At 32.5% G+C, this 276,662-nt stretch overlaps 3 protein-coding genes across 4 annotated transcripts; 2 read left to right on the forward strand and 1 right to left on the reverse strand.

Annotated features, from left to right (window-relative positions):
- Nucleotides 1-18,504: 18,504 nt before the first annotated feature.
- On the reverse strand, nt 18,505-25,687 carry LOC127726695 (uncharacterized). The gene is made up of 3 exons (XM_052234147.1): nt 25,597-25,687; nt 22,576-22,686; nt 18,505-21,128 (listed from the first exon to the last, which is right to left on the reverse strand). Exons 1-3 carry the CDS (start codon nt 25,664-25,666, stop codon nt 19,537-19,539), a joined length of 1,773 nt encoding a protein of 590 aa, XP_052090107.1. The 5' UTR covers nt 25,667-25,687; the 3' UTR covers nt 18,505-19,536.
- Nucleotides 25,688-55,018: 29,331 nt separating this feature from the next.
- Nucleotides 55,019-58,956, forward strand: LOC127726697 (frizzled-4-like). The gene has a single exon (XM_052234148.1). The coding sequence runs from the start codon at nt 55,964-55,966 to the stop codon at nt 57,713-57,715; it is 1,752 nt and encodes a 583-aa protein (XP_052090108.1). The 5' UTR covers nt 55,019-55,963; the 3' UTR covers nt 57,716-58,956.
- A 61,026-nt stretch (nt 58,957-119,982) lies between these two features.
- On the forward strand, nt 119,983-233,752 carry LOC127726699 (transmembrane protein 135-like). 2 transcript variants are annotated; one of them, XM_052234152.1, is made up of 13 exons: nt 119,983-120,150; nt 122,596-122,723; nt 124,975-125,064; nt 140,809-140,842; nt 145,361-145,426; nt 187,914-187,960; nt 220,832-220,870; nt 223,008-223,212; nt 225,286-225,453; nt 226,862-227,002; nt 230,580-230,678; nt 231,593-231,660; nt 232,791-233,752. In XM_052234152.1, exons 1-13 carry the CDS (start codon nt 119,998-120,000, stop codon nt 232,939-232,941), a joined length of 1,389 nt encoding a protein of 462 aa, XP_052090112.1. In that variant the 5' UTR covers nt 119,983-119,997; the 3' UTR covers nt 232,942-233,752. The 2 variants fall into 2 exon arrangements, with proteins under 2 accessions (XP_052090112.1, XP_052090110.1); XM_052234150.1 differs by lacking the exon at nt 124,975-125,064 and adding an exon at nt 125,982-126,074.
- Nucleotides 233,753-276,662: the final 42,910 nt, after the last annotated feature.

The raw sequence follows: 276,662 nt of genomic DNA on the forward strand, positions 1-276,662 counted from the left end.
GCACAACCCTATACTGTGTTTGGTTTTTCTACGATATCTAGTTAAGAAAAAACTTTATTATCGGAGGGGTGAAACGAGGGAGAAAATAATATGTATTAGATACACATTAAGGGCGTTAGCCCGAATGAGTGCGTATTACTTACACCAAGATAAATTGAATATTGTCAATGCAGAATGACAAATTCAATAATTTAGGACAGGGACTTTCAATACTAACTGATTCCCTGTTAAGGAGGAGATCTTTTAACAATTTGACAATATGCTATTGAAATGCATGATAAATGCAGGGTATCAAATTTATTTATCGACATCTTTGTGTAAAAAAAGATACAATTTTGCTAGATAAATAGAAAACAATAACACATTTCCTTGCATAATCTTATCTAAAATTATTGAAAATTATCATAATTTATGGGTATTGTTTTAACATGATACACCAAAGCCGAATTTTGCATGTTTGCATTACACACTTGCACTGTTTGAATTAGAAGGTAGGTTAGAAAATCACAAAAACAGAATTAAAGGACAAAACGCCATTATATGGTTTTCCGGATAATGTTTTTTTTTTGGCAAATATTAAAAAAAAAATCTTAAACTTTTACATATACATAACATTTTAGGTAAACACCTAGAGTTACATATATACCAGCATACATTTTTGATAGGAAAAAAATGCTATCAAAGATACTTCAGAAATGCCTAGCTCCATGCCTAAGAAATATACATCTTTTTTATTGTTCACATTTATTTAACCTCCATTCAACAATGGGAAGGAACATTTGCCTCAGCTGTGAAATGAATTGATTTAAAACGACTTTTAACATATTTACTTCTGACTTGTCAATATCTTAGCATAGAATATGATCAGAATATGGTCTGTGTATAAAACAAGTATACCGCTGTAATAAAAGCACTAGACAATTTATACATGTAAATATATGCTACTTCCAACAGAATTTTGTTTTGTTTTTAGTTTTTAATTATTTTTTTGTCATTATCGTTTATTTTTTAACCACTAAATTTGCGGTTTTGTGATATGTTCGTGCAGTTTTAACAATGTCGTCAATAGTGTTCAGAAAGAAGCTACTAGTATTATAAAATGTGTCAGAACCTTAAATTACACATACATGAACGGAGCTATGCTACCATGACAGGTGTACATATGATGTAATTGTGAAATAGCCATTGTAATTGCCAAGTTTTTGATAGTTTAAGGATCATTTTTGATTAGTGGCACGTGCCATCGAATTCAATCTTTATTGACAGAAAATATTAAATAACGAATACATGTATTACTATTATAGGAAGAAAAAGGCGAAGAAGAATTATTTGCTATAGTGCGACTTGAATAAACAAATAAATACATAATTATTTTATATTAAATAAAATTGTTATTAAAATGAAAGAAAGGATTAACGCATTTACAAGGATATATTATACTAGATGCTGAACTTAAATTAGGTTGTATTGTTTTAACGAAAACTTCTATGAGGATCTGGAGGGGGTCCTTTTTTTAGCTCACCTGACCTGAAAGGTCAAGTGAGCTTTTCTCATCACTTTGCGTTCGTCGTCCGTCGTCCTGCGTCCGTCGTCCGTCGTCCGTCGTCCGTCGTCCGTAAACTTTTACAAAAATCTTCTCCTCTGAAACTACTGGGCCAAATTTGACCAAACTTGGCCACAATCATCATTGGGGTATCTAGTTTAAAAAACGTGTCCGATGACCCCGCCAACCAACCAAGATGGCCGCCATGGCTAAAAATAGAACATAGGGGTAAAATGTAGATTTTGGCTTATATCTCTGAAACCAAAGCATTTAGAGCAAATCTGACATGGGGTAAAATTGTTTATCAGGTCAAGATCTATCTGCCCTGAAATTTTCAGATGAATCAGACAACCCATTGTTGGGTTGCTGCCCCTGAATTTGTAATTTTCAGGAAATTTTGCCGTTTTTGGTTATTATCTTGAATATTATTATAGATAGAGATAAACTGTAAAGAGCAATAATGTTCAGCAAAGTATGATCTACAAATAAGTCAACTTGACCAAAATGGTCAGTTGACCCCTTAAGGAGTTATTGCCCTTTATAGTCAATTTTTAACCATTTTTCGTAAATTTTTGTAATCTTTTACAAAAATCTTCTCCTCTGAAACTACTAAGACAAATTTAACCAAAATTGTCCACAATCATCATTAGGGTATCTAGTTTAAAAAATGTGTCCGATGACCCTGCCCGCAAACCAAGATGGCCGACATGGCAAAAAAATAATACATAGGGTAAAATGCAGTTTTGGCTCATATCTCTAAAACCAAAGCATTTAGAGCAAATCTGATGGTATAAAATTGTTCATTAGGTCAAGATCTATCTGCCCTGAAATTTTCAGACCAATCAGGCAACATGTTGTTGGGTTGCTGCCCCTGAATTGGTAATTTTAAGAAAATTTTGCAGCTTTTGGTTATTATCTTGAATATTATTATAGATAGAGATAAACTGTAAACAGCAATAATGTACAGCAAAGTTAGATCTACAAATAAGTCAACATGACCAAAATTGTCAATTGACCCCTTAAGGAGTTATTGCCCTTTATAGTCAATTTTTTACAATTTTCATAAATTTTGTAAATTTTTGTAAATTTTTACAAAATATTTTCCACTGTAACTACTGGGCCAAGTTCATTATAGATAGAGATAATAGTAAGGAGCAAGAATGTTCAGTAAAGTAAGATCTACAAACACATCACCATCACCAAAACACAATTTTGTCATGAATCCATCTGTGTCCATTGTTTAATATGCACATAGACCAAGGTGAGCGACACAGGCTCTTTAGAGCCTCTAGTTCTTTATTCTTTAATTTTTTATGCCGATTTTCTCTATTCTTTAAACTTTTTGTCTATTATTATCAATTCTTTATATTCAAGCACCTTATTATTCTCTATTCTTTATTTTTTTTTATCCATTTTCTCTATTCTTTATATTTATTGCCACTCATTCTCTATTTTGTAACCTCCTCCCCGCCCCCTCCCATCAACATCTTCTTCTTTCCGATGGTGTGTTATTTATAGTTTTATTGTCTCGTCACGGTCTAAGTGCAGTTTTCAGAATATTAACTGCACTCGGAGACATGGTTCCCTGATGCGGCCTTGGTGACTACGCATCACTACGAAATAAAAGCAAAAAAAAAAAAGAAGACGGTTATCCAAATATAAAAAGAATAACACGCACGGGGAATGATTACTAAATGCCACGAAGTAATTATTAAGTTTTAGAGGAAAGTATCGAAAGATAACGAAATTAACGATATAAATTATCTGACATAAAACATATTTGTATTTACGTTTATCGTTCCCGATGAAGTTAAATCCAGAAACGTGCTTCAGACGCATGAAATTTATAAGGTGTTTTCACTCTTTTGATAATGTTATGTTTAAAATTTGCAATTACTTCTTTTCAAAGAATAAGTAGATAAATACATAAATTAACATCAGAAAATAAAAAATAAAATAAAATCATAAACAGTTATAGGCGAATAAGTTATTTCCTCAACAAAACAAAATCACTAATCTCTTAAAAAAAGACCAACAGAAATAAAACGTCAACCAATGATTTTATGTTTAATTATTAAAAATATACGTTTTTCATTCTAGCATTTATATTGTAATTTTTTTATAATTAAAATGTATCATCCACATGAAGGGGCGTAACTCCTAATATCATTCTGACACACTAAACGGATCTTAACCCGATCTGAAAATTTTGAACATTACTTTTTATGTTTGGTCTGAATTCGTCTAAAACCGTCTTAACATATCTTGTTTAACAGCTAGAGCCTTCTGTCTTGTTTATCTTGACATGAATGAACGGACTGAACACGACATATCTGAACAGCGTCTGAAAGTCTTAAAAAGTCTTAACGTTTTTCTCTAGCGGTAAATTCAGTTGATTCAGACTTGATCAGACCAAAATGACCGTTTCAGACTGAAATCTTGCTACTAGTGTCTGTCGCACCTGTTTCACACGTTCGCATATATATAGTGTTTATTTTTTTTTAAATATTTTAACAGCCAAAATTGAATTGACGTATAAATTGTGGTCTCGAATCCTGTTTTTTTTTTACCCTCACGTTGAACCGTAATACATGAAAACTTTGATGTAAAAAAAAAATCAAAACAACAAAACAAAAGTTTTGATAAATACTAGACAAATGTTTCTTGATTGTGACTAACAAGCTAAAAGTAAATCTCCATATCAAAATTACGCTTTTATTATAGTTCTTTATCTTGAATTAAGTTGTTTTTAATTTCCATATTTTTTTGGACGTTATAACACTTTAGGAAAGCAAGGGCAATAACAAAACTAAAACATTCAAACAAAAACACTACATGTACACATCTACAAGAAGAAATGTTGAGTTCGCCGAAGAGACATTGACTAGATTTTTTTCCTCCGACACGTTATTTTGCTACAGTCAGCACGCGACTCTGTAATCATTCCGTTGAGTTATCTTTTTTTTTTTTTATTTCTTATTGAAATATACATGTAGGTCTAGTAAACTATTAGAAATTATTCGAATACTAATGTACAGGCAGTTTGCAGATTAAAGTAAGCAAAAGAATAACAATCTTGTAATTGTGATAAAACTAAACTTTTAGTTTGTAGGTTTTATTCTCAATTGGAAATGAATTACCACTGGTAAACTAAGTGAAATAATGGTCTGCAACTATTCCTTAATTAATTTTTCTAATACTATGTACTAGTGCCCTTTTTTGATAAAGTATAAGCATAAGTCCCATATCAATCTGTCCGGCAATCTGTCCTTTCAGTCCAAGGTGTTGACCGGAATGTATAAATATGGACCCCCAAACCGATATCCCCCAAAGGGTGTTTCATGCACTTTGGAAGCCTTGCAACAATAACAACTCTTTAAGTTGTCCATACGTGGCCTGTTGCAAGTCAAAATATGTACCCCTATCCGTCTCATCTTTCTCAGTTCCGTCCTTCTGTGTAAGGGGACGACCATTTGATATTCTGGGGGGGGGGGGGGGGGGGGGGGGCAGTAGGATTTTGAAAATAAATAACTCAGCCTTGATAATAACATAAATGAATGGTTTGTTCTGTGGTAGTTTGAAAATAAATGACCTGACTTACAATGCAATGTATTGAAAATAAGCTGGCAGGTATTTTAAGCCATTATATAAATGCTATTCTAAAGTATGAGATGGCACCAGATTCTTCCAAAATTCGTCTTTTTTTCATATTTTTTTCGGGAAATCTTTTAATAATATAAATATTAATGTATTTGAAATGTTTGAAAATGGGTTTCATTTCACTTGAGGTATATTGTCTCATGAACATTTACCTCACTTTTATTACAAGGCCGTAACTACATTGAGGCAAATGCCTCATGTTGGAAATTTCAAAACAAAAGCTTGTCTTCATATCAAATTGTTTTCACGGCAAGTGTCTTGCAAGAAGCAAGTCCTGTTCACCCTCTGACGTAGCCCCTGTTTTTTGAGATCCATTTTTCACATTTATTTTTATTTTTCAGTGTTGATTGTCTATAATGTTTGTAGTTTTGTGTTTTATCTGTTCCCGGGTTTGTCTTTTGTTCATTGATTGCCCTTCTTTATGACTATTCTCTTAGTGTTGTATTCTATTTGTAATTTAGTAATTATGTTTCAAACTTCAGTTTTATTATATTTAAGGACCTTTTGTCTATTACAAACTACTTTTAAGTTGTATTCCAGTTAGGAACTACATCAAGTTGTAATTGAAATGTGTTATAAAAACTGACTTGACATAGTTATATTAATGATAATCAGTCTCCTCTTAACTTAATTTGAAAAAAAACATAATTGACAGGTATAAAAAGGTTTTTCTGCAAACTGAAACATTTTTTGCTTTGTCCTACATATTGGTCTTTTGATGTTGTCCCTAAAAACTAAAAGTCTTACACTGAATCTATATATTTTGCTTTGAGACCAGAATATTGTCAAACAATTAAAACAGAACTTGCGTTTCGGATTAAGAAAGGGTCTTGGAAATGTGCATAATGCATGATTTTGCGCCATTTTTTCTATAGCTTCTTGGGGCCTTCAGCGAACCCCAGATCTTGTACGTATGCAATATATGCAGTTTGCAATTCAGAAGATTAACTATCAGAGGATGATGATTAATTCTGATTGACTTAACTGACTATATTATTTACTTTAAGAATTTAAAAATTGTATGTTTTCAAATATTATAAATATAATTGTGAAAATAGATTTTCAGTCCCTTGTTTTAATGAAAATGAAAAATCATGCTTCAACAGTGCAGAAAATAGAAAATAATCTGTCCTTTTGGTCCACAAAAATAAATAACCCATCCAAAACAAATCCTCTTAAAGGGGCACTAGCTGTCAAAATCATATTCACCGATATGACTCAAATTCTCATATTTGATTTATAAAATACTAAAACACATATCCAAATTATAACATGTCTTAAATAAACAGTTAATAATGCATATACTAGATAATATATATCAGAATTTCGAGTGTATTTTAGTCTAGACGCCATCTAATTAACTATCGAGATGACCCCGAAAACTACCGACGGTCACATAACAAGTTTTTAACATAAACATAGATATAAATAGAAATGGTCCTCGTGCAAATGAATTTTTCTATGTTTGTTTGATTTCGTGTTTTAGGTAAAAAAAAAAGAGTTAATTTTCGATTTTACCTGCATAAGAATGATTGTTTTGTGGATCGAATCATTCAATCAAATGATGTACCTTTGTTTCACTTTCCATGTTGACATTCTTTTCTATTAATAACCAAACACGCATAAATCATGTGTAATCCATCTCTAGCTAAGGGGTTCAATTGAAGTTCACATGAATACGGATTCAATGAGGTCGAATTATTCACTTGCAAGTGAATAATTCATCATCAATGTTTCTTAGCTTATTTTGACAAAATTGAACTGTACTGGCTGCTAATTATTTCACTATTTCACTTTCATTAACTATTGAACAAAATAAATCGTAATTTAAATTTTTTATGTATCTCGTAGCTAGTGCCCCTTTAAAATAAGATCGCTATAGACAAAAAAAAGTCAAGAAATTCTTCATGATTCTTTGTTGCTGATATTTCTATTTAAATATGTGAAGCCAAGAAAATTGGATTTAAACATTTGCGAAATCTTTAGTTAACATAACACTGATTTTGTTGGAAAATATGAATTGTAATTTGAAATTTTAAGTTTTTGTCGGAATATAAAACAACAAGAAATATGAAAGTTGAATGTTTTAAAAGCTGAAAAAATGTTTATTTTACTTATACAAATCGTCATGAGGCCGACCGAAATAAATTTATCTTTACTCATATCAACGAAAATGCATTTGTAATATTTTGATAATAGGATTGGTAAATATATCTAAATCCTATATTTCATCTTTGTTCTTTGGGCGAAGATTTTACGATTGACTTACATACCAGTCTTTTTTTTTTAATTAATGAAGATGTAGGCACACCGTCCATTCATATTTTTGGTAACAGGATTTATAAATGAATTGTTTGATTTCAAATGTCTTGAAAAAATATTTTAGAAGTTTAATTGAAAAGAGTTGTTTTCATTGAAAATTGGGGAAACAACTAATTAAACTTTTAGTTTTCAATAAAAAAAAATCAAATGCCTCCATGCATTCGCAACCCCAACCTCCACAAAAATAAATGGTTAGAACTTAAAGTTTGTCTTGTTAACGATTCATCAAATGTTTGATTTGCTAATTAGTTGAGCTTAATGCTACATAAAAATGATTTTATCTTACAAAATTTATGGCCGGTACAATATCTTAACAGATTAATATAGATAGACCTATTCGTTCAGATGGCTTATCGCCTATACAACTCCATACACTAGTTAACAGGATGGTGCCCTTCCGATTTATTGCGAATACAACAGTATACCTCATTGCAATCCTTACCTTGTTTATCAAGCAATGATTCCGTTCATTCATGTACACTAGACAACATCAAGGATAGTATTTTAACTGGTTGTTTTCTTTTTAGGGGAATTTATTATAACACTGATTTTGAAAATACACTGTGTCCTAAAACATAATATAATTGTTTATTTATGCGTAAAAATAAATGTGTTTTTTTTTTAAGTTTTACAAGTCTCAGTGAAAACACTTTCACAGAATACAGTTTCTCCTTTTTCTCCTTATTCCACTTTTAAAAATGAAGAACATCAAATTAAGAGTTTTTTATTACTAAAATTCTTATTTTTTTTTCAACATGGAAACATGTATTTGCCCATTATTGTGACTAAATATATTAATTTCTATGACCTAACAGTGATGTTATTTAAGGTGGCTGGGTGTCTTCCTCTATCTTGGATTTCAAAATATCAGATAACAATTGGTCTTGATCTTTCATGCAATGTGCAAATTTCGAAAGTAGTATGTAATTCATGTGTAGGACTTTTCTTGTTGAGAAAGAAAATTATGAGTTTTATCATAGTTACGGCTGTAAACAGAATATATTTTGTTTGATTCATTTTTTTCAACTTTGTCACATAAGGGGAGATAACTCAGATAAAGTAACTTTTACAATATAATGTGTAGTGAATTAACCTATTTTATTATGTAGCAAGAAAACGAGTCCGATGACCCCTTTTTTTCTTTTTCTTATCTGAAGGCATATCGTTGGAGTATCTTCTCATATTTTATCTTATTGATATGGTTCTGTGATGTAGTTTTCTTTTTATCACACAAAATTTGGTTTTAATTTAGACCCCCCCCCCTCTCAACCCTCCTCTCAACCCCTCCCCCCTCCTCCCCCCCCCCCCCCTTTTCATGACTGCAAGTTCTTCTGGATGGTCACAAGCACCTGTCTCAGAAAAAAAATCACATCTCTATACCTGAAAGTGAGGTTAATGTACAGAGATAATTTTTTTTCTTAGACAAGTTCGTGCGTGGATGATAAATAAATGACAGGGAATTCAACCTTACCGTAATAAATATGATATTGAAGTGATACAAATCAGTATACTCTGGTTTGTTGTTATATATTATATTAATATTTGTACATTACAGTTACATGTATATATAATTTTCATCCATTTGTATATCATTCTATTTTACTATATTAATAATAGTGCAGTGCAAGTGCATGATGGACACTCTTCTGTAATAATTCGATTTTTCTAATAGATTGGATTTGAGTAGGCATTCATATTTTCCCGCCAAACTTCCATCTCCCATGCAGAGTTATCGGTCCTTGAGAGAGAGCGAGGACCGATAACTCTGCATGGGAAATGGCAAACGTTCTTGTCAATGAGATATTCTTCCGCATGCGTTAACACACATTTTCTGTACGTGTGCATAGATATTAAAGATTTTTTACTTATATATATATTTCTAACGACAAAACATTTTCATATTATTAATTTATGTTTTAAAAAAAAATATTTTTAGGAGTATCCATTGAAAAAATGATTTTATAACAAGCGATAAGGAATGTTATTTTGCACTCAATAATGTCCGCGTATTTATCATGTTTATAGATCGGTTACAATCCCAACACGAAAGTTACGTAATGGAAATCTAGGCGACAGCAATACACCGGAATGCCCTCACGGTCATCCGATGATAAAGGGCAAATTAAGTTGACCGTAGATAGATTTGCCATTTATCTTTTGGTCATATAGGTTGTCACATGTTTCGCTTATTATTATATACATCCTTTTGAAATATTTAAATAATTTGGTTTTGAGGATGCCTGGTAGAGATTAATTCAGGAAAGCGCTACGAACACATACAATTTATAACGTGTTATTTTCATTTTTATTCCTTTTTCGAAATTTAAAACTGCATCCAAAGTAATTAAAATATGCGTATTTGCGAATTATAAATTAAGAAAACACAATTTTCTTGCTTATTTCATTTTCGAGGCACGCAGTATTGAAAATAACATTTTTTAAAAACATATATTTTAGAAGTATATAATTCCTTTGTATAGTTATGCACCAGCGAAGATGCAGCCACAGCCAAAACGACATCATGCATACTGTTGTCAGTTAAAGATTTCGTCAAGTGCCAGATTTCTTTAATTTAAGCTCAGAACGGATCCAAGGCAATCACAATATAATTGGAACTGCAGTTCTTAATACATAAACATAAATTCAGCTTAAACAAATTGATTTTATCAAAGCGTTCAATTCCGATTAGGGAAATCAACTAGAAATTAAATTGTAACAATGACAATTCTTGGAGATATACATTGAACTTAAAGCTCAGCGTTTGGTCTTTTTACCAAGAACTTTCTCACGTATGGAACACAAACACAATAATGTTACGTCTAATTTCATTGGTTGAAATATACAAAAACAACAGCCGTATGTTAGTGTGCATGTGAATTGACACAGTTTATCGACAATGGAATGTACTATGGTATGCTTAGTCGTCGCCAGATTTTAGAAGCGAGGGGATGAACTGTATAACTTGGGAGGGTTTTTCTCTAGCAATGTCCCTTTAGCAATAAAGATTGATTGATTGATTGGTGTTTAACGCCTCTTTCAGCACAATTGTGATATTTCGTGGCAGTCAGTTTCGGTGTAGAAAGCCTGAGTACCCGGAGAGAACCACCGACATTCGGTAGGATTACTGACTGTCCTATTCAATTAAGATTGAAGTGGAGCGCACCTACCACGTGCGAAATTGGAACTCACAACCTCAGTAATAACGGATTATGAATAAATACGGATAAATACATGCCGCGATGATCACTTTAAATTTCCTTCACATTGAAGGGATACAATCATATATCAGTAAAAAAAAATGAAAATGTTGTAGTAACATACAATAAGGATCAGTATAAATGTTTCTACAATGAATATACTTTGAACTGCATTTATGCATTGCATTGGTCATTCATTTTTACGTATCACAGAGAAACACGTTTTATGAGGACGGGACTGTTGATCATTGGATAAAATTATTCTGGGGTGGGAGGGTTGGAGAAATGTTTGCTGATTGAATACATATTTTCAATTGGCGGGGTGAAACATGTTTCTCGCTGCATTGAAGACCTGTTGGTGACCTTCTGCTGTTGTCTGTTCTATGGTCGGGTTGTTGTCTCTTTGACACATTCCCCATTTCCATTCTCAATTTTATTTGTGAGATCTCAACCCTCCTCCTATACCTCTAGTCAATGTAGAATAAACAAACACGCAGCAATACGCACAGTAAAACTCAGTTTAAAAGAAGTCCGAGTCCGATGTCAGAATAGATAACAAAAGAAACTAAGAAAACTGACAATGATACATAAATTAACAAAGGACTGCTAGCAGTTACTGACATGCAAGCTCCAGACATCAATTAAACTGATTGAAAAATTATGTCTGCATCATATGAAAATCAAGCACTGTCTCTCCCGTTAGGGGTTTAGTATCATACCATCATAAAATATAAGAGAAGAACATAACCCGTATCATGCTAACAACTGGTTTAAGAATAAATGCGTTTATTTCCGATGCAAAGAACCTAGGAGTGAATCAATATTGATTTCAAAATATGCCATCTTTAATGACTTGACAACAGTATCGTAACTATATCCCTACTTACATGTAATAAGTCTGTTTAAAGGTTTGATTAGCTTTTGAGGTGAATGACGACATTTTTGTGCTTTGTATAGAATATTACCATAAAAGATTGGATGTGAAATACCTGAACGTATAAGATGTCTCCATGTTGACTTATATTTACGAATGATGTCCTTGTACCGATGTTAAAATTGAGTTTTTTTTACCAGTTTGTGATATCGAAACCGTGGTGTAATAATTGTTCATTAATAGAGAGTTTTCGTTAAAAATCAAAAACGTTGTTACATACACGAGCGAATCGAATAAGTTGAGATATATAAACAACATAAGATGGTGACAAGTGAACGTCACCATCTAAAAATGGATAATTGACAATAGGAAATGAAAAATGATCTCTCTTATCGTAAATTTTGGTATTAAGTTTACCGTTAAAGATATAGATATCAAGATCCAGGAAAGGGCAATGTTCATTGTTAGTATTAGTTTTATTTAAAGTTAGTTCAGCAGGATAAATCTCTTTAGTGTACAAACTTAAGTAGTCATTATTTAGAGCCAATATATCATCCAAATAAAACGTGTTATTAAATTTTTGTATCAGATGTTATTTCGATGGGTCTTTGCTGATTTTAGTCATAAATTAAACGCATAACAGTAAAGAAACAGGTCCACTTTTCAAAACTAATAGGATACTCTTTTCTACCAGGGGCTATTACGTTGTAGTAATATTTGGACATAAGGAAACATTTTAATATACTGTTTTGATTTTGATGTGATGCAAAGTTGTCTTTCATTTTCATTCTGTGATGAACCTTCCGGAAGAATGTAAAGAGCTTTTTAGAACATTGCGGGTGGTTTTTTTTTCTTTTAAAATGTTAATTGGTCATGAATTAAATCATAATATTAAAAAAAAAAATAATAATTCATAACTGTAAAATAAAAAAAATGTCATTGATATGTCGTGGTTATAATGCATTAGAGGATTTTAAGGGAGGGTAATTATAAAAAAGAAGATGTGGTATGATTACCAATGAGACAACTCTCCACAAGAGACCAAATGACACGGAAATTAACAACTATAGGTCACAGTACGGCCTTCAACAATGAGCAAAGCCCATACCGCACAGTCAGTTATAAAAGGCCCCGAAATGACAATACAAAACAATTCAAACGAGAAATCTAACGGCCTAATTTATGTACAAAAAATGAACGAAAATCAAATATGTTACACATAAACAAACGACAACCACTGAATTACAGGCTCCTGACTTGGGACAGGCACATACATACAGAATGTGGCGGGGTCCCTAACCTGGGACAGTGGTGTAACAGTACAACATAAGAACGAACTATAAAAATCAATTGAAAGAGGCGTAACTCATCAGATGGATAAAAATACAAATACTACAATTAAAAGTGGACGTGGCCGGGTACTTGTACATCCAAACAACAAAAAGACACTAAGTACAGATCTGAGAGTACTCGCAGTTGCTGACAGTTCAAAGCCACTAACAACTAACAAAAAAAATCATGCATCTAAGACTAAATTATCAATCCGTACACATCCAACATCCAATGGATTTAGTGTAAAGACGTCATAAACAGTCAGAGAAAAATATGGCCTTGTGCAATGCCAAGATACAGATATCGACAGATTGTAGATCCATGAATGTGTATATGTATATAACAATAATATTTAGTTTGCTTTTAATTTACTGATAACAAAATCAATATCAGTACCAATAAAAACAATATTTAATGATATAATTACAGTGTTGAGTTGGTAACCTTTTAGAATAAGTTTATTTAAAGGATCGATAAGTTTACCAGGATCGTTTCTAAATTTCCGGGCACGGTAAACAATATTGCCGTAAAAATGAGGATGTGCAATCCCGTTTGAAATAAGTTTTCTACAGGTACAACCAAACTTCAAAACCAAATCTTTATATCTGTGGAAGAATTTAGTAAAGGTTTTAAGTAATTTGTGGTAACGAAATCCCTGGCTTAATAATTTACCAGTAATACATAGATTACGTTCGTTAAAATCAAAAACGTCACAACAGACACGGGCATAGCGAACGAATTGTGAAATATAAACACCGTAAGATGGTGCCAAAGGAACATCACCATCCAAAAAGGGAAAATTAACAATAGGGAATGAAAAATCGTCCCTTTTGTCGTAAATTTTAGTGTGGAGTTTCCCGTGTAAAACCGAAATATCTAAATCTAGGAAAGGACAGTTGTTACCGTTTAAATTTGATTTATTTAAAGTAAGTTCCTTTGGGTAAATTTCGGCAGTATATTGAGAAAATTCTTGATTATTTAACGAAAAAATATAATCAAGATAACGGTAAATGTTGTTGAATTTATCAATTAAATGCAATTTAGACGGGTCTTTGCTGAGTTTTGTCATAAACTGTGATTCATAACAGTACAAAAACAAGTCTGCTATTAAAGGGGCGCAATTAGTGCCTATAGGAATACCTACAACCTGTCGATAAACTTTGCTGCCGAAACGTACATAAATATTATCAAGGAGAAAACCGCTTCAATCATCTCATCACACCTCCAGTAAGTATATCTAGCATATTTACCTTTCTCATTAGAGAAGAAGGCTTTAAATGAGTTGCAGCAAATATAGTTGCATTCAGATTTACCAAACGACCATTTAATGGTGGTTTCATATCTTTCTTGGGAGTTTTTTTAAACAAAGTAAACTGAATCAGGAAAAATCACACTATAACTCTCCTATCCAAATTCGAATATCAAAACCCCAAACTTGCTGGCCTGTCTTTAAACATTGCTTGATTAAGCGAAGATGTAAATGTAAAGTGTCATTAATCTGTACATCTGTTTATGGGGATTCATTTTCTTCGTCTTAATAATGTGAATATTCTATATTGGTCAATATCTTTATAACGAGCGTATTCGAGGTGTAAAATGTTGACAAATACAATGCCTACCAGTGTTAAAATGAGCATAGAACATGGCATGATAGAATTATTTCGATTCTATTAAAAAACTTTAATAAAACATTTGTACTTCGAATCAGACCTATAACACGTTTGAAAGACAGACAATTTAATTTGATGAAGCCAAAACGTTATAGAAAAATCAAACGTTTCACGCACGATAAACATGAACAAATTTATGTAAACTTCCTTCTAAAATGATCTTATGTAATTTCATAACAAGAAAGACCAACCAACAGGGGGAGGGTTGGGATCCCGCTAACATGTTTAACCCCGCCACATTCTGTATGTATGTGCCTGTCCCAAGTCAGGAGCCTGTAATTCAGTGGTTGTCGTTTGTTGATGTGTTACATATTTGTTTTTCGTTAATTGTTTTGTATATTAATTAGGCCGTTAGTTTCTCGTTTGAATTGTTTTACATTTGTGATTTCGGGGCCTTTTATAGCTGATTATGCGGTATGGGTTTTGCTCATTGTTGAAGGCCGTACGGTGACCTATAGCTGTTAATTTCTGTGTCATTTGAACTCTTGTGGAGAGTTGTCTCATTGGCAATCAAACCACATCTCTTTTACACATAATTATGTCCATTTTGATCTCCAGTGTTGTTCAAATACAACTTACGTTGCGACTTCAATCGCGCGCAGGCATGTTCTATTGGAATTCGAGCATGGCTTTGTTTTTAAAGAGAAAGAAGATCGTCATATTAGAATGAGCCTTATAAATATAACAGGTTATGTACGATTGTCTACCCTTTCTACTTTATGCACGGAAAACGCCTTATATATAAAATATTTTATAAAAAGATTTTGTGAGGGGTTAATTTCATTAAAATAGAGGCAGGGATAAACTAAAATGTAATAAGTACTCCCGAAATAAAACTGCGTCGTTTAATCGGAAAGGGGAGTCAAAAAGGAGGTTCTAATATGACGTGCTTCTTCCGCTTTGTAAACAACACCGTGATAAAATTCTCGATATATCTATACTTAGCGCAGACTCAGAGATATACATAATAATGGCTGTTATAATATACCTCCCACGTAAATCCACACGTATCGTAACCCATTTGCAAACGCTATGCCGATTTTGTTGTGTTAAAAATTGCAATTGAAAAAAAGACTACAGAACCTTTATTCTTATTCTGATGCATAACAAATAGAATTTATGCATTAGAACTCGGAGAAATATACAAAATCAAAATCAAATAAAATTCCACGAAAGTCCATAAATGCTTTTGGCGCATTAAAGTCATTTCAATACATGACGTCATACAAATGAAAACGTTAAAGCTGTAGGTTTTTCCGTTACGTTAGCCATCGAAATTCGGAAAATATTGCATTAAAATTGAGTTTTGAGGTAGGTGTTGTTTTATTTTCTGTTCTATTGCAATATTTGCACATCTACTGAATTCAGCAAGTCAATATGGCGGCTCCTTAGTTACGAAATGTCAAATGTGGATTTGACGGTAGCTTACGAGAGAAAAATGTAAATTAGAAATAGCAAACGTTGAGGTTGAGAATTATTGGAATAAAACAATTTTTATTCTAGTGGTTATTTAAGCAATAATTCATGCAACCTATAGATTTATTGGAAAATTTTTAGCTTTATCTAACGGAGGTAAAAAAAATAACAGCCACACACACGGCATACCCACCCTCGCTTCAGTTTTTAAATCACCGTTTTTGTCCTATTAGAATCGAAATAATTCATGGAAGCCATAGATTTGTTGGAAATTTACACATGGCCTGGGCCGTGATATTCGTTAATTTTATCCCTCGCTAACGCTCATGATAAAATTCGAATATCACGGACAAGGCCATGTGTAAATTAAGAAATAATTCATGAAAGCCATAGATTTGTTGGAAATTTACACATGGCCTGGGCCGTGATATTCGAATTTTATCCTGAGCGTTAGCGAGGGATAAAATTAACGAATATCACGGCCAAGGCCATGTGTAAATTTCCAACAAATCTATGGCTTCCATGAATTATTTCGATTCTAATAGGACAAATACGGTCATTAAAAAACTGAAGCGAGGGTGGGTATGCCGTGTGTGTGGCTGTTCTTTTTTACTCCTTGTTAGATAAAGCTAAAACATTCTAATAAATCTGTAGCTTGCATGAATTATTTCGTAAACAACCGCTAGAAAAAATGTGCTTAATTCTTTTAATTCTCAAACCCAACATTTGCCATTTTTAATTTACATGTTTTTCTCGTAAGCTACCGTTAAATCCAAAATTGACATTTCGTAACTAAGGAGCCGCCATATTGACTTGCTGAAATCAGTAAATATGCGAATAATGCAATAAAATAGAAAATAAAACAACACCTACCTCAAAAATCCATTTTAATGTAATATTAAACGAATTTCGATGGTTCACGTAACGGAAAAACCTTCAGCTTTAGCGTTTTCATTTGTATGACGTCATGTTTTGAAATGACTTAAATGCGCTAAAAGCATTAACGGACTTTCGCGGAATTTTATTTTATTTTGATTTTGTAGATTTCTCCGAGCTCTTGCGAATTAATTCTTTTTGTTATGCATCCGAATAAAAATAAAAGTTCTGTAGTCTTTTTTCAATTGCAATTTTTAAAACAATAAAATAGGCATAGTGTTTGCAAATAGGTTCCAATACATGTGGATTTACGAGGGGGTATATTGTAACATCCATTATTATGTATATCTCTGAGTCTGCGCTAAGTATAGATATATCGAGAATTTTATCACGGTGTTGTTTACAAAGCGAAAGAAGCACGTCATATTAGAATTTCAAACAAATCTATGGCTTCCATGAATTATTTCTTAAATTTGATATACTAGCACTGTTTAGAGAATACAACATTTTGAACAATATATTTCGCATCTGTATTACGGTTTTTTTTTTTTATTAATTGTGGTCTCCTTCGTTTACCTAATTGCACTGAGTCCTGTCATTCGTATTTCACATTTTTTTCTCGATACAAATACAATTGTGTAACTAAACAGATAGAACATATGCACGGGCTAGTCGAGAATAATACAAATCTGTTGAGTGGAGAAAATTGTATTCAATATGTGGCAATGAAGGAATTTTGATCATTTGTTATATAACTCGAAAAATTAAGATGAATAAATTACTACTAGTGGACAAAGTAATTTAAAATAAAATTTACAGGCACATATTCTGATATACGAATTAAGTTAATTGTACTGAAACCGACAAACATTTCAATGATGCTCAGGGCAAAAATATGTGATGACAAAAACGATAGAAACTGCGAATAGCTAATAAAATCTTTAAGGACAAATTTAAACTTATTGTCACACCAAGTCAAGAAACTTAAAAAATGTATAAAGAAATGTGTTCCTTTATTTCAAACGACTTAAAAAAAACAAAATTACAACATTAAATTCAAATCAATCCGTATGTTCATACCAATATAAAAGTACTAAGCAACTGGATAAGTGGGTCGTTTTGACTGATTTGCATTTTAAGCAAGACGTTTGTTAGTTGAACACAGTTGACATGCAAAAGTTTAGTTTAAATAGAAACAAAGATATGCGGTATGATTCCCAATGATACAACTATCCACCAAATAATGTGGATGTAACTATAGATCACCGTACGTTTTTTTATGTACAAAACCAAGAGCGAATAGTGAGCTATAAAAGATTCCGACTTGACAAAATGCAAAATAATCCAAACAATCAAACCTATTTTTGATATACCAATGAAGGAATAACAAATAAGAAGGACAGAAACCAGAGACCTGAAAAGATCTTTCCGCCAGTTTACATTCAAATTAAGATGTAATGTAAACGATTTCCAAACAAGAGAGCTCAAGTGCATTTTGATTATAACTGAAAAATCAAAATATCTAACCAGAATTTGATGCAAATTGGTTGTTGTGTAGAATTCATAAATGCCCTATTTCCCATTTTTGATAATTTTTAATGCATACAGGGTAATTACAAAAAATGCGTGCATGAAACTCACATGTACAAGCGGATAACGTTTATATTAATTATTCTAATTTAAATGTACAATTAAGAACAATTAATTTGGGTTAATTTATTATTATACACCATGTCCTTCTTCAAACGTGTGTTGAAGTGTTAGTTCAATTTCTTCCAATTCTTTAATCTCTTTTTTATAATGTCGCAATACATTTTTAAAACATTTTAATTTCTGTAATGTTTCTGCATTGAAACATGGTTCTTCCTGTTCTGATCTCTCCAAACGACATTTTATGTAGCTAACACAAGCTCTGCGATTAGAAATTTTTAAATGTGTTTTTACGTTTTTGACTCCATCTTCAAAATTTGGAAGCAAATCTTGAAAACATTTTTCGGCCTGAAGAAAATCACCGATGGCAAAATAAAGATCTCCGATAGAGTATACAAGACCATGTTTACTTCGATTAGGTATTATCATGTTTTCAATACTTTTTCTAGCCTCTAAACGCATCTCCTCAGTATCTTCAACTTTTAGTAGTGATATATAACATTTAATGATCATCTTGGCATATAAAGTTTTCGCATGACAATCTTTAATGCCCAAAACCTTCAAAACACCAAATTCCAAGTAGTCGGTTTCTTCATTAAATCTCTCTTTACAAGTACCTATGACACCTTTTAAGGTAATTGCTTCCACTGTTTTCCACTTACAAAAAAAGATAAAAACGGCCTGCATTTCGCTTCTTTCTGTCAACCAGGAATAAAGACGATTTAATTTCACACGTTCCCTATATTGATTGCATGTGCAATGATCGATGGATTCTTCAGAATGCTCTTGGTTGTCGTTCAAGTAAGTCATTTTTGAAAGTTTGCTTGAAATTGCCAAATAAGGAAAGAATGCCGTACCTAACGACCAATCAATGTCGTCTGGTTGATAAAATAATCTTCTCCCAAAGGTGTGAAGAATGGAGATAAGTAAACCGAACAAAAATTCACTTCCTAGCATCTCTTCCTGAACTGCGTATCCTTTTGTAAATAGTTCATTTTATTCGTCTTGCACGAGGTGAGTTGCTTTCTCTAATTGGTGATTTTCTAGAACGCTTTCAAGGATTTCTACGTCGTTTGCATTTCTATGTTTATTCAACACATAGTCCTTACTAACTTTCTGAAGTACTACCAGGTATTTATGTATAAACGTATTTGCAGCTATAAATAGTTCTGTAGCTTTTTGTTCAAACGGAGCAGTTAATTCATCAAATGACAGCTTCATTAAATCAACCAAATCAGCATGAAACTTTTTATCATTTACGCCAAGAAGTTCGAGCATATCGCTTTTAGCCTCATCAAAATATAAATTTGCCTCATTAAACATTTCACTAAAGCTGAAAGTATATCCAATGAGGTCCTTTATATATATGATATGTATTTTACTTTCTAATTGAAAAGAGCTTGTGTCTACCGTCGAAAACAAATCCGTTGCATCTTTTTCACATGTTTTATTTTTTTTCAAATGGCTTATCACGGAGCGTGCATGTGGCAAAAGTAAATTGTGACGACGGAGATCTAAACAATTTTTATTATCTTTATCCATCAACAGATAAAAAGCTCTTATTAATTTTCTCAAGATTTTTTCATTTGTTAAATGATTAATGCCTTGCTTGTCGATGGTCATGTATATCTGTAAAGCTAATCTAACAACATCATGAGTGCTGATGTTTCGCTGCTCTGTGATTTTTTCGGATGAGCTAAATGAAGAATTTCTTTCCTCTATTGAGCCAAATGAACAATTTTTTATTTCATACAACAGATCATTTATGGAAAAGAATGAAACCTCGGAATCAAACTTTGTAAACAGTTCAACTGGTATAGTTTCTACTTCAAGAAACTGTAGTGAAAGTAACATTTCAAAGATATGTTCTTTATCCTCTCTTTTATATTTCTCATGCATATTCTCGACTAAGCTGATTAATGAATGAATAAGAGTCTTATCTGAAATTTGATCCTTCACAATCATGCTTTCTTCAAATTCAAGTAGATCGGCGGGACGATTTAATTGTTTTACCAGATCTTTCACGGTCAGTTCAGTTCCTTCCATGTACGTTCGTGCAATTTGTAAGCCCATCGGATTGAAGCTAAATTTTCTAGCAAGCTCGGCATAATGTTTCATGTCAGTTTCTTGACAATCGTTTCCGTTATTGAGAAATTCCACTGATTCATTTTCGGAAAACCCTCTGATTTCTATAACTTTTGAATCTTTATTTGTATCTAATGATAGAGATGTAGTAACTATTATCTTAATATTTTTCACTCTTTTACATGTTTTAATAAAGTTGCTTACTATATGTTTGGCTTTTTGTTTTACATCATCTAAAAACAAGATGTGATTTTGATGAGCTTTGGTCCCTAACTGTTTTGCTATTACATCAATAACCCTAGATACTGCGTCTTCCTTTGATTCTTCTTTTCGAAGTTCAAAATGTTCATTATCTTGTAAATTATTGCATAGTTCATGTAGAGATATTGCAAACATCGACACATCCGTGCATCTTAACTTGTACACAATACCTGTATGTTCTACTTTCCTTGCATTAAAGCAGTACCGAAGTGCAAGCTCAGATTTACCAGTTCCAATCAAACCTAAAACATAAATCATATTGGGCATGCAAAAATACAAAGTTTTGATGAGCAAACTATGATGCAAGAAATCAGTTAATTGACAAGAATGATATTTCTAAAAATGAATATGACATTTCTGGCAAAATTCTCACAGAAAACATAAAAATTAAACTTCACTAAAATTTTAATTTAAAAAAACAAATAGAGCCTAATGTTGTATGTAAGAAGCATTAGTTGTCCGTAATGTTTCATGCAAAATTGACTGTAGATAATTATCTTATTATTTTTGGTCCTTTTTGGTAATATAGCTCTTCAACAGTTTCGTTTCTTATATATTCTTGGCTCTCACATATCCAGCTTTAAGCGTTCCTGATGAAGGTAAATCCAGAAAAGTGCTTGGATGTAAAATAAAATGGTGGTTTAAATCATATTGTCCCTTTTCGAAAAATCCGAATGCACAAAATAAATTCTGATTAAAAAGTAGTGACGTCATATATATTTTTATGCAAACGGCACATTTTAATAAATAGTGATATATGTTGATGTTTACTAGATTAGAGCTCATCATCTACCAGTTGAAAATGTTTTCGAAATGATCATTTGTTGCATCAGATTAATTTTGGAATCTTATAAGTGATAAGTTTTTGTTAAAAAAAAATCGATATAAGAAAATTAAACATTGAGGCATATTCTTTTAAACATCTGTTATGGCAAAAAAACTAATTTAATCCTCGTCTTTTTAATTTCACAAATATAAACGCAAGAAGTTGAAAATACATGTAATACATATATTGATAAAAAAAAGTCTTAAACTCTTGATCAATTTCAAAGGTGAAGTCAGTTATTATAAAGGCTTATACGATGCATTTTTATAAAGGTTTTGATGAATATGAAATTAGGTAAAAACTAAAAAGGTAAAACAAAACTATTATTTTCTTATAGTTTTATTAGGAATTGAACTTATTTGCTGTACCTTGTTTAGACTTAAAACCTATGTCTTATGTTTAATTTCTAAAACTTATTTCGATATCTATAATAATAATGTCCAATGAAAAAAATTTTTTGCGTTATACAAATTTCGAGTACGATTATCATACTCATACTCATTCTCAATTTTATCATAATTCTATGAATCAAAATACTAATACTGGATTTGGTGTTTCGAGCTCAAATTTGAGTACTCTGAGTAGTGAGTGAAATTTTATGACCAAGAACACTAATTTCTGCTATTTCATAGGTTTATAAATGTCGGGATTTTGAAAATCATGTTACAAACATGGTCTTGTCATACCTTCTGCGCTAGTGGTAGTTTGCTTTAAAATGGACATACACATAAACAAGAGCCAACGACTTATCTTCTTGTTTGATAGTCCGAGTAAGAAAGTCTAATAATCATGAAACCCCCATTCTAGCATTTTTTCCAAAATATCAGGAGTCTTTGGAGAAATCTTATTTAATCAAAACTCACCTTTTAAAATGACTATTTGTTTGATCTCCATACAATCCTGTAGCTTCTTCATATTCGTTTCTGTATTTATTGGGTTTTCACTTAAATGCCACTCTTCAATGTTACTACATTCTGAAATATATTTGATTTGTTGTTGTTATTGGTTTTGGTAGGCGGCTTACTTATGAAGTAATTGCGCCTTAAATTCATATAACATAATTATTATGTATATACGCTCAGTCCTTAATTTATTTTTAGTATTACATTTTGGCGAGTAATCATATGAAACTGTGACGAACATGGTTGACTGTGTTATAATAAAGTATTTATATGGAGAAAAAAACCACAGAAATAAAGGTAATAGGAAAATGAAAAAAGCATAAAAATAAACCGATAGTTCCTAATGAAATATGAATTATTAACTGATAGGGATCATAAAATTGTTTAGAAATTTCATCTGGTTGTTCACCTTTGTGTCGTATGGGATATACTTATAAAAATATAGTATATTAAGAAACACAAAACAAGACATGTGCTAGTTGAATGCTACCAATGTATATTTGATTTCAAATGTATGTCTTTAAATTGTTGTGACTGAGGTTCCTTTATGGTGCTTCTTGATCAAAGAGCTCATCGGAAGCACAAAATTATTAAGTGTTTTCGTCTTAAATTCGAATCGTGTATATATCTAAGTTGTTCACTGCTTTATTAAATTACATATATAGCTATATTATTTTAGTCGTGTTTTATTGATTGATGCAATGAACGTGCCTTACAGGACAACAAGCTATACCTAGAGGATGAATATGATTTGGATGATTTAAGATAAATGGGGAAAAAATTCAATAAGAAAATTAGCGGTTTTGGATGTGTCTACGACATGTGTTTACTCCATGTTAAAATCTTTAGTCGTAGTCTTTACTGTATATGACGTGCGGCACTTTAAATTAACACAACCAATATGGATAATGGCCTGACTTTCGGTATTATAGAATGAATAGTTCGTACACATCCCTTAACCCCATGGACGTACTAGACTGCTCTATAGATAGAGGTGCTGGTCGCTCAAACTACAATTCTACCAGAGATCATTTATCAAAGGTGTCATAACTAACAGGGTTGATAAGAGCTATTAATAGCCCTAATTATTTCAAATCACGAAAAACTTTTACAAATACCAGTTTTATAATTTAGCGTCATCTACATAAGACCTATTTATTAATTTCTCAAAATAGTGTTACGGTTAAATTATGTTTTCTATGTAGCAACATTCCAGCAACGCCTGCATACGGAGTATGTATCTCCAAGTTGATACAATATTCCAGAGCTTGTGTTTTCTATCATGATTTCCTTGTTTGAGGGTTGCTGCTTACAATGAACATTCTAAAGCAAGAGTTTCAAGAAGTAAGGTTGAAATCAGCCCTTCGTAAATTTTACGGACGCCATCACGACTTGGTTGACCGTTATGGATATCTGTTTCACAGATGGCGACGAATTGTTCCAATTGTCATAACTACAAGCCCGTCCCCTGTCGCCCTAATGTGACCTACCTCATAAGACATATCACCGGGTTTGTACTTACATGAGTATCACGGCGGGTGCAACATGTAGAACCGGATCTGTTTACCCTTCCGGATTACTTGAAATCGCCCCAAGTTTTTAGTGGTGTTTGTGTTGCTCTGTCTTTGGTTTTTTATGTTATGTTTTGTGTAATGTTGTTTATCCGTTTATCTTTTTCTTTTTTAGTTATGGAGTTGTTCATTTTGGATTTATGAGTTTGAATGTCACTGTGGTATCCTTCGCCTCTCCTTCCAAATGTCAAGAAATCAAGAATCTTGATTATTTCAGTTTCTGCATATATTTTGTTTGAATAAGAGTGGGATTTTTCAAAGTAAGATTTGTCCCTCCCTTATATCAGATATGTGAATATATGTTGGCTGTTCTGAGTATCATAAATCACTATGAAGGTTAAGCAAGGTTATTGCTGTCATAAATACTTTAACCCTATGTTGTATAGTATTGTTAACTGCGAGGAAAAACTTAGGCAAATTATTTGACCCTTGAACTTACACAAAGATGAATTTAATCATGCAAAACTTTTCACAACACCTCCAAAACAATATATATATGGACATTCGTTTTTCGTGTTACATGTACATGTATCACGATTTTGCGCTCTCTAAAAATATACTTTTAATCTATCAAATATGATTACTGTCTATATAAATAACAGCCACGTACTTTATTATGGGTTGGGGGAGTACTCTATCTTATCCTGATTCTCAGTTTAAAAACATGTTTTGCCATTCAAAAGAAAATTGTTCTGAATAATTCGTTAAAAATTGATGAAATATTAATCTCCTTCCCCGCAATAAAAACGTCATGAAAAAATTCGAAAACAAAACCATTGCATACTTCTTTCATAAACTAAGTTTGGTACAATAAATGACTTACAAAGTGACTTATATTTTTAGTTCACCACTTTCGGGCAGTAACAATTCATTTGTGTCTTGCTTCATGCAGTTACAGTACTATTCATTATTGTACCTGGATAATGATTTGAGCTGCGTCGGATAGAAATCGACCTTATGCAAATGAATTCGAATACATCTGTAAACCTATTTCGGGTTGAAAAAATCTCCACGGAAAGCCTGTAACTGTTTGGACATTGAGTTGTCATAAGAACCCTACAAAGCAGTTCAAAATTCATCTTTTATTTCGTATTTGAATGTTATATAATCAATCATAGTCTTACACATGTACATGTCAACGTGCACTTGCATAAGGTCGATTTCTATCCGACGCAGCTCATTTCTAATGATTACATCAAGATTAATTAGTGAGTTTTATTTCACATTACAAATAAGTCGTAAGGCGTATACAAACCTGAACACACCAGTAAAAAACATCTCACTTTAGTGTGGTCGGTAAAATAAGATGCAATTCCTGCAAATCTTCCAGAAAATAATATTACGGTATATAAGTCAAACAATACACATTTTTCTCTACGCACTTCTAACGTTTGCTTCATCTGAACTTTACCGTTATCATTTGATGGTTCTATAGACAGATTCAAGTTTTTGAATCTCAGTTTTTCACATTCTTTTACCATTCCTTGTGTACCTAATCTCTCGATAGCCTATGAAAATTAAAATTAACATCAATTTATAAAAAATAATCCGTTACCTTTTGCCGAAGTTAAATACATACGTACGGTTATTCACAGTAACACTTTGTAATTTTAGAGTACTAGTAATATAAATCAATCACATCATTTAGACCACTCGTTGCCGTTGGAACAATATTATGTTAAACTGGTGACAGTTATCCAGTGTTTTTTATAATGCCCTCATGTATCGCCTAAATATAATTTGAACGTATAATGTCATTGCTGAATTTATAATTATGTACGACAAACACGCGCTAAACTGTTGAAACTCAAGATTTCTTCAAGCTGATAAAACCATAGTTTAAGCAGTAAAACATTGTGTTCTTTCAAATGTTTTACTGCAGAAGTACTGACTTTTTTGCTGATGACATTTTCAAGTTATAATGAAATTCTGACTCGATTTTATCAATTGTTTTTTAAGCATTACGTTAACTAATGTTCAGTTTGAATTCTGACTTTATTTCGCAGTATGTGTAAGGAATAGGTTCATGACTGTATCCCCAGACAACAGTCTAAAATAGAAAAAGATTGAGCAACACAAATTCTACCAAAAATGTGGGAGGAAGTTGTTCCTCACAAGATGAATAGAATCGCCTCTCTCAGACTAAGACAAAATAGATCCATCAGTATTTAGTTTGTCTTAATGACATTTTTTCTGTCCTATAACAGCATGCAGATGGACTTAAACTTTTAAACAACGAAACAATAAACTCACGCCCCTTATATCTTTCCATGCTTTGTTAAATTTGCCATTGTCTATTTTCCTATTGCCAATGTGTGCTAGGTGATTTCTGTAGTATTTAAGTCTTGCTAAATCTGATTCAGGTGAATCCTCTTATGTAGACGAAACGCGCGTCTGGCGTACTAAATTATAATCCTGGTATATTTGATAACTATTTCAAGGGACATACAACATCATACTTTCTCTTTTTCAATTTATTTGGTTGATAAAGGTACTAGCAAATGGTACATTTCTATCATTATACAAAGTTATGCTAATATTTTCACTTAATGATTAGTTTGATTTATAGCACAGACCAGTCTGTAAGTGATATTATAACTTATTAAAGATTGACTTTAACAGACAGAGTTAATCGATATGTGCTGCTTTGTGTCGTCATTTTTGGTTTTCATGCTTTTAAATGATATATATATTTCGTCTCCTAAACGTTGGTCGCGAGTGTGCCTGATGAAGGTCAATTCAAACAACAAACATGTCATTCATTACCTCAAGTCATTACTACATTAGATGTGTATGTCATATAAATATCTTTCCATACAATTTACTCAATCAGTACAAAGTTACCACATTCTGAAATGACAAATTTTGGTCTGAATCTGTCAAAATTTTCTCTTAAAAATCTGAAAAGAATTATTTTCAAAATCTTCTAAACACTGTATTCATTCTCTCAAATATCGTCCTGAATATGCATGAAATATTTGCCACTGGACGTTAAGCAAACAACAATCAATCAATCATTCTCTCAAATACGACAGACACGCGCTAAACTCTTGAAATTTTTTGATGTCAAGATTTCCTCAAGCTGATAAAACCATAGTTTAAGCACTGAAACATTGTGTTCTTTCAAATGTTTTACTGCAAAAGTACTGACTTTTTTGCTAATGACATTTGCACGTTATAATGAAATTCTGAATCGATTTTATCAATTGTTTTGTTAGCATTACGTTAACTAATGTTCAGTTTGAATTCTGACTTTATTTCGTAGTATGTGTAAGGAGTAGGTTCATGAATGTATCCCCAAACAACAGTCTAAAATAGTAATCGATTGAGCAACACAAACTCTACCAAAAATGTGGGAAGCAGTTTTTCCTCATGAGATGAATAGAATCGCCTCTCTCATTTTTACACCTCAGACTACGACAAAATATATCCATCAGTATTCAATTTGTCTTAATGACATTTTTTATCTATCCTATAACAGCATGCAGATGGGCTTTAACTTTTAAACAGCGATACAATATACTCACGCCTTGGATTTTCAGGAGATCATTGTAATCTACAAAGACCAAATTTGTAGTGTCTCTTTGAAATATTGAAATTGCTTTTATATATATAAAAAAAAATAATAGGCGAAACATTCCAGAGTGACACTCAAACTCTTAAGTCGAAACTGACAACGTCATGGCTAAAAAAGAAAAAAAAGACAAACAACAGACAAACAATAGTTCACAAAACACAACATAGAAAACTAAAGATTGAGCAACACGAACCCCACCAAAAAGTGTGGGTGAACTCATGTTCTCCGGAAGAGTAGGCAGATCCTGCTCTGGAAGGATAAGCATATAATATGACTTTGAATATATCTAAGTGCTTTCAACCAATATAATATTGGGTTTGATGTAAAGTATGTAGATCAAATGTAATCATGATTTTAGTAAGGAGTTATCTACTGTTAAGGTCTACTTACAGTTTACCACAGATTATTTCAATAAATGAGTTACAACAGCTCTAAAGCACATGATTGAAACTGTCTACATTTTTGAAACAAACAAAAAAATCGAAATGTGTTTAAGTTTACCTGTGCAGTAAATTTGTAAAAAAAAACTTAGATTATTCATTTCTATCATACTGATGATATTTTCACCCAAATATGACAGAAATAATTATGAAAATAATTCATTCAACATGATTTTTTTACACTGATTAAGGCATATCTAGACAAATTTAGGATGTTAAGTATCTGTTAATAAATAATTAATATCTTCAGAATTTGCAAGCAAAATTTAGAATGTTGTGTATATGTTAACACAAAATCAGAATGTTAAGAATCTGTTAAGACAAACTCAGAATGTTTAGAGTCTCTTGACACAAATTAAGATTATTGGTGTTTTTTCAAGAAGAATTCAAAATGTTAAATATACGTAAAATATACATTCAGACAGTATTCACACTTTTCAGAATGATTAACCAATTTTCCTAATCTGACAAAAATTTGTCATTACAGAATCTATTGATTTGAAGTGATTGTGAATGACAAAACCTTTTTGTTTTTTGTTTTTTGTTTTTTGTCTCCATGTATTTAAGAGTTTGTCATACATAATATGATAAGAACGGTTTGGAAAAGGATAGTTTTAGTAACTGCTACCCTTGTATCTGGAATGTGATATTTGAACCGGGTAAGGGAAGAATGTGCTGTTGAATAGAATTAGATGGTAGTCGTCTGAAATTTGAAGAAATAATAATTCCCTTACATATTACATGTGCATGTGTAAAACACAAAAACCAAAAGGAAGTCCACTTTGAAAATTAACGCTGAAAATGTTGTAAATCAACTTGGTTTATCAGTTCCAAAACTATATCCAGGGGAACCTACCTATGTATACATGAAAATTAGTTTTAATTTCCTTATAAGAAGGTGGAAGTTATCATTGTCATCAAATGTTTGTTTCAAATTATTTTTACATTTTAATGACTGCTGACCTCCTTTTAGCTTAAATGAAAATGAAGACGAATTCTCGTGCACATTTAACTCAAACAAGATCAAACTTGCACATCGTTAACATTTTCGCCATAGAAGATCTGAGGTCATTGGTTCTTATCCGATGTTTTGAATATTTTAATCGATATACAATTATTTAACAATTTCTTAAATTTCTGCATATTCTCATAAAAATAAGGAGATGTGTGTGACAAGATTGCCAATTGGACAACTATCCATCAAAGTTCAATTGAAGTCAATGTATTTCTGGTCATTTTTATTATCTAAAATTTAACAGACGACGACGGACGACGGACGTCAAAGCTCACATGGCATTTTAGGTCAAAAGGTACGATTCTTTATAGAAGAATGGATGTTTCGATAAAATGGACAATTCATTTTAGAATCAACTTCCTTTTTCGATTAAACAAGATAAAATTGACGCAAATTAATTAATAGAGTTTATCAAGAGTCTGCAGATGTTTCAAATGCTCGTTAAACTTACCATTATAAGTGTTGACATAAAGTGGAAATTAAGGTCATATGTGTAACTATAAATATCCGAGACTTCTTAACACAATAAGGGAATGTTCACACAAGAACATACATGTTTTAAATCTATTTTAGTATAAGGGGACGACCATTTGATATTCTGGGGGGGGCCAGGAGGATTTTGAAAATAAATAACTCAGCCTTGATAATCACAAAAATAAATGGTTTGTTCTGTGGTAGTTTGAAAATAAATAACCTGACTTGCAATGTATTAAAAATAGATAACTCGGCAGGTCTATTTGAGAGCATGAGATTGCACCAGATTCTTGATAAAATTCAACTTTTTAAAAAAAATAAATTGGGAATCACTTCCCAAATCTTTGAATAATAAAAGTATAAATATTATTTAAAATACTTGAAATGTCTGAAAAATGGGTTTCATTTAACTTGAGGTATATTGTCTCAGGAACACTTAACTCACTTTTATTACATATGGCAGTAACTACATTCAGGCAAATGCCTCATGTAGGAAATTTCAAAACCAAAAGCTTGTCTTCATATCAAATTGTTTTCACGGTAAGTGTCTTGCAAGAAACAAGTTCTGTTCTCCCTCAGACGTAGCTCCTGTTTTTTGAGGATCAATGTTTCTTATTTATTTGTCTTTTGTTCATTGATTGCCCTTCTGTATTCTGTTAGTGTTGAATTCCTTTTGTAATTTAGTAATTTTGTTATTAACTTGATCAAGAGTTTAAAAAAAAAACAGAAGCCACATACTTAACTATGTGAATTAAATTTTTGCTTTATCTTTGTCTTTTGATGTTGTTCCTAAAAACTCCTAAAAAAGTCTTACACTGAATCTATACATGTTGCTTTGAGACCAAAATATTGTCAAAAAATGATTAAAACAGAACTTTCATTTTCAGATTAAGAAAGGGTATGGGAAACACATTTTGCATCATTAGTTCTATAGCAACTTGGGGCCTTCAGCGGCTCCAAAACCCTTCAAATTTTTTTTAGCCTAGCTCCGCTCGGCATCATAAATGATTTGCAATACTTTTAAAAGACACTTATTACAGCCAAACTTTAATATCTTGTATGTATGCAATACATGTATATGCAGTTGGGAATTCAGAAGATTCATTTCTACAGATGATGATGATTAATTCTGATTAAATGGTACATAATGATTGGACTATTCATGTATTATTTATAATAAAAAATGAATTTAAAAATTGTATGTTTTCAAATGTTATAAATATAGTTGTGAAAATAAATAATCAGTCCCTTGCTTTAATGAAAATGAAAAATCTTGCTTCAACAGTGCAGAAAATAGATAATCTGTCCTCTTAGTTTACAAAAATAAATAACCGATCAAAAACAAATCCTCCTGCCCCCCCCCCCCCCCCAGAATATCAAATGGTCGTCCCCTAACCACACACTAGATTTACCTGTGCCAAATGCATTGATACCTTGTGCGTTGTACAGATTTTCGTACATGTTTTTAAAAACTTGTAAAGCCGGGAAATAATTTCTTTTATTAAATGATATGATAAAAAAAAGTAATACGGATAAATCATCATGTACAATACTAATTACGTTACCTTGTTGATATTATCGACCATGTTTAATAAAGATTTCTAAGTTTCATTTGGTGATTTTTACTGTCTTCGAACAATTATCCATATTTATTTTTTTTCACAATCAAACGTTATCAGCATTTAAAACCACTTTTCGAAACTAAAAAAATCACTATCGCCAGTTTTGCACATAAAAGTGTTCAAATGTTTTAGTTTTCATGGCATAACATTTCTTGATATACAACATGAACTGAAAACTTGATTAAATGTTTTGTTTTGAAATATCCTTACATTATATTTCAGCATTATTTGAATATTAGGAATGCAACCACTTATTCATTGCTTTCTACGTTCAATTATTTTCCTGATGTTGTTTGTCATCTTGATAACGTGTTATAGTGGGTTTTTTATTTGTTTTGTATATTATTAACCTTAACTGTTTAGTCCATTTTTTTAAGTGTTGGGGGGGGGGGGGGGTAATATTCTTTTGGCCTAGCGTGGTATTTATACAGCCCGCCATTGTGTGTTGGGGCTATGGTCATTTTATATTCTTGTCTTTCATTATTGTTTATGTTCTTTGTCTATAGATTGTCTATATGCCATTTTGTTTTTCTTTGTTGAAATAGTTATTTGTTTTATAGTGATAAAGATTCTAACACAGTTTTGACTGTTGTATCTCAATTTTGACATTTTTACTTATCACGTCTTTTTGATTTGCTCACACAATGATGTCAATGTAATGGAATTAGGTGCTACCGTCATACAAGTGAGAGTTGTAGCTAGCTTGCATACCAGGTCTGGAATATGACAGTTGTTTTCCATTCGTTTGGTGTGTTTCAGTCTTTGATTTTGCCATTTCAAAAAAAGACTTTCTGTTTTGAATTTTCCTTGGAGTTCAGTATTTTTGTTAGAAGATAGATATAAGAAGATGTGGTATGAGTGCCTATGGGACAACTCTCCATCCAAGTCACAATTTGTAAAAGTAGACCATTATAGGTCAAAGTACGGTCTTCAACACGGAGCCTTGGCTCACACCGAACAGCAAGCTATAAAGGGCCCCAAAAATTACTAGTGTAAAACTATTCAAATGGGAAAACCAACGGTCTAATGTAATAAAAAAACGAGAAACATTTATGAACCACATCAACAAACGACGGCTACTGAACATCAGGTTCCTGACTTAGGACAGGTGCAAACAAATGCAGTTTAATTTTGATGCATTTTCAAGCGTTCTCAAACATTCATAGCCATTTGTTTAAAGTTAAAATAAAGTATCTGTAATTTCATATCAAAACAATACATAAGCCTGTCTTGTGCAGAATACTCAACACACCTTTGAATTTGAATGCATATAAAAGCGCTGGTTCACGGAATATCTGAAGTGCAAAAACACTTCTGATTTAAAAATATGCACTCTACTTTAGCTTCATACATTTTTATTATCCAAAACAAACGTTCATCAAGGGATCAACTGTGATTCATGGTCCTGAAACGTTCTTTCATTCTAAAATTACCAAAATATTTCAAATAGTTTGAAAGTTATAGCTATGCGTGGGTAGTATTTTCTTTGAACTATGCACTACTTTCTAACCATACAGTCTTCCTGCATAGGTCCGAATTAATTTTTCTATAGATATAAGAAGATGTGGTATGAGTGCCAATGAGACAACTCTCCATCCAAGTCAAAATTTATAAAAGTAAACCATTATAGGTCAAAGTATTCAACACGGAGCCTTGGCTCACACCGAACAGTAAGCTATAAAGGGCCCCAAAAATTACTAGTGTAAAACCATTCAAACGGGAAAACCAACGGTCTAACCTATATAAAAAACGAGAAACGAGAAACACTTATGAACCACATCAACAAACGACAACAACTGAACATCCGATTCCTGACTTAGGACAGGTGCAAACAAATGAAGCGGGTTTAAACGTTTTAATATAGTAATATCACAACATAGAAAGACACACTATAAAATATCAACTGAAATAGCTTAACTCAATCAAAGGACATATTAACACCAGTGAACATACACTGAACAAATAAATTTGACCTATGATACAATGTAAATACAAAATAAATAAACTAAGGGAAGAATAATAAAAGTAACATTTCATATCGGTATGAAATGTTAAACAATTTAAGAAAAACAATATGCTCGAACAAAAATATCAGCCATTTGCAATTGCTTTAAACACAGGTAAATGAAAATAATTTTGTTGTTAGGTATACGTGTACAGTTCCAATAGAGAAAGGAAATATTTTTACAAAATAAAAAATTTTGATGTTCATAGTACGAAGTGAAAATTTATAGTAATACCAAACACTTTTCAAAGCTGGTATATAGACCAGATATAACCCGGAATAACATTAAATAACAAAAAAGCATTACAATTAGTATCAACAGGTCAAATAAACAAGAAAGTACGATTTGAGAGTACTCGCAGTTACTGACAGCTAGTTAAAAGCCAAATCAATTAATAATAAAAAATCATGCATCAGAGACTAAAATCAACTAAAACACATCCCAGGGATTTAGTATTTTAACGTCATGGACAGTCAAAGAAGACATGACTTGTGCAATGCCAAAAATAAATGTATCGACAGACAGTATGATAGTTAGGAGTTTAACCTCTTTATAGATCAAAATGAACGTGGGTTGCTCATAAGTTCAAAAGCCCTGTAAAAGGATAAGGAAGCTGATATGACATTAGAGAAAAAGGCTTTGTAACTTATTCTTTGTTCTGGTGTCGTTGCATTACCTAAGCAAGCTAGATATGAAGAAAATACACACCATTTTACCAATATGTAAAGATAGGTCATACCTTTACTTTACTTAGTTCCTGCGGATGTTGCATTTCTTCATACAAAGTTTACGTTATGCTTAATTATACTGATCATTATCAATTAGTATGAATAAGGAAATAAGAAATTACTTCAAGATGTAGAAAGGCGAAAATTAGTTTTTTTTTCTCATAATTTTTATGAAATAATTCACCTTTGTTTCGTCTTTTACCTACTGGATAATGAAATCAGATCAGTATGTACTGCCTCGTCATTATCGCCTATGATACAGTTTTTATAGGAATATACATGATATATATATAATCATATCAGCACGTGAAGCCTAAAATAAGAGTTGTAGATGTGTAGCATAAATGTAAATATGATGTAGTTGTGAGAATAGAAAATAAAGAAATATCGTTTTTAGTAAGTATAGGTGTAATACCACCAAATCATAGTACGTCACGTCACATCCGGTTGCATACGAAAATAGGTCGAAAAAAAATATTCCCTTGCATTTGACAGTTGTAGGTAATTGATCCTACATTTCATTGCAGTAAAACATTTCTGGGTCATAAACATATATCTTGGGTATTTCAAAGCACCATTATTTATTTATTTGGGGTTTCTATAGAATATTTTGGAAACTTGAGGTTACATGGTTACTAAAGCTTGTACACAGGTTAAAAAAGGGGGAAAATTTGATTGGTTAACTTCCAGTGATGGTTATTTTCTTATATGCAATGAAATGTTATGTGAATTTTTTTCTATAGTACTGGACAGGATGAAACTTTACTCATGCCAAGTATTTCTTTTTTTGAAACAAAGATAAATTCTACACAATTTTTTGAAAAGTGCAAATTTAACAAAGACTAATAGGGGAAATCAATGGTGGTATTACACCTATAAGCAAAACGAGTAGTACAAGGATCAATTCTGGTGTAGGACATCAGTAATATAGTGACTTTAACTTTAAATGTAGCCTGAATATACACAAAGAATTTTTCAAAATTGAACACCCTCTAAAAGTTTTATTTGCTAACGTAAATCTTTTATAGGAATATAATAACATAACACTGATGTGTTATTATGTACAATCTATTAGCTATATTGGAGTTTATATCCTTCAGTGACGATGTTTACCATTTTGTTTTGTTTTTTCCACTAGCTTCAATAATATATTAGGTTGATATAAATACGGAAATGATCAAGTAAGGCAATATTTTCAAATAAGTCAACATGGCCGAAATCGTCACATCGAAACATTCATTTTTGCGCAAACCGCATGCTAGAAGTACAAATGTCAAATCTGGATCGGAAAACATTGACCCAAGTTGAATCAACAAAACTTTTCGTTGCAACAATTATTCTAGGCACCAACTTGTCTCTTTTCCAAACTTCCTCTGATTCCTAGGCCGACTTTGGCTATACTTTTTTGTCATTTTCGATTTATAAAACGCTCTGAATTTTTCAAATACGCTTTGAATTGTTAAATATTTTGGAATCGAGCATCACTGAAGAGACATTAATTGTCGAAATCCGCATCTGGTGCAGAACAATGTGTACCGTTAATGTTATTCCTTCAATTCTAGGACGTTAAGCACGTTCTTCGATTTCATGGTATTAATAAATAATTAAGTAAGCGAGAAAATATGTTGTTTTTTCTCTCAATCAACAGTTGCGACTACCTTATTTAGCTTAAATAATTACAGAGAAAATTATGTCACTTAATTCTTTCTAAATTCTGTGCTGTCTATTATTTTCTTGCCAAAGTGTGTGTATGTCATGTTATAAGCTAAACTTTCAAGACATAGTATTGATAGACTAAAAGGAGCTTTGTGATCACGATACATGTTTTACCCCTACCATATTGTACATGTATGTCTGCAGAATCTCCGGCTTGGACGTGTAAAAAAGGCATGTGTAAAAAAGGCAAAAGATATCAACGTCATAATTAAACTCATAAGTCGATAACAAACTGACAATGTCATGGCAAAACAAAACGAATAACGACAAACAACAGTACACGAAACACAACATAGAAAACTAAATTCGCTTTCAAACTGAGTTTAACTGTGTGTATTGCTGTGTATTTGTTTTTTCTACATTGGCCAGAGGTATAGGGGGATGGTTGACATCTCAAAAAACATGTTTAACCCCGCCGCATTTTTGCGTCTGTCCCAAGTCAGGAGCCTCTGGCCTTTGTTAGTCTAGTATGATTTTTAATTTTAGTTCTTTTATATGTTTCGGAGTTAAGTATGACGTCCATTATAACTAAACTAGTACACATTTTTGTTTAGGGGTCAGCTAAAGCACGCCTCCGGATGCGGGATTTTCTCGCTGTGTTGAAGACCCATTGGTGGCCTTCTGCTGTTTTCTGCTCTTTGGTCGCATTGTCGTCTCTTTGACGCATTCCCCATTTCCATTTTCAATTTAATTAAAGATTGAGCAACCCGAAAACCATGAAAAAAAACGAGGGTGTCGTGATCTCACGCGCTCTGAATGGGTTTACGCAGATTCTGCTCCACATGTGGTACCCGTAATTGTTGGTGGTTATTGAAGTCTATTTTACTGTCCAATGTTGTTTTTTTTGTAGTTGTAATTCATGTAATCCTTTTATTCTTTTCATTTTAAATAGGTTGGTATATTAGCGACTAATTTTCTGAAAATGGAATCATTTAAAGACAATTTGCTCTAGGTCTTACTGAAATTGGATCAGACATTGATTTTTTTTTTTTTTGCATTTTTCTAACAATATTTCAAGGCTGCAATCTTTGTGGATCGACAGGGTATTTTTAATTCTGTAAGCAAACTATAATGGGACTTTGAATCAGAGCTAAATGCAATTTGGTCTTATTGTTGTAAACCGCCATATCTCCTTCATACCCGCACTCTTATACTCTAAGACGTTGCGATATTCACATTTTTTTTTTTTCATTTTCAACTTGCTTATTTGCGATTTTCATCATTTTGGTTTCCGATATTCAATAATTTATCCTTTTTGAGTCTAAGTATTTTCCACATACCCCAAACAAAATATGCAATATGATATAAATTTATGTATTTTCGATATTCACTCTTATTTGTGAAGTTTTATATTCAATCACGCATTCGATTTGAATATAAACAGTTTGCCATTCTGATTTTCGCTCTTCAAATATTTATATTCAAACAATTTAAAGTTATCGGTTCGGTTCTCGTTTGTTACGATCTAAGAAAGACAACTACATTTTGATTCACCGACAAAGCAGTGTTAATTTTGTTTAATTGACCTTTTAAACAGTCGAGAGTATATTTCTTTCATAGACCACATGTAATTATTACTATACAACTGGGATAAAAGCACCGTTTGATGATAAACCATTGAATACAGGTGTCAGACTACCAATTCAAAACCCCTATCTATTCAACAAAATTTGGCAAATTTCACAGCTCTAATATTTTACCATAAGTTTAACTTCATAGAAACCAGGTATCTCCTGAATTGTAAAAAGATCATCTTTCTACATGCCAATTTTCAATCTATGCTTAAAGTCTTGTAAGAAAACACTAGCGTTCAGAAGACAAGTACTGCTAAAATAACCCTTGGTTTTCTGAAATAAGTATACTATAGAGCGCATTAATCCTCAATATTTAATACAAACTCATGGATAACTAAATTCTGGCTAAAAATGATCTACATATATTTCTCTATCAACAAAAGTTTCCTTTCTTCAAATTTGTTGGTTTAACTTGCTTTAAGTAAACAATGACATCCAAAGCACTATTTTTTGTCAGTGAAGCGCTACTTTTATCTAAAGTGGATCGAGTGAGTGAATTGGTGGTCTGACATCTACAGCACAAAATATTAAACAGTTTAACATTTGGATTTTCGATATTCAATCTATATATTCAATATGCATTTCTAATCACGATAGTGTTGGTTATTTGCTGAAAAGAAAGTATTTTGTAGGTGCCTGTCCCAGGTCAGGAGCCTGTACATAAGTGGTTGTCGTGCGTCCCAGTATAATATAATTGGTATTTTTAAGTTTAGTATTTTGTACATAAATCTGGTCGTTAGTTTTTGGTTGTTTTTTTTTTTTTTTTTCAGTTTGTTATTTTTTCCTTTAGATTGTTTAACGTTTGTCATTTTGGAGCCTTTTACAGCTTTCTTTGCGGTATGGATGTATTAAACATGTATTAAAAATGTACATGTATACCCTTAGGGAGCTACCATTTGATTTTTAGGGGGGGGAGGGGGGGGCTAGGATGAAATTTTAAAAAATAGGCAGGACAGGATTTTTGAGTAAAAAAAAGGCAGGATGAGACATTTGCTAAAAAAAAGTCAGGATGACAATTAAGGTAAAATAAAGTCAGGATAAACTTTTTAAAAAAATGCAGGACCGAATAGAGTGAAAAATAAAAAGGCAGGACAGGGATTATAACTAAAAAAAAATTGCAGGACAAAATTTTTTATCCTTACCCCCCCCCCCCCCCCCCCCCCCCATAAAAATCAAATGGTAGCTCCCTTATTTTCTGATGACATGCATTAATCAACAATCAACAACACAATACGAAAAGAAAGAATAATATTGAGAATGGAAATTGGGAATGTGTCAAAGAGAATGGAAATTGGGAATATTGGGAATGTGTCAAAGAGAATGGAAATTGGGAATGTGTCAAAGAGAATGGCACTTGGGAATGTGTCAAAGAGAATGGCACTTGGGAATGTGTCAAAGAGAATGGAAATTGGGAATGTGTCAAAGAGACAACAACCCGACCAAAGAGCAGAAACACACAAACGACAGCATAACTGGCAAATATACCATGGAGGTTCTGTGAATGTACCAGCATTACCATTCAACCTATTTCATGTAAACGAAATTCAATAAAAAAATCACTTTCTATAAATACATGCAGTTGGTTACCGAATATCTAGTAGAGTACGAAGTGTATATCGTTATGGAAAACTCTAAATGCAATATCTACCTTTTTAACCTGAAGTTAACATGTAGGATTGTGTTCTCGAATCATTACTTTCAGTTCTTGCGGTCACAGCTTCCTAGCCATCAATGCACATACACTCACCAAATGTTCTCTGACTTAAAGCTAATATATTTTTTGTTTAATTATGCTCATAATTTTTTATGAAAAATGATAGTTCTGGGTTTTCATTTCACCCTCTCTTGCCCTTAATAGTTATTGGGAAATTGCTACTCGACATAAAACCACAAATCTCTTATTTCTAAATGCATAACAACATCATGGCTTAGGCAAACAACAGAAATAACACTCAATAAAAACGGGTTAATGCAAGGAAAAGGCTTAACATTGCTTAAGCTATAACTTACTGCTACATCATATTATTATTACAGTTTAAAAGCTCTGTATTTCCCTTTAGTTATCAGAGGGTCTGGGTGCGGGGGTTTACAGACTATAGAATAATGAGTCAAACATAAAGAATAGAGAAAAGAGGGCTAATGAAGTTGAGAAAAGAGAATAATGGGTTGCTATGATATAGAGAATGGTGAATAATGGGCAAAATATATAATGAATAGAAAAAAAGGCATCAAAAATGAAGAATACAAAAATGAAAACCCGCCACCGAGATCATCAAATATTTTACTACTTCTGGGAACTGACAAATCGGATAAGGCGTAAAAAGTAATACAGGATAATAAATCGATTATAAAAATCCGTAAATGTCCATTAGAGTTTGTAGTTCCGTGAACCAAGATGGTAATGCCCCAAGGATTTAACTCCACCTAATGCAGTTCTAATAGTTTATTGAGAAAATTTATAATAAGATGAAGTATTTCAAATTGTTTATTTTGCAAAACAAAGATGATTTTTATTCCCTCGAATAGATCAAAATTAAGAGTAATGGCTTAACTTTAGCTCAAATAAGATACATTGTCGGCATTAGAAACATGAGAATCGGGAGATACCAAAGGGACAACCTATTTGAAAACTGACAAATGGGAAAGATACTGACACAACCAATGTGACAAAAAACGGAAAAAGCCGAAAAGACTAACAAAACCGTCAGTATACAAAACACTTGATAGAAAACCTAAGACCTACCTCATTTCCGTTCATCGCTAAAGATGTTGCAATTTTCTTGAAGAAAATAAAATTGTGAAAAAAAAGAAAGAAGATACCAAGGTCGAGCTTTTAAAAATCTAGCTGTTAAGAACATATTACGGCAATACTATATATAAAGAAATCTTAATACTAGTAGTTGAAAGTTACTCTTATGTTTTTTATTTTGTTCTTTTGGAAAAGACTTTCTCTCTTTTTGTATTATTCTGCTAATGTGAATTTAAGGATGTACTTAGGTGAAATTTTAAAAACTATAACTTAAAATTGATACTATAAGTCGAAAGAGCATTAGTTAAGGAACAAATAACAAAATAAGCTAAAAATATTGGTAGGTTATGGAGCTCCTTTTCGAGATATTGGATTTTTAAAAATGGCGGGAAAAGGCTGACTCGGACTTTCACCTTTTATTTGTATTGGTACTATTTGGGTCTCAAATCGAAAGAAAAGAAATCTATAATCTGCTAAAAATTTTGGATGAAGACCTTATATGAGCTTTTGACGTCTTATATGAAAAGGAAAATGGGTGTTATGGGGCAAAATAGTTTACCCTGTATTAAAGGAAAAAAACCAAGGAGCATCTTACACAAATTCCTAAACCTCACCTAAGTACATCCTTAAATGAGATTAAAGGATATCAAAACGTATCTGTGTTATCTGTTTTATATTTTTATTTTCTATATACACAATGCGAAAGACGATCTTTCTATTTGGGGGCAAGAATATTTTTTTGCAGACGGAATTTTGATTTCAACCTGATGTTCGGGTAGCTTATGTATTTTGCGGTGCAGAATATTAATTTTTATCCTATCTTGGGTTGTATCATGTTCATTTCCAAAATACTCCTCCCTGAAAATACTCAAAGTAGATATTGTCAAACACATTATACTTTAGCGTTAATACTCAAAGAAGAAATTCTCATTCACCAAAACAACAGAAAGTCAGTTTCTGCTACATGTATTACTTTTTTTTTATGTTTTACAGTTCCGATAACCTTGATAACACACTACTAACTTATTTTAAGCACCTTGATAACACACTACTTACTTATTTTAAGCACAGCATTTTGTTGATTACATGCATGATCCCATCTTATAATTTCTCGTCATAATTATGAGAAGACTGTAGTAGGTTGGGGAAAGAGAATAAACATTATTTAAGCTGGTATTGACAATTATTTCAGGAACTTCACGTGACTGTATGCATAAACTTATTAATTATATAACTACAGAATATAATTAATTAAGCCATGGAGTTAACTAGATATGTGATATTTTTAAGTTTGATATATTTATGTTTTATGGATACGTCCAACGTGTTAGACATTGTGCAAGAATGTCAAGTGATTCCCACAGGAATGTGTACGAGAACAGTGGACTATAACGTGACAGGCATGCCAAACTTTGCTGGACAGGATATAATTCAGGACGCCGAATTACAGCTGCAAACCTTTACTCCTTTAATTCAGTATGGGTGCTCAAGTAAACTGAAACAACTTCTGTGTTTCGTATATTTCCCGAAGTGTGACGAATCGGTTCATGACAATATTGGCCCATGCAGATCGCTTTGTCTTCATGTTCAGAAACTTTGCCGACCTATCTTGAATACATTTGGATTCCCATGGCCTGGAGTTTTGGAATGCACGAAATTTCCTCTCAGTACTGATCAGGAGAGTAACTGCATGAAAGGGTCAATTGGTCAAGAGGAATATCCTGTTGATCTAGATCGAGGAATGATTCATCGTTTTCCGAAGCCCAATCTTACAACGCCTAGAACGACGACATCTACTCAGCTAGCAAAGTCAATTCGAAAATATAGAGGAAATATTTTTAGTCTTCTGTTAAATGTGTTGTTGAGGACTATAAAGAGGATGATTCAAGATATGAAGGCAAAAGATCTTTTGTTTGGTCTCCGTTCAAAATAGAACATTTGACGATATATTTTGTAACATTTTAAATAGAAAATTTAGTTTTCATTTACCTGTTGTATATTTCTACTTTTTATACGCCCGTCTGTCCGTCCGTCGTCAACATGTTGACAATAACTCAAAAACGCTTTAATCAATTTGTATGAAACTTTGGTGAATTGTTTATATCTATTGACGTGAGCTTCCTTTCGATTTTTAAAAAATTTGGATTATATGTTTCCAAGTTATTGGGTTTATTCATTAAAAAGGGGGGATTTTCTAGTTTTCGGACAATAACTCAAAAATGCTTTGAGCAGTTTTCATGAAACTTTGGTGAATAGTCTATATCTATTAATGTGAGCTCCCTTTCGATTTTTTATAAATTTTAGATTTGACGTTTCTGAGTTATGGGGTTTTATTCGTTAAATAAGGGGGGTTTTCCGTCTTTCGGACAATAACTCAAAAATACTTTGAGCAGTTTTCATGCAACTTTGGTGAATGGTTTATATCTATTGATGTCCGTTGAAATGGTTTTTCTTTTTCATAACTTTTATTGGATTTTGTCAAGTTGGTGTTCAGTGTGGTGAGTTTTGGGGTCTTTTGTATAGGTGTTTAGTTGAATTTTACATTTTGGTATATTGTGGTGCTTTGTTGTTTAAAAAAAAATCAGTTTTGGTTTTTAGTCATATCTTAAACTATTTCGGAAATTCAGCAGACGCCGGTAAAGACCAACTGCAAACCTCGGCAGATTCCGCCACCGCGGTTTTTAAGCTCTGCAGGGATGTGCCGAAAGCGGAATTGACATCCGAAGATAATTATATTTTCCAAATATTTTTTATAGAAACCAAAACAAGAGACATATAATACATGACTGAACATTTTCTTATGAAGTATGAAAACAACACACACTGTACACACTACCTGTGTGACAGAGAACCATAGCGATTTATTCAGACTTGGATGTCGGAGAACAGACTAAACAAATATTTCTCCTCAATTAGTATAGTATAGATTTATTTAAGTTTGATTTACAAATGGTATTTAATGACATTGAAATATTCAAAAAATTATCTTAGGAAACGGAAAAGAAATGCTCTAAAAATAAAGCTTTTAAAAGGATTCTTGCAAAAATTTGAGAAATCATGCGCGAATATAATCCTTTGACTGAACGATTTTTTTTTAAATTTTTTTTTGTTTTGTTTTATATCATTTTTTTAAACTAAAATGAGGCAGGTGATAACACATGAGCTAACGAAGGCTATTTGTTCATTTGTATTTTGCACGTTTCCTCAACTTGTCATCAACTCTATGGGGTATTAGTTCTACATTTCTGAGAATCGTCTGCTCTTTCAACATACATGTCAATCAAAATACACTTTTCACTTTTTCTATAACATATCACGTGACAGGAACAAGCAATTAAAGAAATCAATAGTTTTCAATAGAAACAAACAACAAACAACATTCCTCCGGGTGCGGGAATTTCTCGCTGCATTGAAGACCTGTTGGTGACCTTCTGCTGTTGTCTGTTCTATGGTCGGGTTGTTGTCTCTTTGACACATTTCCCATTTCCATTCTCAATTTTAACATTGTATCCTTTTCATTTAATCTTAACAGTTTAAAAGTTTAATCCCCCCCTAACTTTTTGGACACAAAACAAATGAAAATAAGAGAGGACACTGACTAACTTCTAGGCTATTAGACCTAGGACATAATATATTGAATTAGTAAGTTAGTATCCCATTTCCAGATAAGACTATTTATTTCATTTTTTAACTTGTCATCTTTGGAAGTTTGGGGGATTTTGAAATTCCTTTTGCTTTTTAAGCTCACTTGGCCGAAAGGCTACGCGAGCTTTCCTCATTACTTCACGTCCGTCGTCATTAATCTTTACAAAAATCTTCTCCTCTGAAATTACTGGACCAAATTTAACCAAACTATGCCACGATAATTATTGGGGTATCTAGTTTAAAAAATGTGCCGAGTCTGCCAACATAGATGTCCGAAATGTCTTAAAATAGAAGATATGGGTATACTGCAAGTTTTGTCTATCATCTTGAAAACCGCTATGAAAAGAGAAAATCTAGCAGGGTCAGAAATGTTCAGAATGTTGAGATCTACCTATTGTCCATTTACGTCAAAACTGTCAGACGACTTTTGATAGGAGTTATGTCAATTTTATTTTTTTAATATTTTCGTCCACTATTTAAAGAAGAGGCTCTCAAGAGCCTGAATCGCTCACCTGTAATTTTTTGCTTAAATCTTTCATCAATGATTATTTTTGCTTTTCAATATATATTAATGAGTGGCTTAAAAATGCCATTTAAATGTTCTTTGTATCTGTCATATTTTCTTCATAGGCAAAAAAATGCATTTTACCTATGTTTCATTTTAGTCATAGTGGCTATGTATCTTGACGTACAAGATAGAACATACAAAATTTATACAAGATACTCTGAAACTCATTCAGCCCAAGTTTAGTTGAAATTTATTTAGCAGTTTCAAAGGAGAAGATTTTTTAAAGAAAGCAAACTAGATTAGATGAACAAATTGAGAAAAATTGTCTTTAAAGGACAACAACTCCTTAAGGGATCAATTGACAAAATTGACCCGATTTGGCTGATAATTTCGGGGCAGGTAGGCCTTGACCTAATGAATACTTTAACTTTCTTCGTCTGATTTGCTCTAAATGCTTTACTTTTTGAGATACAAGTCAAAAACTGAATTTTACCCTATGTTCTATTTTTAGCTTTGGCGGCCATGTTTTCTGAGGAAACAGAAAATAAAACACAAACTTTATTCTAGATAACTAACGAATCATTCAGCTTAAGTTTGGTTTAATTTGGTTCAGTAGTTTCAGAGGAGAAGATTTTTTTAAAGTTAGAAAACATGATAAACAAATTGTGTAAAATTGTCCTTAAAGGGCAATAACTCCTTAAGGGATCAATTGACAATTTTGGTCATACAAAAACTTATTTGTAGATCTTACTTTGCTGAACATTTTTGCTGTTTACAGTTTATCTTTATCTATAATAATATTCAAGATAATAACCAAAAACTGTAAAATTTCCTTAAAATTACCAATTTAGTGTCAGCAACCCAACAATGGAATGTTAGATTCATCTGAAAATTTCAGGGCTGATAGAACTTGACCTAATGAACGTTTTTACCCAATGTCAGATTTGCTCTAAATGCTTTAGTTTTTGAGATATAAGCCAAAAACTGCATTTTACCCCTATGTTCTATTTTTAGCCATGGCGGCCATGTTTTTTGACGAAACAGAAAATAAAACACAAACTTTATTCTAGATACCCTATGGATCATTCAGTTTAAGTTTGATTGGAATTGGTTCAGTAGTTTTAGAGGAGAAGATTTTTTAAAGTTTTTATTGGTGGAGGAAGCCGGAGTGCCCGGAGAAAACCACCGACCTTCGATAGGAAAACTGACAATCCTAGTCAATTAAGATTGGAGTCGAGTGCACCTGCACGAGCGGGGTTCGAACTCACGACCTCAGTGTTGAATGGCTAGTGATTACAGGGGTGTGTTTTTTTTTGTTCTTCGGTAGTGAGCCAGAAGATGTCCATTTCTGTTTTTTTTTGCATTGGGAAGATCTCCTGGCTATCTTCTACCTCTTCCTTTTAAATAGGTGGTTTAGACGGCAGAGGCACATAACAAACATGGAGTCGCTAAGTCTAAATGACATTAATAAATTTATGAATGCAACTATAATATAATGTGAGCTTTGTGACAATCGTTTTTATGGTATGGCAGCCTTAGTAGGACATCCCTGTAGGGACGATTATTAAGCTGGATAAATATAAGAACTACACGGACAACAACAGTGAGGGGACGATTATTTGATATTCTGGGGAGGAGAGGGGCAGGACGATTTTTTGCGGATTTATTATTCATTTTAATCTGTCGCTAATCATATGTCTATTTTTTCAGCTCTTACCAGGCCACTATATTCATATGTAAAATCCTCCTGTCCCCCCCCCCCCCCCACCCCCCTAAAAAAATATCAAATGGTTTTCCCCTCATTTAACACAAGTTTAACATGTTTAAATTGATTTATTGTTGGTTGCTTATTTTTAACGTCCAGTGACAAATATTTCATGCATGATCAGGAAAACACGAATTTAAAAGTCAGGTATATAATATAAAAAAGCCTTTAAAGGAGATGTGGTATGATTGCCAATGAGGCAACTATCCACCGGAGTTCAAATGAATGGATGTCAGCAATTATAGGCAACCGTACAGTTTTCAACAATGACAAACACCCATACCATATAGTCGGCTATAAAAGTCCCCGACATGAAAAATGATAAACAATTCAAACGAAAAAAATCTAACGGCCTAATTATATATAACAAAACAATTTACAAAAAATCAAATATGAGTCGACAGATATGAACCAACGACAACCACTGAACTACAGACTCCTGACTTGGGACTGGCACATAAAGAATATGGCAGGGTTAAACATGTTTGTGAGCGCTCAACCCTCCGCTTAACTGGGATAGTGGTGTATCAGTACAACACAAGAACAAACTGTAATTAGATTAACTCAAAAGATCGGTACGAGACTCACAAAACAACTAATATTAAGACAATATAGACACAAAGCACCGAAATAGAAGTATTCAGTGCAGCTGATGAAAGTTTATTCGAAGCTATTTACAACTAACACTGAAATAAATTTCCCAGATTAAAGTATCAATCAGTACACAAGCAAGGGATTTAGTCATAAACAGTCTGAGAAACACAACGACCTTGTATACCTTGTATACATGTACGTGCATATACAATTAAGGTTTTCGAAAAGTGGTGGTCCGAAGGTTTTGCCCATCGAAATTTTGCAACAGAAATAAGTTAGGACCAGCAGAGTTTCTTCAAGGACCACCAGGGAAAATGATTTTGAGAACTCTGCGATGTCTTTGCTTTATACAAAAATAATCCAGTTTGGTCACTTTAAAAAAATGGATAGACAAGATGTCCTTTTCGATCATATGCCAGACAAACATTGTCAGTTTAAGATTATTCCTGAAAGTCAAATGATCGGGGCTTTAAGCCGGATTTGTTTAGCAAAATTGAGTTAGGACAACATAAAGAAAAAAATGTCACGAACACAGCGATTTCTTCCAAACCATTTTTCTTTGTTTTTACACGTATTATATAATTGCATCATTGCCAAAACAGAGCACACTATATTACAGTCATGTCTATCGTATCGGAACTATTTACGTATCTTAATTTTCTAATGAATCATCGTAAACTTCATTTATGTCATCCAACATAAAAAAAATCAGCTGTTTTGGACGGCAAATTGCATTTTTATTTTATTGCTTCTTCTACAGAATATCTCCAGAAGAGGTCCAGATTCATTTTTTTTTACTCTTTACATTCTGGAGATGTACAGAAGAGACTAATAAAACACGCCCCAGTAGTAACTACTTAGACAACTCGGCCACCGAGGCCCCCTGCAAAAATTTGAGAAATCATGAGCGAATATAATCCCTTGACTGAACGATTTTTTTGTTTTATATCATTTTTTAAACTAAAATGAGGCAGGTGATAACACATGAGCTAACGAAGGCTATTTGTTCATTTGGATTTTGCACGTTTCCTCAACTTGTCATAAACTTTTTGGGGTATTAGTTATACAAATTTTCTGAGAATCGTCTGCTCTTTCAACATACATGTCAATCAAAATACACTTTTCACTTTTTCTATAACATATACAGGAACAAGCAATAAAAGAAATCAATAATTTTCAATTAAGGTGGTACCCAACACCTTGACTAAAACTAATTTGGCTCGTTTAATTTTCATAAAATTTTGACAGAATGTTTACTTTGACCCTTTGACAAAAATATAAAAATTTCAAAGAATTTGAACCAACCACTTTATCAGAAAAATTTCACTGGTTATATAGCAGTTTGACAAACACTAATTTTGATCATTGAGAAGCGTAATGTTTCCTTAACAAAACAACGTGATTAAAACGTTTAGCTGATTTTTACAGAGTTATCTCCCTGTAGTGTTAGGTACCACCTTAAACCAAACAACAGTGTATCCTTTTCATTTAATCTTTAAGTTAACAGTTTAAAAGTTTAATTCCCCCCCCCCTAACTTTTTGGACAAACAAACAAAAAAATGAAAATGAAAGAGGACACTGACTAACTTCTAGGCTATTATACCTAGGACATACTATATTGATTTAGTTAGTTAGTATCCTATTTCAGGGTAAGACTATTTATTTTATTTTTTTAACTTGTCACCTTTGGAAGATTGGGGGATTTTAAAATTCCTTTTGCTTTTTAAGCTCACCTGGCCAAAAGGCTAAGCGAGCTTTTCTCATTACTTGACGTCCGTCGTTCGTCGTCGTTAATCTTTACAAAAATGTTCTCCTCTGAAATTACTGGACCAAATTTAATCAAACTATGCCACGATAATTATTGGGGTATCTAGTTTAAAAAATGTGCCGAGTCTGCCAACATAGATGGCCGAAATGTCTTAAAATAGAAGATATGGGTATACTGCAAGTTTTGTCTATCATCTTGAAAACCGCTATGAAAAGAGAAAATCTAGCAGGGTCAGAAATGTTCAGAATGTTGAGATCTACCTATTGTCCATTTACGTCAAAACTGTCAGACGAATTTTGATAGGAGTTATTGCCCTTTGATGTCAATTTTATTTTTTTAATATTTTCGTCCACTATTTAAACAAGAGGCTCTCAAGAGCCTGAATCGCTCACCTGTAATTTTTTGCTTACATCTTTCATCAATGATTATTTTTGCTTTTCAATATATATTAATGAGTGGCTTAAAATGCCATTTAAATGTTCTTTGTATCTGTCATATTTTCTTCAAAGGCAAAAAAATGCATTTTACCTATGTTTCATTTTAGCCATAGTGGCTATGTATCTTGACGTACAAGGAAAGAAAATACAAAATTTATACAAGATACTCTCATTCAGCCCAAGTTTAGTTGAAATTTATTTAGCAGTTTCAAAGGAGAAGATTTTTTAAAGAAAGCAAACTAGATTAGATGAACAAATTGTGAAAAATTGTCTTTAAAGGACAAAAACTCCTTAAGGGATCAATTGACAAAATTGACCCGATTTGGCTGATAATTTCGGGGCAGGTAGGCCTTGACCTAATGAATACTTTAACTTTCTTGTCTGATTTGCTCTAAATGCTTTATTTTTTGAGATACAAGTCAAAAACTGAATTTTACCCTATGTTCTATTTTTAGCTATGGCGGCCATGTTTTCTGAGGAAACATAAAATAAAACACAACTTTATTCTAGATAACCAAAGAATCATTCAGCTTAAGTTTGGTTTAATTTGGTTCAGTAGTTTCAGAGGAGAAGATTTTTTTAAAGTTAGAAAACATGATAAACAAATTGTGTGAAATTGTCCTTAAAGGGCAATAACTCCTTAAGGGATCAATTGACAATTTTGGTCATACAAAAACTAATTTGTAGATCTTACTTTGCTGAACATTTTTGCTGTTTACAGTTTATCTTTATCTATAATAACATTCAAGATAATAACCAAAAACTGTAAAATTTCCTTAAAATTACCAATTTAGTGTCAGCAACCCAACAATGGAATGTTAGATTCATCTGAAAATTTCAGGGCTGATAGAACTTGACCTAATGAACGTTTTTACCCAATGTCAGATTTGCTCTAAATGCTTTACTTTTTGAGATATAAGCCAAAAACTGCATTTTACCCCTATGTTCTATTTTTAGCCATGGCGGCCATGTTTTTTGACGAAACAAAAAATAAAACACAAACTTTATTTTAGATACCCTAAGGATCATTCTGTTTAAGTTTGATTGGAATTGGTTCAGTAGTTTTAGAGGAGAAGATTTTTTAAAGTTAGAAAACATGATAAACAAATTGTGTAAAATTGTCCTTAAAGGGCAATAACTCCTCAAGAGGTCAATTGACAATTTTGGTCATAAAAAACTTATTTGTAGATCTTACTTTGCTGAACATTTTTGCTATTTACAGTTTATCTTTTTTGGTACATTCTGTTAGCACGGAAAAAAGAAATTTCGAGATCCTGGAAACTTTTAAAATTTGACACATAAAAAACGCATTTAAATTTTATTTTTTATGTCCTGTCGTGCCTTAAAACTTTTTCCAAGTGCACATGTTTGTTTAGTCGTATTTGTCAATTTCTTCTGATGAACCCTACAAATATGTTACAGATATTTTCAATGGAGTTGTTTCATTTTTATTATTTCAGCTAATTTTCATCCTGCCCAGGATGAAAACATGTTCAATGTAGAGAAGATGTCGTCAACACAATAGAAATTCAAACAAAGGCGTTCCTAGGATCATCTTGATCCTAAAAGGCCATATGAGCTTTTGCCATCACTTGGCTTCCATTGTCCATCCGCCTGTCTTCGTCTGTCGTTTGTCCGTCTATCGTCGTAAACTTCTTTAAAAAATATTCTTCTCTGAAAATGCTAGACCAAATGATACTAAACTTTACCTAAGTGTTCCTAAATGTCTATAATTTTAAAATTGTATTCGCGATTATGATCCATCAACAAACATGGCCGCTGTTGCTAAAAATAGAACATAGGGGTAAAAGCAAATCTGTCATGGGTAAAAATTATCAACAGGTCAAAGTCTAACTCCTCACGGCGGAATTTTCAGAAAAATCGGACAAACCATTTTGCAGTTATTAGCCTTGAAATATCTTTTTTCTCAGTTTTTGGTTCAATATAATCTTGAAAAACTGTAATAGATAGAGTGAAATTTTAAACAATAAAAATGACCAGAACAATAAAATTTACAAATTAGTACACTTCGTAGAAATCGTCAAATGACCTCTTATAGAGTTTTTGCCTTGAAATGATGATTTCTACCCTTTTGTATTTTTTTTAGAAAACTATAGTTGACAGAGAGAATCTTTCGATAGTATAAAATTAATGTTCAACAAAATATGATCTACAAATCAGACAGCATGGACGAATCATCAATTGACCTCTTATAGGGGTTGTTGCCTTTGAAAAACTAAGTTTACTCATTGTTTGCGGTTTTTTGGCAGAAACTATAATAGAGAGAGAGAGAAATTGTTAAAGCAATAGTGTTCAGCAGTAGAGTAAGATCTACAAATGCTTCACCGAATTTTTTAATTGACAGCTTATAGGAGGTTTTGCCCTTGAAAGATTATTTATCTTTCTTCTTTTTTTTTGCATTATTTGCAGAAACCATTATAAATAGAGAGAAATTGTAAATAGCAAAGATGTTGAGCACAAAAAGATCTACAAATAAGTCAACATGGCCGAAATTGTCACACTATTCATAGGATTTATTGCCATAAAATGACGTTTTATATCTCAAAAACTTTAATAGATAGGTATAAACTGTAAACAGTAAAAAGATCATCATACAAGACCTAAAAAAAGTAATGAATAAGATCTACAAATAAGCTACCATAACTGATTGCTATAAAGGAAAAAAATAAATATCAAAATGGCATGTTTTACAAGGTGAGCGATTCAGGCTTAAGAGAACCTCTTGTGTTTGTCTCCAGGGCTATTAAAGTTAAAACAATTTTATTTACATTCACGTTATAGATATTAATGACAATGCACACAAATTGATTTATTTCTAATTGTAACTGTAAATCGTGTGATATACGTTTTTTAAAAATTATTTCGCCACAGAATGTTGTGTGACGAGTATTTGCACTGTACTGCATTCAATATTACGAACGGTATTAAAAGAACACTTTATGGAGTGACCAGTATCAGGACGATTATTGGTCGTCAATGACGTAAGCAAGATTGATTGATTGATGTTTGCTTAACGTCCAGACATAATCAAGAATATATAGCACTATAAACATTGAACCATCTTGACATTTCCGTTATTCGATTGATTCTTTGAAAATCTGGATTATGGAGAAAGTTGTCAGTTACCAAACGACCCAATATCGAGTACATCGCTTACAAAGAGAATATTTCTGGATTCGAGAATAAGGAACAGACATTCTATAGAGTAATCATATTTTATTTAATAATTTGTCATTTACAGATAGTTATACAAACAATGATGAATTATACAAGCTATTCAAAATGGGCTGCTAAGAAAACAAAAGCAGTGTTTTTAGATAAAGTCATCTACGACAGAAGTCGGTGTGGGTGTTCGTAAAGTCGAAATTGGGGCGATTTTGTAACAGCTCTGTGCTATCATTGGAGTCTGGGCAATTGCAAATACCCATGCCGTTAATATTGTATATGTTGATGGCCTTTAAGTTTCCTCTGTTGAAAAACCTTATGGTGTTTACTAAATTCGTACTAAACTATTTCCCATTCTATTATTCAAGTTTAATTCACTTTGGCAAGAGGTCATAAGGTCGGACGCCATTACATGTATAGATACAAAGTCCGTCGAGTACCGATTTGTTACAATATTTGAGAAATTGCTAGACTATTCAAACCCTGACAACAACTGAAGATAATGTAAAACGTAGTCTTTTAAAACAGAATTCGCCAAATATGTTCCTGTCTTCCCTGAATGTATGTTGTTGCTCCAGCAGACAAAGCCAGGAATAATTTTTCTATAAGCGAAGAATCTTAATTGGGATTGCTTAACATTTGAAATTGGAATTCATTGCTATTTAATTAGAAGACCAACTACTTGTTTTTATAAAACAATGTTTTTTTTCCATACAAATTGCTTGTTTATTCATATAATAATTCCAAAACAGAAAGAAAAAAAGCATCGTTCAGTAACCCATGGTCACCGAGCATATGACCTCCCAATGAACTTGACATTAAGTATACTTTACCGAAACAAGAACGTCTTCTTCATGCCCGTTCTTTTTATTGATTTTTATTATTATTATCAAATTAACAAAGATGGAAATCTCAAACTGAATATATGACAAGCGTCACGTTTTCCGTTCTCCCACTGTCATCTTCCCCTTTCTCGTGTATTAACAGTTACACATAATGCTCAAGTTTTTCTCCGTTTACATATCTCAATTTACACGATGCGCACGTGCATGTTCATATTAACAGACTTTATTAGGGTTTGTGTTCCTAACCTAACACACAAAATATTTCAGCAGGTTTATGAGAAAGAACAACTGAAATCGACGAAGCACAAGTCTGATGGTCGCCATCTCGAATTGGTTCTCTTGTTTGATATGTTGGTATCTGTCCCCTTGGGTTAACAAGTTTTGCGGTCTTCGTCTTGAGAAACCAGAACATTTCTCCGATCTGAAAATAGTTACTGATTGTGTCTTTTTACTCGGCATGAAGATTGATGCATGCATAGTACATAACGCTTACCATGGCGATGCATCTATTCTTGCTTTGGTTGGGATTCATGCGATTCTCTCGGGTTTATTCCAAATGGATATATCGGAATATTACTGTTTCATCTTGATAATGCTAACTTAATTTTAAAGAAGCCACGTTCATCGCTGCTTTTTTAAAGAGGTCTTTTCTTTAGCGCTTTCGCTATAAAAGAAATCACGATAGAAAAATTAATTTGGGATCATCAGATTTTGAAAGTAATTAAAATTTGAAAACGAATTTTGCAGTATTTAGTTTTCTTTTCAACCAACATATTATGACAGCAATGGAGATCTGAATAAAGAAGGTTGTGTCGGCAGAGTGCTGGGCAGTTCATATCTTGTCGAAGGCTATAGCTTGACGCAAAAGTGTGATTCCTCCAAGAATACCATGTTCTATATACATCAAAGATCTGTCTAAATTTGAAAAATAGTAGCTCCACGCGAGTTTTACAGAAACTTTTCCCACTTTGACAATGACTGTAAAACGTTTTTTCTCCTTCCCCGATTTTCAAGTGGTATGGGCGTAAGGCAACCAACAGTCAATCATTCAATGCCAACCGATAAAACATGCAACATTTACATGTATGATGCTAATGATGGATGGCTGTGTAGCGTACAGTGCATATTCAGGACGAGAACATGTGTGATCATGTGTGGGTAACCTGCCTGAAACTCATATGTCATGTATGTTGTGTACCAAGACATATTTAGATATAAATAGATGTGGTATGAGTGCCAATGAGACAACTCTCCATCCAAGTCAAAATTTATAAAAGTAAACCATTATAGGTCAAAGTAAGGTCTTCAACACAGAGCCTTGGCTCACACCGAACAGTAAGCTATAAAGGGCCCCAAAATTACTAGTGTAAAACCATTCAAACGGGAAACCAACGGTCTAATCTATATAAAAAACGAAAAACAAGAAACACTTATGAACCACATGATCAACAAACGACAACTACTGAACATCAGATTCCTAACTTAGGACAGGTGCATACAATTTTAGTATATATTCAAAGTCAAAAGTTTTATATATAAACTTGAACAATATAAATAATTTATCTTACATTTAAGGACAAATAACAGATGACGGGTATAAAAAAAAACGGTTAAATATCAAATTCTTGCATTAGGATGTGCATTTGTTGTACAATTTAAGATTGGATTATTTCCCTTATGCCAAGTACCATTTTTGATAATTGATAAAGAACGATAACTCTGTCGGACTTGTCGCTGATTAGCGTGATGAGTAACACTAGATACACAGAATATCAGTTGATTGTCGTCACAAGCAACAGATGTTTGCTGGAAATCTATCTGATTTATTCAGATGAAAGTTTGTGGAATTAATTACATCTTTGTTAAACTTCTATTAAACCAGATGTTGTAAGTGAATACTTCTCATCCCATTGTTCAAAACGCGACCGTCAGTGAAAACACCTTTTAAAGCACGGAACTGAAAAGGATGAAGTTTCTTTTCCATTCTTGTGCAATATGAATTGACAAAATACGTGAGATGTACGATTTAAGTGGACATTGAGCTGTCCATCTTGTGACAACATACAAGTGTTTTTCTTTAATGTCTTTTTTTAGTTTATATAGCGTCAGAAAATAAGTTTTTAATGTTATTACTACATAGAGTTTGTTCGTATCAGAACATTTTTCATGTTTTAGGTTTGATTTAATTAATATGACACAAGGATTACGTTGTTAACCGTTACACACCTGCAGCGAGACAAATGATGAATGTACGACAACGAGGGTGTCACACCGCAGTTATATTTATTCCTGATAAGTGAAATGTTTTATATAAATTCATGACTCGGATGTGAAAACAAGGCAAAAACAACGACACAGTATTCCAGGTAGATTTATGAAAAGGACACTAACGTATAGCAATTTTTGAACTGTCATGTAAATAATTAATACCTCGGCAGGAAATTTAGGGTAAGGTGTTTGTCTTTCGTTACATATAGTTTCAACTGACAGCTAGTTATTTATGTATAAACACGCACAACGTTGACTTTAGTTATTATAAAAGTCGTTTACAGTGAATAGAAAGTGGAAACCGTAACAAAAGGCTAGAATTGGTTTAACATAAGTAAATAACTCGACTGAAAAGAATCCATTATTGTTAACAAAAGAAGATTCAACTATTCATAAATCTCATGCCAATAAATGTTAATCCCCGGATAGTTGTTAATGATTGGCAGATTTGATTGATGGTTGGAATAGATCGTAAAGTACTGAAGCGGGGAGGAGTCGCCAATCATAACAAACCAGCTGATTGGGTCGAGTTTGTGTGAAACCCAACACCAGTAGGGCATGATCGCTGGCATGCACTCTTTTCTAAGCTAAAACGATATTTTATCCACAGATTAAATAGAACAACGAAGGAAAGATAGACATTATTTCACATGGCATTCGTGAGAAGGAAAGATTTGTTGATAACGTACATTATCTATGTCTAACTCGTTCTCTTGAGAGATGCAGGAATATTTACTTGATGCCAACAGCGGTGGGAGGAGAAGTCGTGTATATTATGGGGATTTAATTCGCATTTAAGTGATCAGTTAAATATTAAAGACTATTAATTGCAACTTATGTAATTTACCAGTTATAATTACTATGGAATTGACAACACGTGTGGTGTTGGCAGGCTTTATGTGTTTATTTCTGCCGAAGGGATTGTATATGTTCGGTACGGAAATAGTCCGAAAATGTGACCCTATCCGAATAGAAATGTGCAAGGGATTAGGATATAACGTTACGGGTATGCCGAATCTTGTCGGACACGATTTACAACAGGACGCCGAGTTACAACTGCAGACATTTACCCCATTGATACAATACGGGTGTTCTAAACAATTGAAGTTTTTCTTGTGTTCTGTTTACGTTCCAATGTGTACAGAGAAAGTCATGGACCCCATTGGACCGTGTAGACCAATGTGTACTAATGTTCAGAAACGTTGTAGGCCAGTATTGAATGAATTTGGATTTCCGTGGCCAGCGGCATTGAATTGCTCAAAATTTCCACCCAAAAACGATCAAAATCATATGTGTATGGACGGTCCGGGGGAGGAAGATGATCCCTTACCTCGTCGTCCTGGAAGACCGAAGCCAGGATCGCATTCGAAGCCTGGCCAGCCTGGACTCCATCCAATGTACCCAACTCAAATTCCGTCCATTCCTATGGACTGGAATATAATCAGTAGCTTAAAATGTATGCATTATAGACACTCCGAAATGTACACATACATAAACCGAACGGACAGATGTGCACTACAATGTGGATACCATGATGCATTCAGCAGCGAGGACAAATATTTCGCAGACATTTGGATGGCTATTTGGGCCGGATTATGTTTTGTATCAACTCTTTTCACAGTGCTAACATTCATCATAGAAACACATCGATTCCGTTATCCAGAAAGACCCATAATTTTTCTATCCATGTGCTTTAACATTTTCAGCATTGCATTTATAGTTAGACTCATTGCAGGGCGGGAATCTATAGCATGTGACAAAGACCCAACAGTGACAAGTCCACAAAATGGACTAGGAATTTTAATCCAAGAAGGCTTAGAAAACACAGACTGTGCTATAGTATTTTTATTATTATACTTTTTCGGTACTGCCGCTTCGCTCTGGTGGGTGATTTTAACATTGACATGGTTCCTGGCAGCAGGACTAAAGTGGGGCCACGAGGCCATCCAAATTCACAGTAGCTACTTTCATTTAGTGGCTTGGGCCATTCCGGCCATTAAAACAATAGTTATATTAGTGATGCGTGATGTGGACGCTGATGAATTGACTGGTGTTTGTTATGTGGGGAATCAGAACACGCGAACTTTATTGGGGTTTGTTATTGCCCCTTTACTAGTCTACCTCTTCATTGGAATAACTTTCCTAGTCGCTGGTTTTGTAGCTTTATTTAGAATCCGAAAACAAGTGCGAAACGATGGAGTTAAAACAGACAAACTAGAAGTGCTAATGATCCGAATTGGAATTTTTTCCGTCTTATATACTGTCCCAGCAGCTTGTGTAATAGCGTGCTTGTTTTATGAATATACAAGCAGGGACTCGTGGTATTCGAAATATTCCACAAATTCACCAAAGATTGAAATTTTTATGTTGAAAATATTTATGTCGCTTGTTGTTGGAATTACAAGCGGCATGTGGGTATGGTCTTCGAAAACAATCAATTCTTGGAGGAATTTCGTTGGGAAATTATGTATAAGCAAAAAACCGGAACGAAAACAGTACGAATACCGTATTCCACAACAACATTACCAACAGATTCCTATTAAACAAAACAGGGCAATTCGGGTAGATAAAACAAAACGTTATATAAAGACAGACAGCGAGACAATAGTCTAGGCATGGTTTGTTTTATATATATATATTACGTTATACGGCTGGGCTATTTGTTGTTTCCGTTATGTGTTGCGTTATACGTTAAAAAAACATTTGTGAAATACTCGTATCAACTTTATAAGTTGGTGGATAAACTCCAAGGGTAATATTTTGTGTGTGTATTATTAAACTCTATTAACGAGAATTCTGTTAAATCAAAGCTTTTCTCTCATAATGTTGATTGTGTTCAAACTACCATCATTCATTGATAAATCTGTTCAAGTCTGTGGAATTACAACCATGATACAAAACAGCGGGGTTTAAGCCATATGGATCTTTCAGAAAACAAAAACAGGAAAAGGCTACCCGCAGATTTTCGTTAAAGATTTATGGGGATATCTACTTTCATAGTTTCTGACAGTTATATTTTGCATCTAAGATATTGGCAACATGCTACATGCAACTCCATTAACTAGGTAAAAAAATCACTTTACGCTCCCCCAATAGATTTGAAAATCTCTCTCTACATCTCAGTGGTATGCGATGCATTTTAATGTGTATTGTAGAACTGCCTCAGTATTAAAGGGTCAAAGGTTTTTATTATCTGATTATAAACATGCATGCCAGGTTTAAGTCGTTAAAATTGGAAAATTGTTAACACGTTTCAATTTTGAATAATTCTTCCCAGTTTTGTTCGAATTTTTCTACTTTATCAAGATTATTTGGAATGTGAAGTTGATAAAAATTTGACGTTTAGAAAGAATTAAGTTGTAAATTAAGAATTTAGTTTTATAAAAACAATTTTTGGATGATTGTTCGCGTGATCAATCTATAACTTTTCAGTTCAATACAGGCAGCATTTGAATAAAGGCACATTGTGAAGCAGTTGTTTATATAAAACAAGAATTGCCTAGTTAACTGAGTGCAGTTATGTAGAATTGTTTTCATTGGGGAATTTAAGCTTGACTTCATTATTCTGAAAGATTGGGGCTAAGTAAAAACAGTGAATCGAAATATAATTTAGAAAATCTGGGTAGAAATAATTTTATTTTGGCTGTGCTGTGAACTACACTAAACTATATCAAAGGTTGATATTCATAAGTAACTATAAATAATGATCTATTGTATAAACAGCCGTTCAAGTAGAACATCTCATTATTATGTTATTTTTCATATTTTTGCATTGTTCAAGATCCCTTATTATTGTTCATTATTTTCATATCTTGTTATTTATGGTCAGAGATAAAAATGTCAAATTTAAAAGACTTTTGCCTTCTAGTTTTTCATGCATCTACCCCTTATCTCTACCCCCTTATCGCCACCTCTAGATCGGCCGAGCGTGTGAGACCAACATATCCGATTTTGTTGACATATTATTATATATGGCTTAATAGAATATAATAGTCTGTTATTATGAACATTTAAATATATTCACTAGTGTCATGAAGGTGGAGTTAAATAGTTTTGTTACCTTTCTAAATCCAATTTTACAAAGTTTCCTTCCCAATTCATAAATCTATGTCACTATAATGGTGGCAGGAAAATGTTTTGTTACCATTTTGAAAAGATATTTTTTCTCCCAATTCATTAAACTGTCGCGAAGGTTGTGACGAGATTTATCTTACTTAATACCTTAATACTTCTTGCAAAGTGTTCTCCTAATTTTAAGTTTAACTATTCTGCTTCTATGACTTGCTAAATGCACTTAAACATTAGCTTTCCAAATAGTTTAAATGATGTTTAAGTATCCTGCCATACTGTTGACTGTTTATTCCCAACCTGAGATGAAATACACATAATTTGTAAATCTCATCGTTTAATGTAGGTCGAAACCATTCAAATCTTTCACATATTTAAAAGGAGCTTGTGTGCAACTTAGGAAGAATGTGAAAGATTTATCATGTTAAAGAAGTAAACACAGCCCAACGCAAATAGATATCTCTGTCAGTTTAACGAAAAATATCCAGTTTCTAATTTATGTGAAAGCACTGGGTTGTAATACAACTTAGCAGCTGGTATTAAAATATGTTGTTTTAAACAAAGAAAATTCCAATAATATTCTAAACACATTTCATCAGTTTTCAATTGTTTAGTGTAAATGTTTTGTCAATAATTAATTTTTAATCAAGAATGGAAAGTTATATGCTTTTTGGAATCACTTTAGATGGAACAAGGGCTGGTTTTATGAGTTTTAAGCTCCCCGATTCCAAGTGAATATAAAGATGTGGTCAATGAGACGGTTATATTTACATTTTGCTGTATGTACTCATTCATTATTTTTCGGTCGTTCTATTTGACCCTTTGCTTAACATTACTTATTGTATACTATAGCATGATAACTTATGCAATAACACTGGAACAAATTAAGAAAATGTTTTATCATGTGTATGCTTTGGTTAACAAACAGTTCATCTCAACTAGTAAGGAAAAGCCTTCGTCATTCGCATCGAATAAAATGTGGACATGTTCGGCCCACCTAAATGCATGCGGCACACTGTAAAACTGCTATTGTTGTAGTAGCTTTTCTTCGGTAAAAATTATGTAACTTATTTTCAAACTTTATCGGAATTCCAGAGAAATCACAGCTAATAGATAAAACATTGGGAAGTTAAACCAGATTCCCGCCAATTTTAAAGTTATAGAAAAACAATTTAGTAAAAATGTAGCATTATAAAAAATGACGGGTCATCCATTTTTGTAGAGTTTACAAATGTTTGGTAATTAAGATTGCTGTGAAAGTTCATCACTTTCCAGAAGGCTCAAACGTGTCACGTTAATTGATAGAAAAATCTGTTTTTATCATCTAGAATATTTATAACACGGTAAAGTTTGCTCCGATAATTGACAGGTGAAATGCATTTCACCGTCTCACTTGTTCATTTCATTTTTCCATCTGTCCGTTTCTGTATTTTCAGTATAATGTGTCAAGTTTGATTCGGGTTTTGTGGGTGCAATGCCATGTTACAAGAGCTACGCGTCGAAAGAAAAATAAGTTTTTTTTTATTTGGAGGATTATGGTACACGTGAATATTCTTTTGTATTCTTTTCTTTTCATACATTTACAATATCTGGCTAGTCATTATTTTGGCAAATTTGAGTAGACCTAGATAGTTGAAAGTTGATATTTGTTTTCAAACATTATAAACTGTTGAACTATTATCCTTCGACATATCGATATATCTTGTTTCCTACAAATTTGCCACTGGACGTTAAGCAATCAACAATCAGATAATTATTAACCACAGTGATGTAAAAAGCTTTCTTCTCTCCTAAAATGTTTAATAATACTCATTTGAATTTACCTGTTCTTAGTTAAAAAAAAAATGAAATGAAAAAATAAATAAACTTTTTTCCAGCTTAGAGGCAGGAAACAAACATATATATTTTTGGGGCCTTAAAAGTTTTTAGAAATTTTTGTCAAAGACTTTCGAATGGCCAAGTAAAAAGTTGTGAAAGTTACCATTTTAAGTGATAGATGCTTTGTATAATGTTAAAGTTATTATGAAATTAGTTAACAGTCTGAGGTTAACGATTTCTGCTTTTATTAAGAGATGGTAACTCGGTAAAATACTTTTTAGTAAGTCCTACAGACATACATGTGTATACTTGTGACAATTAAAAATCATAAAAAAAAAATTAAAATTAAGTCCAAGAAAAACAATTGAGAGTAGTCCCCTGTCATCAGCTCTAAAGACAGTTTTAAATTAAAGGAATTGACTTTTTTCCTTTTGGTTTAGATTTGAAGGATATAGGAAGACCATTAGATTTTCAGTCCCACAAAGATTCGTGGAATCTTTTTTTAACAATCTTTATATACAGAAATAGTATAACATGAAGATTCGCTCTTTAAATAGCTTCATTCTGTCAATTTTCATTCATTGACATTTCTGCAGGAAAATTTACTAAGCGTTTAACATATTTTATAAATGAAGTTTTAACACTATTCAGTATTACACTGAAAATCGAACGAGAACATTCCCAAGTTGATCATTATATTAGAGTTTATGACTTAATAGCAGACTGTTATATTTTATTAGCGTAAACAATAGAGTAATAATTTATTTGCATTGAACTTCTCAGTTCGACAGATATCAATGCATTAAATTTGATTGATAGATCATAAATGAGTATGTAACAATTGTTAGTCTTTTTAAGTGCAGACATTTTGATAAAATTTGGATAACATTCTGAAGTACGCGTCAGATTTGATTTTATACTTTTCGGGAGATATCTTGATTTTTCGAAACTCTGATTTTTTCCCTGTAAAATTGTACTATTGACATTCGAATGTACAGTGCTTTCTGCACTATCTATTCGTCATATTATGATTTTTAAACACTTGCATCAAACTCACTACGCTAAGGCTGTCACAGGAACTCCAGTAATATAAAAAAAAAAGATATTAACAAAAACTTGCAAATCAGGAGTATTGAAAAACCTGTATACTGCCCTCTTTCTTGCAAAAAAAAAGAACTTAAAATACTCCTAAATTGTTATGGGGCTCGACAACCGCGGTTTGCGAGCTTTTCGCAAGTATAATAACTTTTATTATTTTATTTAAGTACCTGGTACACCGTGGTGGCCTTGGGTTGTGTTCTGCTCTTTGGTCGGGTTGTTGTCTCTTTGACACATTCCCCATTTCCATTCTCAATTTTATTTGAGATTTGTGATGGACGAGTCCTGGACCTGATTTTTATCGAATTTATATCCTTCTATGGAGAAGATGAATACGAGAACCAAGATGGAAAACTAGTTTAAATAGGGTGACATTTTGCTCCCTGTTCACCGGAATATTAGTCAAGCTGAGGTTCATCTTCCTTCGGCACTGGTCAATTACTTTCGTCATGGTTTTGATTAGACAGAACTTAGTTACACAACGGTTTTTTACAGAACCTTAACAAAATTATAAACAGAATAAGAGTGATAGATATACCCCCCCCCCCCCCCCCCCCCCCCTCTCCTTTTTTTTTCCTATCACAAAAGCAGTCTCTTGACGAGTTATGTTGTAAATTGAAATTTTATAAGTTCTTTCTTAATACTTATGTGACACAAAACATGGTCTTTTCAAAGACTTTTAATGCAATTAAAGTTTGCATGTTTAAGGACAATAAAGTTACAAGGACATGCGGAAGAATATTAATTCTAAATGCAATTATACATGCCATAAAACGTCACTCAAATAGCTGCAAGCGTTTAACCATTTGACATACAAAACTATCTGAATAAGGATTACATTTACACTCATTAAAATTGCAAACATATGATATGTTATTTTGTCTCCCTTTATTTAAAATCTTAAAAAGGGATCCTTTACATCCGTACGTGTGCAACTTATACAATTTTTGCACTTAAAATTCGTATTTCGTGACAAAACTGCATATCGATATCGTCTTCTAATTGAATGGCTACTAGAGGACTTCCGAAGTGAATTCCTAAAAAAAAAAGAGGGAAGATACCAAAGACACAATCAAGTCGAAAAGAAACGGACAATACAAAAAAGTTAAAAACCACCCAGACAAATAAGTTCACAAAATACTACATAGAAAAATAAAGACTGAGATACACAAACCCCAACCAAAACATAAATGGAAAGGGGGGGTGAACTCAGATGCCCCGGAAGGTAAAAAGATCCTGCTCCACGTGTGACACTTTAGACATGAGTATGAAGTGAATGTTGTATAGGACCAGATTGTATGTATTAAAGATGTTTGCGAAATACCTGCAAATAAGCTAGATACAAGTTAACTTGTTTACAATCAGTATAAAAGCTTCAGTGGCAACAAAACGATGAACGAACGCCCAAGAGACTGAGAAACAAAGGTGAAGCCATGTGCTCTAAAGCAGTGGCGGATCCAGAACTTTTCATAAGGGGGGGGGGGGGCCGCTCCAGTCATGCTTCAGTGATTCCCTATATAATCAACCAAATATTTCCCACAAAAGGGGGGGCCAGGGCCCCCTGGATCCGCCTATGTAAAGGGTGCTATATACCAGTTCCACATACCGCTGAATGTGATCTTATCTCAGTGGCGGATCCAAGGGGGGTCCGGGGGTTGGACCACCCCCCTTTTTTTGACGATCAGTGCATTTGAATGGGGATATATAGTTGGAACCCCTCCCCCCTTTAATCCTGGGTTAGGAACCCCCTCTTTTATAAATGGCTGGATCCGCCCCTGTATCTAAATAAAATACTTGTTTCAATTGCTAAAAGGACATTGGAACTGATTTCATATTTGAATTTGAAATTTAAGAAAATCTTGAATACCATTAACTGACATTTTAAGGCTATTCTTGGCATTAAAGGCATAACAAACGCGTTTACTTTTATAAATATAGCATATCTTAGTTATAATGTTAATTAGAATTGTCAGAACGAGTGTATATATGTTAATTCGTTTTGACATGAAATTACTTGTTAACTAAATACGAGTGGAAAAAACTAATAAGACAATTTCAACTTTTTTCACAAGTAATATTGGTTTCACTGTATTTACGTTTTTTTTTCTGCGGGAAAATATGTTACATTTTTTCCTTGATTATAGTTTTGAGTAAACATTTGAGAAATGATGACTATAACCATGTGTTAGTGTGGTAATATAACAATAATTCTGTCAGACTTGTAACTACTGATTATAACTATCCATAAAACTGTCATTCCGTTATATTATGGTGCCAATTGACTTCGTGTTTATAGCTATGGCCGGACGTTTGTAATGGTACTTCAGCTAGAGATAATCGTAAGTGCATTTCACCTTGGATTATCCGAACTCAAGGTTGGGAATGTTTGATTGTTAAGAAAGTGCATAGATAAAATGGATAAAGGAAAGATTTCAGAATACAGACAGATAAGTTTAGAAAGGAACACTTAAATTAAGATAATTAATAAGAAACGACACACAACAAACAAACTTAACATACACACATGTATGCTGAGTAAGGCAATAAACCAACAATGTATAACTACAAAAGGATAAATATGATTAGGGGACAACTTTCTTCATTCAGTCCTAGTCATCCATTCCCTCTTACAAAGTGATTAAGTTTCAAAATTGATTGGCATAAGATAGATTGAGCTTTTTACATGCCATTGAAGATAAGAAATAATTGCATAAATACCTTTCGCGATCAAGAGGCGAAAAGGGGTTCTCCATAAATGAAATTACAAAGAGGTCGCTTATTTTAGAATTTTTGACAGTAGGAAGAAAAAAAGCAATCCCCCACACGTTCTATAAACATGAGTAAAAGAAGTGGTGGGTGAACGCCAATATGACAGCAACTCAACGACACGAAAAAAGCAAAGACATCTTGGGGTCAATGTACTGTTTGTGTCTATAATTATATATCACTCTCTTCATTGCACATGAGACTAACCAAGGCTTCAGTAAATTAACAGAGACTGGCTGACATATTCCACCAATTTCTTTTAAGTGGTGATGATGTTGCAGAACTTTCCAATTTGCTTCTCTGGAAAATAAAAAAAAAATCCTCTGGTGGTTACAGGTCCTGTGGTAACTGAATAAGAGTTTTTATGTTTTGGTATATCCTGTTAAGAATTATGTAAAACTTACACAATCATGTCTCAAACTCTTTTATGAAATTGCACCTAAATAAAATTACATAAACTACACGTATAAGAAGTTTGAATATGTGTTTTTTTCGGTATCTAAATCAACAAGCTTTAACAAGCTTAATCTGCCGTAACCTTCAATAAAATGACGACTCATTCCTACTCCAGTTAAATTATATTAAACGGAAGAATTTGAACAAGTGTCTGACAAACTATAAATATGATAAAGCGAAAATATTGTTAAAAACGGAACTGAGGCACACTTGTTATAGATAATGTACATATTATGTATATAATTAGTATTATTACTCTGATAACAAGTACCCACTTACTTAACACGTCAGCCTTGAGAGGTTTTGGCGGGGAATTGTTTATCACTTAACTTCCTATTGGGCGAAAGATGTATAGGTATTTCCTAGTTTTGAGCACTGTTCTTTAGAGAATGTTATTCATCAACCTACAGCGAATTGTTTATCGGGGTTCTACATGGTTGTATTCAAATGGAGAAGGAGACAAACGTGTCAATTTTATGTAAGCATGCATGTGAATAAAAAGACATGGCTATTAAACGCTGAGACAAAACCCTAAAATATCAAAACAAAACCAGAGATACATTTAGAACATACCTTCTTCAACATTAGGTAAATATTGAAACCATATGTCAAGTATTCAATCGTCCTGATTCCAGACAAAGTTGTGATAAAATTGACATAAGACTTCAAAAGCTTTACTATCTACACCATATCCTTTTAAGGATGATGACCAATAAAGTATTAAAAACAGACAACCACTAACATGTTGCTTTACTTAAGACGGGCATGTAAAGATCAGGCTTGCTTATTTCAACTTTGAATAGTTTTTTTAACTTAGATTTATTGAGAACACATTATGAGTGTTTGAATGCCATACGTGAATATGAGCTGAAGGATTTATGGGGGTAAAAACCATTGAGACAACAATCCAGCAACTCACTCTATTTTGATATATTATCTATTCTTTTCACTGTTGCACCACTACCATTTATGATACCGCAACACGAAGCTCGAGGGTTTATAGGATTCAATACATTGTATTATGAGGTTTGTTATGCTTCAACTTACAACCTCAACAAAAAAACAAAAATCCAATGACCAGCAGACTTTACCTAAGAACTCGTTTATATTTAAAATTACAAGTAGACTGAAATTTAAAATTACAAGTAGACTGAAATTAAGTAGTTCTCGTTGTTTGCTATCTGTCGTGATTGTTTTTTGCTTATTGTTTTGTATATAAATCAGAGTTAGTTTTTCCGTTTGAATTGTTTTACCTTTGTCTTGTCGGGACTTTTTAGATTGCTATGCGGTATGAGTTTTGATCATTGTTAAAAACCGTACGGTGACCTGTTATTGTTAACTTCTACGTCATTTCGTCTCTGGTGGAGATTTATCTCATTGGCAGTCGTACCACATCTCCTTATTTTAATATATGTACCCCTGCACAATGATCACGAGATTAACCAATCACACAAACAATCTTGAAATGTTGCATATTGCCAACTGATTGTGCAAACGTAATTTTTGCAATGGTCAGCAAACTACCAAAACAAATGCAAACCTTTAAATGACCAACGTAGTAACCATCAAACTAAGCCTTACAATGGACAGTACTCTTTACCCAAACACTAAACAACCTTAAAATGGCTTGCAGGATAGCTACGCTCACAAAATCTTGACAATGCCCAGCAGTCTACATTCAATTACAAAGAGGGGCCTCGGTGGCCGAGTCGTCTAAGTAGACGAACTACTGTATCACTAGTCTGTCAACACTGAGGTTGTGAGTTCGAATCCCGCACGGGGCAGGTGCACTCGATTCCAATCTTAATTGACTAGGATTGTCAGTTTTCCTACCGATGATCGGTGGTTCTCTCCGGCACTCCAGCTTCCTCCACCAATAAAAACTGACCGCCACGAAATAGAACAATAGTGTTGAAAGTGGTGTTAAACACCAATCAATTAATCAATCTATTACAAAGAAACTTTAAAAGTTGGGTACTATTTGGATTATTATCTATCAGTATATTTTTGTTTTAACTATTTCAAATATTTTCCCATTCATTACTAAGTGAAATAGTTTTTGCATCATACATTTATGAAAAAGAGTACATTAAATTAACCATCAAATGTCCTGAGAATTTTAAGAGGGCGTTGACATTTGTTTCAATAATAATTAATGAGAAGATAGCAAAATGTATCTTTAAAATAATTCATGCTGGAATTGAAGTACTGGCTACACGCAGTGTTACTATAACTTACACACACTTTAGGACTCTGAATAGTCCCACAGCAGTGGTATTGAACAGTGTTTGAAAATCAAGACTAAAACTGAATATGCTTACATCCAGGTGCAGGTCTAAATACATTTGTCTTTAAACTGATTAAGTAACTTTTATTTATTTAAATAGATATAAGAAGATGTGGTATGAATGCCAATGAGACAACTCTCCATCCAAGTCACAGTGTGTGAAAGTAAACCATTATAGGTCAAAGTAAAGTCTTCAACACGGAGCTTTGGCTCACAGCGAACAGTAAGCTATAAAGGGCCCCCAAAATTACTAGTGTAAAACCATTCAAACGGGAAAACCAACGGTCTAATCTATATAAAAAACGAGAAACGAGAAACACTTATGAACCACATCAACAAACGACAACTACTGAACATCAGATTCCTGACTTAGGACAAGTGCAAACAAATGCAGCGGGTTTAAACGTTTTAATAGGTACCAACTTTCACCCTTATCTGAAACAATAGTGTAACATCACAACATAGAAAGACACACTATAAAATATCAATTGAAATGGCTTAACTCAATCAAAAGACATATTAACACAAGTGAACGTACACTGAACGAATAAATTTGATCTATGATACAATGTAAATACAAAATCAATAAAATAAGGGGTGAATGAATAAAGGCAACAGTAGTATACCGCTGTGAGATGTTAAACAATTTCAAAAAAACAACAACAACCTTGAACAAAAAGCTGCCAAATACATGCACAGTAATACTTCAATGGGGTGGGTGGTATACATGAGATTAACAAAATAACACAGAACATAAAACATCACAAGAGTAACGATAGTACAAAACAATTTATATATGATCCTCCTCATGGGGTTTTTGATTATGTGATTACTTGGCCGTTTTTATAGTGATCACATGGTGATTATTTGATTACCAGACCAAATATTTCATGATTATTTTATTATTTGATAATCTGGGACTGTATTTTGATTATGTGATTATCTTGTTTAAAAAATCAATTAATGATTATGTGATTATATTGGCAAAATATTTGTGATTATGTGATTACCTGGACACCCCCATGAGGGGCCTTATATATGCACACTTCATGCAGTTGGAATCTAATCTAGTGACCATGTGATTTTAATAAAGACACTATTATTTACGTTTTCTACAGAGTGAAAAACAAATCTACGAAAACAATCCGACGGTATATAGTTAGACAAAATAGTTTAAAGCTTAAAATATATTTAAGTGAAATGCATTACATTTCTTTTTGCTCTCTTTGGTCTGTTCGGTCCAGTCAAGGGTGATGCGAACGCAGCATTTTCGATATAATTGACACATAACTTTGCTTATACAAATAACAATAAAATTTAGCATGTTTCTATAATAGAATGTGTAATACGTTTTCCTTCGGCATAAATTATGCAGCGTCATGCCTCATGCAATTATAAGCAGTAAGTAAAATTTGATATGCTGTTGACATGTCTTGTATTCCTGCTAAAACAATCCAAACATTCCGTGGAATATTTGTCGGTCGTCATGATGTGTTTTGCAAATTTTTGCCAAGTATTTTGTTTAGCAGAGATAAATCTGGGGCTTCGTAGGTTAACCGTCTCCATACATCAACAAAAGCTGACAGAATTTATGAAAAATTGGGGAGATTTTTTATCGCTTGTCTCCACGCGTTAAGATTAGAGTTCGTTGAGAGAACATGATTCAGTGCGTTTTGATAGTTCTTATCTGTTCGGTTTGACATTTATTTAACAGTGAAAGTTGTTATCTTTGTAATTTGAAAGAACACACTTTACCGTCCCAGGTCCTTCATACCTGGGATCTATTTAAACTTACTATTGATCGATCAGAGCAAATATTGACAGTTTAGTTTTACTTTTCAATACTTTTAACTATAGCTGTGTATAGCTAGTAAAATAACTAACTCGTGGTTTCTATAAACCGTTCAATTCATTCTTATAAATTACTATAGAATGCAATACTCAGGATTCAGCCAAGGAGAAAATATCAAACCGTGTGCTCCGGTTGTATTTCCTAACCATCAAGTGCGATCTATACTTTCATCATTGAGATTATAAGCTTTTATAGAATGAAATCGATTATAGTTGTCAATCGATGGTCCAAAAAATGGTACACTTAATGACCTAATGTTTCAATGGCTGGTGAAATATAAAGCGACAGTTGTGTGACTGTCCCTCGTCATGTAATTATCTCGCCCATACCAATGACCTGTCTTGTCTTCAGTCGCTTACAATCAAAACACCACCCGCATTTCGAATTAAATTTTATACAAACATTTGAAAAACGGTCAATATCTATATTTAATTTTAGCAATCTATCTTTTATTCTGCCTGCACGTTCAGTCAACAGCTCTCCCACGGTCCGGAGGTATTTTTTTCATAAGTCAACAATTGCAGCTTGGAACATATTGTTCCAGTCTGAAATTGCACTTGTCGAGGAAGGCATGACATTTTGGCATCAATATATTACTAAAGTTTTAATATTGCATGTTTGATATTAGCTTAACAACCCAGCACGATCTCGAACTTCCACATTTTCTAGGCACTTATTATTTAAAGTCATGGTTATGTAACTTTTACGTCATTTGGATGCAATTTACGTATACCCAGCATCTATTAAATTCTTATACTGAAAAGCTAGTGGTCCTGCTAAATCCCTCAAATCTAAATCAATTGAGAGAGAAAAACAGGTTCCCTTTTAAACCAGTCTTCGAACGGAGACTCTTTGTTGACTTAGTTATGTTTGCTTGTGCATATATCTATATGAATATTCAAATCTGTTTACTTTTGTTTTTGTTTATGATTGTTTTTTCACAAGTTTAATTATGTATCATTATATGACAATAAAGACTTATCATTGATGACTAATAATTTAAAACCGGATTTGCGGAGCACCGGAGTTCTATCACTCCCTGCATAGTGAGGTTCGTGGCGCTTAATCTCTGCGTTTGTGTATGACCGTTGTTTGCCTGTACATCTTTTTGGTCAGGGCGTTGTCTTACAAAACTTATGTTTCGATTGTCCACTTGGGATCTTCTTCCTTTTTCGTAGTTTTATATATAGTACCTAATTTAATAGTCATTAATATAATAAGTGTCTTTACCTAGAATCTATTGTACATTTGTAGAAACAGTTCATGAAAGGTGCATGTACATGTATATGAATAGGTGGAGTTCACAATTTCTGGCCCCCAGCTGATTTTGGCAAAACTTGACACAGATTACATACAAAATGTAAGCAAAATAATATGTACCCAACATTGAAGATCCAAACAAGATTGTAAAGCCCGGTTGTCACTTTCAAAGTTAACTGGATCAAAGTTTTCTTTTACCAGGTAAACTTGGTCCAAATCATCAGTTGTAGCTATCAGAGTTTTTCTTCAAAAAATTGCTCAAAGAAAACTTGGTCAAAGTCATCGGTTGTCACTATCAAAGTTTTTCATCAAAAATTTGGTAAAAGAAAAAACTGCACTGTCATGAATACATCCCGTCCAAGTTCCAAGAAAAATAGGATGATTGAGATTCTATTCTAAGTCCGTCAAAGTTTTTGATCAAAGTTTTCTTTGAAGTGCGCTTGTCAATATAAAAAAAATCCATCAAAAACTTTGACCAAGATAACTTTTACACGAAAACTTTAAAAGTGAAAACGAACCTTAACAGAGAAGGTAGTGTAAAAAGTATAATCAGGTTCGACATAAAATTTACCATGTATCCGCTCTCCCTAGGAAGGAATTTTAACCGGTTCCCCCGAAAACACATGGCTCATTAGTAACCAGCAAAGTTTGATGAACTAAATAGAGCCGAACATCCGATCTGTTGCATGGCAATGTTTTCAAAACTTGCTGATTCTATAAATAATGGCAAGATTAATTAGTTAGTTGTTTTATCTTTTTAACCTAAAATTGTGGATTTTAGATCTGATATAGTCTTCACAGGTCAATAGCAGCTGACCTTTCCAATATAATTACGTATCTTGCCTTTACTTTAACATGACACGGTAGCACATGCGTGGCGGAAATTGGTATAGTGCACCTGTTTCTTAGTATTTAACTGACGTGTAAAACGGTTTTAACTTCACTACACTTTTAATCGACATTTATCAAAACTGTATTCTTGTTCTGATATATCTATTCATGTTTTAAAGTAAATCAAGTTCTTTAATTTCAGATAGTAGCTCGCACAGACATTAAAAAACCTATCATATATTACACCCAGAAATGCATTAATTCTTTTTCCTTTCTGTAAATTGTAAAACAAAGCTTTTCTGTATAATGCCTTTTGCGCTCTCTCTCTCTCTCTCTCTCTCTCTCTCTCTCTCTCTCTCTCTCTCTCTCTCTCTTCCGAAATTGACTAGTATGCATGTTGCGTGTTGCATGTTGCATGTTGCGTGTTGCGTGTTGCGTGTTGCATGATCTTCGATTATTTCTTTTACATTTTTTGTAAAATTGGAAGAATTTTAAATTTGGATATACAAAATATGTAAAAAAAAAATTATCAGTCATCGTATTTTCACCCTTATGTCTTTGACATACATCATGGAGTCTGCACTTTTATCAATATCTTTTTTTTTTAATTAAAGTTTAAAATACTGTCATTGAGCTTAAGTTTGTAAACTACATCTTATCTCTAATATGTATTTAATTGCTGACAATAATTTGCTATTTTCAGGAGTGTTGAGATAACTAATTAATTAAAGACTGAAAATTATCAGTACTTAGAGAGGTCCTCATGCCACCCATCCTCTACTTTCAGAGGCATAATTAAAGGAGAAATGCTTCGCTTTAAGAGATGAACGAACGATCCAGTAGATTTCCAAACAAAATATGCGTTATTTTCTGAACGCCTTATTAAAAGGTGATATCCAAAAAATGAAATCAAAACTGTTATGCAGGAAGTGACTGCAAAACAAAGAAATGACACATTAATGGTAAAACCCAAATCTGTATTACAGTCCCTTCCCTTGATATTCTCTACAGTGTTTTCAAGACAGAAATCACACATAAAGAACAATATCTTAAAACACTGGGATAAATTAAAGAATGACGAAGAGGCAAAACTTTTATTTTATAAAAGACCTCTTTTTGCTTTCCGTAGGCATAAAAACTTGAAAGAAACAGTAACATCAGCAACTCTGGGTAATTAACATGTTGCAGATTATGAAAATAGATTCTATACAATATTTGTTCAATTGATAAACATGGTTAAATAGAAAAAGAGTATAGAAAAGTATTATTCAAACAGATCACAAGGTGTGGAGCCCCTAATAAAAATTACAGTATTTTTATGATAAGTGTCACTATGCAATGGCTTGGGCTCCTGACGATGGACATGGCCATGGTCAATTAGTTAATTCTAATTGGTCTAAATAGATGTTCGAAACACCTTGTGATCTATGGAGTTGGGGTGCTGGGATAGGATTTGACAACGATTTATTGAAATACAGATTAGAAAAATGAAGCAGGCCTGTCCTCCTTTCGGAAAAATTGGATCCGCCTCTGATTAGCTATCCCCGTTTGATATGCCTATGCTAATGAATGTGTCTCTTTTCAACTATGAATTTGTATATATGATCAAACTTGTAGATAACAAATATGTATATATGAAATTTGAATCAATTCAATTCCATATTTTAGTTAAGTCTCATCTCTCTCAACAAGTATAATACAGTTATAAAACTAACAATGCAGCATCAAATTGTGAGTATAATATACATTAAAACAAATCAAAACTATTGATGTTTATTGAATGTTCACAGTGCTTCATCTTTTTATACCAGTTTTGAAAAAGAAATTAAGGAATTTAAGATATAAACAAAAAATTCAATAAAAATTACTGTAAATATATGTTAACATAGATACGTAAATATGTATTCTTTTTATGAAATCATTATAATGAGTGGCAACTTATTGTTTTCTGAAGGATGTACTTAATAAAATAACTATTTTTATACAGTTTTCCATCATTCAGAATAAAATCCTTGTTGTAAGCAAATTTGAATTTTCCAAAAATAACTATTAAACATTGCTAATTATCTATTAGAATATCTACCAAATAAGAAGGAACTGGCAGGAGATACCCAAATGGACAAATAAATCGTATAAAATAGACTTTTTAATAGTAAAGCATTTGTTCAAACATACATGTGTTCAAAACATACATGTTTGAAAATATATATCAGCTGTGTTTGAATCCAGATTGCATTCTTAAAATGTTTTTTTTTTATATTTGTATAAACGAATAATACTTCTGATATTATAAATGATCTGATATGTACCAATATTACAAAAATAAGAGACATTAAGGTTGATATTCTCATGATTAAACAACAGGTAATTTAAAACACAAGTTAAATCTGGGGTTAATTCGAGCAAACCTATGTACCTATAGCTTGATTGTTTATTTATTTTAGAAGGAATATAAAAATCTCTATGTTGAGAGAGAAAATCTCTGTCATTGAAAATAATTAACAGGTCATAAAATTCTATCAAATTATCCCATATCATCTAATTAATACTATAGATCAATCTCCAGAATCCAAGTTTTGATGACTTTTGTTGATAGGTTAATTATAAATTTCAGATAAATTGAAGGATACACTATGTCAATAGATAGTTTCATGTTTGATCCATTTATTATCAAGAATAATATAGTGCAGAATAAGTTTGACTCATATACATTTAGTTATAACATAAACCTAAACATTGAACCTCATGTAAATTTAACAAATGAATATTTAAATTTTTAGCCTTTTTTTTCAGATTCTGTTACTTTTTAAATTTACAGACACTGGTAAAAACATAAAATACATAAATTTGTTCTCATGATAATTAATTAACCACCCTTAAAAATCAAACCCACCATTCATCTAACATGTAATGAAGGTATTGTAATATAATTTTGAATGACATCATTGAAACAGAAATCAAACAACAACAAACAAAAAAATGTCATTTAACTTTATCCTTCAAGTCAAAATACAACACGCAACACGCAACTCGCAACACGCAACATGCAACATGCAACATGCAACATGCAAAATAGCAGTACCCCTCTCTTCCCCCCTTTTCGGCAAGTGAAATTCCTGGAAAAGCTACAATAACCTAGTAGAAATTGTTAAAATAGTTCTCTGTCTCTCTGATTCAACGACATTTTAAAACCTATCGAGTATTTTATTTTTATAGTTTTTTTACATTATAGTTGGCACATTTTATTCCGCCATAAAAGTGCCAATCGTTATATTACCCAGATCTACTGCTTCATCTCGGTGCATTTCAATATGGAATTTAAATTCATTTTGTAATAATTCAATAATAAAATATTACAACTCAAATATGTTCTCAAAGCGCCATTATTTAGTATGATGACTTCAATTACAAAAATTACTTGGAATTCTTATTTTATACAAAATTCCGGGACTAGTTCTATTCCGTTCAACTGTTTACGTCACATTTCATAATTTGACATGGCTTTCTGTGTCAAATTTATTAATCTTGGTGATTGCATTGCCTTATTAAGTCGAAAATAGTCAAGATAAATACAGGCTCGACATGGCAGTAAGATTTAATCCCAATAATTGATTTAAATGTTTTCTTGTCAAGATCATATTGATAAATTCTAAAAAGAAAGTTTGTCACGTGACTATAATTTGGAAAACATGCAAATCAGACTCTTAATGATGTACTTAGGTGAGGTTTAGTGATTTGTGTTAGATTTTCGGACTACTTGGTTTTTTCCTTCAATACAGGGTAAAATATTTTGCCCCATAACACCCATTTGTCTTTTCATTTAAAGCTTCAATAGATCATATAAGGTCATTTGCCAAAATTTAAGCAGATTCTAGATTTCTTTTCTTTCGATTTGAGACCCAAATAACACCAATGCAAATATAAGATAACAGTCCGAGTCATCCGTTTCCCGCCATTTTTTTTAAATCAAATATCTCGAAAAAGAGCTCCATAACCTATCAATATTTCAACCTTATTTTGTTCTTTAACTTAATGCTCTTCCGACTTATAGTATCAATTTTAAATTCTAGATTTTTTTACATCCTTAATGTCTGGGCCATTTAGCTGAATATATATGGCATGGTTTTACGGTGACCAATACTTCCACGTCATTTGAACTCTGGTGGATAGATGGTCATTTTTTTTAACGTGGGTATTTTCTTGGTTTGTTGTACGTGTTCGTATCGGTGACTTGGCTTCCATTGCATGCTTCTTTCTTAATAAAGAATGTTCCTGTGCTTTCATTGGTTGGAAAAAATGGATTTATTGATTGGTTGTTGTTTGCTTAACAAAAATATTATAAATGTTCTGGGGTAGAACATCCAAACAATTAATAATTGATTGATTGATTAATTGATTGGTGTTTAACGCCACTTTCAACATTATTGTGCCATTTCGTGGCGGTCAGTTTTTATTGGTGGAGGAAGCCGGAGTGCCCGGGGAGAACCACCGACCTTCGGTAGGAAAACTGACAATCCTAGTCAATTAAGATTGGAGTCGAGTGCACCTGCCCCGTGTGGGATTCGAACTCACAAACTCAGTGTTGACTGGCTAGTGATACAATAGTTCGACTACTTAGACAACTCTGCCACGGAGGCCCCCAATTGATAATATTTTTGCCATTATTACTTATTGAAAATAAAAATGAACTATTATGCCCCAATGGGGTTGATGGTATACATGAAAACAAAATAACACATTACATAATGTATCACAAAAATAATAAAGAAAGACATGAATTTATATGCAGCCACCAATATATGTCCCTCAGCAAGGGTCTTACTGCCGGGCGGGAGAAAATATATGAAACGCCATGGAACTGTAAATATTTAAAGAAGTTACAATAACAGTAAAATAAAAAAAATAAAGACTGGAATAAATGGCACAAATATTAGCAAAGGAAATACTATATTGACAACTAAATTTTTGAAAAAGGGCTAAAAGCTTGTACCATTTCCCCTAACGTCGCTGATATGTCCAAATAAAATGCCTATGTAACAAAACATAGGATATAACTAAGTTAATTTTGAACTAAATAACTGTTACAGTAACTCTCCAATGGAACAGCAGAAATAAAACAGAAAAAAAAGACACTGTTCCTGTTCAAGGGGTTTTGTTTCATGAATAAATACACAACATCCCTTTTCCCTGGATACTTCGTACAAGCCAGTCATAAACTACCAATTCATAAAGCATGTCCAAATGCATGCAGCTGCTCGTTCTCAGTATCGGCTACTGTATCCAGCCCGTGTAATATTGAGCAGTATTTTTAATCTAAATCTGCGTTTTTCTAGTCCACTGTAGCAGAGGGAGACTATACCACAGGAGCAATAAAATCCGGAAGTAGAAGAAAAATGATACCACGTACATTTATGACCAAAAAGAAAAATGACAAACATTCTAATAACATGACACACAACATGACATTCTTTAAGAATAAATGACATGATATCCAATAAAAAACTGAGGACGAACTCATGTGCTCCGGAAGGGTATGTAGTACTTGTTCCACAAGTGGCATGCACTCGTCGTGTGCTCGTGACAAGTAAAAATTCGCTGATATATATTTGATAATTAAACTTTAGCGTGCTATATAAATTTTTGAAAATAACACATGTTCTACCGGGTAAATCATGTTATAGTTAACTGCAAGAAAAAAACAAACTCTAAGGATTAAACAACACAAACAAAAACATTTACACATTATCTTAATACCATACACATTCTTGGAGCTTTTGGGAATTTCTTCCTATTGGCTTTATTCAGCTCCTAAACTATACCGACCTTTTCATTTTAGAAAATAAAAAAAAAAAGACGAATGAGAATGAAACAGTTATTTAAGAAAGTCTGAGAACATGCTTTTACAGTTAAACTCTTGCGCTGCGTTAACTTTCCTGCAACTATTATAGTATATCATGATTTAAAGCAATAGTTAACAATTACTTAAATTTTGAGACAGAAAAGGGCCAGAATCTCTCTCTATCGCACTTTTTCCTTTGCTCGAATTTATTATATATATATACGGTATCTTCATTCATATACGAAAATAACTTGCCTAAATTTATTATAATATTTGATTTTTCTTAAATCAAAACTTTCAAATAACTATTTCTAAATATGTTTATTAACATGTTCGGTTCGGTATTGATTACAGACAATTAGATATCATACAAGCTAAATTAGTCACCTCCTTGCGTTTTCCATCAAAAAGTTTTCTGTATTGTATAGAAACCCAATACCAATCTTTTACTGATTTTGATACGAAACTATTTCTAGGTTTGGGGAAATATAAAAATTGATCTCACGTGTTAATTGGCGATTGACAGTAAACCAATCTATTCATGGGCTTGTATTAACTTCCGGTTTTTAATTGCGGATTAATGGATTTTCCACAATTTGTTCATTCGGAACAGAATCCATTAAGACTTTAAGTATTCGATACCAAATATAAAGATTCAATTACTTTCTATGCTAGCCACCTTCTGAACTTTTCCTAGAAAACGAGGGTTACCTCGACTTAAAGGAACGAGGGTCTTCATGGCATCCCACTTTTTCTAGTTCAGATAATGGAAGGGTAAATCGATTTTTATGCTCCACCTACGATAGTAGAAGGGCATTATGTTTTCTGGTCTGTGCGTCCGTTCGTTCGACCGTCCGTTCGTCCGTCTGTCCCGCTTCAGGTTAAAGTTTTTGGTCAAGGTAGTTTTTGATGAAGTTGAAGTCCAATCAACTTGAAACTTAGTACAATGTTTCCTATGATATGATCTTTCTAATTTTAATGCCAAATTAGAGTTTTGACCCCGATTTCACGGTCCACTGAACATAGAAAATGATAGTGCGAGTGGGGCATCCGTGTACTATGGACACATTCTTGTTATTAAGTTGTTTGGCATGGGTCTTCAAATATGAGTGCCATGCTATTTTGTATTAGTTTAAGAACCATTGCAAACATATAATTAGTTTGGATGTTTCCAGTGCAGGCCAAATTCCTGACCGAACTCAAAATTTCACGCCCTTCCAGTCGACCCAGTTTGCAGTACCAACTTTTACAATATTGTTTAACTTGCTTTCGTCCACTCCTGAATAAATATGAATATTTGCCACTTGTTCACTGATAATAAATATTGATTCGTATTTAGCGAATCATCAAAAGTTCAAATGATTGCTTTCTTAACGTCCAGTGGCAAATATTACATGCATAATCAGGATGAGAACATGTTAAGTGCAAAATAGGTCGACTGGGATGAAGCGCGGGAAATCTGGACTGCTAATGGAAAACGAGTGCATGTTAGAAAAGGACAGAAATTTTGCCAGAAACGGGCCACCAATGAAAAACCTAGAGACATGCCGAGATTGTGGCACTCATCGTATACGAGGTATATGTTTTAACGTTCCCCTCCTGACCTAACGGGGATGTTTATTAATACACCTCGAATAGTTGAAAGAATGCACTTTAGCAAGGGTTTTAATATCAAACGGGAAAAGCAAAAGTCTTAAAGAAAGTAGTGACTACGCCAACGAATTATTCTTTATTTAAAACGCATTACCGTTTGCTCTGAACTTTTACCAACATATAAGTGACTTGTGCAAATGGACTTATATTCTCGCCTGTGTTTATAAACTAAATACAGTTTTAAATAAGAGATAAGTACCAAAAGGGTGAAAGCTTGTATTTACAGTAGGGTTTTACCACTGTTTGTTTAAGATTAAATAACTAAAAATCCTCTTGCCATTTTCATTAATTGAAAAATCTCCGTCTTGTTATATTTACATTACTATTTACCATCACGCCGTGGTCCGGCCTCGGGTTTAGCGGACAGTTCTTTTGTCATTCATTACATGGGGTGAAAGTACAAAGAAGACAAAAAAACTATTGAAATTACATATTTATTTTTAAATTAGTAGAGTTTAAATTTTGACATTTGTATTTAAAGATTAAAAAGGATTAAAATTCGGTATTATGTGGCCATAATTTATGTGCATTGTTGAAATTTAATCTTATTTATTTTAAAGATTGGAGTTAGTGTACTGTTTTCAATTTGGTTGCTACTTGTGTTTGTTTTAGTAATATGGCACCTTGGGATTTACAAACAAGTATTTTATTAAGTCAACTTAAGATGCTTGTATGCCATATTTAAAACATATTGACGGGGCACAAAAGCAGTGGATACTCATTTGTACTCTTATGTGCTTTTCACCCTGCCCATAGTCGCTTAGTATTTTCGGCTTTGTGGCGTTACAAGCAGCAGAAAGTACATTTGATAACAATGTAAGACTTACTTTTTAAGCATTATTTTAAATGTATAAGGGAGACAATTTTCTGAGTCCATACAGTATCAGCCGCTCAAGTTTTCTTTCGTTAGAAATAGGAAATACCAAAATTGGTACGATAGAATCAGTGTATCAGCCGACAGTCACAATAGGAATCTCTATGGCGAGTAAGCTCAGCGAGCGAACCAAAACTTGACATTGTGGCTAGCGGTTAAATCGGGGCCCTGAATGCAGCACATGTTCATAATAATATCAGTAATCAATAAACGATAGACCCAAATGTGAAAAACCCATGCAGATACTCGTTTTATCTTAAACATCTTGATACGTTTGCTTCGGTCAGTTTTTATTCCTCATTCACTGAAAAATTAAATAAATATTCGCCAGACATACCGAGACATCATAATGTCCAATATCTTCGTGTATTCTTTGAAATTAGGGTGTAGGGACTTCAAAGAAAAATTTTGATTAAGAAAGAAATAATCAGGTACGAACTTGTTGATTTTATTTATCTCTTCATGTCATGTTTCAAAAGCCCTCTATTTATCATTTATTGATTACGTTAAAACCCTGCCCTCGTGTAGATGTTCTCTCGGACTGCCGCTGCGCAGCAACGGCGTTGTTTAGTTGACATGTATTATCAAGGTTTATCTTAACACCAAGCACAAGAAGTTTGTCACAAACTTTAACGGCAAATTTTCAAACTTTGAGTGAGACGATTGATTCGAAGTGCCTTCATCGTTATTGTTAAGACTAGTATCATGTCAATCCCACAATGCAATGTGTCTAGAATTAATTGAATGAAACACAGTGGTGTGAAGAATGCTGACATTATTTTGATGTTTTTTGTTACCACTGTAGGAATGTAAACGGAAAGAATACAAATCTGCACTTGTATCAAACAGTGATATAAATTACAGTATGACTACTTGTCTGGATGACTATTTTCCCAAATTCGAATTTTTAACTTTAACTTTTAACTTTTTTGATGCGTCTTATGTAGACGAAACGCTTGTCTGAATAACAACATTTTGAGCCTGTTATTTATGATAAGTTTATTTTAGAGAAAATCTTACGTAAAAGGCAAGTGTATAGAATATTATAAGTATGCATGGTGTTTTATTGGGTATTGTATTTTGACATCATTTTGAATCCTTTTTTCATCAGTGAATTTTTACGGCTAATTTCCAGGAGCCAATTGATTTCATTACGATGTTTCCCGTATACCCAAGATTCTTTCCTTCACATTTGCAGTGGTTCTTATCCTTCCATGTTTCATATTTCTTCATGTTTTCCGTTCTCTTGTATCATTTGACTAATAACTAAATAGTATAACTACATACCAATAAGACGGACATCTCATACGGTGCAGTTAACCCATTAGATATTCGTATTTCATATGCTTAAGTTTTTGTTGTTGTAAATAGTTTGTCTTTGTCATTACACTCGGTCTAAATATTGAAAATTCATATAGCTTTGAAATTTTTCGCCGCGAGTTTCTAATGTTAGTCACAATCGGCAAAGATCGGGTAAATCCGGGGCTTTTCTTCCTTTAGAATAAAGAATCAGCCAAAGTTGCGACATCTTCGCTAGCCAAGAGAGGAGGGGACTGGGTCGTAACCCTTGGCTAGCGAAGATGAAATTGCGACGACTGTTGTTCGTAATATACAAATAAGGTTTCATGGATCATTGGCTTGCAGCGACATACACTGTAAAATTTGTGCTTAGAGCCTAAACATTCCCTAAACACGTTTAAGTCTAAACATGTTGAGGAAAATGTTTACATGCTATGAACATATAATTCCATAATGTCCCAGATCTAAACATGTTTAGAATTATTACAACATGTAATGCCCAACATGCTAAGAGTCTAAACATTAAATGACCTTTGCGATGAAAAAAGATACCACATGATTGCGAACGCCGCATGTTTCCCGCCTGCAAATGCACAACAAAGGAAGAAGGAATTAAGAACAGACCAGGAGAGCCGATTAAAAACACAACTGTACATGTTTATGACTTCAATTGTAAGTATATATTATCAAAATATAACTGTTACCTTAACTTAAGGCTTAAAAATTCGTTTACGTGATAAGGAATTTCACACTTAACCTTCCCCCTTTTTAAAGGATTTCTTTCCAAAATGTTGAAAACAGAAACAAAAGACTGTTGTACTTTAGATTTTGTGTAAAGGTTGAAAATACTGTAGTAACATCTGTGCTTAAAAAAAATATATAAAAAACGGTTAAAAAAAAGAAATATGACTGGCCTTATCACGTGATTTTCAAAATGGAGTAGACCTCCCATCCCAGCGGCGGATCCAGCCATTTTTAAAAGGGGGGGTCCCAACTATATGTCCCCATTCAAATGCATTGATCGTCAAAAAAAAGGAGGGTTCCGACCCCCGGAACCCCCCCCCCCCCTGGATCCGCCACTGCATCCCCCGGCCCCCTTTTCACAAACCTCAAATGTGGATCCATGCCCGACTCTGTCCAATAACTTAAAATAGATAATGAAAGCAATAGTTTTCGTTCTATTTAAACTTCACTCACTCTTCCTCTTCGTGCCTGTCATGCATGATCAGCACATAAGGCCTCAACCAGTACTCGCCACATTTGCCTGTCTTTTGCCTTCTTCTGAATCTCCTTCCAGGTTTACCCAAGGTCTTTCATCTCAGTTTCTACCATTCTGCGCCAGGTCTCTTTTGGCCTCCCTCTTTTTCGTCTACCATCAGGTGTCCATCGCAAAGCAATCTTGGTGATATCCTCATTTCCTTTCCTCAATACATGGCCAATCCATCGCCATCTCTTCTTTTTAATATCCGTCTCAATACAACACTGATTGGTTTTGTGGTACAGTTCTTTGTTGGTTATAGTATTGGGCCAGAATATCTTACAGATTTTCCTCAAGCATGCAAGTGTTATGGAATGAGGAAAGCTTTTTCATGTCTGATTGGATAATTCTCCAGCATTCTGCCCCATACATAGAAGGACTGACTTCACATTGCTGGTGTATATCTATTTAAACTTAGATGAACATTTTTGTTTTCATTAAATTAATTAATGGAGTAATAATATTTCTATAAATAATTTCAGAATACAGAAATGACAGATGATCTCACAGATAGAGAAATTATGGTTTATTTTGGATCTAGCTGGTGAACTAGCGAATTACAGCACAATAGCCAAAGCAATACAGCAAAATGCAGGGTAAGTTATTTCAATTTTTTTTAGATACATGAAGGGCATATTTTTTAACGTGTTATGTCGTTTGCAAAGGGAAGCTGTTTTCATGATATTTTTCACCCTTGATGAATTAAGACAATTTCTAGCTTCACCTATTGATCACAGCCTATGAAAGCTGCTTTCTGGCAGAAAAAAAGGACGGTAGGTAGATACATGTAGGCCAAACAATTTCATTATTTCACAAAAACTGTGTGGGGAAATGTCCTGGACTTAAACTATGATTACGTAAGAAGTGTCAATTTGCAGAAAATACTATACAATATTTATTTGCACACACAATTAAGTTTTATACATTAAATGGTTATGGTATAACAAAATTTATTGGTACAATTATTTAATTGATGTATTTTCTTTTTGAGTTTAGAAACCTGAACATGAGAGGATAGAAGTCACCAGAATGTTATAGTGGAAACTAAAACAAATTGATTAACAACTGCCACGGTATTGTGGAAGGACTGAACCTGGACATAGATAACATCATTTTGAGACTCATCTTTTACTATTATGTATGGGAGTTATCCTATCCTAAGCAGCATCAAATTCTAGAACTTTTTAACATTACATTTAATAGGACGAAAAAGAATTTCATATGAATGCCAATTATGTAAATGTATGTAAACGAAAAGTAGAAGACATTACTGTGGTAAATAACAATTCTAATGGATCAAACAGTTTGACTATGCTAGCAAAGATATATGTACGCAGTTTATATTCAGATAATCTACATGAATCAGATGTAATATTTTTTTAAATTGGTGAATGAAATGTAAAGAAATCAAATTTGCTTCTCCTGTTTGTTTCAACCTTTTAGAGTATGATTATTAAACATGAATTTTTACATTTATTGCATATACATGTTGACTTGCATTGATGTAATGTGATGAAAAGAATATTGTATCGTACACTTAAATACGCGGGAATAATGCATATCAAGCAATTTTCAAAGAAATAGAAGAACCTACACAAATGTTTAAAATAAAAACCTTTAAGGGCTGATAATTCATATTGCTGTAAAACAAATCTACCAAAACAAAACAAAATCTTAAGTTTCAGCGAAATAAAAATGAACTTCACGTACAACCTAAACAGGAGAATTCAGTGTCCACCAGTGCTTTTACAGCAAAAGCTACAGAGCAAGAAATTATGGAAACTATATGAATATATATAATTTGCATTGAATATTTTTAATAATTTACATGTTTACATTCTAAACACATTTAACCTAAACATGTCATCAGACTAAACACTTCAAGGACAAACACTTTAGAAATTAAGCACTTTCCTAAACATGTTTAGATAGTAAACATGTTTAGCCCTAAACATGTAACCAATTCGTTAACATGAAATGTGCTTAGAAAAGTGTTTAGGCCCTAAACACAATTTTTACAGTATAAAGGTATTCCTCTATCACTCAATTTCGGACAATAGAGACGCTTCCTTTCTAATCATTAGCATGGGTTATAAGAATACTGTTTCCGGTGATCTGAATCAAAGAGAATCTTGCAGTGTTTTTGTGCTGCTTTTTTCACTATTAGCGTTTTAACTGGCAATCCTAGTCAATTAAGATCGTAGTCGAATTTTAATATTATTATTTTTTTAATGTACTACTAGATCGATTATTTTCGGTGGTACCAAATTTTCGTTGATTGAGGACACATTGTACTTTTGTTGGATTCAATCTTGATTTAATGAATTTGAAATGCATTCGTATCTTATTGAACACTTTCAGTCTTGATTCACTTTTACCCTCGAAATCCATGAAAATTCCACTTAAATGATAATGAATTCAAGTACATGACACATAAAAAACGACATACTATTTTGTTGTACCAGAACTAACCCATAGAACTCTCAATTCATAAAATATATTAAAAAAATTGGCAGAGTTCATTAGTTTGTTAATTGGACCAATTCACAAACAAAGGAATTAGTTTTCATATATTTAATAGAAAAACAAAGGATATGGGGTATCCATCCGTGACACAAAATCAGTACATGCACAGCAAAAAAAAGCACAAAAAGTAAAAGGAACAGCGCTTTTTTTGCAGTTCTTCGTCTCAAAGTCACAGTGAGGCCTTCAACATGGAGCATTTGTTACTTAAAATGGATTGATGTCACTAAGTTCTTCAATATAACATACATTAGTCCTTATAATATGACGTCATGTCCTTCACGGAGAGATGGATGTCCCAATCAGGCGCGGACCCAGGATTTGATGTTGGGGAAGGGGGGCTCCTAAAAATTAGGAGTCAGAGGACCATTTTTGACAAAACATTTGTTGTTATTAAACCTATAAAAATGTATTTCTTATTTTTTTCTTTTTAAGGGGTAGCCCCCGTCTGAATCCGCGTCTGTCAATCATATTTGTTCACTCGGAGACACTGTTTAATGTCTTAGCAGGAGGACAGTGGCTGGCATAATGAAGTGTTCTTCTTTAATAGGGTACAAGTTTGCTATCATATACACACCCAAACTAGTCGTGCAATTTATAACATTTTTTGTCTATATACTGTTTCGATTTCCATTACAATTAAATGGGTTTTGCAAGCGTGTGTACAGCAGATTGTTATCTACTGTTCGGATTGGCATTGCAATTCAATGGATTTTGAAACCTAGTATAGCAGAGTTGATCCGCGTGTTAACTGTGCATAAGGTGCGCATGCGTAAAGAGGGCAGAATGGTACTTTCTAAGTGAAAATCGAGATAATTGGTTAACATTAATAAAACAACAATGATCTATCATCGTAAAAAACATGTTTAGTATACTGGAAAGTTATTTTCTTTTGTTGTCTCGTTCTTTGTCGTCCAGGTTCAGATTTCCCCCTAATTGGTTGATGGATATATATCTAATTCACACCTCCATTGACGGTACACCTACACACGTCTTGTATGCGAACACATGTACAGGGTCACCAAAATGTTAATTAACTCAGTTCTTTTTATTATTTGTTTGTTTATTTCAAAAAGTCGTCAGAACAAAAGAAAAGTGAATTCTGTTATTTGCATGAACAATTTAAGGTTCCTTGATGGATTAAAAAATGTTTCGTCTTTTTATGTTTGTCACAAACTGTTATTAAGTTAAAATGAACACTGAAATTAGAATGCTACATATTTGAGTTTGAATTTAAAAACTTGCATGTCGCTAGTGTGCTATTACTCTGACGTGACGACCTGTTTATGATAGGATCCAAGTTATTCATAAAAAGCCGTCAGAGCAAAGCGGACTAGCACGTTATATGCAATGAATTATGGATAATGATTTTTCATTTTTCAATCCTTCCTAAATTATAGCGGTGCTGCTAGTTTTGGGATATACTTAAGAGGTTTGGTATATTTTCTCTTAGATCTGACCTTGGTGCTTTAAGCTGAACACAAACACTCTTCTTCTTTAGATGACAATGCCATTGAAAGAAAATTATGCTCGAATGTCTTGCTAAGTAATTCTACAAGATTAATTGTTCTTGCATGTAAATAAGAGCAACCAAGCTACACAAAAACAAAACGACATCTACAGAGATCATATACAATGTATATTACACATGTCAAGCATCAAATCGTCCACGGTTTAACCCGAAAAACTTCGGATGGAGGTACGGAATTGGCAGAGTTGTGACGAATGCCGAATAATTCAGATTCTCCCTCGTAGTCAATCTCTCCTACTCAAATGCAGCCATCGTAGAGCAGCAGAATATAAGGACTTGATTATTCGGGTTATCCCGAGTTTGAAAAAGAGAATCATTTAACAAACACCATAAGTCTGATGATTGACTGTTGGTTTCTTAACAAATATTGCATGCATGTTCAGGACGAGAAAAAATAAACAATAAATACAAAAGATAGGTCCTGTAATAGATGCTGTTCGAAATGCAGGTCTGGGAAATTTTGACTGCCACTGGAAAATGAGGGTGTAATGGATAGGGACAAACATTTTGCCTTGCAACAGGCCATCTACGGACCCCTCAAAGAATTGTTACAAAGGTTCTTAACCTGCAGAGAGCGTGGCATTCTCTTTACACGAGACATCAGAATTAACGTCCGCATTCTGACTGGACGTGGCTGCGTACTTGTACATCCCGCACAGCCAAACGTACGCACCACTTTTTATTGTAGGTCAGAAGAAGACCAAGTGATCATATTTCTATTCCCCTATCACCCTTAATGACCTACATCATAAAGAATAGCTCTTGATTTTTGATAGGCAAATAAAAATATGGTAGAGTTATACTAGTTTATTGAGATCTCAACCCTCCCCCTTTTTGAATCCCAATAAATTTAATACAAAAAAATGGTTTTCTTCCCTTTACATTTACTTGTCAGCAAAATTTAACTTGATTTTTCCATCGTGTGCCTTTTATTTCTTTTTTAGTTTCTTTGGGAATGTAAAAAAAAAGTTATGACTTTAACACGATGTCGCATGCAGATTTCGTCATAAATCAAATTCGATTTTGTTGTTTCGCAATTATCTAGTTACGTCACAATCGATGACACAGCGCATTTTTATAGTTTAAAGCTTTTAAAAAACGTCTGCACAATATAACAATGAAATAACAATATTCATATTTAAATATATTTTCCCTTAATCCGGCTTGTTTTAATTACACCAATATTATTTCAAAAAATCGATCTGGTTCAACGGGACTGTAATTATGGTTCAGAATGGCCTTTTTTTTAGCAATTAATTGGGTAACGACACACGCAATACTGCCGCTAAAACCAGTGTGGTATAATTACTGTTTTATTTTAAAAGAAGTAAGGCATTTTACTGAAGTCTATATATATTAATGAGGATTTTCTTTGCTTAACAATATCCGCTGTGAAATGAAAACTCATCGATCAATATTTTGACATCCCCGCAGTACATGTTTTCATTGATTTGTTGTTCAAGTGAAATGAAAATATTTGAACAAAATCAAAACTTTAAGAATCAAATAACCTCAATGCATGTGTGTCAACATTTTTGTCAAATTTAAGAAAAATTTTAAGTAAGGGCTTGTACCAAGAAATAAGTCCCGCGGCCTATTAGGTCTATATCTTGAAGGAACGTAGTATTTATAGTCAGTTAAATATGAAAAAAATAATTATAGTCGTTGTAAATAAGAAATTAAGTTATACACTTTTTATTTTAAACTTTAAAATAATAGAAATTTTATTGCAAATTTACATGTAAAGTGATCATTCATGTAAACCATTCTTTATTGTATTGGTGTAAAAACTTCGTTGACTGAATAAACCTCCCATGCAAAAAAAAACGGAATGCGATCAGAGACATCGACTGGGGTTAAGCATTAGTAATTTGTCATGCATGCTGTCAAAATCCGAAGAACAAGTAAAATTAAGAGATGAAAAAGATAATTGAGTGATGGATTGACTAACCTGTTGTTTGTTATTGTTTCTAGTGACAAATATCCCTTGTACATACAGGATAGAACATTTTTGATAATAAAACCAAATATGTAGGTTCTGAAATATGCATGGATATTCCGCGTCCATGAGGAACACCATGAAATTCGGACAATACCAAACGAAAAAAAAGTATGATTTGATTGGATTTTTGGTGTTTTAACGCCACTTTTAAGCACCGCTTTTGGGCTGTTTCGTGGCGGCCAGTTTTTATTGGTGGAGGAAGCCGGAGTGCCCGGAGAAAACCACCGACCTTCGATAGGAAAACTGACAATCCTAGTCAATTAAGATTGGAGTCGAGTGCACCCGCACGAGCGGGGTTCGAACTCACAACCTCAGTGTTGACTGGCTAGTGATTACAGTAGTTACTACTTAGACCACTCGGCCACCGAGGCCCTAAAAAAATAAAATAAAAAGTTATGCTGGATAGGAGCAGATTTTATTTCTTGCATTAGGTCACCTACGGTACCCACAAGGATTTTTTTTCAAGAACTGTTACGTGCAGACTCATCACATGGAAACGTCCTTATTCAATCGGACGTGACTGCATATATATATATATATACATCCCGTACAGAAAAAAGACACCCCTTTTTCAGCTTGGGTGGCCATATTTTAAATCATACACAATTTTGTTTTGGATTAAAAAAGATGGAGTTTACGTAAAAATAAACTACTAAAGTAATTAAAATACATGCACATTTAGGAGGTCCAGATAGTACAATACTAAGTGTATATCGTGATACAATCTTAAACCGATTAGTGACACTTTGTTGCATCGCTGGAACGGCATTACTCACGTTCTTATACTTTAAGAGATATTGCAAAGAAGTATCTTTGCAAAATCGCAAACGATGTTCATATACTAGTCCAAAAAACATTAGCATCACAACTTTTGACTGAAAAAAAGTAAAAATAACATCTTGATTTATCTTTCGAGTTTATCACAGTGTTTTCTTATGAATCTTCAATCATTTGTGTATTTTAAAAGTACTACCGTTATGTTGGTCAAATTTCAGACAGCTACACTGTTCGCAAACTTTGCACAACTTTAACATTTTTTGCACATGGTATTGTTTAAAAAAAATCAAAACGACGAACAAAATTGACGAAGTGGTGAATCTAATGGCAACATTGATTACGTATGAACAGAAACTAACATTTCCCTCGCCTAAAAAAATGCCAAAAAATCTTTGGGATGGGGGTTGGGGTTTTATCCCATTTTTTTGTTGTCATATTTTTTTTAGTATTCTTCTTTGGTGAATTCATTAACATCCTTCAAAACAGGAATGCTGTTAATTTTATATCATTTTGAGAATTTTCCACAAATTTATGACTCCCTTTTTATCTCAATGGAAGTGTTGCTAAACTTTTTTTCTTTGAGTAGTATATATGAAGTTGAATCGATCTAGTTTTTTTTTTAAAAGGGTGTATAAAAAAGTGTTCGTTGGCTTTAATGAAAAGAAGACTGTTACGAAAGCATCACCGCAGTTTTTTTCTGTATATTGTTTGTGCCTGGGAAATATTTACCCTTAAAATTAAGCTTCTCTCTAAGCAAAGTCAGACAAAATACTATTTTCATAAAAATATTTGCTCTTAAAAAATTACAAAAGTAAAAACAGACTGTATTATCAAGCACTAAAACTATTTTCGTGTAATCAAACAAAAAATAACGATATAAAATCAATACGAAGCTGATCCCTCTCGTTATAGCTTATTTCTTATAGTCAGCTCAGTAAAAACACAGTTTGAATTATAATTCTATTATGCTTAACCGACTCTGCGTGCTCTTGGCAGCCACCCAGTATAAATGCTACTGTTGTTCCTAGCCGTGTACTTCACGGAACAGTAAATCGAGCGTAAAGTGACGTCATAATTCAATTAAAATTTGCATGCATGAATTTTCACCTGACAAAAATGTACCAGGACACACAAGAAGAATATGTACATCTTATTTGTTCAAAGTTTAAAAAGAGCGCATCACAATTTGATTTGACGCTAATTATATAAATAGATATGGCATGGGCGTTTAAAGTGTAACATCTTCAGAAAAAAGGTTAGGAAAATAATGTTTCAATTGAGTCAGTTTGAAAAGACGTGATAAATAAAACATTGTTTAATTTAAAGTAATAAGAGGCTCACTTAGGTCGAATCTGCATAGGTATGTGCATCATTATATTTAGATCAAATTGAGGGGGAATTTGACTGTTGTGCATATTTGTAAGCATCAGACCATAGCGGTTTTGCTCTGTTAATGTTATATTAGAATAAGAAGATGTGGTATGCTTGTAAATAGTATGTCATGGTTTTTGCTCTGATGGTTTTCGTTTTGGTGCCGTCCAGTGGCAAATATTTCATGCATATTCGAGACGAAAAGTAAATATTCAATAAATCAAGAATGTTGATTAAGCACAGCTAGTAAACCTTTACTCCCTTTATAAAAGTGGGCATAACGGATCATCTCTGAAAGAAGATATGATAGATATATAGGGGGGAAGAAGGATATGGGGTATCTATCCACAACACAAAATCAGTATATGCACAGCAAAAAAGACAAAAAAAACAAAGGTTTTTGATTAGGACAGCTATGTGTTCTTTTCACTGAAATATTACACTGGATCGACGATATGTCCAATACAGTAAATGCTCACAGATATTATTTATTTCAATTCAGAGTGAACATATTTATAATTCCAAAATACAGCGTGTTAACGGCGTTGACCGACCCCTTTCTTTTAGTCTTGCCAACATTGATTATTTTGTAAACTTCCTTTTCAAAACTTAAAACATAAGGGGTGATCGAAGGGATAAAAATGTTGCGATGTGTCCGGCTCTTTTTACTCCATAATTGCATATACTGTAAAATTTGTGTTGAGATCCTAAACACACTTCTAAGCACATCTTTTGTGCACTTTTTTTACCCGTTTTGTTCTAAACGTGTCTCAGTATAATGGGTTTAGGGTTGTGTTTAGGATCGTGTTTAGCTTAGAAATTAGTCATTTATTCTTAAACACTTTATTTCTAAAACCCATTTAAAAGTATTTAAATTCAAGACATGTTTACATTAAATGTGCTTACTAAGAAATGTGTTTAGATATTAAACACAATCCTAAACATGTTTAGAACTAAACATGTATTACAAGTGTTTAATTTCTAAGCACGATTTTTACAGTGTAGAAATATGTATGAACGATTCGTCTGTAATATCATCAGAAGTTTAGAAGAAAAAAAAAACATGCCCTTTGCATGCCCACCCTATTACCGACTATAGGTACTGCATATACAACAGGTAAGACGGACCAAAATCGGCTGTACACGTTTGCAAAATCCATTGTATCGCAATGACGATCAAGTATGTTGTACATGACATGTCGCTAATACAATTCTTTCGAATAGCAACCGAGAACACAGATCGTATAGTAACTGACTAACTGATAGCCGGTACTATATGGTGTGTTGATGGGAAATAAAAAAATTATTAAGAATTTTTTAATTATGACATTACATTAACTTTCTCGTAAGCTGGTGAGATGAATAGATAATCAATCCAATGTCGATTTACATTTTTAATTTCTATTTACTTTGTTAAAATATATCATTCCAACTTTTTTATATCCAAGACAATAGATGCTGAGATGCTTTGTTCGTGTGTTCAGTCGGGTTCATTTCTTGCTCGGTCGAGCATGAAATGGCGACATCTTTTGTACAACGTATTACCATAACAACCAACAGTTCTTCCTTGGATTATTTTTTTTCGGAATAAGACGTATAAAGCTTTCTGAATTATGCATGACCAGTTGTTGCTCTTGACCTAGCTCCATTAATATTGTAGTGGCTTCGTGATTTCAATGAAAAAACTGAAAATACATTGTAATTGTCTTAGAGGTCTGCTGAAGGTGATTGTTCTCTCCGATTAGTCCGATAGGCAGATGGTTTCATTTATCTCTTGAATACGGCAGTACGGCTTACTTCCGTACATCCGATGTCCTTCCCAAGATACGCGTTTTGTCTTCTCATAAATATGAAAACATTATTGGCCGTTAGAATTACAGATAAATCATATTAGCGTGCATTGGTGATATTGTAATCAGGTTATTAGTGTGATCGTAAAGTAAGATTAATTGATCAAATCCTCGCAGAATGGACAATTTCAGGCTCTAACACACAAGTCGTTAAGTACGGACAAACATTATTTTTAATTAAAACACAGACATTGCTGCTTAAAAAGGATTTTTTTCAAATGACTATCGCATGTTGGTCGGTTTTTGCTAATTGAATCAGTATAGTTTAAATTACATGAAAGTTATTTTGTATACATGCTTTATCGATTCTGGAACTAGAATAAGTTGCTCGACTAAAATTTTAAAATATACATTTTGTCAAGTTAAAAAAAAACAATAAACCTGTATTGAAAGTATTTACGTGATAAAAAAAACTTGCTATTAATCATAACGAAAGATGTGGATGGGGGTTTACAGAATAAAGAATAATGAGGGGGAATGGATTAAAGAAAAATGGACCAAAAAAATAAGGAATAGAGAATAATGAGGTGCTAAAACCTAAAGAATAGAGAATAATGGGCAAAAAGTATAAAGAATAGAGAAAAATGGCATAAAATTTAAAGAAATGAAGGACCCCCCCCCCCCCCTAATTTAGACCCTCATAACGCAACGAAATGTATTTGTAAAATGACCATATCCGGGTGTGGGATTTTCTCGCTGCATTAAAGACCCATTGCGGCCATGGGCTAATTTCTGCTCTTCGGTCGGGTTGTTGTACCCATGACACATTCCCCGTTTTCCATTCTCTGTTCTAGTACAAAAAAATATGGAGATGTGATATGATTGCCATTGAGAAAAATGTCCACCAGAGTCCAAAGAACTAGGATGTAAAAAAAAAGGAGGTCACCGTACTGACTTCAAAAATGAGCTCTTAGGGGAGGGTTGGCGCCTTCAAACTAGTTTAACCCCGCCACATTTTGTATGTGCCTGTCCCAAGTTAGGAGCCTGTAATTTAGTGGTTGTCGTTTGTTGCTGTATATCATAGTTGTTTTTCGTACATTAGTTTGTACATAAGTCAGGCCGTTAGTTTTCTTGTTTGAATTGTTTTACATTTGTCAGTTTCGGGACCTTTAATTTTTTAAGCTGACTATGCGGTATGGGTCTTGTTCATTGTTGAAGGCTGTACGGTGACCTATATTTGTTAATTTCTATGCCATTTGTACTCTTGTGCAGAGTTGTCTCCTTGGCAATCATACCACATCTTCTTATTTTTTATATGAGCAACACTAACCCCACCAAAACCAGGGTGATATAAGATTCTTCGGATGGGTTAGGGTTTAAGAATCTGTATAAATTATTTATTATATGATTTCCTCGTCCTGCATATAACGAGCAACTATATTGTATCACATTTTCATTTATATAGATTTTTAATTTCTTCGCTTACCTTCGAGATTGTGAAACTTAAGTTGCAAATTTTCACGATTTTTACAAGTGGAACAATACTACGGTGAAAAATCACCCAGAATAAGAGAAGGAAAGAAAAGGTAATGTGAAATATATCTAATATATCATAAAACCATAAAAGACCAATACATATGATATAAAGTCGAAGGTTGCTGTACCTTTTGCAACTCGCCTTCTTGCAAACCCTATAAACAAACATGATCAACGGATTTTGTTTGAATTTGAATAACAACGACTTTGTTACAAAATTTAGATATCTTATTTTTTCTTATATCAAGACTATGTTTACCAAATTATTGTCGTAAACTCCAAGATTATTGCTCAATGGACCAAAAGAACGCGCGCAAAGGTCAGGTGTGTCAAAAAAATCTTATTATCCTGTCCCGCATGCAACATCTAACTGGCGCTGCAAGATCGGAAATACATCGCAAATTTTCTGATCGTGTCCATGCCGTCATGGTGTTTTAAGGCGATTTTAGGCATCTGTTACTTTATTACTCAACTATTGTAATATTTAATAACTTGTATGCCCTGTACCCTTAACACAGTTTGACTACCAGGGGATAAGTGGAAAGTTTGAAAGAAAACCAATTACGATGATGTCAGTGTCAAATTTCATATTTAAATTAAGAGTTTGTGAATTGATTTTATAAAACTGTCGTTTTAGATAAAGTTTGAGTCGGGTATCGCTCGTAACCATACCATAATATTGACTCTATCTCACTCTCTACAGGTAAAAATTACTGATCAGAATCTGTTGACTTTTAATACGTTATAACGATAAATGTCAACGTAAATCATAATTAAAAGATTGATGACAAAGACGGGAATTTATCTCGTCGCGGTCCATTGATTTTTTGCATTCATTGACAGGTATACTGTACAACGTCCAATAAATCATACAGCTAATCGTTCCAAATAATTGTATGCTCGCGAAAAGACGGATATTTAAAAATCGGTGTGAGGTTTTACTTTATGTTTCTCCTAACAGTGATTTTATAATTATTTTAAAAGATTTATAAACGTTTTAACTGTATTCATAAACAATTTTCAAATTTTATGTCAATTCAATTGTAATTTGTGAAATAAGAAACGAAAAATTCGAAACTATTTGTATGTGTGTGCAGCCAACAGATGTTCCGAGTGATACTATAAACACAAAATTAGAAGTTAGCCTCTATACGTGACACTTTTACTTCGGATTACATAACACATTTTTAAAGTAAGATATCAGTCTTTTTCCGTGGCAGCCCGATTTATCCGAACTATATACCAGTCGACCAGCTGTGCATTTGTTCTCTCCATTCATAAACTATTGCATTTGAAGAGCATACACTGCATTTAAAAATGCTATTGAAAGGTTATTGTATGCTACTTATCAGCGCGTGTAGATATGGTGTTCTCGAGAATATCTGTAGTCCGTATTTATTGACAGATGTTCAATCCAGTAATATTTTACATGAAGAACCTGTTCATCAATTACAGGTTATCTTCAATTTAGGACGCATAATCAAGAGTTTAAAGTTACTTTACTGAACTTTCAAAAGGTGATAAACTTTCAGGGGTGTTTTTAAACGTGGTTTATTCATGATGTTCCTTTCTATAGAATTTCACCTCGGCACCAGTAAACAATATTATTGCTGTTAATATATCTGACTCATCATATTTTAGTTATATTATGAAGATGCGTCATGCTGCGTTGTTGTTTGGACCTGTTTTTTGTTGTTGTCATATTTATATAACGGTGCCGGAAACAGGAGGACAAGCTGAGTCACTTTAGCCAAATTGCGGCCTTGAATTTCGACTTAATGCTATAGTAATAAATTATCGACATTGCCAGATTTTGGTTTTTTAATAGTTCTTATGAAATACCCCTGGCTTTTTTTGTATGGGATTTTCTTATCAATTGTTTAAGGCAGTACAGTGTCCTGTGGTTGCTTTCGTCCGCGTCGTTTGAGCTTCCTGATTGGCAGTCATACCACATCTTATGTTTATACTGTTTCAAGAGACTTAATGATAAGTAAAACATTTTTGTTTATAAGAGTAAATTATAGGCTCCAAAGTCAGCACCTTTTTTTTTTTAGATATTACCAATAACACGATGATGTTGTGCATTTTCGGAACTAAAAGCTTCAAGGAAACATTGTCCGCAACGTACCTATAATCCAAACTGTTCTGTGACCAAGATGTGTCAATGTGTCACATATTGAATCCCTAAAAACAACATTTTCGGGGTCAGATTTTGCGACCGAAGTTACCTATGCTAAAAATTGTTAAAAAATATGAAAAATGGCGTTAAAACTCAAATAATGCATAATTTAGGTGCCATTACTTCGTAATCTGCAATGTGATGTAATAAATAGAAGGAATTATATCAATTTTTTTCTAAAATGAATTGTTTAGATATTCGGCACGTTTAAGTTAAAATTAAAATCTTAGGGCAAAATATTAGTGCTCCGTGAACTTACTACTTTTATATGAAAGAAAGGTATTAGGAAATCATTATTTATTTTTAGGTTATTTTCATTATAATCCAAAACAGTCTAATTAAAATATAGAACTATGATTTCGTTATACTCATATGGAGTATAACGATATCAGAGTTCTTTATTTTAATTAGACTGAATCCAAAATGAATAACAAATTAAAATATGTGTATAGATATAGGAAGATGTGGTATGAGTGCCAATGAGACAACTCTCCATCCAAGTTACAATTTATAAAAGTAAACCATTATAGATCAAGGTACGGCCTTCAACACGGAGCATTGGCTCACACCGAACAGCAAGCTATAAAGGGCCCGAAAAAATTACTAGTGTAAAACCATTCAAACGGAAAAACCAACGGTCTAATCTATATAAAAACGAGAAACATGCTTGTAGGATTAGCTATACTAAATTGATTAAATTAAATTGAAAGTTTCGAAGTTTACCGTGAAAATCTTGTCTTTTCACTTTCAAATGTTTAAAAGAGAGGTGAAAGATACGAAAGGGACATTCAAAACTCATTAGTCGAACGCAAACTGAGAATTCCATTGCAAAAAAACACGATCAAAAGACAAACAATATAGTATACAAAACACACGTTGAAAACTAAAGTCTGAGCAATACGAACACACCACGATCGGGGCGGTCTCATGTGCTCCAGAAGGATCCTGCTCCACATGTGAGACCCGTCGTGTTGCTCATGTAAGTACAAACCCGGTGTATAATAAGTCCTATACGGTAATTCACATTCGAGGAAAAGAAGGCGTGATTGTGGTTACGACAATTGGAACAAATTCGTCATCATCTGTCATATTTCATAGCGGTCAACGAACTCGTGATCGCGTCCGTAAAATGTTCGAAGGGATGATTTCAACTTCGCCACTTGAACTATTGGTTTGATAGCTTCCTTGTAAACAGCAACCCTCTATCAAGGAAATCATGATAGGAAATGCAAGCTCTGAAATAAAATATATAAATATTTAAAAACGTGTCATTCTATTGTTATACTCTAAATTCAGACAAAAATAAACAAAAAATCAAACAATTGACAATTTACTCATCCGCCCACCCTTCATGTTTCCGGTCGTTTGTCGATCCTATCTTTATACTTCCGTTACCTTATATAGCTATAGGTACTTCATTCATTAACTATTGCATTTGAAGATCATACACTGCATTTAGAAATACCATTGAAATTCGTTATATGATTACTGATCAGGAAGTGTGAATCACGTGTAGATACGGTGTTCTCGAAGATTTTCTGTAATCCGTATATCTATTGACAGATGTTCAATCAAGTAAAATTTTACAAGCAGAAACTGTTCATCAATTACAGGTAATCTTCAATTTAGAACGGGCAATGAAGAGTTGTTGAACTTTAATTAGGTAATAAACTTTCAGGGGTACTTTTAAACGCGGTTTATTTGCGGTGTTTTAACCTCAGAACCAGTAAACATTGCTTTTGATTGGGTTTTGCTCCAATTAGTAGGCCATACGGTGACTTGTAAATGTTCACATCTTTGTCCTATAGTTGTAACATTAGCTTTCTTTCTACATCCCATTGCGTGAACCCCTGAGGGTTCACGCAGTATATATTGGACGACATCTGTAGTCTTTCGGAATACAGGAAGTCTTTTCGGAATACATCTGTTCTTTTCTATGGCCAACTGCGCAAGAGGTAATGGATCTAATGAATATTCATTAGCGTTTTGCAGTTACCATAGAGATAAGTGTTTATCAACATTGAATGATAACCTAAATTAGTAGTTAATTAATTAGAGATGCATGAGTAAAAGTTTTCTGAAACACAAGCTGTGTACACATTGGAGATGGGATTTTAAGCGAAAAAAAGTTACCGTCAAATGGATATGGCATTTTTAGAACTTTAAAATCTATCCATTTTAGCAAAATTAAAATAGAGCGCAATCCATTTAAGCAGCTATCAAAATGAAATGTCCAGGACAGATGCGTGTATATTTAGTTGAAAAATGATATCTACAATTACACTTCTCATGTAAATTAAAATAACATAGGTGAGGTTACTTTTTTATTTTCGTTTCAGGAGGAATATTATATATATATGGAAAAAATATAAATTCTTTACCGTCATCAAAGTAGAAACAAAAACAATAAAATACGGCCATGAAAGCCATACGGTTACTATAATTTATATCCTCTTCACTTGAACTCTAGTGTACCGTTGTCTCATTGACAATCATACCACATCTCCTTATTTTTTTTATTAACCCTGGAAATTGAGACGAAATTTGAAAGGGACATCTTTAGTTAAATGCAAATATTTCGTCTTTTCGAAACAGTTAATTAATCAATATGCGTTTGAGTCTTAAAATTGTTATTTAGATATAAAACGATTCTCGTATACTGAGTGATATTCTTCGGCGTGAGGCGATGACTTTCTATCTATTTAAAACTTTTGGTCATTGCAATTAAATAAATGAGGTTTGATATAATCCTCGATGTTTGGCATCACAATTATCGTAAATTGCTAGTCAGATATGTGGTTTTCGAGAATAGATTAGCAATTGTTTAAGTAGTAATACCAGGAAGATTAAAATTATTTAGTTATGATTATTTTATCAAACTAGAGATCCGTTTGTCTTTTTTGTGGGGGAAATATGTGGGTTTTTCAAGGAACACATGTGTCAACTACCCTCTTCAATAAATATATTTAAAAATGGCAAAGTCTATTCTTTTGTTTTGCTACATGTATGTATAACCCTTCGCCGTAATAAATAAGATTAAAATTAAATGAGCAGGTGCACAACTTCATGTCCAATCTATCATTGCAAGTTTCTATGAATTCCATCAATTCATTTTCGAGAAGTTGCGGCAATCTGTATTCATATGCCAAGCCAGGGTTAGAGGGTCTAGTTGACAGACGCATGGAGCGTGTTTTGCGACAAAATATGACGATATGTTAACATGATAGGCGATTTAAAAAATCGTTTGTATTCATCACACACACACAAAAATACCAGAATAGTACACATTATTTTTTCTTTAAATCAACATTTATATGTATCAAACGCCGATAGGCAATTGCAAAAACAGCAACTTTTAATTTCGTACTGGACATGAACTATACTGCATTGCCCCCGCTTCCTTCTGTCTGTCACACAAAGAGGTGGAAGATGAATTCCATTTTATCATAATATGTACAGAACTTAATAAACCTAGGATCAACATGTTTAATGAACTTTCTAATATTGTCCCCTGTTAAAATTCAATAAGCAATGCAAAAAAAATGATTTTATATTTTCTTGTGAAGAATGTGATATATTTATAATAATCATTGTTAACAGTATAGGTGAAATGTATAATATGAGAAACAACTATAATGTCAATCTATGAACTGTGAATGATTCATGACTAATACCATAATGTAATATATAATTAAGATATTTGAAATGATAACTTTATAGAGGAGGCATGTTGTCAAAAATAGTATTGTAATAAATATGAATATAATTTTGTTTTCAATGCTACATGTTTATATTGTCTTCTGTCTATCGTTTTGTTGTTTATATGTGGTGTTTTTTTTTTTTTTTATGTTGTGTTTTTTTTTTTTTTTTTTTTTGTTATTTAGTAAAAATCCTGTATTGTTTGGATTTTAGACTAATAAAATTCTTATTTTTATTCTCATTCACAACCGTATAAAAAAAACAAAACAACAACTTCATTTCATTTTTGCTTATTTACAAAAGAACGAGCTAGAAATGAAAAGTGAGATTTGTTTGAACAAGTATAAAGTTATGGTTTCAAACTCTGTCATTCAAAAAGTTTGGTTTGAGTTTGTTGTCTGTGGTATAAATAGATTGAGGTCAAACATATCTTGGATGTGATAGCCAATGACCAAACCATATAGACTAGTTTGATTGATTTAATAAAAAATAAAAAGAATTAGTTCGGGATAACCAAATAAGTATACAGCTCAGAAGAATTTTGAACTTTTTTCAAACTGGCTACACAAACAAATAATTATGATTAATTTCATTAAATTTCTTCACATTTGCATATCGACTTTAGCCAGAAAACTATCTTTAATTTAAAAAAAACAGCACCTCAGAATGAACATCCAGAGGGTGACTCTTATTAAGAATGTCGTCATGTTATCTTTCGGGCCAAAGAGAGGGAGCGGAGATAGATAAATGATTCTTTTAACAATAAAAGATAAAATTGAGAATGGAAATAATGGGGAATGTGTCAAACATACAGACAACAACCCGACCAAAGAGCAGAAAACAACAGAGAATCACCAATGCGTTTTCAACACAGCGAGAAAATCCCACACCCGCGGAGGCAGGCTTCTTTAACAAGAATATTTTGCCCCACATTGAACAGCACTGAGTTACATTGACAATCCATGCCAGTTTCTTTATCTTATAGAGTGTTTCCCTCGGTTTTAGTTTGTTACCCGTATTTTGTTCTGCTTCATCGAATAATAGCTATTTAACAGCAGTATACTACTGTTGCGTTTATTTATACAACAAAAATAAGGTACAACCATGGATCTTTATTTAACAATTATCTGATCTTTCGTATCAAACAGGCATTTGGGTTCACGATTGCATTTCTTTTTTTAAAGAAAGCAACTTGTTTTTTTATATTACAGGATACGATTGACTGTAGTATACTTTACATCGACGTCATCTAGCCTCTAGTGGATAGTTGTCTCATTGGCAATCTTACCACATCTCTTTATTTTATATAGTGTCGTATTTAGTGTAAATATACTTAATATAATAGATACCGGGCTTAAATGTTCCACAATAGACACGCGCTTAGTCTACAAAAGACCTATCAGTGTCGCTCGAATTCGAATAAAGAAGTTAAAATGGGCAAATATAGTACCAAGTTGAAGAGCATTGGTGACCCAAAATTCCGAAAGGTTTTGCCAAATACAGCTAAAGTAATCTATTTCTCGGGTAGAAAATCCTTAGTATTTCTAAAATTTCTATTTTTTTAAACGTTAATTGTCTATTTGAGTATATACTGCTGAGTAAGATTGTTTTTGTATTTCAAGCCATTGTTGTTGAGTATAATTTTTCAATTGAGGACATGGTTTTGTTTAATTAACTTTATGTTTAATTGTTGCATCCTAATATAGTATTGCTGTGTGTCAATTACCTGAAGCACCTCTTGACTTAATTCAATGAACATAATTTAATAAAAAAAAACGAAATGAATTTGATAATTCGTTTCTTCTTACATACCATGTACTGGTACACCGGTTAATCGGATCAAATACAATCAAACGGCGTTTATATTAGTGTATAAGGTCTGCTCGATTACAGCTGGTGTTGTATTATGGAATAACATAATCTTACGAGACCCTGCGGTAATCCAGTTTGCAGTGATATTTATCCCGAAGTGCTGCAGGGAAAATAATAAATTTATACCTTATTATTCAACGTAGAAATATGAGTGGTCATATAAATGCTTTAATTGGTAAACTTATATTTTTGTACCTTTGTCAAAACATATGAAAAATTAAACTAAACAACATGAGCTCGATTTTTAAATCCTTATTGGCAAAGCGTGCATTGACTCATGATCCGTATTTTAAAATGTTGAATGTTTCAATATTCCATGTTGGAAACTTTAAGTTATAAGGACTTAGTGATGCTCTCTATTCATGTTTTTAACGTATGTCTTCTGTCTTTTATCTCGTGTCACAGATGCCCATGGATATGTTCCGCTTGATGAACCACAATACCTTCAGCCTTTTCTTATTTATGACGAACGAGTGACACTAGTTGAGCTTGAACTACTTACCAATCCGGAACACCTGGGTTAACATTTGCTACTTTGATGGGAATCGTGTTGCTAAATCTGCACTTTTTTTGTAATGCTAGTAAATAAAAAGCAGGACTTACCACGCCGCGGCGGAGGGGGGCATTACGTGTTACCATTGTCCGTCCGTACATACGTACGTATGTCCCAAAATTAGTTTCCGTTCTCTAACTTAAGTTTGTCTCAACTAATTTAAAGGTCATGAAACTTATACAAAATGCTTATAACCACAAAACACAGATCAAGTTTGAATTTAGATTGGGTCACTTATACCGTTCTTGAGTTATGCCCCTTTATGAATGGAACAATTGCTGTATTTTTCGTTACCGTTCTCTAACTTAAGTTTGCCTCAACCAAATGTTATGAAACCTATACACATTGCTTATTACATTAAAATCAGATCAAGTTCGAATTGTGATGGCGTCACTTTACTGTTCTCGAGTTAATTCCCTGTATAAATGGAGAAATGCTGAATTTTTCGTTTCCATTCTCTAACTTTAGCTTGCCTCAACCAAATGGTAAGAAACTTATACACAATGCTTATTACCTTAAAACACAGATCAAGTTCGAATTTTGGTGACGTCACTTTTACAGTTTTCTATAACGTTATGCAAGCGGGAGTATCATCTGTGTCTCATGAACACATTCTCCTTTTATTTCCTTTCGTGTTCTGTCTTTATAAACTTACGTTCGTTTTGTTTTCTTAAAGTATCTGTGCACTTTTTATAACCATAACCGAATACAGAAGGTATGACATTTAATTGTAGAGATCATGGCATTTTATTAGTCATAATAAAAGGGTTAAGGTGGAGCATGCCGTGCTTTATTTTCTCCGTATGATTTTGAAATTGTACCTTGTTTGTTGAGAAAGGTGTGCGGTGGGGTGAGTACTTTCCACCTTTTGGTGACAAGAATACAGCTGATTTATGAATCTCCATTTAAAATGATCAAAATGCATTCAATATAAGTCAGTTATTCACCATTTTATATTTGCAAAGAACTGAAACTATGGGTAAATTGAAAAAATTCTACTTGCTCTGTTTGCGCAAAATATTGAAACATCTTTGAAAAAGATATGAACATAAAAGCTATCTTACGAGATATTTAGCTTTAGGTGTTTTAAAACTTGGATACAAAAATGATTTGAACAGCGATGTATAGAATCATATCCGTCTGAAACATCCCAACAACACTTGAATTGGTTATGAAACTTATTCTGTGTCTCAATGTTCAATCGGCAAACTTCGGCAGATTCCGCTACCCTATAAATTGTTAGATATGCCGAGGTGTGCCGAATGTCTCCATTTTATCATATTCAGCAAGTTATCTTCTTAATCTCTTTTGATTGGTCTGTTAACTTTTTGATAATTACTCCTTGAAGGCCTGATAAAATTGAATGCAAAACTCTGTAAATATAAAATAGCATTTAGAAAGCAAACAATTAAAGCCGTTTCTGTAATAAATAATTTATAAATTGTATAAATTGACAATTGATCAAGCTACCTAATAGACATTTACAAGAAATTATCAAATTATCAAAATTATTTTATTTGTATTACAATTGCAGAACACAAAACGTGATTACAACAATACGTCTATACAATGACAGAGATGTACAAATACAAAATATTTGTCATGTTTGATAAAATCTGGATCAAATTCAAAGTATAAATTGCTGATTAAAATTTAATTTTTGCACAGTTAACGATGTGGTAGGTAAAGAAACTGGATCCCTGTTGTTTAATTTTTAAATAATTTCTCATGCCAACTTGAAGTGTCAAACATTTCAGTCTGGCGACATGCAAGAAGAAACGTACCCAATTAACACACTGATTGATTTTTAGAAATTGGAAACAGACAGACCTACGAGAATTTAGTGAATTATGTTATATAACAAGTATTCTCACAATTGCATCTCAAATCTTTGTTAAATTGTTATAATTGGTGGTTGTTCAGAAATATAATGCAATATTGTGCAGTATTAGGGAGCTACCATTTGATTTTTATGGGGGTGGGGGCTAGGATGAAAAATTTTGTCCTGCCTATTTATTTTCCCCTCTATTTGGTCCTGCCTTTTTAGTTTTCACTCTATTCGGTCCTGCCTTTTTTAATTTTTTAGTTTATCCTGACTTTTTTTTTACATAAATTGTCATACTGCCTTTTTTATTTAGCAAATAATCTCATCCTGCCTTTTTTTTTACTCAAAAATCCTGTCCTGCCTATTTTTTTCAAATTTCATCCTAGCCCCCCCCCCCCCCCCCCATAAAAATCAAATGGTAGCTCCCTTATAAAATAATTAATCAGACCCATATAAACTAAATAAATGATTGTCAAGCGAATAACTCACACATTCAGAATACTGTCCTTATGAAAATTATAATTAAGGTCTTTCCACTCAGTTAGGAAAGACCTTATTGTTGTTCTAATGTTGTTTTTTTTCAGCATTTTTTTACATGGCCTCCCCTCGTTTCTACTGGAGTTATCAAGACCAAATATGGACCATCGATAGACCTCATCATTTTCTTACAGATGTTTTTTTGTAACGGTTCGTTTTATCCACAGTTGCAAACTTTAATTTTAACTCAAACTTTAACTTAAATCCTGTATCTATGGTTTGCCCAATGATTATTGGAGTCTTTTTATTGTTTAAAAATATTCCCGACAAACTAATATGGAAGTTTTCTATATAATTTCACTTTAGAAAATCTTCCAATCTGATCAAAATACAGGATCATGTGTCCAAGCTTTGCTTACAAAGATCTGAACACGCTCAGTTCTACTTTCTGTTTTAATGCCCTTTCGGAATCCTCTGGTTTTGTCGGATTTTTACACACCTTTAAAAATTTGAAGGCTGAAATTTTATTGGCCAATATAATAATAACCAAGACAGGAAGTTCTTGCTAGGCTAGAATATGTATTTTCAAAATCCTCAGGTACACTTTCCTATCCCACCCCACCCTCCCCAGAATATCAAATTAATGGTCGTCCCCTAACTTCCTTGTCTTTAGTTAGATCATCCACACTCTTAGTTCACATTTAAGCAGGATTGTTCAGTTTAGGGGTGCATTGCCTGTCAGACAGTTCATGTTCCTTTAATTTTGTTTTAAAACTGTAATCATATATACAAATGAATAAAGGTAAACTCCGATTAATATGTAATATGAAATTTGAGGCCTTATTAGACGCTTTTTTATTGTTAAAACACCATCACGCAATTAATATTTACTTCTGTCTCGGTTAGAACGACCCTGTATATATATATATACGGGTCTATAATATTATTAGTGTGTGGGTTTAAAATGCAGTATTCTAAGTCGTTAAAATGTCATTTATTTTCAAGTAATCAATTTAGCAAAACTCCTTTATAATTACAGGTGTCAAAAACTACCGTCGACCCCCACAGTCACAGATCAAATCTTCCTGATCACGTGAGATGTGATTATTGTTGTTATTGCCTTCTGTGACACGGAGAAGGTCATCTGATACCAGATTTGACAACGTCAGATTATAATATACGACTTATATAGGTGTAAAATCTTTAGGTAGAATAAATACTTGGCCGTATTTATGGGACTTCCTTTTGTTTTTCTTCATTACACTCTAGATCAAGTTTCGGTATTCTTTTTATTCTGTTTAAATGTTAGATAGACCTTCAGATAAGAAAAGTTTGTTGAATGCTCATATTTTGAAACAAAGTAATTGTTATAGGTAATTTATACGTTTACATATCCTGAATAAAAGGTACTGTTTATGAGACATGAATTAGACTTACTATAGACGGAAATATATCAGTAGTTAGACTACACGATAAGCAGCTAAACTCGAACAGCCTATAGTAGGGTTACACAAATGTTTTTACTTTTGTTTAATATTTGGGTGGGTTTTTTTTCAGAATGAATTGGGATTCAGCTTCATGATTTATCTCGAAGAAATTTGGGTGTTCAATATAACATGCCGGCTAGACTGACATACTTTGCTGGACTTAATTTAAATTTGGTAATTGTATGAAGTTCAAGATTTCGTAGATTTCGTATCATGTTTTTGTTCTGTTTATTGGATTTTTTTGTTGTCATTTTCGATTGTCAGAAACATACCAAAGTGTGTTGACTTGTCATTCTCCTTCGAACCAAGTGTAGTTCGTACACTACACCGCGTTTAAATAAAGCACTGAAAGTGTGTTGTCTGAATATCAATAGCTGTGGGTTGTACTTTTGTTCAGAAGTTCCGATGTTAAGATGGAGGGATTAAATGATTGGCAGATGTTATCTTGAGTCTACTATCATTCATTATTTTATAATTTGTATATACTCATGTCTTGTTAAGTAAATTAAATGCTGTATATTGTCTGTCGATTATTTATACTGTGTAAATCCAATCAGCTGCATTTCTTTATGGAAATAAAGTTATATAATTCTTGTTTAACCAAATGCACTGGTCTGTATGGTAACAATTATCCTTTTTTATTGTTTTATCATGAAAAAACATATACAATAATAAAAACACGCAAAAACTAAATGCAGTTTGACGACAAATTTAACTTCAAATTCATTTCATTCGATAATTTTGTTTCGCAAAGTACACAATATTATAGAATGTTTCTATTTTGAAAGAAAAATGAGTTATCTATATGTCTTATTCAAAATCAAGACTTTCAAAAGGTTTTGTAACACAACTTTGGCCTTATCAGACAATATACAGTTACGAGTTTATTGGTGATTTTTTTTTTTTTTTTGAAACGTGATGTTATAGTCTTTCTTTCAAATAAAAGGGGGTGACACAAAGGTGCTCGTTTTCCAAATTACGCTTTTTTTGTAAAATTTCCCGCATCCACTTTTTCTTACCACCTATATCCCACATCCCTACATTTTTACCCCCTATATCTCACATCCAAAAAGCGTGTCCCCCTCTCTAATAAATCCAGATAGATAATTCAGACTGTTATGTCGTTGATCATGAAGATGCAATTTTTCCGAAGTAGTTTCTTAAATGTATTATTTCCACTCTTCTAGACCCTCTTAAACGTCCTTATGAATTATAATAATTCTAAATAATTCAATCTCAATGAGAGACATTCTTTTCTGGTTGTTTTTCGTACATCGCTCATTGCCTGATGACTCGGATAATTACTGCACATAATGGTCCATTGAGGTATGAGTCAAGGTTACCATTTAAACCCTGACGTTTTTTGTTCTTGAAAGATGACAAGTATAGATTACAAACTTTGACACTTAATCATAAATCAACCAAGGTCTCAACTAAAATATAATTCTATTGAGGGTATTTTATTATTAGTATGAAAAATGAGGCTACCCATAAGCTTTGGCTAGGTGGAAATATATTACTGATAATTAATTGCCCGGATATTGTTACAATACATACATACAAAAGTGTCCCAGGTTAAGGGGAGTGTTGGGCGCCTGCTAACATGTTTAACCCCGCCACATTCTGTATGTTCCTGTCCCAAGTCGATCAGGAGCCTATTTTTAATTTATTGTTTTGTATATAAATCTTGTTTGAATTGTTTTACATTTCTCATTTTGAGGACTTTTATGACTTGCTGTACTATTAGGATTTTGCTAATTGTTGAAGGCCGTACGGTAACATAAAGTTGCTTACTTCTACGTCATTTGGTGTTTAGTGGAGATTTGTCTCATTGGCAATCATACCACATCTTCGTATTTTTATAAATTGCTAGTTTTAACTCTGTAGATATCTACCAACAATACAACACTACCCAAAACAGCAGCACTATCATTTGTGGTGTGGATGAGAGTTTTACAGAATAGAGAATAACGGGAAAAAATATAAAGAATAGAGAAAATGGACCAAAAAAATAAAGAAAAGAAAATAATGAGGTTCTAAAATATAAATAATAGAGAATAATGATGTGCTAAAACATAAAGAATAGAGAATAATGGGCAAAAGTATAAATAGAGAAAATGGCCTAAAAAAATAAAGAATACAGAAATGGAGGACCCATATCCAGACCCTCTCACTTAGCAGCAGAATAAGCAGTAGAGTAAAAGTAGCACAGAAGACTGTAATTAATTGGAGGATGGTGATAGTATATCAGGATAGTCACGAATAGTTTTCTTAACGGATCTCAGTCAGACATTGTTGGATTTTATATGAACTTTTGTTTATAGTTTCTTTAGTCAAAACGGGTATATGGGGGTTTTAACAGCAACACAACAAAATAAACAAGATGCCAACATAGGTGCCTACCATATTGCAGGAAGAATTGTTCAGATAGTACTTCCAAATATCTGTCATCTACAGAAGATTCTTTCATGAACCCAAAACAAAATATGCTAAGGGACCGACCATTCAACTTTGAGGAGGGAGTTAAGGAGGGGGGGGGGGGGGGGGGTGTCATTTTGATTTTTATTTTCGTACCACGCAAACATCATATGACTTATTTAATTTGTTGCTCGAACCGATTTTTTTCAAAAAATATTAAGAACTTGGCATTTAATTTAATGGCAAATACTCTAAATAAATTGATGACCGAAAATCTTCAAATAATTACAATACTATTATCTCCTAACTTTGTTTTCGTATTGAACCTTTTTCCCTTACAGTGGTATACGCTAAACAAAAACAAAAAAGAAGCAAGGTTTTGAGGAAGGTGGACATCGTCACGTCACAAGTTTGTATGTCGCTTTATTGATTGGATGACCGTTAATTGTCTCAGATTCTCAACTCTTTAAAGTGACATTTAACAATATCATAGATAAAACTAACTACTGTGGTCAACATTTTAGCAATGTCAAATTCCACTAATCAATCGTCATCATGATTTTTACAATGTCACAGAACCAATAACGTCAACATTGTAACAATGTCATAGATTACTATCACTGTGGTCAACATTGTAACAATGTCATAGATTGCTATTACTGCTGTTAACATTGTAACTATGTCATAGATTGCTATCACTGTTGTCAACATTTAAACAACGTCATTGATTCCACTAATAAAAAGCCGTCGACATAGCAATGTCATAGATTCCACTCATCATTATCGTCAGCATTTTAGCAATGTCATAGACTCCACTCAACACTGTCGTCAGCATTTTAACAATGTCCTTAATTACACTTACAACTGCCGCCAACATTTTAGCAATGTCATAGATCACACTAATCGCTGTCAACATTTAAACACAGGCATGAATTCCACTAATCACTCGTCATCATTGTAACGATGCCATAGAACCACTGCCGTCAATATTGTAACAATGTCATAGATTCCCATAACTGTTGTCCACATTTTAAAAGTAAATGTCATAGATTCCACTTACTTACGCCAATATTATAACAGTGTCATAGATTCAACTTACCAGTGCCGTCAACATTTTAACAATGTCCTTAATTCCACTAACAACTACCGTCGACATTTTAGCAATGTCATAGATCACACTAACTACTGTCAACACTTAGACAATGTCATGAAATCCACTAATCACTCGTCATCATGGTAACGATGCCATAAAACCACTGCCGATTCCCATAACTGTTGTCCACATTTTAAAAATATCATCGAATCCACTTACTTTCGTCAACATTGTAAAATGAGATAGATTCCACTAATCACTGCCGTCAAAATATTAGCAATGTCATAGATCACACTAACCACTGTCAACATTAAGACAATGTCATGAATTCCATCAATCACTCGTCACCATTGTAACGATGCCATAGAACCACTGCTGTCAACATTATGACAATGTTATAGATTCCCATAACTGTTAGTCCACATTTTAACAATATCCTTAATTCCACTAACAACTACCGTCGACATTTTAGCAATGTCATAGATCACACTAACTACTGTCAACACTTAGACAATGTCATGAAATCCACTAATCACTCGTCATCATTGTAACGATGCCATAAAACCACTGCCGATTCCCATAACTGTTGTCCACATTTTAAAAATATCATCGAATCCACTTACTTTCGTCAACATTGTAAAATGAGATAGATTCCACTAATCACTGCCGTCAAAATATTAGCAATGTCATAGATCACACTAACCACTGTCAACATTAAGACAATGTCATGAATTCCATCAATCACTCGTCACCATTGTAACGATGCCATAGAACCACTGCTGTCAACATTATGACAATGTCATAGATTCCCATAACTGTTAGTCCACATTTTAACAATATCATCGCCGATTCCACTTACTTTCGTCAACATTTATTTTAGATTTTAGATTTTATTAACCAATGTCGTCAACCTGACATTAAGACTGGTATTTGTTATATTCCGGATTTTGACAATATATATACTGAATGTGACTTTGGTATCGCATGATGGGTGAAACATACGAAACAGGAGATATTTACCCTGTCGACGAACCTGGCCTCACTCTCTTTGAAGCTCATGCGATTCAAATAGTTTCACTCCCATTTATGTACATAAATAACTTGAACTTGTGAGGTATTTTTGTTTGTTTGCAAATTGGTATACAATCCTCATATTAACCAGTATTATGAAAGCAACCAAGCTTCTCAATCATTTGCCCTGGTACCCTGCTATTATGGAGTGACGTTAATATTCAAATTACATGTATGCGATTTATGTAACATTTAATTAAATGTCCTGATTTCTACCCCACCACAGACGCAAAAAAAAATTTAAAAAAAACGCTGACAATAATTAAACTAATCATAGATACCAGGATTTAAAAAAAAATACGACAGTCGCGCGTTTCGTCTACAAAAGATTCATCAGTGACGCTCGAATCAAAAAAGTTTAAAAGGCCAAATAAAATAAGAAGTTGAAGAGTAATAATAGAACTTAATATTTATTAAGTAAAATATTGAATTGGATGGATGCAAGTTGTACTCGCTCCGAAACTGGAGAAATATTGCCTTTTCGCATTTTCTTCACCTTGTTCCTTTACATGTATAATGAGTTGTATTGTGTGTGTGTGTTGCTGTGTGTTTGATTATTCCATATTGGCTATAGGCATAGGGGGAGGGTTGTGATCTCACAAAACATGGTTAACTCCGGTGCATTTTTTTCGCCTGTCCCAATTTTTTTTTAAATTTTGGTTCATTTTTATGTTTCGGAGTTTAGCGTGGCGTCCATTATCGCTGAACTAGAATTGAACTCGGAGCAAGCTGATGCCCACCTCCGGATGCGGAATTTTCTCGCTGTGTTGGAGACCCATTGGTGGCCTTAGACTGTTTTCTTCTCTTTGGTCGGGTTGATGTCTCTTTGGCACATTCCCCGTTCCCACTTTCCATTTTATAATAAATATAATTTGTAATTTCTGACAATGTCCAATGTACCCATGTTGAATAATTATTCTGGCCAGTGTGGTGTTCTGTTTTTGTCTGGTTTTTGTCTGGTTTTTGTTTGTACCATTGTACACATGTGCGAGACGAGATTTTGTGTTGTTGGTGTTTGAATATATATGATTATATATTAATATTAATTTTTAAACTGTTACAAGAAGTGCGCGCGTTGCGCATCAAATATTACATTTACGCAATGGGGGACGTCCGATTTATTTAGTCAGAATATTGCAAGAAATGATGTGTATTAGAAAAGGACTATCATGGAGTCTATCAAGTACAGGCGCCGATAAATTCACAAATGTTTATTGTCATAAAAACTCTTAACAATAAGTTTGTGACACATTATATGAATACATACATACACAAAATACATTTCACAAACAAAACCATAGGAAAACATATCTTATAAAACATATTAAAGTAAAAAAGCAAAACAATCTATTTATATATATATATTTATATAAATAAATCAAGGGTCCCCTGTCCTCAGTTCTAATGCCTGTTTAAAAAAGGACCCTAAGCTTTCTACTTCTTTTGAGGTTGATGGGCAAAGAAGATATTATATTTTCTCATTTTCTTGCCAGGACATAAATCTGGCATATGTTTAACTACATTTCCTATAAAGTTATCTCTTAGTTTAGAATTTTTTCTACAGTATAAAATAAAATGAGCTTCATCCTCCAATGTATTACAGGATGGGCATAGTCTTTTTTCTCTAGGTATTTTTAATTGTCTTCATTTTTCTATCAATAAATTATGGTCGCTAATTCTTATTTTTGTTATGTTACTTCTCTTTTCAAAAGACTTACAGTTTAAGTAGTTTTCCATTTCTAAATTTTGCTTCAAACATTTATATATAATTTACTTTTTTGAATTTTTTTTTCAAATTTTTGTTCGAATATATTTTTGTAGAAATTTAAAAATTGGTGTTTTTTTTAACAACTTTGAGTATTTTTTTTCTTTTGTTTCCCTCAAGAATGGATACTTAGATATAAGAAGATGTGGTATGATTGCCAATGAGACAACTCTCCATCCAAGTCAAAATTTATAAAAGTAAACCATTATAGGTCAAAGTACGGTCTTCAACACGGAGCCTTGGCTCACACCACACAGCAAGCCCCAAAAATTACTAGTGTAAAACCATTCAAACGGGAAAACCAACGGTCTAATCTATGTAAAAAACGAGAAACACTTATGAACCACATCAACAAACGACAACTACTGAACATCAGATTCCTGACTTAGGACGGGTTCAAACGTTTTAATGGTACCAAACCTTCACCCTTATCTGAAACAATAGTGTAACATCACAACATAGAAAGACACACAATAAAATATCAATTGAAATTGCATGTTTACCTCTTTCAAAATATTTTTAACATATGTAAACCAGGTATAGCAACCTGATGCATCCAAACTTTTAGAAAGTAAAAAGGATTCATATAATATAAAGGATTTAGATTGGATTCACACCAGAATTGAACGCTAATCGGACTTACGAGATTTTGACGCATTTTACAAGTTTTTTTTAATCTTTTCATATTTTTTCATGAATTCCACAGCTGCATAGTCTATATATGCACTCAGTCAACTCCGAAGGAAGGTAAAAATTATGTCTAATTGAAATAATTGGCTTTTCTTACACACAATACTATGTGTCATCTATATAATTTGTGCATAACTGGCAAGGGCACACACTTGTACGTAAAAAACTTACATATCATGGCATCTTGTAATTCATTGACACATTCTCCTTTCTTTTTTCTGGTCTTAAGTACTATCTCATTTAGATCCTCAGTAAGGTTTGGTGGTTCGCAAGGATAGGTTTCTCATACCGTGTTTAATCTTTTGACCTGTTGCATGACCTTTTCTATTATAACAAAGAAAGTCGAGAAGGATTATTAATATTATTATATTTTCTATGATCGAGTGTGTTGATAAAACACACAATTTCTTTCATTGTAAGGACTTATAAAATAGAAAATCTCCGCCTGTAGTACAATATAATACTGGCGCCTCCATCTATCCCAGTAGTATATCACTTATCATTTTTTTATATTTATATACTAGTGTCAGAATAAAACAATGCGTATGTCTGCGGATTTGTCCGTATCAAGGTTATTGCTCATTTTCTAACAATGAGGCCCCGAATCAGCATTTTTCTTTACAATTGAATCAATTCAAACAAACATTATCTGTGATCAAGTGATTATTACCGAAATTAACTGTACGATTTAAGGTAAAATAAAACATTTAAAGTTTTTCATTTTTACTTGAGTACAAACTTTTAAAGCTAAAAAAAATATAAACAAAACAAATTAATAACTATTAAAAAAAGAAGAAACAAAAAACAACGAAAAAAAAAAAAAAAAAAAACTACGGTCAAGCATTTAAAGAATGCAATTCAAAAACTAAACAAAAAACTATTCTGCCCCGATATATCAGACCAATTGACAATAACTATACCTGTCACATCGCATGGACAAAAGCTGCTGTATGAAAATTAATGAAAAACAGATGCTTCTCATATATTTAGAGTTTTTTCTATACATTGGCTAAACATCCAGCAGTTTATGTGTATATAGGTGAGTTCAGTTCGGGTTAACCTTTAGTTGATATTCTCATTTCATTTTTTCAAGTTTTTATTAAGTTAAAGAAAGGCGCGGGTCAAGCCAATTTTGAAAGGGGGGTGTTTTCAAACCCCCGGTACACCATGTATGAAACGCTCGCATAATTTGATTTTAAAAAAAGGAAAAAAAGGGGGTTCCAACCTTCGGTTCCCCTCCCCCTGGATTCAATATCTTTTATTTGTTTATATACGAAGCAAAGATATTTAATATATCATTGTAATAGCTTCTAATGGCATTTTCTCGATAGATGATGGCAGTCTTACAGTATGCGTTTCCAATATTCATCAGAAAATTTGAAGGAAATGGAAAGTCAAGGAAAGTGTGAATACCGAATTATACAAACAATTTATATAGATTTTATTTACCTTAATCATACATTTAAATCCGCTGCAATTGTTTGCACCTGTCCTAAGTCACGAATCTGATGTTCAGTAGTTGTCGTTTGTTGATGTGGTTCATAAGTGTTTCTCGTTTCTCGTTTTTTATATAGATTAGACCGTTGGTATTACCGTTTGAATGGTTTTACACTAGTAATTTTTGGGGCCCTTTATAGCTTGCTGTTCGGTGTGAGCCAAGGCTCCGTGCTGAAGACCGTACTTTGACCTATAATGGTTTACTTTTATAAATTTTGACTTGGATGGAGGATTGTCTCATTGGCACTCATATCACATCTTCTTATATCTATTTGAAAGGTTACCTTTGAGTCAAAAATGAAAAAGAACTCATTATAAATTTCATGTGTCCGAAGCGCTTTTCTAGATTTACTAGCTTCATCAGGAAAACTCTTTTTTTTAAGCCGAATACTTGAAAGCCAGGGATGTATAAGAACTGAAACAGTTGAAGAGCTATAGGACCAAAAGGGACATAAAATGATAGCCAAACCCATCTAGGTCAACTTTACCTGAGGCAGTTGAAACCTTAGTTTCTTCCTAATTTATAAATTTATAAACGGACATTTTTAGGAAATTTTGTCCAAACCATATCAGTACCGAAGTACTGACTACTGAGCTGATGATACACTCCGGGACTGATAGTCCACCAGTAGTGATATCGACCCAGTGTTGTAGAAAATGAAAAACAATACTTCATAAATTGCATGCTTCCGAAGCGTTTTTTTTTTTTTGGGGGAGGGGGGGGGGGGGATTTAGATCTCCATCAGGAATGCTTAAAGCTGAATATTTGAATGCCAAGGATGTATAAGAACCGAAACAGTTGTAGAGCTTTGTGAGCGAAAGGTTTCAACGTTGCTTGAGGGAGTTAAAATATTAGTTGATAAAATGTGAAATTAAGCTGAATTATTTAAGAAATTTTATCTGAAACATATGCGCAACAGAGAGTTGGAAAGTTGAAAAAGACAGGTAGATGATATTAGAATATGTGGTTCTTATGAATATGATCAAGCATTGCGAAGAATTCGGGAAATAAAGGCCTTTATCGTAAACCACCTTCTGGTATTTTGTTACGTGATCATTTTGTTTCATTATATAAAAATGACATTACAAATAATCCCACCTACTTTCACATTCCAAGGCAAGTTGGTCGATTCAAAACTCCTTTTCTAATTCTCTGAGAGTATTTTTTTCTTCCTTGACAGTCATTGCTTCAGTTATTACATAGTTTATACGATATTTACAATTGATTAAAATGTGTTTTGTAATTTTTATTAAAACATGAATATAGTAATTATTTTATTGAAACATGAATATAGTAATTATTTTATTGAAACATGAATATAGTAATTATTTTATTGAAACATGAATTTAGAAATTTGATTGAAACATGAATATAGTAATTTGATCGAAACATGAATATAGTAGTTTTATTGAAACATGAATATAATAATTTTATCGAAACATTAATATAGTAATTTGATTGAAACATGAATATAGTAATTTGATTGAAGCATGAATATAGTATAATTTTATTGAAACATGAATACAGTAGTTTGATTGAAACATGAATATAGTAATTTTATTGAAACATGATTATAGTAGTTTTATTGAAATATGCATATATAATTTTCATAAAAACTAATGTTTTGAAAGTAACGGTTTTCTGCCTTTAAAATTTTGTTGCAGTCGTTTGTTCAAAGTTTGGTTTTTTTTGTCTGTATTTCTAAGTTTTTTTTTTTATGTTTTTTTTTCTCAATTTTTTGGCCTCTAGCGCATTGAATAAAATTATAAAAGCTAATTCATCCAACATGACAGAGTTTTATAAAAACCAAATAACACATAACTGTGTTGTTCTGGGTTTTTTTTTTGTCAGTGCAACAATTTACTCGGTAAAGTGATAGAATCACATATTCAAGGGGAATAAGCCGAAAAACATTAAAAGAAAATACAATGTAATATAATTATGATTGTACAGAAGTCAAGATAAAAGATGTCGGATCTCTTTTGTTCTTATTACTCGTGTGGGTCATCTTCGTCTAATCTTGTTCTCAAATGGTTCATCCATTATCCAATGAATGTCATCATCTTGTTTTAAATTGATGTACCAGAAAACCTCAAATAAGACTATTCTTTTTTAATTCAAAATGCATCTTCAAAGAGTCTTATCTAAGCTTTGATGCAAGTTAACGTCAGTCAAAAAGAAAAATCTAAAACAGAACTAGAAAATCCCTGCAACTTGACGGAAAAAGACACTCTCCGCTTTTGTCTCTTTAACACGTTTGAAGTATTTCTAAACATCCTTCTTCAGAAATCTTTTCATTGAAAATCATACTAATTAATATAAATTTCTGTGTTGTTATAATCATGCTAAGAACACGGTTCCATCATTTTATACAGGGTTTTAGCGACATCCTAAATGCATCAAATAGAACATTTGCATATTTTGTATTTGATGCTTTGGTTTGAAGACGTGAAAACCCTTCCCAACTAATTAAAAGGATTATGTTATAAATATGTTCAAAGTCTGTCATGCATTTTTCAACAAAAGATTTTTTTCTCAAAATATAAGAAGATGTATTAGTATTAGTTTTAGGTTTAGATGTTTCTGGGAATTAAAAGCGATCTAAAGGATGTAATGTATTGATCAATAACGGGATAATATACAGAGAGCTTTTACCACAATGGCACACGGCCTTAATAGGTTCGCAATGTTATGCGGTTTAGACTTTAATGGTAAAATAGACACAATAGGAATTGTGGTCATCGATAGACACAGATGTATGATGAATGAAGGTGAGGACAGGGGAGTAGTTTTCTCCCTTCTCCCTTCTCTCACTCTCTTCCTTTCTCCCGCATCTATTCTTTGTTTTAAAAACAAACTCAAAAATATTTCATAATACATGACATTTTCAGCGAACATTTGAACTTTTCATGTCAAAATCATTATGTTTGTTCAAAATAAAACATTCTATACCGAAGCGTAGCTTTCTAGATAGAATGACCGAAAAAGATTTAAAAGGGATGTTTATTTTATCAAAGTAGTATTTTTGTATTCTACTCGACTGGCTGGTAGGTTTTGAAAATTTGACTTCACGCAAAACATACATTGTTTAACCTCGTATTCATTCCCGTGTGATAAATCATTAATGTTACAGATCTAGACATTTTTCTGAAGACACCTTGACGATCTTTTTAATTTGCTTTTCTTAACAACAGAAAAGGTTTATCTACTACTATCATGCATAAAATTGCAAAATATCTTTACACACAGCCAATCTTTATCACATTTGGATTAAAACCGAGTCGCCATACGATTTTATATCAAAACTACCATTTGACAAAACCGATTTAAACTCAAAGAACGTATCCTTGATATTGACCTATGTATGTAGAATGGTTCCTAAATAAAGCTCGCTTCATAATAGCTGGTTCTTTTGTTGAACGTTATGGAATATCTGCTTCACAAATTATGACGGATATGCTCCAATTGTCGTAACCACTATCCCGTCTCGTACGCCACAAAAAAAAAAAAAAAACAAAAACGAAAAACCCACGAAGAGACACACTAAACCCAACATAGACGGGGATGGCCTCAGGTTTTCTGGACGTTTATACAGATCATGGCCTGATCCATGTTGGGCGCCCGTCGTGTTTAGCATCGAATTATCACACTTTCATTAATAAATATTTTGTCTTAGTTGTAGTTGTCGAGTTTTGACAGCATGCCGTGTCTGATTCACGCTTGCCTGTTTCCTTCTTTTGTCATATTTTAAGTTACAGACACTTGTCTCTGAAAAAAAAACTACTGGTATATACTTTGATATAATACATTAAGGTATATAGGTATTTTTTCAGTGGCAAGTGCCTGTGTTTTAAGTGATTTAATTCAACTTGTTTTGCCATTTATTTATATAAATATATAGTTTCCTTGGTACTGGTTTATTTGATGTTGCTTTCAAATGTATGTCAGTGATGACTTTGTTGTGGTCACTCATTCCATTCATGACTGATATAGCGCTAATATCTCCATCACATGCAAGGTCTGGTGTCACATATACATTCCATAGCAGTAAGTGGTCATTTGGCTTTATCCGCCGTAACCTAAAAGTTTGTACGAAATCTGTAAAAGCTGTAGGATATAAATCCGTGGTTAGACCGTAAAACAGTAAAATATGTTGGTACAGTTTGGGGTCTATGGAGGCAAAAAAAAAAGATCAAATCGATAGAAGAAGTACAAAATAAAAGCAGCGAGATTTATCCATAACAAATACACAAACGGATAATCAGGATGTGTCACAAAATCATAAAACAATTACAATAAGAAAGCCGTGACTCGAAAAAAAGAAAATCCAACAGATATAAAAATATGAAGATGTGGTATGATTGCCAATGAGACAAATCAGTCTCCCGGTGACCAAAGACCAAATCACGTTAAAGTTAACAACTATAAGTCACCGTATGTATGTTTGCTATTAAAGACTCGTTTGTGGCCTTGTGCTGTTTTCTGCTCTTTGGTCGGGTTGTTGTCTCTTTGACACAGTCCCCGTTTCTATTCTCATTTTTTTGTTGTTAAAGATAAACATGAAAAAATAAATATAGACAGACAGCAATACTTAATCCGAAAATTAACGACAGCTGTAATGGAGGTTAATGTCGTTTCTATCAAGAATGAACAAACACGGATCCCTGTGGACAACCATTCTTTCAAAAAGCAATCAGAGATTTCAGTCTACAAAACACTACATAAAAAAAATTGAGGCTGAGAAACACTTGGGACCTTGGTCCCATATGTTCTGCGTGAAATGTGGTTATGGAATTCGTTCCTTTTTGCTCACTTCTAAAGCTTCTACAATATATTGTCATTTTGTTCTCCTGGATGGTGAATCTTCTACATTGTATATCTTATGAGTCGTCTGATGCTTTAATTTGACTCCTGTTATTTCCACAGTGCGCTTTATGAAAATAGGAATAGAGGGGCAACATATATATATACCCTTGGTTATTGTAAAGTTTTATGAATATGAGCAAGAACACACATCAGTGAAAATAAATTGATATATATGAAAAATCTATTTAAAAAAATCAAACACAGAAAACATTATATGAAAATGAAAAGGGTTCATTCCCTAAACGCCTGTGGCTATATTTCAGTTTCAGAGATAGTTTGTAATTCATTGATATAGTTTAATTTGATATCAGTTGAACTTATATTGAAACACTTTCATTCAAAATTGCTTCTTTTTCATCATCAAATACGGTTATGTTTTCCCTTTGCCATAAAATGAGAAAAAAAAATATATAAAAATACCCAAACTTGATATACTTTCACTTTCACTTTGAACACGTGTATTTGTTTACATTTTTACTACTTCCGGTGTGAGACGCATGACACCAATTTAATATGGCGGTGCTAGGCAAACCGCTAACTTCCAAAATAACATGCACCTGTTACGAATTGGGACATACATGGACACCGTCATGCAAGAAGGCATCACTTGATGTTATGTTTGAAGTATTTAAGCAAGCAGTTAAGGTCTATGGATCACTGTACGCTGTGAGTTAACCCTCAAATTCGTGATGTACAGATGAAAGCAAATAAACTTTGAACCCCAAAATGAAAATGAGCAAACAAAAGACAAATTACTATTTAGAATGATATCAGTTTGGCATATTATAAACGGTCCTTCTAAGTTTGTTCCGACGATATTTATTAATGTAGACAGCAAGTCATTTTTGCACCACCCTCCCAAAGGCCAAATACAAAACCTTGTTGATGATTGTCAGATTGATCCATTGTTACATGAAGCTGCTTAACTCCTCTGTCAAATATTTGCTGCATATTCAAGACAAGAACCAGTTAATAACACATATTATAAATAGATCCTGTAATGGAGGCAGTCCGAGATGAAGGTCATGGAAATTTGGACTGCCACTAGTTAACAACAAATACAATAGATAGATCATGTAATAGAGGCCATCTGGGATGAAGGTCATGGAAATTTGGACTGCCACTAGAAAATAAGGGCATATTGGATAGGGACAGACATTAATTTTGCTTTGCAACAGGTCACCTATGGACCTCTCAAAGAGTTGTTGCAAGGGTTCTTAACATGCAAAGAGTGTGTCACTCTCTTGACATGAGACATTAGATTAAAAGTCCCCATTCTGACAAGACATGTTTGCATACTTGTATTCCGGCACAGCCAAACAGATGCACAACTTTGGCATGGGTTTTACTGCAGGTCGGTAGAAGACCAAAGTGGACCATATTTTAATTCCTAAGTCACCTTGTGGAAGCACTTTCCAATCCTCAATATGAATGGTTTCAGTTTGTTTTAAATTTGTCATTATTTTATACTGTATAACATGTATAAGGGATATTGTACAAAAAATATACAAAAATAAGCAGATGTGGTATGACTACAAATGATACAAGTATACACCAAAGTTCAAATGAAATAGATGTAATAGAGGAAACCGTACGGCCTTCAACAATGAGAAAAACCCATACCGTATAGTTGGCTATAAAAGACCTCGACATGAAAAATATGAAGTAATTCCATTGAGAAAACAAACTGTCTGAAAGATTCAGATAAGTTATGTTGCGTTCATTACAGCAATTAATTATGACGGAGAATTGTTTGAAAAAAATCATGTAGAGGTCTTGTCTCAGTTTGCTGAGTGAATGTACTTAGTTGATACAAAAGAATTGAAATCTAATTGAAGTAACCAGATCAACTGTTCATGCAAATCAGATAAGGTTCAAGGTCATAACCAAATCAGACACTTTAAGTTCAATGCTTTATTAATTGAGCAAAATTGAGCACAAAATCTTATTTTTCTGAGAAATAGGGTGATTCTGGAGAACTCTATTGATTGTTGGTTGCTTAACATCCAGTGGCAACTATTTCATGCATAATTGCATGTTCATGATGATTGGAGAACTTGAAAAGGGGTTCATATTCTGAAGGCTCCAAGTGGAAAAAGGAGAAGACTGACAACACCAACAGATAAAGAAACACACAAACAAATGTCAAATAAACAGTAAACAGAAAACTAAGACTTGAGAAACCTGTATTTCTCCAAAAACTGGTCATGAAGACTTGGACTAAAGGTACTCCTGAAATGTAAAGCAGTTCTACATTCAGCTCCACTAGTGGTTATGGTATTTAGATAATCTAAGTTCTAAAACTATTTTCAGGAAAGATTTGACATGTAATATATACAGTGGTATATTTATGATTATGAAGAAAATATATATTTTTTCTTAGTGTTTACAATTTTTATGCCCCCGCCATAGCGGAGGGGGCATTAAGCTTTACCCTTGTCCGTCTACGTACATAAACTTCCCAAAATTGCTTTCTGTTCTCTTACTTTAGTTTGCCTCAACCAAATGTTATGAAATTTATACACAATGCTTATTACCACAAAATACAGATCAAGTTTGAATTTTGGAGGCGTCACTTTTACCGTTCTAGAGTTATGCCCCTTTACAAATGGAAAAATTGCTGAAATATTCGTTTCCATTCTCTAACTTTAGTTTGCCTTAACCAAATGTTATGAAACTTCTGCTCAATGCTAATTACCACAAAACACAGATCAAGGTCGAATTTTGGTGGCATCACTTTTACCGTTCTAGAGTTATGTCCCTTTACAAATTGAAAAATTGCTGAATTTTTCCTTTCTGTTCTCTCACTAAGTTTGCCTCAACCAAATGTTATGAAACTTGTAAACAATTCTTATTACCACAAAACTCAGATCAAGTACAAATTTGGGTAGCGTCACTTTTACAGTTCTTGAGTTATGTCCCTTCATAACGTTTTATATGCAAGCAGGGGCATTTTATTTGTATTATATAGGGTCATAACCTTTCAAAATCAGACAAAAAAAAAAAAGCAGCTATAGAGTTTGTGATATCAGTATTAATAAGGGACACTTTTATTTGTTTAAGGAAAAAGTTATTTTGCCTCATAATAATTTATAATTTGTTTTTTGACAGATTGCTGGTGTAATCCAGAGGAAAAATAAGGATTATTTTCTGAAGTCATTCCCAGCACAGTTAGCAAGATCTACAATTTTCTTGACAACAAATGGAACCTTGTTTATAACATTTTTCTGTTTATGGAGGTAGGTAAATGTAAAAAATATACCAATACAGTTTATAATCACACATTGGCTCAGTTACAATTGGCTGCATACATGTATATGTAGCTCACTGTTCAGGAACATTTATGATACGGCCACTTTTTTGGCCATTCGAATTTGCAATTCTTAAAAAATAAAAAATCCATCAAATAACTTTCATGTGTTCACAAGACATCAATCAGCTAACTACCGTGGATTCATTTATTTTGATGGGAACCAGTTTTCACTGTTTGAAAAAAAAATTGTATTTTCATGGATATTTGATTTTGTGGTTTTGACAAAGTTTGAATATAAGCCAATAGAAAATTGACACTTTATTGAACATTGAAATTCGCCATTAACCTATACCCACAACATCCACTTAAATTTATTGGTATCCAAAGAATGGTAATGAATCCACAGTATTGTACAAATATTATAAAATATATATGCAAATATATTTTTGCTTTGTTTGTAAAGAATACAAATATTATATCTGGTATCCTACTTTTATTTTAGGCGAATGGCAAGATTAGAAGTACATCCTCTAGTACATTTTGGGGACCTTTTTGTTTTTCAGGTTTGGTCTATTTTTTTTAGATACAATAAGTAATGGGCTGCTATATTTAGTGCATGGAATGATTGTAAGATGTACATGTCTGCCTGGCAAGTTTCATCTTGTATATCTACCGGGTATGCAGTGTGTTTAATTGATGCTCCATGTTTTGTTAGGCTCCGAGCAATTAAGAGCTTGTCATACTGTTTAGACACCTCTCTATTGTTGAAGACTGTACGTTGACCTTGAAATGTCTTATATTTATTATTGCTGTTTGGTTTCTGTCTCATTGACATTTACTAGGGCCTCTGAGTGGCTAAGTGGTCTTAAGGGCATACGATACAGTTTTGTTCCCACACAGTGATTTTTTTACGAAAAATTAACATACAAGCTATTTTTCACCTAGTCAATTCAAATATGTAATTAAAGATATACCTTCATGTGCTACTTTAAGAGATAAATGGGGTTGAAATTTTAGACTTTTACTCAAAATTTTGATTTTTTTGACATTTCTATTCTTTGGATAGATATACCTATCTTTTTTGTTTCAAAAGATAAACAAAAGCGGATTTTTATAAAAACATTTGGAAAATCTTCTTTACATAAGTATGCTCTAAACTTGTATAACAATTCTTTGGAAATAATAAATTTTATTAAAGTTTTATGATTTTTGCTGTATATTTATCTGATTAAAAAAAAAATTCTTCAGTGACTTTTTCATAAAAATTGGTACAAATAATCTTCATACATAATCAAACCTAATGTCATTTTAAAAAAGGGGGGTCCATGAACTCGTTTTCAAGTTAAATCAGTCTGAATGATAAAAATCAGTTGAAAAATGCATCTTTTTCCGATATATCACAGTTTGATGTCACGAAAATACAATTTTATGTTAGCAATGCCATTACCCCCTCTGTAACTGTATCGTATGCCCTTAAGTAGTTTATCTACAGCAGTATCTAGCCTGTCAACACTGAGGTGAGTTTGAACCTGCTCATGGTTTACCAGCTCCCTCCAGGTACTCCGGCTCCTCCACCAATAAAGCTGGACACCTAGATTATGCCAACAATTAATCATTGACATATACCAAAGATCTCTGTTTATCAGCTGATTGGAAACGTATTAAAATTCATCTTGTTATATTATGTAATAAATGCAGACCATGCTGGAGTACTTTAAAAACATCCCCGTCTTTGGACAATATTTTTTAGTCATTAACAATTTTATTACCAAATTTGGATTTATCCCATGGGGTCAGTGTTCCCTCTCCCCCCCAAAAAAATAAATAAACCCATACCATTCCACAACTCAAAAAATCTTTAAAATAAAAGGATTTAAATTCCTTGATTCAAGCACCGAAAAAGTTGGTATAGTGCCTACTCCTAGAAAAGACTTTGAATTCAGAAGCGACTTTTTAGATGCTAAACTCTGAAATTCAAAGAATGTTTGTCAGTGGTGCTATTTATTGACTAACACTGAATCTTGACGCAACCATTGGTATATCATGATCAACTTACAGTCTTGCAAGTGACCATTGTTACAAATGCATTTTTTAAATTGTAAGCTGTACATGTTGAGTGTTTAAAACAAAATTGTCCAGCCAGAATGAAAGGTGAAGATCTGAGTTATTAAGTGTAAATCTAATGTAAAGTTATCTAAATCTTCAGTGAATATTTTAATGACAATTATTGTTTTCAGAAAAGTAGCAGGTTCTTTCTGTTACCTAGCAACCTTTGTTACAGGGATACCAGCTTGTGCTTTAGCTCTTTGTATAGAAAGAAAAAGCAGGTACAGTTGTGTTTTATTGTCCTGACAAATGTTTTTATCTCATCACTACTTCACAAAGTGCTTTTGATTGGTTACCGTGGTTACAGATACCAAATTTGAATTTTGAAAGTACCAGGATCTGCCTAGGAAAAGGACTCTGACAATTTTAATGGAAAATTGTAAGGAATTTCATTTTTTTTTATTTTATCAACTATTTATTATTTTGGGTTTTATGCACAATGTTACTTTTCAAACCGTGGACAAAAATATTTAATCAAAAACTTTATAGGATGGAAATAAATCTTTCTACAATGAAAATTTTCTATGAACAATTTAATCAATGGCATTTTGCTGAGGTGGATGTGAGATAAAAAAGATAAGGGCTGTTCCAGAATTAAACGCATGGGGGATGGGAGCCATACCATCCATAAAATAAAATTTTTCATTTTACTTATAATTCTTACAAAATTCTTAACAAAATGCGACTGCTCATCTTTCACCTCCCTGTTCAATCCACCTGATAAATTCTGGAACAGCCCAAAATCTAATTTTAACACTTTATGACTTACTTGTATTGTTGTAACTTACATGTAGTAAAATGTACATTTGTATAAATGTTGTTTTAGATATAGAAATTTACGTATATTTGAATAATAAATCAAATTATTACATTTATACAATGGTACATGATAGAAATGAAAGCCTTAAAAAAGCTCCTAGAATACTGAAGACAAATTAGGGGGATTGTTGCAGGATTTTCAAAATAGCGTTCTTTGTGGAAGAGTTTTAAGTACTCCAGTATCTTAATTCTGCTTTAGCTTTCTTTAAAAGTCAACTATCAAAATGTCTAATCCTTGTACTCTAGGAGCTTTAGAATGGCTGGCACACTATTATGATCTAAAACATATTACTGACTATGATTCTGTTTTCTCCTACAGGAAACTGATTGGTCATTTTTATTACCTCAGTATCTCATTTGTCCCTGCATTGACAGCCTCTTATGTTGCAATACTTCTCGAGAGGAAGTCCAGGTATGGACCAATCATCTTCATTTATTCAAATTTATGTAAATTAACATCCTTCATACATATACATAATATACAGATTGGTTTCATGCTCAGTTTGAAATTTGCTGTACTAATATATGTATGCTACTAGCTTGTATTTATTCAGAATTATGGTAAGTTTTCAAAGCTTTAAATTATTAAAGTTTTAAAAAGATTGCACATATATTCAATTACAATTGAACTAATTTTTAAGGGATTGCTTGATGACTGTCCAGCAGCAAATATTACAAACATATTCAGGATGACAATATGTTAGTCTGATATACAGATATTCTTTTTTAGCTCACCTGGCCCGAAGGGCCAAGTGAGCTTTTCTCATCACTTGGCGTCCGTCGTCCGTCGTCCGGCGTCGTCCGGCGTCGTCCGGCGTCGTCCGTCGTCGGCGTTAACTTTTTACATTTTGAACTTCTTCTAGAGAACCACTGAATGGAATGAAACCAAACATGGCATGAATGTTCCTTATGAGGTGCTGACCAAGTGTTGTTACTTTGTAGCCGATCCATCATCCAAGATGGCCGCCAGCAGGGGACTTAGTTTAACATAGGACCCTATGGGAAATGCATACAAATGACTTCTTTTAGAGAACCACTGAATGGAATAAAACCAAACATGGCATGAATGTTCCTTATGAGGTGCTCACCAAGTGTTGTTACTTTGTAGCCGATCCATCATCCAAGATGGCCGCCATCGGGGGACTTAGTTTAACATAGGACCCTATGGGAAATGCATACAAATGACTTCTTTTAGAGAACCACTGAATGGAATAAAACCAAACATGGCATGAATGTTCCTTATGAGGTGCTGACCATGTGTTGTTACTTTGTAGCCGATCCATCATCCAAGATGGCCGCCATCGGGGAACTTAGTTTAACATAGGACCCTATGGGGTATACATACAAATGTCTTCTTTTAGAGAACCACTGAATGGAATGAAACCAAACATGGCATGAATGTTCCTTATGAGGTGCTGACCAAGTGTTGTTACTTTGTAGCTGATCCATCATCCAAGATGGCCGCCATCGGGGGACTTAGTTTAACATAGGACCCTATGGGAAATACATAAAAATGTCTTCTTTTAGAGAACCACTGAATGGAATGGAACCAAACATGGCATGAATGTTCCGTATGAGATGCTGACCAAGTGTTGTTACTTTGCAGTCGGTCCATCATCCAAGATGGCCGCCAGCGGGGGACTTAGTTTAACATAGGACCCTATGGGAAATACATACAAATGTCTTCTTTTAGAGAACCACTGAATGGAATGAAACCAAACATGGCATGAATGTTCCTTATGAGGTTCTGACCAAGTGTTGTTACTTTGCAGCCGATCCATCATCCAAGATGGCCGAAAGCAGGGGACTAAGTTTAACATAGGACCCTATGGGAAATACATACAATTGTCTTCTTTTAGAGAACCACTGAATGGAATTGAACCAAACATGGCATGAATCTTCCTTATGAGATGCTGACCAAGTGTTGTTACTTTGTAGCCGATCCATCATCCAAGATGGCCCCCAGCGGGGGACTTAGTTTTACATAGGACCCTTTGGGAAAAACATAAAAATGTCTTCTTTTAGAGAACCAATAAATGGAATGGAACCAAACATGGCATGAATGTTCCTTATGAGATGTTGACCAAGTGTTGTTACTTTGTAGCCGATCCATCATCCAAGATGGCCGCCATCGGGGAACTTAGTTTAACATAGGACCCTATGGGAAATACATACAAATGTCTTCTTTTAGAGAACCACTGAATGGAATGAAACCAAACATGGCATGAATGTTCCTTATGAGGTGCTGACCAAGTGTTGTTACTTTGTAGCCGATCCATCATCCAAGATGGCCGCCAGCGGGGGACTTAGTTTAACATAGGACCCTATGGGAAATACATACAAATGTCTTCTTTTAGTGAACCACTGAATGGAATGAAACCAAACATGGCATGAATCTTCCTTATGAGATGCTGACCAAGTGTTGTTACTTTGTAGCCGATCCATCATCCAAGATGGCCCCCAGCGGGGGACTTAGTTTTACATAGGACCCTTTGGGAAAAACATAAAAATGTCTTCTTTTAGAGAACCAATAAATGGAATGGAACCAAACATGGCATGAATGTTCCTTATGAGATGTTGACCAAGTGTTGTTACTTTGCAGCCGATCCATCATCCAAGATGGCCGAAAGCGGGGGACTTAGTTTAACATAGGACCCTATGGGAAATACATACAATTGTCTTCTTTTAGAGAACCACTGAATGGAATTGAACCAAACATGGCATGAATGTTCCTTATGAGTTGCTGACCAAGTGTTGTTACTTTGCAGTCGATCCATCATCCAAGATGGCCGCTAGGGGGGGGCTTAGTTTAACATAGGACCCTATGGGAAATACATACAAATGTCTTCTTTTAGAGAACCACTGAATGGAATGAAACCAAACATGGCATGAATGTTCCTTATGAGGTGCTGACCAAGTGTTGTTACTTTGTTGCCGATTTACTGTTCAAGATGGCCACCAGGATATTTTATTAAATAACGGGACCAATATTAATCAAAATTTGGCCTCAATCATTATTTGGGTATCTGTTATGATTTTTATCTATCTTTACATGATTTCTAAAACCAAAGTAGAGTCAGGTGAGCGACACAGGCTCTTGAGAGCCTCTAGTTGCAATCGGTGTCACATGTGGAGCAGGATCTAGAAACTCTTGGGTAGCACCCCAGGTTTTTGGTGGGGTTCTTAACTTTTAATGTTGGGGTTAGTAGAATGTTGTTTTGTAAGGTAGTTTATATTTTTTTCCATGGCATTGTTAGTTCGTTTTCAACTTATGAGTTTGACTATCCCTTTGGTTTCTTCCACCTTTATATACCAATATACACAGTCAGGATTTTTACTGTGTTATCTCACAAGGTAATTAAGTCAACAAAAAAAGGCATACAATTATTTGGCTTCTGAACTCAGCTGATCAGGATTCGGTCTTGCTTATGAATGCGATTGGCAGAAGAGTGTCAACTACAATACCAATTTTGTAGGATTTGGCTAGAAATAGAAATACTTGAGTAGGTTTTCGGCTGTTGTCTGCTCTATGGTCGGGTTGTTGTCTCTTTGACACATTCCCCATTTCCATTCTCAATTTTATTGTTTCAGTTTGGAAATGGAATGGATGTACCACAATATATACTTGCAAGAAATTATATAGGAGATAGCAGTTTTATTTATTGCTGCTCCTTTTTTGACAAATAGTGGATGGTCTTATAAAAAATGAGCTACTATGTAAAGAACTCTCATTTGATCAAAGTGAAAAAAATTTTAATAGCCTAACCTTTATCTTTGGGACAGCATACTTTTGAATGCATGTTTATTTCAATCTCTAAGTGTGGAGAGGGAGGAGGAAAGAACCATTTTTTGATACTGATTACAGTCCTTAAAACCTTTGAAATTAAAGGAAACTCCCTTCATTGTGTCGAAAGAAGGTATCGCTTAATTGCAAATTGGCAGTTAAAACTACATAGGTACTTCAATCAGCAAATCTTGTTTCCACCATAGATCCTTTTGTCTTCGTAAAAACCTGAGGATTTTGATATTATTTGTTGTTTCAGTGTAAAATTACCAGCTACATTTTAAGATTTATACCAAATTTCTAACAAAGCTTTTAATACCCTTTAAGTCCCATTACAGGTTTTTAAATACCTTGGAAAACGGTTTCTAGACATATGTAAAAAAAAAATGGTTTTGCTGTTTGTAGCCAGTCATACTTTTACCATGCCATGCAAGTCATTACATTAACTTTGAAAATTTTAACATGGCAAAATAATTTAATGTGGACAGAAAGGATGTGTAAAAAGGTGTTAAACATGAGACAAAATTTCCACACATGGATTTTACTTGCAGGGGAAGTAACTCCTTCTTAAAAGAAATAGTAATTAAAGAAAGTAATAGAACCCACCTTCTTTTTTCTTGCATTATTTATCATGCTCCCCTGACATCATTGTATTACGTAGAATTACTCAATTACGGAAATAATTTAAGCTCTAAAAAAAGATGTGATTTCTCATGACCATATAATAAAGTACATCTTGTACGTCTTTAATATTATAAATTATGATTACATCATAACATTATCGCTTTAGGGATTATTTTCAGATTCTTTATGAACAGTTTTATGCTGATATTTAAAGCTAATTTTGCATTAAGTAGGAAAAACTTCCGATAAATTTAATTATTTAGGGTAGGAACGTCTTTTTATGTAATTAATGGAACAATTTGCATATGAATAAGTATGGTAAATAGGTGTACTCTGTCATTATTTCGTAAATAGTTTAATTTATTTTTTCGGTAGCATGAATTTATTTTCTGCAGAATTAACTCGGAAAATTGTCTTGTTGCGATGATTGTTATGAGTAGAACCTAATAACAGCTTTTATATTTCATTTTTGTAGTAATTTAATTTAAAATCATTTCCTAGAAATGAGATGAAAATATAGTTAAAAGGACTACCAATAGTTTTAAGAGTAATATAAGCTTCAGGGGCATTGCATTTTTCCACAAGAGGGTATGATTAGATTTTTTTTGTCTTGATTTGTTACCAAAGGGTAGTTAAGCTTTATTAGAAGTATATTTTAGGTTCAGATGATCTACTTTTTATGCTTGGATGATTGATGTCATTTTGGTATGTCCATTTCACTTTTTATACGCCCGTTTACGGGACGTATTATGGTATACCGTTGTCCGTCTGTCTGTCTGTCATCAACATGTCGTACATTAACTCAAAAATGCTTTAACCAATTTGCATAAAACTTTGGTGAATTGTTAATATCTATTGACGTGAGCTCCCATTCGTTTTTTTATAAAATTTAGATTTTACGTTTCCGAGTTATGGGGTTTTATTCATTAAAAAAAGGGGGATTTTCCAGTTTTCGGACAATAAGTCAAGAATGCTTTCACCAAATTGCAAGAAATTGTGGCAAATTGTTTATATCTATTGACATGAGCACCCTTTCGACTTTTAAATTCTAGATTTTACGTTTCCAAGTTACAGGGTTTTATTCATAAAAAAAGGGGGGATTTTCCAGTTTTCCGACAAAAACTCAAAAATGCTTTCAGCAATTCTTATGAAACTTTGGTGAATTGTTTGTATGTTTTGATGTAAGCTCCCTTTAGAATTTTATAAAGTTTACATTTTACATTTCTGAGTTATGGGGTTTTATTCATTAAAAAAAGGGATGATTTTCCAGTTATCGGACAATAACTCAAAAATGCGATCAGCAATTCTCATGAAACTTTGGTGAATTGTTTATATCTATTTATGTAAGCTCCCTTTTTATTTTCATAAATTTCTAATGTGACATTGAGAATTAATTGAACTTTATTTGTATATAGTCTGACAACAGATTTACTAAGTATTGCACAACAGAAAGAAATCTTTAATTGAATATAAATTCAATTCATATAACCAATTTCAAGATCTTTGACTACATTTATTCAGAAACCTATAATATGTCAAATATTTAATTACAATCCAAATTCAGACCTGAATCAAGCTTGGATATTGTGTCCATTTTTGCCCCAACTGTTCAGGGTTGTACCTCTGTGGGCGTATCTAGCTGCGCTCAGCGAAGCAGTTTATTGAAGCTTGGAATACATTTCTTAGACATCACTAAGTTAAGACTGCCAATGCAAAAGTATAAAGAAATTTTGAAGGCACAGTGAATTAAAAAACTTTGTTATAGAGGCAACTCATTAACAATTTACTACATGCATGAAATTACCCAGTTCACCTGTCTCAGTTTTTTTATTGCTATGTTTGCCAGCTCTCTTTGCATTCAAACAGCACAACTACTCCACCATTTTGGTTTTAAAAAGAGGGCATTAACTTCAATGAAGTGGGCAGTTAAGTCGGTTAAGATCTTAGAAATTGCCACAGGTAAATTAACTTTTAAAGGTTTCATGTCCTAACTTTTTATGTAATTACTTTTTATGAAGCAATTCATACATCCTAGAAGGCCTACTTTTAGTATTGAATGGAATTAATTACGTAGAGACTGGTCCCGAAGATTACAACATCTTAATAAATGATAAAGATTATTACGCATTAAATACAGCGCTATATAGTGCCTATTGCCTGAAAGCTTGTGCAGAACTCGAATAGCAGGTGTTCCATGAACAAAATTTTGTCGATTAATTGAATTTGATGAAGATTTCCATTTATTTTGTACCTGCCGGAGGTATTTATAGCTGACGAGAAAAGAAGTAATTAAATATAATAACAATTGAAACACCTGATCCACGTTAGATAATTAACTATTGTGGACAAATCAACGAAGAATTTTATACCATCAATGGCAGTATTGTTCCCATGAAATAGCGCTTCTCTAACATTTGATTTAAAAATTGATTGTTTGTGTGTATGGATTCAAAAGGCAAATTTCAGTTGACGTTTTGAATTACCTGTTGCTGTCAATAATTTCAATTCTGTTAAATGATAGGAAATGACTTACGTATTTAATTTTTTTTATTAATTTATAATTGGTTGTTTTCAATTTTAAGTAAACTTTTGTGTTCCTTCTTCTAACTGCCAGCTTTGTCAGAATTTTTTTAGTTTTTTATATAATCACTCCACCCAGTAATGACTAACAAATTGCCTATTAGAATAGAATCAATTACCCTAATTCATTTGGTCAAAAAAGTTAATTACTTGTCTCTCAAGTTAATTTGTAAAAGAACAACAAAAATTAAATTGTGAGAAACTACTTTAACTACAGAGAAAATAAATAATGTGAATTATTTTCGTAAAGTTAAAATTTCGGGATTTTCAGTGCAAAACTGCTTTTTTTGGTCCAAGATTGTGATCAAACTGTTTTAAAGAACAAATTTACATGAAGGGATATTTTCACAAATTTGTTTGAGTCCAGCTTTTTCTTTTTACAATGATTGTTATCATCTGTTAAGAAATAATTTACATGAAGGGATATTTTCACAAATTTGTCTTACTCTCAAAATTAGAAAAAGTAAACCCCTTGCAAAATATTCTCCTTTTACAGTATTGACTGCTTTACTGAACTACAATAACAGATAGGGTTCTCACTAATGAGTCTATGATTTCTAGACCCCTGAAAATCTGTCAGGACTCATCATTTTCTAAATTAGATAGCCCAAAGATGCATCACGATTGTACCATATTGTATCAGCTGAGTACAGATAACCTTATTTTATAGAAAAAGTATGAAAATTTATCTAAATTTGAAGTAATTTCATTGCCCTTTTTTGTCAATTGAGAATTAGATTTTAAATTATAGCAATAATGATTTTTCTTCTCACTGTTGGACTTGCCATGACCAGAAATTGTGAGTCCCTAGACTTCCTTTAATAATCTTTAGTAAGAACCTTGACTGTATAACTGATCTGCAACATTGAAAATAAAATTTTTATTTATAGCAATGTGGATTTCCCTACTTTTGATTGGATACTGCAGATCGTTATCACCCATTGATCTTTGACTCTTAAGAGAGAACTACACAGTAGGGATCAAGTCATATTTGATAGATATAAGAAGATGTGGTATGAGTGCCAATGAGACAACTCTCCATCCAAGTCAAAATTTATAAAAGTACACCATTATATTTGACCATACATTAAGGTTTATCATAACAATATAACAAATACAGTTTTATTTACACCACAAACAGACAAACAGGTGCAACTCAAAGATTTTTATGGGACTAGCAGCATCTAGAATGGCTAGATATGCATTTTTATGCACCACCTACGATAGTAGAGGGGCATTATGTTTTTCTGTCTGTGTGTCCATTCGTTCGTTCGGCCGTCCGTCTGTCCCTCCGTCCATCTGTCCCGCTTCAGATATAAGTTTTTGGTCAAGGTAGTTTTTGATGAAGTTGAAGTCCAATCAACTTGAAACTTAGTACACATGTTCCCTATGATATAATCTTTCTAGTTTTAATTTTAATGCCAAATTAGAGTTTTGACCCCAATGTCACGTTTATTAGTTAACTCCCTTTTAGGATTTTTTTTTAAAGTTATCTCCCTTTTAGAAATATTAATTAGTTGTCTCTGCCTTTGGAATTTTTAATAGTTTTCTCCCTATAGAAGTTTTTTATACCGTAGTTATCTCCCTTTTTTGGATGGATGGATTGATTGATTGATTTTTGCTTGCTTAACATCCAGTGGCAAATTAGTCTAATCTCATGCAAGTCATAACCGACAAATTTTCACATTTGCTGTTTTATATAAATTTTTAACTCTCATTGATGTTGGGAGACATTTGTTTTGTAATGTCTGTCCATCTTTATTGCAATCTGTGTTTTATTGATTAAAGTTTCTGAAAGATTTTAAAAGATAAACATTTTTGCAGTTTGAATGCTGACTCAGCCTGTGACATCATTATGTTATTTGACAAGTCCCTTTAATACTTGAATATTCAAAGCGGTATATGCCTTGGACAGACAGTTTTTCCGCAGTATTTGATTTCTACCTTTTCTCCTGTACTTAAAGTTCATTATGTATTTTGCCCTGTCATTGAATTCAATATTGTACTGCAAAATGTCCTCCATAGAAACCATTATACCTTATAACAGATAATTTTTTTTTTATTGTAAACAAGTCTAAAATGACGTCCATCAACGAAGATTCATTAAGATTAATTTCTGGATGTCTTCTGATCACGATATTATTATGTCAATTACCGTGGTAACATTTCCTATTCCCAGAAAGCTTTCAATTTTACCATTAATTATAGGATAAATTTTCAAATTTAAAACCTTTGTTTGATGTTCATTCGTCAGGTATGGTAGAGATTTTTTAGAATATAGATCTGATAGCATCATCGTATTGTAATTAGCTTCATCATATGATAGCGGGTATCTGTGGTGAGTCCATCAACTAGTAACAACGCTGACAACCGTAATAGCTCAACCATAATAGCTCAAAATTTCTGATTTTTTTAATGTTATAAACCGTTGATATTAAAAGATAAGTTTTATCATTTGTATTTCATATAGAAAAAAATGGTATAATAATTCTCATGACACGGAATGATATTGTCAGCAATATGTTATTGTAACAGCAGCTAAACTTCATTTTATCTGACTATTATATTGTCAGAATTATCGTGGACAGATTCAAAATTATAGGTAATGGTGCGTTACGTATTGATACGATCGGCGTTCATGTAATACTACAGATTTCTGATTTGATAAAGTCTTTATTACAAAACAAACAAAATACCATGGTTCATTATTTACAATATTGTCGACAAAATGTGCCGTTGAAATTTAAGTCCTGATATGACACTTTTGTTAAGTGGCAATTTGGTTGGAGTTTATTTGCTAAAAAGGAAACTGATTTTGTCCATTTTTTTTGTTTAAATGATAAATTTGCAGCTAAAATTATTTTATTTATGATTTGTATTGAATAATTCAATGCAGTTCAACATAAAATAATTGACATGGGATTTACTTGGTTATTCGGTTAAGTAGCATGACTGGAAATCTGAGGCAACAATTTGATTTTAGGCGCACATTTATTTTATACAAAAATAAAGTAGGGAAATATCAAAATTATGAAATTGCTATCTGATAGTTGATAAATTTTGTTGGACTTTAGGAATTTGCTGTTTAAATTAATATGGTGGTTGAATAATAAGAAAATTTTAGGAAGTTTTTTTTCTACCTCACTATGTCGAATAATAATAGAATGGTTTTACTGTTTATTATATTAAACATGAAATTTGCTAATAGAGGGCACTGAATAATTTGAGTGACTCCTTGACTTGTTGATTTTTTTCCATTTGTCTATCTTCATACATGTGTATTGTTTTGGCATTTTAACTGCCAATTGTATAAAAAGAAAATTTAAAAAAAATAGCTAGTTAAAAAATCAATAAAAATAAGCTTCTGTTATTATTTTTAAATGTTTTGAAATTTTAATCAAGCAATCACTGGATTATGTATCAAATTATGTTAGCAGTAATAGGGGTAAAACAAGATACCGATTTGTCAATCTCTTCCTTTTAAAAAGAATCAGGGCTCTTTATTATATTGTCCATTAGTTTTATTTGGGATTTGATCGACCTTTTACGGAATGGGAATGATACCTTTAATTTTTACCCCTTAATTAATGTCATTTTGTACACCAAAATTAAGAAGTAATTTTTCTGGAATGGATCAATTTAAAAAAAACAACCAAAAATATAAATTAGAAAAAAATCTGATATTCATTTCGATCACCGTTGACATTTGACAGATGTATATTTCTTATCAGTGATTTATTTAGGATTAAAATATCTTTCTGGTATCCTGCTATGTGAAAAACAAATGTTAAGCTTGAATATCATATGGTCCGTATTAGAGAAAAACATTATTGTCCCAGCAGGCAGCTTAGGTCATTGAGGAAACTTATGTTCCAGTTGTGATTCTCCATTGAAAAGTGTCAGTTTTAGCATCGATGTCTTGTGGTTTAGTGGAATTGACATATCTATTAAAAATAATATGTATTGAAAAGTATTTAACATTTAATGATAATTACCCCAAAAATTGACAAATATTTAATTCCTCACATTGGATATCCAGTCAAAAGTAAATTGTTGTTTTAGAACATGAGTTTTTGTGCATGTTAATCATACCATTGTACACTTTTTTCACATATTGAGCGAAGTGGAAAGTCTTTGTTTATTTTTACCAATTGTTCAATAAAAATATTTCTAAACAGTTTTAAATGTCTTTCTTTTTGTCGAGCCTTCGACTTTTGTCGAAAAAGCGAGACATAGCGATCCTACATTCCGTCGGCGTCGGCGGCGTCCACAAATATTCACTCTGTGGTTAAAGTTTTTGAAATTTTAATAACTTTCTTAAACTATCCTGGATTTCTACCAAACTTGGACAGAAGCTTGTTTATGATCATAAGATTATATTCAAAAGTAAATTTTGTAAAAAAAAAATTCCATTTTTTCCGTATTTTACTTGTAAGTGGACTTAGTTTTTCTGCCAGTTAACATTACATTCACTCTGTGGTTAAAGTTTTTAAAATTTCAATAACTTTCTTAAACTATCCTAGATTTCTACCAAACTTGGAAAGAAGCTTGTTTATGATCATAAGATAGTATCCAGAAGTAAATTTTGTAAAAAAAAAATCCATTTTTCCGTATTTTACTTATAAATGGACTTAAGTTTTTCTGCCAGGAAACATTACATTCACTCTGTGGTTAAAGTTTTTGAAATTTTAATAACTTTCTTAAACTATCCTGGATTTATACCAAACTTGGAAAGAAGCTTGTTTATGATCATAAGATAGTATCCAGAAGTAAATTTTGTAAAAAAAAAATTCCATTTTTCCGTATTTTACTTATAAATGGACTTAGTTTTTCTGCCAGTTAACATTACATTCACTCTGTGGTTAAAGTTTTTAAAATTTTAACAACTTTCTTAAACTATCCTGGATTTGTACCACACTTGGACAGAAGCTTGTTTATGATCAAAAGCTAGTATCTAGAAGGAAATTTTGATAAAATTTTGTTCCATTTTTTCTGTATTTTACTTATAAATGGACTTAGTTTTTCTTCCAGTCAACATTACATACATTCTGCAGTTTAAGTTTTTAAAACATTTATTAGATTCATAAATTATCCTGGATTTTTACCAAACTTGGACAGAAGCTACTTACAATCAAAACATAGTATAGAGGGGAATATTTTTATTAATTTTTTTCCTCATTTTTGTTGAGCCTGCGATTAACACCAAAAGTAGGCGAGACACTGGGTTCCGCGGAACCCTTACGAATTTTTTGGGTCACTGGATTGATGTCTTGTTACATATACTGAAATATTTTTGTTGTTCTACAAACAATCAATCCATACAAAAAAAGTTGAAAACCAATATCAGCTTGAATTCTTTTTTTTATATTAGGCATTGGGCATATATATATACAAAAAGTAACTGTAACCTTCATTTTCCTTCATTGACTCAGCGAAAGAAATATCAAATGGGACCATTCATACTTTTGTTAAATTGCCATGTTTGGATAAAATAAACACTCGTGTAAGTACAATGAGCCAATAAACAAAAAACAGTATAAATTTTATTGAAGAATTCTTGATTTACAACACCTGGGCTGTACCTGTTCAAAATCAAGTTAAACAAGGCGGAGTTGTGGTTTTATAATTTGACTTTTTTATGATAAAGGAGGGGATTATTTTACGGGAGTGTAATTTGAAACCAACGTTTTAATTACCTGTCTTAAAGGTTAACAAATCGAGTGGAATTTGGAAACCGAAACATGAAACGAGCATCAGTCTTGATGTCGTCTTTGGAAATTGAGACTAAAACCAGATATCGAGCACATTGTGGAATTACGTGTCACAAATTAAAAACGGACATCTGATCTAATATTAATGTATGAAAAATGAAATCTCATTGTTTTGATAATGAGTAACTGTAAATGAAGCTGGTAAAATGATAATCACGGTGATAATGTCAAACTTTTGACCCATTCAATTATGGGCCACATACCCTTAAACAATCTCCCATGCCAACTTATAAAATGTCATAATTGATTTAGCTACCTGGGATATCATCACACAGTTTGACAGAAAAACTATAGTCCCTTTAAATATCATCCAACACCTGTGAATGTTCGACAGGGATTAGCGCTTATCTATTTTTATCATATTTTTGTGAAAAAGTATTTAAGGAATAAAATTGATCGACCCAATTTTTTAAATGTCACCAATTTTTATGTAAATTTTTTACTGGTTATACAAATCTGCAGTCGTTTGCTTAAAAAAGTAAATAATCCTAATTACACCAGCATGTTGTTTAAACATTTTTTTAAAGTAATTAAAAAACCTTTTCAGTAGTTCAAAATGGCATGTGTCAGCTATACAGATTACATTTTATGCAATAAATGTTTGTTTAAATATTTGAAATGAAAATTTAAATAGATGGGAGATAACTCCTTCTGTCACAAACTCATCTTTTAGGACCTGTCATTTCTCTTCTGAGTGTGGTTTTTAAGTATTTTAAAACTGACTGTTTACCAAGATGATTAATGACTTAATGCAATATTTGGGTTTCTGAACAATATGTTTTTATTATACCATCAACTCTCAGGCACTTGTCTTTGATTTTTTTTTTTATACCGCTATACATTTATTTAACACTTATCTTTGCAAACTTGGTTGGCTTATGTGAAATGAGTTGAAGATCCCTTATATACTGTGATGAAGTGGTTATCGTTAGTTACTGTTGGTTACTGTTTGTTGTTTAAATGTTTTTTGCAGACACTTTCAAACCTGCTTTCCAAATTGTTTACCTTTTGCATTTTCATCAACAAGCTAGTGGTCATCCTCTTGGTAGATGCAAGTTTTTGTCTCCCCTTGACGGAGTCAAAAAGTGAGACATAGGTATGCTGTTTGCAGCGGCGGGAGCAGCAGCGGCATCAAGAATGTATTAGTTTGTGATTAGGTCTAGTTTATGGTGAACCACTAGTGTAGTAGGTCAGTTTAAGGGGAATCATTAGCGGAAGGCCAATGTTAATTGGTATGCAGTTGTATAAGCATTGACACATCTCATTTCCATGGAGAATATTTGGCCCTGCCCCCTCAGTCATGGTCTATTGACTTTGAAAATTTTGCTTAGTTTACATGTATTAGTTTGTGATTAGGTCAGTTACAATTAATGTTTGTGTTTAGTTTTGTTTAAAGGGAAGGACTTATGATAAGTCAATGATATTTGGTATGCAGTCGTATTAGCATTGGCACATCTCATTTCCGTGGAGATTGTTCAGCCATGTATCTTCAGTCATGGTTCAATGATTTTGAATATTTGCATAACTTACATGTAAAGCATTTCTATTTTAATTTCAACATTTGCATTATAAAAATAACAAAAAGGCAAGACATATCTCTGTGTTAACAGTTTATTATTGTATAATAGAAAAGAAAGGATATGTGTATCCATCCATGACACAAAATCAGTATAAGCACAGCAAAAAATACAAAAAGCAATGGAACAGCGCTTTTATTGCTGTTCTTCATCTTAAAGTGAGGCCTTTAACACAGAGCAAAAAACTCTAACCTCACTGCAAGTTTAAGACGGTTTTGGTCTCTTTTTAAAGGCATACATCTTTGCTCTTTAATGTTAATAGTCTCATTGGCAATCAAACCATATATTCTCTGTTAGTTTTGTGCTCAGGTTGGTTTATATGTCCATTGACTGCATTTTAGGGATTTCCCCCTTTTGCGTAAAGTAAACATTTGATTCCCGAAACTCTTTTAGTGTAAAAATTTGTTATGGGGGCACCTATAAAATACCCTATCCTTTTTTGGAAAACTTCACAATTTTTTTGTTACAACACCTTTTTAAGAACTGTCAACGGTGAAACTTGTTAAGAAAAGTAGATTCATTTTAAAGTAATTGATGTGTGGAATGCATTACTTCGTTAGCACACATTTAAACATGCAATTATTAGTATTTATTGAAAAGTACCCGAAGATCTCAGTGTGAGTCCTGATTACAGATTTTATAAAAAAAGTTACAATGTATTAATAATTCTTTCTGGCAAGTGCTGCCATCAGTTTGAAAAATCAATAATATTGTTAATGACTTAATTAATAAAAAAATCTTGTGAAAATATAAATTACAAAAAAAAAAAATTTCTGATATCTTTACATTATATTTTGTATTCTTTTTCAGGAGAGGTCTGTTAGCTTTATACATGGCAAATATCGTAAGTAAAATTCTGACAGATAGCTTATAGTTTTTGCAATAGTCCCCTCACTTTTATTATGAATTTAGTTCTAATGGAATCGATTTAGTAGAAATGAGGTCTCAAAAACTCTTTTTTTTTTCTCTTCAAGTGGAAGCAGCTACTGTAGAGTCATTTATTTTCATTGGTACCAATTTTTGTAGATTGAGGAAAACTCATATTTTCGTGGATATTTAATTTCCTGGTTTTGTCAAGTTTGAATTTTGTAACAAGCCTATATAAATTTGCATATTGTTGTACATTTAAATTCCTGCCTCTCCTATACCCAAGAAATCCAGCAAATAAAAATGAATCACAGTATTTACTCTATTCCTTCTGACCAGGCCAGCTAAAGAGTTGATGTTATCAATTTTAAATCAGAATCGGACTTGTATTTTTATTGAAAGATTGTTTTTGATTTATTTATTCAAGGTGGTCTTAAAAAATTGATCTACATTAAAAAGATAAAAATGTTTTGGAAACAGGGAAATGCTCATGTTAGAAATGATATGACATTATCTGCATTCTGGAGGGAATTTTCATATAGATATATTTCAAAACTGTGGAAATATGACATTTAATAAATATATACTTATTAATATTGGGAAATTATTATGTGCACACCATATCTTATATTTTCAGTTTCTTTTTCACTCTACTAAACCCGAAGGGTAAACTGGGGTTCAAAATTATGGTCATCTGGTCTCAAGGAAAATTTTCTGCCCTATCTAACATACCAATTGTTAATTGTTCTTGCCTGAATTTGAATCAAATTGATGCCACTGGACATTGCATGAGCAGTTAATCAATCAATCAATCAGTCAATCAATTAATATAATCAATTTATCAATCAATCAATCACTCAGTTTATAAACGACAAAAATCAATATGAGTTGTAACTTGAAAAAAAGACTTTTTTATTTGGCCTATTTTTAAAAAAGATTTGACAATTTATATGATGATACCAATTAAATTTTGATATGTACTTTTGTATTTATTTTCTAAGTGTTATAACCATTAGAAATGTTGCTACACCCATTTACACATTTGCTACAATTAACAATTATATTTGTCTATTGTAATAATACAGGATGTTGTTGGTCTAAAATAATTATTATGGAACATTATTATTGATATTTGAATTGTGTAAATTGTCAAGTTAGGGTTGCATGCACTTTATTAGAAATTACTTCACCTTGACCTTGCTGACTGTCTCTGCAATTAGTGAAGTACATTTTATGGAGAGAAATAATAATCAAATCAATGCTGGACCAACAATTTGTTCTCATGTCCAGCCTATGATAGTAGAGCGGCATTATATTTAATGGTTGTGTTTCTGATCGTTAGTCTGTCTGTCTGTCCTTCCTTTAGTCTGTTACTACTAACAGGTTAAAGATTGTTTACCATGAAGTTGTGGTCACATCAACTTAAATCTTAGTTCCCATGTTCATTATGATGGCATTTCAAAAAAAAATGTATGCAAAATTTCAACTTTGACCTCATTTTTGTTACTGAACAGTGACACATGACAGTGCGGGAGTGCAGAGTCTTGTTTTTCCCTTTGAATACATCTTTATTCTGGAGGGGATCTGTGGCCTAGCGGTTTTAGTATTTCCTCAGCAGCAAGTGGGGTGCTATTCTAATCTTAATCTAAATTGACTAGGGGTTGGCCAGTGTTCCTGCCAAAGGTAGGTGGTTCCATCTGGTTACTCTGGCTTCCTCCACCAATAAACCTGGCTACCATGATATAAGCCATGTGTTCTGAAAGTTGAGTCGAGCTCAAACAATCAACTTATCTTTTTGTGTGGTGTCCATAACCAATTTTTCATCAGCAGTTTTCTATCATAGCTATTTTAAACTTGATACCAAATTTGATGTAGATTGATTAATTGATTGTTGGTTACTTAACACGTCATATGGCAAATATTTCATGCATGTTCAGGAGAAAATTTAAAAGAAGATGAATTATAATACAAATGCATTTCATACATGTACTTGTACTATCTTTATACCTTCTATTTTTCGATACACGTATTACTCTCATAAATCATTTTAAGAAGAATTGTCACAATTCATGTTGTTGACCTGTGCTATCTCAATGACATATACATCCCGCCTGCATGTGGGTTAATTCATATTTGTGCATTAATTTGGTCTAAACATTAAAGTACATCTTAAGCGCTGAGATTCAAGTGTGATCTGCATTCCACGTGTGGTGGTTGCTCAAGAGGAAGCAATGGTTTATTGCTCTGTACCAAATGTAGTAACATCACAACGGCTTATCTTTTGTCGTCTTTAATACCATTTATAATATATAAAAGGATTTATCTGTAGCAGATAAATTGGTAGACTTTATATCGCCATGTTTGTTTTTGGTGAATAAACGATACTGAAAGAAATGACTATAAAAGTTGGTTGAAAGTCCGCCCCTCACATAATTTTCTTTTCACATTATTGCCGATTTTGACATGGGTTTTACATTGTCTCCTCGTCTCTCCTATGTGTCACCTCAGCGATTTAAATGGAAAACTAAATTTGTCATCTAATAAATAAATTATTAGAGAAGATTATACGTCTCAACTGAGAGGTATTAAAGAATAAAGGCATCCAGCGATTTCAATTTACGATCGTGTATAGGTGAGAGATGCCCTTGGAATGAGAAAAAAATCAACGAAGATGGTTACACATGAGAAGTTATGCTTACACATTTATAATTGGTCCTTCGCAGATTATTTTAGTGAAATTCATTACCTTTTTTCATACAAACGACAGGGTATTTTCGAATCTATTCTGTGATAATAATTGGGGGTTAGACAGGAGAATGATTCTTAACAATCGTCGCACAAAATCTTATTTACACCTTGGCCAACCATGTGAAAATTATTTGTAAATAACAATAATCTGGGTCCCACTGTCACTTAATCAATGGCACATGAAAAGACTAGTTATAAGCCTTTACAGGATGCGGTAGTTCGTTAAGTTTCGTGTTGATTGTGTCAATGGTGTCATAGAGTTTTTTCAGTGCATTTATTGAATTTTAAAATTTTCACAAATGCATTATAATTACTAACAAACAGCTCTCTGATTTCAGTATCAATGTAAATTTCAGCATTTACATCTAATTGAGTATTACAAATTGAAAACTCGGTGGTAAAAGAACACTGTTCCAAACGTGATTGAATTGAAAATTTCAGAATTAACTACTCATACATAATTCTTATCAGATTTATACAGAATTATAAAGAAAATAATTACAAGATTTTTGTACATGTATTATTCTTTAAATTGACATACATGAATTTTTAAAATTACATAAAAGATAATTTTGAAATTTGAAATTAAAATTACGCGTTAATTGATATGAAAGGATCTAGCTCACTGTGCAATAGATAATGTAAGAACAAAAATTTCAATTATGAATTTAATTTGAAGATATACAACTTGAACTTTGACAGTCTTACAAGGTTTCAAATTAGCATTAGAATAACATTGCCAAATCCAGTTAAATTGACCTGTGGGGTATCATATTCATAGATAGATTATGGGTGTCGACCAGTTAGTGAGAAACAAGGGTTGATGTACGAATTAATTTAATGAAATGAATTAAAAGCAATATAGAAACTTAGAGACAGCAACCACAGCAGGACAAGATTACATAAAAAATATTCAATGATTGAAATCTGCATTAAAATACCGGTAAGGAAAGGTGGTATGATTGCCGATGAGACAATTATCCACCAGTCCAAACGATGTATCGTACACGCTATATGTAATCAACTATAGGTGACACCCACAGTACAGCCTACAACAAAACCCATTCTGTATAGTTTTAGTCTGTTTTTATGTGTGGCTCAAACATGGTCAAATCTGACCTGTGACCTTTTGTAGGCGACTTGCAAACTGATGTCTCATTTAAAAGAACATGATTGCCCTTTAAAATGATGAAAAGAATTTTATTGCAATGTTTTATTTGCTTGAAAGTGACCTGATGACCTGATGCAATCTTTGAACCTGACCTTGGGACATAAGGGCTCAGATTTGTTAGACTGTCATTTTGAAAATAAACGGTTTGGGATGCTAACTTTAGATTTATTTGGAATAGGACCTTGTTACTATGCATAATAATAACTGCCATGGAAAGACAGTCAAGTTCCAATTTCAATGATTGTGCAAAGGTACTGTTCCAGAGTTATGCCCCTTGAATTATATTAAAATAGTAAAAATGAGTTTCCTTTTGTTCCCTTTGGAAGACCTTGTGCAGGTTGATTATTATTTTCACCCTCACTTTTAGTTCAGACTTAATTATGCCCTTAGCAAAAGGTGTCTGCTTTGAAATTAACATAGCTCTGGAGTTGGACCTAATAAGACTAAGCTTTTTAATGTTTCAATGCAACCTACCATGAAGCTGTGTCAATTACTGAAACTAATAGTACAATGAAGTCTCATTGCGACAACTTTCTTTAACATTTTCAAATGACTACCCCCCCTTTTTATATTCAGGCTACAGAAACACTGTACAGAATGGTTGTAGCCCGAGGATGGTTTAAACCTGTCCCACATGGTGAGGTGAGTAATACATATGTAATACATCTATTATGTGTGTTTGTGAGTACAATTATAGATGTGTGAATATCTGTTAATGTGGTGTGTGTGTTTTTGTTTTATCTGTAATGGAACAGAACAATTGATAATGATTATCAAGGATTACCAAATAAGGCATTATATAACAAATAGTCCTGAGATTGCTCTGACATCCCTTAGCCTGTTTTTGGGGACTGGTTCGGATTGGGGCTGTCAGATATTAAAGGGTAATCGATATTTAGGACACATGAAAATTGCTGACAAGACTCAAAACAGGCTGTCGGACATCAATGACTTTATCCTTCCTGACCTATGCTTATCCTGAACCATTTCCTTACGTTTTAAACTAGTAAGTCTAGAGATATGTGTTTCTAGGGTTCCCTTTCAATCTGTTATCATTATTGCATACATAAATCTTTTTGGTTTTTAGGGGTTGGTGTTGAGGAGGGGGGTGTCAAATTTCAGATGATTACTCTTAAAGTACAGATCCTTACGAGATGCATGTATATTTTTATTTATATTTAGGGTGTATGCCTGTATAAAAAAGAATCTGTCTTGTTGGTTTTTTTTTCCTTTGGCAAAAGGAAACTGGCTTGCACATTGTTTGTATTAATAAAAAGGTTTAACCTTGACCCTAATGTCATCTTATGTAAACTTGTGTTTTACTAGAATTACTAAATGATTTATCCTATTTTAAGGTTTGGTTAAAACTTATTTTGCAGTTTCAGAAATTTACCTTACAAAGATAGGTAACTCTGTCTTATATTAAAAAGTTGCTTAATTTTGCAATGGATACTGTAAATATAAAGTAGTTCAAATAAATATTTATATATGAATTTTTTGAAGGGACAAAAAAATGGAGGAAAAAAAAAGAAAACTATTAAGTGTTTTAAAAGAAAAAGTGAAAGTTAGCTCAAACTTCAGTGACAGAATTATCTGTGAAAGTGATTTTGAATAATCTGTTTCTTTAAATTATTTGTCTCAAGACATTAAGGAATACAATGTCTAAGTGACTCATTTTCTTTGTTTCAATGTTTTGAGGAATTAGACAGGATTTTTCAGGATATTAGATGTCCAATTTCCCGTATTTAATTCCACCAGATGGCAGATATTTGCTGTGAACAAAATCCCCCTATAATTAACTGTAAATTAACTATTGTTATTGTTATAGAGTAGGCATTGGGACATTGAGGCTTAAAAAAGTAATTTTGATGATTTTGTGTGGACTAAACCATATGGTGTCTATGAAATTTGTCCAGTTCTAGAGTCTAAAAGTCTAAATATGTTGTGATTAATTTAAAGACATAACAAAAGATAAGCCATAACAACACCAAATGGTCAACATTAAGATATGACAATATTTTCTTCGCCGAATAAAAACAGTATATTAAATTTCTTGAAAAGTATCTTAAATTCTCATAAAATTTCACATTTCAGAAAATGAGAACTTTTGAACTATATTCCTTTTCTGTCATTACATTGTTATATGGCAATGACAATGTATCTTTTCTGTGGGAGGGATGGCTTGGGAAATGAATTTTTTAAAGACGAACAATTTTTTTTAACTTAAATCAAAAACAATATATTTTTTTCAATGACAAACTGTGAAAAAAAAAATATTTTGGAACTCAACGTATTTAATCTATTTGATGATTTTCAACAAAAACAAATTTAATTTTTTTCATTCCCCTTCTAAAAAGAATTTTTTCTCAAAAATTAAGAAATTAAAAATCCAAACAATTTATTAAAAAGATAAAAACCATTCCCCCGCAAAAGATGAATAGTTGGTGCCTTAAATTGTTTGACACACATCAATAAAAAACAACATCCTATGCCTTTTTACTGCAGTTTTAATTTGTGTAATACAATAATGCAGATAATTCGATTGTTCCTGTTTGGTTGGTTTGACTCCGGAGACCCCATTAATAAAAACATGGACTTTTCCCCACAAGGATGAAAAAATAGAGCTAACATCCCATAAATCATGTATGGCAACTTGAAAAAAAATCTTGACAGCTTCCCCCATGGGTCGTAAACTAGACTTTGAGATTGATTTTATTAGTATTGATAAAGTGTCATGGATAAACATAGTTATCCGTGATTGGTTGGCTGTTGTTATACTTTCGACTGCCGTGGAGATATTGTAAATCGTAATATAAAATCTTGTATCTTCAAGTTAGTTTGCTTAAATTGTGCTACTGGTTAAATTAATCAGCACAATTTAAGCAAACTATTTACAGACTTTTATTGTTACCGACGGCAGCTCGATTGTATACATTGGGGAAGTTTTTAAAAAGTTACATTGATTGTAGAAAAAACAAATAAATACGTGTCAGGTGTCATGCTGCTAAGTCGGAAACGCTTGGCATGTTTGATTTAGTTGTAGGACGAACCGATACCTAAAGCCCATAGGTTATGTATTGTCTAATGTCTGCGATATTTGTGAAATATTGACGTTTTTTAATTAAACCTAAGTTCGTTTAGAAGGATTAGACTGTTTGTCAAAGAAAATTAACAAAATAGAATCAAAATCTATATAGTAGTTTATCTAACTTAAGTAGAATCAATGATTATATACAAGACTTCCTAAATACTATTGACACATTGACTTGTATGATTTATCAACACATATTACGTGTGACACATTGATAGCCTAGTCTTTCATTAATTATTTTGACATGTTGAAATCCAATTTTTTCATAATCAAGGCCATATTGCAGTACATGATAGCCTTGCAGAACAAATTTTGTGGTTTCATTAGATGTTTCAATATATCAAACTGGCATATATTTATTTGGCCTTTTAAAATGGGGGCTTTTGTACTGTGGGTGTTCTTAAAATGTGAAAATCAATTGTTACAACTTTTAAAAGTGGTCTTATTCACAGTGCTGTGCTTGAAAGTTAAAATCAGTTGTAATGCCAAGATTTTATTACCCTCAGGCATAGATGACTTTTTTTAAAACTGATTCTGAACAACTTTTTGATTTTTGGGTTTTTAGAGCTCTTTAATTCTTTTAATTGGTTTAGCCAATCAACTGTTTGGATTGGGCAACACTGATGAGTCTTATGTAGACAAAATATACACTTCACGTACTATATTATAAGTCTAGTAAGTAGTATGGTTGATTTTACTCCCATTTCACATGTTATAAACTAAATGAGTTTTACTTGATTCCTAAAAAGTAGAATTTTGCAGTAATTTAATAGCTATTATACTCTGGTTTTTTTTTTTTAAATAAAAGTTTTGAGGAAAATATATACAGAATGTTATTGTACAAAAATCTATCAGATTTTTACAAATGGAATACTGCTTTTGAAATGGTGATGGGGTTTATTGAAAAAAGACAGAAAACTCCCAAAAAGAGACAGTCTATCATATCTCTATCTAAAACATTGATGAGTGGCATCAGGTTGTGGCTCAAACATTGTCAAATATGACATGGAACCTCATGGGGTTTTGTCTGGTTACCTTTTGATCTGATGTCTCTTTTAAAAGGACCTTGGACCTTTGGGGGTTTGGCTGGCGACATTGCAACCTGATGTCTTGCTTAAAAGAATCTGTGACCTTTAAAAATAATAAAAAAACTGAGAATAAGATCAATTGACAACTGTCTAATAAGTTTGCTTAAATGGGACATGGTGACCTGAGACAGTGACTGAGTGACCTAAGGGGGGTACCCTATTGGAGCCCCAAGATTTATAAAATCAAGTGTCAAGTCAGGGATGAACATCTAGTTGCAAGGTCCAGTAATCTCAAGGAACTAACTTAATGTTTGGATTCTTATGGATGAGATAAAAATTTTCTTCATCTGACAGAGATAACCAAGGATAATAATATGATGACCAGATTTCATTTCGACATGAGTTTGAGACATAATATTCAAAACCTTTCAACTCATTTCACAAAAACTCTTTCAAGAAAAAATACCTGTAAGTCAATAACTTACTATCAATTTTTATCGTAAGATTTTTTGTAGAAAGGGGCCCCTTGTGTAATAAATATTCTGTTTTACAGTCTTGGTTGTAAATGTTCGTTCTATACGCCTTTCAGACCGTACTTTAAAACAGTGTATTGTTCCTTACGATGGGTACGATTTCAAATAGATTCATAGCAATGTCAAAAACATTAAATGCAGGTTTAAATGAAAATTCTTGATGAAGTGTCAAATTAAGAAATTTCAATAAGAGCTGTTGACAGTATTGTGAATGAATTGATTAATTAAAATCTCCAATTTAAGTGAAGTTTGGCGTATGTCACATATGTTTTGGGTTTCACCACTTGAATTAACTACATAAACCCGAGCATAATTTATTGTGATGTCGGGTGTACATAGTTCATTGATAGTTTTTTTACATGTATTATAAGGAGAAGAATAGGGCAGTGAAATTAGAAATTTTTGGGATGGGTTTATTTTATCTTTACTAAAATACTCTCTTTCTAGAATTTGATCATTTGAGAGGACAGAATTAGGGATAACAAAAGGTTGAAAATAAAATGGGGCAAACAGGTTAGCCCAAGGTATCCTGTATGGGAACCCATAGGGTAGGCCTGATTATGAAAATATTTCTAAACCACTACTTAGGGTCAATAATGTTTTGATGTACTGGAATGTATAAATACATAGCCAGAGGCAGATTTAGAGGGCACTTATGGAGCTACATAAATGGTTTATGAATAGACTTTTTTAAAAGTCCCACTCCTAAGGTCGCCTTGGAGTTATTTCCCCCCCCCCCCCCTCCCACCTCCCCCACCTTCTTTCAAAATCCTGGATCCACAACTGATAGCACTTACTTCCTTCAATGAGGACAAATAGTCCAAGGCATGAGATATGTAGCTAGGAAAAGGCATGCTTTCTGCATGTTGAAGAACCAAAGCAAACTTTCATGGGATCTAGCTAGGTGGCCACCTTTAAACAAAATTTTTCATTCCACTTTAAAAATGAAAATTTCCAAAGGGTGTAGCTTTATACCTTACCTAAAACACAACAAAAAGCTAGTAAATGTTAATAAACTTTGTATAAAATTGTAAATGTTCTCTCACAACTTACTGTAAAGGTGCACAGGTGTTATATACGTTATATTGTTGAAAAATTGAATGAAAAAAAAAGCTCAATAAAAAGAGTAAAATATAGGATAACATAATACTGTAATAGATTTACGGCCACAAAAGGAGGTGTCCAATTTATGGAAAAAATTATACGCTCAATATATCACTATGACAGTTCAGTTATTTTGACCATAAAAGAATTAAACAATTTTCTAAAGAATCTGTGTCAGTTTTATTAGGTATGACACTTTTATTTCCACATGTTTTTGGTAGAAGGGTATTTAGGCCACTTCAAATTGATTTTTTGTTGTTAAGTCTTTTTATCATCAGTTTTGAGTATTTTTAATGAATTGCTTGACTCCTTAAATGGAAAATAAGAACAAAGCAAAATATTGTTCAGTTTAACTGACCACACCAACCATCAACAAAGGCTTTTTATGCCCCCGCCGTAGCAGAGGGGGCATTAAGTTTTACCCTTGTCCGTCTGTACGTACCTCCGTACGTCCCAAAATTAGTTTCCGTTCTCTAACTTTAGTTTGCTTCAACCAAATGTTATGAAACTTATACACAATGCTTATTACCACAAAACACAGATCAAGTTTGAATTTTGGTGGTGTCACTTTTACCATTCTAGAGTTATGCCCCTTTACAAATGGAAAAATTGCTGAATTTTTCGTTTCCGTTCTCTAACTTTATTTTGCCTCTACCAAATGTTATAAAACTTATACACAATACTCATTACCACAAAACACAGATCAAGTTTGAATTTTGGTGTCACTTTTACCGTTCTAGAGTTATGCCCCTTTACAAATGGAAAAATTCAGAGTTTCCGTTCTCTAACTTAAGTTTGCCTCAACTAAATGTTATGAAACATATACACAATGCTTATTACCACAAAACTCAGATCAAGTACAAATTTGGTGTGGTCACTTTTACAGTTCTTGAGTTATATCCCTTTATAACGTTATATGCAAGTTGGGCATCATCTGTGTCCCATGGACACATTCCCCATTTATTTTTTTATTTTGCTCTTTTTAATTAACCTTGACTGATGATATGAGGACCATTTGCGATTTTGTAATGATTAAATACCAAAAGTGGCCCCATCCCCCCCTCAAAAATAGAATAAATGGGTAAACATTTTGACGCATAAAAAGGTTATGTAAGGAAACCCCAAACAATTTTATTTTGGCCTTGGATACTTTTGGAACTTTGATAAATGCAGCACTTTTGAGACAATAAGGACGTAACCTTTCTTCAAGTTCAACTTTTGTAAAACTACTTTTTCTTTATAAGTCTTTCATGTTTGCAAAGTACTGTTACATGTCATGTTTTCCACTATGTATTTAATTATTGCCTGTCAGTCATAATTTTGAACATAATGGATATAAAAGCAAAATATTACTCCTGGTTTACAGGATAAAAAATGACTAAGTTTGAAGCTATTTTATGCAGGAAAAAAATATATGAATGCAGAATTTATTAATGAAAATCATGACAAGTTATGAAAAACAGGTTTTATTAAAAGCATATGCTGAAATGTAAAAAATAACTTCTAAAAACGAATTCAAAATTTTTATTAATGTGATACTTATCTTGTATATTTCACATGAAATTGAAGTAATTCTTGAATTTATATTTATCTTTGCAATATTATCAGTTATTTAGAAAAACCTTTTTACCAATTGGCATTTTTCCTTCATTTTTCATAGAAATGCCCTTAATAATTGGTTTGCTTGTCTAGTTTTCTGTCATATATAGGACTTTTTTCTTAATAACCCCTGACCCTTTTTCCCACTAAATGCACTGTGATAACTCATTGTTTATCTTATTTTTCACTCCCATTGCATGCATTACACACAAAGTAAATCCATTATAATTTGATGCATTATAGTCTGTACAAGAATAATTGATTTTGATAAATAAAGTTACAATTTTAAGGGGGTACACAAGACTTTTGACTATAATAGATTTGGCTGGTTTAATTTTCATAAAATTTTGACAAAATATTAACACTGACCCAGTGACAAAAATATAAAAATTTCAAGAAATTTGAACTGCACAATTTACAGCAATAATTTCATTGGATATTTTGCAGTTTGACAAACACTAAATTTGATCATTGAGAAGCTTGATTTCTCTTTACTAATAGTATGTGATTAAAACGTTCAGATGATTTTTAACGAGTTAACTCCCTTAGGCGTTCTGTACCCCCTTAAGGAAATGATTGATCATAAATCAGTTATTTTTTGGAAACATCAGATGGCTTTGTTGATTCTTATTATTTAAGAAAGGGAGGTAACACAGACATTAAGGAGGGTGCCGGTTTAGAAAAAGACTATTTAGTTAAAGAGAGATGAAAGATACCAAAGGGACATGCAAACTCAGAAGTCAAAATAAACTGACAACACCATGGCAAAAATCAAAAGGACAAAAAGACAAACAAAAGTATGCAAAACACAACATAGACAATTAACTAACGACTGAGCAACATGAACCTCACCAAAAACAAGGGGTGATCTCAGGTGCCCCAGAAGGGTAAGCATATTCTGCTCCACATGTGGCACTAGTGTAATATAAGTGATTGTGATATTACTTTAGAAATAGATGTATTTATGCCTAATCAAGAAATTTGAGTTCTGATTTTAATGACTTTATTCATATTTCTGCTGTTTTTATCATGACTTTACAATTGAACCTGATATTTCCCCCCTTTTTTTTGTGTATTTGAAAATAAATTATTTGAAATACATACATTGTTGTAATATATGATAATCAGTGCTGATCAACTATTTTTACAGGAGTTATGCCCTTCATAATAAAAATATACTTGGAAAATTGCATTGTAAGTGATTTCTTGTAGGGTATATTTGTGAAAAAGTTTTAAAGAAAAAAAAAGTATTGGAGTTATAGCCCTCGGACATAATAAATATATGCATTACTTAGTGATTCCTGGCTTTTTTGCTAAATAAACAATGGAGATTGAAATATCACCAAAATATTAATTTTTAATGACAATAAATTTTTGATGAAGTATAAATATTTCATGAATTTTTCAGTAGGCAATGTTTGTACTAATCTCGTCAAGTAAAGGTTATATTGATAATTGAGTACAATGGATTATTAGCTAAATTAATATTAATTTATTAAACTATTGTCAATTAGTCAAATTCTATTATTGATGGTGTTGTTGAAGTCAGTATTTCTTTGTGGTCATGTATTTTTTTCTAGTTTTAACCAGACTAGTGTTTCAAAGCAGGTCATATTGACAACTTTTTGTCAGACATTCAGGATCCTTAAGTTTTATACATGTAGTGCCAATTAAAATTTTGCCTGCTAACCCATACTTTTTTTTCCCTTATTTTATAACATATAGTTTATAATGCCTTAAAAAAGTTTGTTGAAAATCTTATAAAATTCTTGTTATTTTTTTCATAGTTTTTGAAAGAAAAACAAAGGTGCCAATGTTTTAATGTATGTTAATTCTAGAAAGAATCATTTCCAGTCAAATTTTCCATTGATTACATGTATATCTCTAAAACAAGGACACTGACGTTTCAATTATTCTGCTTTTAAAGTTCTGTTATTTACAAATTATCAGTTTCTAACAGTCTTTTAAAAAGCTTGTTATTTTGAAACAGAGGAGCGCAAGCATCCTTTAACCTTGAACAAAATTTACAAATGTTTACTGGCTTTAGGATCTATTGTGAACTGTATAAGCCTTGTATGATCTTTTGTTAAATGTAGACCATCATTTTGATTTTTTTGACAGGAAACTCAAGCTTTAAGAGCAAATAAAATATGACCAATTACTTTCAGTCCTTAATTAAAGGTTTTGACCCTAAGCTGCTTGAACAATCCTGTTCAGAACATGCATGAAATATTTACCACTGGACATTTATTAAACAAAAATTCATCAATACACTTTTTGATTGATTGATCTGAATCTAGATTCCTACCTCCGTGTATGACTATAAACAAACCTAAAGTGTCAGTGTTGTTGGATTGCTGTCTCATTAGCAAAAACATTACATCTCCTTTTATTCATTTATTACATAGACTTTTTCTCCTTATTTGCAAATCCTTCAATTTATCAAGACAGAAAAACGCTGGCAATCTATTTCTAGATTAATAAAAAAAGTTAAGAACATTAGTGCATTTTGTATGCACAATCTTGACAAGTAAAATATAAATTTTAAGCTTATCGACTTTTTCATGAAGTAAACATTATCGGGGAAGACATAAATTGCAATTACAGTTTTCTGTCGGTTTTGTGAATGTAATTGTATAATATGATTATCTCGATGGATATTAGATAATCAACGCGGGACAATAGTTCCTTCAAATTACAGATGAGAACGAAGATAATCATTGCTAGACCATAATTCTTTTTGAATTACTGCCTATTTTATATTTTCTGCTGTTCCAATTATTTTTCAAATTAACAGGAAGTTTTCTGAAGATTAAAGAAAAACTAAAAAAAGTTTCTGAATAAAAGTAATGACAATTAATACAGTGATACGAATTAATATTAGGAAAACCAGTTGTACATGTACTAGAAACCAAACATTTGCTTTATATATACTTATTCAATACATAGTATATTAGATAAAATACACTTATTAATACCTTGCATGTAAAGGACCGTATTAAATTCCCAATGGAAATTTTAAGAAGTTTGCAGGTATATATGAGCTTGCTGAGGTTAAAAAAAAAGTTTTATTGTAACTTCACTTGTTTATGTCCACATTTTTTATTATACTTTTTTTTATATAATAGTGTTCTCTCCAGGGCATTTTTTATATTGCTTGTATTTGATGCTATTTGAAATGATTTTCTTATAAATAAGTGTTATGGATCAGTGATGCTATAATTTCAAGAAACTTTAAGAAGGTAATCTCAATATTCCCTGTTTACAAGATGCTTATGAAATTTGTGACTGGACAAAATTGAATAATCTTCATGGAAATGCTAATTTTGCACTGAAAAATGGCCAGCAGATGACTAAATACTGTATACAGTCGGAAAACATTTTTGTTTTTGTGGACCGTTGGTGAAAAGTGGTAATTGTCTTAGTATTTTTACTGGTATGTCTTCATAGAAATGATAATTTTTTGCTGAAAATTGGTAAGCAAAGGATGATATGCTGTATACAGTAAAAGAAAACATTTTTGTTTTCGTGCACCGTGGAGGTGCAAAGTGGTAATTGTCTTAGTCGTTTTAGGTATAAAGTCTTCATGGAAATGATAATTTTTTGCTGAAAATTGGTAAGCAAAGGACGATATGCTGTGACAGTAAAAGAAAATATTTTTGTTTTCGTGCACCGTGGAGGTGCAAAGTGGTAATTGTCGTAGTCGTTTTAGGTATAAAGTCTTCATGGAAATGATAATTTTTTGCTGAAAATTGGTAAGCAAAGGACGATACGCTGTATACAGTAAAAGAAAACATTTTTGTTTTTGTGCACCGTGGAGGTGCAAAGTGATAAATGTCTTAGTTGTTTTAGGTATAAAGTCTTCATGGAAATGATAATTTTTTGCTGAAAATTGGTAAGCAAAGGACGATATGCTGTGACAGTAAAAGAAAACATTTTTGTTTTCGTGCACTGTGGAGGTGCAAAGTGATCAATGTCTTAGTCGTTTTAGGTATAAAGTTTTCATGGAAATGATAATTTTTTGCTGAAAATTGGTAAGCAAAGGACGATATCCTGTATACGAAAAAAGAAAATATTTTTGTTTTCGTGCACTGTGGAGGTGCAAAGTGATAAATGTCGTAGTCGTTTTAGGTGTATATGAGGGACAAATATGGAACAGGGGAATTAGCTAGAAGATTGATGATGTAGGTTATCTATGATAAAGTCTCTGACAGGCTATAATGTAATCTCTATACACCATCAAAGACTGGAGCCATATGATAAACAGAAAAATGGGAAGCCGTAAGTCAGACACTGACAGAATCCAATAGGAGCAAAATCTGATAAAACAACAGCTAGTAAAACTGACGCAGATATTTATAAATCCTGACAGTTATCTTAACAACAAATTTCTTCTTGTTGCCAGAAATGCTTTCAGCTTGACAGGTTCTATATCTGTGGAAAAACACCAAACTGACTTTGATTCATCACACCAACAGACACACGATAAAACAGCTGATTTTAAACTTTGAAAAACAAAATGTGAATTATTTCAAATTTTTGCTGGGAAATGTGTTTCTTGTTTTTTTTTAAGAATCAGTGCAGATTTCTAATGAAAAACCTGTTTGTTTCTCAGATGGTTATCAATATAAAGAAAAGCAAATGTTCCTCTAATTTTATCTGGTCATTTTTTTTATTAAAAAATTAAAACTGCAAGCATACAAAGACTTTATGACTTGTGCATTTGTAAACGTTAAACGATGTCTTCTACCAAATTCCAAATGCAGTTAAGAAACGGCAACAGATCTGACAAAACCCCATGTTTCAATGTCTTCTGTTGCATTTAAAAGCTACATTTAAGAAAAAAGACACAGTTATCTTGTTTTGCTGGATCATTTAAGATACTGACAAAGTCTAGTAAAAGTTAAAAATTGTCCCTTAAAGAATCATTGGTCCAGGAAAAGGTAAAGGTTCTCACCACTTCATCGAAGGCTGAATATATGATTATATCTTTAGTATTCTGCAGAATGTTTTAGGGACTTAATATTAATGAATTAAAAGAGATGGGAGTTAAACAAACAACAATCAATCATTCAAAATTCATGAAATAGTGACTAAAATCTGTTTATTACGTTATTTTAAACATTTGAAAAGAATTACAAGTGATTGCCAATTTCTACGTTTTAAAGTTAAAATAGAGATGTTTTTTACTGAATTTTAACAAAAATATAAATCTTGTATCTTGTCTGTACTAATTTACCCTTTTTGAAATGTTTCTCCGGATGAAAAGAATTTAAAAAAATTCATCCAGTTGCCATTCAACTCAATTTTACAGAAATCAGAACAGAAACTACATTTGTAAACGTGTGTTGCCAAGTCTTAAAACTGAATGTGATTCTGAAATTAAAAAAAAAAAATAGGAAGTAACTTTTCAAAGCTTAATTAATTAGTCTTCAGAGAAAATCCAAGTTAAACCAGTCAGATTAAAATAATTTAGAATACAGATCCTGTGTTACACTCATTTTTATACGACTGCAAAAAAATTTTGCGGTCGTATATTGGTATACGTCATAGACGTTGGTGTCGTTGTCGTCCGGCATCGTCGTCTGAAGACACATTGGTTTTCGCACTATAACTTTAGTTTAAGTGAATGGATCTCTATGAAATTTAACCATAAGGTTCAATACCACAAAAGAAAGGTGGGGATTGATTTTGGGGGTTATGGTACCAACAGTTAAGGAATTAGGGGCCAAAATTGGGCCAAAAATAAGCATTTTTGTAACTTCCAGACATAACTTGTGTGTTAGTGTATGGATCTCTCTGACATTGTACCACAAGGTTCCATATCACAAAGGGAATGCTGGGATCGATTTTGGGGGTAATTGACTCCAAATTTTAGGAATTAGGGGCCAAAAAGGGGCAAAAAACAAGCATTTTTCTAGTTTCATGACAATAACTTGTGTGTAAGTGTATGGATCTCTCTGACATTGTGCCACAAGGTTCCATATCACAAAGGGATTGATTTTGGGGGTAATTGTCTCCAAATTTCAGGAATTAGGGGCCAAAAAGGGGCAAAAAACAAGCAGTTTTCTAGTTTCATGACAATAACTTGTGTAAGTGTATGGATCTTTATGAAATTGTACTACAAGGTTCCATATCACAAAGGGAAAGCTGGAATTGAGTTTGGGGGTAATTGCCCAAAACGTTTAGGAAAAAAGGGCCAAAAGGGGCCAAAAATAAGCATTTTTCTAGTTTCCAGACAATAACTTGTGTTCAAGTGTATGGATCTCTCTGAAATTGTACTGCAAGGTATCATACCACAAAGGGAAGGCTGGGATTGATTTGGGGGGTAACTGCCTTAAAATTTTAGGAATAAGGGGCCATAAAGGGGCAAAAAAACAAGCATTTTTCTAGTTTCAGGACAGTAACTTTTGTGTAAGTGTATGGATCTTTATGAAATTGTACTACAAGGTTCCATATCACTAAGGGAAAGCTGGGTTTGTGTTTGGGGGTAATTGCCCTAACCGTTTAGGAATTTGGGGCCAAAAAGGGGCCAAAAAACAATCATTTTTGTCAAGCCTTCGACTTTTGTCGAAAAAGCGAGACATAGCGATCCTACATTCCGTCGGCGTCGTCGTCGTCGTCGTCGTCGGCGGCGTCCACAAATATTCACTCTGTGGTTAAAGTTTTTGAAATTTTAATAACTTTCTTAAACTATCCTGGATTTCTACCAAACTTGGACAGAAGCTTGTTTATGATCATAAGATAATATTCAAAAGTAAATTTTGTAAAAAAAAAATTCCATTTTTTCCGTATTTTACTTATAAATGGACTTAGTTTTTCTGCCAGGAAACATTACATTCACTCTGTGGTTAAAGTTTTTAAAATTTTAATAACTTTCTTAAACTATCCTGGATTTCTACCAAACTTAGAAAGAAGCTTGTTTATGATCATAAGATGGTATCCAGAAGTAAATTTTGTAAAAAAAAAATTCCATTTTTTCCGTATTTTACTTATAAATGGACTTAGTTTTTCTGCCAGTTAACATTACATTCACTCTGTGGTTAAAGTTTTTAAAATTTTAACAACTTTCTTAAACTATCCTGGATTTCTACCAAACTTGGACAGAAGCTTGTTTATGATTAAAAGCTAGTATCCAGAAGTAAATTTTGTAAAAAAAAAATTCCATTTTTTCCGTATTTTACTTATAAATGGACTTAGTTTTTCTGCCAGTTAACATTACATTCACTCTGTGGTTAAAGTTTTTAAAATTTTAACAACTTTCTTAAACTATCCTGGATTTGAACCAAACTTAGACAGAAGCTTGTTTATGATTAAAAGCTAGTATCTAGAAGGAAATTTTGTTCCATTTTTTCCGTATTTTACTTATAAATGGACTTAGTTTTTCTTCCAGTTAACATTACATACAGTCTGCAGTTTAAGTTTTTAAAACATTTATTAGATTCATAAACTATCCTGGATTTTTACCAAACTTGGACAGAAGCTACTTACAATCAAAAGATAGTATAGAGAGGAATATTTTTATTAATTTTTTTCCTCATTTTTGCTGAGCCTGTGATTAACAACAAAAAGTAGGCGAGACACTGGGTTCCGCGGAACCCTTACGAATTTTTCTAGTTTCCAGACAATTACTTGTGTTCAAGTGTATGGATCTCTCTGAAATTGTACTGCAAGGTACCATACCACAAAGGGAAGGCTGGGATTGAGATTGGGGGAAATGAATCATAAGGGGGTTCAAAAAATTTGGGGGCGGGGGATTTTTTTTCCCTTTTTTTTCTTTAAAATTTTCCATTTTAAATTGGTTATTTCTGATTTATATATAAAAGCAAATAATAATGATATGGTTTGAATAGGTAAATTAAAAATTTTTAAGTTCTTAGACCACATTCATTCTGTGTCAGAAACCTATGCTGTGTCAAATATTTAATTAAAATCCAAATTCAGTGCTGTATCAAGCTTGAATGTTGGGTCCATACTTGCCCCAACTGTTCAGGGTTCGACCTTGGCGGTCGTATCAAGCTGCCCCCCAGCGAAGCATTTTAATACTTTCTGTTCTGGTAATTATTACATTAGCCAATGAAATTTCAGCCTTCAAATTTTTGAAGGTGTGTATTAGTCTGACAAAACCAGAGAATCCCGAAAGGTCCTTGAAACAGAAAGTAGAATGGAGTGCTTTCAGATCATTGCAAGCAAAGCTTGAATACATGCTCTGTATTTTAATCAGATTGAAGTAAAACTTATCTGTTGATACCTGAAACACAAACTGCATTGATTAGCAGTACGCTTTTCATAAGCTGGCAGAAAGGTTCAGCTGTGTATTCTAGAAGATGAATGCAGTGCAGCCTGTTTGCAGTATGCTTTGCACAAGCTGATTAACAGCAAGTATGGTGCATGCAAACTCTCTAAATTTATATTGTAAGATCCCTGCCACAACCTCAATGATAGCGGAACTTTCTGCAAGGAAACTTATAGCTAGACAAACTAGTTTAACCCCGCCACATTCTGTATGTGCCTGTCCTATTAGTCATGCACCTGTAGTTTAGTGGTTGTTGTTGGTTCATGTCTGTCATATTTGTTTTTCGCAAATTGTTTTGTTTTAGATTAGGCCATTAGTTTTCTCAATTGAAATGTTTCATATTTTTCATGTCTGGGCCTTTTATAGCCGACTATACGGTATGGATTTTTCTCATTGTTGAAGGCCGTATGGTTGCTTATAATTGCTTACATACACTTCATTTGAACTTTGGTGGATAGTTGTCTCATTGGCAATCATACCACATCTCCTTATTTTTATAAAGATTCCTGGAAGCTAGTATTATGCATGTCTGTTCCTAAACATTTCACTTTAATATAATTAGGATTATATATATTACAGAGAACTTCTTAATTATGTTGTAGCCTTTCCATATTTAAACATGTTACTCACAGGAAAAACAAACTGTTGTCAAATAACTTTCAGCAATTTTGATGGAATACATGTCCAATATTTTAATTATTTTTATGAATTATTAATATTATTTATAATATTAATATTCAAACATCTGTAGTGATAAAAGCTATTTGTCATTACAATGAACACAAATAAATATTTGTTATTGATGGCGCCAAAAAAAGAGAGGCAGAAGATACAAAAGAGAAAATCAAAACAGAAAGATGAAATCATGGCAAAGACCAAAAATGACAAAAAAGACCCAACCAAAAAGTGGGGGGGGGGGGGGGGGTTCTCAGATGCTCTGGAAGAATAAGGAGATCCTATTCCACATGTGGCACGCATTTGGTTTTCAAGGGTTGTTAACTTTGTATATCAGGCCAGAGTCTAAGGAATTTCTCCATCTGTCATACTATTGATTGATTTCTGTCACATTGGATACTTGGAACACCCTTTTTGTCTTGCCTGTGACTAATCTGTTGCAGAAAGCAAAGCGAGACATAGGGATAGTGAGACGGCGTCGTTGACTAATTACTTAAAAGCTTTATATTTCAGAAGGTAGAAGATCTGGATGCTTCATACTTTGTATATAAATGCCTTATGTTAAGATTAAGTTTCCGTCTGTCAATATGTCTGTTATCCTTGACCTCATTTTCATGGTTCAGAGACTACTTGGAAAAAAAAGTGTAGATTTCACTTGACCTCAACCTCATTTCATGGATCATGATCAGTGAACAAGGTTAAGTTTTCATAGTCAGGTCCATATCTCATACTATAAGCAATACTATATTTGTTGAATGTAATGATTGTAAGGTGTAAAGATCAAACTGGTAGGTGTCATCTGACCTTGACCTCATTTTCATGGTTCATAAAACAATGTTTAGTTTTTGTGGTTTGGTATAATTTCTCAGATATTATAAGCAATTAGGTCAATTATATTTGGTTTATGGAACGATTGTAAGAAATACATGTCTGTCTTGCAGGTTTCATATGACCTCAACCTCATTTTCATTGTTTATTGATCAATGATAAGTTTCATAATTTTGACAGTTTATCTGATACTATAAACAATTATTTGGTTTATGAAACGATTGTAAGGAATACATGTCTGTCTGGCTGGTTTCATATGACCTTGACCTCATTTTCATGGTTCATTGGTCAATGTTAAGTTTTCATAATTTTGACAGTTTATCAGATACTATAAACCATTACTTGGTGTATGGAATGACTGTAAGGTGTACATGTCTGTCTGGCAGGGTTCATATGACCCTGACCTCAATTTCATGGTTCATTGGGCAAAGTAAGATTTTGTGGTTTGATCTGTTTCTTAGGTACTATTAGCGATTATGGACGACTATATTTGGTGTATTGAATGATTGTAAGGTGTACATGTGTGTCTGGCATGGTTCAGACCGTGACCTCATTTTTACAGAACACTGATAATGTTAAGTTTCATGTGATACTAATGTAGTGAAATCTTCAATTTACAGACTTTCAACATGAAATTAATGATAAGTAAAAGGTGAGACATTTTAGGAGAAAAAGAGGGGGGGGGGGGGGGGGGGGGGGGGGGGGGGGGGGGCGGGGGATAAAGAAATAAAGAAATCAAGATTAATAAGTGCAAAATCTTTTTAATGCCCCCGCCATAGCGGAGGGGCATTAAACTTTAGTTTGCCTCAACCAAATGTTATGAAACTTATACACAATGCTTATTACCACAAAACACAGATCAAGTTTGAATTTTTTTTTATTTGTTTTTCCATTCATACTTCAGAATTGTTACACTACACACTTTTGCATATTGGGTTTAAGGATTTCTGATTGCAGATTTCTAAAAGAGCATCTATGATTTCCCCAAAATTTGTATATTTTAATGCGGAAAAATAAAAATTTTCTTTTTGTACCATTTCAGTGTACCGGTAGCCACTAAGTTATTCTTCTTCCTCTTCCACAGGTAAAAAACACCTGCCCCATATTTGAAATATTTTGATAGATTGAGATAAATGTGGTCAGTTCTTTAAAGAGACTTCATGAAGTTCTGACTATTAAAACATATGCATCCTGTTCTGATGGTAGGAGGTGAAGATTTCAGGAACCAGACATCATTCATGTAACTTGTTTCAGGAAGATAATTTTGAAAAGCATTTGGTTCATGTTTCTATTTTGTCCTAATTGTTATAAGCATGATACTGAGAGATTGTCAGACTTTCCTGTTAATATCTCCAAATTTTTAGAAACTTTTTAAGATGGGTTTTAAAATTTGGAATGGAGTTTGAATTTCTAGGAATTGTAATTAAAAAGCGGGTCTTAAACAGAGGTACAGCAAGTTTCACAATATGCTGTATTTTTTGAAATAGCAGGATAAGTTTGAACTCAAGTCCTTATTGAACGTGACTTTTTCATAGCGCCATGTGTGTTCTGACAAATTGATCATTTTCATGCAATTAAATCCTACAACTCTATTAATTAATTTATGCCTCAAAAAGCTTTTACTAAATGTGTATTTTTGTAAGCATATTACACTTAAAATATTCCATCTTAAGCCCAGTTGTCACTATCAATGTTAAGTTGGTCAAAGTTTTCTTTGACAAAGTAAACTTGGTCCAAGTCAATCTGCAATGTCACTATCAAAAACTTGGTCAAAGAAAACACTGCATTGTGATTGGATAATTCCAGTCAAAGTCCATCCAAGTTTCAAGAAGAAAAATAGGATGAGATTCTATTTCATCCAAGTCTGTCAAAATTTTCTTTGACAGTTGTCACTATAAAAATATCCATCAATTAGCTTGTACAAGAAAACTTTGATAGAGATAATATTATGCATTCAACAGCAACTGTGTGAGGTTAAATAATATTTTTGATTTTATTGTTATTTAAAACAACATTAAGACAACAACACTGCAAATAACCTCAAAGTTAGAAAAGAAATTTTAACTTGATTTTATTTACTTTTTACAATATTGACTGAGTGACAGTGAAAGAGACATTAGTTGCCCAACCTCTCAAGGTCAATTTATAGGTCTGTTATGAACTTTCTGTACTTAAGTGGCTATTGTATACATGGATATCAGACTTCTTGTTGTGCATATAATATGGAAGGAGTAGACATTTGTACTTTTAATACATGTGTAAAGTATCCGATAAGAAAACATGTACAAAAAATACAGAGCAGAGATAATTTTAAGAGATGGTTTGATTGGTATTTTCTGCAGAAAATTAATGAGGGCCATGTGTCCATGATAATACACATATTTGCATGATAACATGCATTTTATCTTCATTCATTTAAAAAAGGTACATCATAGTTGGAAGAACTTAAGAAGATGTGGAATTGGATTAAAGCTTGGTGATGGGGTCACGTTTAGAATTTTAAAAGGGCAGGTGAAACAAATATTTTGAAATGTGCCAATGTTCAGTAATTTATTGGGAAACATTAGTTTATAAACAAAATAACGAATCAATGTGTGGAAATTGCAAATTAAGGCCAAACAATATCAATACTTGTTTCTTCAACAGTCTCCTAGTAGTAATCAAAGTACTGAAGTACTGAACATCGGATGACCGCAGGTTCTTGTGGATGGTCAAAAGCACATGTCACAGAAACAGATCACATCTCTATACCTGAAACTGAGGTTAATTTACAGAGATTTTTTTTCCTATACAAGTTCGTGCTTGGATGATGAATAAATAATGTTTTGTGGACTTTTATTTTTCATCCATATATATAAGAATTAAACCTGACAGGACAGGAGTGTTGACTAGTGAGAAGCAAGACGGTTTTACCTTTATATCAATATAAGACTTTAGCAGGAAATCATTTTAAATATGTTTTATATTTTACAAGGAGACAAGTTTACCAGGCTAAAGTTGGGGTTAATTATACATGTGCTGAAACATATAACTGAAAAAAAATCATTATTGATTATCCCCTGGTAGTGTTTGTAACTGGGCAATAATTTCCTTTATTGACTTAATTTTAACCATTTTCATAATTAATTTGAATTAACCATTCAGTTAAAACATTTCAACTTTCCAGACGCAAATGTTGAAAAACGGGACAGAAATAAAATATCTTACATGTACAAAATAAATATATATTTCAGCTTACTAAAAATATTTTCATAATGTTACTTTGACGTCATTTCTTAAAACTAAGTCCCAAACATAATTGCTCAGTTGACATGTGCCATCCTCATATAATTTTTATAGATCGGTTGAAATCCCAAAACTAATTTGCATAATGGAAATTTAGGCGATAGCAATACAGCGGAATGATCGACCTCAAGGTCATCCTCTGTAAAAAGGGGAGGTATAAGTAACAGTAGGTAAATAAATTTGTTTTAAAATTTGTTTTACATAGATTTATATTGTAAATAGAAATTGTTTGGGTTTTAAAGGTGCTTTTCAAAATTTTTCGTAAAATGATATATGAGCTGGAAACAAATTTGTCTTAGAAATTGTTTAACTGGTGTATGCAAAGAACAGTGGTTAGATTTTTATTACTAAACTACATCCAATTGGGATGTCACATAATGGTCTAACTAATTTTATGAATCCCCTCCCCCCTTTTTCATGCATACTTCTATAAGAATACATATATATAGAAATAGAAAATTTATGCAAAGATGAATCATGATTCAAATTTAAAAATCAGTTTTTTGTTTTAATTGTCTTGCTCTGCAGTAAATTTATGATTAAATTTGGAAAATCCTTGGATTTCAATGAAAAATGAGAATCAAACTTGATACTTAGAAATTCTTTGATATAATTGACAAAATATCTGGTTTTCCCACAAAAATCTTGTATATTGATTCAAATATTATTTGTAGCTAATTAACGAAGACCAATTAGTAGACAATGGGTATAAGCCGATTACGTAAATGTTTATACAGAAGAAATCGTTATAATTGGCAGAATTCTTAACTTTCCTTGTAATCTGTCAGCAGTCATAGCTAATTTTCATTAAATCTTATGTATACAACATCCAATTGCATTCTTTTCTTTCCAAGGGTTTGTATAACATACAAAATTAGAGATTCAGCAGTCGACATCAATCTTTCATCGGTCCTGAAATAAACAGAAAAATTCTGCTATTCCTATCAATCTTGCAGTATCAGATTTTTTGACATGAAGAAATGTCTGGATTTGATTGCAAGGATTAAGGTGTGAAAAGTGGGGCCATATGATATTTTGGATGACAGACTGGCACTAGACTGGAATTGATTTTGGCACTGGTTCTCATCAACTGATACCCTGAGTGACAGACAATTGGAACCATTCCTGCAACTGGTTTTTCCTGAACTGATACCCTGAGTGACAGACAGTTGGAACAAAACCATGGCACTGGTTACAGGAAGTGAAAAAATTAATTAATTCTGGCAATTCTTCCACATTATTACCAAACATTCAGGCATCTTTCCCGAAACTTGGTATGACAAACTGGTTCCCATTCAACTTTTCCAGAAATTGATGTATTCATTTACAGGAAATGTGAATCATTCCTGACACTGGGTACCACAAACTGGTTCCCAAATAACTGTTTTCAGAAATTGATGTACCTTGCTAATGTTAAAAGGTTTAAAAAGTTTCATAGCTCTGGTTTCCATACCTTAACTGAAACCCTGCATCACAAAAGCTGCAGATTGGTTCCTATCAACTTGATACATGATATGATCAATTAAAATGACATTGGAAGCATACATTGGCATCATTCCTTGTACTGTTTAAAGAAGCTTTTCTATTTGGGATTTTATTTTTGCAGGTCTGGTTCCCTTCAAACTGGTACATAGATTGACAGATTTTGTGTGGATTAAGGGAACGATCATTTAACTTCAGGGGGTGGGATTGTTATGGTTTTTTCCTAAAAAATTATTTCTGATCCCCAATTTGATGAAAAAAATATTGTGGTCAGGCAGGTGACAAAAAAAAAATATTCTGAATCCAGATTTTCCCCATACCTTATGGTGTTAAATATTAAAAAGAATAATTTGATTGATAATATAGCGTCGAAAAACTAAAAAAAAATTCTGACTCAGACAAAAAACCATAACCTCCCTCCCCTTGAGGTTAAATGGTTGCTCCCTTATGTGAAGTTGTAAATATTTCATAGGTTGAGAAAAAAAAAACATTATATCTTTTTCTGAGACCCAATATCTGTAAACAATTTTAATGTAATGTAGGGGAAAATGGGACTAACTCCATTTCAAAAACATAAAAAAACGATTTTCATAATTCATATTAAGGATTTAAATGTACACAGAGAGTAGTTATTATTAGAGATCATAATCTTTCAGTTTGTTTATTTCCTGCCGAAGGTTGGTGGTTCTCTCCAGGCACGCCAGCTTCCTCCACCATTACAAAATTACCGCCACGATATAGCCATTAGTGCTGAAAGTGGCTTTTAAACATAAAAAAACAATCAATGAATCAGTCAGTCTGTTTGACTGTGTTCACATTGTTGTCAATTTAAGTGTGTTTCTTGTCTGAATTCTTTAACAAATAATGAAACATTTATATTGTCTTTCATAATTGGAATAATTTGAATAATCAGATATTGGAAATGCCAGTGAACCATTTTTAACAACACATCAATATCACATATTACAGAATTGGTTTGGATATATATGAATTTCATATTTCAGAATAAAAAGCTTATAAGAGTTTATGTTTGTACCATTATATGTGAACTGCATCAAAATATATTGTAACTTTTGCATTCATAATCATACATATAGTTCATATGTGATGTTTTTGGTGTTGGCAGCTTCAAAATACTGTTAAGAGTTATGGATTGGTATACTGAAAATCAATTAACGTTTGTGAATACTTTATTTTGGGGTTAGCCCTTTCTAGAAATCCTTGTTGCTATTTAATTTTCACAGTTTCTTGATGTGTTTATATAAATTTTTACATATGGGTCACTACATGTACTTATATTTGCTTTTTATACCCCCGCCATAGCGGAGGGGGTATTAAGTGTTACCCTTGTCAGTCTGTACGTCTGTATGTCCCAAAATTGGTTTCTCTTCTCTAACAAATTAGTTTGCCTCAACCAAAAGGTGTGAAACTGTAACACACAATACTTATTACCACAAAACACAGATCAAGTTTGAATTTGGGTGGTGTCACTTTTACCATTCTAGAGTTATGCCCTTAACAGATGGAAAAATTACTGCATTTTTTGTTTCCGTTCTCTAACTAAGTTTGCCTCAGCCAAATGTTAGGAAACTTGAACACATTATGCTTATTACCAAAAAAACACAGATCAAGTTCAAATTTGGGTGACATCATTTTTACCGTTCTTGAGTTAAGTCCCTTTATAATGTTATATGCAAGCAGGGGCATCATCAGTGTCCATGATGGACACATTCTCCATTTATTTCTGAAAGTCCTGAAAATAAGTTGGTTTACAGTTTCTACTACAATTTCAACTGCTGAATTCCTGTCAAATAATAGTAGAACTCTTTTTGTGCTGAAACACAAGTTCCTCCAAACTTTAACCATAAACTGTAGCCATGAGTGACATTAGATTGAGCAAGAGACAATGTATGGATGAGCAAAAGATTGTTTGTTCTGCATCCAGCCATCTTTCCTTCATCAATCTTATCTCTTGATAGATTTTTTCTGTCAGAAAGAAAATATGGCCAGACTATCCCATCATTTATCTTGCTGACAGGTTTGATTGGAATTTTGATAGATTTCTAGAAAAAATTGATTTTGAAGAAAGATTAAAAAAAAGGTTGACTGAAACGTTCTTTAGAATATTCTTCAGTTTAGATAATTTATCAACAATTTTTATGTTGTGTAATCTTTTTCAGTACACCCAATTTAAATTTTATGCACTATTGCAGAAATACAATATTTTTCTCTTGTTTTCGGTGTGTCACAGCAAAAACATATGCTGTCATATTCCCAAAGTGATTATTTTGCCACCATTATGTCAATTAGTAAGAAGTTAAGATTATTTTCATAGCAAAAAGTCCTGAAACTGGAAATTTTGATTTTGTAAATATATATATCAAGTTTGGCTACAACAAAGATTCATACAATTGCTCATTTTGTGTCATCTTTTATCAAAATTTGTTGTTGCTGTTCCATTATGTCAAACTCTTTAAATTAAGATCCCCAAGTTTACTTTTATGGGCTCTGGTTGTGTTTTGGTGTTTTGTGTAATTGAGTAATTAGCTGTCTGATTGCATTTCTTTAAGTCTGTTGGTTTGTCCTCTGTTCATACCTGAAGTCAATGTGTAGTGTGGAAATACCTGAAGTCAAAGTGTAGTGTTGAAATATCTGAAGTCGCTTTGTAGTTAGGAAATACCTGAAGTCAAGTGAAGTGTGGAAATACCTGAGGTCAATGTGTAGTGTGGAAATACCTGAGGTCAATGTGTAGTGTGGAAATATCTGAAGTTAAAGTGTAGTGTGGAAATACCCATAGTCACTTTGTAGTTTGGAAATACCTAAAGTCAATGTATATTGTGGAAATACCCGAGGTCAATGTGTAGTGTGGAAATACCCAAAGTCACTGTGTAGTGTGGAATACCTGAATTCAATGTGTAGTATGGAAATACCTGAAGTTACTGTAGTGTGGAAATGCCTGAAGTCACTGTAGTGTGGAAATACCTGAAGTTACTGTAGTGTGGAAATGCCTGAAGTCACTGTAGTGGGGAAATACCTGAAGTCACTGTTTTATGTTCAGAAATACCTTAAGTTACTGTGAAGTGGGGAAAAACATTTTACTCAACATATACATGAATTCAACCAATGACCTAATTTAACTTTCAATTTTATGAACAAACAATGAAATAATACATTGAAAAAAAGATAACCGGAATTTCCAATAATATCAGACAGTGCACACATGATACTTTAATTTCTGGGACAGCAGAAATATAGACAGTCTTATGTTTCGAAAGGATATCAAATTATCTTTAAGAAAATGTAAGAAATTTACTTTTTTTTAGGAAATGATCATTTAATTTTTCTTTCATTTTGCAATGTATCTTTAAATTTGTTTATAAAATTCCCAAACAACAAATCTGATATGTATGTATCAAAGTGATTTTTTAGCAAAAAATTTCAAATCACAGATCTTTTGGAAGTTTACAGAGAAATCACAAATCTTTTCAGGTGCTGTCACCTTTCATTCTGGATTTGTTTCAAGATTTTCCCCATTTTACTATTTTTGAATTCTTAAATTTTGTATTTCCATATTGGTGCAATGCATTTAAATGTTCAGTATAGACCATTCTCCATTGTTTTAAGAAACAATCTAAGACACCAAGCCATTTGAGTCTTCTTTTTGCAATGTTTGCCATTATCTTGAAAATTGTTCTAGATAAAGAAAAATTATAAATACATGTAGCACAAAAGATGTGCAGGACATGATCTACAAATAATTTACTTGGTTTAAAATGTCAGTCAACTCCTTAAAGGAGTTATTGCCCATTCCTGTGGGTTTTTTTACAGAAATAAAAGCAGATAGAAAGAAACTGTAATAAAGCAAGACAGATCTACAAATAAGTAAACATGACCAAAATTGTCAACCCATTTCTTGTAGGAGTTATTGCCCTATTATTAAAAGCAAAGATAATCAACAAAATAAGATCTACAAATAAATATTTATTAAAATTGTCCGTTGACTACTTAAATAGGAGTTGTTGCCCATGAATTATGATTTTGAATCATTTATTTTGGCTTCTTTGGTTTAGTTTATTGAAAACTATTATAGATAAAGAGAAACTCTAATACTAAAAAAAATGTAGCAAAAATGATCTGCAGAACAAGATCTTCAAATGATTTAATATAGCCAAAATTGTCAGTTAACTCCTTATAGGAGTTATTGCCCTTAAATGACAATGTTTAACTATTTTTATGGTTTTTTTATTTGGAAGATGTTATAGTGGATAAAGAGAAACGTTTGCAGATAGCAAAAATAACCAGCAAGAGAAGATCTACAAATAAGTTGAAATATTAAAAATCATCAAGTCAACTCCTGAAAGGAGTTATTGCCCTTTAATGGCAATTGTTAACCAATTGAGTCTTTGTACCTGATATCTATTAAAATAGACATGATAGATCTAAGACTGAATTTTGAATAACAAAAAAACATCAGCAACTGTCAACACTAAATATGTCAAATATGTCATGGGTAATAACTCCTTTAACACTTACAGAAATTGTTGCACCTAAGTTAAAGTTTTAACCCATGTTTAAAAATTTAGCTTACGACATGTACTTTTAATACCATAATGGATGAAGAGAAATTCTGTCTACCAAAAATGATGAACAAGACAAGATTTTAACCAACACAGTTTCTATTTAACACAAATAATCTTGTCAGTTTATTTTCGACTTGTGAGTTTGAATGTACCTTTGCCTCTCTTTTATCTCAACTTTATGCAAAAATGCCAGGTGTATGTAGCAGGCTCCTTGGAGCCTCTAGTTTATTTTCAATTTTTTTAATCAATGAGTATATGATGACCTTTATAGCCCTGATCTTTCCAATGACTCTTCTTTTATTTTTGACTTCAGTACTTTTCTATCATACGTGTATATTCTGTATAAATTCCTTTTCTATGATACATGTATATTCTGTATATTATAAATTCCTTTTCTGGTGGTTACTGTAAATATACATAGAAATGAAAAAAGGTACTATAAATTTAGAAATTTTTGCAATGTTTTTGATATGCAAATATAAGAATGCATGTAGGTGTCTCAAAAATAAAAAAAATCACATTTTTAAGCGATGATAGCATTATTTGTATGCCGCAATGCCTGAAATCAGTTTGATTAATCTCACAATTTTGTTCATTCTTCAAAAATCACAAGTATAAATCCATGCTTAAATTTCTGAATTTCAGTAATTAGTAATCTATAGAAGACTAAAGGGTAAAGTACCCAATCTGTGTATTGGGATGTTTTCTTAAGGAAGGCCAGTTTTATATTCAGAGACTTATTAATCAAATTAAAATAAAGTAAAGAAAGCACTCTTAACATTTTTAGTGTTTGACAGTATAGTTAAAACATCTCAGTTTCATCTTTAAAAAAAAACCTTGTAAATATTACATAATTCTTGAGAAAAACCAATAAATGTCAAACAAAGAATGGCAGGTGAGTTAATACTGTGTGAGGTCGAAGGTCATGCCAGAAAATAGTTGTACAGCATCAGGATTCTGGAGAAAACAGTAGCAGACTCATAAAAGTACAGGGGTTATGTCAAAACTTTCAACACCTCTCAAACTGACAGGCTGATCTTGGGGCTCACCAGAGGGAAGTTTGGGCTCAGTGAAGGGATTGTGTCAAAAATTGAAATACGATTGAACTGGTAGACTGAAATATGGGTTCAATTGAGAGAGTGCCTGAAGTTCTTTACAGGTATTGGGTAAAAATTTTAATCACCTGACAGGATGAACTTGGGGCTCAGTACAAGGATTGTGTCAAAACTTTCGATAGATCCTATCAGATTGACCAGGTAAATTGGGGTTTCATTAGTCAGTGAGAGTCTACCTTAGTGTATGTAGGATTGTGCTAAAAAAAAGAAAAACTCTTAAAGATATGTTTGGATTATCAGCGACTCTTTTCACCAAAAGCTTACGATTAAAGTTGATCGGAAATGTCAATGACTTCGTTACTTTTCCTCAGAAGATTTTTTGTGAAAAGTGGCTTCAGAACTACATAAATGTTCAGTAATTTAAGATGTAGGATATTTATCTTGTTTCGCATATAGATCCAGTTTTCCAAATTTGAACATGGGAACTATTTAAATGCGGACATTTGTCATATTTATCTTTATATCTATAAATTTAGAACCTGACTTTACCAAAATTTTATGTATATATTGTATTTAGCTTAAAATACAAATAGTAAGAATTACAATGGGAAAAAAATAGAAATTTGAATTTAAATTTTGTATCCTAATCTTTTGCCAAATTTGTTTCTGCCCGCAGCCATATGGACGGGAGTATTTTGACGACTTAGTTATGGTCCAATTATTTAATTTTTTCACAATGCATGAAAAATAAAGGACTTAAGAAAGCATTTTGTCTGGAAAAAAAAACTGGTTCGTACTCTATGTAGTAAAGCAACTTGTTGACTTTTTTTTTTTATTAAAAAGTATTTTTTTGTGACAAAAAATACAAAAGTTGTAGAGGAAGGGGAATAGGGACAGAGGTTATCTATTTATGAGCCTCCTCATGGGGTTTTTGATTAAGTGATTACTTGGCCAATTTTATAGTGATTACTTGATTACAAGACCTAATATTTCATCATAATTATTTGATTATTTGATAATCTAGGACCGTATTTTTGATTATTTGATTATCTTGTTTAAAAAAATAATCAATGATTATGTGATTATATTGGCAAAAAATTTGTTATTATGTGATTACTTGGACACCCCAATGAGGGGCCTCATTTATTTTATTTGAATGAAATAATTATAAAGCTTTCAGTCTCTTACTTTTTTTTTTATAATTTTGACACAGAAGATCAAGGATTAAATGAAAATTAAAACACCTCATTATCAATGGTATTAAAACAAAAATCCAAGCATTTATATTACAGTTGTGTAAATGTTAAGTTTCATATTTCTTACTGAATTATGTATTTTTTTGGAAGTAAGATGGTCAACTTGCTGATCAAAAGTAATATGATTTTTGTCTGGATTAAAGGAATCTGGTAAATTTTACATTTGAATGCTGCAATTTTAATGAATGTAAACCAGATATTGTGGTTTCATATTATTAGGTGTACTATGTCTAAATCAAATTTCAAATATCTGAGATATACTATTGCAGTAATATCCAGACTTGAAAAAAAATGAAAGTTTTTCTAAGTGTTTAAAGGGAGGTAACTGCAATTTTTTTTTTTGATAGATGGTGTTTGATACAAATCTATTAATAACTTAATAACTGTTATTATTTTGAATATTAAGTATGAGTAATTTGCTCACATTAAGTTGTCTTGTGACACAAAAAATGCAAGTGTAAAAAGATTTGAAACATGCCACACATATCGGTCCTTTGAAATGGGCTCAAGTATAAGTTTAAGGTTCTATAAGGTTTTAAAATTGATTAGGTACAGATATTTTAGCCTCTGACTGCTTAAGGTTTGAATTTGCAATGTAATTATTGAAAATTAAGTAATTCCACATTTTGAATTTTACATTTAAAGTTGATTGGATGCTTGGATTTTTTTTAAACTATGGCACCTTCCCTTATGCTTTTATTATTATTATGCAGAATACATGTGAACCTTATTCAGACTTGCCTGATGCTCTTAAAAGGATTACTTTCCTGGAAATTGACTACAGCAAGTCAAGCTTATTGCATACTTTTCACAATTTTTTCATATACATGTATAGGTGGGCCTTACAGAGATGTGTCCTCAGATTACTGAATATATGGATATAGTTTAACCCTTAAACAGTGTCTTAATTATCTTTCTAAAACTTTTTTTTATGCCCCCCCCCCCCTATGATAGTAGTAGGGGCATCATGTTTTCTGGTCTGTGCGTCCGTTCGTTCATCTGTCCGTTTGTCCGTCCGTTCATTCATCCGTCCATCTGTCCGTCTGACCCCCTTCAGGTTAAAGTTTTTGGTCAAGGTAGTTTTTGATGAAGTTGAAGTCCAATCAACTTGAATCTTAGTACACATGTTCCCTATGATATGATCTTTCTAATTTTAGTGCCAAATTAGAGTTTTTACCCCAATTTCACAGTCCACTGAACATAGAAAATGATAGTGCGAGTGGGGCATCCATGTACTATGGACACATTCTTGTTTCTTTCTAGTTGAGGTTTTTAGAATGTCAATGTTAATGTTGCACTCTACCAAGTTGTGTAAGTTTCTCTTTTTCTTAACATATGAAAGGACTCTTTCATTTGTCAACTTGACTTTTTATAAAAGTTTTAAGGAGAGGACATTAATTTGAAATAAATGGATTAAGTGACACAAAGCATTTAGTGTAAATTAATGAGAAAAAGTTCAACAATTTGTTCGTTGGCAGGTTTTTTACTGTCGGAAAGAATCCTGTAAATAAATTTAATACAATTGTTACAACATTGCCGTGTCGGATTAAAATTTGATAAATTACGCAGAAGTACATTCGTCTTTCTTATTTCTGTTGACTTAGCCATTGTCTTCACTATTTAATATCATGTGACTGAGTATAAATACATAACATTCCTCCTCATTTTGGAAACGTTGCCTCGGCAAAAGTCATATTTTACGTCTTTTTTATGTTTTTCCTGAAACCTTTTTAAGCCTATTATGTGCTGTCCTCGTATGCTGTGAAAAATGAACAGCTATTTATTACACAAGTTTAGCACGGCTTAAAGTCGTTTTAAAAACACATAATTCCATTTTTATAATCATCTTTGTTGACTTAAGGGAAATTCATGGTGTTAATTTTTATTGATATGTCTTGACTCACCCCTGATGTTTAATAGGACGAGGAGGAAAAGGCTAAAGTTTAAAGATACCGTATCCAATAGAGTTCTGAGGGGGATCCCTTTCTTCTTCCTCTCCCTCCCTAATGATGGGCAGCCCTGACCTATACTTATGTCCACTGATGTTCAATATATCTTTTATGACAGTGGATTAATTTATTTTTCATGGGGTTATCAATTTTCTTGGATTTGGCCGGGAACTTAATTGTATTTTTTAGTTGATTCTTGATTTCATGGTTTCGACAAATACTGTATACAAGCTTGTAGAAAATTTGCATTTTGTTGAATATAAAGCCATAAAAAAAAGAATATGTTTGTTTGCCCTAACCCTTACCTACCCAGAAAATAGCTGCCTACTCAAAATCTTTTACTGTCCTGATGTGAAAAATGTTTTTTTTAAAATCAGATAGGCATGACGACTAAAAAACATTGGACACATCAATTTCTCTTTGCCAAATAAAAAAAAAATAAAATGCCTACCTACCTACCCACTATCTCTACCTTTAGGCAAACCAAAATATTTGTAAGTGTGGCCTAATAAACTTGTGGTTTACCTATACCGGTATTATCCCCCCTTAATATGGTATTATCCCCCCTTAATACGGTATTATCCCCCCAAAATACGGTATTATCCCCCAAAATACGGTATTATCCCCCGAAATACGGTATTATACCGATTTATGGTATTATCCACAGAATACGGTATTATCCCCAGAATATGGTATTATCCCTGAAATACGGTATTATCCCAAGAATACTGTATTATCCCTGAAATACAGTATTATCCCCAGAATATGGTATTATCCCTGAAATACGGTATTATCCCTGAAATACGGTATTATCTCCAGAATACGGTATTATCCCTGAAATACGGTATTATCCCTGAAATACGGTATTATCCCCAGAATACGGTATTATCCCTGAAATACGGTATTATTCCTGAAATACGGTATTATCCCCCGAAATACGGTATTATCCCCCGAAATACGGTATTATCCCCCAAAATAAGGTATTATCCGTGAAATACAGTATTATCCCCCGAAATACGGTATTATCCCCGAAATACAGTATTGTCCCCCGTAATACGGTATTGCCCCCAAAATACGGTATTATCCCCGAAATATGGTATCCCCCGAAATACGGTATTATCCCCGAAATACAGTATTATATCCCCTGAAATACGGTATTATCCCCCAAATATGGTATTATACCCCGAAATACGGTATTATCCCTGAAATATGGTATTATCCACCGAAATACGTAAAAATTAGTGCCCTTACTACACCACTATAACACATGAATCTACAGTATCAGTGTTATTCAATTGTTTATCTGCTTATGTCAGATCTATGAACTGTACTTATAAATCTTAACCAGAATCATGGCATTATAATTCATCATAAAATTTGTACTTTTTTAAATGCAGTGTAATATTTTTAGGGATGAAGTGTTTTGTAACTGTACAGATTTCTAAATTAAATCGTTCATTGCGAATAACATTGGGGACATCCATCAAATCCGTCCACATATTAATTATGAAATTTAATTAAGTTGACTTATAAGTTCTCTATTTTCAGGAGGGGAATGATTGATGCTAGCCTTTAGTGGAGAGGATCATGGGGAATTACATTTGAGTCATATTTTCAGCAAAATTGAGTTTGATTTTTGTTCTATTCTTGAAGAATCTTTGTAAATGTAGACATTGATTGATTATTTAGGGTAGTTCTTAATTGAAAGAGTTTTCATATCTGTAATGATTTTTGTCTGAAAAATGGTACTAATCTAATTAATTTGAAGAAAAAAAAAACTGATTGGAATAGAAAACACATCACTTGCTGACGATGAAATCTGTTTAAACTCAGGCCTTCAAAAAAGCAAAAAATATGTTCACACAAAAATTACTATTTATGATGCCGATTAGTGGATTTTTCGTGAAGTTTGCATCTAGTCGCCATCAGATGGTAATCATTATTCAAAATGTCAAACTTAAGGGAAATTCATTAATAGGTGATGCTAATTTCTTGATCACAGAATTAGGGAAAATAATTCCCTTTCAAAATTTCCCTCATTAAATTTACTGTCTGTGTATTTATACAAAGATTTGGGTACTTTTAATTTCAGTAGAGATAACAATTAATATGATGCAGTCGAAAGTCAAATGGTATAATTTATGTGAAGTTGACTTTAGTTGGAAGGAAAGTTGAATTGAAACAAAAATTAAAAATTTGACAGATCTGTTTTGAGGTATGTTTGGACAAGTGGAAAGTTTTGAATGCCATGACCATAGGACCTGCCCTGAATTGTTTTTACTTTTATAATTTTTTTCATATTCCTTTACAGTTTCTTAAGTTATTTTACTGATCATGAGGAAAACCTAAAATATAAAATGCTCCCCATGCCCCTTATCTTTATGAAAGGAGGATAACTTTCTAAAAATTAGTTTTATTTGGCCTAAGATAAACTAAGTCTTGAAGTTTTCAGACTTTGTGTCTTCCTTCAATCAACAAAATGATTCATTGTTCTTATATCCTCCTGCTAATCTTTTTAAATGTTCCCAGAAGAAAAAAAGATTGAAAATTCGCTAGTGTTTATTTTGCTACTGTAAATTACATGAAAGGTTAAAGGTCATAGAATTAATCATAACTACTCAATCACGTTATGACAGAGGTCAAAGGTGGTGTAATTTGTCAAAATATTAAACACAGTACATGATTATTCTCAGATTTTGGTATAGGGACAGACTTGTGTAGATTTAAAAAAAAAGAATTATTGAAATAAGAAAATATCCAATTAACTTGTTCTGGCCAATTAATTAAGAGCTGTTCAGTAAAAGAATTTTCATTCATTTATGATTGAATGATCCTGTTTTTTTTTTCATTTTATCTTTGTAATTTTAAACAAGTCTTCTCCTCCTCACATCTTTGCCTATCCAAGGCCACCCTTATGAAATCTTTGTTAAATGCCTTCTAGGGTTGGGTAGGTAGGTAGGGATTTTATTTTTTGGTGGACCAACAACATAAGTTACATGTTTTAGACAAGAAAACGACATAAAGGCAGGACAAAATCTTTTTAAAAAGATTTGAAATGATTTGAGACATAATTTTTTTCGGGTAGGCTGCTTTTTAGGTAGGTAGGTAGGTAGGCAACATCAAACGATCCATGTTTTATGTTTGGCCCAAGGACCAAATTATCAGGAGATTGTATTATTAAAAAATTTTGTAAGGTTATCCCTATACATCCATCCAACCTCACGTAGGCCACTTCTTCTCATGAGGTAGTCCAGATTATCATGTCGTCTACTGAGGGTATTTTTACAATTTTGATTTTAAGCTCACCTGGCCCACAGGACCAAGTGAGCTTTTCTCATTACTTGGCGTCCGTTGTCATCTGTTAACTTTTACAAAAATCTTCTCCTCTGAAATAACTGAGCCAAATTTAAACAAACTTGGCCACGATCATCATTTGATGATCTTGTTTAAAAAATGTGTCCGATGACCCTACCTGTCTACCAAGATGGCGGACATGGCTAAAAATAGAACATAGGGGTAAAATGCAAGTTTTGTCTTAATTTGAAAACTGTTATAAATAAAGAAAATCAGACTATAAATAAAAAAATTTTGACAGTAGCAAAAATGTTCAGAATGTTGAGCTCTACCAATTGTCCATATACGTCAAAACTGTCAGACGACTTCTTATCGGAGTTATTGCTCTTAAAATGACAAATTTAAATATTTTTTCATTTTTGTCTTTTATCTTAAAAACCATAATAGATAGAGAAAAATGCAAACATGATCAGCAAGACAAGTTCTACAAATAATTCCTCATGGTTGAAATCGTGAGTCCACTCCTTATTGGAGTTATTGCCCTTTAATGACAATTTTTACAATTTTTTGCGTTTTTGCCTTATATCTTAAAAATTATAATAGATAAATAGACACTTTAAATCACAAAAATGATCATCAAGGCAAGATCTACTAACAAATCAAATTTTGAAGATATAGTTAGCTAAAGACTGTCACTCTTTATATGAATGGTTGCCCTGAAATAGGATTTTTTAGGGCCCTGCCTAGTGGCGGGTCACCCTATAGTGATCAGTCTGTCCGTCCGTAACAAATTGTGTCCGCTCTATATCTAGAGAACTGTTATAATTTCATACTTTATACTTGACATGTATATTAACCAACACCAGAGGGTGTGTCATAATGTACATACACGTTACTTCCTAGGTCAAAGGTCAAAAACTTTGGTTTCAGTTGACAACCCCATGTCCTACCACAAGTTATTTACAGCGAGGCCCACAGAGATGGCTCCAATCTCAATGATGTTTAGTTTTACCCTCTTTTGTGTTTTGACCAAAAACTAAAGAAGACAGAGAAAAACTAACAGAGAAAAACTAAACAGACTAAAAGATCAGCAATACAAGATCAACAAAACAGAATTTTGTTATGAATTCTATTCTTGTCTGCAATGTTGGAGACTCACTGTGTCCTTTGTTGAATATGCACATAGACTAAGATGAGCGACACAGGCTCTTTAGAGCCTCTAGTTTTTTATCCCACAGGAAGGCGTCAAAGCAAAAAATTGAAATAACCTTCCAACACAGCATAATAATTGGACTTAACTAAGTTAACTCATAAAGAAGAGAACAGACTTGGGTAAAACAACTGTAAGAGATGGTAATGTTTGTCTGTTGAACATAAAAGTTTTTTAAACAATTGTATGCACATTTAAGCATGCATTTACAGCTCCCATCTGCTCACAGTAGCACTGATAGTTAACAGTCGGCATATTTCACATCCGTAACATACAATTATGCATCATTCCAGAATACCAAATTATCTGAAAAATTTACACGGTTGCATAATGGTTGATTAAGCTGCTGCAGATCTTCCCAAGTCTTTTTTTATTCTATGCAATTTTCGTAAATTAGAAATTCCCAAGAGCAAACAATACCAAAGAATTCAATCAGTCTTAAAATGGAGAATTTGGCAAAAAATTGATTAATTTTGAACGCAGCTGTCAAAAATGATGAAATTGGATCCATTGGATGAAAGACAATAAAATACTTAATTCTACTCGAGTTTGGAACTAATAATATGGATTTGTGTAAAATCAATGCAAACCAATAATGTCCTGGTTTAATGAAGTAGAAAAGAAGTTCTCATCAACCTCAATTTGCAATGTTAGTCACCAACTATCTTCATTTAAGGGAGTAAAGTGGGATTTAGGATTAACGTTGTTGAGTAACGTATTATTATTTTTTGATGCATAAAAAACATATTTCTCAAAGGTATTTTGGGAACACAATGTTTTTACATATTAAAGTTTTATAGTACAAGAAATGCAAATGGGTAAAATAAAAATGATAATTTCTAAAAAAATTCATGTCCCCCTTCCCCCCACCCCAAGTATTTTTTTAAAGATATCCCCTACTTCAAATAAAACTATAAAGATACTACACCTTGACTCGGTTCAGTCTCTAAAATGAAGGTAACATCGGGTTTGGCTTTCTTTAAGCAGGCTGCGGTTTATAAGAGATCGAGCTATGAATTGCATATCTGAGTTTCAAGGTTATAAATTGAAATTTGAGAATTGCATAGTTGAACAAAGATCTCAGAGTGTACAAATTAATTTTAGCATATTATGTAAAGGGGGACGGGTATGTTAGACGGTTATGATGTTTAGTTTGATATATAAAATTCTTCAGATAGAATGGTTTTAAAGTAAAAAATGGCATCAAACTTTGTTAACATCCTCATTGTTTATTTTGGGCAGGATTTTTTTATTTCTTTCTTGTTTGTATAAAAATAAGGAGATGTGGTTATAATGATTAACAATGAGACAACTATCTGCCAAAGTTCAAATGAAGTGGATGTAAGCAATTATAGGCAACCGTACAGCCTTGTTTTGAAATTTGACTTGTCGCAAAGCTAATAATAAAAAAAAATTAGACAAGGCCAGCAACTATGCAAGTATTAAGAGAAAACAATTTGTTCAATACAATTTAAGTGGAACTGGTGTAAAAATAAAAACTTTAAAGATCAGAATGAAAATTATCATAAATCTAGAGTAAAATGTTTAGTATACAGTTTACTTTTACAGTTCTAATTTATAAAATGTTTGTAGTTTCTGGTTAATTTCTAAAGTTTCAAGTTGAAGGTTTAGATCGGCTGATAATTAAATCAGTTATGACAACCATTGAGTAATCTGCAGAATCTGTCCGTCTGCTCAATCTCAAATGCTGACATTTTTGAAAGGCCCTATAAATAAAACATATATAAATATTTATCTTCCGTTAAAATATTTTGACTAATGCAAAAGTCGCCACTGTTAAATTTTCAAACATTTGTCAAGATTTTTTAGGCAACCGATTTTTTTATGGTTTATTTTTTTTTCTGAAAGTTTTTGGTTAATTTGTTTTTAATAAAATCTGGGGATTTCAATTTGCCATTTAGAATTGATGGCAACAGTTTTTAATTAAAAAAGATTATTATTTAAAACTGCATGTTTAAATTGATTTATTATTTTAAACTGCCAATTACCTCCAAACTCAATTATAATCTATTTATATCAGCTTTTGGAGCATTTCCACATTTTCTCTTAACATGGCTTGCTTGAAAATGATAAGATTAGACATGTTTGGCACAGAAATTAGGTGCAAAACTTTCAATGTCTGCATCATAAACAATGACAGTTATACACCAATATAGGGGGAAGGGGGTTGAGCACTTACTAACAGGTTTAACCCGCAGCCACATTCTTTTTGTACCTGTTCCAAGTCAGGAGCCTGTGTTATTCAGTAGTTGTACTTGGTTCAGGTACCAGTCTTGTATTACAACTCCAGTTTCCGGTGCATGTCAAAACATGGAGTGAAATAAAATAGTCCATTTTTTCTGAATTTTTTTCTGTTTGATTAAAAGTTTTAATGCTCAATTTAAACACATATTTAGATTTAAAAAAAATATTACATCTTTTTTTGGATATCAAAAGAGGTTAGTGGAAGGATATCATGTTTACTGGAAGTGGTGCGGCCTATTTAAAAACAGCAAACAGAAAGTAAAAAAAAATTAGTTTTGACTTCAGGGTTTCATTTTATTGTTCGTGGCATGAGGCACTTTTTTTTTCAATTAAATCACAATTTCACATTTATAAATACATGATATGTACATGAAATTTTTTTCTATGTATCATTTTAGTTTAAAAAATTTCGAAGATCAGCTGTTTTGCATGTAAAACCTTCATGTCTGTCATATTTGTTTTTTTGTGAAAAATTGTATTGTTATAAAATCTGCCGTTAGTTTTCTCATTTGAATTGTCTACATTTCTCATGTCAGGGTCTTTTATAGCTGACTATACAATATGGGTTTTACTCATTGTTGAAGGCTGTACAGTGACCAATAGTTGCCTGTATTCATGTCTTTTGATCTTTGGTGGATAGATGCCTCATTCAGGCAATCATACCACTTCTCCTTATTTTATATATGTACAGTAGTTGAAATGCTTTGTGAATCAAATTTACAGTTGTCATTTATAGAGAGTTTTTTTTTTTAAATCTCTCTCACTTAATTAAGATTCATTTTCAGAGCTGTAAATATTCTGGATTGAACTTGCTTGAAATTTGTCATATTGCATCGTTTAAGTTAAGTTAACTGATATATTTAATAAAATCAATTAATACTTAATTTGAGACATTTAAATATTGAATATCCTTTAAAGTTTTGTTTTCGATAAAAAATACACGAATTAGGGTTAACAGGAATCGCAAAATATACTGGAAGGTCATGTAACAGACCACACCAACCATCAACTTCCAACTCAAACGGACTCACAAACAAAGACAACAAGCAACACATGGTCAAGACTAATGACTTTGTACAAGCTCTTAATTTAGATTTTTCACTGTTATAAAATAACCAATTTTCCTCATCCAGGAAACTGCCCATATATTGTGACTAAATATGCCAGACCTGCAAAATGATCTGACCAAAAAGTGAGTACCGTCACGTCACTGTACGCCAGAGAAAGCTCATTAATTAGAAAAGCTTTTTTAGCCAAACCTTGTCAGGTGAAATGAATTAAGTAATATTAATGTAGAAATTAATTAATTATTATGTAATGTTTTTATGTATAGACGTGTAATAATTGTCATTTGCATATTTTGATATATCATGTGTTGGCAAAATGTGTAAATTATTGTCACCCTCCATAGCAGTCGACATATATATTATTTTCGTTTATATCACAGCGTGTCAGCCGTGTATCATTGTCACATGCTGTATTGTAAGACATTTGTATGTGTCAATTTCTCTGCTGGAGCCAAAATTGTCACTCTATCGGAATGTTGGCAAAATCTGTGAAAGAAGTTTTATTTATCCTGGAGTGACAGGCTGAACTTTTTACAAGAGAAATAACTTACATGCTTATAATGCCAGCTTAACCAACTTCTAGTCAAAATTACAAAGTGTTGTGTGACACGTATGTCATTTGATAAGGTTTAATTTTCAAAATGCAGATTTCCCGATTAAATATTTTGAAATGTGATTACCAAAAAAAGAAAGAAGATTTTTGTTCCTTATTTTGGAAATTCAATGGACACTGGCTTAATTCAACTATTATGTCCAAATGTTAATTTATCTCATCAGTTGAACATAAAATTTATTTGACTTCATTAGGTTTCCATAATAATGTCTTTTTTTTTTTATATCTAGTCATATATTTGCACTTTGCTTCTTTAATAAGTATTGATATTATTTCTTGCATATATGACTTTTTACAGTCTTAAGGACTTTCAAACTCACAAGTCCTTTATTAAATTATAAAAAAGATGAAATATTAATTTGTTTCAGTTAAATTTTACTTTGGTTCTTATTTTTTTCATGAAGTTGATAAATTCATACATTATATTGGCAGAGTGGTCTTATTTGTCAAATCAGTTCATTTGTTGTTTTTATCATTTGTATTTGTCACATTATAGTATCATGTTTTACTTATATGACAATAAAGATTTATATATCATGGTTAGTCTATAGTGATTTTAAAATTAGCCTGCCTGAACACTACTCTGATCAAGAAGGAATTGGAAGGTTGGTGTTTCTCTCTGGGTATTTAGGATTCTGCCAGTGTCAAGAATTATTGTGTCACCATGATGAATATTCAAATTCAAATTCTTTATTTCCTAATAGCAGGACCCTTTTGGACATTACAAAATTTGACACTTTCATAGACTTTCATTCACCCCTTTATGATATAGCTAATTGAGTGCTGAAAGTGGTTTTAATAACTGAAACAAACAAGCAATAGAATTAAGAACGGAAACAGGGAATGTGTCAAAGAGACAACAACCCGACCAAAGAGCAGAAAACAGCCCAAGGCCACCAGTGCATCTTCAACGCAGCGAGAAAATCCCCCACTTAATATATTCACCAGAAAAAAGGGGGAACTGCAAGGCATGATTTTTTTCTTGAGAGATTTTTATTATTTTATTGTAAATACCCCCTTTTTGCATCCCTATTGCATTGGCCACCTGTCACAACTAAATGTTGAAAGCATTATACTTTGGAGGATTGAGAGTCGGACACCCAGACTCCTAGAATAATCAGAGATAATTTAGATAAATAAACAATTCCAGTTTGATTGTTGACAGTAATTAAGAAAATTAACAGAACATGTGAATGGTATAATTGTGTGTGGTCCTGTGTTCAGGAAGACCTGTCAGACGATTTTAGGATAAATGTCATGATCTCGTAGCAGTTATTGCTTGATTACATTATAAAAAAGTTAGTACACATAATCTCCATTATGCAGTCATGTGAAAAAAAATGTACCGTGTTTTCTTTTTAAGACCAAGATGGGTCATCAATTTTAACATGCCAATCAAATTACAAAACTATGCATTTAATTCGTTGATAAAAACTGAATATGTCAACAATTCTGCATTGTTACAATTTAAAAGTTTTTGTTCAATCTATATGCAAATAGAAAAGAGAGATGTCGATCCAATTAAAAGGGATAATCCACCATTTGCTTTTTTAAATGAATTTGAATTTTATTTCTCTGGAAAGGCATGGGCTATAATCCCAAATTTTCCCGTCTTTAAAGTGATGGAAGGTTTTTTTATTTTTACACCAACGTAAGGAGAGTTATATTTATAGTCATTCATTTATTTTTTTTTCATTTTGGGCGAGGACAAATACACAGTATCACTATATTCAATAGGAATCTGTACCTCCAAGATGACCCTTTTTTTAAAAATCAAAATCACTTTAAATTTGGTGTCAAAAGTCAAGCTATATTTGAAGTTCCCAACTTGTACTCTTAATTTCTGGTTTCTAACCAATGTAAGTTTTAAAATTATGATTTACCTGAGAAAATCTGTATGAAGTAATTGATGTCTGTAAAGAAGTAGACATTGTCCTTTTGAAGTTGATCTCCCAAGAGACAGCAGATATTATAATTACAAAAATACTAATAGCCTCAGGGCAGAAAACCGAGATCTTTCAAAGGAAAAAAATTAATTATTTTTACCATAAGAAGAAAAACCTATCCCGGAGTTGAAAAGAAAGAATTACTTAAAGAGCCCTGTATAAGTTTAGAGAAATCTGCGATGAAAGACTAGAACATCGTAATTATAAATTGATAACCGATTCCGCTGTATGATGTGCCGAGCTAATCAGTATTAGAGAACCCTATCATTTGTTGACAGTGAGAGATGAAGAGACGTCTTAAGGGATGATTACGGGGTGGGTTCATTATCTTTTGTCTCCGTTGCGGAACTTGACCTGTCAGAAAATTTACAGAGACCAAGATGTCATTATTATCTTATAATTTTCTCATATTGTTTCATGCTGAGTTGATTTTTAGATCTAATTGCATTATCGTTTACAAAGATCGTGCGGCTCTTAACTTCATTCTCTGTTATTCCATCTTTGGATGTTCCGGTTTCTCATTCATCCTAATCAAGGTGGTTCATTTGGAGTTTTAAAAAAAAAATTAAAGAAAGTAAATGGTAATTAGTAAGGTTCGGAAAAAAAAAAATACACTGTTGAGTTATTTTGTACTAAATGATACTGAAACAGCAATCTTAAAGCTGTTATTAAAATTCTTTCAAAAAGGCACTCGTATTAGAAGAATTATTCTGTACCCGATAATACGGAAACAGCAATCTTAAAGGCGTGTCATTAATTTTTTTCGAATATGTAATTCTACTTCCTTGTTCATTATCCACTAATTTAGCTCACTGTACTACAAGAAACAGCTAATATAATACGCAATTAGCCAGTTCTAATGAGAAAATACAAATTGTTGCAGATAATCTTTCAAAAATTCTTTAAGATTCAATGATTTCTTCTTTACGGCACTCTGAACTCCACTAGATAGCAATTCGAAAGCATTATTTAGATGTCATCAGAACTATATATAGTTTTCCGATATTACTCATGATGTAATAGTGACTAATTTAGGGTTGATGAAGTGGGTTTTAATCTCTGTCAGATTTTCACTCTTCTTCGACTTCATTGCATTATCCAGGATATTCATTTTAAGTCTAACAAATAGGATGTTGTCATAATGAAAATAATTTCCAAAATAAATCTTGAAATTGTTTTGATTCATCCAGGTTTTCTATTTGAAAAAAAATTCTCTGTTGTCCTAGGTACTCCCACTGAGTTTGATTCTCCAGACTTAAATGTCAAACCTTCATTATGGGACAGAAGCTTCTTCAAGATTAAGAAATAGCATTTGAAGAAAAAATGTTTAAATTTTTTATATTTTTCTGTATTTTACTGATAAATGGACTAAGTTTTCGACAGTTTAACATTTTACTTTAAATCTGACAGTAGTAATTGCAGGAGAGACACAAGCACAGGATTCTGTGGAACCCATTTACACATTTTAATTATATGGATCATCAGTTTTCCTGATCTTTGAGTTACCTCCCTCCCTCATAGAACATTATTACCATCAGGAAATTCTACAACTTAAAAGAAAATGCTGTTCATTGCCAACATGCAAATGACCTAATGTTCACAATTCACATATCCTGACATCTGCATATTTAATATAAATTAGGGATCTGGTTTTTACACCCCCACGGTAGTGGAGGGGGCATTAAGTGTTGCCCTTGTTCAATGTACATCTGTCCGTATGTTTGTCCTGAAATTGGTTTCCTTTCTCTTAACTTTAGTTTGCCTTAAACAAATGTTATGAAACTAATACACAATGATTATTACGTACCACAAAACTCAGAACAAATTCGAATTTGGGTGGTGACTCACTTTTACAGTTCTTGAGTTATGTCCCTTTACAATGTTATATGCAAGCGGTGCATCATGGACACATTCTCCATTTATTTTAATAGAGCTCACATATACACTTAACGTATCTTATTTTATAATTTCAGGTGATTCTGTTTAGCATAGCATCAGCTGGGTACCTGTATCTATTCAGGTAAGTTGGATACCAGTCAGTCTTGACAAATTTGACTGTTCAATCCAAGTTTCCTGCACCTCCTCTGTTGTATTGAAAATCTGTTTGCAGTTGGATGCCACTGTAAAAATAGTCTGTACCCATAAAATATTCTTTATTCAATAGTTGTACATGTTTTATAATGGGGACTGACATGTTTTATAATGGGGACTGACATGTTTTATAATGGGGACTGACGTGTTTTCAGCTCAAGATTTGTGGTTCCTATTAATCTTTGAACAGCTTTAGTTGGTTATGTTTTATCAGGGAGCAGTGCACTGATTTCATTGACACAACATTTCAAAATGACTATAGATCACAGTGTTACATAGTGACTTTGATAAAGTTTTACTTTTTGTTTGCTTCGTATTTATAAGTTATTGCCATTAACTTGTTAAAAAAGTTTTTCAAAAAAAAATTGAACCAACCAAATGATTGTCTGATTGAGGTTATACCCTCACTCTAGGAGTTGGGATATATTGGACCATTCCATTTGATATCAGAAAAGGAGGGGTGTATGATTTTTTTCTAAGGGTATCAAAAGTAATTTCTTAGGGGTACCGATTGGCTCATAATATATCTGAAAGGTACCCATTTTTTGTTTCTAATGGTTCTTTTCTTGTATAAATTGTAAAAATGAGGAGATGATGGCATGATTTGGTATCTGAGGGTTTAAAACAAGGTTACCATCCACACCCCTCTTTTACAGGTATTAAATGGAATGGTCCATTGCAATCACTGTGTCTGTCTGTTAACCCTACACAAAATTTCGTCACATTCTTTTTCAGAAACTAAACCTATTGACTTGCTGTTTGGTCATCTTGTCATTTATAATTTGAAGTGTATAAGTACTTTTCAGATCTGTCCAGATACCAACTTCCTGTTGGCAGAACTTTGAATTTTTCAATATGTTGAAGGATCTGAAATTTTAGGTCACACATTTCTCCAATTAATTACTGCTGAACAGAATGACATCATATTTAATCAGCAGCTAAGAAATGAGTAAATGTTATGGGTGTGTGAAGTTTGGACTTTAATCAGACATCTTCTTCCTGTTTTCAAATAATTTGAATTATGAGTGGGGTATGCACGCGTAGCACGACAAAACATGTGCATTCCTGTTTGTTTAAAGTCCAGAGGGAAATATTTAATGCATATTGAAAAGAATGAAACCAATGACCCAGTATTCCAAGGACATTTTTGCATCTTAAATTGATCTTAAGGCCAAAAATAAAATTGTTTGATGTTGCCTATCTACCCATCGAAGCAGCAGCCTACCCGAAAAAATTTTATGACCCAAATGATTTCAAATTTTTAAAAAATGTTTTTTTCTTGCTCTAAATGACGTTTTCTTGTCTTGAACAAGTAACTTATGTTGTTGGCCAAAAAAAAACCCCCAAAATCCCTTACCTGCCTACCCAACCCTACAAGGCATGGGTAGGCAACATCAAACAAAGAATTTGTTCAGGGTGGCCTTACCTCTAATTCCAATCTCATTATAGTATTTGAAATAGAACATGAAAATATATAGCTATTAGTATTTATAAGTACATTTTACAATATTAATATCAAATCTGACATGCTAAGGTTTTTCTATACATGTACAAACTGTATAAATATATAATATAGCTATTAGTATTTATAAGTACATTTTACAATATTAATATCAAAGCTGACGTGCTAAGGTTTTTCTAGGTACAAACTGTATAAATATATAATATAGCTATTAGTATTTATAAGTACATTTTTACAATATTAATTTCAAAGCTGACCTGCTAAGGTTTTTCTAGATACAAACTGTATAAATGTATAACATGATATCTCTGACAGAAAGATCAAAGGATGAGACAAAACGAAAAAAAAAGTACAATCAAAAGGAAAATTTTATTAGAATAAACAAACAGATTTCTTAACTTTTAATAGTTTTAAGTGAAACTTTGGTAAAATCTGTTAGTGTTAGAAATTGGGTGTATGAAAATAAGGAATACTGTACATGCAAAATTTTATTTGGAAGCAGGTAGAGGAGTAAGTAAAGATATTCCAAGCAAGATTTTATACATATAGTGGTACACTCACTGATAATGAAGTACTATAATTCACTCAAGTCCACCATTTAATTTCATGTGGAATTTTGTGTAATAATTCAGGAAAGGGGGGTGGGGGTGGGGGGGAGGGAATCTTTATTAGTTAGCAGTGATAAGTTGGTGGTCAAAGGGAAATAACTAAGTTTGATATTTTTATCAACAGATATATAGTATATAAGACACTCAATTGAACAGCAGTTATTGATATTTTTATGAGACATTTATCTTTTTATTTATTTGGGTTTTTTTTAATATGAGTAATGGAAAAATTAATAAAAAGAAAAGGATGATCTTTGTCGTGGTTGAATGCTGATTGACAGTGCAGTCAACCGAATAATTAAGAGTTTAACAGTATTACTGTATGCAACCTGAAATTTCCACGCTATGTGACAATGTATTGTCCACTATAACCATCTATTGGAATGGCAGATATAAAAGTATTTGTGTATTCAGCAATTATTAAAGCAATTGTTTTGGCTATTGTGTACAGTATATTTTGATCTGTGTTATCTATTGAATCTTCTGTACCCAAATAGTTATCAAAGGTACCAGGATTATAATTTAATACGCCAGACGCACGTTTTGTCTACATAAGACTCATCAGTGACGCTCAGATCAAAATAGTTATAAAGCCAAACAAGTACAAAGTTGAAGAGCATTGAGGACCCAAAATTCCAAAACGTTGTGCCAAATACAGCAAAGGTCATCAATTCCTGGGATAAGAAAATCCTTAGTTTTTCGAAAAATTCAAAGTTTTGTAACAGGAAATTTATAAAAATTACCATATAATTGATATTCATATTGTCAACACCGAAGTGCTGACTACTGGGCTGGTGATACCCTCGGGGACGAAACGTCCACCAGCAGTGGCATTGACCTGGTAATATAGGGTGTGGATGGACAAGACAAAATTTAATTTGCCAACTTAGCAATGAATTTGAGCAGACAGTAAATTCCATATAGAAATGTTATCTTTTAAGGATGTTCGCTCCTCTTGTTATTGAATTTTTGCCAGATATTCGGAATCCTCTGGTTTTATCCATGTAGTGCCATAAAAAATTTTGCCCACTAACCCCTACTTTTCTTTTCATAATTTTATTACATATAGTTTAAAAGGCCATTATTGAAAATTTTATAAAATCCTAGTTATTTTTTCATAGTTTTTGAAAGAAAAAAGGTACTAGTGTTAAATGTAGGGAAAATCCAGAGAGAATCATTTCCTGCCAAATTTTCAAAACAAGCACACTGACCTTTTATTTTTTAAGCTTTTTTATCTTTTTTGTTTGTATTCTATCAATTTATAACAGTCTCTTAAAAAGCTTGTTATTTTGAAACAGAGTAGCGAACATCATTAAACAACATTTATTTAACAAAAAAAAAAAACAGTTAAAAAGAAAAAAAAATTGAAAAAGGAGGAGTGGGGGGGGGTTCCAACCCCTAGAACACCTTCCCCTGGATGTGCCAATGAGTTCTGATATGTCCATTTGGCTGTGTTACTGTCAATAAATGCCTTTCAAATTAATAATCATTATATTATATATAGATAGATATAAGAAGATGTGGTATGAGTGCCAATGAGACAACTCTCCATCCAAGTCAAAATTTATAAAAGTAAGCCTTTATAGGTCAAAGTACGTTCTTCAACACAGAGCCTTGGCTCACACCGAACAGTAAGCTATAAAGGGCCCCAAAAATTACTAGTGTAAAACCATTCAAATGGGAAAACCAACGGCCTAATCTATATAAAAAACCAGAAACGAGAAACACTTATGATCTTACTCCATTTTCCACTTAATGAATTTGAATCCCAAAATGACTTTATTTTACACTGATGATGGAAAAATGGCCTGTAGGAAAAGTGTCATTTATTTAACTGCCATTCAATAAACATGTATATAAATGTCAAGTAACACGTTGTACTAATCAGGGAATGTAATGATATATTGTTTTTAGATTGAAATAATCTATATTACTATGTAATAACAGCTGAGACATGTAAATTCAGTTATAATACATGTACGATGTAGAGTAGATTTTAGGGGTCAGAATTAGGGCAAGGGTTTAGGTAGTGTGGGTCTGGATCTTTATAATATCGATAAAAATAATGAGGTGTGGTATAATTGCCAATGAGACAACTATTCACCAAAGTTCAAATAAAGTGGATGTAAGCAATTATAGGCAACCGTATGGCCTTCAACAATGAGAAATTAAGAAATAATTTATGGGGGCTTGAATATATTTTGATTTTACCACGGGTTGGCCCTTTATGACAAATATTTTACTCTGAGCGATAGACCCTAAACATATTTAGATAGGTTATATTGAATCTAAATGATAATTGTATTTATATGTCTAATATGTAAACAAAAAATGGCTTATATAACACATTTTAGCATCGTTTGTTAACGTTTCCTTGTTGTGATGATTTTCAGTTTCACAAGCTTGTATTTTCACGTTAAATGCTTATATTCTTACGTCATCATTCTATGACGTCGGGTAGCTCATTCATAAAACAGCATTTGACGCGGGAGTAAGATGGGAACAGCCCAAACAATATATTCATATTTTACCACGGGTGTGTACTCTAAGCGTTTGAAGAACGTCATGTTAGAATTATCCTTACCGTATAGCCGACTATAAAAACTCCCTTTATGAAAAATATGAAACAATTAATTATTGAGAAAACTAACGGCCAAATTTAAAACAAAACAATTTACGAAAAACAAATATGACTGACATCAACTAACAACATCCACTGAACTGCAGGCTCCAGACTTGGGACAGGCACTGGCGGATAAAGAATGTGGCAGGGTTAAAAATGTTTTGATAATTTTTAAAGATGCTGTTGGTTCCAAAAGATCAGTGGATTCACATGTTTTAGTGTGTATACTGTAAGATTCCAAGAAAGACACAGATCTTTTGAATATGAATAAATAAAAGAAGATGTTGGATATATTATGTTAACAGCACAAAAGTAGAGAAGATATTATTTGAAAAAAAAACCAGAAAGACCTGACAATAGCAGATTATTCAAATAGATATGAAATAGAGTCAATATAGTTGAAGATATAATATATAAAAATGGGGGCATATTATTGCCGAAAACGAAAAAGATAGTGCAAAGGGTAGTCAAAATTTTTTTGGACAATTTTATGCTAAAACATCATATAAATTGTGAGAAACATGAAATTCAAAACATTTTTGGCGATCAGTTGCCCTAGCTATGACATATCCACCACTGACTTTCTATTTGCTCATCAAGATGACATCTTTATATTTAAAGTTGATTTATTATTTGTGCATGCTTTAATAAAGTTTCTGTTGTGTCAGCTGTATGGCTCTTTGTTTTAAAGTTCAAGCTTCAGTTGGATGAAGATGTACTCATGGTTTAATTTAAGGTTGAATTAAAGCACAGATGTATCCACATTATTCTTTGCCTTAAAGGACAATTTTCACTGCCTGTTGATTTTTAGTTTTCTGTATGATCTGTGAATTAATTAAGCTGTTACTGGGGATTTCTTGGTGCAAAACTGAATGTTTCATTTGTGATAGTGTTGAGTTTTGCCAAAGAAAGTTTTAATTTTATCAAACAAAATCAGTTATGATTGCCAATGAATTATTAGTAAACACTTGGTACCATTAAAACGTTTAAACCCGCTGCATTTGTTTGCACCTGTCCTAAGTCAGGAATCTGATGTTCAGTAGTTGTCGTTTGTTGATGTGGTTCATAAGTGTTTCTCGTTTCTCATTTTTTATATAGATTAGACCGTTGGTTTTACCATTTGAATGGTTTTACACTAGTAATTTTTTGGGGCCCTTTATAGCTTACTGTTCGATGTGAGTCAAGGCTCCGTGTTGAAGACCGTACTGTGACCTATAATGGTTTACTTTTATAAATTTTGACTTGGATGGAGAGTTGTCTCATTGGCACTCATACCACATCTTCTTATATCTACTTATACTCCATTGTTAATAGTACTATGCATATTCTTATTTGAATAAAAATAGGAAATTTGTAGTTTTATTACCAAAATGGACACTGAAAAGGTTGATAAAAATAAAAATGTATAAAAAAACCTCCAGGCATGATTATCGAAACTCCAGTTGTGACTTAATGACAACTCTGTCACATGTCTGACTCCATCAATAACCAAAGGTCAAGGATACAAACAACTACAGGTCACTGTTTGACCTTTAATGTTACAACCAGAAAAACCCCACCATACACGATGATATAGCAATCTGAAATATGCTTTTTATATTTTATGCCATTAAAGTTTCCTTAATTCCCTTTTTGTCAAATGTCAAGTTTATGCTAAAGTTTTTTTTATTGTGTCAATTTAACTAATTTAACTAATTATTTGTCCTTTTTAATATATCCATCACCCTGAATTTCAGCTGTAAAACTGATTGAACCATTCTTTAAATGGTTTTGTTCCTAATATAACAATACAATTTTGATGGGGTTTATTTATTTTGAAGTAAATGTTTTATTTTGCTGTAGAATTTTGTTTATTAACTTCCACAAAGATGTTGTATATATATAAAAATAAAATGCATGGGTACATTTTAATCCAGTTGTGTTTGTTAAGATTTTGACTTGAAGTGTTGCGGTACTTTGTAAACATTGCCATTGTTTATAATTCCTGTGTTGTTCTGTTCTGCGATAAATATCCTCCTTAGAAGGAGAACACCATAGCAGAGTCGTTAGAAATATTGAAAGTCATACCAATTGTAGACTTATGAATAATTGAGTATTATTTGTTTAATGTCCAGTGGCAAATATTTCATCTGTATTCAGGTCAAGAAACAAGATTATAAATATATACTTTGTGGGTTATTGAGAGTTTTGAGAAAGTTCTGGGAATTCAGCAGGAAATGGAACTTTGGTGGATGGATGCCAATTTTTTGCTTTCTTATGGTTCTGTTCACTTCCAAACAGTCTTTCATGTTCAGAGAGTATCTAAGCACTCTGAATGGATACAAGAAATCTAAGCATCCAAGCAAATTAGCTTTTCTTTTCCAATTTAAGAATTTCTTGTAAATTTCACCCAATGCCTAAAGGTCATTTAATATTTAGATGGTCAAATCCTTCACTTTGAATGGTGAAAAGATGGATCAAACAGGAAACTTTATCTGTAAAATTGAGGTTTCATTGATACTCAGGCAATGTATTACATAATACCATCTCTTACTTTAGAAGCATTTGTAATGCTCACATGCACCTCATGCTCTTTCTTACTAGTTTGGTCATTCTTATTAAGAAGATAGAAAATGTGTAAGATACATTACATGTACATGAATTAGGACAAATTTTGACGATGGACACGTAAGCTATTGTATACAGTCTGTGAATCATCACTGAACAACTTCTTTCATCTTGCTTTTAACATTAGACATTTGAAGTAAAAACTGATTGAATAAATCCAAATCTGACTTGAATTGAAAACTAAATCAATACTTTTATAGTCATTTCAAATTCTGATATTCAGTTTGGATTTGAAGTTTAAAAGAATTTCAAGTGAATTCTTATTTTTGTTTTGACATTTTAATAAAATCTTGCATTAAATTCTCTTTGAAGTTTGATATGAGATGAAAGACACATAAGCCTTTTCTGATAAGATCTTAACGATGTGGATGAGCCTTTGGTATTCTGCTGTTCCTACGATGTATTTCTACCTTCAATTTTCCGTTGAAAGGCTGCACGTTCCACGACTTGTCTGTCAATATATTTAAAACCAAAAAGGGTTTGATAGAAAAAACAGGTTCAAAAGTCAAACTCTGTCTAAATATTGTAAGCAATCCGAACGTCAAGCAGGGTAACGTGTTTCAGTATTCCATCATTTTAAGGACCGATGAACACTCAAATGGACTAAAGTCAAGTGTAGTGTTTATTTTGTATGTTTGAATTAGAATTAATTAACCCCAAGATATGGTGGGAAGTTTCCCTTGAATATCTTAAGGTCAATAGGTCAGAGTTGTTCTGTTTTCATTTCAATAATGGATGCTACTTGATCATGGCTTTCAATTTATTTGAATCTAATTAAAGTATGCTTCAGATATAAGGGAGCACTTGTACATTTCCATACAGACATTTTGCTGCCTTTTGATTTTATTCGTAATGCCCTCTTATCTCTTGCAGCCATTATTTATTGATATAAATGGCTTTTAGAGGACAACATTCAATGCTATTCTTCATTGATTTAAGTGGCTTTCAGAACACCAAATGTCATTCAAACAAAAACCAACTTTCCACTTCAGATTCTTTTTTTAGAATATCATAAGGAAACAACTAGTAGAATTGAAAAATGGGGAATTTTTGTTTGCAGATAATTTTCAAATTCAAATGATTATGATTTCTTGTTTCAATTAAAAGTCTATTTGCAAATTCTGTAGTTTACACTGTAATTAAGAGATCCATTTACCCAGTATATGAGTTGTTTCCCTTATGAGGGGCATATATTTTCATTGACAAAGAAAAGCTAGGGGAAAGAGCAAACTTATTTGTTCCTTATGTGTGTTAAATCTAAGTTTTTCAAATCTAATTGTTTGTTAGGGTAAAAACTATTGATATCAGTTAGTTATCTAATTTCTTTAAAAATATTGGTTAAAATGCGGTATATCACTTTCAACTTATATATGATGCTTTGCATGTGCAGACTAGCCCATTTTGTCCGGTATAGAAACAGTCTGCAATTGGCAAAGGGAGACAACTTATGTTAAAAGTGTGTAACAACAGAATCAAATAGATTAATGGCATACAGCCTATCGCAAAAAAAAATCAACAGATGTATTACTCAACCTAAGTGAAATGCAATTGAGCCGTTATCTTTATAAGGATATATTTGCAAGATTTGAGAAATAATTTCTGCATCTATAATTGATATACTTGATGTCATGATATTATGATAATCTCTTTTAATATTTGTCTGTTTAACCATATGACATCTGGAACCCGAAATGATTAAAGAGGAACTTTAGGGGTTCCATCTACAAAAGATCATCATGGTTTTATTTCATTGATAGCTATAAAAGAATGAAGAAATTTGGACAATTGAACACCCCATTAATCCCCTCCACATCTGACTCACCAATGTAACCTTTTTCCACTGGACTGACTAAATTTTCTATTTCATTACCAGCAACCCAAACATTTTGAGGTGAAATCTGATTTTTATACTCTTAGAAAACATTTCAGAAGCAAATAGCCAATACTTAATGTCAGTCAGTCTGTCTGTCTTTGTGTCAAAAGGTTTCTGGATGTCTATTTGAGGGGCCTCAGGAGTGGTTTAAGTAGTCCAACTACTGTATCACTAGCCTTTCAACACTGAGGTTGTGTGTTTGAACCCCACATGTGGCTGGTATGTTCAACTGTAACCTTAATTGACTTGGACTGTTAGTTCAATGTCCAGTGCAGAAGTTTAGTGGTTCCCTCAGGGCGCTCTGGCTTCTTACACCAATAAAAACTTACTGCCACAAAATAGACAAAACTGCTGAATGTGGCATTAGACACCAATCAATCAATCAATCGGTATGTGTATAGTGATGAGGTATTTTTAAAAGAATTTTTGATGATAAAATTTAAAAATCATGAAATACTGACATCTGGAAAAAAGTTACTGACTTCATTATAAAGAAATTGGCATCAATGGTTATTCTGACAAATTTAGTAGACATGGACTTAAGAGCTACCAATAGTTTTATATTTGAATCTTATTTCTATTATAGTACATTTGATATGCTAGAGCTTCTCATATTTATAAATTTTCCAGTAATATGAACATCCAACAACGATTATTTTCAATTGAGATTTAATTTTTCGAGGTTTTGAATATGCAATTTAATAAAAGTTGTAAAAATCTCTTAAATAATTAAGTACTTAATGGGCGAGATTTAATATCATGTTATTTGATGCTTGTTATTAGTTTTCATTTCGGTTGCCTTTTTGTGTTGGCATAATTTTTGTTCCGATTTGAGACATCGTTCAGATGATACATATTCTTAAATGTTGGTAACACAGCAGGCAGTCTATGCATAATGGATGATAACAAGATGTATTAATTTCTACTTGTAAAATGATTAAAGATAGGCAGAATTTCTGTCCATTTGGTTTTCAACTGTACCTCTGTTACAAGAGACTATCCAAATTTCCAACCTTTGATAATAATGGGTTAAGCTTTCTCATAAATGAAAACTTGAATTTTAAAGTTTATTTTATAATGCAGCATTAAGCATTTTATGAAATCCTAATAATTAATCTTGCTATATTAATCATATGTTCAACAAAAAATCAATAATAGATGCATGCAAAAGTTTTAGAATTTACAGTACCAAAATTATTTGACAGTGCCATTGACTCACATACAAACTAAGACGATCAAAACAAACAACAGAAGGTTACAACTATGATTGAGGTCAGGCTCCAACTGTGGTGGCTCCAACTGTCAATGGTCACCAGGCTACAACTGTGATGGGGTCAGGCTCCAATTGTGGTGGCTACAACTGTGGTGGGGTCGAATATGTAATTTGTTTATGGCACAAAATCCCTGCACCCAATTTTTCTATTTTAAAGCCCAAAATTAATATTATTAAGGAACAGCTGTTTATTGTTGTTCTTCATCTAAGAGTCACAATGAGACCCTCAAGATGACGTAAAAGCTAAGTGTAAATTTGAAACAATTTTTATCTTCTTTGTACCAAGTTATAGGAAAGTTGAAGTAAAAACATAAATATTGGCATATAGAATACATAAATAAATGATTATCAATTATGAATATGAATAATATGAATTAAGTGCCATCAATGAGACTTTAATTTAATCTGCTTGGATCTGAGCTGTCGGATTTATACTAAAGCAAAATACCCTATTAATCTTGTCATAATCAGAGATCCTTGACCTTGCATTGCAATAAAAAAATGTGTTAATGAAAAACAGGAAGTATATTTAACCTACATATTTGTAACTTATTTAGTGATCAACAAAATTTGACCTATTTTTTTAAGTACTGTTGGCCTCACATACAGTCAAAAGACTGTAGTCCTATTTATATGTGATCTGCCTTTGGTGTTAATCTGAGGCCTAAAATTCCATGAAATTTCAGTTGAGCTATTGTCATATAAATTTAATAAACAAAACCCTTAGGTCACCAAAAACATGATGGAAAAACATGTCAGCTTATAATAAGGCCTATTAAAAACCTTATTAATTTTAGCTTGGACAACATTGACCAATACATTTACCAACAAAATATTTGATTGACATGTTTATCTAAATATTTTCCATTTTCCTCATCTTTATAATATAAAGAGTAGAATGAATTTGTATCCATTTTGCAACCTGAAATATCCTAAGGAAAATAGAAATTAATCAAAGTAGAAGTCAAAAGAAAACCCCGTTAAAATTTGGAATAATATCATACCTACTTTTAATTTATCAACTGTGTCTAAAGCAACTGTAAATTGAAAAATGTTTGTGTGTGTATTTGTGTTTTTTAACCTCAAATCTCAGAATTTTTGAGAATGCATATGGATATCAAAATTTTTGTATGCCTTAGCTTGAATATTGGAAAAATTACAATTGTTTTGTTTTGTTCTGCTGATGTCTTTGTGTATGGGAGGGAGGAGGAGGGGGCTACAGATGGTTCTTCAGTCATCTTTATTGATGTGGATGATGTGGTATATGAGCTTTCCCTCATTAGCTGTTTACATTTTGTGAAATTGAAAAAGAGATCTAAATTTCCTGTTCTGTTGTCCTTGTACTATAGGAAGAAGATTTGATTTTTTTTCCCATGATGAATTATGGCGGTATATTTTATGTTCTTTGTGACACATTGTCCGGATTAGTGTCCCAGTTGTTATTCAGCGTGTCGGCTTCTGACTAATACAACTAACAAAGTACACCATAATTCTGGGACAAGGCACATGGCTTTAAACTCGATTCTTAATGAAAATAAATTGATTTTGTATGTGGTGAATATCGGCCAGATTGATACATTATTTCCATGGGAGAGTAAGAATGCACTGGTAGTCAGATAGATCGTTGATTAAGGGATCAATTGGTCGTCATTTACGTAGTGACAAATTGCCGTGATTTTATCTGCGAAAACAGATCTGAAAGGAAAAAAGGATAAGCAAGCAAGAGGAGAGGGTTTAGCGTTATCTCAAAAATTTATTTGACACGGAAATCGTTGGTGAAAAGTAAAATTAAATTGTTTTCTCACTAAGTTATTAGACTGAGAAAGAAATATGACAGATCAATTAGAATTTATAGGTAAACAAATTGTTTAATATGATAAATCCTCCAAAAAAGTTAATTATAAATGACACAGAAGAAGTATTGTCTGAGAATTTGTGAAATTTATGTTATATGAAATAAAACTGTTTTTATTCTATTGAATTACTTTTAATCACAGTGTCCAGGCGTCCAGAATTATCTTAGAAATTGAGTAAGCAAGAGTTCCCCCCCTTCCTTTATAATAAAAAAATTAAAAAAATTCAGAACAGGCTTCAGGCTGTGGCAATAACGTTACTTAAAATGAAATTGGAAATGGGGAATGTGTCAAAGAGACAACAACCCGACCATAGAGCAGACAACAGCTAACCCTAACCCTTAAAATGCTATATTTCAGGGGGACATCTAAACAACAACAGCACTCTAAAAATCAACTATAAAACAGTTGAAATTGTGGCATATGTTACAATTATTATTAGCATGTTCTACAGTTGTTCCATGTTGATGATATAAACAATCTGGTTACAATAATCATTATTATAACATTTTTTGTTTAAATTATGTATAGAATGCCCAAGGAACTTGTCATGTAATGTTTTAGCTAAATATTCATACTAATTGTTTGTATTGAATGATGATTTTTTTTTTTAAATATTGATTTTTCAACTGTAAAAAAAAAAAATATTTAAAAAAAAAAAAAAAACTTTTGAAATTTTGAAATAGTAATTTATAAAAAAAAAATTAAAGGAGGGTTTGCTGTTAGTGCAATAATCCACTTATCCTTTTTAATTACTGTGGATTCATTTTTTTATTTTTGTGGATAAAAAAAAAACATGGATATTTGATTGTGTGGATTCGCCAAAGTCTGCATTACAAGCCTATAGAAAATTTGTACTTCGTTGAACATTAAAATTTGTGGTTGACTTATTTATACCAGATAAAATAATGAATAATAATAAATTTTCAGTATCTATTTTTTGCAACTCATTGTTGTAATTGACAAGAAATAAACCTGCACAAATAACATTTTATTGCTCATTTTGAAAATCTTCTTAAAGCAGGTTTAACTGCATGTATTTAATTATTGGTAAAAATGATGATTTACCAGCCGATAAAAGTATTACGATTGTATCATTAGATTCTATAGGAATGTAAAATGTCGTTAAAATATCCCTGTAATTAGTTTTAATGGATTTCATAAGGCCGATAATGATGCACACATGAATTTATCAATGATGTACAATCAGTTGTTGTTTTTTTTATAAACTAATGAAAAAATTATAATTAGAGTGAAAACCATTTTTGATTTGTGATACAAGGTTACATATTGGGTACCAGAATAAATGTAGAATTTCTGCACAATTTTGGTTAATCTTCATCTGAAATGTTTGAAGTTCAATTTTGTGATTTAAGGTTAAGAAGATATATGTATGTTTAAACAATACTATTTTACTTTTTATTAATCAAGTTTTTCGATGGAAAAACCCTGTTATTAATTTGGTGAAGTATGGGGGGCGGGCGGCCAGGTAGGAAGGCGGCTGCCAACAGTTTCCATGCAACAACTTATAAAGTGTTCACACAATGGCTTTTCAAAAAAATTTTATAATAGAAATGAAGGGGTACTCATCTATGACACAAAATCAGTATATGCAGAGCAAAAAATAAAAAAAGCAAAGGAACAGCGCTTTTATTGCTGTTCTTCATCTCAAAGTCACTGAGGCCTTCAAAACGGAGCAAAATCAGTTAATATGTTTACACTGATGACAATTGGAGGTATTGACAATTTCGCTTAAATCATTCAGGAGTTATGGTCCTTTTTATTATAGAAAATGGCAGAATAATTCATGCCATTTCTGTTCAATAATTTATGAACCCTTCTACCAATAGTTGTCAAATTATAATATGAATGTTACTATAATGTAATGACAAAATGGAGGTCAGGTTTGATATTGACCTTTTTCACTTGTATCATTCTGGAGTTATGGTTCTTGAATGTTCTATTGGAAAATGGCACTTTATGTTGTTTCTGTGCAATAACTTATTAACCACTCAACCAATGTTAATAAAATTTTAATATGTTGATATATATAATTATCGCTGTTTAGTGTATTTTTCCTTTGATCTCTTTTGGTGATAATTTTTCATATCATGCTACTCGCTTGAGATGGAAAATTATCGTCAGAAATTAAGGGCGCACATGATGTTGTCAATGTAAACATGAACCACATCATAGGCAAAATAGCATTAAACAGAATATCAATGGTCTTTCAAACTCGAGGGTGTTTTTCAGCCACATCTCATCTCAGGGCTGCGTCGCCCTTCGATGAGATTGTAGCTTAGAAACACCCTCTTGTTTGAAAAACCATCAATAATCTATAATTACTGCATGAGGACAAATGGAGGTCAATTCGATATTCATGATTTTCACTTTTGTTGCCAGGAGTTTTGGTTCTGGATAGATTGAAAAATGGCACTTCATGTCTTTTCCGTGCAATTACTTAAGAACTGTTCAACTAATGCTCTTAAAATTTTAATGTGATGTTACTGGTGAGAAAATGGTGGTGGAGTTCAATATTCGTTTACTTCTTCCACTGAAAGGGTTGCGAAATGAGAATTGACATTAGGGTGGCATAATCCTCATCGTAAGATGGTTAAAGGCTGAATCTGCTAGGTTTACAGAATTTCTATTCATTTTGATTTTATTTTCTTCTTTTTATTTCTCTGTGTTCAGAGATTAGAGTGTGTGGGGCACAGAGAAAAAAAGGGGGGGGGGGGGGGGAAGGAAAATCAAATATTTGTAGAATTTGACATAGGAATTTCATTGAATTACAGTGTTCATTACTTAGGATCTGTGCATAATGATACATATAAGTTAAATTTTCTGCGCCATGCTGAGGATTTTCACTGATAAACAAATAAATTAGTTTGAATTTGTTACTGTCAGTTAAGGACATTACTGCAGTACAAAAACTATATCAGGAATGCATATTTTTGCAACAAGATTTTTAGTTCTGGACTGCAAGTTTATAAGTAAAGGGGAATAACTCTGATAATTTTAATTTTTATTGGCAGATGTTCAGCCATAAATCATCTAAAGAATTTACCTTGTCACGAATCTCAGGTAAAAATTAATTACCGACTACACCTTAATGCTAAGGTGAAAACAATATGATAGAACTATAATAATCCAAACATTTTTAATTTGGACCTGACATTAGGTAAACCTATTACAAGTATCAATTAAATACCAAAAACAAATTTTATATCCTCCTAGCTTGTGTAGCTTAGAGTGGGGGCTATTTTATCTAATTAATCAGATTTTAATGATATTTCTGTTTATTTTGACAGGAGGAGGGAATATTATGTCAACAAAGTAAGACGAAAAATTGAAGAGAATTCTTTGGAATATTGCGGTTTTTGTTTCGGTTGTCACGCTGTTACGTGCCTAATAACGAGATGAAATCTGGTCAATTTAATTTGAATCTCGTCCTTCTTGAAGTAATGAAAATGAAATTAGAATTTGTCATAATTTTAATAAACCTGTGTAAACATTGGTAGATCCTGAAATTTTTGCATTGTCATTTAATAGACTTTGCTAACTTACCTATGGAGGAATTTGTAAATTGAGTTTCTCCATATATTGTTTAAAGAGATGGATGATTTTGAATAAGAAATAGATGTGTGGCTTGTTTCTAATGGATCTGAAAATGAATAATTCTCCCTCTCTCTGTAACCCAAACTAAAAGAAAGAAACAAAAAAAATATGGCAGATTAATTTGATAGAGATAGGAATGCAATAATGCAAACCCTGTACAGTACATATATTACCTAGTTTTCTTATAAAACTGCCAACAAAAATTCACTCCACCTCAAAGTTCATTTACTGGTAAATAAAGTTTGTTTATATAAAGTCAAAATTTTGAATAGCATTTGATTAATTTACATGTAGACGAAGCAACCAGGACTGTGGATTCATTTATTATTGTGGATATCAATTTTTGTGGATATTTTGTTTCATTGTATTAGGGAAGTTTGCATATCAGCCCTTAGAAAATTTGTACTTCATTGAACATTTAAATTTGTGGTTTACCACGATAATTGATATTGCATGAATAATAATAAATTCAAAGTATTTGGAATTTTTTTTACAGCAAGTAATACATTAATCTTGTCTTTCCATCCACTCAAGGACTGATAAACTATAAAGTACATAATGTTCAGAATATTAAACACTGATTTTTTGTGTATTGACTGGGATAATAATCAAACACACCTTTTCTTTGAAATTACACACATCCCTATATTTTTTCCATCCAAAAAGGGCAAGGGTATTTTTAAAAAGAGGGGGAAAAAGCTCAACTGTAACTTAAGTTGGTTATTATAATCTAAAAAGATGTTAAATTATTCAAATATAATAAAAGTAAATAATGCCCCCCCCTTTTCCAACCATAAGTAAATATATTGGCTGCTAGTTACACTATCCATATCTATTGCCAACCTGTCTCAATTAGTAGTTTTATGGGAATACTATTGTGTCAGTGCATGCATAATAAATTGACATGCAGGAAAAGTGACGACCAAATTATTTTCATTTGGGTAAGAAATACAGTCATGTGACACTACTGTGAAAAGATGTTTGTTAAAAACAGTATGGTAGCGTATAACATTGTCTAGGAATTGATGAATGAAAAACTGATTCTCGACATGTCTATATGTATAAAGCATGTTTTTACATTGTATGATCAATTAAAGAATAATTAATGTCTTATTTTGAAATAGTATACATGTTTTAAAATCCTAAATGATTAATTGTAAATCTTTTTAACTTAACCTTCGTTTAAGTTGTAATTATTTGATAGACATTAACATGATTTTAACGGTTGTACAAGACATTTATTTATAGACCGGGAGGACAAATACATCAGAGAGGAGGGGAAGTGTAACATATAAAATTATGGCTAACTTGAAGGGAAATCTTAGCCAAGAGTATGGATATAAATAGGGAGAACAAATACATCAGAGAGGAGGGGAAGTGTGACATACATGGCTAACTTGAGGGGAAATCAGAGCCAAGAGTACATCAGAGAGGAGGGAAAGTGTGATATACATGGCTAACTTGAGGGGAAATCAGAGCCAAGAGTACATCAGAGAGGAGGGGAAGTGTGACAATATAATATAACATGGCTAACTTTAGGGGAAATAGAGGAGGGGAAGAGTGACATTCATGGCTAACTTTAGGGGAAGTGTGACATACATTGCTAACTTGAGGGGAAATCTAAGCCAAGAGTACATCAAATAGGAGGGGAAGTATGACAATATAATATTACATGGCTAACTTGGGGGGAAATAGAGGAGGGGAAGAGTGACATACATGGCTAACTTGAGGGGAAATAGAGGAGGGGAAGAGTGACATACATGGCTAACTTGAGGGGAAATCTAAGCCATGAGTATGGATATCATAAATTAAGATGTATGGGAAAAAGAATTGTATGAGCTGGGAATAATCAAATCCAACCAACAGTATTAGAAAGGGGGTTGATTTTGATGATTGAATGATAAATGGCTTCCAGGTGGCAAATATTACATGCTTATGGATGATACAACTATATTGTGAAATATTCAAATTCAAATGTTTATTGATTTATAAACTTTAGACTGTAAGTTTGTGACAAGAACAAAATAGTAATAGATAAGTTCATAAAACTCATCTTATTAGAATAGTTATAGCTTTAGGACCCCTACAGTCACTCCTCCTGATCCTAATGACTATAACCACAGAATAAAGTGAATTTCTTAACATTCCAACAGGGGGGGGGGGAGGGATATTTTTAAAGTTTAAAGTTAAAAAGTTTAGAAATTTCTCATTTTTTTTAATTTTGAACAACCACAAAATAAACAAGCAGTGCTCAAGGCATAACATAGATGGACACAATAAACTTATCTGATTGAGTCTGCATTAGAGACTGTGAATATCTGAGGGTGGTGAATTTCCAAAGGATGGCATAAAAACAGTTGTTCAGAATACATACATCTGTGTGTTATCAATGACTACATTGATTAATTGTATGTTATACATCACACTAGCATAAACATTTCAACTTTTGTTTTAAAATCGGAAGGAAAATGTGTCATGGTTTAAAAGCTTTACAGTGTCTTACATAAACCAGATGAAACAGGCTAGACAAGTAGGGGTGCTTTTTAGGGGCAATGATTTATTCAACAAAAAACAAAGTTGGGTTGGTAAAATGAGGTTTGGTTGAAATAATTATGATAACATGGTAGAGATTCTCATAAAAAGGGGCACCTCCTTTCCTAGAAGTCAAGACATCTTTTATAAACAGAAGGGTTCGTTTTCTCTGGTGCCGAGGATGACCTTTATGTACAGATTTGACTGCAATTCGTAATAATTATCAAATTAGGTTGGCAAATGGAGGGAATATTTTGACAGGAATTAAATTGAACGACTAATAGTTCAATACAGCAATTTCAAATTCCAGAGGTCAAAGATTTCCTATTTATGATGACCCCTCACTGAGCCACATTATTAGTTGTTTGACCATTTGTTCATTTTGTTGGCACTTAAAGCCATTATTAGATTATTTCCTTGCTAATAAAAAAAGAACAGCATTGTTTATTAAATCTGGGTCTATTAATTGATCCATGATATAAATATTTATATGCTGGAATCACTATTGTTTTTTAATTGGTTGCTATAAAAAATCATGGAGCATTTATTCATTAAAAGTTGCATTATGATTTCTCTAAGGTATAGAAAAAACTACAAAAATTTCCCACTAAAATCTCTTCTTACAATAGGCATGCAAATTGAAATAGGGAATTCTGGAGAAAAATGGCAAGTCAATAATGTATTGGGTGGTAAAAATTATGTTGCTGTTTTGGCAGGAAATATAAACATTGGTTTTTTTTTTCTTACATTTACTGCAGTGTTTTTGTGATGCACTTTAAAAAGTAGACAAGTTTTAATAATTCATATTTCATTTACTTAAAGCTAAGCTACTAAATAATTCCTATACAAAATAATTATTAATTTAACAACAAAACTGTACCTAAAATTTTACAAAAATTTTTACTCAAACTTAAAGGTTGCAGAAAGTTGAAAAGAATGAAAAATTTGAATAATTAAATTTGATGTTAATTAATTGCCTAGAAGGAATCTAGAAAATGATAAACTTTTGCATATTATAATTTTCAATTCTTATCCAATTTTGATTTTTTCTGATCGGATGATTATTTTTTTTATAGTCAACTTGTGGTTCGTTTGATTTTAAAGTTTGTTTGGTTGAAATTCAATGCTCTTGCTTTCCTTTGAATTTCCTCCTTATGTTCATATTGTGACATCCTGAGAAAAGGGTACCATGCCTAACAACATCGCACAGAAAGAACATATTTTTTGCAGATCATTGAAAAAGAAAGATGAAATTTGTCTCCATTCATCCAAAAATCATTAGAGAAATGGATTCCAACACTGAATCTTGTGCAATGGGATATTTCTCCATCCTCAGCAAGCCTTGTGGTTTTAAAATTTAAGTTTTAACTGTTTCAAGGGGTGAACTATCCTATTTTTATTGTTTATCCTTTATCATTATAGAGCCCAGCAGATAATCTGACCACAAGGAAGTCTGTCGGTTGTCCTGGTTTGACAGTTTATCTCAATGATTGACAATTGATAGCCGAAACTGACAAGGCTCCTGGCCTGGACATAAATTGTTTTTATTTATATTGGTAAAATAATGATAACATTGACAGTGAATCTTGAGATAAATTTCTTTTATGTTCAGATAAGTTTGTGGGTGGGTCTTGTAGAAAGTAAGGCTGAACATAAGTAAGGTTTTAGCTGTTAAAGATGTTATGACTGAGGGGAGATAACTCAAACTTTTTTATTTTCTTATTTCCATCTTTAAAAAAAAAGAAATTAAAATAAAAAGCAAGCAAAGTAAAGCTAATAAACTTCAATAATAAGAAAAAAGGCATAAGCATTTAAATATCATTTCAAAAAAGGATGACTTGCAAAGAATATACATGTATATATATTTTATTTAGTTCTCAAATTAAAAAAAGCATCACACATTTTAACAAGATAATATCATGGCTAGTTAAACGTTAGTTGTCTACATTGCAAAATTGACACTGCTTATTTAAATCAAGATATTGTGGATTAAACTTATTTTCCTGGGTTCCAATTTTCATGGATTGAAGACAAATTGTATTTTTCTTCACATGATTTTGCCATCTCATCGTTACCCTCAAAATCAAAGAAAATTGGTACATTGGGAATAATAATGAATCCACAATTATCTGTGGATGATTAATGGTTGACCATTCCTTATGTTGGTTGTTGGTTATACCCACAAGATGGCAATAAGGTGATCAGCTACATTTTTATGCCCCCAGCGTATGCAACGGGGGCATTAAGTGTTACCCTTGACTGTCTCTCTGTCCGTCCGTCTTTCCATCTGTCCCATTTTCATTTCTGCACTGTAACTGAAGTTTGTCTCGTCCAAATTTTATGACACAACTCATACACCATGCTAAGAACCACAACACGCAGACAGAGTATGAAATCTGGTTTTGAGTCATTTAACGTTTTAGAGTTATGACAATTTTTACCTTTGAAAATTGCAAAGCTTGAGCGGGGGCATTCGTGTCATCGGACACATTCTTCTTTCATTTGATCATATGTAGAGTTTATCTAGAATAAACATGATAAATGTGTATTATTACATTGGTTGCAATGAATTACCGTGATTTCCCAGTGAAATAAAAACCGATAATTTCACATGTGAAATAAACTCGGTTATTTCACTCATTTGACGTCATACAACAATAGGTGTTGTTAATGACGTCGCATCAATGCAAATTATGAATGCATAGAAAACGATATAGTTCCTTACATTTTCTACTTTAATTCCATTAAAAAGCCCATTGTCAATGTATTAAAAAGAATAACTAATCAAAGAATTCAAATATCGAAAAATAGTCAACTTGTGACCGAACAACACTGAAAATTAACTCATACCCTTCACGCATTTGTGATTTAGTGTGTTGTTCGGTCACTCATTGAATATTTTTCTATATTTGAATTATTCGATTAGTTATTCTATAAATCATTGTGTGAGGAAAATGTAGTGTGAATGGGATAACATTAAAAAAAGTCATATTGACCTTCAAGTCTTCATTTAGAGACAGTTAGCAAAGGTACTTTTACCCTTCTAAACTATTGGTAAGTACATCTTAATTATTGACTTTTTACACTGTATAAGGTATTTATCGAATATATAGAAAAGTATGTACATTTTGTACTACAGAGAAAGATAACGAAACCTTTGATATTTCCCTGACCATTTAAATAAGTAGTAAAGTGTACGCTATTTTGTGAATTGCTATTTTTTTTTTCACGTCTGGGATATATGGAAATGAATATTTTCACACCATGCATGCAGTATTTAATTCCCTCATTACAATAATTTTGATAAAACAATTGAAATATGTGAACAAATGATCATTTCCTTCCCATTTTGTTATGATCCCGGTATCAAATTATCGGTGGAAATGTCAGACGCAGAGATGAAAATGATGATAGATAACCACTTATTTAAATTAGGGTCACATGATGAGGGCGAAAAATTGTCCTGAACATTATAAGGTTTTGTCAGACCATTAATCACGACAATCAAGTCAGTTTCTCCCACGTTAAGGACTACTGTTTAGACTGAATGGTCATTGTATAAGGAAAGGTATTGGATATACAGTAATCTATTAATCAATTAATCCTTCTAAGCTACTGTAATTTAAAACGACTCTTTTAATAAATGTGGTTAGAAACATTTTATTAAATGACAAAGTGAAAAATTGATTTTCACACATTTTTTTCTGAAAAAAAAAAAAGTTATCTGTCCTGTGTGTAGGAAAAATAAATATCCAGTTTTAAAGTTATCCTTTTTAATAACATATAATGTATACTAAGTAATTTGTCTCTCAGCGCTAAAATAGATAAATAGAAAAAAAAAATTTCACTTGTATGAGAATTTTTTTTTCGTTCAACCTTCGAACCTCAGGGACTGGTCTTCAGGCAGATATTTTGTTTCTTTCAGAGTTCTCGAAATCTTTTTCCCTGATGGGTGGTTCTTGAAGAAAATCTGCTGGTTCTCACCTGTTATTTCTATTGCAAAAATACAAAAAATGACTGTCTGTCCTTGCGAAATTTTGTGGTCTGGGCCTTCGGGCTACCACTTTTTATGCCTCACCTAGGGGCATTATGTTTTTCGGTCTATGTGTCTGTTCATTCGTCCGTCTGTCCCACTTCAGGTTAAAGTTTTTGGTCAAGGTATTTTTTGATGAAGTTGAAGTCCAATTAACTTGAAACTTAGTACACATGTTCCCTATTATATGATCTTTCTAATTTTAATGCCAAATTAGAGTTTTGACCCCAATATCACGGTCCACTGAACATAGAAAATTTCAGGTTAAAGTTTTTGGTCGAGGTAGTTTTTGGTGAAGTTGAAGTCCAATCAACTTGAATCTTAGTACACGTTCCCTATGATATGATCTTTCTAATGTTAATGCCAAATTAGAGTTTTGACCCCAATTTCACGGTCCACTGAACATAGAAAATGATAGTGCGAGTGGGGCATCTGTGTACTATGGACACATTCTTGTTGAGAACTCTTTTTACAGACTTCCATGGATAACTGGAGAATTAATGTCAAGAAGCTTATTTGACATGTTGATTGAACTGTGGCATATATATATCAGTATTTTGTCATCCTTTAGAGAAAAAATATTTGAGTGCTGCACCAAAACACACCTGTTTGAGTACATAGAGAAAGTAGAGAACTCACAAGAAAGTTTCGGTTTATAATATCTCTCATTTTAACAGTCACTGCAATTTAAAAGTGATTTCATATGATTTAAACCTATACACACTTAAAATTATCATAATTGAAGATATTTTATTTGAATAAGGAATCGTAAAGGATGAATTATGTCTAAGAATAAAAGTTAATGGTTAAATAGATGTTAAAAATCTTTAAAGGATTTTAAACATTAAATAGTCAGCTGCCGATTTTTTATGCCGTTATCAAAATCACAATTGAAAGTCCTATTGCAGTACAAATTTGATGGTTTAATGCGTTAATTCTGTCATATTAAGTCATATGTTATTATTCCTCATATTGATTGGTTAGTTTATTGTTATTCCCTGTGTGGTGGTAGCATTGCTCTATGAGTTTGTCCTTTTTGCACTCTAATCTGTAAATCGTTTTAATTAATTGTAAAACGCTATATAGAAGCACATGATTGGTTGATTAATTGATTGTTGCTTGTGTAATGTCCAGTGGCAATTATTTCATGCATATTTAGGACAAGAAACTATTATCAATAGGTTCTGCAAAGTTGAACGACACGGATGAAGGGCCAGAATTTTGGACAACCATTTAAAAAACAATCGTATTTTGGATAGGGACAGAAATTTTGGCTTGGAACAGGCTTAGTGACCTATTGACCCCACCAAAGAGACAGTTCACTAAATATGGAAATGTGATGTGTGAGTTGGTCTACGAGTGGTGTCTTAAAAAACTTATTCTTTTATGAATTTTACGGGAAAATGTTTCCAGAGTCAGAACCAAAAATTAATATAATGGTAATAATATATATACACAAATTCAATACAAAATTAAAAAAACTTGATGGAATCTTTTTTTAAAGCCAAAACATATGTCTGAATCGTAAGAAAATATTTTTTTTTTTTTTATTATAACAAAAATTGTATGTCCTGACCAAGGATTGTCTAAATGATACTTGTCCTATATAATCACATATATCTGTAGGCTGTGAAGACATCAAGAAGTAAAACCAGATGTCACATGACAGTAAAATAGATCACATCTCTAATTATATCATCTATTGTTATATATTTCCTGTCACAGCTGTTTACAAATACTTTGCTTGACTTAGTACATCAGCTTGTAAAGAATAATTTGATATTCAATTAAATCACTTCATTTAAAGTTTTATCATGTTGAATTTTTTAGGGTGTTCATTATTGTGTGCATAACTTAAGATTAAGAATAAACTTAAGCTCGTTACATGGACTCTGGAGGATAGTTATTTGACTGCATGAGTTCTGAGATAGTTGTTGTTTCAACGTGGAGGTGGAAAAAGTTGTCACATGACATTTTTTTATACAAACCTGCCTAGTATATAACTCCGGAAAATTAAGCCAATAGTATTATTGAAATGGACTTCTGCTGAAAACTTTGACCACACTCTTATGGTTTCCCCTAACTCTGTTTAAACCCTACCTTTAGGTGAAAATCACAACACTGCATATATTTCTGATGTAATCACATGACCTGTGTGAATAAAAGGGACTTAAAGTATTGGCAATAATACCACATCTCCTTATTTCTGTATGACCGCAAAAAATTTGTGCCTGTATAATGGTATTGCGATGTTGCATCGTTCAGACTAGCCTAGAGATGAACGATCTTAATCAAATAAACTTTATTGTTTAAAGCTACATCTAGTGAAGAACAGTTTCTTATGAATAGCAATAGCAAGCAAAAGTCAAAATCTAGATCATGACCCTGACCAGTGACCTTGACCTCAATATCCTTGTAGTGAACCAAGGACATGAAATCAAGACTGATCACTTATAGTTTAGGAGCTAAAGTCTTAAATAAATCAAATTTAGAAAGGGAAATAACTCTATCAAGAAGTCACTAGATTAGTTGAATACAATAATCTGTAGATGTACCAAACAATTTGGACCACTATTGTTTTTCATTGTCTTCTACAGTTACAAAGTTGTTCAGGGAGATAACTCTTGCAAAGAAAAGTGGTTGGCTAAGTATACTATTAGTTTCAAAAGCCAATGGACTGTCAATATCATATGTCGAATATCATAAATACATTTTCAAAACAAATAAACAATGCATGAAAAAAAGTGTTAGAAGCAAATAGAATAATCAGAATAAACCCTATAAACCAAATATTAAGATTGTATTATTGGCATGGAGTAAATAAAATAATATATACTGTTACCTCTATATTACTCTTACGTTTGACCTGATGTCCTCTTGGTAATTTATAGCCAAAATGTACCCCGATTTTGCCTTTAATGGCCAAAATTCTAATAGATATTTAATATAATGTCACTTTTAATGACCTAACAGTCAAAATTCTGTCATCAAGCCTTAAAAGATATATTTTCATTTTTTGAAAACTTTTACTTATAAAAGTCCAAAACATTGTTTTTAGTAATGACTATTATTAGATATACATTGTATTTAGTAATTATTAAAATTTCAGGACATGAAGTCCCCTATTATTCCTAAGAAAAAGGGAACCTTATGTTTTCAATGATATTGTGTTTAGTTAGGTTGCTGTCTCTAAAGAAAAAAAGCCAGGAAAGTCATCCTTTGTAAAAATAAGGTATTCAGTCATTGTACTAAATGCTGTTGACTTTTAACATAAGTATATATAATCTGTGACAGTTGCCATAAAGCTGGCGTCAGTTGTAAATAACTTAGTACTAACATGTAATTGTAACTACCGTTGTAACAGATATAGGTACTGTCAAATACTAATGTTTGTATTATTAATTATGTCATATGAACTTGTTTTTTTGGTCAGACAAGGTCAGAAAGACTAAAGATTTCAGTGCAATCCCATAAATGTCATTTTATTAATGCACTTGGCTTTATATAACATATTTCACCCACACAGAGAGAGAGAGGGATCAAGTCAGTTATTTCTCTGAAATATGGGAATTAATATGCTTAAGTTGTAAACGACATTTAAATAAGGTTATGAAAAATGTAATTGTACTAAAAGGATTCATAAATAGAGAAGAGATAGAAATATGTAAAAAATGCAAAAGTCTTACCAGATAAGATATGCAACGATATATATGACTTTGGCTTGTTGAAGATAATATAGAAATAAGATTTGTGTTTGCTTTATGCCATATCAGTGCAAAAAGGTTAGATCTTGGAGATAGAAAATAAAAAGATGTAGTAAGATTTCCAATGAGATAACTTTTCAACCCAGCAACCAATTTAATATGGATGTAAGCAACTATGGGTAATTGTACTGTCCTCAACAATGAGTAAATCCCACATACTGTTTAGCCAGTTATAACAGGTTATGACTTGACAAAATGTAACACAATTCAAATGAGAATGCTTAGTTAAGTACCCTTTTCAATAATATGATTTTATAGATAAGTATGTATATATTTATTAGTACATAAATGACACATATTTGTCTACAAGTATTGTAGAGGGTGGTAAAGGGTTATTTTCGTGCAACGTGTTTTGCCATTTTTATTTCACATGCAGCCATGAAAAAGGTTCGTTTTTCATCGTGTTTCGTGAAATTGGTAAAAAGATCAACGTGCAAGAAATTTGTAATTGTTAGTTCATCGTGAAATGGCAATTTTATTTCGCGTTCTTCCGTGCAGATACCCCCCTTTACGCCCCTCATTGTAGAATATTCAAATTTTTGTGGTAATACTTTCTTCAAAATTGTAAAACAGATGTGATCAAAATCTACCAAAGAATAATGCTTAAACTGGTGTGAACTAAGCTGTGTTGAGGGCTTCACTTTGACTTTAGATTAAGAACTGCATAACTTGCTTTAGAGTGATCTGGTGACCTGAGGCCATTTTTAAACATGACTATATGACATTAGTGTGGTACCTTACTGGAGCCTCACATATCCCTTCTTTTCTTTTTGGAATAACTACACTAGCAACCTCTAATGTTATCCCTTTCTAGAAAAAAGGAATTGTGCAATAAGGCCACATTGGAAAAACTGTCGTCTGCTCAAAATGATGAGCAGGTCACCAAGCATATTCAAGCTGGCAGTGAAATTTTCAAATAGCAAATTACTACATACAAATTACATACAAATTACTTATGTGCACTGTAATTTTGAAACTATTGCTCTGAAATTTGCAACAGGATAGGTTCCCAAAATATAAACTTGCATTATTAATTTGGAAAGCATTATTTGTATGGAGCATTTCCTAAAATGCTGGGACTATTGTACTTCTTGTTAGTATAATAATCCCTGGTATAATATGTATTTGCATTCAATTTGTTTTAGATTTCATCTTTTTACAAAAATAAACATAAATTTCAGGAGTATATTGTGAAAGGTGACAAAAAAGGGGAAGTAACTCAAATTTTTTGTGAAACAGCTTTGAAATAACACAAATTATTTGTGACCTAAAGCTAAGGTTATTGGTGTTTAAATAAGCAGTGTGTTTGACACCAAAGCTGTCAAGTGAAGCCATGCACTGAAATGGGTCACTTAATTTGAGTTTACACAGCTAGTTGAACTTCTTGTCCAGGAAGAATTACGAATTTGCCAGTATTTTAAAGAAAAATCACTTATGAAATCAGTCTGTAGGCTCAAGAATCCGGGTGAAAACTGGTCAATATTTGAATTCCCGGGTTATTTAAAAAATCCCAGGTGAGGGGTGAAAATCTTGAGTCGCACACGCAGGATATGGGTCAATTGACAGGTATTGTCCCAGTAAAAACGCAATAATTAATCTCTTATTTGTCATCCAGTGTTAAAAAAATGGATTGATAAGTGCCAGCACAAAAATTTCTGAATGAACAGTAATTGTCGATATGTATTATTTGTTATTGTTAACCTTTTTGGTATAAGAATGGTATATGGTGGTAGCTATGGTCTGTAATATGCTCTCCAATATTTTTAGCATGGTACAATTTGAAAAAATTACAGAACTGTTATTTTGCTGATTTTTTTTTTATCTCAACCCTCAATCCTCTAATTACATTCTAATCTCATTCACTATCAAAAGGTATATTAGAGAACATATAATAAAAATCATTACAGGAAAAACACTTAAGTTAACTGATTTTTATAACTTGCCTCATAAAAGACCTATGTGTACTCACAGGTCAGGACCATGTTTTTTTTATCAGAAATCTTTCCAACCCCCAAAAAAACTGACAAGTACATGAAATACATACATTGTTAAGTTGTATTTCTCCTTGTACTGTAGATGTGTTTAGATAAGGAATCCTATAAAAAAAGAGCTGGTAACAGTAATTCTGTCACATGATCAGACAGGGAACAAGACTACAGAATGTCAGAGCTTTGTGATAGCAAACAGTTAACATGATCATATAAATGTGTAGTATGTGTCTTTTGGAATAAAAGTTATTATGATTTGCTAGTACATAAGTACATTGTTATAACAGTAGTTTAACAAAAGCTAGAAACAAAATAATTGATGGTAGCCCTGTGTTGTTAAGATTTTACCATGTTTAAGAAAAAAATTCTTAAAATATATTCATCTTTCCAACACTATAGATAACTGAATTTTGACATAGTTTAATCATTTTCAATTAAGTATTCAGTTAGTAGGTCACAGTGACCTACTTTCGGTTGAAGACTTCTATTTCTAATTGCATATATATGCATACTAATTTCACCAAATTAAGTGATACGTATATCACTTAGTACTAAGTCATAGAGTATGCATACTGTTCATTAAGACTTATGTTTAATTTTTTGTTACTCGGGATTCTGGTACATTAAACTATTACCTTTAGATAGGAATAGTTAGTCAGGAAAATGTACTTCCTTTTGTAATGATTCCACCAAAGTATCACAGTGTATAATTTTGGGGTCTTTAATAGCTTGCATTTTGCTAAGTTCCTGTGCTGTATGGGTTCTGCTCATTGTTGAAGGCTGTACAATGGCATCTGATGGAAAGTTGTCTCACTTGCTATTATACCACATCTCCTTATTTTTATTTCTATTCATTTTCATAGGCTCCTACTAATGTCCAATAACTGATCCAGCAGCAGCTCCTACTAATGTCCAATAACTGATCCAGCAGCAGCTCCTTCTTATGTCAAATAACTGATCCAGCAGCAGCTCCTACTAATGTCCAATAACTGATCCAGCAGCAGCTCCTACTAATGTCAAATAACTGATCCAGCTGCAGCTCCTACTAATGTCCAATAACTGATCCAGCAGCAGCTCCTACTAATGTCCAATAACTGATCCAGCAGCAGCTCCTTCTACTGTCCAATAAATGATCCAGCAGCAGCTCCTTCTAATGTCCAATAACTGATCCAGCAGCAGCTCCTTCTTATGTCCAATAACTGATCCAGCAGCAGCTCCTTCTTATGTCCAATAACTGATCCAGCAGCAGCTCCTTCTAATGTCCAATAACTGATCCAGCAGCAGCTCCTTCTTATGTCCAATAACTGATCCAGCAGCAGCTCCTTCTTATGTCCAATAACTGATCCAGCAGCAGCTCCTACTTATGTCCAATAACTGATCCAGCAGCAGCTCCTTCTTATGTCCAATAACTAATCCAGCAGCAGCTCCTACTAATGTCCAATAACTGATCCAGCAGCAGCTCCTTCTAATGTCAAATAACTGATCCAGCTGCAGCTCCTACTAATGTCCAATAACTGATCCAGCAGCAGCTCCTACTAATGTCCAATAACTGATCCAGCAGCAGCTCCTTCTAATGTCCAATAACTGATCCAGCAGCAGCTCCTTCTAATGTCCAATAACTGATCCAGCAGCAGCTCCTTCTTATGTCCAATAACTGATCCAGCAGCAGCTCCTTCTTATGTCCAATAACTGATCCAGCAGCAGCTCCTACTTATGTCCAATAACTGATCCAGCAGCAGCTCCTTCTAATGTCCAATAACTGATCCAGCAGCAGCTCCTACTAATGTCCAATAACTGATCCAGCAGCAGCTCCTACTAATGTCCAATAACTGATCCAGCAGCAGCTCCTACTAATGTCCAATAACTGATCCAGCAGCAGCTCCTTCTAATGTCCAATAACTGATCCAGCAGCAGCTCCTTCTTATGTCAAATAACTGATCCAGCAGCAGCTCCTTCTAATGTCCAATAACTGATCCAGACGCAGCTCCTTCTTATGTCCAATAACTGATCCAGCAGCAGCTCCTTCTAATGTTCCATTACTGATCCAGCAGCAACTCCCTACTAATGTCCAATTACTGATCCAACGGCAGGTCCTACTTATTTCACTGACTCCTTATCATTTGCATGTCCTCCTAAAAAGTTGTCTGTTATCTTTCTTTAGACCTAGATTCTTTTCGCTGGCAAGCAGTCCATCCAGAAGATGGTGTTTTTGCCTTCATTCTTCCCTCTGTTAAGAGATTCTGATCTTTCTTCTGTTGATCATCCATCTTTTCTACATTCCTCCCCACTTATGATAGATTTCTACAGATAATTTGGCATTACATACTGAAGTATTCTGTGATAAGTAATCAGGCTGATTTACTGACTTCTACATTTAATTGATCAAGTGCCAGAGTCTAAGATGCTTCAATTATCTGCTCTTGTCAAAGATTGACAATTAGAATTATCTCCCCTTAAAATAAATTGATTTATCTAATTTTGACATAATGGGAGGTTACCTTGCATTATAAAAAATCTCTGTTGTAAGAATAGATATTTGTAACCTGTATGCACTCTAAACTGAAGTTCTGGAATCTTATAATTTGACAAGTGGACATATTTTTATGCCTTTTATTTTGTAGAAAAAGCTTTATTTATGCTTTAAAAACTGGGTTAAATATGATTTGGAGAACTTGATAAAAATGCAAATTTTTAATGGGTTTGATTGAACTTATGTCTCCCTATGATTGCTGCTGCCAGTGTAAAAGTAAAATGCTGACTGCCTAAAAAATAAGTCTATTATTCTGATTTTCTGGTTAGTACTGAAACATATGAATGGACAAAAATCTAAATGTTACTCAAAGTACTAATATCTTGATTATGAAGATACTTTCATTAAAATAATATAGCCCCCCTCTCAAAAAAAAAAATTAAAAAAAAATTCTAATTTTTATAAAAAAAATAAACCAATATTTGACAAGAAAATTAAACACATTATAATAATTTCTTAATTATCTTGATTATGAAGATACTTTCATTAAAATAATCAAGCCCCCTCCAAAAAAAAAAAATTGAATAAGGAAAAAAAAAAAATAAAAGATCTGATTTTTAATAATAATAAAAAAAAGATATTAGACAAGAAAATTAAACTTAATGTACTGTGAACTAAACACATTATTATATAACTTACAGATTGATAATGTGTAATATACATTAAGAAATGTCAATAGTAGCTCACCGTTGCTGATGTGTCACAATGATACCTACAATGATGTAACATGTTTAGTAGTAAAAAAACAGCTGATGATGCAAATTTCATCAAGATTTAGATATAAAAATTAGAAGATGTGGTATGATTGCCAATGAGACAACTTTCCACAAGAGACCGAATGACAAAGAAATTATCAACTATAGGTCATTGTACAACCTTCAACAATGAGCAAAACCGATACCGCATAATCAGCTTTTAAAGGCCCTGAAATGACAAATGTAAAACAATTCAAAAGAGAAAACTTAAATGGCCTGATTTATGAAAAAAACAATGAACGAAATACAAATATGATATTGTTACAGACTATTTATTGGCCTACTGTGATATTATTATTATTTGTGGGATTACCAAATTTCGAGGATTACATGGGTAGAGATAAACAAATTTTGATGTTCGAAGAAGTCCACACTTTTCATAAGATTGTATGCAGATTTAAAAAAAAACAACACTAAAATTGGTATCCATGAAAATAAATGTATCCACAATTCTCAGGAAAAGATGAAATAAACAAATGTGCAAACTTTTGTAAAAATTTTTCATCCTTTAATTGTTAGTAGGTCCTAAAATTAAAATTCTTTCTCAAAAAATTTCCGCTCTCAGTTATTTTTAGTGAATTTGACACTTTATTTTGTGAATTACAAAAAAAAGACATAATGTAAATGATTGCCTTTAATATGAATATCTCAATATACATTTAAAATGGCAAACTCATTTCTACTTTTCGAAGTATTTACTATCTGTACATGTCTATGGAAATTTTCACACACTATAATACTATGATGTTAATGCTTTACACAAAGTTGAAAATGAATGGTTTGTTTCTTATATATTAAGTACGAAGTCAAATTTCTACATTTCATTTTATATATTTTCAAATGTCCATATCTTTGTTACAGATAGATTTATTAAGTTAATTAAACTGGCATTTTGAAATGGATTTTCAGTTTTTATCTTGTTACAATATAGAAAGTTCAGAAATATTTACCTAAGTACATGAGCAGACTGCGGGAGCTGATGTTAGGACATTTTTTTTGTGTTCATGAATTTTTGTGAACAAAGAGTTCATGAAAACTTTCTGTTCAATTGAGGAGTAATTCATCATTTACTGCACTGGTTCATGAACATTCTTGCCCATTTTCTGTTCAAAGGGGCTGCACTGATTTAAATGCATGGAAACATTTCATTATGATGCGAATTCCTGCACAGTCTACACATTCAGTCTTGATATAGAATTTAAAAAAAGTCTTAGAAAGGAGATACAGTGATGTGATGAGGGTCTTCAGACTAATGTTATAATGTCTTTTCTTTATTTACAGGAAAAACAGTCTTCCTAAATCAATCCTGTCAACATTCAGGTTAGTGGCATAAGGGAGGTAACTCTAATATTATTTTTATAGTGATTATTGATTGGAACAAATATACAGTTCAAATATTTGTATGTATAAAAAAAAGATTGCCTGACAAATGTGTTTATAAAATTAAACAGGCAACAAATTAAATAAAAAAACAAACAATCAACCAAACAAAAACCCATATTCCCTGAATAAGATTTAAAATAACAATTTGTTACTAAGGAAGTCGTTACAATGAAAATAAAAAAGTTTGAAATGAACAATCCAGACTGATGGGACTGTTAGAATGAATTTTTAACCACATCTATACCTCACATTAGAAGAAGATGTTGATTTTCCATTTGGATGGGCTCACAAGGAGCATAGTACAATATCAGACAATATTATAGACAATAACAAAATCAATACAGTACAAAGAGCAAATAGTTTGAACAAACATTTTATATATATATATGTATATCAATGTTTACGATTCAAATAATCTCATGCACACCTACAAAAAATAGAAAAGCAATTAATGATTCATATATTATGAAACATATACATAGATATAAGAAGATGTGGTATGAGTGCCAACGAGACAACTCTCCATCCAAGTCAAAATTTATAAAAGTAAACCATTGTAGGTCAAAGTACAGTCTTCAACACAGAGCCTTTGCTCACACCGAACAACAAGCTATAAAGGGCCCCAAAAATTACTAGTGTAAAACTATTCAAACGGGAAAACCAACGGTCTAATCTTTATAAAAAACGAGAAACACTTATGAACCACATCAACAAACGACAACTACTGAACATCAGATTCCAGACTTAGGACAGGTACAAACAATTGCAGCGAGTTTAAACGTTTTAATGGTACCAAACTTTCACCCTTATCTGAAACAATAGTGTAACATCACAACATAGAAATACACAGTCTGTGTTAAAGACCTTTCAGGATCCTCAGGTTTTGTCTGATTAAAACGCACCTTCAAAAATTTGAATGCTGAAATTTCATTGGCAGATGTAAAGTAAAACGGAGCATTTAAGATCCTTATAAGCATTGCTTGGACACAGGATCTGTATTTTAAACATATTGAACAGTATTCACCCCAGTATTTTCAAATAGCACCATGGAATTCCAAATTAGCAATGTTTCCCCAAAACTATAAAAACCACATTTATGATACATTCAATTATAAAATCTATTTAGATAGCACTGTGGTGAAAAATATATATCACCATGGTGTAAATATAGCACCATGGTAAAAATATAGCACCATGGTAATCATATAGCACCATGGTAAAAATATAGCACCATGGTGCCATGGTGCATTAAGGTCCTAGGGAGAACACTGTTGAATGAAAGGAGAATTTAAGTATATTGATGAGGCAAAGACATCTAGAACTCAACATTCAATCTTCAACAACAACAAACAAGTGTCTATGAGATATGTCAAGCTCTGAAATTGTCCTTGTTCTGAATATGCATGAAATATTTATCAAGCAACAATGGAATCATCAATCTGAATTGCCCAGAATCTATACTAAGTTTGAATAAATTAAACAGAGACTTCCAAAATTCTATTAAAACCATTTACTGCGGATTCATTTACTATAGGTTTGTAAGCAAACTTTTACAAAACTATGAAACAAAATATCCACTATTATACAATGTTACTAAACGACGAAAATTGGTCCGTACGTCCCAAAGTCCCAAAGTTGGTTTCCGTTCTCTAACTTTAGTTTGCCTCAACCAAATGTTATGAAACTTTTACACTTTTATGCTTATTACCACAAAACTCAGATCAAGTACAGATTTGGGTAGCGTCACTTGTACCGTTCTTCAGTTATGTCCCTTTATATTTTTATATGAAATGCAGGCGGGGGCATCATCTGTGTCCCATGGACACATTCCACATTTATTTATTAATGTGAATATGACTGGGTGAGTGTCGCAATACATGTAGTAAGAACTCGAATTTTGATATCAGATGCATATATCTGCAGATTTTCCCCAAGTCTCAATAATTAAACTCACATTTTAGTCCTTTGGTAAAAAATTGCAAATAATATCTGAATTTATAGTACAGCTCCCAATCAATCTACTGGTAACCATGGCAAGTTTTAGAATTATAATTACTTTACTATTTTACATTAGTAAGCTTATAGGAATAGAGGAGTTACCATCCACAGCATTATCAGAGGAAACAGAAAAACAGGAACCAGTTCCTGTCAGACATAATGGTTTCCAGCATCAAATTAAACAGAACAAATCAATACAGACTGTAGTCAGATGGTTGAAAGATCAACGTAAACATAGACTGTGTCAACATAAAAATAGCTGTATTTATTATACACTAAAGGTCTGTTTATTTAGGTTTAACATATTTTTCTCTAATTTTTTCACTATTTTCACATTTCCCAACCGATTGTGAAAAAATTGTTCTCCTCACCAGTGAAATAACAGTTCTCGGCAAATGATTGGTCGAAATTTAATTATGACGTCTAATTTTCTTGGTTTCTTCTGAATTTCCTATTGTGACGTCATGAAAAAAGGCGACCATGCCTGATGACGTCACATATAAATAACACAACTTTCTGCAAATCTTTGCAAAGAAAGGATAAAAATCATTAGAGAAACAGATTACACCACTATAACTCGTGTATTACGATTTTTCTCCACTCTCAACAGTTAAATTTTAATTATTTAAAACGCTCTGCAAGCCACACGCTTTAAACATTAAAATTTAACTGTCTTGAGTGGAGAAATATCATAACACACTTGTTGAAGTGGTGGAATCTTATATGTTTCATACAGACTTACATTGTGAATTAGCATGTTAAAAATCCGGCTTAGCGTATCAGTCTAGTACAAAGCATGGTTTATATTCATAAAGCAAACATTTTCTCATTCTTTTATATATGAGTGCCAATGAGACAACTCTCCATCCAAGTCAAAAATTATAAAAGTAAACCATTATAGTTCAAAGTACGGTCTTCAACAAGGAGCCTTGGCTCACACCTAACAGCAAGCTATAAAGGGCCCCAAAAATGACTAGTGTAAAACCATTCAAACAGGAAAACCAACGGTCTAATCTAGATAGAAAGCGGGAAACGAGAAACACTTATGAACCACATCAACAAATGACAACTACTGAACATCAAATTCCTGACTTAGGACAGGTGCAAACAATTGCAGCGGGTTTAAACATTTTAATGGTACCAAACCTTCACCCTTATCTGAAACAATAGTATAACATCACAACATAGAAAGACACACTATAGAATATTAATAGAAATGGCTTAACTCAACCAAAAGACATATTAACACCAGTGAACATACACTGAACAAATAAATTTGATCTATGATACAATGTAAATACAAAATAAATAAACTAAGGGGAGAATAATTAAAGTAACATGTTATGCCGCTGTGAAATGTTATGCATTTTATGCATGTACTATTTGACACTGTTCATCAAACACAATTAATTATTATCATAATCCAGATAAAATACTATTTTGGTGAGAGATATTTACAAAGGGGTATTATTCCTGAGAGGCCTCGGTGGTGGAGTGATCTAAGTAGTTTCACCTTCATTATCACTAGCTTGTCAACACTAAGGTTGTGAGTTCAAACCCTGCATGTAGCAGGTGCTTTCGACTCTAATCTTGATTGCCTAGGATTGTCAGTTTTCCTGATGAAGGTCATGGTTCTCTCGGGGCACTCTGGCTTCCTCTACCAATAAAAACTGACTGCCATGATATAACCAATAGTGCTTGAAGTTGCGTTAATCACCAACAATCAATCAATCAATATTTTAAGTTAGTAAAATATATTACCTGATTAACCTGTCACAGTGAAATTAACTAGATTAACTAGAAAGAACAGATATGGTGTATTTGGTTATGACACTAGATCCATATATTCACATGGGAAAATCAAAGGAAAGGAACATTGTTTTTCTGACTGTTCTTCATCTTACAGTTACAGAGAAGCCTTGTTGTACTGTAAACCAACTTATTTTTGCGGATACTTTATTTCGTATTTAGCCCTCCCAAGTCGACTTGAAGGCGATTTATTTTTCGCAATTTTCTAATTTTCTTCATCTATATACATAACGGAAAACATAGATTTTATGTATTTGCGATGATTTATATATGTGTTATTTACCTACTCGCGAAATTCAATTAAATCGTTCGGGAAAATTAGTTGGTTTACAGTATGTTATAAACACTTCCTCTGTGCATTGAAGGACAGAGGTGAAGAGTTGTCAACAAATCATAAACTATAAACGACAAAATATCGAACAGAATTTGCTTATTGTAAAATACACAGACAATTTAAAAACATTTAGAAAACATTTTACTAACTGCAACAATAATGATGAATTCTTTAAAATTTACAAATTAAAAGATGTATTTTATATTTTCAGGGTTTACTACGAAATTTTTGTATAGGGTATGGAATTCAGGGTGTTGTGAAAGTCCTCGGGTCGCTGACTAAAATCGTTAGGAGACCAAGTGCCTTACTACAAGCTATTAAACATAAAGATAACTTTAACCTTGGTGCTTTTCTTGGTTGTTTTGTAGCAATATTTAGGGTAAGTTAAACAAATGTCAAAAATTTGTGAAATTCTGTAAATTCAATATTTTATTTTTGCATGCACTTATTTTTGTCATTGTAAGCCGAAAAGTAAAATACGGGATGAATTACAGCGATTTAAAGAAATGCCGCATACAAATAATGCAATCACTATTTGATATGCAAAGTTTTATCTTTGCAAAACGTATTCTGTCGCAATTTTCTCAATAATAAAAATATGTAAAAACTTTTTGAATTTAAGGTAAACAAATGTAAAAAAATTTAACTACATGAAATTTTGAAATTTTTGTATGCTCTTATTACCATTGTTGAACAGAGGAGAAAAAATGTGGACTAAATTGATAGTTTTTAGGAAATGCTGCCTAAACATATTGGTATCACAATTTAAATGCAATTTTTTTATTTTTGCAAAACTTATTCAGGGCTATTCCATTAAAATGTATGTGGGAGGGTAGGAAGGGAAGTTTAATTATTGAATGTGGGTCATAGGTCTTTTTTCAGTATGCTTCTATTACCATTATGCAAAATTATCTAAAAAATGGTTCTTGGTTGAAGGGATATTTTGAAAGTCCCTTCCTACCCTCCCACATACATTTTAATGGAATAGCCCTCACTAGTAATTTTCGCAATAATAAAAATGTAGCATAACTTTTGAATTTACAGTACCTTTTAGGACAAGGTATTGGTATATTGTGTTTCCAAACCTATTTTCAAGAGAGTCCACCTATCTTTATGTAATTTTGAAAGTTGTTCCCTATATTTTGAATATTTTACGCATAGCTGTATTTCTCATAGAAAAAGAGAATTTTTGATTATTAATATGCTACTTTTATGGGAATGGATGACACATATGAGTGTAATAATTTTCATATGAAATCCCAAAGAAGGGTTGAAATAGAATTGCAAAATAAAAAAAACTGCTACACTACAGTGCTTCAACGAAAACATCATGAAAATAGCAAATCTATGATACCAAACACTGTTGAACAGCTGTGGTGCAGAGCAGTGCAATTAAACAGCACCAAAATAGAAAAAAAACCAAAACAACCGAAACTGTAAATGGCCGCCTCCTGTCTGACCAAATTTGACAGCCGCATCTACCAAGAAAAATAAAGGTCACCAAATGCCCTCAAGGCACCAAGCCAACCATTGCAGCCCTGTATAGGAAGTCAAAACATTAAACTCGCCCATCATCATCATCTGTTAAATGAAAAATGTAGAAATCATTGTATTAAGAATTTACCCATACAAGGAGTTTTCTTTTATTAAAAAAAAAAAGAAGAAAAAGTTTTTTCTGCACTCATTTATTACTTTATAAGCTAATTTCTATCCCGATGGATTTGGATATGCTTATCAAATAAAGCATGAAAATCATAATAATATTTATACAATTTTTCTTGATACAGGCTGTTAATTGTTTACTGCGATGGCTACGAGACAAAGATGACAGTTTGCATGGAATGGTGGCAGGATTTCTAGCAGGCTGGTCTATGTTATGGTACAAAAGTCAAACAATAGCTTTATATGCAGCATTTAAATTAGCAGAGGTTTGTTTTAGTAAATATATTATCACTTGGTAATGGAGTATGGTCTAGAAGCACTATATTTGGCCTTCAAATTTTACCTATTTCATTTCCTGTCTAAAAATTAATATTATAGATAAAGAATATGCAAATATAATTTCAAGGTCAAACATTTGTTTTTTACAGTTTGCTTATGAAGGTGATTGTTTAAAAAGTAATACATTATTCCTGTTTATATAAATATATAATGATGAAAATGAAACTTTTTCATTAGCAATATTTTTTTTTGTGAAATTGTTAACTTTGCAAGTGAAAAAAGGAATAATTTTGCATTTTTGATTCTGAAATTGTTAACTTTGTAAGTGAAAAAAGGAATTATTTTGCATTTTTGGTTCTGAAATTGTTAACTTTGTAAGTGAAAAAAGAAATAATTTTCAATATTTGTTTTAGGGCTATTCCATTAAAATGTATGTGGGAGGGTAGGAAGGGACTTTCAAAATATCCCTACAACCAAGAACCATTTTTTAGATAATTTTGCTTAATGGTAATAGATGCATACTGAAAAAAGACCCATGACCCAATTCAATAATTAAACTTCCCTTCCTACCCTCCCACAAACATTATAATGGAATAGCCCTTATCAAGGGGCTTGCAAATCTTCCAGTTGTTTTAATTTTATAATATGTGCCTGAGACAATAGTTCCAGCACATACATTTTATATTTGTAGTTTTTAATGAGCAAAATGAGATTAGGGGTGTAAGTCAATGAGACAGAAACCCAACGACACAAATAAACAAAAGAGATTCCAATATCAGCATAACAATTTTAATAAAAGACAGGTGTATACATAAAAACATATGGTCAAGCTCTAAATTCCCCATATTTTTATTAAGTTTACACTGGCAAAATTTGCTCATGTGAAAAGTTCACATGAGATTCACCCCAAACGAGCTTAAACATGAAACTCACATGAAAATTTTCATGTAAATTTCAAGTGAACTCTACAAAAAAAAAAAAAAATTGAATTTTTGATGATTTTAATTAAATTTGAAATTTAGATGTTAATTGAATTACTTTATTTTTAAAATTCGTGTGATTTTCACGTGAAATTCACGTGAGTTTCACATGAGATACACAGGAAACTCATACGAACTGATTTCACGTGAGTTTCACATATAATCTTGTTTAAGGTGAAATTCATGTGAGATTCACACGAATTTATATTCACGTGAAATTTCCCTGTGTAAAACAGACTGTTACAGATCTGCCAACATTACCAAATTATCCAAATAGCAAAATATTAAGTTATGACAAACACTGATAATGGTACTGACTTGTATGCTTCTCTTGTGCTAATGAGGAGGTGCTCTATGGATCTATAATAATTAGAAATATTTCAAAATGAAGTGATTTTTTGGTAAATATAATTGAAATGTATGTGCAAAATTCAAACTGTAAGGAATTTCAAACATTTTGAACATACACTGAGATTTTATGGTTGAGGCCAACCTTAAAGATATGTTTGTTTGCAGTTTTCCGACTGTACCTTCAGACTGAAGGGTAGGTAGGTAAGAAAAATATTTTATTTTATCAGCCAAAATGAAGTTTAAACAAGCAGTTACACAAACCAAGTTTCTTGTGAAGAAATTTCTTTTAAAACAACAAACACTGAAAACCAACATGAAATGAACAGGCATTTTCAGATAAAAACTTTTCAACCAAAATTGAAACTATAACATGGTGTGATTATCCAATTTATGACATTATTGAATACTAGTACTGGAACACTTATAAGATCTTATAAACAAAGAATGACTAGAATTGATTTAAAGAAATTGTTCACTGACATATGCTTCTTTACTAGAAAGTTTTCATGAGTAGAGTATTTTCATTAAGAAAATGTAGATATCAAAGATTCATAAGACAATGTAAGAGTGTTATCAATAAAAAAATTAACCATTGAATCTTTCTCAATTAAAAAAAAAAGGAAACTTGAAAACATATCTTTGCCATCTGACTGTTTTCATAAATCTAACAATATTTAATTATATGTAATAAGGTTATATTTTGAAAGATATGTTGATGTGATCAGGCTTTAATTAAAACCAAAAAAAATTTCAGGGTGAAATCAATAGCACCCCTTTAAAAGTAAATGGTCTGTACTGAAATGTTTTGACTGCATAAAAAATTGGCAGCATAGCTCCTAAGGACATGTTTTAATTCAATTCACACAAGCCACACTGTTTGAGTATATTTAATATTGTAAGAGGGAGAAGAATTGCAATGAGTGGGGTAGCTCCCCTTATCCTAAAGGAGCATACTCATTGCAATAGAAGATAGATTTAACATAGAGAAAGTATATTTATTTTTACAAGCCAACCATTAATTTTCTTTACATCTTTGTGTAGTTTCTGTGGCTTCTTATAGATTTGGCATTGTCTATCGATTATAAATTTCAAATGCGCACTTCCTGGCGTGTTTACAGGTATCCATGAAGTCATGGAGAAGTGGTTTCACCCTTGTTGTCTTCACAACGTTTTATAGAAACTATGGCATACTTCAGGCTGCTGTCAAATTGTTTAACCACTGATATTGGTTCCATAAAGTCAGGCTCAAGAGATTCTGTACCCGATCTGTTTGAGATGGAAATGGTTATCGTGTCGGTTTTATGAATATCCACTGCATCATGCGTTCTCAAATCGTCAATGATATCTGTCTGAATCTGTATAAACAGTTTACTATTAAACTTTTTTGGTTGTTATTTGTTTTAAAATTGACAGAAAACGACAGCGCAAAGTACTCCTCCATGTCTTCATCGATACCTGTAAACAATCTCCATGTGTAGCCTGGCATCCTGACCCAATCTAATACTTCGTCGATAGGTCTACTGTCAAGCAGTTGGCCAGGATCCCAGGCTATCTCCATGTGCTTTATTATTAAACGGTCCCATGTACGCTTGACAAGAAGGTAAGAAAAACCGAACTTGAAACGTGTAATCGACCCAGACTTTAAATCAATTCCGGAAACGACCAGAAGTTCCGGATTGGGTCAATAGAAAAATAAAAATAATTTCTTCAAATTAAAAGCAATAAAATTTTCACAGTAGGGCGGATTTTCGAGGGTCGGTCGGTAAACTGCAAACAATATTTTAATTTAAGCCTGAAAGTTGGCATAATTTGAATTTGAATTTTAAAATGATAAAATTCACCCTTTTTGACACATCTTTATGAAACAGAAATATTGACAAACATGGTGTTCGATTATTGATTTGGTACTTGCATGTATTCTATATTTGCTAGTCTAAAACTAGTTGAAAAAAAAAACGTGTGGAAGGGCCTTTTAGATGACATGACAACTACATCTATTATGAGGTCATGGATTCTTGACTCAGACTGTTTTTTTTTTTTATTTTGCATTATATCATATTTAGAAAAGTTATTAATGAGAATCTACAGGAAGAATTGAAAATTAAAATTTCAATGAAAAGTTAGGCAGAATCTTGACCTTATTGCACTCTGTCCTTTCATTTGTATATTTACACAAAATATAATAATCTTGATAATTCTATCTCTTTAAAATGATATATTTTGTTTGTTTCAGATTTTATATTTTAAAGGAATATCAAAGGGATTAGTGCCATATATAAAGTGTGCTGATATAATAATATATTCTGTTTCTACAGCGTTAGTCTTTCATGCAGTAAGTAAAAATATAGTTTATTATTGATTCATAAATAGTGTCAAATGTATTTTGAAGGTAAAATACATACTCTGGTTCTTAGTTATATAACTTTATTGTGTATTGGATAAGCTTAAGGGTTATATAAATGGCTATGTCTGGAGTGCAAGATACGTCCTTCATATGCATATTGAAATTGTTATAAAAATAAAATTGAATATGGCAGGTTGCACTAAATCAGAAATCAGAAAATGGCTCTGAAGAAAAAGTTTTAAGGATAATATTACAAAGCTGAAGTATTTAGGAATTACCTTTAATTTGATTGTTAAAGCAACATAAATCCTTAAAAGCAAGTTCAAAATCAAAATTGAGTTAACATCCAACTATCCCAACAATAGTGTAATTTTTTGTAGGAAATTGATCCAAGCATACTAAAGCTAGTCATGTGAATTGTGAACTTATTAAAGTACAATAGTTCTGGTTTTACAAATGGGAAATTTTTTCATATTTGGAAAGGCACCAATTACACCAATTCCATAAATATACAATGGACATCAGAAACATGTCCAAGCTTACTTTGGGAACAAGCCATGAAAAATATAACTACCTGTGCATGCCAGTATGATAATCAGAAAATAAAATTTCGAGACTTTTTTTTAACATATTGTATTTTTCTACTGAATTTCAAATATTTGTTTTTGTGGTTTGAAGAAAGAATATTGATAATAATTTTATAATTCACGGTTTTAGACTTTGCAATCAATAAACTGTTGGTATAAACTAATTATTTCAGATTCAGGAAATTCTGCATACAAGTAATATGATCAAATTTTATGATTTTTAAATAATAGTTGCATTTCAGTCATCATATACAAATTTGTTAACTCATGTAACTTCCAAAAAAAATTGTACTACCAGTTTTGCTTTATTTGTAGGCTGTAGTGGAACCTCACAATCTTAGGCCAGCTTACTGGAGATTCTTGTTAAATGTTACTGGTAACAAGTAAGTGTCTGTGAATGCATTGTGCAGTAAAAGCAGTAATTTTTGTTGGGGTTCGGAATTAAGTTTTATCGTATAAAGAATATTATATACACATACTGAAAATCTAGAAAATTTATTCCTATGATATCAAATTTAGAGACAAGACCATGAAATTTATCCCCACCAAAATTAATGTTTTTACAGTATATTTATCTGTGCTTGTTTCTAAGTCATTTAATTTGCAGTATGCATTACAAATAAATTCATTATTGAAGCACAAATTTATGGTAATGTTGAGGTGCAGTTCGAACAATAGGTAAAGTCTTTTGCAATAAAATACATATTTGTAGGACTTCCATGTTTCATTTAGCAGACCACATCAAACTTTTTAATTTCTTCTGATACTGTGGATTCAGTTATCTTCATGGGTACCAATTTTTAGTGGATATTTGATTTTGTGGTTTTGCCAAAGTTGGCATACAGCCTGTAGGAAATTTGCATTTCGTGGAACATTTAAATGCGTGGTTATTCTATACCAACAAAATCCACGAAAATTGGTATCCATCAAATAATATTGAATCCACAGTAAGGGATATGCTTTGTGAAATAATGCATGCAATTTTGCAACTCTAAATTTATTCATATATGACTCAGATCGTGTATTGAATTAAGGACTGTTCCATTAAAACATACATGGTACATAGGTTACATAGGTAGCCAGGGAAGGTACTATGAAAATGGGTACAACCTCTGGTGGAATTTTACAATTTTATTGTACAGAAAAATTATTTGACACCTACCCATAGTTGAAATATTGAATTGCCTTCTCTGGGTCCCATATAAAAATAAGATGTGGTATGATTACCAATGAGACAACTATTCACCAGAATTAAAATGATGTGCATCTTAGCAATTATAGGCAACTGTACCACCTTCAACAATGTGGAAAACCCATACCATATAGTCTAATATAAAAGGCCTTAATGTATGTTTTTTGGAACAAACCCTATGCATGATTGGATTGAAAATACAACTTTTAAATTATGCGACTTGAACATTTTCTTTTTTACTTAAAACAAAAACATTGCATTTCCCTGTTTCAGTTTGTCGTCAAAAGCTTTAAGTTATACAATATATGACCTCTCTTTCAGATTTGCCATGATGAACAGACAGATATTGGTCCCATACTTACCAAATGCAGCAAATATACAGCCAGACTATTGGCCGGACTACGACCTACTTCATACAAACCTCGTCAAACCACCGAATGCATCCAGTGTCATAAAATCAGTTATTAGCTGATAATTGTAAAGATTAGGAACAAATATTTGAATTAACTATACATGTTTAAATTAACTGTCAAAGGAGAATAAGTTTATAAAAATACATTTTGTAGTTGAAACATAGTTGTAAAGTTGGAAGTTCAATAATGGCATTTTTTTAGCGTAATTTGCGTTCAAATTTAAACTTTCAGTTTTAAAATTTTCGTTTTTGTCTGAATTTAAATTTAGAAGTTACTTTCGTGTAGTATTTGTAGTTTAAGTGTCAATCTCATGCAAGAACCAATTTACCATAGCACCATAGCACCTATGCAAATATACATATTGTTCTCGATGTTCCCTAGTCACAAATGTAGTCCAAAAATAAGAAATTCAAAATGCTCTACTTTTCTGCCTTAACATTTAGTAAATATTCATAATATAAAGACATTGAAGTTAACAACTTACCAACAACTATTTAGCATTTAAAGGGGAAATACACATGATTTTGCAAAAACTTCAACTTTGAGTCCGAATAAGGTTCTTAGCACACCAACTTCTCTACAAAGTGTTTTTCTATAGATTAGGGGCAAAGTTTTTGGAGTACTACTTAGATAGATTTTTTTACAGTCTGAGCTTTGCACTTTGTTCTATGCCTCAAACCTAAAGCTGTGTTCAAACTTTTCTGCTAGGCCAGTTAAAAAATCAGGCCAGAATTTTAAACTCCTTAAAGGCGTAGGTTCTTTAGTAAAATAGCTTAGTCTGGCAACATAATTTGAGGTGTTTTCTGACCATAGCAATCATTTGCGTGAAAATTTTTAGTTATAGATGTCATTTTCATACATTGGATTACATGAAAATAATTTTTTGTGGATTGAGAAAAAATTGTTTTTTGTAGAATCTTGATTTTGTAGTCTTGAAAGTTTTTACATACAAGCCTATTTGCTCTTTGCACTCTGTTAATTTTTTTGTTTATTAAGTTGTTAAGTTGTATATAGATTTCCCTTGAAATATGCAAAATTATCCATGATTAAAGATGAACCCACAGTATTTTTGAAAAGCTGTGTATTAATTAAAGATTTTTTTAGGGGGCGCAACATTTTGAGATATATGCTGTTTACAAATGATCCAGAATTATAGCTGAATCAAAAGTTATAAAATTTAATCATTGGAAAAAATAGGTTCATGATTTTGATGTAAGTGTTACCCTTGTCCGTCTGTATGTACGTCTGTATGTACGTCCCGAAATTGGTTTCCATTCTCTAACAAATGTTATGAAACTTATACACAATACTTATTACCACAAAACACAGATCAAGTTTGAATGTGGGTGGCGGTCACTTTTAACGTTCTAGAGTTGTTTGCCTTTACAAATGAAAAATTGCTTAATTTTTCGTTTCCATTCAGTTTCTGCAAGTCATTGTCTATTTTTAACTGAAAGTGAGATGGGCCACGGAAAGGGGAATTCAAATAAGACGGCGATATATAAATGTCTTAGCATATTGAATTATGAAAATTAATATTCATTTTTTTTATTTCTTACACCAATATGTGGCTACAATATTTCATAAAGATATTTCATTTTGAAACAATAAAACAACAAGCAGTTACTCCTCAATAGTATATCCTGTATGGTACCTCTTTTCAAACACGCTTATCTTTCTTTGTTTATGAAACACTTTAAAGGGTTCATTTCAGCACATGGTTATCACCATCGTCATTAAAAGAGACTTGAAATATTGGAAAGAAACACAATCACTTTCTTTATTATTTCTAAAGAAGATTTTATTTAAAAACACATTACAACAACAAACAATTACATATTTATTGTAAATACACAATTAATATCCTGTATGGTACCTCTTTCAAACACGGTTATCTTTCTTTGTTTATGTAATAAACACATGGTTATCAACTCCGTAAGCCAACAATGAAATAAAGAACAAATGATAAAGTATATATATTTTTATTCATAACAAAATATGCCACATGAAAAATTTATCAAGTCACTGCAAGCACTTGACAATCTGACGGTCTCCATAAAAAAAATACAGATATATATTTTTTTTCACGCTTGCCCTGAAACTGAAAAAAATACATACATAAAGCGCACCTGAGTATAACACGCAGGGACAATGACAGAGAAAAAAACCTGCGGCTTATTTAACGAATTTAACGGTACTATAAACTTAATTTTGCCTCAACCAAATGTTATTGAACTTATTCACAAGGGTATTACCACAAAAGTCAGATCTCGATCGAATTTTGGTGGTGTCACTTTTACTGTTCTTGAGTTATGTCCCTTTATATTCTTAAATGCATGTGGGGGCATCATCTGTTTCCCATGGACACATTCTCCATTTATTTCTTAAGGTTGTAAATCGTTTTTATACACATATGACAATCAGAAATGCACATTGAAATCACATTATGGATGATATCTTATATACCTTTATGAATTGAAGATGAACTGTATTTAAAATGTATTTAATTTCCTTTATCAATGACTTCCTAATTGATCATTTCAGAAACAACTGATATTTGTAATATTTTCAAAAAATGTGATTTGAATTGCTGACAAAACTAATTGAAATTGGACTAATGGTATGCCATTATTTTTATTTTGGTGCACTTGCACTGGAATTACCTATCAACTTTTCAGAATTTGAAATGTATTTAAAAGAAATGCCTTCTGTGTGCATTACATAAATGTGTAAATGAAATACTGTAAATTCAGAAATTATTGTGTGCATTTATTATTGCGATTTTTGAAGAATGGACAATAATGCAAGATTAATTATTGAGTTTTCAGGAAAATCTGCAGTCAGATATCTGTATCAGATATCAGAATGCAAGTTCTTATTACAATGTATTGTGATAATTAGCATGTCACATTATTCTCATTAATAAAAACCTCGCAATAATTTCTGAATTTACAGTAGCCATTTTTGTATAATTGCAAAGATGTCTAGTCAGCATCAATGAGATATGACAAAAAGTATCACTGAGTTTTTACAAAGTATAAATATTAAGGTGGTACCAAACACCTTGACTAAAATTAATTTTGCTCGTTTAAGTTTCATAAAATTTTGACAAAATATTTACTATGACCTTTGTCAAAAATATAAAATTTTCGAAAAACTTGAACAACACACTTTATCGGAAAAATTTCATTGGAAATATAGCAGTTTGACAAACACTAATTTTGATCATTGAGAAGCTGCTTAATATTTCCTTAACAATAGAACATGAATAAAACGTTCAGCTGATTTTTACAGAGTTATCTCCCTTTAGTGTTATGTACCACCTTAATTTGAGCACAGTATTGACTTGTTTGTATACCAGTATCTGTGATAAATATCAGGAGAAACAAATTATTTTATAATAAACCATTGAAATTTTTGTATTCTCTTTTTTCATCTCATCATACACCTCATTAATAATACCCTCCTGCAAACAACTAACTGTAGGAAACAGTCTGTCGGGCTGTCCTTTTGCCCAGACCTACTTCTTTATCTTTTGTTTGATTCACTTCAAACTTTGTAGAATAGTTGATCATAATATATAATAGCAATACTAATATTTCTGCACCAAATGCATATTTCAACAATAAATGTCTCCTCAGTGATGTTGAAGCCAAAATATTTGAAAATCAAAAACTTATTTAAACAAGAGTGCACAAGCTGAATTGTCTCCCCTGTTTTACTTATCATGATTGAACCTACATTGAAAGTCTTTATAAGAAGGGTTTACTGCAAGAATCAACATACACTTAAGAGGGTGGTAAAGGGGGGGTGCTTGCACGGAAAAAACGTGAAATAAGACATCATTTCACGTTGAACGTGAAATTATTTCTGTCATGAACGTTGCACGAAAAATAAAGACTGTTGTGAACCTTTTGTGACTGAGTCACTGTCTTCTTGTATATATATAAACTCTCTGTTTTACTTGTTATTCCCGATTTAGTATACACATTTATGATGTAAATTGTTTACGGCTTTTAAAAAAGTATTTCTTGACGATCCCTGCCAAGTATTTGAATTTTATTTGAAAAATACCGAGCACGCATAATAAGCATTTGAAAATCACGATGCACGTAAAATTAAATAAGCAGAACACGTTGAACGAGGCACCTGTCTTGCACGACTGAACGTTAAATAAAAAAGTAAAAACACGTTGAACGTGAAATAAAATACGGCGATCATGTTGCACGAAAATAACCCTTTACCACCCTCACTTAATATTAATCATTAAACCATAAAAATTAGGAAAAGGTCAAAGGTACCCTGTCAGACAAAATGTACACTTTACATTCATTCCACACATCAAATATAGTTGACCTTAAAGTAAGTATCTAAGAAACAGACCAAACAAAAAATAACATTGACCAATGAACCATGAAAATGAGGTAAGGGTCAGATGAAACCTAAATGGGTTCTCAACTAAAAATTTTTAATTCTCATATGCTATAACAGAATTATGAGACAAATTTTGAATTTCTAAGGTCAAATTATGTTGTATTCTACTAAATTTTTCAATGCTCAGAGAAAATGTTACGGCCATGTTCCATATTCGGAATATTTCTACTATATTGCATTTTTTTATAGTATCAACATATGCTCATTTTACAAAAATCATACTTATTAATTTATTTCTATGAATAGCAGATGCTGCATAATTTATTTTATTGGTTCTTAGAGATATTGGATGCTCTCATGATTATATTAATAACTTTTGTAGTTGTGAGATTGTTTTGTTTAAAAAACATTTCTTATTTCTGTATATAGCATATTTTTAAAAAAGTGTCTGCGGATAATGAAGAAAATATTAAGATGGCATCTTCACCTTTGATAGATGCTGATGTTATTCTTTTCATTCCATATTGAATACCTCAGCATTTGGATGCTGGTTTCTAATTATTTTTAGATGCTGACATCACATCAGTTTTGGATGCTAGCATCCCAAAATATGGGGCTTCTGGCATCCAAACATATCGCAATGCTGTAATCCCAACATACCGGGATGCTGGCATCCCAACGTATCGGGGTGCTGGCATCCAATTAGTTTTGGATGCTGGCATCCCAACCATTCAGACATACCTTTTTTCATGATGTCATATGAATTTAAATGCTGCTTCCTAATCAATTGGATTTTAGTATTAATCCACCAAGATAACACCCAGTACATTTCCTAAGGTTTTGATGTGTGCTGAATGCATATGAAAACAAACCAGTAAACCAGGAAACATAAAAAACTACTGATGAATGCCTAGAAGATGATAATTTTTGTTTTTGTCCAGTGGCCAGTTTAATGCATATTGAGTATGAGAAAGCATGGGTCAGAGTGTGAAATGTATACTTGACCAAAATACTGAGTCTTATTTGTAAAGTGCTAGTTCACCATGTGTATGCTGATGTCAACAATTTGATATTGATAAAACTATGTCAATGTACTAAGTTTTCCAATAATTGGCAAATTTTAATGTTATTTTTTTAACTTTGATTACCATTATGTAAGACCTGTATACATGTTATTGTGGTCTGGAGACTATACATTTATATATGGTGACAGGACTACAATATTTCAGTCTGAATTGTTTATGTTTTGAATGTTTATAGAATAATAGATATTTGAAATTAAGCTTAACGCAATAGCCTGCTGAAATGATATCAAATCCAGTGGTTCCCAAGGCTTTCAGAAATCAACTGGACATTTGGTCCAGTAAAACATTCTTCTTAACTGGACCAGACTCTTTTTTTACAGGACAATCACACATATGATTTGGACAAAATTAAATATTTTACTGCTCATTTTGTCGGGTAAGGCATATCAATTAAATGAACCAAACCAATTTTTACTGGTCTTTGCCCAATGACCGGCAACCTGGGGAATGACTGAAAGTCATCCTGGACACACGACCTACAAAACGGTTTGGTGACTGTACTTTATTAAGATGCTCAATATGAGGTATGTAAGCCTGCATTATAATTTTGTGTCCATGACAAACCCCTATGTTTAATTAAAGTATATATTGGCATTCAATATATAAAATAAGGAGATCTGTTTTCCGCAATTGCCTGTATACAATAATACATGTACCGCTTTTATAAAAATGCAATATCTTTAAAAAAAATTATTTCAATTATCAGTACTGGTGCAAATTCTCTTTGATCTGTACGTACTGGATATTGTCAGTATCACTGGACTTGCTGTATACAACTTCCCATGCGTCGGTACATCATGTTGGGATTTACTTTCATCTCATTAACAAAACTTACATTTTCTTTATTACAATCATTATCAAACTTTTATCTTTTTTTCTGTATTTAATATTTGTTAATCATTTAATCAAATCATTTACACGAACTGGGGCTTTCTAACTTTCTTTTATCATTTATTACTAATCTGAAATCAGCTGGAATCGCAAATGATCTGGTGCTGTTTGAGTGTTTCGTAGTCTAAGTTCAACCTGTCCAATAACTATAAAGTGTTACGATACATAATACACAACACATAAATAGTAACCGGAAAGGTACAGCCACTTCTTAAAAATTGCTGAAACGAGAAATCCAATATAGTTTTTAATACACGTAAATATTCTGACCAATATAAACGTTTGAAGAAATTGCTTAAAATGAGTTTCCCGTTGCTTACGTCTTCATCTACGCCAATTTGGATTTATATTTGTCTCTTGGCATACCTTCCGAGCCTCCTTTAGTTTTACATTCACAGTTAGTTACGAGTTCGACACTCTGGTCTTTAAAATTTAATCTGGCCATAAGCAATCAATGAGTCTATATTCTTCATATTAAATGTTGCAAATATATTAAAGATTATCAACAATAAGTTTTCACTATGAAACAGAAAGTAGATATTCACGTAGTATTAATTGTTAAAAATATATTGCTTTCCTCCCAACGTGATAATGACTACTCGTTGTTGATAAAAAATAAACTTGCACCCCCTTCCCCACAAGAAAACGCATTATTATTCGAAGAAAACCTTCATTTAAACTTCACTTTACTAAAGTTTGCCATACCAAGCTCTACCTGGTATTTCTGTGTAGTCGTCAACAAAAACTATTGAAAAAAAATATGAACCACTAATTCAATTGAATATTTATGGAACAACACGCAGATATATACAATATCAAAGGGAGAAAATGTGCAATTTCATCAATGCTTTTTTTTTTTTTGGAGAATACATACTATTTGGTGATTTTCGTGAAATTGCATTCCCATCCAAGGGTGGATTCATTTTACACCTTAATTTATGTTGGTTTTTTTCTTGACCCTAGTCCTAGAACACAAAATTCGTGTGGTGATATTTACATTTTCTTTAATTTTCGTATTTTTTTTCATTCATTTTGCTATTTGCTATGTATTGTTTTTATTATCAAGCTTCCAACGAGCTTCGTATTTAAAAAAAGCAAAACATGAAAATATCAGCTTTAAAACGTTAAATTATGAAAAGATGGCGCAAAGGCATATATGTAGGACAAGCTTGACCCATAAAACCATGTGGCAAATTAATTTCTTCAAGTAAGTATATGTATTAGAGTATATTTTATTTGAAGTCGGTAAATCTGTATGGTATGTGTTCCTTTCTGAAGCATTATAAATATAGTATTTTACATTCACCCTTATTCATATATGACTATGCGGTATGAGTTTTGCTCATTGTTGAAGGCCGTATGATGACCTATAACTGTTAACTGCTATGTTATTTGGTCTCAGGCCGGTGGAGAGTTGTCTCATTGGCAATCATACCACATCTTCTTATTTTTTAGCTCTTATTCCTTGACTGATTTGTGTCCTTATAACGTTTGTATTAGCTGTGGAATCTAAACACGTATGGTTCATCACCGTGTGATATTTTTCGTCCTATAGTTTTAATGAAATGAACTAACCAACCGACTTGCTAGATCATGATAGATGAGTAAAACTGTAAATTATTACCAGACTTTAAGATAAGCCTTATAGTAACAGGTGAAAATGAATATTGTGTCCGATAAATCCCCCCATAAGAATTTCGAATAATCGTTTCCTTCAGACCCTTGCAAAAATGAAGCGAACAACACATTCAACTTTCTGTTAAACTGGATTGTCTCCTGGAACGAGGAAAATTCTCTCCCTTAATAACCCGAAAATCAGGTATTCATGGAGTTTTTTTTTTATTTATATGGCTTGTGAGGCATCTTTTCAGGACAATTTCAGTCTTCTTGACTTTCTGGACCGAAAATCAATCTTAAATCAAATTTCTTTTATTTTATATTGTTTGAAAGGCCTCTTACCAGTGATCAATTTTACTGGTATAGGTCGTAGGGCTAGTGGTGAACAAATTAATTTTACGGACCCGATATTTGTACTGGCCATGGCCGTAGGTAGGGTTGTCAGACATTTTCAATTTTATTTCAGAAATATATCGTGTCATACTGTGGATTAATTTATTTGCGTGGGTTGAAGAAAACTTGCATTTTCGTCGATATTTGATTTCGTGGTTTTCCAAAAGTCTGTATTTAATCATACAGCAAATTTGCAATTTGTTGAAAATTTAAATTCGTGGTTTCCCTGTATCAACGAAATCCACCAAATGAAAAATGCAGATCAATGGTGTTCATTTCAACCACCTATCACCAAGGGTAAAGGAGATATTTAATTTTGAATATTTGGAAATTCTAGAAATTTCTGCACAAATTGAAAGAATATGCACGTAACTTACCAAATCTAATTCTATATTGTACCATAACAATCACAGAAATGTTAACATCATTAAAATAATAATAAACACACACACATTAGATTGCCGGACATATGTCAATAAACAATAATGTAACTATGAATGGTGTTCATCTCGGTTCTTATATTCAACTTCTTTCTTGCATGTCAATTAACTTGTAGTAGTATATAATAGAATAGAATAGTATAAAATAACTTTATTCCAAATTAACAGGCCCACAAGGGGCAACATTAGATTATAACAAGGTGTATTAAAGAACAGTCATCTTATATAAGAATGACAATGTCTGATCCTCTCATTTCATCATCCAAATGATGATAGGTATACACAGCAGGATCCTAATCATATACCACATTGAACCATTCGGGAAATGACGGGACCTGTGAACACAATACTCAGAATTAGCATTTTATTTAGGTGTGTTTGAGAACATTAAATTAACATGTATAAACATTAAACCAAAACATTTATATTATCAAATATATTAATATATAATTGGTATATTTTCAGAAAAGATATTTTAAAAATGTTTACAAAGAGAACATATCTAAAATAGAATATGCAAGATATAACTGTGTTTCTTTTATTGCTCCTGGCCCGTGCTCCTATTTTTTAGTGGAGTTTGAATTGCTCATTTTTTTTTGGTTAACTGGATGTGTTCTTTGTAGTGATTGTCTTAACCATAGTGTTATAAAAAAGTTCAGATGGTTATGATAAATGAGAAAGTAGGGTATTTATTAAATGATCATGCTTGATGATAAATTAATTAAAATTTACCTGCAATTGTAATATTAATGTAACACAAATAATGTTATGGTTAACGGCTGAAAATTGTCAGTCACATTTTTAAGATTACAGAACAATTTCAATTCAGTTTTTGCGGTCGAAGTAAATCAAATGTTCAGTTCTTAAAACCACTACATCTACCTGTGATATAACCTTCCCATTATACCATTTTCACCTCCATCCAAAAAGAACCTGTGCTTTATTCTTTTTTGCAACCAAAACATGTTTTTCTGTGTCTATCAAACTGTCTTTGACAATAGATTGCTTAACAAGATCCTTTAAATTTTGAACTAGTTCTTCAACGCTGAGTTGTTTTCTTGACTTTGATCCATCTTTTGTCTTAGATACATTAAGAACTGCTTTATCGTCTGGGATTTGATTAAGAACTTCTTTTCGAAATTTCAGTTGAGCTTTGAGAGCTTCAACTTTTTCATTTTTCTTTTCATAAGATAAAATCATATTGTCAACTTCTGTCTCAGATTGCCACAATCCATGATGGAGTATTTCAGTTGTAAACTGCTCTTGCTTTCGTATCTTTCCACGCCTTAAATTTTCTCGCTTGGCAATCTGCTCATTAATCGCAACTTTGCGACTGTCTTTAATTTCTTGTAATCTACTTTTGTATTTCTTACGAAGTTTTTAACACTTTTAGACGCCATTTTCAATAACCCTTTCTGTTCCGCGCTGTCTTTTTGTTCCAACCAAGATAATGTTTTGTTATTGAAGAACATAATGCACGACTCAGCAGCAAGTGTTTTAGTACTTGGCTTCATTCTAAGAATACAGTCTAATTGTCCAAAGACACTTTCTGCATAACATGATGTTTTGGGAGCAGCTTTAACCTTCTGCTTTATTTCCTCATTTAAATTATGGAGCTAATTGCCACCAGGGAGATGGTCTTGAAATAATCGTTTGCTCATTTTACAAATTGCAGGTAACAGTACCTGCAAAATCATGTCCACTGTATCATCATATATATCAGATTGGAGTAACGCATCAAATATTGGATCTCTTTCAATATAAGTGTCATGTCCAAAAGGTAGCAGTTCCCCTCGCATAAAACTTCGTATGTACTTAGATGAATCATCAAGAAATAGTATTAATTCTAAATATTTGTCATTCATGTCTATTATTGAAAACTTTGGGTTTTCAAGTAATGTCCACAATGGACAGGTTATCAACTTGCTTACCAACCCTAGAGCTTTTGTCCCAGCTACGAGTTCTTTTGTTTTTAAATCAAATAGGATAGATTTAAGTAGTCTGTTTTTCGCACCGTAAGATTCTAAAAACTCTGCCATTTTTGAATGCAGAAAGAAAATCGCAGAAGCATTTTGAAACAAAATATTGAATCTGGAACCTCTGAATGAACGGAGCGCTACATTTTTTCATGGGATGATGGTTAATCGTCTTGGTGGTGGTCACGTGCATCAGATTTTGGCAAATCTATTCATCTCTCCGCGGAACAGCGTTATCACGCATAGCATGATAGGGTATATATTTCCAAAATATATAAAAGGGTGGGGTACTGGATGTCTCAGATGCTCACCGCTACTACAAAAGGATCGAAGTGCTCCCCTCCCCCGAGGACATGGGAGAATCTCCCGATTGACATTAATCATTATAGCCTAACCATTTAAGCCTGCAATTTGCCGTCTTGAATTTAAAGTAATTAAAATTATAGTCCGGCTGTTTCTTTTCTTTGTCATGTATGTACACAGTTTCAAATGCAGGTCGTATCAAGTCACTTAAGTGCATGAAAAAATAAGCAAATCCGTCAATTTTTACTTACCTGTATGACTAACATTCTATTTCGTTTCTGTTATATTTAAATGATAATAAATTGCGGCGTACTGGCCAAAGAAGTGTCTTTCTTCCTACCACTTGCAACCATGTCCACTTCACCAATTTCAAACAAACTTTTTATGTGACGTCATGCGGGTGGGATTTGCCGCAATTGGCGCAGAAAAATAGTGTATGTGCTTACAGTATTAAACATTAGAAAAACTAATAAATGACAGAAAAAGAGTAAAGGATTATCTGCGTTCATTATTTTCAAGAATATCGGTAGAAGTAATTCTTATAAATAAATCCTCATCATGTTTACAGTCTCTGAATCTCTACGCATGATAGCAAATCACATCTTACGTCATAACCTTCCTGACGTCATTAATTAAAGTGTTTGGAGGAAAACAACAAGCAGTAGAAAAGGATTGTTCTTGTTTTTTTTTAATTTTTTGCATTACACAAAATTATGCTAAGGAAGTTATCATCGTGAACGAAATACAAGAAAATAAACAAAGTATTCCCATTTTCAGCTTAACATTCAAGAGTCTTTTTTTATATAATTTCAAAAACGGTTTTAGGATCTTTTACAGGACTCATTCTTGTTGAACTCGAAATTCGTGATAAAACCATTGGGGTACATGTATAGAAATTCGGCAAACAGTATCATACAGAACTTGTAGGATTCGAGCATTCGGATAGTTTGAGATGTCTGCACTCCTACAGTTTGGGATGCCAGCATCCGGTCATTCGGGATGCCAGCAGCCGGAATATTCGGGATGCCAGCATCTAGAAAAGAAAAAAGATGCAAAAGCCGATCATAAAGGGTTTTGGGCATCTCAGCTGTATTTAGATGTCACAACGCTATGTATTTGAAAAATCAGCATCCGGGACAAATTTTTATTCTAAACACAGAAAACTGTATTGGAAACAGCACTAATGCCGTAAAAAGATGCCGTAGTAACAAAAATGAAACTTGAAAAAAAAATGCAACTCTTATTTTTTATAAAATGGAACAAAACTAGCATTTTATACAATAAAAATGCTATTTTTATGTTATTTCATATAATCATTTAAATAATCGTTCGTGAGAATTTTAAATTTTAGTTGAGAACCCATTCATGTTCTACCATCCCATCATTCTATGACATGTACAGTCATCTTCTGCCAGATCGATGGATGTAACCCAGGGACAACACACACATTGATACACCATAGGTGAAGTTATTTGTATAATGCCACAATCAGTCAGTACCAAATGTCCGTTTCTATACTCCTTTCTGAAAATATCGATGAAAACAAAGTTAACCATATTCTCACATGTCTAAGATAATTTTTATTTTAAAAGGTATGAGTAGTTACAAAAACATTTACTGTTAGAAATGGTTATCTTTAAGACTTTTAACTACAGTTGAATAATTTTATAACTGTTTGTTTCATATCCTACATTTCAGTCATTCAGACAAAATCCGCCATCTCTGACGTATTTCAATGTAATATTACAAAGTTATCGTCACCTGCTATTCATGTTTCAATCTCCAGGCAAATCCAGACTCGATAAAAAACTCACGTTATGGAAAAAGATCCGACCTGTAAATTTACAGATCAGATGACGATATCAGTGTCTTAAGATCTAAGACTGACATATAATATCTCTCATGAGCTGATAGACAGACACATCGTATCGGTCATCCAATTCGTGATGATGCCAGTAAACATTGTGTCATGTCGATTTAATAGTTCTTCCTCAAAACCAAGCTCGGGTTTTTTTTCCAAAAGGCTCTTATTCTTGTTAATGAAGATGTTAAATGTGAACATGCACACAAGTAACGTATTAAGGATGTTCGCTACTCTGTTTAAGGAATGACTGTAATATTTTTTCTGTCTATGAAGAAATAACATCAAAAATGTGGTGCACACTGAATAACCCGCGTAGCGGGTTATTTTAAAGTGTGCACCACATTTTTTACGTTATTTCGAATAGACAGAAAAAGTATTACAGTCATTTCTTATAATTTAATTCTAAATTCCATTTTAAACCGGAGTAAACCATGAAAAAACGTTGATGAGGTCACGGTCACATGACAAAATTATGTCTATGAGCTGATAAACAAAACAACGTCAGCCAATCAGAAGACGCGTTACATCCAAAATTAAATTATTTCAAAATAACAAACTTTTGAAAAGACTGTTCTAAAATGAAAGTATATAAATAAAGGAAATAAAAAAGCTGAAAAAAATGAAGGGTCCGTGTGCTTGTTTTAGAGATATTAGCTATTGAAAAGTTGGCGGGAAATGATTCTCTCTAGATTTTTCATACTTTTAACATTGCCCGCTTTTTTGTTTCAAAATATTGAAAAAATAACAAGGATTTTATAAGATTTTCAAAAATGGCTTTTTAAACTATATGTAATAAAATTATGAAAAGAAAAGTAGGGGTTAGTGGGAAAAATGTTTGAATGGCAATACATGGATAAAACCAGAGGATTCCGAAAATCTGGCAAAAATTCATAAACAATAGGAGCAAACATCCTTAATAGAGAATAAAGTGTCCGTTAAATGATGAGTCATCCTGGTCATTATGCTTGAGAAAAGGAGGATATAAATCAAGGTTCGAGACTTTCCTTTTTTTTTTCTAGAGGAACACAATGTTAAATGAATTTGTCTATTGAAGTATCTTATTTGATAACAGTCAAAAACATATCGGCTTGGTTTGGTTTGGATATTTTCAATTTTTACAAATACACTTTTTTGTTGTTGATACTTTGGAATTGTAAAATTTGATATCACATTGTTTTCTAAATTATGATTCAGGAAAAATGTCAAGTAAATTCAGCTGCTCGTTCAACAAGAAGGTCATAGCTGTTTGGCATGATATAACAAATTATTGTCAGGTAAATTTCAGAGCGGGGACGTAATGCAGATTTTATTTTATCATTTAGCTGTGACATATAGAATATGTCGGATCTTCACCGTGAAAAAAATGTAACGTAGTGGTAAACATTACAAAGTCTGGTGATGAAATGACTTCTTAAATATTGCCGAAAATAAAAAAAAAACATAAAATAAAAATAAGAAAATGGTTATAACGCATAAAAGATACCATTCTTATAATTTATTATATCTACACAACACACATCAGTGGCGCTCGAATCAATCATTTGTCATCCAGGGGATAATGATAATGTGTTACTTACGATCGGCATATTTCAAGATGATTGCTACTTCTCCCTGATTCAATACCAAACACTATCTTTGGCTCCTGTCCATAGCAGGAATCATAGATCATCATAACTGATCTTTTAAAACGACCACCTGAAAAATTATGTTACACTCGAATGCAGTTCTTTCTCATATTGTGTGTACCGATCTCATATGATCACATAAGCCAATTGAAGATTTATTTAATTATAAAATGACACACAACATTCATTGCATAGATATCAACTCGCGCGTTTTATTCTTTATTTTCTCTTTAGGTTTTATTACATCATGGATTTTTAACACATTAGCTATTATCGCAATTCAACTGGTCATACGAGATTGCAATATTAATAATGACTGCTGAAATAAAGGTTTTAGGCCAAGGCTGCAAGAACTCTTTTAAATCAGAATTGCGTTTTCAATTATCAGTTTCAACAAGTCTGTTTTAGCACTCTTGTAAAACAGAAGAAAAATAATCTGTGTTTCTCATGAGCTTATTGTTAATTTTCCTTTTTTGGACGGTGATGTTCCTTTGGCACTGTCTTACGGTGTTTATATATCCCAACTCGTTCGCTATGCTCGTGTCTGTAGTGAGGTTTTGGATTTCAATGAGCGTAATATATGTAATACTAGTAAATTATTAAGTCACGGATTTCGTTACCACAAATTACTTAAAACCTTTACTAAATTTTTCCCGGAAATTTAGATACGATCCGGGTAAACTTATCAATCCTTTAAATAAACTTATTCTAAAAGGTGACCTATTCAACACTGTAATTAAATCTTTGAAAATTGTTTTTATTGGTATGAATATTGATTGTGTTATCAGTAAATTAAAACCATACTTATCAATTCACATATGTACTTTCCCGGTACAACAATATGTCGATGCCTATATTTTGGCATTGCATAAGGTCATGTTTTTCTCTGACTGTTAATGACGTCTTAACACTAAATCCATTGGATGTTGAATGTGTACTGATTGATATTTTAGTCTGAGATACATAATTTTTTTTTTAGTTCTTATTGGTTTTGAACTAGCTGTCAGTAACTGCGAGTACTCTCAGATCTGTACTTAGTCAATTTTATTAGTGTCTTTTTTTGTGTTAGGGATGAGGGATGGATATATACCCTGCCACGTCCTTTCTGTGTTTTTGTTTGATGTTTTTCTTTGTATCGATCTGATGAGTTAAGCCTTTTTCAACTGAATTTTATAGTTTATTCTTATTTTGTGCTGTTACACCACTGTCCCAGGTTAGGGGAGGTTTGAGTGCTCACAAATATGTTTAACCCCGCCACATTCTTTATGTGCCTGTCCTAAGTCAGGAGCCTGTAGTTCAGTGGTTGTCGTTGGTTCATGTCTTTCATATTTGTTTTGCGTAAATTGTTTTGTTATAAATTAGGCCGTTAGTTTTCTCAATTGAATTGTTACATATTTTTCATGTCGGGGCCTTTTATAGCCGAATATACGGTATGGGTTTTTCTCATTGTTGAAGGCCGTACGGTTGCCTGGAATTGCTTACATCCACTTCATTTAAACTTTGGTAGATGGTTGTCTCATTGGCAATCATACAAGATCTCCATATGTTTTTATTTAGTCTTATGATAATAAAAACGGCTGACATAAACGAAGCAGTGATCTGAAAAAACTATGTCCCTTATCTCCGTTGGATCTGAATCAACACTGAAATCAAAATCATATATAACTACTGTGGATTCTTTGTTATTCTTTTTGTGGATTTGGTTGGTCGACGACTTTAATTATTCGACGAATTAAAAATTTTCTATAGATTTGTATGCAGACTTTGGCAAAAACACGAAATCAAATATCCATGAAAATGTAACTTTTCCTTAAACCATAAAAAATAGTACCAACACAAATAAATAAATCCCACAATATTTTTGCATGAATATTTCTCCACTACTACGACAAATAGAATCTGCAAGCACTATGTGTAAGACATGTTTTTCTTTGGAACGATCATGATTTTTGAAATATTTAAGTACTTTATTGTTTCGTTGTTACAAATTCAAAGGTCAATTTGTAGGCTTTTTTGTTTTATATTTCCTTACTTTTTAAAGATAAAAATGGTTATGAAGTGTTCCGATATAGTTTTATAGTTTTCAAATATAGAATGCTGTTTCATAAAAAAGATATTTTGTTTTTGTCATAACTATTTAGTCACTTACTTTGAACTTGACAAATCACTGGTGCGTTTATGTCAGTGAAAGTCGAGGTATGAACAGTCAAAAATAATGTGAAAGTCGAAGTATAAACAGTCAAACATGATAGTGAAAGTCGAGGTATAAACAGTCAAACATAGAAGTAGAAGTCGAGGTATAAACAGTCAAACCTTGTCGTGAAAGTCGAGGTATAAACAGTCAAACATAGAAGTGAAAGTCGAGGTATAAACAGTCAAACATAGTAGTGAAAGTCGATGTATCGATAGTTTAACATAGTAGTCAAAGTCTAGGTACGAGCAGTCAAGCATAGAAGTGAAAGTCCAGGTGAAAACAGTGAAAAGAGATTGAACATCAAGGTATAAAAAGAAACCAGACAAACATGGAAGTAAACGTCCATGTCTTAACAGGCAAACACGAGAAGAAACGTATAGGTGTTTACAAATATAGTCACAGTCCAGGTAAAATTGGGAAACGTGAGAGTAAAGTCCAGGTATAAACAGGAAACATAGGAGTGAAGGTCCGGTAAGAAACAGACAAATAAACAGAACAAAAACATAGGAGTGAAAATCAAGTCATAAACAAACAAACATTAGAGTGCATATCCGGATTTCAGTAGACAAATAGGGTACTTAACATAATCCAATTAAATGAGGAAGACATGAGAAGCTTTGCACTGACCAAGTAAAATGAAATAGCGAGTATTTTCACTTGTATGTAACCAAAAAAAGAGCGTTCTTGTAGTTTTACATTTAGTGTTTTCAAAGCTTAGGGTGGTATCTATTTAATCTTTATTGAAAGAAACAACACTGTAATCAAATTATTTCAGTTCAAATATATCCAGTTTCAGTCTAAATAAAAATTTGGGAAAGGTTAAAGTTTAAAACAAAAACAAAAACATAATTACTCATTTCTTTCTTTTCATCTTACTCAGTTTATCTGGGCTTTGCTGTTATTATTCCTTTACTTTATGGTTCATTTTGAAGACCATCCAAAGTCAGGTTACAATATGAAAAAATATGCAATATCTCGTGTTATTACCTTTTAAGGTTTGTTGTCTATATCATACATTATCTCCCTTATTTTTCAGACCTGTTTCGTGTTTATATTGCATGCTTTCCAATTATCAGTATTTGCTACACAGCTATCAAATTATTTTATATTTGTAGGCTATTAATTTTGTACGCATATGCTCTGGTGCGGTAAATTTGGTACCATTAATGTAAATATTTCGTACAGAGTGTAATTGCCATCCATTTAGACAAAAATACGGCACATTATTCATGATTCACTTTTTCAAAACGTTAGGATTTAATACATATAACTTTGTTTACCTGCAGGACCTGTTATATTTAATACTTCAGCATCTTGTGGTATCTTCATTTCCTTATACAGAGGGTATTTAAAATCCTGATGAAACTCTTTTAAAGCCCCTACAAGTGAGTTGTCATCAATAATTTTATCCAAATTAACATAATACATTTCCTTAACCACTTCTTCGTTTGCATTATTGATGGTGTTATCTCCTTTGTTCTGTAAAAATAAAGAGTTTTTGATTATTCGCACGTACACAAAAACACACCATTATATATTAATTGTGATGAGACAACAAAAATAAAAGATATTAAAAGTGTCAAATTTTAGAAACATGCATGGTGGTTATATTTCAGCAATTATCAATTTATGGGTATATCACTACAAAATAAAGCATTATCATTTTAGAGTTTGTAAACATTTTTTCTAAAATACTGCTTTACTGAGTTAATATTTGAATGAACAATGTTTTGAATCTCATATAATTTGTACAGATTTTCAATTTAAACTGTCAGTCTGTTGCAGATATGGAATTTGTTTAAGGCTGTTTTACTTAATCTTGAATATAATGAAAATAATGTTTTTTTAAATTTGGTGCGTTCGAAGGGCTTTTCTGGATTTACTGTCAATGATCAAAAATGCCAAAATCCAAATTTGAAGGCCGGCGATGTATTAATGAATATGACCAACAGGATCTAAAAAGAAAAGCTAAACTATAGAAGGCCAGTTTCAAATACAGAAATAAACTGTTGATTGATAAGAAAAATCATACAATGCTTCATTAGTGGAGATATCACATTAATTAGTTATACTGTAAATTCAGAAATTATTGCGTGCATTTATTATTGCGATTTTATCATTTTAGACTGAAATGCGATTTTTATTTTTACGATTTTGAGAAAAATCCTGTTTAATTCAAATAAAATAATTCAAAATGCGAGTTTAATTTATTGCGTTTACAACTGTGTCGCATTTTTCGCAATAATAAAAACCTCGCAATAATTTCTGAATTTACAGTACTAGTTTGTATCTTAAATCTGTTTTAATTTTTCTTGTAAAGGCATAATAAAGAACACTTCTTATTGCATTTGTAGAAAAAAATACTACCATAAGATAAACAGTATGTATTTTTAATTTGCAAATAAAGTTCATTTTTATATCGAAAAAGAATCAAAAGAGATGAAGGTGTAAGCAAATGAGACAATTATCCAACGGATGACAAACATACAACAAAAAGGTCCAGAGGGCAACATGCAATCAACAACAATAGACAGGTGTCTATACAATATTTCAAACTCTGAATTGTTCTAAGTCTATAAAAGCTAATAAATATAACAGAAAAAATCCAAAACTTTGATTGAAGTTGGCTTGCTTAACCCAAATCTATATCAATCATTGTTGGTTTAAGTTGGCCACGAAATCTGTACTTTAAACAATATGTAGAATAAAAACAATTGTCATTCATGCTTATTTCTTAAATTAATGATTCATTAGTCAAACAAATTATTATTTATTGTTCGACCAATGATGAATGAAAAATATCTACATCTATTTATGTTTTTGGTACAAACTGGATTCGGTATGTTGAATTTTAAACACAATGAAATGCCTCTTTCGAACAATATTATGCACACTAACATTCGAATACGGTACATTTCAATCCCTTTTCGACTTTTTGAATGGCGGCAACCATGTGAAGACCTGAAATATGACTGAGGTTTCCTTTTAAAGATTCTGATTCGACTGCATGACAAATATAACATTTTAAAATAGTGTGCATATATTCCATACCCAGCTGTGAATAAATCCCTCTGTAATTTGACCAGCATCTCCTGCAGTTTCTTTGTCTATGTCCCGCAGTCTGCATTGGTTTAAGGAAGGGAGACATTTCATCTGCCGACCCTGTAATGAAAACCTACTATGTCAAAGAATAATGAGCTTTGTGCAATGTTAGGTCATTTGTTAACTAATTAATCGTTGAGTAGATGAACAATGTTCATTGCATATTATTAAAATTCGGTATAACATTCAATAAACATAAATGATTTTAGTCTCTTAATGTAGTATTAGAGCATTCCGTCATTTCAGATCACAAAAAAACGTAAATTATAGGTAAAAAAATATATCTTTAAATGACAAATTTTCTCGAAAATTGAAATTCGTTGTTCGGACTATTCATTTCACTCAAGAAAGTTATTTTATTTATCTAATGGTTTAAACTTTTTATGATAAATATAGAATGTATTTTCGTTTGTTCAAATACGTGAAAATAATACTTAATTGGAGGGAAGATCTGATATAATTAAGTTTATAATATATTGGATATATTATTTTCTTATGTATAAAATGAAAACAACAGAATTGTTTAATATTTTTCATGTCGGGGCCATTTATAACTGACTATACGGTTTGGGTTTTTCTCATTGTTGAAGACCGTACGGTTGCCTATAATTGCTTACATCCACTTTATTTGAACTTTGGTGGATATTTGTCTCATTGGCAATCATACTTCATCTCCTTATTTTTGAGTTACATAAATGCATGCGTCCGAAGCGCTTTTCTGGATTTACCTTCATCAGGAACGCTCAAAGCCGAATATTTGAAAGCCGAGGATGTACAAAAAAAACATGATGTATAAACACATCAGTTTTATCATTTTTTATCATGTTGATATGAACTATCTTTTCATATTTTATTTCAAATTTTATCCTTTAATGTTTTCTACAGTCAGGTTATTGTAGTTTTGTCAGTATATAATCATTTACTTCATATCTAAGAAAATTTGCACAACTTTTAAAAAATGAGTCCGTCGACCTATATTTTTTGTCACAACTTTTTAACTAACAAGATATGAACTGCATTTTGACAAAGAATGAAAATCGGTTTCATATATTATGGGTCCCAATACGACTTCAAACGGACAACAAATATTCTTTATAATGACTAAAGCATGCAGAAAATAGAAATTAAAATGAAAATATTGTTTTCCGAATTCAGAGTTGACTTCGATTAAAAGTTATCTAAAGATAACATTAAGCTAATCAGTGAATATATTTGTTAAAAGAATGCCACTACGTTTTACTGTGTAATACAGAAAAGTTTTGGTAACAAATCACCATTCCTAGGTTATAGTTTTGTCGTTATTTACAAACCTGACGAAAATCTTGGATTTGGTACGATTCCATAACATCATTGTGTGCTGGGGTGTGAATTTTCACTGTATTCTTTGCTAGATTTGTCTCTATGTTTTCCAAATATCTGGCATTCCCTTCAATAACGTGATAATCAAATTTCTGAGAGAAAAAAATAGCTTTTGTGTATTACAAATCTCTAAAACATTTGAATAGACCCCAAACAGGTCAGTAAACATGGTAAAGACAACAAAAACGTATTGAATTCAAATTTAAACTTAAGATTAAAAATCATTGAAGGAAGAAGGCGAAGCAAATTAAAAACAAAACAAGATCAGTAGAGTGGCTTTTTTTAAATTCACAATATAAAAAACAAATTCAGTTTTTAGACGAACGGGAACCATTGACGAAAGTGACAACATAAAAAACCAAATTTGACACTTTTCCTAATTTAATGGAAAGAGACAGAAAACAACAAGAGGACAATCATAAATATATATATAAACATATAAAACAATATGTCGAAAAACCATAACATTTTCCAAAACCAATCAACACTGCACAGAAAACTGAAGATCGAGTAGCACGAAAACAACTAACAAGGGAGAGTTCTGGAAGGGAAAACGGAACAGAATAAATCAATACAAATAATACACACAAACAATTTATTTCAGTCATTCATGGGTCTTATTAAAGCTGTGAAAAAGAAATAAACATACCATATTCATATTGGCCGTGACTCCGAAAAAAATTAAAGCATTAATCAGAATCATCAGTAAACGGTCCATTGTTGGTTTCTGTAAAAAATAAACATTCAGCAAAACAAATTATTAAACTATACTCATATCGTTCATTTATTACGTTGCTTTTCGGTACCAAAAACAACTACACCAATTGGTTTTTAAAAATGTGTTATATTAGCAGAAATTGATCTTAGCAAGTAAAGCCAAGTTAGTTAAATTTTAGGAAGTTATCAAAGTAAACTCATAGCACATCATCCCGTCCCCTTTTCACCGAATGTGACCTACCAAATTAGACTTATCATTGGGTTTGTACTAACATGAGCAACACAACGGTTGCAACATGTGGAACAGGACCTGCTTACCCTTCCGGGGCACCAGTTTTTGGTGGGGTTCGTGTTGCTCAGTCTCTGGTTTTCTATGTTGTGTTTTATGTACTATTGTTTGTCTTTTGGTCTTTTTTTTTTTTTTTTTGCAATGGCGTTGTCAGTTTATTTTCGACTTATAAGTTTGAATGTCCCTTTAGTATCTTTCGCCTACCTTTTCTAATATTTAAATCGACAGTCTTACACACCAATTTGATAAAGTGCGAGGTCAAGATTGTGAGTGAAAGGTCGAATTTATACCTCAATAATTGCGGCAAATTAACTTTTCTTTATTCGAAATATTTAAGCCTTAAATAAAAGATTTTTTTTGATTGAAAATGAATAGATATTTACATATAAAATTTTTCTGAATAAAATTCAAACACCCAACGTGATGAATTTGAATTAATTAATGTTTACATTTTCCGATTTAATGAAATTGACTAAAAAACTTCAAGGTTACATAAAACAAAGCATAAATAAATAATTTATTATGCATGAGCTTAATACATCTAGTAAAAAATATGTTAGAATTGAAAATCACTAACCTCTTGACGTCTTGCCACAATTGCATAACAGACGAAGCGTCGTCGCTTTTATACTATCCAACCAGGATGCGAAATATTTGCATGTTAGAAAATCAGAAAGCCAGACAATTGATGTTTTCCACTAATCATATGCCACGTATGTATGTAGGAGAGAACACAACAACATTTCAAGTGAAGAAGAGATTTTGGACTAGAAAGGTCGTTTTAAGTGTGACTTTCCTTTGAAGTGGTGAAATAGCTTTGTGCTTTGTGCTACCAAACCTATAATTTTCTATATTTAATGATATCAAAGAGAGAATAAACTATTCAAATAATGTTACATATATGTTAAGCGATTATTCACTTAGAACTGTTAAAACTGAATGATCCTTGTTCAAACATTCAAGCTAAAGAATGGTTTGAATACTTCAAAAATCTTATGAATACTACCCATAACAAAAATTCTGATATCAAATCATGTACTGATGGTAATTTTTTGAATAATTGTAACAAAAATTTAAATGATAGGATAACTGCAGAGGAAGGGCTGCTTGCTATGAAAGCCTTGAAAAATAAGAAATCATGTGGTTCTGATGGGTTAACAAATGAAATGTTGAAAATATCTTGTACTATGAACGTCAACATGTATGTAAAATTATTTAACTTAATTCTTTTTACTGGTATATATCCTTCTAAATGGAGAGAAAATTACATTAAACCAGTATTTAAAGGAGGCTGTTTTAATAACCCCTCAAACTACAGAGGTATAGCACTTTCTAGCTGCTTAGGAAAAATTTCTCAAGAGTTTTATATAATCGTTTAGAAAAGTATTCTGAATCTAATAATATTATTTGTCGTGAACAGATTGGATTCAAAAAAGGATGCAGAACTAGTGATCTTATTCTAACTTTAAAAACTATTACTGATAAAGCTTTTAAATCAAACAAAAGAATATATGCATGTTTTATTGATTTTAAAAAAGCTTTTGACACTATAAATAGAGAGGCCCTGTTACACAAACTTGCTGAATATAACATAAATGAACCATTCATCAGTATTCTTAAAGATATGTAGAAAGAAGTTTTATTTGCAGTTAAAGTCACTGAAGGCATTACTAAGATGTTTCCTTCCACAGTTGGAGTAAAACAAGGCTGCATTCTAAGCCCTACCTTATTTTCTTTTTATATAAATGATTTAACCTCCATGTTTGATAACTCATGTGATCCTGTAACATTACATGACATAAAATTGTCTAGTCTTTTATATGCTGATGACTTAGTATTAATATCAGATTCTTCAGAAGGTTTACAAAATTGTCTAAACAAGTTAAACACTTATTGTGAAAAATGGAACTTGACTGTCAATCTTGACAAGACAAAAACAATGATATTTAATAAAAAGTGGTAAAAAACTTACTAAAGACAAGTTTGTATTGAATAATGAAGTTATCGAATGCTGCACAGAATATAAATATGTAGGTATATTATTCAAGCCATCAGGAATTTTCACTAATGCTGTAAATCTCCTCTGTAAAAAAAGCTTCAAAGGCATTGTTTTGTATTAAAGAAATGCACATCTTCTTATATCTATTTACTCAGATAAGATGGATGTTTTTCCCATATGAAACTTTTTAATTCTTGTGTTAGCCCAATATTACTGTATTGTAGTGAGATATGGTCACTAAATATTGTGAAGAACAACAAAACTCTTGAATCTCAATACTTTTCAATGGAATCAGTAAAACTCCAGATCAAATTTGCGAAAAGCCTTCTTAATGTTAATTCAAAGGCATTAAATACAGCTGTATAAGCTGAATTGGGAATGTACCCCCTATTGGTATACAGGCCCTTAAGTCTTCTGTAGGATTTTGGTTACATATTTTAAATTCAAATGAAAATGAGTCTTTATTATATAATGTTTATAAAGTTAACAAGCAGTTAAATGATGGATTTGCTTCAAAAATTAAAATGCTACTATCAAAATTGAATTTCACTCATGTTTGGGAAAATCAATGTACCTTTTCTAAAAAACGATTACTTTTAGCCCTCGTGAAGAAGCTCAATGAAAATCACATTATATTTTGGAAAAATTGTCTCTTTAATGATGATAATTCAATAAATGGAAATAAACTAAGAACCTACAGAAAATTTAAAGTAAAGTATGAACTAGAAAAGTACCTTTTGTTGAATTTAGATGAAAATGTTACAAAAAATTATGCCAAAATAAGAATAAGTAATAGTATGCTGGCTGTTGAACGTGGTAGATACAACAAAACAGCCTTGGAAAATAGAATATGTCCTTTATGCCATAAAGAGGTGGAAGATGAATACCATTTTATCATAACATGTACAGAAATTAATAAAACTAGGATCAAAATGTTTAATGAAATTTCTAGTATTGTCCCCAGTTTTAATTCAATGAGTAAAGAAAACAAATTTGATTTTTATACATATGACTTAGTACGGTAATGTCTAATCCATTGGTTTCATTTTCAAAGTTGTCAAACAATTAATCAAATGAAAATAATTATCATCTGAAGATAAATTTCTCAAAATCGACCGAAATTCATTGAGATAGAGTTTGTTTTCAAACTATCAACATTTTCATTTTGAATAAAAGCACCAAGTGCATTATTCTATTTATTATTGATTGTTTAAGATTAATTTTCACTAAACTTTTTTATTTGTTCATCTCTGTTTAAGTCCTATACATAAAAGGCAAACTAGGAACACATTGCTAAATATAAACAATGCTATGGCGTCCATTTATCTGTATTGAAGAATAAAATACTTTTGGTTTGATTATTGATTGTCTTCTTTAACAAGACCCGGAAGTAAAACAACTTGTTGTAATATGTACAGACTTTCTGTACAGAGTACTATCTTATTACCCGGAAGTAAAACAACTTGTTGTAATATGTACAAACTTTCTGTACAGAGTACTACATTGTGGTACCAGTTTTAAATAGTATTTTGTCGGCTCACTTCGGCCATCGTACTACATCTGAGAGCGTAATTAGTCACCATATCAACCTCAACAATAAGCTATATTAAAGGAACAACATTGTCATTTCCATTTATGTTTGTCGCTTTGTGTATGAACAATTTGGTTGGGATATGTTTGCCTACACATTTGTAGAAATTTTGTTTGCTTGATTGTTAGCTTGCTCATCGTTCTCTTTCTTACCAACTGCAATTATCTTCTCTACGGCAGTAGTTCAACATAATCTTATTGCGTGTTTGTTGGTGTGTTTTGTCATCATAAAATTTTTGACATGGTAGTTAACTAACGGAATTGCTTTCCTGTTGTTGAACACTGAAATAAATCCTCTTCTTACAACGTACATCAAATCACATAATTTCAATCTTATTCGTCGTGTGACATAAATGTGTCATCTGAATAAAAAAAAAAGAATGAATCATTTTAGGCAACAGTAGTTTACCGATATTCGAATTTCAAAAATCAATTCAACATACTATCTTCTTCCTAGATTAAATCATTTCGTCGTAATATTCGAAAGTTAGAATGTTGCCAATAGAATTGTATCTACTGCTTTACGAAAATAATTATTTGACATACTAGTTGCTAACATCGACTTCAGTTGGTCTCCGGTGGATAGGTGTCACATTGGCTATGATCATACTACATTTTATTTCTTTGTGAAATAAAAAAAAATGAAATTACAAATTTCACAAGCTCATTTAAAATCCTATTAAAATAAATTAAACTATATACAGGTTCCAATATTATAAGTACTACTGATAAGTTTATTAAAAAGTTATTGTCATTCAAAATGGTTAACAAAAATGTTCAATGCATATTTATGCATATTTAAACTTATCTCATTCTGATTATATCATGCCATTGTTCGAGAAAATTGTTTTCAAATATTATTAGCATTCGATTGATTGTGAGACAGCAACAAACTTTGGCATTGATGATGTGTCTGCCATCAATTTAAGACAGGCACGTAGCTAGTGAAAGCAATGTTTGAAACAAGTTTAACGGTGCCTCGTCATATTCAGACCTTTTATCTTGAAGATATGACCACATTAAAACGTGGTTGTCCTTGAATAAAGGGGAACAGGTCATAACCTGTAAAGTGCAAAGAGCATATGAACTTTTTTGTTTTGGTAGAAAAAGTAGAAACAATATCAATATGTTGATGACTAATGTATAACAACATTAATAATATTCCACAGTCAGTCAGAATTTCTGTTAAAATATATTAATTTCGTTTGCTAACAGGTTATCGAGAAAATAACTGTTCTTTGTAAAGGAATACGTTTTAAATATAGTTACGTCGGCTTTTTTTGTCGAATTATAGCATGCACTAAGAAATAGAAAAAAACACAAATGTTTCTGGATTTCAGTTTCTCAACTATTTCTTATGAATAATATATGCTTATATTTCACGCGATTCTATGCGTGTATATTAGGTTTCTAATATTTGATTAACTTTTAAGTAGACATATTGTAAAATCCGCATGTATCTGGCAGTCCGTCAGCTGTTCATGTAGTGCATGTTTGGATGAAATGTATCGGCCGAAAATGTTTGTTAAATTTAGCCGGAAATTGACTTGTTAAAATTCCTTTTTTATTTGTCAGATGCTTCGTTCATCAATTTTTATGGTGAATGATATTTAAAATTACTGAGTTTAAGTTAGGCATTGAAACTTTGTAAAAGATACAATATTGTACTATTTTGTTGTAACTCCTACATACTTTGATTTCTGATGAGTCTTTTTCACACATTTATTTACGGGGAAGTAATGGTTTTGAATTCGTTGAACACTATAGTGGAAAGTGATGCACTTGTATTCATTGAACACTTAAAGAAATGTTTTCCACTCAATGCTCTTATGACTACTTAATATCACGTCAAACCTCATCGAGTCTATTTTTATAAACTTCCCGAATGCTAATGTTGAAACATTTTAATAGATTAAATATATTTTATTACTGTTTTACCCAAATGCAATCAAGTTTGGCCATTCATTTATATATAGCATTGGTGTTTATATTGAACGAATAACCAAATGAAATGTATCACTTGATTTTATTGGCTGCTAACATAAAAATAACAGTCGAAGTATTGATTTTGTATTTAACAAAAGAATTTACTTCTTACCACGAAATAGTGTATCTGTAAAGTCCGTAAATTATATTCTGGGTTTATTCATAAACTTATTAATCCCTGCTAGTTTAAGGTTGTTGAAAGTTTTCTTATTTTATGTTGATGGAAAAGCACAAAACGGATTTTCTCAGCTTCATTATGATGAAAATTAAACGTTACATTTAAAAAAAAAGTTTGTTTATAGATTTATGCAGAGTAAAACATAAACAATTGTATTACATTTCTTTTGAAACTCTAAGAGCAAGTATCTGTTGCGTATCATATATCACATCACTGCCCGATAGGATGGTGTTAATCATAAATCTTTTTGTCACTCGGGAGTTGACGGCGGCAGAAAGTGAACACAACAAATACAATGTTTAATAATAAGATGAACATATTTCACTCAAGACATTATCAGAAAATAAGGTTCAAACTTCCTGGTCCCCTTTAGTAATATAACTCGCCAATGTATTCATACATCGCTTGCTTTCAATTTTCCGGATTTGAGCGTTCCTGGTGAAGATTAATTCAGGGTAACTATTTTCAGGCATCAAATTAATATTTTTTTAATATTACAATAGTATTAGATATGAAATCAATATTTAACTGTTTGTAAGTTTTCCTTTCTTATACAACATCTAAATTTTCAAATAAAATCATATATTAGTTATTTTATTAGACCAGTTATTTCCTAATGTAAACATGCCGATATGGACATGTACGGATACCTACAACATATGTAATATACCATAATAGAACTGGATTTATGTATTAAGAAAGCCAATCTTTGGAACTTTACCAACCTATAACTGTCTCTTGCATAACTTAACGACCAAACCACATTGATGACTTAAGCAAACTATATACCAATTTCTAAGTCTTGTACCGTTGTAATAAATAAACTATTTGCCAACACCTCTGTCATAAGTATGAATCTTTAACCTAGTTTGAATCTGCGTTAACAAACAATAAGATAAAAGAAATATTTTATTACTAGCTAAACATATTTTAATCTAACAACTTATATATATACACATAAACAAATTACAACTTGGAAAAAACTGGGGACTAACAGCTATTTGACACTTTTGAAATCAAAATTGAGTTATTCCCCTTTTCATATAAATATGAATATTAAAACTTGGGGGATAAGATACAAAGGCTAATGTGTAGAATTTGTATCGAATTGACAGTAGACCCCTGTTATTTTCTTTAAACCAATTAAAATTGCTTTAAGACCCTCAAGAGGCTTTCCAAAACTAATCAATGGATTAAAACCTCCATACTTTAAAAAATAAAACCTAATGCCACACAAATATAGTTTAATTGTTGAATGACATAATTGTTTGTGTTCTTGACTATCCAGCATATGCTTGTGGATAACATGTCAAAAAGTCTTGGACTTGAACGACAACCAAAAGGTAATCTTACATAATTATAATATTTATTGTTCCATTTAAAACAAAAAAATGCCATTGTTTTGGACTAATAGGCAATTGTTTGAACGCGTCATGGCAGTCATCTTTGCAGCAGGTGCTTTTTGGGCCGTAGTTTTGAATAACATTTATTGCATCGTCTAACTTAATGTAAGACAGAGAACATAAATCTTTGTCAATTAAATCATTAACACTACAGAGTTCTTCTTTGTTATGTGGCGAGGAAAGATCCAGAATCAGTCTTTTCTTCAATGAATATTTGTGAGTGGCAATGCCAATAGGACTTACTCTATAAGCAGTGAAAGGAGGGACATTCGTAAGTAATGATATCTGATTCAGAAACAAGCATATCAAATCCATATTTTATACTCTTACATAAAAAAGAGGAAAAATCTTTATCAGGGTGATTTTGTAACTCTATAGATAATTGAGTATAATTGACAGGTGATGTGGCAACAGGAAGTCATTATTTTTTAACTGGTGTTGGTCTTTGACTTGGTTGGCCCTGTTTTGTTTGCATCTTGGGATTTAGTGCAACTGAATTTCCCAGGACTTTTTGCCTTGCACAATTTACAAACATGAAGACATTTGGAATACGGTTTAGAACAACCACGTGCCCAATTAAAGTTGTTGCATAACTGTTGACCTTCATGCCATACAATATCGCGGCCTAAAGAATCCGACCCTTTGAGTGTGCTGGCCATGGTGTGTTGATTAGAAGTTTTCAGCTGACACATAGCTGAAGTATACAGTGTTGAACTGCAAAAAGAACAGGAATTTACTTTAGAACCAGCACAAATTTTTTGTCGCAATTCAAAATCACCCTCTGACCAATAGATTTTAAGATTATGCTGGAGAAGCATAGTGGCGCATTTCGCTGAAAACATTCTGTGATACTCAAAAAACTTGTGTGGCCAAATGTTAGCGGTTTCTACAATATGGGCCAAATAGAGTTCCAATTCCTCTCCCCTAGATGGAAAAGCAGAGCACATTATCCTTTTGAATCGGCCAAAAGCGATAATAAATTCGTCTAAAGACAAGTTGCGCATCAACCTGTCATCATTTTCTAAAGTTTTCCTCTTAACAGGAATTTCGTAATTAGGTATTAATAAGGAGTTTATATTTTGTTTAATTTCCGGCGAAATCATATCCGTATCACTGATGGATGAAGCTGGCACACCAAACGATTTTACGGAGTAGACTGGCATTCTTTAGAAGTCGTTTTGAGCGAGACGGTTTGTTGACAGTGCCGTTTCGGTTTGTTCCATTGCCATTGGGGTTGTAATAGAATGCGGAATGAAAGATGCCGCCATTGCTGATTGTAAATTAAAAGATGGCGTTGATGTATCTTGCTGTAACATACTCTGTCTTGTTTCAGAGTTTGTTGACATAGTTCTATAGTGTTCATCAACATGTGATTTATTTGGGCGGAAGCTGCCCCTTGCAGATGCGCAGACGTCGGATTGTTTGTGTCTGGATTAATCCGCGGCGATGCATTTGTAGCAGAAATAATGTTTGCTGAAATTTCACTTTCGTCTATTGTACGGTTGGAAACATCGTTTGCTGGAATATTTACGTCAGTTGAATTGTCTACAGAACTATTATTTGTAACGATAGAAGTTTGATCGTCCGATGAGTCGGGACTTATTTGAACGGCATTTTGGACGTTTCTCCTGTTGTCTAAATTGTCTAAATACAATTTTCTGAGCGCACTGTTACTCAGATGAATTGAAATGTTTATGCCCAATTCTTTTAACGCATCCTTTAATTGAGAACTTGTCCAGTTAGCGGGATTAGAAATGTCAATCTGGCTTCTGGTCCTTCCGCGTCTGGATGCCATGGTAAATTCCAAATTTTATACAAAGTTTCTTTCTAAACTCTACTCTAGCATAAAATTGATATGTCAGATAAACTACGTTACGATATATTCGTTAAATCCAAGATTAAGTTAAAATAAATATGTGAAATGTACACATATGATGAAATTCTAGATACAAATTATCAACGAGAACTATGCTCTGCACTTGAAACGAACAAAGAGGTTATTCAAATCTGTGACGTCTTGTACATTGTACGAAAGTGAGGCTGGAATGACCACGCGGATGAAATTTCTTAAGGGGGGCACCAGGGGGTAATAACATCTATAAACTATAATTATATACATAATTGTCAATATTGAGAATGTGGTATTCGGACATTTTTCGACAAAATATAAAACTTCATGGGCTCAATAATCTTCAACTGTCTTTTTTATTTTGTATAATGCTTTAAACAAATTTAAAGTTAGGCAGGAATAAAAGAGGGACGAAAGATACCAGAGGGACAGTCAAACTCATAGATCGAAAACAAACTGACAACGCCATGGCCAAAAATAAAAAGACAAACAAACAAATAATAGTACAGATGACACAACATAGAAAACTAAAGATTAAGCAACACGAACCCCACCAAAAACTGGGGGTGATCTCAGGTGCTCCGGAAGGGTAAGCAGATCCTGCTCCACATGTGGCACCCGTCGTGTTGCTTATGTTATTACAAATCCGGTAAATAGTCTAATTCGGTAAGTCACATTCGTGAAAAGGGAAGGGTATTGTAGTTACGACATAAGGAACATATCCGATATCATCTGTGAAACGGTTATTCCATAACGGTCAACCAACTCGTGATGGCGTCCGTAAAATTTACGAAGGGATGATTTCAACTTCACCATTTTGAACTCTTGGTTTAATAGCTTCCTTGTGAGCAGCAATCCTCTATCAAGAAAATCATGATAGGAAACACAAGCCCGGGAATATCGTATCAATTGGGAGATATATACTCCGTATGCAGGCGCTGCTGGAATGTTACTACATCGAAATGGAAAGTTCACAATTGGGAAGCTGAAATCATCTCTTTTGTCGTAAAGTTTTGTTTTCAACCGACCCTCATTGTCAATTTCTAGATGTAAGTCAAGATATTAGGCAGACTTAACTGTATCTGTAGTATCCTTTATCTCTAGTTCGATGGGATAGATTCGTTCAACATAATCACCAAATTTTGTATTATTTAGTGAGAGAACATCATCTATATAGCGGAACGTAGAGTTGGATATTGCTAACTTCTTATCTTTCTTCCTAAGAAGTTCCTGTATGAAGTCAGCCTCATAATAATAAAGAAACAAGTCGGCAAGAAGAGGGGCACAATTGGTTCCCATTGGAATTCCGACAGTCTGTTGAAAAACACGTCCTCCAAACGTAACAAATAAGTTTTTCGTCGCAAAGAACAGAACTATCATCTGGTTGGATTTTATTAATTAAAAATGTATGTCGGATAAACCGAAGCATAAAAATATCATTGCGTACCCTTTCGTAGACGGCAAAAATTATTTGTCAAAACTGTCATGTTTTGTTATCAGTAACATATTTTGTTAAAGTCATATGAAAATTGATATATAAGAAAAAAGTTGAATATGTTTATATACTTGAATGGCTAAGTTTTACTATAAAACAAGTGTACGTCAACTTTCTTGTAAAAGAAAATTCTTTATACTATCAAAATTTCACAAATGCACTGGTATTGAATTATTGTCTTCCCGTACACTAACTCGCCGATATTTTCCCGTATGCAGTGATCTTCACTACGACCTCTCTCTAGAAATTCGGCCAACACACAGCGCAAGTGCGAGGAGAAAACCGGGATAAAAGAATGTAAACAAACGTGCGTGAAAAGAAGTCAAATAGTAATAACTGATTCTTACAGAACAAATTAAATACAACAAATCATTTACCAACTGTTAAGGAAAAGTTTAATTAACAAATGGGAACAGAATGGAAAATATATAAAAAAACAATATCATGGCTCTCTCGATTCACTTTTTTTTCACATGCTCTACTTGCTCTGTGTTGATTGTATATCAATGTCACTATCCGGTAAACTTCGTTAAAAAAACTCGAAAGTTAATGAGCTTGCGATCAACAATCACTAAATCAAATATATAATTGGTCGATAATACATTATAGATTCGTAATGAATATAAAAAAAACGTGCACACCAGACTTAGTTTTTCATATATATGCATGCATTCGTTTCATATGACTTTAAGTGTGGAGATTCATCGGTCTGGCGAATAATAAATGCAACCTTTTACTGTTAGACCATATATTGACGATTAGATTATATTGCTCTTAGTTTTCAATAACAAAATTTAGAAATTGTCGTTTGATTGACATATGAAAAGCTACAAAAAATGTACATCTTTCTATGTGTTTTGCAACAAATATATTATTTTTTCAGTTCTGTATGCAAGTAATTTGGTGAATTGAAAATGCAACATGCCTATGGAAAAAATTTCTATGAAATTCAACAAATTCAGACTTAAGATTGTCATATTCTAAAAGAGAGGTGAAAGTTACAAAAGGGATATTCAAACTCATAAGTTGAAAACAAACCTACTATGCCAATGTTCATTCATTCAAGTATAAAGTTTTCCTTATTGTTCTGATTGAGTTTGACCAGTTTTAAGTTGTTTTCTTCATTGTTTTATGAAATCCAACCACTGATGTAAACAATCAAGCGATAAAAGTTACTGTCATGCTACTTTGCAAACGCGGGTCATTGCTAAACATGGACAACAATTTCTAAAAAGACAAGAAAACAACAGGGTTTGTTTCTATTATGGATCTCAAAGTAAGGAACATAATTATAATTACTAGCAAAAAATATCCTTGCCATTTTATTAAACAAATAACTGTTTTAAATGATAGACTGAGCTTCACAATTTGTGCTGTTTGAAGAGCAGCAGTCGATAGAATTGAGATGTAATACTACGGAGTTTATAAATATTTCCAAAGAATTTTGTGTATGAAAATTAACATTTGTCACTCCGAAACACAAATAAATGTGGTTTGATTAATGGGAATAATTTGAGCCATCAAGTTTATCAAATAGTCAAGGGAGTTAAGCATTCTGCTTAAAACAGCGTATTACCGAATAAATTGCTCAAAATGATCTAGCAACACTAAATGTTCCTCTGTATATACTTATAAAACCGTTATTTTGCCGCGTTTACTCGTTTATTCAAAAGCATATTACAGTCATTTTTTTTTCGTAGTTGAAATATACATTTTTTGCATTGTCATAACGAATAATTTAAGACGAATCAATAGGTTTTAATTTTTAGCTCACCTGGCCTAAAAGGCCAAGTGAGCTTTTATAACCACTTGGCGTCCGTCGTCCGTCGTCGTTGTCGCAGCCCGTCGTCGTCGTTAACTTTTACAAAAATCTTCTCCTCTGAAACTACTGGCCCAAAATTAACTAAACTTGGCCACAATCATCATTAGGGTATCTAGTTTAAAAAATGTGTCCGATGATCCGGCCTGCCAACCAAGATGGCTGACATGGCTAAAAATAGAACATAGGGGTATAATGCAAGTTTTGTCTATTATTTTGAAAACCGTTATAAATAGAGAAAATCTGACAAAGCAAAAATGTTCAGAATGATGAGCTTTACCAATTGTCTATATACGTCAAAACTATCAGACAACTTCTTATAGGAGTTATTTCCCTTAAATCACAAATTTTACCATTTTTGTTCAATTTTGCCTATAATTTTGAAAACTATAATAGATAGAGAGAAACTTTAAATTGCAAAAATGATCAGCATGACAAGTTCTACAAATGAGTCTGATGGTTGAAATCGTCAGTTGACTTTTCATTAGAGTTATAGCCCTTTGATGACGATTTTTACCAATTTTTTGCATTTTGCCTTATATCTTAAAAACTATAATAGATAAATAGAAACTTAGACAAGCAAAAATGTTCAGCAAGATAAGATCTATAATTAAGACATATGGAGGAAATTGTTCAACGACTCCTTATTGGAGTTATCGCCCTTTGATGACGATTTTTACAAATTTTTTTTCGTTTTGCCTTATATGTTAAAAATTATAATAGATAAATAGACACTTAAATCACAAAAATGATCAACAAGGCAAGTTCTACTAACAAGTCAAATTTTGCCGATATAGTTAGTAGACTGTCACTCTTTGTTGGAGTGATTGCCCATAAATTAGGATTTTTTTTTACCCTCTTTTGTGTTTTGAGCAAAAACTAAAGAAGAAAAAGGGACACTAAACAGCCTAAATGATCAGCAATACAAGATCAACAAAACAGAGATTTTTGTCATGAATTCTGTTCTCGTATACAATGTTGGAGAGTGTCCTTTGTTGAATATGCACATAGACCAAGGTGAGCGACACAGGCTCTTTAGAGCCTCTAGTTATAATACTTACAAGAAACATCTAGTGACACTTGTGAGCATACTTCACTACCGAAAATGTATTTTAATCACCCACTAAATTTACACTCATTTGATCCTGCCTCGGCCTAATTAAACTTTAGCGATAGTATCCATAAGTGCTTCACACGGATTTGCAGATCACAAAAATGTTTGCCAATATATCATCGGAAATGATGGGCCATAATTGAGGAATATACTTATAAGATCAAACTGTTACATTTTCCAACATTTTCTTCATAGTGTATTTATAGCATCGAACGCATTTTTTAGGGGTGGAAATACCTATTTACACCAGAAAATATGGCAGAACATCGTCTATATATTATTAGAAAAAAAAAAATCGAAGTAGTATAATTGACCTTCAGCCACAATCTCCAAAATATATACTAGGAAGCCATATTATATTAAGGTTATAAAATTAGCTGGAGGCGTGTAATTTTTGGGGGTTATAATTTAAATATTTTATCATTCTAAAAATAAAAATTTGGGTCATGATATTGGGGGATTATAACATTCTTTTGTTATTTATAAAATAGCTTTGGGGGTCTACCTGTTATAATTGTAAATAGATACACCGAGGATAGTATTGATACCATTGTCTCATGAGTAAGTCATAAAAAAATAATCTCCATCAACACGATCGAGTTGTATAACAATAAGAATAATTATTCCTAGAAGCCTTTAGACAAGTAAATCAGTCATTTAAATGTAAAATAGTTGATTATTATTAAGGGTTCGGAACGGAACTCGTCATTTGTCGAACAACTCCTGTATTTGGTTATTTAATGCCACAACAACTCTTAGATACTCCACTGTTTCTACGTGCATTTTGTTAGCTGACCCAATACAGTTTTGAGTTCTGTTTTACCACTTCTATTATTAATTGTTTTTTCCAACTTCTTTATCTTTTCATCGTGTGAGATCTGAAATCAATCAAAAGGGTCAATTTGACATTAGATAAATTAAAATCAAAGGGAGGTGACTCAAATTTTTTTCGATAAAAATTGATTTGAAGATAAATAACATTGGTATGATATATTGAATACATTAACCATCACTTGATGGTTTCAAGTACTTTATTTAAAAAAATATATAAATTGCATGTGTACAAATTTTATAAGAATTTCACACCTACTCAAATTGCTTTTCCTTTTTATTCTCAGTGTTGACTGTTGACACTGCATGTATTGCACTGGTATAACAGCAAAGGGGCGACCTGAGTTCAGACTTTATCGAACTTGGAGAAACCACCATAGAAAATGAAGTAAAACAAGAGTGCACACGCTGAAATGTCTCGCCTTCTTTACTAATCATTGATATTATGTTGATAGTCCTAAATATAAAGATTTATTACAACTGTCACATAAACTTAACATTAACCAAGTAAACTAAACATTGACCAATGAACCAAGAAAATGAGGTCAAGGTCAGATGAACCATGCTAGGCAGGCATGTACAGCTAACAATTCTTCCATACAACAAATATAATTGTCCTATTGCTTATAGTTTAAGAAAAACAGACCAAAACACAAAACTTAACACTCAGCAATGAACCTTGAAAATGAGGTCAAGGTCAATTAAAACCTGCGTGACTGACATAAAGATCATAAAGTATTTCCATACACCAAATATAGTTGAACTATTGCATATAGTATTAGAAAAAAAGACCAAAACTCAAAAACTTAACTTTGACCACTGAACCATGAAAATGAGGTCAAGGTCAGATGACACCTGCCAGCTAGACATGTACACCTTACAATCATTCCATACACCAAATATAGTAGACCTATTGCATACAGTATAAGAAAAATAGACCAAAACACAAAAACTTAACTATAACCACTGAACCATGAAAATGAGGTCAAGGTCAGATGACACCTGCCAGTTGGACATGTACACCTTACAGTCCTTCCATACAACGAATATACTAGACCTATTGCTTATAGTATCTGAGATATGGACTTGACCACCAAAACTTAACCTTGTTCACTGATCCATGAAATGAGGTCGAGGTCAAGTGAAAACTGTCTGACGGGCATGAGGACCTTGCAAGGTACGCACATACCAAATATAGTTATCCTATTACTTGTAACAAGAGAGAATTTAACATTACAAAAAATCTTAACTTTTTTTTTCAAGTAGTCACTGAACCATGAAAATAAGTTCAAGGACATTGGACATGTGACTGACGGAAACTTCGTAACATGAGGCATTCATATACAAAGTATGAAGCATCCAGATCTTCCACCTTCTAAAATATAAAGCTTTTTAAGAAGTTAGCTAACGCAGCCGCCGCCGCCGCCGCCGGATCACTATCCCTATGTCGAGCTTTCTGCGACAAAAGTCGCAGGCTCGACAATAATTCCAAGACATCTGACTGTCAGGTGTATAGCAGAACTTCCACACAACATTTAAACGTGCTTTCAAAGTGGGGGCTTTTCCGTCAGCGTAACAGGTAGGGCATGTTAGTTGCTTGCACTAGACGAGGCTCATTAGTCTCTTTTACACTGTGATGTTAAGGAATCTATTCGGGAACAATCTCCATAACTTCTTGATAAAACTACTGTCTATCATCATTTTCGACACTGCAAAAAAAAATCAAACAAGCAATTAAAGCGGGGGTTCCAACCACATGTTCCCCATACAAACGGATCTGAATACAGGACTCTTCCCCGGATCTGCCACTGGATTTATACATCAGATGCATCACAAAATATATACATGTTATGATATATACTAGTATATGAAATAAAGAAAAATATAAAAAGAAAATGCTGAATTATCATTAATGTCTACGAAACCACCAGATCCTACTTAATTGACCATGTTTTCAAATCATATCAAATGTTTCCATTGGTCTTTACTTGTTCGGAAAATGTACTGAATTCATTGCTAAATTATCAATGTTCGGTTATTGCCTTTTCTTTGAAGCTGTCTTTTTAATTAATGAATTGAAAAAGAGGGGATGGATATACGTATTTAACATTTGCCTATTTTCAACATATCTAACAAATATGTGAGAAAAGTTAGGTTTAAAATACGAAATATCTCTCTTATTCTGTAAACAGGTATTGTAGGATTGTTAAGGTATTTCGGTGTTTTTAAAGCACCCCCCCTTTTTGTAATATACACCACAAAAACATTTAGTTAGGACAAAAAACCAATAACCAGTAGTCCTATAATGTAAGACTTCGGAGGTTCATATCATTTACATTCAACGTTTTTATCGGATTTTTTTTACTATCAAAACGGTTCAACATTGATAGTAAAAAAAATCCGATAAAAACGTTGAATTTACTAGTAAATGATATGAACTTCAGAGGTCTTATATTATAGGACTATATATAAGACTTCCGAGGTTCATACCATTTACATTCAACGTTTTTATAGGATTTTTTTTTTTACTATCAACCGTGCACCATTGAAAGTAAAAAAAAATCCGACAAAAAACGTTGAATGTAAATGGTATGAACCTCCGTTGTCTTATATTGTAGGACTACAATAACCCGGTAAATAGAATAATTGAAATTGAGTTAACAGTGGCGGATCCAGAGGGGGGCGTAGAGGGCGTGTATTTAACTTTTATGCGACAATTCTTTACTTATAAAGATATTTTTCGCTCGTATTTACTGTAATATTTTATTGATTATGTCAGTCATGTGTTTCGCTACGGTGGAGTTGATCAGTACGTTTGAAACGTCACTCAGTCATTTTGAAATTCAAATTACAGTAACACATTGCTTAGGCAGAGGATGACAAGCATGACGCCTTCAAAGCGACAAAGGATTGAGCAAGAACGTATTGACTTCTATTTCATATTTCCACTCAACAGAAAGTAATACTCTATTACACTCTCCTGAAAAAAAAGTTCCACGGCAATATTATTTACCTACGAAAATATGTTTAACCCCGCACGCCCCAGCCAATTAATAACATTGCTGAATAATGATCCCCAGTCAGGGGGGGGGGTTTAGGATGGAAAATGTTGTCCTGCCTTTTTATTTTTCCCTCTATTCGGTCCTGCTTTTTTATTTTTCACTCTATTCAGTCCTGCCTTTTTCTTTTTAGTTTATCTTGACTTTTTTTTACATAAATTGTCATCCTGCCTTTTTTTTTGCAAATAATCTCATCCTGCCTTTTTTTTTACTCAAAACTCCTGTCCTGCCTATTTTTTAAAAATTTCTACCATCGGTTTCCGGGTTCTCGTAGCAACACGTTTCTTTCCCTTCCAGCTATTCGTGACTATGAATTAATCTAAAACATGCATTTATCCTGAAGCAACAACTATTAAACAACTCAAGATACCAATGAGAATTGTCTAATTCCTAACTGATTCCATCGTTGTCGCGTCTACCATTGGAGGTAGCGAAATTACATGATTTGACAGGAGAGCGAAATAAACAAGGGGAGCAATTTTATCAAACCGCATCCCGGACTGCATTGGACTTACGAAATGGTTGGATCCTAATATGAAGAGGCCGGTTCATGTGGATTGAATCTTATCAGAAATGTTTATCGTATCTACATAAATCTTGGTATATTGTTAGATCCTAATATACAGATGTGCATTTGGATAGGATGTTTCAGTCTATTGAATTTTCCAAGAGACATGCCTCTTTGAGCTTCTTAAATTTTGGACCTGTCCAGCATCTACCTTTTCATCATGGTTTATCATATGTACATGGAATTTGATACATTGTTAGATCCTAATATGCACATGGATAGGATATTCTAGTCAATTGGGTTTTCTTGAGTAATGACCCATTCAGTGAAATCTGACTTCTACCTTGTTATCGTAACTCTACAAACACGGTTCATTGTATTAGAGACATATAATACATTTATGTCTCGGATTGTACCCATATTTTATAAGGTATATTGTTAGATCCTAATATGCAAATATGTATACAGGGTCTATACAGGTAGATTGGAACAACTTAAGATAAAACACTAGAAAAAAGTTCAAAATATTATCAACTCCTTTGATTCCCTGTATTTTAGTTAATATGGGATGCGAGACGTATTTGTCCAGCTTAGTGGACAGTTATAGCTAATTTCAAACATGTTGAGAAAATGGACATATGTACAGGCTTTCTTGTACTTTCACCTTAAAAATGCTGGAAATTGCCTTCCTTTTTAAGAAATTAAGGCAAAATTGTGTATTTGTCCTCTGCAATGCCATGCCGAGAACATAGAAATACAAGGCATCATTCAATGTGTCAGTCCACCCATTCTTGTACATGTAAGCATTATCACGTATACAAATCTTTCTAGATTTTCATAGCAAAGGTTTACATCAACAATGACTTGGACAAATTTTGAAAATCAGTGCCAAACCATTTTTGTCTCGCCTGCAAAAAAAGTTGCATAGCTTTATATTTCAGATGGTACATAAGACCTCAATGCTTCATACCTTATATACAGATGCTTATGTTATGAAGTTTCCGTCTGTATTTGTCCATTGGCTTCGACTTAATTTTATATGGTTCAGTGACTGCTTAAAAAAAACGTTGAGCTATTTTTTCATGTGAATTTCTTGCTTATTATGAGTAATAGGATAACTATATTCGGTGTGTTGGTTCCTTGCAAGGTCTACATGTCCGTCAGACAGAGTTCACTGACCTTGGCCTCATTTCATGGATCAGTGATCAAAGTTTAAAGTTACGTGATTAGGTCCATTTCTCAGATATGGAATGACTGTAAGGTGTACATGTCAGACTGGCAGGTTTCACCTGACCTTGACCTCATTTTCATTGGTCAATTTTAAATTTTTGTTTTTTGGCCCGTTTTTCCGATACTGATAAGTGATAGGTCAGCTCTATTCTATTTTGTGTATGGGATGATTGCAAGGTGTACATGTCTGTCTGGCAGGTATCATCTGTCCTTGACCTCATTTTTATGGTTCATTGGTCAATGTTAAGTTTTCATGCTACTTGGATACGTTAGGCAAAGGGTCAAACTATGTTTGGTGTATGAACATGTCTGCCTTGTAGGGTTCATCTCACCTTGACCTCATTTTTTTTTATGGTTCATTAGTCAATGATCAATTTTCGTAATTGAGTCGGTTTATCAGATACTATAAGCAAAAGGCTAACTATATTTGGTATATGGTATGAATGTAAAGTGTAAATTGTACATGTTTGTCTGGCAGAGTTCATTTTTATATAATACCTCTCGTTTACATGGATCATCGATAATGTTTATTTGATACTTGTAGTAAAACCTTCATATTGTACACCTAACAATCATTATTAGGTGAGTGACACATATGCATGCTCTTTATAGCCTCTAGCTTTATTTTTATTCAAGACATTGTTCTTTTTCACTCAGAGAATTTGATTTTGATGAAACAACTTCGTAAATCTGAAAATTTTATTTGAAAACTTTCATGAATCAGGGAGCTTCAAAGCTATTTTTAAGAGCTTATATTGACCTGAAGTTGTCAATAATTTGTTTATGTCTTTGGGTTTCTGTCTTATTGACATATAATACAAATTTCTCTGTATTCATAGTTTACGTAGTTGACCCTAAATGTCTGTTTTGTTCAATTTTGGTGTTTGGTTTTCTGTCAGATTGTCATATACCCATAATGTCAATCTATTCATATATTAATCCAACTTGAAACAGAGCAGTTAACTATTTCGCTTTATACCTTCAGCTTATACAAACCTTTCTTGTCTTTGATTTGAACTCGATAAAATCATGACCTGGTGTCCTTGAGGGGAGCACATAATCACATGACCAATTGGGAGGTAGAATGAAGCAGAATAATCTCTGAGATCAGAGGTCAAGGATCCATTTTAGCAATTTTTTCCATCCAAACTGAATGGCTTAATCTATCAGTAATGAACCTAGAAAGTCATATTTACAACACAAGTCAAGTGTGGAAACCTATTGATGAAATCACAACTATACAACTAATTATAGAAAATTAGTGAGCACACTCACATACACCACGCCCCATTTTATCACAGGACAAACAATGGACATGAAATTCTGTTGTGTGGTTACAGAGAAGTTGCGCTGATAAACTGTAACAGTACATTTTTAGGTCAAAATTCTAGGTTCAAAGGGGCATTACTCCTAGAAAAAAACATTGATTCATAATTTTCTGTCAATATGCACATCTACATTGTGTGTCCATATTATCAACACAGTTTCATGAAATTCTGTTGTGTGGTTTCAGAGAAGTTGTAATGACAAACTGTTGAAGTAGTATATTTAGGCCAAAATTCTATGTTCAAAGGGGCATAACTTCTAGATTTAAATTAAATTATAATTTCCTGTCAATATGCACATCTAAATAATATGTCCTCAGTATCTACAAAGCTTCGTGAAATTCTGTTGTGTGGTTTCAAAGGAGTTGCAATGACAACCTGTTGAAGTAGCATATTTAGGCCAAAATGCTATGTTCAAAGGGGCATAACTTCTAAATAAATTAAAATACAAAGCTTCATGAAATTCTGTAGTGTAGTTTCAGAGAAGTTGCAATGACAAACTGTTGAAGTGGTATAGTATATTTAGGCAAAAATTCTATGTTCAAAGGGGCATAACTTTAGATAAAGATAAATTAAATTATAATTTCCTGTCAATATGCACATATACATAGTATGTACTTATTATCTACAAAGTTTCATGAAATTCTGCTGTATGGTTTCAAAGAAGTTGCGATGAAAAACTGTTGCAGTAGTATATTAGGCCAAAATGTTAATTTCAAAGGGCCATTTCTCCTAGAATTTGAGTGGTTTCAGAAGTTGCGATGACAAGAACAGGACTGACAGGTCATAAAGATTATACCCTATGCAAATTTGTTGCATGGGGTATAATAACTTCATCAGATTTTGTACGCTTTACTATTATCAATAATGGACGACCCTTGTTGATTTTCAGTCTTAATGGTTAAAAGTCAACCTGAGGTAAAAAGCACAAATTCTTGTCACCAAGATAATAGAATAAACACAAGTACCATGAAAATAGAAGCTTAGTATACCAACAACATAAACTGTTATCACAGAGATATGTCTCGCCTTTTTGTAATTTTGATAATGCAAATGTTGAAATTAAAATAGTAATACTTTAACATATAAGTTATGCAAATATTCAAAGTCGATGAACTATGACTGAAGGTACATGGCTAAACAATCTCCATGGAAATGAGATGTG

The sequence above is a fragment of the Mytilus californianus genome, unplaced genomic scaffold (assembly GCF_021869535.1).
Source record: "Mytilus californianus isolate M0D057914Y unplaced genomic scaffold, xbMytCali1.0.p SCAF_18, whole genome shotgun sequence".
Classification (NCBI taxonomy): Eukaryota; Metazoa; Mollusca; class Bivalvia; order Mytilida; family Mytilidae; genus Mytilus; species Mytilus californianus.

Coding starts and splice junctions, on each gene's coding strand:
- LOC127726697 (XM_052234148.1), top strand. CDS start 55,964: ATGGAATTGACAACACGTGTGGTGTTGGCAGGCTTTATGTGTTTATTT.
- LOC127726695 (XM_052234147.1), bottom strand. CDS start 25,666: ATGGTAAAAGAATGTGAAAAACTGAGATTCAAAAACTTGAATCTGTCT. Junction 22,687..25,596: donor AGAACCATCAAATGATAACG/GTAAAGTTCAGA, acceptor AATATATTTCAG/AATGTAGTAACATTGAAGAG. Junction 21,129..22,575: donor ACAAATAGTCATTTTAAAAG/GTGAGTTTTGAT, acceptor TTTATGTTTTAG/GTTTGATTGGAACTGGTAAA.
- LOC127726699 (XM_052234150.1), top strand. CDS start 119,998: ATGGCGGTGCTAGGCAAACCGCTAACTTCCAAAATAACATGCACCTGT. Junction 187,961..220,831: donor GGGTACCTGTATCTATTCAG/GTAAGTTGGATA, acceptor CTTTATTTACAG/GAAAAACAGTCTTCCTAAAT. Junction 227,003..230,579: donor CAGCATTTAAATTAGCAGAG/GTTTGTTTTAGT, acceptor TGTTTGTTTCAG/ATTTTATATTTTAAAGGAAT.